Below are 288,358 nucleotides of genomic sequence, written 5' to 3'. Positions count from 1 at the left end.
ACAAAGGACATCGCACACATCTTATGGAAAATATAATGTCACTCAAATTCAATAAAATTTATACGAATAGATGCGTTTTAAATTAACGGTCAAATCTTATCATTGCGCCAACTCTATATTTTCAATAATAAGAGCAGAAATTGATATAAATAAATCTGAAATCAAATGGGTACGTACATAAGTTAGAGAGAGAAAAAATATTTTACAATTCCCCAATTGTCGGTACTCCATAAATCAGCGGATTAGTTTCACTAATCCGCTTAGACCCAACGGGGTTTAAGCTCTTGTGAATAGCACCCAGAGCAATAGTAATTGTAACTGACACTTTTACTGACTCAAAAAATGTGATTTCGATAAACTTTAATTGCAATTTGCGACGTAATTAATCATAATTAAGAGTTGGCGCAATGATAAGATTTGACCGTTCATTTAAAACGAATCTATTCGTATAAATTTTATTGAATTTGAGTGACATTATATTTTCCATAAGATGTGTGCGATGTCCTTTGTTTCGAAAAAAAAAGCGAACAGTTTGTCAGACGCTATAAAATTTTAAATCTCGATTCTGTAGCAGATTTTCGTGAACAGTTTTTGGAAGTTTTTGATTTTATTATCGAAGGCGACGATTTTGAAATTGGCGATACCTCGATCCGTGAAGCAATCGATTTGAGAACTTTATTAAATAATTACTCTTTTAATATTCTTTTAAATATTTTTAAGACAGAGTTTGCCCAAGATATTCATTATTGTTCAAAATCAGTCAACTGACATTATTTATTCAAAAAATAGAATACGAAAGCTGGTGCAAAATCTCAGAGATTTTCGTAATGATAGTAGTTTTCAATATATACGCAGTGACATTTTGGATTCGCTTGATATTTCCGAACCATCCCAAAAAAGACAACAACATGATACATCTCTCGAAAAACGAGTAGGTATATCTTGAAATTTTGGATACCTACTAATATATGCAAATAGATACTCGTTTTTCGAATTTTGAAGATTTGCAAATTTTTTACCTCTTTGACGATTCAAAATTTAAAAGTTATCTTCGCCAAAGAATTTCCAAGATATTTATTATAACAAGTTAGGTACTTAAAAATTATGCCGATCCAAATATTTTCAGAAAGTGGGATACGATACAAAATATGTATGTATAATTCTATGTAGTAATGTACTGCAATTCATTATAACAAACTGTTCATCAATTTTCTTATCACCACTACCACCAATTTCTGCCTCAAATAAACGGGATTTATCTTGTCTCAAAAGAATCAACACGTATTGTCGAAACACCATGAAACAAGAGAGAATGTCAAGTATATCAAATAAAAAACCAAAAAACAACAAAATCTACTATGATGATTTAACCCTTTTAGTTTGATGGTATACCTATATGGGGAGACAAAAGAACCTTGCCGACCCTGTCTCCAAAGCCACGAGCCGCCACTGGTTCAACATCTACTCTGAGGAAATCTTTCAAGAAGCAGTGGATAATGTTGAAGCCGGAATTCGAGTTACCGGAGAATACACGGTAGTATTCGCTGACAGTTCTGAATCCCTCCAGGAATAAAATCGCAGAAGTAAGTCAGAGGTATGGACTTTCACAAAACATTAAGAAAACAAAATTTATGATGATCTCTAAGAAGGAACAGCAATTTGGACGGTCAGTGTGAACGGTCAACAAATAGAAAGGGTAAAAACATACACCTACCTTGGTACGAACGTCAATGAAAATTGGGACCATCCTCTAGAAATCAAATATAGGATAGAGAAAGCAAGATCTGCATTTCAAAAAATGTCTAAGCTATTCAAATGTCATGATTTATCAACCCCCATAAAAATCAGATTACTACAATATTATATATTTCCCATACTGTTGTTCGGAGTTGAGTCGTGGTCTCTCACAGACGCAGACGCCTTCTGCAAGAAAATTGAGGCTTTCGAAATGTGGCTTTATCTTCGAATCCTGAAGATATCTTATACCGATCACCTTACTAACCAGGGTATTCTGTTGATAATATAAAAGAAGAAGAGCTGTCAACCACAATAAAAACAGCGAGAGATATGGACTGCTGCAACTAATCTTACAGGAAAAAGTAGAAGGAAAATAAGGACCAGGAAGGTGAAGGATTTCCTGACTGAAAAATCTACGTACGTGATTCAACACAACAACCACAAATCTTTTCAGAACAGCAGTGTGCAAAGTACAGATTGCCATGATGGTCGCCAACATCCGAAACGGATAGGCACTACAAGAAGAAGAACCTTGTTTGGGCATTGTATAACCTATCTGTGTTATAACAATTTTTAAAAACGAAAAAGACTTATGACTTATATGTTTTGTAGTTTTGTATGTACAAACTTATGACATTGTCATGACAAATGAATGAATGAATGGAAAGAGAAAAGTATTTTTAAATATTTAATTCCTAGCTGAGCGCTTTTTGTTTACAAAGCCTTCTTCAGGGGCGTCATTCGATAGGGTCAGGGGGCATTTGCCCCCCCCCCCCGATCCTGAAAATTACTGAAATTTACAAAAAATATATCAATTTTCATCATTACATCATATTATATAATGTATTGTATACCTATATAATTCTTGGCCCGCACCCCAATCAAAATTTCAAATGACGCCCCTGTCTTCAGAGCTATGGTCAAAATTTATACGTAAGACTACTAAAGAGGGATCTTATTGATGAAAAAATACAAATTTTTCCTCAAAAGTTAAAAAACTTCAAAAGTTGGGAAAAAACATCTAATAGACATAGACAGCATGACTTCACAAAAAACACATCAAAAATTTTGGTTCATGTCATGGACATTCATGGTACGATCAGACAGAATCTGATTCAAAATCTCAACTCAACTGCCGTCTTGGTCTGCGGCCTCAGCTCCATCCAGATGGTTGGAGGCTTGCACCCGTACCATGAACAAAATTTTTTCATGTGCTTTTTTGAAGTCTCTAAGGGGCCGTTCAATTATTACGTAACGTAGGTTGGGGTGGGGGGGGGGAGGGGTCAAAAATCTTCAAAAATTCCGTTACGTAATACTTGAACGCCCCATTACGGTGCGTTACATAGGGGGAGGGGGCAAGTCAAAAATCCTCAAAAATCGCGTTTATGTAATACTTGAACGGCTCCTAATGTAGGCACTGTCTATGATATACTATAGCAGGAGGTCACCAATTATGTTCCCCTAGGGCCCATTTCGAAAACCTATGACACTTCCGGGGTCCGGATTTAGTTCTGACACTTATTTGCGGATTCTTGTTTTTTGAGTTTTTTGGGCAGAAATTGTTTAACAACAAATTCAAAACATCACCATTTTTGCCCATGAAAATATGTTTTTGCATTTTTGCTTTTAGAGCGATTTAAAATCTGAAAAAGGCGAAAATAAGCATTTTCGAAGATTGAAAACTCATGTGTAAATTATTATTTGTGAGGTTATCAAGTGCCTAAATATATTTCTGTGGCTATTTGCCAAAACTTGATATGTCAAATAGAACAAGTTTTCAGTAGAGCGAAATTAAAAATATATAACCCCATGACAATTTGTTTTTATTTTTTACTCGCTCAAATTTTATTAGATTTTTATGAAATTTCGGATATAAATAAACAAAATGCTGCTTAAACTAATAGTATACATTAATTTTGGAAATTCTATTGTGAAAAATGATTTTACTAACATATCATGTTTTGGCAAATATCTTAGATGCCATATATAGACATATCATGTCAAAGTGAAGTATATAAAATACGTGAATATCATAATTACAAAATAAAAACTGAAGAAATTTATACTGAAATTAAAACTTGATATTTGATAAAGATGGTTACTTTTAATCAATTTATAAAATAATGTAAAATTCACCAATTTATTGAATATCTAAATTTAAACTTCAGTATAAATCTCTTTGAAATGAGTAATAACAATTAGCAAAATTATTTTTATTGTTCACTGTTATCAATCTACATAAAAGAGCAATGTTTATCATTTAAAAATAAAACATTAAATTCCATCATTTACATTCTCACTAGTCTTGAGTCCGTGGTAAAATATATGGTACACTGGATCAAGGCATTGCAGCAGGAAAAGCAAGTCTTTCTTTTTTTGATGTTTTATGGGTTTAGGTCCACTATAAACAGGTTCTAATGTAGGATCCATCTGCTGCCCTCTGCGTTTAATATTAAGGGTAGAAACGTCAAGACCTTTATGTGCATATTTAATGTCTATAACACCCAAATCTTTACCAAAACGTAGAACTTTTATATCATGCCATTTCACATTTTCATTATCCACACCTTCATCACGCTTTACATAGATATTCTGGAAAAGTTTTGAATACGCTAGAAAATCTTTCCTCTGCATTTTGATAACCTGGAATTTCTTCTTACCGGGGACAGTTCTAACAAACTTGTACCAGTCATGAGGTATCCTGTGACGATTTTTTGTGACGATTTTTTGGCACGCTCAATTCTTGCATGGTCAGCATCACATTCCATTCTAGTATGACCCACTTCCAGGAACTTGTGTTGTATTTCATTTATGGTTGTTGATCTATAAACAAATAAAGACAGTACTCCTGCAACAATGTTATTTTTGTTTTGTCCGGGACAAGAATCCGAATATAGAGCAACTTTTTCAACTGTATTAACTAAGCTATCAAGGTATTTTAAAAGACAAGAAGCAACTTGATCTGATCCACGGTCTGACAACCCCTCATGCCACATAAAACATGAAGTGGTATTTTCAGTGCAATTTCTGATGGTGAGGTTATATGTCCAGAGCAATCTTTTATAGTAGACTACATTTGTGCTTAAATTAGGTGTTGGTAGGTTCTGTTGTAAGTCAAATACTAAAACAACCATTTTACCACTACTGTTTCTGGAGAACTCTGTATCTGCTTTTTTTTCACCATAGGCAATCTCTGTTAGCTGGAGGTGTTTATTTTTCCCTTCATCCACGGCTGCACGTATTTCTTCACTATTAGAGGATTTTTTCTTGTTTTCTAGATAATCACAAGTCTTACATGTATCGATGCTAAGATTTTTAAATTTATATTCAAGTTCTTTAAAAATCTTAGCATAAAATAAATATGATACAGGCATTGTTCTGTTTGATACATAAAGATCATAAATAAGTTTAATGTTTAGATTGGGAGCTAAATAGAGTCGACTTGTGTGTCTTCGAGAGTAGTGGCTCTCATATTTTGGAAAAGACTCTATATGTTTTATAGCTTCAGCTTTTTCATCTGGTCGAGCGTTATGTGGTTGGCGTTTTCCAGATCCATTAGGTTCTATAAAACCCGTGGGTGATATTTGTTTTTTTTTATCAAAATATCAATTTTTCGTCTTGTGATACCATGTAGATTCTGGAACATGTATTTGCAAACTTTTAACGTTTTGTCGTTATACGTGATATTATAGGATACCACAATTTGTCTGTTTTTATTATTTCCTCGTTCTCCTTTATCTTTTCTTTCTGTCTTCTTTGACTTAATCTTCACTCTTTCAAAAATTACTTGGTCTTTGTCGTGCACTTTTTTAAGAAAATCATAAAAAATTTCTTTTTGTTCATCTATGGAGAGTTTCTCGTGACATTTATTGCGACAGCAGCTAGTAAGCGGTTGAAATACTTTTACAGGTTTTTGTATACCTTTTCTTGTAATATGTTCTTCTCCTAACATCTTCATTTCTTTCATTTCTACTCTGTTATATTTCGGTTTTTTAGGTTGAACATTAGAGTTATTTATTTGGTCTTTGCCATCGTCACTTTTATTTGTAAAAGTTTCATTACTTACTATGTCATCCGTATTATTACTGGAAGTAGCTGTTGTTTCACACTTTTTACATGGCATTGCTTGATATTTACTTGGCCTCTCATTGTCACTTGTGTCAGGTGAAGTGTCCAAAGGAATATAATCTTCATCTACATCTGAATTATTACTATTCAAATATGACACTAATTCTTCAAAATGGCCAGTGGATCCAGAAGTTGAACTTATTTCTTTAATTTCGGCATCAACTAAACACCTTTTCAATCGTCTTATATCACTTCCCACTGATTTTTTAAAGTCCTCACTTTCAGTGTGTAATACTGTTTCTTCGATATTTACTAAAACCGCCGAATCTTCATGTTGGCTAATAACCATATCAACTAACAGCTTTCTATGCGACATACTTTTACTAATAGTTTTCTTAAGACAACCAAAGAACCACCTTAATTTAGTAAAATGCACAACAATAAAATTAGGGTATGTTATCGTCAGCTGGTAACCAAAACTTGATATGTCTATAAAACATCCGTCCACATTTTAAATCTGATGGTGGCAAAACTTGATATGTCGACTTATCAACTTTTGGCAAATATTAAAATGAGGTAATTTAATACATCATGTTTAGTCTTTAACTTATATCTTTAATAATATTGTCCTTAGAAATATCAAGTTTTGGCAAATAAAAATATAACTTTAAACACATATCATGGTTCGCAAAGCTGAAAACCATGATTTTTGACATATCAACTTTTGGCAAATAGCCACAGATTTAAACATTCAAGTTGTTTTTAATTGTGAATTATACGCGTCCACTCGACCCTTAAGCCGCCGCGGCAGCGCGTCACGTTGTATGGTGCGTATTGCACTATATGATTGGCGTATTTAATTAGCACATTGGCAATAATTAATTAAATAAATAAATAAATTATTTTATTTTATTTATACCTATACGTAATAAGTGCGACACAGACACACCATAAAGTGAGACGATTAACATTTAAAAAACAGCGGTCTATATTGAAATAAGCCCCGATTACTTGATCATTAATTGAATGTATAAGCTTCAATTTAGGCATGTGTCAACCTAAAGACTAATATACTTTACTTTTACACATGAGCTTTCAAGCCTCGAAAATCCGTAAGCGTATTTTCGCATTTTTCAGATTGTAAATCGCTTATAACTCGAAAGCTGTCAAGTTTTGAGAAAAATAACAAGAGATATTTTTTGTTTAAAATTACCCCAAAAAACCTAAAAATACATTTTTTGGAACAAAAAGGTAATTTTGAATTTGTTTAAAAAAATTGTTTCCTACCTATGTAAAAAAAATGACAACCTGTCATTTTTTCATGAAGTTTGGAATGAGTTTGGTGCAACTGATTCTCATTAGGAAGTTGAGGTATTCATTTGTTAGCTGAGAACTGTACAGATTTTTAATAAAGTTCATTTTTGAAAAACCGGCTTTGTATCTACACATACGTTGAGCAAAACATAGTACACAATTTCATGAAAAAACATTTTTAAAATTGCAAAACACTTGATTCTCAATTTAATTGCTGTCCGCACAAAACTAGCCTACGGTCCGGATGCGGACCGCGGTCCGCCAATTGGTGACCCCTGTACTCTAGGATGCATAAAATAAAGTCTCGTAATATTCCCCACATTAGGCAGTATATTAATTTGCTCGTTGTTCCATGGAAAACCCACATATGAATATGAAACTATTGGCAGTTACAAATATGTTCCAGCTAGCGATCAATTTTTAAAATGACTATTATTTAACATCTAGGTACTTATAGGCGAGCGGCACACCCCCAATTTGAGGCTTAGAAATCGAAAAAGCGACCATGATAGCTGAATGGCAAATTTTGGTTATTCTTTATGTTTTCGAGGTCGCTGAATCCGAATATGAAATTTATTTTTATCTAGAATTGGTGGAACATGTTCAAAAATCAAATTTTATGCAAAAATGCAAAAAATTAATTTTGAGGATTTTTCATATTTACCTCGATGTACCTTTGGTCGCTGTAAATATTTCCCTTCGAAATTTTTACTGTGTCAATCTGACAATTTCGAGTTTTTCTAATGATAGATTTTTTTCGAACCCCCCTTAACGAACTCCCTTGTAGAGCTAATATATGGTAGGAGTACATTTACAGGGTGCAAGGTTTCTCCCCATGTGATTTTCTGACGCGCTCGAGTAACTGCAAAATCCCCGTTTGGGCTCCCCTACCATTAAGTTAATATTAGGTTAATTTACATTGTATAATAAATTATTTGCCTATATTGTCTTTAGGTTGCCTATATGTTTAGATGTCTGCCGTTTTTAATAAAAATATTTACCTGTATAGGCGCCTTTTTCTTCAATTTTTGTTTCCTATAAATCCGAGCTCAGCCGATCCTTCCTTGGGAACAAAATCTAACTGTTCGTATGGTGATCGACTAATGTCTGAGGATTATAGTCCTACTAGTGGGCAAGAATTAAATCCATTTGATGATAGAAGGTGGAGACAGGTTGTATGTCACTACACCATGTAAAATGACAAATGAGGTGTCAAATGAAAGCTTATAATCCAAGGATGGTACTAAAGGTGAAAAATTTGACCTAGGCTGTCTGTCCGACTGTCCATCCGACCGCGAATATAACTATATCTGGTATAGTGACGGAGAAGTTATATTCGCGGTCGGACGGACAGACGGACAGACGGACAGACAGCCTAGGTCAAATTTCTCACCTTTAGTACTATCCTTGGATTATAAGCTTTCATTTGACACCTCATTTGTCATTCTACCTGGTATAATGACGGAGGAGTTATATTCGCGGTCGGACGGTCAAACGGACAGACGGACCGACAGCCTATGTCAAATTTCTCACCTTTAGTATCATTCTTGGATTATAAGCTTTCATTCGACACCTCATTTATGTCATTCTACCTGGTATAATGACGGAGGAGTTGTGTTTGCGGACAGACAGACAGACGGACGGACGGACGGACAGACGGACGTGGATAATTCAAAATTTTCACATTTTTTCAAAATTGGGTTCAATTTAAACGATCTTATAAAATTATTGTATTATTCTTGTAGGTACATTTAACATTTAACATTGATTGAAATTATGAAAGAAATAAACAAAAAAGTATGGCAATACTGTGACGCACAAACATAAGATTCAGATGTAGACTAGGTAGGGTGCACTAATATACAAGCTGTCCGAAGGTGGTACAGCCTAACAAGCTATCTAAGAGACTCATTAATATTTAGCTCAGCGGTATGCTAGTGTTGGAGATGTGGAATTCCATAAACAAGGGATCTACCTGTTGTATGAAATGATTCCTTGTTTATACAATTTAGTACACCTCGATCAATAGCACCTCGCTCAGCTAGCTGAATATTATTGAGTGTCTTCGATAGCTTGCCAGACTTTAAAATAATAATTGTACCTGTTGCCACAACGCAACGCTAACACACTCCAACAAGGTTTTATCAAATCCTTCCTATGTCTCTGACCGAAAATAGTGTCAATTTTTGACAAGATTGCGGAGATGACAAGTATGAATATGTATAGTGTAACGAGCTATCTAAGTTAGTACCTACCAAATTATGTTAAGTCAACACCACTTAACAAAATTATGTTAAGTCAACACCACTTAACACGTTACGCTAAACTATTTCAAATATTTTAGGTAAACAATGTTAAGTTGTAGTTCATATTTTCATACTTTTCTAATTAATCATTATAAAAAAATATTTGGTTTTCCATATTTTGCCTACGTATTAACAACATATTCAGCTAGTTTTAACATGCTTCATACTCTTATATTTTTCAATAAAAAATATAAGAATATTTTTTTCAAAATTCAATACTTCAAAACTCAAAACTCAAAACTTCTTTACTGCCCCTTACCATTTTTTACTGCCGGACCCCTATTTTAATGAAACACCCTGTATATTGCAAAATTTAAATAAATTATAAATTGCATAATACAACCTTAGAAAGTAATAAGTTCTGCGTATAAAACCCAAATATAGATAATAATAATAAACCTAATAAACTCTAATAAACCAAAGTCGAAAAATATATTTGAATTGTTGAGACTCGTTGTTTTAAAACAGATTCAGTTTTTTCAAGCCAAGGGTAAATGGGCATAGAAAATGAACGTAAACAAAGAAGCTCTAACGGCGAGCGACCGGCAAATACTTCTTAGATACACCTAAATACAATTTATAGATAAAGAACAGATTACATGAAAATATACGCAAACAATACACAATGTTTCAATGTTTCAAATATTCAAAGGTAAAGCGATTACAAATATTGCAATTTGGCATTATACATTATACAATGTGTCACATAAATCAACGGTGAATAGACAATAAAAAGTAGCTTGAAAACAAAAAAGCTCTGTAGTTATAGAAAGGCGAGAGGCAGAAAATAGATAGGTACCTGTACATAAATATAGTTTATATAGATAAAGTATCCATTTCAAACAATATATACTATACACTGTTCAAAGCGTTGTAATAGTGTAATATTGTAGAATATTTTGTTCAATTTTTTGAATGGAATTTTGTTTCGACATGCCGCGCTGGGCCCCTGAATGTCGGGGGCCCCGTATAATTGATACGGCTGATGCGGCGGTAGCTACGCCTCTGCTAAGTATTCAGCTGAGCGGAGTGCTATTGTTCGAGGTGTGAAATTCCAAAAACAAGGGATCTGCCTGTTTTATGAAATGATCCCTTGTTTATATAATTTCACACCTCGAACAATAGCACCCCGATCAGCGGAATATTAATGAGTCTCTTAGATAGTTTGTTGGACTTTACTTACATAAGTATAAAACTGTTTACACTATATCTACGTATTTTACGTATTCTTTAGCCCATCCCATAATTATCTTAGTCATTCGTTGAATACAATGTTTATATCTTATGCAAATTACAAAATGCAGTTCTAATTGGAAAGATAACCACACATGGAAACACTAGTTTCGTTTTTTTCCTGGTCATATATAAACACGCATATTAACTGACTAACCATTCTCCATTTTTGTAAAACAATTATGTATATGAATAGGAACTGCTCTAAAAAGAACTCATTTGCATTAACTTATAGAATTAAGTTTTTGAAATGGCCTATTGAGTAATTTGTTTTTTTAAAGGATCATTGTTGAAAATAATTTCCCAGTTGTTGCAATAGTAGAGTTGGTAGAGATGTTGATATTTCAAGTAATAAAAAGAAAAACAAATCGGTAATATGTATTAGAAAAATCGGTAATAAAAAGGTTGGTAACAATAACAAATCATTAATTTGAGTTTGAAAATAAGTACAATAAACTAAATTCATATCCAAAGGAACATCTTGTTGGTCCAAATTTAGCACCTGCTAATTTTTTAAATGTGTTTAAAACTACTAAAATCATAAAAAAAGTATCGCGCCGCCATAAAGATGTAGATTAAATTATTAACATATTAATAATTTTCTGAGTCCTTTGTCTTTTTAATAAAATACACGTGTCCCAAATTTTTAAAATAGAGATGGGACAATCGGTCCTATTCTGTAACTTTTAATAAATCTAATAGAAATGACCGAATCGAATAGAAAGTCGAATCGTAATTACCCGAAATCGGAAGGTTTGATATCTATCGCGTCATTTTTGTGTTTGGATTTTCATTCTGTAACTCACATCGTAATCAGGGTAAATCGAAATCGGTAACTTCTATTTCACGCGTTCAGGAGGTGTTGGCATCCCCGCATTGACAAACGAAATGAGTGTTCTGTGATCTGTTTGTTACCTACTGGATCTAAAACTTGAAATATGACACCATTGCCATATCCTCAATTTTTTCATACTATCACATTACATAAAGTTACATTTAAAAAAAGTTTTGAAACACCAAAAATGAGAAGTTTTGAAAAGTAAATAATAAAATATTAAAAGGTAAAGTTTTCAATTGCCTTTTCAATTACCTTTCAATTACCAGATGACACTAGTCACCGAATCCAAACACGTCAGTTGCAATGTGGGGATAAACTTTCATGGTTGGTCACGTCGAGTATGGAGCAGCAGGCCTACGCCTCTCCGATGATGACTCCAATAAGAGTCGAAAATTGTATATTCAGAGTGCTGGACTGCGCTCCGTATTCTAAGTGAAAAATAGGATTATTTTGCCTTCGCATTGCAACTGAATAAAAATGGTATACATTTTTATTTTTATTTTATTAAAATATTAGTGTAAATACTGGATACAAAAAGCTCAAAAGAGGATAAATGGTTTTAAATCAAAGTTAATTAAAATTGTTATAAAAAAAAGATAAATTGATATATATGTAATATAAAAAAATAAATGAAGATAAGATGTATAAATGCTTTTAATTCAAAGATAATTTAAATTGATGTTATTAATTATTAATAAATAATTTAAAATCGATATTAGTAATAACATGCAATCTTTAAGATTTGATTGCAGCTGAAATAACTGCTAAACAACTTTTCCCTCCAAAATGGCCTCTTTTCTATTCTATAATTTGTTCAGACTATGAGCGTTGATTGGTAATAATTATACAAGTACACTGGTATAATATATTTATCAATCAATGCATAAGAAGTCTATCGTATGCTATTCTTGCACATTATACCATTGATTGAAATTGTACAAGAAATAAACAAAAAAAGTATGGCAACACTGTGACTGGCAAAACATTCAGATACCAAATAGCAAATAAATTAAGGTTAAGGTTAGGTTCGATGCATAGGTACTCCTACTTACAACATGTCTAAATAGAGCTTTTCATCGATTGTCATTTGTTTCGAGCTTCTGTCATGTGTCACATAATATTAATATATCTACCATACCATATCTACATATATACTACCATATAGTCATCATGCGACCAAGTTAATCTCGAGCTCAATGGTACCTAGATCATAATACATTGGATATTTTAGACATCCATGTTTAAGTTCACATTATTCATCTATGTTCTCATGAAGGACCAATTGTAAAGGGTTTTTACCCACATATTTTTGTATTTTTGTGGTTAGCATGTTAGATTCACGTAAGCACTGATGGTGATCGGTAATCCGATCGAAAACTAGTTCTGTGATGTAGCCCTTTTTAGGGATTTTAACAAATACACCTTTTATAAAGGATTTTATCGTTTTTGTTTTATTTTTCTTTAATAATACATTAACAAATATTTTAAAATCAGTGTCCTTTTAATTAACTTTAATAAAAAGTCATCTCTTTTGGTATACGAACATTTATCCTCCCGTTTATGAATTTCGCACCAAATAACATTCCATATATGTATGTGTTTGGCACCTCGCCGCCTATTGGTTGTAATATCCCCGCATGTCGCAAAGCACCAATAGAAAAGTCGTAGGTGCCAAATACCTATACGGAATGTTTAGAATGCCTCCCGACGCTCCCGATAATGAGCAGCTAGGCCTTCGTATAGTCCTTGTGTTACTAACGACTTATTATCACCTAAAATAATTTTTTGGCCGTTTCCAAATTTTGTTAACCGTCCATCTAAATTTAGGACATTTTTGAGAATTCCAATTCCAACTAAAACATTAAACCGATACGACTACGACATTGAATACATGTTTTGTTCACCTATTTCAGGTGAAATTTTGTTCATGATTATTGGATCAGTTACCAAAAACATCTTCTTCTTCTTCTTCTTCTTCTTCTTCTGGTAGCACTACAACCGGGGTGGGTCTTGGCTGACTGCACAACTCGCTTCCATCTCGAACGGTAGTCCATGATAGTGGGGTCAGTTCATGAAAGTTGTCTCTCAATAGCATTCGTGGGCGCCCTAAGGGCCTTCTTCCTGTGGGGGCTTCCTCCCAGATCAGTTTGGCAAGGCGGTTATTAGGGAGTCTATGGACGTGGCCCATCTTAGGCGCTGAGATTTAATTTCTTGAACTACGTCGCTCGCCCTATACATCTGCTTGACCTCAGCATTTGTTCTCATTCGGTATTGGTTGCTATTAGGGTCGTGATAAGGTCCAAAGATTCTTCTCAGGATGTTTCTCTCAAAACATCTAAGTTTTCTTTCAATTGCTTTGGTCAGAGTCCACGTCTCACACCATACATGAGCACCAGTCTAATCACTGTTTTATATATTCTGATCTTTGATGTTCGTGTCAGTCTCTTAGGTTTAATAGTGTTGTAGAGGCTATACATACATCTGTTTGCTGCCTGAATTCTTCCTTTAATCTCTTCCGTGATATCGTTATCTGCGGTGATTGTTGCTCCGAAGTATTTAAAACTCTCCACTCTTTCTAAAGTTATATGGGTCTAAAGACTAAAGGTCTAAGGGTCTAATGATGCGGCTGTAGTTCCGTGTTGCAACGAAATTGAAAATGGTTATTCATTTTTGATTTATATAGGTCTATCGTAACATTTTGCCCTATTCTATCTCGTCCCTTTTGTCTGTTGATGCACATGTATTTATTTTTCTCTTCATTTACCCTTAAACCAGTTTTCTTTGCCTCTACCTCCAATTTATTGAAAGTTTCCTTCACATTGGTGACTGTGTTTGCCACAATGTCAATGTCAACCGCGTGTGCTAGTAGTAATTTTGGTCCATCTACTCTCAGTAATTCTGTTCTAATTTGTGCTGTTCTTACTACTTTTTCCAGGATTATATTAAAAAGAAGAGATGACAGCGCATCTTCTTGTTTCAGGCCACTGCTTATTTCGAACGATTCTGAGAGTTTGTTACCTATCCGTACTCTGGATCTACAGCCGTTTACGCATATCTTAACAAGCTGAATAAGTGTTTTTGGAACTGAAAGTTCTGCCATTGCATTCCACATCTGATCCCTTTTAATGCTATCGTACGCTTATCGGAAATCTATGAAGAGATTATGGATAGTAGCCTGGGCCGAAAAAACTGTTTTCTAAAATTCAACTTACCGTAGTGCTAAAAATATGTCTTTGGTGCAAAAAAAACATCCTAAAAAAAATTGGGGCCTTACTCCAATATTTAGCCGCGCCCCTGGGCCCCCAAGGGGGTCAACTTTTTTTGTCCTTTTTTTTCACCTCCGTAGTAAAAAAATTGTTGTAAGTAATATTTGTAGTATCATATCAAAAAATAACATTAATATTCGAATATTTAACCGCGCCCCGCGCCCCTTCAAAAGAGTCCTCTTTATGCTGTTAGCGTAACTGCTGACGCACTTTTCAAGTTCAATCATCTATAAATAGCGCAACGCATATCTCGGTATTTTCAGTGTTAGAAGACGCCGCGCCACGCCGGCTTAGACTTGTCAGTCCCTCCTTTCCCTCCTAGTGTCCCTCTTACACAACTTCACATAAATGCACGAGAGCCGATCAGCCGAGTTCCTTATCAGTTTCGAGTTAGTCGTCGTTGTGAGAGCTTTGGTGAAATAAGAATAAAACTATATTTTAAAATGTCTTTTATAAAAAGCCGCGCGAGTGACAGTTGTCCTCTATTCGGATATGTTAAGGATATTTGTGTGGACAGTTCCGTTCAACTTCCGACTTACCAGGACATAATACAGTGTTATGAAAGTGTTCGTCGTGAACTTAAAGGGGAAGGTAGCAAACAACCTTCTGCAAGTGAAATCGCTAATACCGTGGCAAAAAAAGTGAAAGACATATGGATTCGTGCATCACTTCCAGTTCTAGGACATACGCGTATTTGCGAGATGATTGTAGCTTACAATAAAAAATATCGGACTATTCTTAAACCTTTTAAAAGTAGAAAAACAAGAAAAGTTAAACAAGTTTAAATTAGACTCCCTTAAAATTTTTGACATTTGTGCTTGTAAATGTGTGAACTTAAAGAATTGCAAGTGCGATAAATCACGTAAAATACCAGAAGTAGAGTGGGAATTTATTACCGATCAACGAAATGACAGAAGAATGATAATAGGAGGTATTGATAAAGTTAAAACTGCACAACTTAACAAACAAATGTTAAGAAAAGAAAAAGTGGCAAAGAGATACACTAAAAATGAAACTGATTTCTTATTAAGGAATTATAAGGAATCCTTACCTGGTACTAGCGGCACACAAAAGGTAACTGACATTATTACGGATTCTGATTTGAATGAAACTTCTTCAGAATCTTCTCTTGTTGAAGATAGCGAAGAAGAATTTAAATGTCCTTATGTTGATAAACCTAAGAGGCTTAAAATACTAAAAACAAAGCAGCAAATGAGAACGCCATTGCCTTGTACTGCACAAATAGCGGACCTAACTGGTGCATCTAATAGAACTGTAGCTAAAATTGCATCTGCAGTACTAGAAGATATGAAAATAATTGCTCCGGATAAGTTATCTAACGTCATAGATAAAAACAAGGTCCGTAGAGAAATAGAAAAAAATCGAAAAGCTCTTCAGCAGATACCTCTCGCTATCACAGTAAAAGGGTTATACTTTGATGGGCGCAAAGATAAGACACTGCATCAAGTTGACGGAAGACGAACTACGAAACTTGAAGAACATATTTCAATAATACAAGAGCCAGGAAGTATTTACTTTGGACACGTAACTTTACAGACTTCCGGAACTGCAGAACATATTTTTAATGGACTAATTTCATCCTTAGAAAAACAGAACACAGATCTTAATGAAGTAGTAGTAATCGGCTCTGACGGACCCAATGTAAATACAGGATGGAAAAACGGAGTCATTGGCAAAATTGAAAGTCACATTGGCAAACCATTGCAGTGGAGTATTTGTTTGCTACACGCCAATGAGCTCCCTCTAAGACATTTGTTGCAAGAGTTAGATGGCATCACAAAAGGACCTTACACATTTTCAGGTCCGATAGGCGCACTTCTTAAAGAATGTGAAACAAGGTCCGTGGTTAAATTTGAATCAATTTCTTGTGTGCTCCCAGTTGTGATACAACAAGATTTAAGTAATGATCAACAATACCTTTATAACATTTGTCTGGCAATTAACGCGGGATATTGCCAAGAAAGCTTAGCGAATAAAACACCTGGAAAATGAGTCATGCTCGCTGGCTTACAACAGTTAATAGGTTGTTACGGTTATATGTGTCTACAAATGACCCCTCCGAAATTTTAAGAGTGCTTGTAAAGTTCATTATAAAAGTATATGCGCCAATGTGGTTCCAAGTTAAATCTAAACCCTAAACCCGTAGTAGAATACGGTGCAATACATTTATGGAATGCGATTAAAGCATCAAGAGAACTTCCAGGTAATGTGCAAAATATATTTCAGAGGGTAATTTCAACCAACTCATATTTTCTGCACCCTGAAAATTTACTCTTAGCAATGCTTTTTGATTCTCGTGATCATGTTAGAGAACTAGCAATGCGTCGAATTATTAAAGCTAGAAAACAAAAATCAACAGAAGTTGTACGATATTTTAAAATTCCAGACATACAGTTTGACGCTGATGATTATATTTTTTTAATTGATTGGCAAAAGTGTTTTTTATCAGAGCCTCCTTTAACAACGAAGCTTACTGACGATTTCCTTCTTAAGCTAATCAAGGATAAAATGGCACCCGACTTTATTGACAAATTCCCATGTCACACACAAGCCGTAGAACGGTGTGTGAAAATCGTAACAGAGGCTTCGGAAAAAGTATGTGGAGAAACGACAAGAGACGGCTATATTAGGGCGAAACTAAATGCTAGAAAAAAGTTACCAGAATTTGAAAACAAAAATCAGTATTTTAAAACAGAAGATTTAAAATAGAAAAATAAGACAGGTGGGTGGGAGTGAGGAGCTTGAGGTGTAGCTACCTCCACGTGGTAAGCTCTGGGTTGGTTTGATCTATTAAAGTATTTTTTTGCAATGCAAATAAAAATTAATTACAAACAGTACATTTAAATGATCAAATCAAGCGAAATGCTACACAAACTAGTCTCTCTTTGATGTTTTCACTACACTTAAACTGTGCGAGCGCAGTTTAAAATTCAGATATCCATTTTATTTTTTAACAGCTTACTTTTGACAATATTTGAAAGGATTTTTTCACTACGAAAATAATCAGTAAACGAAAAAAAAAAAATTGGGCCCTTGGGGGCCCCAGGGGCGCGGCTAAAAATTCGAATACCGGCCTGAGTTTTTTCTGTCTTATTTTTATTACAAAAGACAAATTTTTTACTATACGGAGTTCCACTTTTACAAAAAAAATTTTTTTTGCCCATTTCGGCCCAGGCTAATGGATAGTTCTATTGAATTCCCATCCTTTTTCAAGCAGCTGTCTTAGAGTAAAAATCTGATCTATGGTCGATCTATTTTTTCAGAAGCCGGGTATTCCCCTATGAAATCTTCTACAAACGGTGTTAGCCTACTTAATAGGATGTTCGATAAGATTTTATACGACGTATTAAGTAAGGAGATGCCTCTATAATTAAAGCACTTGGTTCTGTCTCCTTTTTTATGGATGGGGATTATTACACTTTCGTGCCATTTTGTTGGTATTTTCTCTTCTTTCCATATACGTGTTATTAGTTTGTATATTTGTCTATGTAAAGTTTCTCCTCCGTACTTAAGGAACTCAGACGGTAGGTTGTCGGAGCCTGGAGCTTTTGCGTTCTTTAGTTTGTTAATTGCTTGCAATGTTTCGTCTATGTTTAGGTCTTTTACCGGTAGGTCCACTCCAAGATATGTATATATCTTCTCCATCTACATGTTCTTCCTCTTGATGTATGTTTAGTAAATTGTTGAAATATTCTTGACATGTTTGGAGCAGTTCCTCTTCGTTGATTAGGTATTAATTCATCATTTTTTCTGAGTACAGACACGCATCTAGGTCTGAAGCCTCTTTTTTCGTTGGACACTAATTTGTAAAAACCAAAACCAAAAACATCTAATAATTTGAAAAATTTTGTTTGAATAACATAATGCCATAATTTAAATCAATTTCCTTGTAACAGTTACTCGCTAACAGTATGTCGCCTACCTCTAATAAAAATAGCACAGGTGTCTTGATCTATTCCGCACTGACCCGACTGACCGACGCCTTCTGTGTTGGCAGCCGGCTATCCCCGAACTGCAAATGGCGCAGTTTATAGCAGATGGGACCGTTCCCCATTTTGAAATATATTAATTAGATGCGATACGGCGGAGCTCGTGTATAAAATATCGGTCAAACAGTGATAACTCATCTGCGCGTTTTCAGCGTTGATTAATTGATAAGGGTGATTTCACTTTATAGGGGTTCCGAATCCGGCGAGGTCGGCATGTGTACATACTTATCGATAACTAGGGGATTGGGTCGTTGCGTCTCTTGTGGTAATTAGTAGTTTCAGGTGATGTACAAGTTTAAGAGGGATTTATAATTGACGAGAATTTGTAACTTAGTTATTAATCGTTTGAATAACACATGCAGAGCAATTTAAAGCTAATGAACTGTTTTCAGCGGATATATTTAGATTGGTACGAAGACACCCAATAGTTAAAGCTTTTTTCGGACTGGAAAAATATTATCTATTTATCTCGTATAGAGTCGATTACCGCTGATTTGAATTACGCTTCTTTTTTTTGCAATCAAGGACTTTGCGGACTGAGTTATAATAGAAGAATGCTGTCTTTTTACCGCGAGAGGATCACTTCTGATAGAGTTAGCATGTAAAGAGAGAATTTGGAGGTATTACTTTCAAATAATTTCGAATTTTTAATCTGTTTATTCACCGAGCGAGAGAAACTTCACTTTAGTGACACTTTCAGAAGAATCAACAAAAGGAGCTCAAAATAGCTTCATCTTTTTATCTCTATATTATTTTTGCATAGATAACTACTAGAGCAGACGGAGGAAATAATACAAGAATGATAACATGGGAAACAGTTAAATGAGTGAGTCATTACAGGGACGCTAGAACTGCACTCCATAGAGGGCAAATGGAGTATTATCAAAACAGCAGTACTGACAGCAGCAGCGTCCACGTCCACCTTGGGAAACAAGAAAGAAAAAGGAGAGAAGAGGAGCATGGTTTGATGACGAGTGCAGACAAGCAATAGAGGAAAGAAATGAAGCACACAAAATGTACATAACAAGAAGAACAGGGGGAAAGACGAACATTATTTGAAGTCGCAAGACGGAAAGCAGACAAGATATGTAGAAAGAAAAAGAGAGCCTATGAAAATAGACAAATAGAAAAAATGGAAGAAAATTTCAAAAACAACGAAATTAGAGGGGCATACGAATACCTAAAAAAGACAAGAAGTGGGTATAAACCTCAAATAAGTCTATGTAAAGATGAAAGTGGGCAAATAATCAGTGACTAACAGAAAGTCACAGAAACCTGGAAGAATTATTTTCAGACCCTACTTGGAACACAAGTAGACATGGAAGATGAAATGGGTATGACCTACGTAGAAGGGAATGAAGTAGATGATGGAGTAGAAGCTCCAACTATAGAGGAAGTTCTCGAAGCTATTAAGGCCCAGAAAAACAATAAATCTCCGGGAGTTGACGAAATACCAGCAGAACTGTATAAGGTAGGTGGCGATCACCTAGCAAGTCACATCCACGCGCTCATCAAATACATATGGCAAGAAGAGAAAATACCCAACGACTGGAAAAAAACTATAGTATGCCCGATCTATAAAAAAGGAGACAAACTCCAGTGCAAAAACTACCGTGTAATCTCTATACTATGTACAGCATGTAAAGTCCTCACGTATATTATAAACCAGCGGCTCCAACCACTAGCAGAAAATATTATTGGAGAGTATCAGCCCGCGGCCGGGCTTCCGACGGGGAAGATCGACGCTGGATCAAATATTTACAGTCAAACAGATCTTAAGCAAATCATGGGAACACGATATTGATGTTCACAACGTGTTTGTAGACTTCAAACGGGCATATATTTTATGACTCATAAAATATTCATTTGCAAGATTTTTAACTGTTACCAATGGTAACAGTGGTTATTACATGTACGCTTCGCCAGTGCAGCGATACCTGAAAAAGGAATAACTGAGGAAGAAAAAGGTTTTATGATTGTTATTTGAATCATAGCTGTCTCGCCTTTATATTATGTATATTCCTGTTATAAGAATTATTGCTGTTCTCAACTAACGTTTTAACGTTTTTTCAGTTCCTTATTTTTCCGTTGCTGTTAAACTACTTAAACTAGTATACACCTAAATTTAGCGCGAAACTAGCCTGTTATTCAACGGTTACTAAACTTCCTTTCATCGGATGACATTTGTCTGTACATCGCTTCCTTCCGACTCCCCACACTGAGGGTAGATGCCTCTAAAAAATAAACTTCCCAAAAAGGAAACAATCCAAAAATAACAGACCATATGCCGTTCTTAGCACAGGTGTAGTATTCTTCTTCTTACACCCGTCTTAAATTATGATAGAATAATACTGGCAAGAAACAACTGGTGTACGAAATTTGCAGAAGGCCCTCGATTATTACTTTCTTCCGTTATAGACTAAGAGCAAGAGCCAGGCTACGATTATATTGGGTAGAAGGGTTGGTTGTATTGGGATATTTTATAGTAGGCTTTGGTAATATGTAGTAGTGTTTTTATGAGAACAAAAAAGTAAAGTAAAAATTTTAAAAACTCTAGATTTTAATGTTTTTTTTATGTTGCACATTATAAGTGATATATGTATCATGAATTTGAATTTAAACAGTATACCGGTGCAATAGAACTAAGAGAGTCATTAATATTCAGCTCAGCGGGGTGCTATTCTTCAAGTTGTGAAATTCTATCAACAAGGGATCTACCTGTTTTATGGAATGATCTCTTATTTATTTAAGTACACATTTCCAATAATAGTATTCCGCTGAGTTGAATATTAATGACTCTCTTAGTTTGATTGCAGAACTATACCTCATATAAAAAGTACTGGTGAAAAACAAGGAATGTCACATTTTATACATATTGATAAACACCAATAAAGGTTTAATTCTTATGATACCTAAAAACTACTTAGGAGATTTTTAGCAATTCTTATTCTATAATCTTAATATAATATGAATCTATATTAACTTATTAATTTAAAAATCCGTCAAAAAACATTCCTTATTTTTGTCCAGTGGCGTGGGGACAATCCTGGTCCTTCGCCTGTATACAAATTTTTAGAAAATTTATATAGACTGATCTTTCTGATTATTCTCCTGAATCGATAGCCTAGTCGATAGTACTCAGTTTTTGCTACCACATGGCGAGAAAAACCAAAATTAATGAAAAAGTGGCATTCCTTGTTTTTCCCCTGTACTCTTGATATATTATGACGGATACTTACCATATAGAGGGTGCCCCCCGTTAAGACGAAATGCCCTTACCGCCCGAATTCACATTTTTAAATTTTTTTAAGTTCTATGATGGCTGAAGGTCTATTTGTTTATTTTGTGCCTTTTATCCAAAAATATTTTTAATTTTATGGTGAAAGAAGAGCTGGTTTTTAGGGGATTTTGGAAATTTTCCACATTTTATAGACTTCAAAACAGGTCAAATCAAGATTTTTTATAGATTAGGTACATATAATTTGAAGTAACTGAGTTCTTTAAGTAAACAGCGACGCACAAGTCCTTTTAGGAGTCCGTGTATGGAGAAGATCAGCCACAGACAAGCAAGGGTGGAGGCAAAAAATAAAGGAGGCCAAGGTTCAATTTGGGCTGTAGTGCCGTAGAAGAAGAAGAAGAAGAAGAAGAAGAAGAAGAAGAAGAAGAAGAAGAAGAAGAAAAAGAAAAAGAAGAAGAAGAAGAAGAAGAAGAAGATGAAGAAGAAGAAGAAGAAGAAGAAGAAGAAGAAGAAGAAGAAGAAGAAGATGATGAGTTCTTTAAGACATTCAAAAACTGGGAAAGCCCACCAAAAACCATGTTTTCAATGATTTTAAGGAGTTTTGCGGGATTAATCATATTTTTGAGATCGATACAATCTAAATCAATTTTTTCATTGTATTTATGTGTTTTATGTGATTAAAAAATAAAACAGGGCAATTATATTCCGCCACCCCGACCCTACACAAAAAAGCGTCATTTAAAACGTCAAAAAAACATACGGATAATATGACCGTTATTAATTGTATGTCAAAAAATGCACAATAACTACTTCTTAAAACCCACCAAATATAATTTGCATATCTTAACTGGTTTTAGAGTAATAAATAAATCGTCAGTTTGTAAGAAAAATTTCAACACCCTATATCTCGGAAACGAAGCATTTGCTGACATATGTTTATAGAGAAACTGTCATTATTTTTTCATGCAGAATTACCTCTTAAAGTTTGCCATACTTATTTAAAAACACCCTGTATTGATGGAAAAACAAGGCTAGTTGTTAAAGTACCAAACTTTTTTATTATCCAACATAAGCGAATGAATAAAAAAATAGAATGTTAAGAAAACATGAGGCTATAGTTGGGTATTAATTTACACAGGGTGACGCGAACTTTGAGAAAAAATCACAGTTTGATTGGTCCACCCGGTATACAATGACAATTTACATGCCTAGCAAGAATGTTATTACAGCGATATGGTTAAAGAATAAGGTTAAAAAAAAATCACTTAAATCGGGCAACAGGCTTAGGAAATTCGAGACATTAAAATTGACCAATTTTTAAGGTGGTGCGTTAATTTTTTGGAGAATTGTACTACGCTTTGTTTCTTACACCGATGACATTGTGGGCCAGCTCTTACTCTATCAACTTAATTTCTATAATGAACAGTATCAATAAAAATCACCTGAAAGTTACTTCCTATTTTAAATAGCGCGGTACGTTTTGGTTTAACTTTCCTTTTTTATGACAAGCAGCTGAAATTAATAATTTAATATTTTCATTAAAAATTAAATTTTACTTGTACCTATGTGTTCAAAACAAAAAAACGTAAATATGGCAGAAATGTTGATTATATTAATTTAAAATATTCATCACTTGAAAGTTTGTACAAATAATATTACACATTTTTTTAACACGTAAGCAAAACAATAAGTTTAAATATTGTCCGTATTATTTGTTCTATTTAAATTTTTCATTTTATTATTGAATTAATAGTATATAAACTGGACAATTTATTAACGGTTTATTTCTATAGCTATTATTACCCTAACCTGTCGTAAATATACCTTCATATTAAAAAAAAATATTTTAAAAATGACATGATGTCGTTGTTCCAACGACTTCAAAATGACCATTTTTGCCTGATTAGAACAATCAAGAGGTAGAAGAAAAAGAGTTAGTTAAGTCTTCTTCTTCTTCCTTCTTGTATGTAGTCTTTAAGGTCTGTTTTTTCTTCAATATTAGCCTCCTACATTGTTTAAGTTATCGCACCATCTTTTTCTTGGTCTGCCAATACTTCTTCTATTCGTCCATTTGGTGACTTATCTCGTGCTATTCGTACTATCCTATCCTCTACCAATCTACTAATGTGTTCGTTCCACTCCTGTTTCCGTTTTGTCACCCATCCATTTATGTCTTCTACATTGCATGATCTTCTTATGTTTTCACTTCTCTCCCTATCCAACAGACTTTTCCCTGGTCCCTGATATTCGTCGGAGTATTTTCATCTCTGTTGTTTCTAGTAGTCGTCTCGTTTTAGATGTGTCAGGTCTTGTCTCCGCCGTTTATGTCAATATAGGTCTAATTGCTGCTTAAGGCAAGCCGCACACCAAAGAAACATGAAACGAAAAACATGAAACATGACACGTAAAACATGTTTCATGAAAATAAAACACTGCTAAACAAATCTCAAAGTCCGCCTACCAATGAAACGAGTGTGATTCATGCTCATGACACATTTTTATTTTCGGAGAGTTTCATAAATGGCCGGAATTATATTTGTTTAGCAGTGTTTTATTTCCATGAAACGTAATTTACGTTTCATGTTTCTTTGATGCCTTATAGATTCTTGCTTTTGTGCCTTGTCTTAGGTGTTTGTTCTTCCAGATTGTGTCATTGACTGCGTTCACCAGATGCAAACACGTTCACAAATGTTTGCGCTTTGATTCTAAACTTGTTGACAGCAAGCTGAACGCTTGGTTGTTTAGGTTAAAATTTGACATTTTGCTTGCTTGGTTTGAACGTAACCTAAAATAAATTTTCTCAATAAATACGTTTTTGAATTTTTTTTTTATTAAAGGAAAAAAGAAAATTGATTTAATAGATAATAACGTAGCAGAATGTCTTCAGTAGCCTTTATTTTATATATAAAACTCTTATCAATATATTCTACAATATATACAATTTAAATTCCCGCCATATTTTTTCAATATTCAACACGTTTGCAAAGTTCAACTTAAATATTTTATGTTTGCAAAAATGGCGACCGCTTTCCAAACATGTTTGACGTTAGCAAGTCGTTCAGAAGCATAAGCGCAAACTGATTGCCAACGTTTGCATCTGGTGAACGCGCCCATTAAGAGATTCCGCCGCTTTACTTGCTTTTAAGCTTTGTTGTCGTACTTCCTCATCAACATCTCCGTAATCGGTTATATCTATTCCCAGATATCTAAACCTTGCTTCCTGCTTTATTATTTTCCCATCAACCTCACACAAAGATGTGTGTTAATCTTTGGAGATCGTCTTCTGTCTCGGCGATTAATGCGGCGTCGTCTGCATAAAATAATATTTGGATTTCTTTGTTCCCCATTCTATAACCATGACCTTTACATACTGCTTCTAGCAAGCAAGCAAGCAAGCAATTTGATTCAACCCGACCCGTGAGACTTGTTCACCCCTAAGAAAGTACGTTCGGGTGTAACAATTCATTGGAGCGAGGTGTATTAACCCGAGTCTAAGACAGGAGTCACTCCACCGCGGTCCAATGCTCCAGGCCATCCCTTTCCCCCCTATAGCACGCTGATGCGCGATAGGGGCACAACTATCAGCCAAATGCTTTTCACGTGGGAATCCTGGGTAATAGAATACCAACGTCGTGCCCTAATCGATTTGCAAATCAGGCCAGCGTGGAGCGCTATATGCCTGTTATCTTCTTGTGACTTGTCCGCGGTACTAAAATAACTGCTTCTATTATTTCGTCCATTATTATATTAAAGAGCAGTGGGCTTAACGAGCCACCTTGTCTAACTCCACTTTGTACTGGTATAAACTGTGTTAGTTTTCCATTTATCTTTGCCTGTATTCAATTATGAAAGTAGATGTTTTAGATGGTTTGTATAATATTGATTGGTATGTTTCTTCTATACAGTAAATGTTAGTTAAGTACACTCTATGCACCACGTTAATTATTTGTGTTATGAATTATTAGAGTTATACTCTGATAATTTATTGGAGAGGGTGATTCATTGGTAGGAACTTATTTTAAAACTGTCAACTTTTGGAACATTCCACAATTCCAGCGACGTCGTTATTTTGTTAGAAATTAATCCCATTGTGATGTCTCTGTACGTGCATTTGTCGTTCTGTATATTTCGTAATTACCTACTCAAGTCTTGCTTCACTATTCTCGGAATATCTATCTATCTATCTAATTAGCCTTCTTCGGTCCATCTTTGACATAGGCCTCCCCAATCCTTTTCCATTCTTCTCTGTCTGTCGCTACAGTCATTCACCTAGAGGCCACGTGCTTCTTGATATCATCTGCCCATCTCATTTATTTGGGGCCTTCCTCTGCTTCGTTTATATTCCCACGGTCTCCAATTTATAAGAATTTTATTCCATCGGTCTTCTTTTTGTCTTATACCTATTGTGTCCGGCAAATCTCCATTTCAATTTTGCAACTTCTTGTCTAACATCACTCACTTTTGTTTTCTCTCTTATCCACTCTTTCCTCTTTTTATCCATTAGTCTTATGTGCAACATTTGTCTTTCAGGGAGTACGCATTGATTGTATAATCAGTACGCATTGATTGTATAAAAGGTCTTAAGATGTTGTGGATATCTTTTGTTTTTAAGGATAACCTTAAAAACAAAAGAATTCTCGGAATATAGGTACGTTAATTATTTTTTTAAATCCACACATATCATGGAAAAATGTTTCAACTGTTATCGACAAGGAAATATGTGCTGTGATGACGACATCTATGAAGATCGTATTACCATCGAATTAATACTCGTCATCATATTGTTAATGTCACTACACTTATAGCAGCAAATGAACAAGACATTCTAGATCTCCTGCGAAGTGTTGAGTTGGAAAGAATTTTTGGTCTTAAAATTAATAAAGACAAGCCGAAAATAATGGTGATGGACTGATTCAACACTATTCGGCTAAGTAACCACTTGCAGGAATACCAGATAGTAGACAGCTTCAACTATTTTGGGATCTAGTACATATAACTAATGACGGCCACTGCGTAGAAGAAATTCGGAGACGCAATGGTGTGGGAAAAACTGCGATAACCGCCTAACTAAAGTTTGGAAATAGATATTTATCCCTCAATCTTAAAGAATAAAGATGAGATTGGTGAATGCACTTTTATTCTCAATATTTCTATACGGGGCAGAAACCTGGACTCTTCGCGCACAAGAACGCCAAAAAATGGATGTCTTTGAAATGTGGTGTTGGAAAAGAATTCTGCACATACCTTGGACAGCTCATCGGACAACAGTGTTTCCATTCTTAACCAACTTGACATTCAAAAAGGCTGTCCACAACATGTCTGCAGCAAATTCTACAGTTGTTTGGCCACGTGGCCACGTGCCACGTGGTTCGTAGAGGTGACGATAATTTAGAGAAATTAATTGTTTCTGAAAACTTTCCGGGGAGAAGACCAAGAGGGCGGTCACCAACCAGATGGCACCACTCATTCTGCGAAACCCTTAGAACAGCTGAATCTAGAGACCAATGGAAAAAATCACGATCCTCAGTAATCGAGAAACAACTAGAAAGAGTTCATTATCATTGGTTCTACAACCCATGGTGTGTCTTGGCCTGTTCCAGAATCAGCTTCCATTCCTTCCTATCCTCCGCCTTGTTTTTCCAATTTCGCACTCCCAACACTCGCAAGTCGTCTTCCACCTGGTCCTTAAATCGTGCTCTGGGCCAGCCTCTTCTCCTCACTCCATCCTGTCTCTGGCTATAAACGTGTTTCGACGGCTCCACCTTATTCATTCTCTCTAAGTGGCCTAGCCACCGCAGCCTATCTATTTTGATAGATCTACTAATACTAGGCTCACTATAAAGGTGGTAAAGCTCAAAATTTTAGCGTCTACGCTATAATCCGTTTCCTGCACGGCTTTATGGGGGCGTTCAAGTATTAAGTAACGCAGCTTGGGGGGTAAAAGTTGACGTATCCTAGCGTTTTTATAATTTTCTAAAATAATGACACATGACACAAGCAAATTTATTCAATAAGTGCCTTCTTATATATACAGGGTGTTTCAGAAAAAGGTAACACGATCTCTAGGATAGGTGAAAAATTGAAAAATAATTGGATTTTGCTTACTAAATAATTTTTGTAACGGCATGCGTTTTTACGACACAGGGCGTTGAAGAACAAAAAGTTTTACACATTTTTTCACTATTTTTCCGAAACTACTGGCAACATGGCGCAACATCGTATATTATTCGTTATACAAAAATTTTTACTAAGCAAAATAAAATGTTGAAATAATAAATATTTTATTTTATTTTAAGCTTTTAATAAAGGATGAAGCCAAAAATGTATGTAAGGATGGGGTCGTAGGGAAAATGTAAATGTAAATGTAAAATTAGTAATAAAAGATTATTATTTTAAGTTTTGGACATATTTCATGTCATGGGACATGAAATTACGATTGGTAGGGATAACCAGACATATGAAGTGAATAGAAGAATCGTTCTTGGGTGGGTAGCATTTGGAAAACTGAGAGAAACTTTTAAAAGTGAGTTGCTCACATGCCTAAAGAGAAAGGTATTTGATCAGTGCATCCTCCAATCTTGACGTACGGATCAGAAACACTTACCTTAACTAAAGCCTCTGCTACCAAACTAAGAGTAACGCAGAGAAGAATGGAGCGGTCAGTGTTAGGAATAACTCTGCAAGACAAAATCAAAAACGAAGAAATCAGGAGAAGAACAAAGGTGACTGACGTCATCGAAAGGATAGCCAGGTTGAAGTGGAGATGGGTAGGACACATAGCCAGAATGACAGATGGGCGATGGACAAAAAGGTTATTAGAATGGAGGTCAAGAGAAGACAAGACAAGCGTTGGTCGACCGTCTTCAAGATGGACTGACGACGTAAGAAAGCTAAATAAAAACTGGATGAGAGTGGCGCAGGATAGACGTGGTTGGAAACGAGGGGAGGAGGCCTATGTTCAGCAGTGGACATTTTAGGCTGGATGATGATTGTAAGTTTTTATTATTACCTCAAATGCGATTAAAATAATAACAAAGTTCTTTTACCGAGTTTCCGATACTTTTCGCAACCTAATTTTCCATTTAGGTTCAAACGGCCACTTGGGTGTTACGTAACGTTTAGGTAGGGGGAGGGGGTATAGAAAAACGTTACGGTGCGGTACATGGGGGGAGGGGGGTCAAATACCTTAAATATTGCGTTACGTAATACTTGAACAGTCCTTATAGATATGTCTGAGGATTTTAGGTTAAAAACAACCCAACCGTTCTTCATCACTTTTTGTTATCGTTCACGTTTCTGACGCGTAATAAAGTGAGGACGGGCTTGATTAGAGTTCTGTATAAATATCAATATTTTTGTTCTTTTTGTGACTATGTTTGATGTTAAAAGTTTCTTTAATCCATAGTACGCTCTATTTGCTAAACCTAGGTCTGCTAATTTCTACAGTTACTGTATTACTTTGGTTGATTTGTGAGCCTAGAGATACGAAGTCTCTTACTCCTTCGAAAGTCGAAAGTATATGTTCCAACTGTTAGATCTTCGGGTTCTGCTATTTTATTATTATTTGTTACCTTCATATACTTAGTTTTATTAGAGTTAACCTGTAGCCCCATGCTTTTTGCTGCTGCTTCCAACGCCGTGAACGATTGAACCAGGTCCGCCTTTCTTCTTGCTATGATATCAATGTCATCTGCATACGCTAGTATTTGTCTTCTTCTTTAAGTACCGTGCCCAAATTTTTAGGCATGGGTAGCTTCCATAACAATTTGCCGAATTCGTTCTCGATCTTGTGCGGCATGTAACAATTGATCTGCTGATAAGCCAGTCCATTGACGAAGGTTTCGGAGCCATGAATATTTCTTTCGACCAATTCCTTTTTTTCCGTCAATCCTTACTTTGAGTATTAACTGAAGCATCCTGTATCTGCTACCTCTCAATATATGCCCCAGATATTCAAGTTTTCTCTTTTTTATCATCTTGGTTAAATCACTTTCGCCTTGACCTACTCTGTTTAAGACTTCTCTGTTTGAAATGCGTTGAACCAAAGATATTCTGAGCATTCTACGATACGACCACATCTCAAAGACTTCTAATTTGTTGATCATGTTAACCTTCATGATCCAGGTTTCACATCCATATAGTAATACAGGATACACATAACATTTTAGAAACTTGATTCTTAGTTGTAAGTTCAGCTGAGAGTTGCTCAGAATAGATCTAAGTTTCATAAATGCTCCTCTTGCAATTTCTATACGAGTTTTAATTTATTCATCCGTATTTAGTGTCTCATTTATCCAACATCCTAGGTATTTAAAATGATTAACTTTTGTTATTGGTTCATCACTGACAATTAGTTGCATAGGGCCGACGTCTTGTTTACTAACCACAAGTAAATTTGTCTTTGTTGCATTTATGTTAAGTCCGTTATTGGAGCATTCTTTAGTGACTCGATCTATAAGGAATTGAAGATCTTCGATATTTTCAGCTTTGATCGCGGTGTCGTCTGCATATCTGATGTTGTTAATAGTTTCTCCCCCGATTCGAACTCTACATTGTCCTCCACTCCTAGTATTTGTATACTCCTATTAATAATGGTCCTTCTTGTTGTTCCAGATTCTCTAATATCTTTCTCTACGGCAATGTTGAATAGAAGGCACGATAGGCTATCTCCCTGTCGAAGTCCTGTTTGTCTCTGGAAAGTTGTTGATATTCCATTCTGTACTCTAACCTTACACTCGGCTGTTGAGAGGATTGCTTTCACCAACCTCACTAATTGGGATATTAAATTCTACCATGGCTTTATACAGTGCTAGTCAAAAGTCCGTACCCCCCTCGTATCTTTTGAACGGTTATACCTATAATAGTGAAATTTGGAGGGAGGAAATAAACGGACGTAAGCTTCTTAACTAGTTATGGCAGGTGACGTAATAGTGACAGATGACGTTACAGAGCCACTGTGACCGATAATTTTAAATAGGACCTTATGGCAAGTGATACCTCGTTTGAAAGGTATTTAAAATACCTATTCAGTAATACTAATTTTGTTAGGCTTAGGTTGATTTTGATTTTGGTGAATAAATTAAATAAATATAATATTGTAGTTTCGAATTTAATTAATAAAAATTCAAATGTCCGCCTATGGATTTTTTTGTCAAAAAAGTTGACGTTTTTTAATTCTCTAGTAGTTTTTACGTAACGTCAACCTGTTTGACAAGTAATCATAGGCGGAATTTTGAATTTTTATTAATTAAATGCGAAACTACAATTTTATATTTATTTCATTTATTCATCAAAATTAGCTTAAACTCAAACAAAATTAGTATGACTGAATAGGTATTTTCAATACCTTTCAAACGAGGTATCACTTGACATAAGGTCCCATTTAAAATTTTCTGTCACAGTGGCTCTGTAACGTCATCTGTCACTATTACGTCACCTGTCATGACTAGTTAAGAAGCTTACATCCGTTTATTTCTTCCCTCCAAATTTCACTATTATAGGTATAACCGTTCAAAAGATACGAGGGGGGTACGGACTTTTGACTAGCACTGTATAATGCGTTTCTGTCTACACTGTCATAGGAACATCTAAAATCCACAAACAAATGGTGAGTATCAATTCCATACTCATATGTTTTTTATAAAAAGATACCGAGATACACTAGAGAGAGAGAGAGATATCGAGTATATAAAACGGATCCATTTTTTATCAATACACACTTCCTTTTTGTATGGTGAGATGGCCACTGATATATTTACCCAATTTTATCTTAAAGCGACACTCGGCAAAAACGCTAACTAAAAGCGTTTCATCTACAAAAACTGCATTTTTGTCGCCACGCGGCACGCGACGAAAAGCGCTCGATGAACAACACTAACACTTCAACCAAAGAAAACAACAAAAAAGGATATTTCAGAGCATAGTGATGAATATTACCCTATTAGGCCAGGGTAATAAGACAAAAATATACCCTGTTCGTGACACTCCAGCAGCCAGGGTACTGAAGCGTTTTTTCGACAAGTAATACCTATAGGAACAAATTGTAACTATTTCCTGCGTAGGATCTGGCGGCCATTTTTATTTATAAACAATTAACTGTCAAAAAATGGCATTTTTCCCTTTTTTCAAATCAATTGAGAACAGTGAAACTTATGATTTTTTTAGTACAAATATCTTTGAGATTATGGAAAAAGCTTTAAAATGACATATTACAAAGTTTGATATACTAATTTATTGTTAATATAATTGCGCAAAAATTCGGAATTGCAAAAATAGTATATTGTGCAACAAGTGCAGAAAGGTACTAATTTCTCACGAGTTTGAAAAGTTGCGGTACGAGCGCAAGCGAGTGCCGCAATTCAAACGAGTGAGAAATTACCTTTCTGCACGTGTTTCACACTATACTTTTTCTACAAGCACAGTTTTTCCTAAAAATAAAAATCACAATTTCCAAACGACGATTAATTATAATAGGTACCTATGTGATAAATTTTAAACTGTATTTAATTAATACCTACTAATCAATTTAAATTCCTTATACCTAAATAAATTGCACATAAATCAGTTAAAAAATTAATGTACTGCCTTAATTTGTTTAAATTTAAACAATTATTACACATTATTGACATTATATTTATGCAGTCACGGATTTACACAAAACCTACTTCATTCGACGTCTCTTGCACAGATTGCTAAGTCCTTATTGGTTATTTGATAATTATAAAATGTTTAATAAGAATAAAATTGTAAAATAAAACAGTTGTAACATCCATAATTTAGTTTCTATGCTATAGTTAAATATAATAATTGTCTTATAGGTTATATACATGCCCCGCGCACTCTAATACAAAACATGTAATCGTATTTATTTTCCTTCCATTTTGTCAGAGGCGCTGATGTCTGCATTGTGATTGGTGGAACATGACTTTTGACAAATCCTGCGGTATCTGTGAATCTGTGTTCAGTGTTCGTGTTCGTTCGTTCGTTGTCGTTCAGTTATTTTATATGGTCGGTTGTGTAATGTGTTTGTCACCATAAAAAGCTGATATTCAGTAGTGTTTTTTGATATTTTGTAATCGAGTACCTTTTTAGAGGTAAGTTTTTCTGATTGTAAGGTAGAGATTTTCTGATTGTAGGTACTGTTTATCCAACAGTTTTAAAATACACACTTTATTTCGCGTTTTGTTGTTAGGTCTAATGGTTCCGTTCAGCTGTTGTGTGCAGACGGTGGAAAAGTTCAACAAGTAAACATTTTTTAATCCAAACTAAATACTCATATTTCTATGTAAAATGTCACATTATTTTATAAATAAATAAGTAAGAAACAAAAGTTGTTTGTGTTTTACCTTTATTGTCCACTTGAATAAAATATTAAATATTGGAAGTACCGTATGGAGGCTAAGTACCTAGCGTGGAGGCTAGATTATGGCACATTTCCTATCCAATCAACAACAAGAACGTTTAAAATTTCACACCTATCATGTCGAAGCTACAGACCACTTATGTGGAGGCCAGATTTGTAGTATCCTTCCATTTAACCAGGTGCTGAGATGGCGCTGAAATACGTGACATGTTTTTTAAAGAGTAAGATCGCATTCTACCCAATCACACAACACTTTTTTCTATGGTTATATATTTGTCTAAAGTTTAACCACGGATGTAAACAGAATATAACGTTACTCAGAATGCGGTAGTCCACGGATGTAAACAGAATATAACGTTACTCAGAATGAGGTAGTCAACTGTGCAGAAAAGAACTTTGCGGCACAGAAACGTCACTTTGCGGCACAGAAACGTCACTTTTCTGCACACTAATGTCAAATATCTTATACTGTGAGAAAATATCAAGTTTGCTAACATAAAACCGTGCAGAAAAGTGCACTTTGAATAGTGGTTGTAGAAAAATATTATTTTCGCAATAACTGCTGTAAAAATTAGTGTACAGGTTTGAAATTTTTGAGAAATGAGGGTTCTTTGGTGCTTAATATGTGATAAAAATTTCAAAGCGATTCATTTAATTGTTTAAATTTTATTCGAATTGTTTTTCTCAGTGAGCATTTTTTTTGCACTAACATAAGTCAGAAAAAATGACGTTAGAACCATTCCACAGGTGTCAAATGGAAGAGCATGAACTATATTTTCAACTTGGTTTAAAAAAAGCGAATAAAAAATGCATTTATTAGTAATAAATAATTGTGCAAAAGTATCGTAAATCTTTCCTTATAAACTTTTTGAATAACTTTTTCCAAAAAAATTAACTTTTTTGCCCTGTTTTAAGTGCACAACTACCAAGTAATGTTATTTATATCATAATTGATAAAAAATTGTAATAAATATATATATATATATATAATTTCTTATATAACAAAATAAAAAGTTTATAAGGAAAGATTTACGATACTTTTGCATAATTATTTATTACTAATAAATGCATTTTTTATTCGCTTTTTTTAAACTAAGTTGAAAACAGAGCTCATGCTCTTTCATTTGACACCTGTGGAATGGTTCTAACGTCATTTATTTCTGACTTATGTTATTGTTAAAAAAATGCTCTCTGGGATAAACAATTTGAATAAAATTTAAACAATTGAATTAATCGCTTTGAAATTTTTATCACATATTAAGCACCAAAGAACCCTTAGATGACAAAAATTTCAAAGCTGTATACTAATTTTTACAATAGATATTGCGAAATTAATTTTTTTTACAATTCCGAACTTTTTTCGCAATTATATTAACAATAAATGAGTTTATCAAACTTTGTAATACGTCGTTTTAAAACTTTTTCCATAATCTCGAAGATATTTGTACTAAAAAAACCATAAGTTTCCCTGTTTTCCATTGATTTGAAAAAAAAGTGAAAAATGCCATTTTTTGACACTTAATTGTTTATAAATAAAAATGGCCGCCAGATCCTACGCAGGAAATAGTTACAATTTGCTTTTATAGGTATTATCTGTCGAAAAAACGTTTCAGTACCCTGGCTGCTCGAGTGTCATGAAAAGAACCTTATTACCCTGGACTATATATGGAGTAATGGAGTGGAAGAATGGCCAATGATCAATACGAAATAAAATAACTTGATGAGAAGATGTCTACAAATCACCAGAGAGGATAGAACAAGAACAAGAGGAATCAGTGGCGACGCGTGATTTTTTCTAAAGTGTTACCAAAACCAGATGCAAAAAATCTTATTTAAAAAAAATGAAGATATGGCTAAATGTATATATTATAGCTTCAATAATATCATTTTGTATCACTTGAAATTCTCGAAAAAAACAGTTGATGTTTCTAGATGTTGGCAAAATTTTTGGATCTTTTTTGAAAATTAATGTTAACAATTCCCTGTAATTGTCTCGATTGTCAGAGCCGTCGCCCTCAAAATAACCACGAAACGCTAATTCTTGTTTGGCCAAAAAACATACGGTATCTATCTAGGGAAATATAGAACAGAATGGAAATATGATGCGAAAATTACAAAAAAGTTGGAAAACAGAGACAGAGGTCTGCAGTGGTACGGGTATGTATAAAGAATGCCAGAGCACAGGTGGCCGAAAATAATATTTTACTAGGGCCCGCTGGGAAGAAGTCGGAGAGGAAGACCTGCTACATGATGGATATCGTACATAGGAAATGCTATCATGAGACCTCATAGAACGTGACTGGGATAATGACCTTATAATGGTAAGAAGATGAAAGAAGAATTTTATCACAAGTCCATATTCATTCCAGAATTCTGGAACTCTGTACCATAGAATCACTTGGATTCGATTCCCCCTAACACTTAAAAATGCTAAACATTTTAAATTAGTGGGTATTACTACGAGCCCTAACAACTATATGTTGGAACAAGCAGTTATTTTACAAATAAAATGCCAATTTACCGGAATTCTTTTATTTAATTTTTTTTTAATAATTGTAGATATGCAATTAACAACTTTTTTGTGTGTAGAATAATTTTTACAATTTAATTATATATTTTATGTTGGTTACTATTTAATTAATTGTTAGATAATCAAAAAATGCTGACAACTAAATATTGGAACAAGCGGTTTTTAACAAATTAAAATAAAAATTAATAAGGCGTAACGTCGCCCTTAGCTTGAATAACAGCCTGAACTCTATTAGGCATTGTATCAACTAGGCCTTCACAGAACTCAGGAGTGAAACTATCCCATATTTCTTGCAATTTAGCACGTAGTTGTGGCAAAGTACGCTGATGGTTATTTCTTAGGCGTTGTTTCATTTTGTGCCAAAGTGTCTCTATTGGATTAAGATCCGGGCTACTAGAAGGATGTGACAAAACTTTAATGTCATGTTCTCCCATCCATTTTTTGGTAGATTTAGCCGTATGGCATGAGGCTCCGTCCTGTTGAAAGATAAAATCTCCGGATGGATATAACGTTGCCGCACTTGGTAAAAACGAATGTTCAAGGACATCTTGATTTTTGGCTGCGTTTACTATGCCTTCAATAAAATGTAAAGTTCCCATCCCTTTGGCCGACATACAACTCCACACCATGATACCCTGTGGAAACTTTACAGTCCTTTTGAGACAATCTTTATGGAATGCTTCTGTCTTTTCCCTAATCACACGCTTTCGGAAATCTCCCACACAGACATCAAATTTGGTTTCGTCGCTATACATAACTTTGTCCCAGTCAAGTTTGGTCCACGAAAGTTTAGATTTAGCCCAAATATAACGATTCCTTTTCTGAGCTTCCGTCAACAATGGTTTTTCTTTGGCCTATTCAAATAAATAAAAAAATAGAAAATTTATATCGCAAATAAGAACCTATCAAACATACCTTATAAAAACTAAGACCGCTTTTGTGGATATATTTGCGACAGCATTCTCTAGAAACATTCATCCCAGTTTCTCTATTCCATCTAGCAGTTACTTCTCGTAGTGTGTTTCTTCTTCCCGAATTACATATTCTGATTAAATGTCTGACACTCCTTTGAGAAACAGATTTGGACGGCCTGAGCTTTTGCCGCGAACATCAATACTGACAGTTTCACCATATTTCTTAATGATATTAAACACAGTAGTTGTTGCTACCGTTAATTCACTGGAAATTTCACGCATTGTTTTCCCCTTGTGGTAGATACTGATGAATAATAATTTCTCGCACTTTTGGATCAGTAGGTTTTCCGCGTGCCATTATTGTATTTTACTGATAATAAAACTGACAGTTGTTAATTTATTCAAACTCAAATGACGCGTTATAATTATTGTTGACAACAAACTAGCTACTCGTATGTTTGATTTCAAAGCCTTCTTTCCGTCAAGCTTATAAAACTTCACTCGTTTCTCGCCAGGCACGCTAAAACGCGAGGAAAATTTAAAATGTTTCAATATTTAGTTGTCAGCAGTTTTCGATTATGTATTAAACAATTAATTGAACAGTATTCAACATAAAATATATAATTAAACCGTAGAAATAATTCCATACATCATAAAAAATGTTGTTAATTTCATATTTACATTTTAAAAAAATGTAAATAAAAGAATTTCGGTAAATTGGCATTTTATTCGCCAAATAACTGCTTGTTCCAACATATAGTTGTTAGGGCTCGTATGATATTGTGGTGGTATAATATACACACACCCAAACTTATATGGAATCATCTGATATTTCTTATTATTTTAAGCGAATTTAAAAAAAAACAAACACACGAAGTCAAAAAATATTTATTTTAAAGCAATTTAATAACAAATACATAACAATTAAATAAAACAATAAAGTATTTAACAAACAAATTGAAACCAGTTGTTTTAAAGTCAATAGCATAAAAAATTTCAATGCAAAACCAATAATGTTTAAATTGTTTTTATTTTTTTTTTTGTTTTTTTTTGGTAGTCAGTGTTATTACCTCTAGTCATTACGCAAGCGTCAGTTTGCGTGGACACGCTCCTAATCAAATTATCAACATTTTGTTGTGGTAGGTTGCTCCATCCTTCAAGAGCAGCTTGTACTAGCCGTGCGGTGTTTTATGGATTATCCCGGCAAGCTCTAATTTGTCTTTTAAGCATCTCTCACAAATACTCTATAGGGTTAAGCTCGGGTGAGCAAGCAGGCCACTCCCAACAAGGGATACCTTCTGTTTCAATGATGTCTCTAGTCACTCTAATGGTATGTGGAGGTCCATAGTCCATCATCATGCAAGAAAATTAAATTCTCTCCTGTTGCACCTCTCCAGAGCCTAACTACAGGTTATCAACATACCTGAGAGCAGTTAAAGTTGATTGGTTGAACATTAAAGGAGTTTCTTTGACGAATCACAATTCCTCTCCAGAACATTACACTTGTCACTCTAATGGTATGTGGAGGTCCATAGTCCATCATCATGCAAGAAAATTAAATTCTCTCCTGTTGCACCTCTCCAGAGCCTAACTACAGGTTATAAACATACCTGAGAGCAGTTAAAGTTGATTGGTTGAAAATTAAAGGAGTTTCTTTTACGGATCACAATTCCTCTCCAGAACGTTACACTTCCCGTTGTATATTTGTGAACAGATCTGACAGTTTTCGTTCTTGCTTGTCTTCCTCGACCTCTAAGTACACGATTTCGTGGGTCATCTGATTTTACACAAATCCTGACTTTTTCTGAAAATAGCACATTTTGTCAATTCCCAATGTTCCAGTTTTGGTGGTGAAGACACCAATTTAGGCGATCAATCTTGTGCTGCCTGGATAACTCGGGAACCCATAATTGTCTCCTGCTGTATACTTCTTGGCACAAACTCTTCTTCTTATCGTTTCAACTGAAACAGTTACACCTGTAGCTTCCAAAAGCTGTCTATGAAGCTGTAGGTAAGAAATGGTTGAATGTCTTCCAGCTGATTGGACAATTAAACAATCGTGGCGAGCCGTTATTACTTTTTGGCGACTTTCCCTTGCTTTATTTTTGAGCTTTCCTAGTTCCTATTACCTAGCATTGGTTTTGGACAGAACGCCCTGTGTTACGCCTAGCTCTGCAGCTATATCCCTCTCAGAACATTACTTGCTCCACAAGGCCAATAATCTTTCCTCGTTGTAAGTTCTATAACCCCACATGAGGCATATTTTCGTTTTTGGACACAAAAGTTAGTTTATTTATTTTCGTTCAATTTGCAACTCAAGCAAATAACCTATACCGTACCGAGCTGTACCATCTGATTGTTTTATGTACTTGTTTATTTTCAATAAAAACCTTTATTCTTCGCAACAATAACCATTTTTTTCAAGAATTGAAGAAAAAGATCTTCTGTGTAAACGGTATATTTATTTAAAACCCCAATAAAGGGCTACATTAAAAAAACAGAACGTTTTCGCTCTAAAGAGAGCATCATCAGTGTTCTAAGCCTAAAATAAGTATAACCATAATTAGTGAAGACAAGAGTAAAAAAATTTAAAGGTTGACCAAGATAAAAAATTAGGTTATACTCACAAGCTCTACATGCAAAAATACATGGGTTAAAACCCTTAAAATGCCGACCAAAATTCTTACATTGGCGTGTTATATTATATTAAATCCTGGCGATGGGTTTCACCCAAGTTTTGTTGTGTGTATAATTAAATGTAATAACAAAAAATCATCTGGGCTTCATTATTTTTCATTTCACATTGAAATATGGGAAATTTATTAACAACGTTATTTTATAAGGAAATTCATACTCCACCCTGTATTATGACACACATGGCCAACTGTAAAATATATCGCCGAATCGAGTGATCCTCTTCAAAAGATAATAACATAATAGTATAACGCGATGGGTAAGTAGAAGCAGGTTGTGTTGTGTTTGCATGGCCTTAGCGATAATAGCCCCCGCGCACAGGTGGACGCTTTGATCGCAGGTGCCTTGCATCTGCCCCGCCGCGCCGTGGCCGCACTCGATTCCACGATGCACCATCTGCTATGATATTATTTGGAAAAGAAGACACTGATGCCTCCGCCGTCGCTTTATAATCATCGGAAGGATACCTTGACTTACGTATTTGCATCAGGTGACGACACTTTTTATACCTACTAAAATAAAATATGTTCAGTTTGAAAGAAATTCGACAGGTAGTAGTAGAACTATCTGTCATTGGGAACGTTTCTCGTATTTTTCTGAAGAATGTTACAAAATCATAAAATACAGCAGACAAAATTATCATAACATTTTTACTGCCCAACCTATTAGTTATTAGTCCAATCAACAGCCATTTTCTCGTGGAATTTTGAGAACCAAGGTCGATTTCCTTGAACATTTGGATTTAGGTAGTAATTATAACCTTTGTCAAAATCTACCCTGTGCCGAAGTGCGCTTTTGCCCTGGGGGTGAAAACAACCCCATCTAAGGGATGAAAATTTTTTAATCAAAATGACTATGGAAATCGATAGAGTGACCAATTCTGAGTAAATTTTGTTTTATAAAATTTTTTGCGACATTGACACTTTCCAAGTTATTTGCGATTGAAACTATGCATTTTTCATTGAAGAAACTCACGTTTTATAACCGTTTTTTATGAATAACTTATAACAATTTAATTTTATAGAAAAAACCATTAAAAACAAAATTGTAGCTAATAAAAAAAAAACAAATAGATTCGCGTCTGAAAGACCTATGTAAACCCATCCAGATAGCATGTAAACTTGTGGCAAGTTTGATTCTTCTTTGATTTTAAATTGCTGCGTCAAATATGACGAGGCAAGTTTGTGTCAAGTTTGCTGCAATATTGTTATGACAAAGATGATGATTCATGTTTGTAGCATTTTTGCTGCAAGCTTACAGTTGCAAAGCCACGTCACGCGTGCCATCTATTTGGTTTACTTACACGTTACGGTCGGTTCTGTTCGGATTTGTTCGGTACCCTGACTGATGTCACGCCCACGCTAAAGAAAGTGTTGCCATCTGAAGCAAATTTCTCTTTTTGCGAGAATTTTCAACATAAAAGCGAAAAAGTTAACTTATAAGGAAATTTTTGCTCCAGTCCAAATTGTAAAATATTTAAAAAAATCAAAATATTTGAAAATAATTCAACATATTTTCACAGATTACATATTTTAAATAGGAGCATAGGAGGGAATTTTATCATAAAAGTGGGAATTTTTAAGGTACGTTGAGGGAAAAAGCTTACTCGGCAGATGGCAACACGACGGGAAAGTAACCTGCCAAGTGCCAACCAAAGCGGTGATAATTTGTGGTTATGTCCTATCCTATGTTGTTATACTTTGAGTTTTTAACTTAAATTTACCGTACAATTCTCCGATACTATTACTTTAATTATTATTACTAAGCTGAAGCTTCTTTTTGAAGTTTACTAAGCTTACAGATTGGTACTCTTTTTGCTTTGGTGAAATTAAGGTAAGTTTTTTTATGTTTTTCGTAGCTTCTAGCTGTATTTACATACTATCTAAAATAAATTATATTTATGTATATTATATAATATAAGTTTTAGGTTTTATTGTAAAATTGTTACTTTAACATCTTTTTATCTCTTTTAATAGCAAATATTAATTCTGTTCACACAGCAAGAGTTTATAACAATTTCTTTTATTTGTTTCAGAGCTAATAGACAAAACTGAGTATCGGAACACAATCCCCAGATAGCAATATAAACTTGTTTCAATATAAACTTGCAACAAGTTTGATACATCAAACATGAAAGCTTGCTGCAGGTTTGCCATAGCAACTTTGCAAACTTGCAGCAAGTTTAAATCAAACTTGCTAGTTACAATGTGACAAACTTGCAAGAAGTTTGTTTTTTCAATGTTTAATGTTTAATAGCGGGTTTAATGTAAGTTCCAATAAATAATTTTAGACAATTTTAGTTGAGTGATTAATAAATAGTTTTATAAAATGGTATTTATATTTTTATTTGTACTTTTTATTCACGTTGTTTTATTTAAATTGTGACTAGTCCCTATGTCAAAACAAACCTTAAGCAAGTTTGTATCAAGTTTGAAAAAACAAACTTCATGCAACAAAACAAACCTGCAAGTTTGTTATATCAAGTTTGTATCAAGTTTGAAAAACAAACTTCATGCAAGTTTGTCACACTGTAACTAGCAAGTTTAATTTAAACTTGCTGCAAATTTGCAAAGATGCCATGGCAAACCTGCAGCAAGCTTTCATGTTTGGTGTATCAAACTTTTTACAAGTCTGAAACAAGTTTATATTGTTATCTGGGCAATAACGACTGAGGTATTTCTCTTTTAAGGATGATTATTTTCGAAGAACATCGAAATAGAGAACCTTTAATCTCAAATAACTCGAATTTTGTGCAATTTTTTGGGAAAACTTAACAGACATCTTTTAAAGTTCATTAAAATACCTTTCAAACAAGTTCTGACCTAAAAAAAGTTTTTTGCATAAGAACTGACTGACTTCTAACGAAAATAAAGTCGCTCTCTGCTTCTTTCTTTTCTAAATGTAAAAATTAAACCCTCGTCGTTACAATCCTAATAGAAATGAATAGCTTTCCACTTGAAATTATCTTTATTTAGGTATAATTGATACGATCCATGTGATTTGACCGGTTTGGAATGCTTAGTTTAGAAAAAATAGTTGTTTAAATTGAAAATGACATTTTTAAGATTAAAAAAAGTGCATTTTTCTTAAATAAATCTGAAAGTGTTAATAATATGAAACAATGTTTCAAATATTAATTATAGAATTTCTTTTACTGAAAATTTTAATTTTTTTCTTGTTTTTGTATCATGAATACTTTTAGATTTATTTAAGAAAAATGCACTTTTTTTTAAATTATAATAATTGATGGATTCAACCGTTACTTGATGGAAGTTCATTTTATCTAACAATAAAACACTGAGAACGTTTGTTTTCTATACTTCCACAAAATTTATTCCACGAAACAGCTGTAGTCACATAGTTATAATAAATTTTGGAGAAGTATAGAAAACAAACGTTTTAAGTGTTTTATTGTTAAATTATAATAATGTCATTTTCAATTTAATCAACTATTTTTTCTAAACTAAGCACTCTAAACCGGTAGAGTTACATGGATCGTATCAATTATGTATACCTAAATAAAGTTAATTTCAAGTGGGAAGCTATTTATTTCTATTAGGATTACGACGAGGGTTTAATTTTTACATTTCAAGAAAAAAAAGCAGAGAGCGACTTTATTTTCGTCATAAGTCAGTCAGTTCTTATGCAAAAAACTTTTGTCAGAGCTTATTTGAAAAACTTATTAATGAGCTTTAAAAGAGGTCTCTTAAGTTTTCCCAAAAAATTGCACCACATTCGAGTTATTTGAGATTGAAAGTTCTCCATTTCGAGGTTCTTCGAAAATAACCATCCTTTAAAGAGCAATAACTCAGTCGTCATTAGATTTACCATTACCTAAGTCTTTCTGACGCAAATCTCTTTGTTTTTTATTAACCACAATTTTGTTCTTAATGATTTGTTTCTATAAAATTTAATTTTTGTAAGTTATTCATGAAAAACCGTTATAAAACGTGAGTTTTTTCGATGAAAAATGCATAGTCTCAATCGCAAATAAATTGGGAAAGTCTCAATTTTGCAAAAAATTTTATAGAACAAAATTTCCTCAGAATTGGTCACTCTATTGATTTCCATAGTTATTTTGATTTAAAAAATTTCATCCCCTAGATGGTGTTGTTTTGACCCCCAGAGCAAAAGCGCCCTTCGGCATAGGGTAGATTTTAACAAAGGTTATAATTACTACCTAAATCCAAATTTTCCAGGAAATCGACCTTGGTTCTCAAAAATCCACGGTTTTACAGTTCTTTACCGCTGATGAGTGGTCTATTATTATAGTCTATATCAGCGGTTCTCAATCTTTTTGTGTCATGTACCACCAAATACTTTTTATTATTTTTGGTACCACCTAACTGAAATACACATCTAACTAGGTGATCTAATTAACTATAATAGTGGTGCTGATTTTGACTGTTTTTGCGTTTTGTGTACCACCTCAAAAAATGAAATGTACCACCAGTGGTACATGTACCACAGATTGAGAACCGCTGGTCTATAGGATACAAACAACTCAGCAATATATTTTTTTTGTAAATTTATATTATCCTGGAACGTCTCATTTTGACTTATCAAGACTTACTAATGTCCGTGGGCGTGGGCGAAACTGAGGTCTTTTACTCTATGGTATATCGCATTAATTCCAGCGAATTAAAATAAATTAAGGTATGGTAACCCTGGTCAAAGAATACATATCTCCCATGGGAGATATGTATTCTTTGCCCCGGTAGAAAACTTCAGGTCTCAGGCCGCTCCCGTAAAACTTAATTGTTACGAAAACTTAACAAACGAAACAAGGTTATAGGGCAGTCAATGAGGGTATTTGGCTCCAAATTCCATCCTACTACATCGATTTACTTGATATTTTCACAGTAACTAGGGAATAGCTTAATAAACAAAGTCTACCCTATGTCGATGTGCGCTTTTATCTCGGGGGTGGTTCCCACCCCTTCTCGGGGGTAAAAAATGTTTTGGTTAAAATAGCGACTTAAGAGGCTAGAGAACCTACATAATTCTAAGCAAAAACTGTTCTATAATTATTTTTTGAAAACTCAATACTTTTTGAGTTATTCATGGTTGAAATTTGGCCATTTTCATTGAAAAATGACACCTTTTCGTACGGATTTTTGCGAATACCTTAAAAACTATACATCTAACAAAAAAATTATATAAAATATTTCTGTAGGTTATAAAAAAACAAAGAGATTCGTTCCTTCATAAATCTTCTAGTTAAAATACAAAGAGGGATATGGTAGGTAAGAAGAGTTTGCTTTTTTGCTGCATGCTCAAATCGGTGTATTCAACTTGAAATAACAGAGAAACTGTCGATTTTAGGTGTATAAATAATGATACTAATAACTTTTGTAGTGCTTGAAAAGACCTTTAAAATGAGCAATATTAAATGTCGATTACATTCACACTAAGCGAGATATTCTGCAAAAAAGTTGATGACTAATGTATTTTAAAAAGAAATGAGAAGTATATTTAACCCCTCATCCATCAGAATTTAAATACATCATTTTCCTTCTACAATACTTTTTATTATAGTGTTATTTCTGTGTTGAAAAAGTTGGACTGGATTAAAATGAATGGTTTTTGAAAAAAAATTTGAAATTTTTGAAAAAAAGATCAAATTATAGAGCGCATTTTTAAATTTTCTTAAAAATTTTTCTTTTCCTCCATGTAGCTCGAAAAAGATAAGAGATACGAAAAAAAGATACCACACAAAAATATAGGGCTTTTTCAAATAAAAATTTCCTTTTTATTTTTCATTGCTGTATCTCTTATCATTTAAGTTACATGGAAGAAAAGGAAGATTTTTAAGAAAATTTAAAAATGCTCTCTATAATTTAATCTTTTTTTTTTTCAAAAACCATTCATTTTAAACCCGTCCAACTTTTTGAACATAAAAATAACACTATAATAAAAGGTATTGTGGAAGGAAAACGATGCATTTACATTTTGGTGGATGGGGGTTAAAATTACTTCTCATTTTTTCTTAAAATACATTAATTATCAATTTTGTTTGCAGCATATCTCGCTTAGTTTTAATGTAAAGAACCTTTAATATAGCTCATTTTAAAGGTCTTTTCAGGCACTACAAAAGGTATAAGTAGCATTATACACCTAAAATCGACTGTTTCTCTGTTATTTTAAGTTGAATACACCAATTTGAGAATGTACCAAAAAACAAACTATTTCCACCTACCATATCTCTTTTTGTATTATAACTAGAAGATTTATGAAGGCAAGTGTCTCTATGTTTTTTATAACCTACAAAAATGTTTAATATATTTTTTTTAGTTAGATGCATAGTTTTTAAGGTATTCGCAAAAAACCGTTCGAAAAGGTATTATGCTTCAATGAAAATGGCCAATTTTCAACCACGTATATCTCAAAAAGTACCGAGTTTTCAAAAAAAAAATATAGAACAGTTTTTGCTTAGAATTAGGTTCTATAGCGAATTCCGTGATAATTTTAACCAAAAAATGTTCCACCCCTGAGAAGGGGTGGGAACCACCCCCAAGATAAAAGCACACATCGGCATAGGGTAGACTTTGAATTAGGAGATAAGTAGAGGCTAGGCCCAAAATTTCATTAAAATCCATGCAGTAGGATAGAATTCGGAGGTAATATCCTATTCTTGCTCACGGTTATTAGACTTTATTACGGTTGTCTTGTCCGACGGTGGTGGGGAGACTTATATTTTTGACTTTACGTCACAAGAGTTTAGATTCCCATATTTTTAAATGATTTTCGATCATTGAATGTGTGTTATTGCGTACATGTGTGTATTATTTGTGTTATTATGAAATAATTAGACAAATAGTACACATTTTATCTTATACCAGGTGGTGAATCGTAAAAAGGGCCATAGGAAACTCAATGTAAAATTCTGAATTGTTGAATTCCTGCTTCCCTAATTATTTTACATCAAAAGTCATGAGAGAATACTTGTAGAGAATTAAAATCTGTATTAAAATCAAAAGTTAAAATTGTTCTACGATTTAAATACATTCCAAAATTTTGAAAAATATGATACATTTGCCACAATAGGTATGCGTGTAAAAGTAAGGCCACACGTTACTATTTAACTGACAGTGCTCACACCATTGACTGAATAAAAAAATATTTATTATTAATCCTTTCTCCGCAACTGAAGGTATCTTATCAACTGTATTGTTTTTAAACAATAGATGATAAAATAAAAATATTGACAGTTCAAAAATGTGAACATTATTGCATTGTGTGTGGCCTAAGTTTGGGCTGAAAACTAAAATGTGTTACATTTTTACAAAATTTTGGAATATGTTTAATTACGTAGACCAATTTTAACAGTTATTTCCAATACAGATTTCAATCCTCTACAAATAGTTTATGTACAATAACACTGGTAAACATATGGTTTGTCCCATGTATCAATTCCACCAATTCTTATGTATTTTGATGGGTAGAATTCAAATTTGTAATCAAAAATATTCCATCACGCAAGGTTTTCTTGGAAAATACCCATTTGTCTTTATGATTTTCATGTCTTTTTGAAATTTGATTATATTAGAAATAAACCCCTTCCCAAAAATTTAATTTAAACATTTAATGTTATGGTTTGAGAGTGAGTGGGTGGGGGGTGGTTGGGAGTAATTTCCTGTCTAGGTTGTGTTGAAGGTCACAGACATGTCGCGACATGATTGCACTTGTTGACTTATGCAGCTGTCGAGCTCAGTCTGCCGCTCAGTACTGTTTGGTCCCTTAAACAGTGAATTCTATTTGTGTGACAGTGCTTTCACGTTGTGTAGTGTGCATTTTCAGTTCAGCATGCCTCGCAAATGTTTAAACCATCCGGACACGTTTTGTTATGTATGTGGTGAGTAGACTTTCAAATCACAAAGAAGGAATCTTACTCCTTTAATGAAAAAGTGCTATGAACTTTATTTTGGCTGTAAAGTGGGTGATCAGGACAAAAACTGGGCCCCACACATATGCTGTGTAACATGCGGTAGACTACTAACTGGCTGGGCCAATGGTTCTCGTCACATGCCGTTTGCAGTTCCAATGGTCTGGCGGGAGCCAACGGATCACACTTCCGACTGTTACTTTTGTTTGACAAAGACAGCAGGGATTACAAATAAGTCAAAACATACTTTAAAATATCCGAACTTGCCCTCGGCGATCCGACCTGTACCGCATAGTGAAAAACTTCCCATACCACCTCCTCCAACGTCCATAGAAATTGATGAAGCTACAATACATGAACCAGATGAAGAAGAAAATGATGATTTACAAGATCCTAGTTTTGATGAATCCACTGAGCCTCATTTATTAACTCAAGGAGACCTTAATGATTTGGTTCGTGATTTCAATCTCTCAAAAAACCAATCAGAACTGTTGGGGTCACGCCTTAAGGGTTGGAACTTACTTGGCAAAGGCACTAAAGTATGTTATTTCAGAAATAGGCAACAGGATTTTGAGGGGGATTTTCTCCCAAGAAGGAGATTTAGTATTCTGTAATGATATTTCAGCAGTGATGAACACCTTAGGGCATGAGTATAAACCCGAAGAGTGGCGTTTATTTATAGACTCATCCAAAGTTAGCCTCAAGGCTGTTTTATTGCATAATGGAAACGCATTTCCTTCTGTTCCTTTGGCACATGCGGCAAAAATGAAAGAAACATATGAAAATATGAGACTGATTCTTGAAAAAATTCAATATGACCAATGCAGATGGAACTTATGCGGAGATCTCAGTCATTGCTATGTTACTTGGCTTACAAGCTGGGTATACAAAGTTTTGTTGCTTTCTTTGTGAATGGGACAGCCGAGATCGCATCAGTCATTACAAGAAAAAATCATGGCCGAAGCGGAAGTCCCTCGAGCCTGGTAAGAAAAATGTTGCAAACTTACCCTTGGTTGATCCTAAGAAAGTTTACCTGCCACCACTTCATATCAAGTTAGACTTGATGAAAAACTTTGTCAAAGCTATGGACAAGAACGGACAAGGTTTTTTATACTTGAAAGAAAAGTTTCCTAGACTAAGTGAAGCTAAAACCAAAGAGGGCATCTTCGTAGGTCCACAAATAAGAGATCTGATTAAGGACAACAATTTCGAATGTAAACTCAATGACTTGGAGAAAAGAGCATGGACCTGTTTCAAAAATGTTGTTAAAAATTTCTTGGGAAACTACAAAGCTGACAACTACAAGGATTATGTCAACAGTCTACTGAAAGCCTACTCCCACATAACAATTTCATGTTCTTAGTAGATTCATAGAACATACTTTTCAGAAAAAGTATATACTAAGAATATGCGTAATTACCATTGCGAATGTGCAGAGCACATACTGAGTATATACTACATTACAGTACTTAAACGTTCTATGTATATACTTAGAATGTACTACCGCACTTCTTCTCAGTATATACCAAGAATATACTTTTTAGGATATTCTAAGAAGGTGCTATAAACCTTCTATTTATATACTTAGAATGTACTACCTCACATCTTTTAGTATATAGGAAGAATGTACTTTTTAGTATATGGGAAGAATATTACAAGGAAGTGCTATATTGCTCAGAAGCATGTTTTCAGCATCACCGAATCTCATCCTAGGTTCTACTTTCTACTAAATTTACATATTACATATGAGAATGTAGTTAGTACATTCTACAATATTACTTAAAAAGTAAATATAAAATATTATATAAATTTTAGTTAGTTATATCAATATTATATAGGTAAGTAGGTATATATATTTAGTTATTATGTGCATATAAAAATAAAAATGCTGAATATATAAATTTATATATTCATATTCATATACCTATCGTACCCAAATAAATATTATGTAACATATGTATGTAAATAACTAAAATTTATATGTTGCTTATATGTACCTATATACATACTTACTATTTAAGTAATATTGAAGTACCAAAATGAATTTTTTATTTGTAAGTTGACAGCAAACAAAATAAAACGTTTAATTATGCATGTTCCTATTCCTGGTTGAAATACTTGGTCTTCCTCACAACACAGCATAGACATTGTTAGTGTTAAGTGTAGACACAAATGCCAAATGCCTATTCAGTAACTATTTTCATATTTTGTATTTTTCCTTTGTTCCCAACCCCCTACCCGCTAACCCCTATGCAGGTATGCAGCGGTCGTTTCCGCTTTGTTTGTGCCGGTTGTGGGTTTTGGCTCAGCCACACAGCTTACCTGAATGTCAATTCCATGTAAAAATAAAATTCTTCATAAGAATACTCAATAAACTTAATCAAAATAGTAAATGCATTTCAGTTATGAAAGCGAAACGACAATTTCTCCTTTTTCGTTAATACAATTAATTCTTAAACATTTTTACCATACAATTAAAACAATTTTAAATAATGAATTCGGTAGTTTAATTAATAGTACCTACATACATAAATTTTTAAATTTCATTAATTATTCTTAACGAAGTTGATAATCTATAGGCTAACATTATTCTTCCTATACATACATATATATTATTTTTAAGATATTTTAAAAGTATCTACTTATAAGTATGTGTTAAGTATGTACTTATAAGTATGTGCTAAGAATATTCGGTAAAAGTATATTCTGAGAATAGTATCTACTTATAAGTATGTGTTAAGAATGTACTTATAAGTATGTGCTAAGAATATTCGGTAAAGGTACATTCTAAGAATAAACTTTTACGAATATTCCGAGTTACTACGTACACGAATGTACTCAGTATATTCGGTACGAGAATATACTTTAAAGTATGTGCAAAGAACATGAAATTTAGAATGTTTTTTAAGGTACATGCTATGCTTGTACTACGCATATACTAAAAAGAATATACTCTGACGAATGTTGGTAGTATATGCTTAGAACATGATACGAACATCATTGTTATGTGGGCTGTGATTTGGGATGCAACATGTCTCTTAAAATACATTTCCTTGATTCCCACTTGGACTTTTTTCCACAAAATCTTGGTGATGTTAGTGATGAACATGGAGAACGCTTCCATCAAGATATTTCGAGTATGGAAAACCGATGTCAAGGAAAATGGAGTCCAAGAATGCTGGCTGACTACTGTTGGACACTGAAAAGAGATGTACCAGAAGCGAAATACTCAAGAAAATCGCTTACAACCACATTTTAACGTAAGTACACCCATATCCTTAGAGCTAAGAATAGGTGAATAACGTATTATATGTATTTGAGTTTCACAAGAAAACCTTACGTGATAGAAAAAAACGGGTTTCATTTTTGAATTCAGGATAAAAAGTACTATAAGAATCAGGCAACAGAACTCTTGGGACAAAAACTTTTTATTTTTTTGTTGTCCAGTGTAATTATTAGGGAAGCTGGAATTCAACAGTTTAGAATTTTCCATTGAGTTAATGCAAAATTTTGACGCATGTCAAAATTCTCAATGTGTTTTAATTATATTCATTTTTTTCGAATCCTGAGAAAACTAATAAATATTTTTGAAAAATTTAAACTCAGAATGAAAGACTACATTACTGCCGAGGACTGAAAGTCCCTGAAAACTTCTATAATGTTTATTTTAATAAGTTACAGGGCTGAAAATAAAAGAGAAGTGTGATATTTAATTTCAAATATTTCATTCAAAAGAAACTTTTTATTTATTCTACGGGGCTTTCCGCCCTCGGTAATACTGTAATCTTGCATCCTGCGTTTAAATTTTTCTAAAATACTTGCTTTTCTCAGGATTCGAAAAAAATCATATTACGATTCAAATGACAGTAAACTCTCGTGACGTAATCTCACCCTTAATGTTCATTGGTTAGTCGATTTAGGCAACCGTAGTAATGTCTAAGAACCGTGATTCTTGCCATAGAGTTAAATATTAGCATAGAGAGAGTGTCATTCAGAGCGAAGTGACGACACCATCTTTTTTATTTGGATTAGTGCTGTTTCACTCTTACGCATAGTAAAGCTGCTACAGTTGTCCTCCTCTTCCGTGCCTATATTCACACTGAATGTCATTATAGATTCTCGATACAATGTGTTAGAAGGAGATGCAGCAAACCAGTCCCTGAGATCTTGTCGTCAGGAAGCGCGGAAGGTAGGCTCCCTCTATGTTAATATATACCTCTATGATTCTTGCTCCCATTGACTGGCGTATTAATTAAATTGACTGCGTTCACCAGATGCAAACACGTTCACAAATGTTTGCGCTTTGATTCTAAACTTGTTGACAGCGAGCTGAACGGTTGGTTGTTAGGTTAAAATTTGACATTTTGCTTGCTTGGTTTGAACGTAACCTAAAATAAATTTTCTCGTTTTTGAATTTATTTTTTTTTATTAAAGGAAAAAAGAAAATTTATTTAGTAGATAATAACGTAGCAGAATGTCTTCAGTAGCCTTTATTTTATATATAAAACCCTTATCAATATATTCTACAATATATACAATTTAAATTCCCGCCATATTTTTTCAATATTCAACACGTTTGTAAAGGTCAACTTAAATATTTTATGTTTGCAAAAATGGCGACCGCTTTCCAAACATGTTTGACGTTAGCAAGTCGTTCAGAAGCATAAAGCGGAAACTGATTGCCAACGTTTGCATCTGGTGAACGCGCCCATTGGTTTATTCACATGGAACGTTTGTACGTTCCCCAGAGCAGAAAAACTAAGAAGCTTAAAAAACAATGCATGAATATGAAGCAGACATCATTGCAGTTTAGGAAGTCAGATGGACAATGGACAGGTAGTGGCAGTTTGGAGCCTTCATGATAGTCCCCTGTTTTCTTAGATAGCAAAACAAAGGTACATATGCCATTTTACAGAAAACCAGTAACCTTCAGACATCGTTGGCCTAAGATGGTTAACGTTCTCGTTTAGAGTTTCACCATGTTCCCAGAGGTTATCTATTAACATCGGCGTTTCGCCTTTTAAATTTTACAACATTATAATGTAGATTGAATTATAATTATAACCATTGTTTGGTTCTGGGGTCTGGGACTAGTTAGCAAGTATATATGAATTCACTGATGATGGACTGATAGGTCCGAAAACGTTCTGAATGAACATATTTTATTAAATCCATTGGGATTTTTTAAGATTTTAGTAAATTATACCTATTACATACAAGTGGTTTTACTTCATGTTAGAGTTTATATAAAATTGTATATTTTTATCAACTTTGTTTTTTAATTAATAGTTAACAGCAGGTGTTATTGAGTAGTATAATTTTTCTTTAAAAGGATTTATAAGAATTAAGTAGATTATCTAGTCTGTGTGCAAGCAAGCTTCGTTAAACTTAAACCCAATCGAAAATTGTCCGCTTTCAATACGGTACATACGGATCGAGCATTAAATCCAATTTGAATGACTTCCGCGTTAAGAACAAACCGCTTTTGTATTTATTGCGAACAATATTTGCGCTCTTCGGGTAAAATCCAATTACACCGACCACAAGACTTTACTTTACACATGGTATTTTGTTCCGTCTCATATCTTAAGATCAAAGTAATTTAAAGTAAGTCGGTCCGCTACGCATAGATGCACTTTAAAGCGGCTCTTTGCGAATATAGACTCCGCTTATCACCTGACAGGTAATTGAACAGAAACCAGTAACATCAGTTGAAATAGCTGTTGATTTTATTTTTATTGCCTAATGATGAATTCATTTTCATAACTAGCTATTTACTTGTAACATTAAAAAGATAATGAATTTGACATTATTCACATTTGCAAATAATAATGACACATTTATAAAAAATACACAACATTTTTAAACAAATTATCAAATATCGAATTTAATCCAAATAATATTTTAGTAAGTTTTGACATAAACAGTTTATTTACAAATGTACCATTAGATAAAACTTTAAACATAATTAAAACGAAATTAGAAAATGATAATACATTGACAACTAGGACAAGACTAAATGTATCAGAGTTATTGACATCATGTACCAATAATACCTATTTTCAACTAAATAATGAATTCTATAAACAAAATTTTGGTCTAGCAATGGGCTCTTCTTTATCTCCATTATTGGCTAATATATTTATGGAGAATTTCGAAAATAATATCATTTCTAAACAAAATGTAAAACCCACAGTATGGTGGAGATATGTAGATGATGTGTTTTCAATATGGCCTCATAGATCAGAATTGTTGGATACATTCCTGAATATTATAAACGATCACGAAGAGACAATAAGATTTACAATGGAAAAGGAATGCAATAACACTTTACCTTTCCTCGATGTTTTAGTCTCAAAGAAGGATACTGGATATGAGACTCAAGTGTATAGAAAACCAACACACACCAACAGATATCTCAATTACAAATCAAATCACAACATCAACGTTAAAAAGGGAATCATTAAATCTTTATATGATAGAGCCAAGATTACTTGTTCTAACGAAAATTCATTTTTAGAAGAAAAACAATTGTTAACTTCTGTTTTATTAAAAAATGATTATCCTTTATCGTTTATAAATAAGGAATTGTCAAGATTGGATCGAATGGAACACAACAACTTAGAGCGGGATCCTACAACATTCACAAGAAATAATACGAGGAAAATATCAATACCATATATAAAAGGACTATCCGAAAAACTTAAAACAATTGGAAATAAATTCAACATTTCAACAATGTTCAAAACAACAAACACATTGAGATCTATTTCATCTAAAACTAAACCTAACAATGAACAAGAAAAAACAAAGAATTGCATTTATAAAATATCTTGTGAATGCGAACAATTTTATTTAGGTGAAACATCAAGATCATTAAACGTTAGAATAAGTGAACATCAGTCATATTAAAAATAGAGAATTTGATAGATCTCAAATATGTCAACACGCATGGGATAATGAACATAGAGTTCAGTGGAGAGATTCAAGTATAGTCCTGAAAGAATCAGATAGTAAAAAGAGAAAAATCAAAGAAGCGGCTCTAATTATGCTAAATGAAACCAATTGTGTCGCAAATTCCTCGGTAGAATGCAGTAGGATGTGGTTACCCATACTGAAAGAGGAAGTCAATAGAAAGAAAATACCACAATTAGTAAGTCAATAGCATATCGAGTTAGTACAAATTTTATATTTTAGTATTCCTTATTGTATATCTATGTATTATTAATATTATTTATAATAAACATATTAAAGTCAGAATTTGGTATTAGTTTTTTGAAGGTAAATTAAATGTAAGACTAAATACTTACGATGTCAGGATAGTATCACGAGGTTTTTTTGCTGGTTTTCCCTCGTGATTTACTATGGAATCTCTAACGCGAGAATATTGCCGTCATCGTTGCATTTGGTTGTCTTTTTAAAGACAGATCACATGCTATGATTTTTTTTGTGACGGATATTCTTGAGTTGGGATTGATTTCATGTAATCGAATGAACTATCTTTTAGTAAAGTCGTCCCAGGAACGCAATTCATAAATATTGGCGATATCATTTTAAAGTCTTCTACTTTAAAATGTATAATATACGTCTGAATTGCCAATATAAATGAGTCAGATTAAATAAATTATTAGAAGAATTTTTTTACTTAGTAACAACATTTTTGTTTATTTTGGTAGTATTTTAAAATACGTATATTATATATACATTTTAAAGTAGAAGACTTTAAAATGATGTCGCCAATATTTATGAGTTGCGTTCCTGGGACTACTTTACTAAAAGATAGTTCATTCGATTACATGAAATCAATCCCAACTCAAGAATATCCGTCACAAAAAAATCATAGCATGTGATCTGTCTTTAAAAAGACAACCAAATGCAACGATGACGGCAAAATTCTCGCGTTAGAGATTCTATATAGTAAATCACGAGAGAAAACCAGGAAAAAAACCACGTGATACTATCCTGACATCGTAAGTATTTAGTCTTACATTTAATTTACCTTCAAAAAACTAATACCAAATTCTGACTTTAATATGTTTATTATAAATAATATTAATAATACATAGATATACAACAAGTAATACTAAAATATAAAATTTGTACTAACTCGATATGTTATTGACTTACTAATCGTGGTATTTTCTTTCTATTGACTTCCTCTTTCAGTATGGGTAACCACATTCTACTGCATTCTACCGAGGAATTTGCGACACAATTGGTTTCATTTAGCATAATTAGAGCCGCTTCTTTGACTTTTCTCTTTTTACTATCTGATTCTTTTTTTTTGTATTGTATTTTGACAACGAAACCCGATTTGGGCTTCGAAACGTTAATAAAATCATTTTTTGGTAAAATTGTGGCTTATTCCCATTAAAAATAATTGATTATAAAAATGCCACAAGGAAATAGCTTCAGAACAACATTTTCACACTCTATTTGCTTTTCTTTCTATACGTGCCATTTCCGCGACGAAAATTGGCAATCGTCATTGCTATTCTAACTTTTGACACTACAGCCCGAAAGAGTTCAGTCGAGCTGCATCCAAAATCCAAACCATTCACTATGAGGTTTCTCAGCCAGGCCATTTTTCTTCTACCTATCCTGCGGATTCTTTGAATCATTCCCTGCGTTATTAATTTTAGGAGTTCATATCTGTCACCACGTGTTATATGACCCAAATATTCTAGTTTTCTTATTTTGATAGAATCCAGTATCGCCCTGCTATTCTCCATTCTTCTTAGTACTTTATTTGCATTTTGTTTTAAGTTATTTATGCACCAAGGGTGTTATTAAGATTATTATGTCCGGAGAGCAAGCGCGACATAACCCAGCCAGAGGGCCTCTGGCCCGAGGGATGGATGTTGCTCGATAGGCGTAATCATTCGGTAACACCAGTGGTACATACTTATAAGATTTTATTTTTCACTTCGCATAATATAAAAACTAAAATTGAGACGTTTTTTATTTTACTGCAAATTATATTGGATAGGTATGCATATTTTTATAGTAGTCTATGACACTAGTCACTAAGGGCCGGTTGTTGTTGTTTATTTGGGTTTATATGACTGCGGACACTAAATCCATTCGCCAATTTTACTATTTTATTAGTCATTTTTTCGTATCTTATCCTAAAACTAATACTAAGATTAATCTCTAATAAACAATTCTACTAATAAATAATTATTTTGGTATGTTTTTTTAATAATTTTTTATAATATGTTTTTTTTGTATTTTTTTTTCTAAATGATGTTCTCAGAGTTCCATAGCAAAAACTGCAACATTTTTTTTAGCCCTCTACTTAATTCGAAACTTTTTTACTATGGACTGTCCAAGTTCGCCATTCATTTTTATCTACATATTTTTTTTATTATATTTTTTTACATTTTTTTTGTATATATTTTTTCCTTCTTTTTTTCTTATTTTTTTTTCTTTTAATATATAACAATGTACAAGAAATACTTACTCTATATTTTACAATTACAATTTAAGTTTAATATCTAAAACATGTTTATACAGTCGGTTTACCAACTCATTGTTTTCTAATATTAATAGTTTAAATTAATGGGATGGTGTACATCAGTCAAAGAATACAGTGGCTTTAAAAACATATAGGGCCTTTCATTCACAGCAATTTGTTTCGAGCTTCTGTCATGTGTCACATAATATTAATATACTTCTACGTCATACGTTATTGGTATATACCAATGATACAAACAAGATACAAACCAAAGACATATGACGTAGATATATTAATATTAGGTGACACATGACAAGTTCGAAACAAATGACAATCGATGAAAAGCCCTATAGGGCTTTTACTACTTCTGCTTGTAAAACAATTGGTTCTGCCTCTCGAGTGTTCTGAGGCTGATAGTCCAGGGCGCATCTGTTTTGAGATGGACGTTGAGAGGTGACTCAAATTTTTTTGCAGAAATTGCTTGAAAATAAGTCAAATAATAATATTTGAGTTATCCTCCCTGTCAAAAAGGTCCGGAACATTGTTTAAATAATCAAAATGTCAAAAATTGAAGGAAAAATTCGATTTTTTTCTTCGTTTTTTAATTATAACTTTAAAAGTATTCATTTCCGAAAAAAGTTGTACTGACATAAAAGTTGCGTAATTAAATTTCCTACAATATAGAATTGGTTAAAAATTTAAAAAATAGTGACCCTAGTTGCAAAATAGCAATAATTGCGAAAAAACCATACAAAAACAAGTATTCGCATTTTACGTTTTTCAACCATTTATGCTACACTTAGGACCTTCATATTTCACCCAGAAAAACTTTATGATACAGTAAAATAATACTGTAAATTTCATTAAGATCGGTTTAATAGATTTTGCAAAATAAATTTTGCAATCCAGCTTTCGCAAAAAAATTCATTTTTTCAAAATATTACAAGACTGAAAATAAAGCAAGTTGAATTTTTTTGCTTATAGAAGTATACTGTACCTTTCATTTGCAATTTTCAAAATTAAAATCGATTAATTACCACGGCGTCAGAAAATTTTTGAAATAAACAATAATTTTTGGTGCTACGCGCAGGCAGCGGTGTTCGATTCACACAAGTTGATTTCCACCAAAATTTCTTCCAATCTTTATCTAATATATTATTTTCTTACTCTATATTTTGTTGTATTTTAATATTTTAATTCCACAAAAATCAAACTAATTTTATTATTGTTTGTGAAATATTGTTTAAACAATTGCATATGTGTAAAAATAATAAACTTTTATTATTTAAGTTAAAATATATGAACAAAGAAAGTTTTTGCTAATAAAAGTGTTATTTCAAAGGATAGAGTATGTTTTTATTTTGCAATAAACAAATTTATTTATTTATATCGAAATATAATAAAAATTAATATGTATCAATCATTATAAAAGGTCATTGGAATGCCCAATCAGAGCAAACTATCTGCTGTCCTGCGCGTAGCACCAATAATTAATGTTTATTTAAAAAAATTCCTGACGCCGTGGTGTTAATCAATTTTAATTTTGCAAAATTGCAAATGAAAGATACAGTACACTTTTATAAGCAAAAAAATTTTTAACTTGCTATCTGCTTTATTTTCAATCCTGTAACATTCTGAAAAAATGAATTTTTTTACGAAAGCTGGATTGCAAAATTTATTTTGCAAAATCTATTAAACCGATCTTAATGAAATTTACAGTATTGTTTTACTGTACCATAAAGTTTTTTAGGGTGAAATATGAAGGTCCTAAGTGTAGCATAAATGGTTGAAAAACGTAAAATGCGAATACTTGTTTTTGTATATTTTTTTAACAATTATTGCTATTTTTCAACAAGGGTGACTATTTTTTAAATTTTTAATCAATTCTATATTGTAGGAAATTTAATTACGCAACTTTTATGTCAGTACAACTTTTCTCGGAAATGAATACTTTTAAAGTTATAATCAAAAAACCAAGAAAAAAATCGAATTTTTCCTTAATTTTTTGACATTTTGATTATTTAAACAATGTTCCGGACCTTTTTGAGAGGGAGGATAACTCAAATATTATTATTTGATTTATTTTCAAGCAATTTCTGCAAAAAAAATTGAGTCACCTCTCCACGTCCAAATGTACTAATATTTTTACAGATGCGCGCCCTGGTCTATGATGCATCTTTTGAAGTGTCTTTGTATCATTCTGGGTATAAGTTTTCCAATACAGGTCTCTACAATGCTCTCTATGTCGTTTTTTACTTCTCCATTATAGTCTTAAATGGCTTGAACTTTCGGGCAATATATTTACGTTCAGTTTTTGACATACGTTATTTCTGTTGCTTGGTTCTAAAAGGGCCAATGTCAAATTTTTGATCTTTTGTACAGCTCTCTTTTGAATTTTATATTGACCAAACAAAATGCAAAAAATTGAAATTGGCCATTTTACCACCAAGTCACATAATGTGGCTTAATGGTAAAAGGCCAGAGTCAATTATTTGCATTTTGTTTGGTCAATATTAAATTCAAAAGAAAGCTGTACACAAAACCAAAAATTTGACATTGGCCCTTTTAGAACCAAGCCACAGATTTATATGGTTGTTTTTATCTCTGATGCACATACGTTTTATTTTCCTACATAGTTCCACTATTTGTTGAGTGTTGCTTCCTGTTTTTGTGGTATGTTGTAGCATAACTCTCATGATCTTTAGTTCTGTAAAATTCAAACACTAGGTATATAAAAATCAATATTTTAACAAAAGATTTATTAAGAACACATTGAATGTAAAAATATACGAAAATCTTGTATAAATGGACGGCGTGCATTACAGTAGTCAATTAAGTCTTAGAATCACCTAATAATCTATATCCTAACTTTTATTTTAGTCTCAATTTTTCCTATTCAGACCTTATACAATATCATATACTAAATAATGAAACATTCTCTATTCAATGTTGAAAATAATATTTATATAATTTGACCATAGTACTCTGATCTACAAACATTCTATAACTTTTAAGATTTTAATCGATTTAAACATATAAAATGGAAACTAGGGAAAATAACAGTACAAATCATTACACTAACTACTGAATTTTAAGAGAATAAACCACAATTTTGATTAAAAATACTTTATATTTGATTTCAAACAATACTAGTTTCCTTTATTTTTATGTCTGTGTTACATTTACAATACACAATTTACTCATTTGTAGATATTTTCTAATATAAACCTAGCAATGATACATGTGGGTAAAAAGCACACAAAAAAAGAAATTCTACTACAAATGCAATACACTAAAAGGTGAAAAATCAGTCACTACCTAGTTATAACCAGTGATATGGAAGAGAGGGGATATGATATACAGTAAAGTAGATGGCCTCAGTTCCACTGACAAGAAGCACTTTACAATATGGCGGAACGACTCTTTGTTAGTATATTCTGTTCCATATAAAATATATAATTGTAAAATTATATTATATTATACGAATATATAAATAATTTTAATAATCAATTAATAACAGATATTCCATATATAGCATATAATTGCCCGTTGCCATATTGTCTATGACAAAGTGTCAAATCAAGTGGTCCCATTTAGCAAATACAGAAGCATCGTTTATGCCATATCCTCTCTCTTCCATATCACTGGTTATAACAGATATACCGTTTTTAAACGTACTACCATTGAATAGAAAATATTGTGTTATATATTTTTTCAAAAAAAAAATTAAAAGTATACAATTTTTTAAAAACTATTCGACTGAAAAATACAAATATACGATAAGTATAAAAATGTAGTACAAACAATATCATAATTAAAATGTAATACCTAATATACCTACTGATCTTTAAAAATATAAAAAAATAACAAAAAATATCATAAACTGTATTACAATACGGACAAAATAAGTATGGGAATGTAAGGATACATACTATACATATCAGTGGCTGATCTAGACATTTGCCTTGGGAGGGGAAATTTGCCTTAGGGGGAACTTCCAATGAAACACTAACAAAAAGACATAAAAAAGATAATCCCAAAATACATTAAAACCATAAATAATAACCTTTATCCATTAAGTTCACTTAATTTTATTAACTATCGTGTTTATTGGGTTGAATTTGTCTGTCTGTGCTTTAAGTTTCATGTCAGCTAATATATTTTTATGTTTCAACAATTTTTTTCATTAATTTTGGACCTTGTTAGGGGGAAATTTCCCCATTTTTCCCTCCCCGTAGATCCGCCACTGGTGCATATAACAACTGAATACATCATTTCAAAAAGGGCATACTTTTTTTAAATATCACTTTTTGATGCCATTTTACTTCTTGAAGTAAATGTACATGTTTGTGAAAAGCCAAATTTTCATAGATCCCAAGTCAACATAAAAGGCAAACAAAAATTGAAGTTTATTTGAAAATGCAGGCACAAGTATTGGACTTTCCTACTAATGCCCCTTTCTAATGAAACGAAACAGAAATTCTATTTAATGGACTTGTGTCCTTTTCGAAATAATGGACTTAATTATGTTGACGTATTATCCACTTGGGATTTGTACAAAAATACCTCAATATTTTCTTGTCAAATAGAAAGAATAATTTTCATGATCATTTGTTAAATTGCCTCAACGAGAAAGAAATCAAGAGAGATGCTGCATAACAAATGCTATTAGAGTATATTAAAAGATTTGTGAAACAAAAGTTTAATAAAAATAAATAAAATATTTATGTACTTAATATATATTGTTTATACGTTGTGCTAAGATGGTAATTACTTAGGCAGTTAAGCATAAAGTTAATACCTACCCCATAAAAATGTACAATAAAAACAGCTATGGTCCTTCTCAGAGGCAATTCTCAGTATGTCACAAGTGATCGAAAAAAAGGTAAGTCCGTGATAATACACATTTATAACATTTATTCTAACATGACATTTAAGTTAAATGTGACAGTTGTCAGAATCGTAATCAGTCAAATATGAAAAGGGTATGCAGTATATGCTGTGAGCTCGTATGTAGAGGGGATATTTATAAATTCGCGAGCGCCAGTAGTGGCAAGTCTGTAAACGTTTACCGGAAATTTGACATAAATGTCAAAGTGGTTAATTTAAAATTAAAATTAAAAACATTAATTATAAAAAATATTAGTTGGTCAAAGCTGTAGTATAAATTTTTACCTTGAATATACTTACGTTTTAAATACTGAATTTACGTTTTTTTAATGTTCCGTAATATGTAATTATAAATTAATCTGTTAATCTTAGCGCCATCTACACGATAATTGTGAAAGTATACGAAGTAAGAAATTAATATTTCATCAATAGAACGTCAAAATGATTAGCAAAATCTTAAAAAAATCTGTTACAATTTAATTACTTTTTAGCGTTGTAAATATTAAGCGATAACAATTAAATAATAAATTTAAAAATTACCGGTGAAAGATGAATTAGTAATCCGCCAGGAGCGACACCAGCGAAGCTCAGAGCGTATAACCCTTTTATTTGCAATTTGGTATAAAAACAAATCAATTGTGTTTATTGCATTTATAAAATGGTATTTTCTTTGATTTGTGTAGTCTTATAAATTCTACAGATTATTTATAGTCGTATATATAATTCGTAAATCATTTTTTGTTCGATTATAGCGCCACCTATCAACAACTAGAATAAATGTTATAAATGACCGTGATCACGGATGTACCTTTTTTCTGTCACTTCCAGCTTAATGCTTTAGAAAGAAATCGAAAAATTGTGACGCACTGAAAGATGCCTCTGAGAAAGAGTATACCATATGCATCATTAGTACATTTTTCAACAGTTTAAATGATTCTTTTCCACATAAAAACATCTTAAAACAATATTCTATCAAAATTAAGAGATTCTGCAATTCAACAAAAACAAGATCTATCATTTAAAATATTTACAAGATTGGCGTCAACTATTGTACTAACTTTAACCAAGCAAATGTTGATATTGACATTGTACACAAAAATAATAATGGAGAAAATTTCAAATGAGAGGATGTGTTACACCCGTCTTTTGTGTTACATGTACAATATTCCATGAATATATTGTAAGTACCTGTCCTTAAAAGACAGTATCGTTCGTCTCCTCCTATACCAGGTTCTCCTAGATAAGCACAGCTTCTGATGTATTTCCAAACACCATTAACTAAAAGCATGAGATTAGAAAATTATTGCACAAATAAAGATTTTAGATCAGAAAGTAACTTTAAGAGCGTAGGCACAAAATTTCGTTCCAATGTCCTGGAATTCTAAGGTTTTTATTCAAGTTTCGAATCCTGAGAAAACTAATAAGTATTTTTGAAAAATTGAAACACAGAATGAAAGATTACATCATTACAGAGGACAGAGAGTTCTTGAAAACTTCTTTCATTCTGCATTCAAATTTGTCTGTGGTGATATTTTCCAAATTGAACATTCACTATCTCTGTCATACAATGCACTCAGTCGAACAGAATGTGGTGATAAGACAGTAGCAAATAAGGCTACCAAATATTTGTGGCTAAGCTCTTAACACAGGTATAGAAAAAATAATAAAATTTCTGATGTATATGCAATATAAATTTCAGTGAAAATGGAGCCAGTAGATTTTACCGGGGCCCCACGTCGACCAAAGACATAATGTTTTCCAATTTTTTTTTCTCTCATAAAAATGCTATAAGTTCATTTTTTGCGAAAATTGTTTTTTGGTGTCATCTAGTAGTAGACAGTAAAAGCTACAGCCTTACAATTCCCAAAACCGCCATTATTATTTTATTTCGTGTCAATTTCGCTAAACAAATTTTGCTGAAGTCCAATGTTCTGTTCACATTCATATACGAATATTGCCTATGTCCATTGTTTGATCACGTGTTCACTTGCACATAACAGTGTTTCTGAAGTTGTTTTGATTGACAACGTTAGAAAATGTAAGTAAATAAATATATTTTGGTATTGTTATTAATATGGATATAGTATAATAAGTAAAAAGTTTGTGTAAATATTTTGTATAATTAATTTTGGTCAATTATGTACTGCATGGAGTTAGGCAATTTTCTCTTTTATTACTTTTGTTGTCTTTTGGACATAGGCAAGTTCCACAGTTTTTCGGCACTCCTGTAAAATTTTCGATTTGTGACTTAGGCAATTTGCTTATTAGACCAACGATATGTTAACCTTTGTAAACACAGTAAAGTCAACTTTACTAAGCAACAAGACATTTACTCAAGAAAAGCACTACATATTACTCCCCTGAGTTAGTGATAAGCTATAAGCTGATAGCAACTGGCTGAATGATGAATGTCTATAGCCTATACCATTAAAAAAACACTGTATTGGGTATTACACTAGATTACTAGATGCTGGACCTTGATGGAAAGCCCATGGCAAAAAGAAATGGGAAGAACTTGAAATGTACTGGCTGCTTGGTAGAAAATCCAAGTCGTCGATTATAATAAATTACTTTTCTACAAACAAATTATTAAGCCAGCATGGACCTACGTTATTCAGCTCTAAGATTGTACCAATAAAAGAAACATTAGATATTACTATACAACCATTTCAAAACAAACTGCTAAGGAATATTGTAAAGGCTCAATGCTCCCTAGTCATCAGAAACAGTGATATCTATGCAGATCTAGGGATGGAGACTGTGGACCAAACTATAATCAAATCTACCAAAAGTCACAAGCAGAGACTTCACCAACACATGAACATCGAGGCCATCCTGCTTCCTGGTAATACAAACCATACAAGAAGACTCAAGAGGAGCAGTGCCGGATTTAGGGTACTTGCGGCCCTAGGCCAAATTACCCCGAGCGGCCCCCGATAACTTCACGATTATGTAATTAAAGCACAAAGATTTAATAATAATAGTAATAACTAAAACTTTTATTTTAATTTTACTTTTTAAATTTCGTAATACAAAGTATAACATAAATGAATAGAAATGCCTCTAATGTTCTATTTGAAAACGGACATAAATAGGTTGAAATGTATTCACTAATTAAATAATCTTGGTTTGCAAATTTGGCTAAAACCCCAAAACAGCTCTAACAACAATTTCTATATTTATAGAAATTTCGAAAAAGAAAATTTATAGAAAGAATTCTATATTTATAGAAGCCTTTGAAATGTTGGTTTTTCGAAAGATGCTGCGAATATCTCTTGCTGCGAAATATTGAAAAAAACCGAAAACGAGTTTTATCTAGACATAATTCACAGAGGAGAAAGATACAACTTTTTACGACTCATAATGGAAGGGAAAGTGGAAGGAAGAAGAGGTTTAGGAAGAAGGAAATGCTCCTGGCTGAAGAACGTGAGAGACTGGACAGGTATTGACACACATTCGATACTAAGAACCTGTCAAGATAGAGAGAAATTTGCTGTAGTTATAGCCAACCTTCAGTAATGGAGAAGGCACCTTAAGAAGAAGATAGAAAATATACAGAATGTTAGTAAATAAGTATGAACAATTTTAAGGGCTAATTCTACATGAAAAATTAATACCAGTTTGCTCTATAAACATATGTCCGCAAATGCTTAGTTTCGGAGATACGGGGTGTTGAAATTTTTATTTCAAACTGCAAATTTATTTATTGCTCTAAGACCAGTTGAGCTATGAAAATGAAATTTGGTGAGTTTTAGGAGGTAGCTATTACGAATTTTTTGACATACAATTTAGAATTTTGTATTCATCATTGGCGCGCCTACGGTCAATGGTCTGAATTTTTTTAAAGAAAAAAATAGTACGCCACTGAGATATTTCAAATTAAAAATTATTTTTAAATTCCACGTCTAATTTATGATAAAAAACCTTTCTTGCTCTTTTTTCATATGATGCACCGGTTTTATGCAGAAAAATAAAACATCTTGGCGCGTATTTTTCATTTCTTAATACATCATCAAGAACTATCCAATATAATAATACTAAACTAGAACAATAACAGAAAATATTACTAATAAGATTTCAACTAGGTACAAAGCTGCAAGAAATGTTTAAAATGATCTCTTTTACAGATAACAGAAAAATTTTATATTCATCATTGGCGCGCGTACGGGTAATGGTCTGAATTTTTTGAAGAAAAAAATAGTACGCCACTGAGATATGTCAAACTAAAAATCATTTTTAGATTCCTCGTTCAATTTACGACAAAAAATCTTTGTTTCCTTTTTTCACACGAGGCGCCGCTTTTATACAAAAAAATAAAACATCTTAACGCTTACCAAGTATTTGAGGTAGTTTCCATATGCATAGAAACTTAGTTCAAATACTTTGTAAACGTTAAGATGTTTAATTTTTTTGCATAAAAACGGCGCCGCATATGAAAAAAAAGGCAAGAAAGATTTTTTGTCGTCAATTGAACAAGGAATTCAAAAATGATTTTTAGTTTGACATATCTCAGTGGCGTACTATTTTTTTCTTCAAAAAATTCAGACCATTACCCGTACGCGCGCCAATGATGAATATAAAATTCTTCTGTTACCTGTAAAGGAGATCATTTTAAACATTTCTTGCAGCTTTGCATCTAGTTGAAATGGTATTAGTAATATTTTCTGTTATTGTTCTAGTTTAGTATTATTATATTGGATAGTTCTTGATGATGTATTAAGAAATGAAAAATATGCGCCAAGATTTTTATTTTTCTGCATAAAAACGGTGCATCATATGAAAAAAAGGCAAGAAAGGTTTTTTATCATAAATTAGACTTGGAATTTAAAAATAATTTCTAATTCGAAATATCTCAGTGGCATACTATTTTTTTCTTTAAAATAATTCAGACCATTGCCCGTAGGTGCGCCAATGATGAATACAAAATTCTTAATTGTATGTTATAAAATTTATAATAACTATCTCCTAAAACTCACCAAATTTCATTTTCATAGCTCAACTGGTCTTAGAGCAATAAATAAATTGGCAGTTTGAAATAAAAATTTCAACACCCCGTATCTCCGAAACTAAGCATTTGCGGACATATATTTATAGAGCAAACTGGTATTAATTTTTCATGTAGAATTAGCCCTTAAAATTTTTCATACTTATTTACTAACACCCTGTATAATTCAAAATGTTAGCAAACAGCTGTTATTTGTAAAATTATTAATATTGCTAAAATTATTATATTATTATTTAGTATTGTAGTTAATTGTTAAAATTAAATACCATTTGTTTCATTCCGAGGGAAAAGTACAGATGACAACAAAAGACTAAAAAAGCCGAGTTGAAAAGACATTATAAGTAAAAGAACAAGCAAAATAATATGAACTGTACTAGTAATAGGCTACGGTACTGAAAAATAAAAATATTTACGAATACAACAAATAAATCTCTACATCAGCGTTTCCTAACCGATGGGTCGTGGCCCACTAGTGGGTCGCAGACGGTTTTCAAGTGGGTCGCGGCGTGGCTCTTACAGTAGCTGTGTAGCGTACAGTGACAGTGTTCCTAATTTTTTTCTATCATCATGGGTGAGGGATCGGTAGCGAATATAAAAAAACATCAGAGGGTGGGTCGGCAGACATAAAAGGTTGGGAACCACTGCTCTAGATCGTTCAATTCATTATTCTCTTATACTGAAAAACGTCAATGTCATGTTCTTAAATTCAATTTGTATAAAGTTGGATTAGTGATTAACATTGACACTCACTCCACTCCATACTCATAATAAATATCATATCTAAACTCTAAACACTCATTTTTCTAGCTTTTTTGGCTGCAAAATCTTTAATCAACTTTTTAAAGTCTAAGGCTTGAAAACGCTCAGCATTTGAAACAAAACTAGCCAAACTAGACAATCTAGAATCGTCGTCAGAAGTCGAGTTCCTCAAAATTCTTTTCAACACGCTGACGCTGAATGATCTTTCTCCAGATGCATTAGATGTCATCACACATAGTAGAATGCGCAAAGCTATGTCCATATTAGATAGATAGATAGATATTTATTCATTTAAATAGGTTACCCTAATATACAATAAATGTAGAGAATAGATATTACAAATCATTTACAAAAATCAAATATAACTAAGCAACATCAAATGAAATTAAACAAACTTTAAATAAATTTACAACATATAATACCATACAATACCCACCCATAAAATTAACATAATAAAGTATTACATCACTTGTTTCTAATATACAGCTTAAGTTTGGTTTTAAAAGATTTTAGTGACATTTTATTTTTTAATTCACCTGGTAGAGCGTTAAACTCATTAAAACCCCTGAATACTAATGAATTCATCGTCATTCTATAATTTGTTTTTGCTATGTAAATATTCCCCATATTCCTTGTAGAATAATCATGCACATTTTTATTGTACACTATAAACTGCTTAAAGTAATCTGGAGCTACATTATTAAGTATTTTATAAACCAAAATCATTGTATAATAATACAGTTTCTCTTCAATTGTGAACCAACTTAAAGCCTGTAGCATATATGATACAGGTGTAAGTCGATTTGTTTTCAATATAATTCTCATGCCACGATTTTGTAGTTTTTGTAGTTGATTGAGTTTATTTAAATTAAACATATACAATATAGTTGCGCAGTACTCAAAATGTGGCTGAATAATTGAATTAAAAACTGTAATTTTAGCTTGAGTCGATATATTTTGTGATATTCGGCTAAAAAAATATAGTTTTTTCGTTATTTTACGGACAATATAATCAAAATGATGATCAAAATTCAAACAACTGTCAATTTGAAACCCCAAATATTTAACACATCTTACAATATCAATCTTTTCATTTTTTACTTGTAGCAGAATGTTATCCGTATTTAATTGGCTATATTTGTATTTTGTTGTAAAGATCATTGCTTTAGTTTTGGAAATATTTAATTTTAATTTATTTGATGCCAAGTATTTAGCCATTTTTTCTAATGTATTATTCATTTTTTGAATCGCTACTTCAAGGTTAGTATCACTACAAGCTACAAAAGTATCATCCGCAAAAAGATTAATAAATTCTTTCTACATATAGGTCTATGTCATTTAGATACAATATAAATAAGAGAGGCCCCAATACGCTGCCTTGTGGTACCCCAACATTGATATAATGTTCAGAGGATAATGCCCCATCAAAACGTACTATCTGCTTCCTATCACTAAGATAATCACTTAGCCATTTGTGTACTTTACCTACAAACCCATAATTTTGTAGTTTTGTTAGGAGTATTTGGCGATCAATGGTTTCAAAGGCTCTTTTAAAATCAAGAAAAACACCTACTATGTATCGGTTTTTATCAATATCGTTTTTAAGTTTACAGAGAGTCAATTGTAAAGCTGACTCACATGAATGTTTCTGTCGAAAACCGGACTGATTATTTATTAAAATTGAATTTTTTCCTACGTGTTCTAGTAGTTGGTCATAAACTGCTATCTCTAATATTTTTTCAATTGGGGGTAATGTGTTAATGGGCCTAAATTCACTAGCTTTATTTGTATTCAAAATCTTCTGAATAGGAACAATTGTACTCACTTTCAAAAGTGTAGGAATTCTACCTGTCATTAGAGAAGTGTTTATAAAATTCAGTATAACGTGACCAATCGATTCAAAAATTTCCCTCACCATCCTTGAATTTAATATTTCATGTATGGAGAACTTGTTGTCCATACTATAAACTATTTTACGTAAGTCTAACATTGATAGTGGTTTAAATTCACTCAAATTTAAATATAAATTATTATTGGTATTGGTCCAGAAATTTATTGAATCAATATTTTCGACAATATTTGTTATACTCCTGACAAAATATTTGTTAAAATTTTCTGCAATCTCCAAACGTTCTCTTAATACATTATGCTCCGCATCTATATCAAAACATATACAGCTAGGAATATCAAAGTTTTTAACATTAATTAAATTTTTTAATGTTTTCCACATTTTGTTTGGATCATTTTTAAACCTATCAATTTTCTCCAGATAATACTTATCTTTTTTAGCTTTTAATAAATTAACGACATGGTTTCTATGAGTTTTAAACAATGACCATTTATTTTGTTTCTCATTTTCCCGGCAATTTTTGAACTCCTTATATGTTTTATCACGAATTCTAATTTGATTAAACACCTCATTATCAAACCATGGTATATTTGATTTATATTTACACGATTGAATAGGCGCAGTATTATTAATTTCTTTTTCGCAATTAGTTATAATTTCATGAAAGATAGTGTCAATATTTGTTGTATTTAAGTTCCAATTAACCATCATTAAGTTAGTTTTAATAGTGTTTAAATTGTTTTCATTTATATTTCTATATTTTTTTATGATACTGTCAGTAGCTGTTGTATTAAATAAATTGAGAGAAATAATAGAATGGTCAGTTACTTTTGGACAATCATGCACATTTACTGAAATATTATTTTGGTTTGTTAAAACAAAGTCGACTAATGTTTTACTGGTTTCGGTAATGCGAGTTGGTTTTGTTACAAGCTGATTTAAGCCATATATTGAAACTAGATTTTTAAACTTTATAGTATAAAAACTATCACTAAGAAAATCAAGATTAAAATCACCTACTAATACACACTTATTATTCCTAGACAATACACTATCGCATATTTCTTCAAAATCTTCCAAAAATTTCGCATCTGAACTTGACGGCGAGTGGTAAAGACATCCAACAATCCAAGTGGTAGAAATTAAATTTATCCTTATAAATCTACACCAGTAATTACCATGTAAGACAAATGACTTAACATAAGAAAATTCATAATTATTCTGAATATATAACAATACACCACCAGTGTACCTACTATTTGAATCACATCTAATACATTTATAATTTTCTATCATGATCTCTTTATCATATATATCTTGCGTGGTTCTTGCTTCACTTAACAAAATTAATTTTGGGTTATAGTTTGCAATGCTTGTTCTTATTTGATCAATATTTTTTAAAACGCTTTGTGCATTTAAATATATAATATCGGTATTAAAAAGTAAATTAGGGTCTGCATTTAGTTTTTTTCATCAATTGAAGTTGAATTGCTAACAGTATTTGGTTTATTATTTATAAATTTAGGGACAATGGTAGGCCTATTGTTAATATATTTAATAGTTTTTGTTAAGTCACCTGCTCTAATCAATTCATCAAGTTGATTCTTTACAGTAAAATAATAATCTCTTTGTCTTTTGGTTTGATCAGCAAAAATCTTGATTCCAGGAATGTTTATTGATGCTTTATTTTTTAGGACCTTTAGGGCATCTTCACTTGATTGGAGGATAACTTTGATGGGACGAGTTTTTTTGTTATCAAACTTACCCACCTAAACAATTTTAAATTATTTGAGTCCACTGGGAAATCCTTCAAAATGTTTGTTATTGTTTCACTGTCTTCTTTAGTACGATCTGCTTGAGTCGGTTTATTCGATTCATTTATGTTAAAGACAATAATATTAGATGTCCTATTTTGTCGATCCATCACTTCATAAATAACATCCTCTTCTTTTTCTGGATTTACTAAGTTTGTTTGGATTGATTTAAACGATTGAATTTCCTTTTTTAATTCAACATTTTCCTGTTTTACTAACTCAACTTCAGACGACAAATTTTTCATATCATTAGTAAGCTTTTCAAGATCTTGCTTCAACTTACTCATTTCTATCAAAAGTTTAGGAACCCTTTTAATCGCCTCTCGACACTCCATACAGTAATAGGCCAGGGATCTGTTTTGAATAATGACTGCACGATATTCAGAAGCCGCCAATTTAGTACAGGTTTCTGTAGAATGAACAGATTCAAAACAGCTATCACAGACAACTAATTTTTCCTTTTCGCTGAAAGCAACATCACATGTTGCACATTTTCCTTTGCTTGGCATTTTTGCAACAGCGACCCCCTATTCAAAAACAAAACTGTACACCACTGGATTCTAAGGAACACTTTTAACAACAGCTGATTTAATAACTTCCTTCAACTTTTTTGTATCTGATAGAAAAAAAGTTAATAAAAAGCTGATAAAGCAATTTGAAATATGGGTCCCAGATAAGAATAGCACTGGCTAATGGGATTTTAATGCCTTCAACAAATTAAATTTGCTGTAATTTGATGAAAAACGTATATAATTAGGTTAAATCGTCAATATTTTCACTTTCTTTTATTGGAAAATTGTGTACTACCCTTCAAGAAATAATTTGATACCACTTTCAATTTAGAAAACCCACTATTTCACCACTAATTTGACTTTCTTTCAGGAGCACTTGATGTGTTACTCTCTATAGTTAGTAGTGATTCGGAAGTAATGTTGTTAACTGTTTTTCATGAATGAGTTTCAGATACTCCAAAAGTGTAGGTATTCCTCGGAGGCTTGGTAATCGTGTCATGAGGTTCTCTTTCTTCATCAAATATACCTTCAATAAAGCCTTTGAAGTATACACACTCTTCTCCAAAGTCATCATCTATGTCGATTCGATACTTCTTAGTCAAAATAGAAACTTTTACCCAGATTTCTTCATTGAAAATTGACGATAAGTTGCTTACAAATCCAAATTTTTCATTAAGACTGAAATAAACTTAGGACCTTTCATTCAATTGTGACTAAAGCGTGTCAATTACAACATTTAATGTATTAATCTTTAAGTTTTCTTTGCCATTAAAGTGGGCAGTGGATTCATCTTTTTTGTAATAGATAATAGATATTTATTTATTTATCATAATAGATAATACACAAAACAGAAACATAGCACTCCACACCTGTACAAATTACATAAGAATTGTCAAGGCAAGGAGCGCTGTATAATTATCATAAAGTATTACAAAAATTTTTACAAAAATTAAAAACATGAGACTAAACAAATAAAGAAATAAGCATTGTCAAATTAAATTAATCAGAAACATTCAATATATAAATAAAAAAAGAAAAAATAAAATAAAAATAAAAACACTGGAAGTACAACAAACATTGCCAATTGGTTTCTAGGTCTTAGTTTTAATATAATGGACTAATAATCTCTTAAAGATAGTTGCATTATGGCTATTTTTAATGTGATAAGGTATATTATTGAACTGTACAATTCCTTTATGAAACAAACTTTTCATTGAACTGGACTTGTTGGTTGTTCTAACATAAAAATTTATTGAATTTGCAGCTCTAGTGCTATGCTCATGAACATTTGCTATCGGGACCAACTGACTGTTCAAATACTCAGGCAATAAATGGTTTACCATCTTAAATAAGAATGTCATAGATTGGACATACATAAAATGTTCAACTTTTAACCAATTTAAAGTTTTCAGCATATCTTGAATTCGAGTATATCAATTGCATCTCAATATTACTCGCATAGCCTTATTTTGGAGAATTTGAAGCCTGTCATAATTAGAACATCCTGTATAAATCAATGAACAACAATATAAAAAGTGAGGTAATATTAACGAAGTCTTAGCCAAGGAGAGCTTTTCTTTTCAGGCGTCTTTTTATTTCAAGAATGTAGGGTTCATTTTAGACTTTCCCTCTTTTTTTATAGGAATCAAAGTTGTCTCTCAGACTTAATGCGTACTCCTTTAGAGATTGTGAGATCCTGTAGCAGTTTTTGCAATGCTTTGCTACTCTTATAAAAACATTGTAAAATCTCGTACCACGTGTTTAGTAAAATAGCCATTCTCTTATTTGAAAAATTGCTTACTGATTTCAATTCAATGAGTAAAAATTTTTTTACCAAAAAAGGTTTTTTTACATAACACTGTGGCCCCCTTTCGCTTGTGGCCTAGTCGGCCTAGTGGTAAATCCGGCACTGAAGAGGTGGAAGCCTTTTGATTTGTGACGTGATTAGTTTTAAAAACAGAGCACTGTATGGCTTAGTATATTTATAAGTTCGTTAGTACCTAAGGAACACTACTGAGTGAGCTCTTAATTTTTATACCCCTGTAGTAATGTCAGTTATCTTGACCAAATGTGATCAGATTGTACAGTAGACTCCCTCTATAATGAGAACTGAAATGGCAGACTAATTACCTCGTTATAAGCTGATCTCGTTATATCAGACAATAATATTGTGCATACATATGAATACGTAGTTTTCTAAAACATTAACTTCGTATAGTGAAGCCATAAAATGCTAAATATTGTTTGAACTTTTGAAGCAGACTGGGTGGACAAAAAGTTGAAAGGAGTAGAGTTTATTACATCACTGGCCTCGATAAGCACACAGATTTTAGGCATTTCTGTATACATGCAGCTGGGGTATTTATTTATAGCCATCACTGAGTGAAAAACAGGTGAAGAAACATGTTCTTCGATCTCCTTTTCCCTCGTTATACAGGTGTTATAGTTCAATACGAATTTTATGGTACACCTAATGTACCTTGCTATAAGCGAAACCTCAGATTACCTGTGTTCGTTATAGAGAAAGTATACTGTAGTAATAAGAACAGCTCCCTACGGGTGTGTTAATTTAAATAAAAGAAATTTACCTTTTTGTCTGATTTTTCTGCACATTGTTGGCCTCACACCTTTCAAATAATGCAATTCTTTCAAAGTGGCACAATCAGTAATTGCAAATGTTGTGTTATCGAAAGGATCTGAACATTTGGGATCAGCATCAGATCTACAGTCCCAACATTTTATAGAAAAACCTGCAACATAAAGTGACTAATAATCAGCTAGTATTATTAAATTATAATGGGTGTAACTAACCTTAAAATCAGAACTTATAATAATAATAGGACTAAAATGAGTAACATTATTTCAAAAGGGTTGTAATAAAAGCAATATATAGGTACAATAAAGTAATATAATAATATAGTTGGTCTAATATGATAGACTGATGATACATTATGGGCGAGGTTCCAGAATAATTTAATATTTTAGTTGACTTACCTGATTTTATTAAGACCAATGCTATCACAACTGTTGTTATGAAAATAAACTTTAAATTAAGCTCCATATTAAAAATATTAGGGTATTTTATTTTTGAATATATCTATTACAGGTATTTTTGAACTAATTGGTCAATCTACAAAAAACATAAACAAAAACTTTTAAATTGCATAGAGTGTGAGATGCTGTCATCGTGTCCAATCGTGTCATCTATGGCTGTCAGAGTGTCTGAGTGTCAGAGTGTCAGCTGTCATTTGTAGAGAGTGCAGGCGCAGAGCGCTTTAACTGTAATATAAGTTGCCTACTTTAAAGGATGAGCCAAGTTGATATAAAGTTGTTCCATCGGATCTTTGCATATACATGAAATTTTATTCAGGAATTACTTTTTGTACTAGTATAATAAATAATTACCGGATGTAATTAAATAAGAGAGCAACAGTTAGTCCATCAGTTAGAGTGTTAGAGCAACAGTTAGTCAATTAAATTTACAAAGATTAAAAGTTTAAATATGAATAACCATTTTTAAACACGACAAATTCGCCAATGTCGGTGAAAAATATTATTAGTAAATGATGTATCAAAGACATGCCTTATCTCTTATTCTTGTTTAACTTATTGTGGCTTCTACAGACAAACGGCTTAGTTTTACGACACTGCTTACACAAACTAGTGTAAAATTAAAAAATTAAATTAATAATAAATTAACGCCCGGTCTTTTCACCTCCGAATAAAAGTTATCCGGAGGTTTATTTGACAGATTTACATGTAATCTGCCGGATAAACTTCCTGATAAATATTTATTCGGAGGTGAAAAGACCAGACCTAATTATAATTAAATTGAACTTACAGTAAAACTCATTTGTTTATTTTCGGGGTTATCCAATTTCGAGCCCATATCAAGTACAGTGGTCTAGCTATCTTTGTCGGTCGTACGAGTGTGAGCGTATCTAACAAGAGGTGGGAGTAATAGAACGACACAGACACAGAGGCAGCGGCCGTCATATGCTAGAGAGAGAAAGCTAAGCGCCGGTAGAGAGAGGTAGATAGACCACCGACTCTGCATTACGCTATTTTTCGTACCTTGCCTAATCTATGTATTATTATATCTATGGAAGTAAACTTGCCTGAGGTTGGACCAATTACAAACAAGCTTTACGGCGCGGGAAATTTGAATTACTCCTCTTGGTTTAAAAATAGACTATAGTAATGCAACCCATTCAAGATTAGACTATAGTATCTTTATATTAGTTAGTAATAGTCGGTATGTTCAAGCGTTAAGTTGTTGATGCTTAGTCCATCAATCTCCAGTGAAAAAAGATTGGTAAATATGTACAACAAGGGTAGACCTTAAAAATGCCAATTTTTTAAGGACTTAGCCTAAAAGTAAAAACAAGCTGAAATTTTACTCTTTTCTTTGGGGGAAACTAGTAAAAGTGCCCAAAAATCAGGGAATATTAAAAAAAAAATGTGATATTAACCAAAAAAAATGTAGGCGAAAAGGCTACAAAAGTATTTAATATGTCTAAATAAAAAAAAAAGTAACTGAAACATAATAAATATACCTGATTTTTACAATTAAATTATGAAAAAATAAGTAATATTGGTTAAAATAATCAAATTTTTTAATATTTCAACACAATATGGCGGACAGGTGTCAAGCTTAGAATATAAAATGTGTCAAGAAGTCAAATTTTCCTTACATTCGACAGTGTTGCCAGTTTTAACCTTTAAAAAATCTAAAAATTTAATGAAAATTGCTTATGTTAAACAGGTGGGTGCAATCATTATAATTTTACGATTTTAATCATAAATAACTATAATTAATAAACCTAATCTACCTAGATCTAACCTGACCCTTGTAACAAAGCAGTAATTTTTTGTTAAAAATGGGTAAAGGCTGTATGACACTATGCATTTTCTTGTATCATTTCTAATATCGTTTCTGATATCAGAAGTTGTATACATTTTCTTGTATCGTTTCTTGTACGTACATTTGTGGCCTGTATGACACTATGCAAGTTCTTGTATCGAAAATTGTATGAAATTCGGCACGTGATTGGTCGAAATTTTGTTTGTCACCCTGTGTCACGTTACATTGATATGGTAGTACTGCGTCTACAGCTGATTTTAAGGATTTTATAAACATTTAAAAACATAACATTTTAATGTTAACCAGAATTTTTACGTTAACTGTTGATTATTTGTGTTTTTTATTTTGTTTTGATATTTGTGCTAAAATATTTGCATTAGAATTATCTTCAGTTTGATCCAAATTAGGAACTATGTATTGTATTTTCCTCTATTAAAAAATTATGCAACATGAAACCCAAAATTATAGTTTGAACTTTACTAGGAGCTAAATATATGGTTATTAGTAGAACAGTAGTCCATACCAAACGTTATATTAAGTATCAATAAAAGGTTTATAAATAATACCTACAAGAACACAAATAAATTCATCAAGACATGAATCATATGATCTCATTATGACATGACATTTAGCATTTAGATGTTTTACCAGCAGGTTTTACGTTTTTGCCCTTTGCGCAGACATTGGCGCAGTTCTTGTACAAGAATCTGTGTCTGACACAAATTCTTGTATCGTTTCTGATATCGTTTCTTGTATCTGTGTATGACACTATGCATTTTTTTGACATATCAGAAACGATATCAGAAACGATACAAGAAAATGCATAGTGTCATTTTTAAAAATCGAAAGATTTTAAGTGAAGAAAGCCTAACTAACCTAAAGGCCGCTTTACAGCTTGCAATTCTACCTGCAAGACGCAAGAAAGTTGCCTAAAGGCATGCGCAGTATGTCGTCAGTTGATTATTGCATGCAACTTCTTGCAATTGCGCGATAATCGGTTTGGTGCCATTTTTCTGCAAGTTTTCATGCAAGTCTAGGGGAATTTGATTTTTCCACAATATCAAATGTCATTGACGACACGGATTCACGAATACATGCCGATCAGCTGTTTTCTGTTTGTGAAATATAATATCAACGATGGAAATAAATGAATAATGAAATGGCACTTTCTGAGATTCTATAATTATTGTAAATTGTATATTAAGCTACGGAAGCTCTCTCTTCTCTAGCTAAGTACCTTAGGATAATAATTAATTTGTGTTTCGCAGAAATAGTATTTCGAAATATAGATTTCTTTGTAATTGTTCAATTTTTCCCAAGGGTTTATTAAAATGTACATTCATTCCTAGAAAATTAGAGTCATTTTCATCATCTACTTGGATAAATTCTTCTGTTGGAGATACATTATTACCCCTCTTCTTGTTCAACTAAGATCTTACTCACCATCTCCGATCTCGGCGTTCTAAATTAGTGACTAAAAGGCTGGCTGCAGCGATAATAATACTTAAAGTTGCTGCTACCGCCTTTTTCCTTTTATATTTGGTTATTTCTGATAGTCTTGGCATTTCGAAATTTACCAAGTTAAATAAACAGCAATAAAGTAATTAAAAAAAACAAAAGTTTATAAGTTAGGTTAAGGGTAAAATTTTCAAATTACATGCAAGCCGGGTTGCAAGTTGTAAAAGACCATGTAACAGACTTGCATGAAAGTCTTGCATGCAAGAAATTGCAGCAAGTTTTCTTGCAAGCTGTAAAGCGGTCTTAACACATTGTATCGAAAATCTATGATGACATTCAGTGTGAATATAGGCACGGAAGAGGAGGACAACTGTAGCAGCTTTACTAATGCGTAAAGGCCCCGTCTCACCATCAAATAATTGACAGTTATTTGATCAAACTTAATGGGACTAGTACACGTTGGGCCAATCAGTTGGGCCAAGGAGTTGGGCCAACGTGTACAGGACCACTTGGCATGAGTTTGCGATTGGCGGTCAGCGTTGGTCTACAAACAGAATCTTGTCGGTATTTGGTGCACAAATCAAAGGATTTTTGGGACTTGCGCGATCTGCCAAACAGCTGTTTGGTTATGAACACTGAACACGTTGTTGTCGTTGAGTTTAAAATATTTGTTTTCTTTTCTCACAATACTGATACTGTTTATAAGTATTAATTTTATGGTTGTGTTTTAATATGAATACTTTTTTCGGTGTAAAAGCACCGTCGTTTGCGCCATTGTTTTTTAATCACTCTTGCTTGGTACACTTTTCTATAAGCATTGAACGCATTGTACAAATTAATTGCGGCAGCTACTACAGTCTCCACATCCATATCCATAATCAGAGTTTGTTTTTTGTTTATCCACTAAGAAAGGTTAATGCAGACTGATAACTCCACCAACGTGTAATCACCATGTATTCACTGTTCTTACTTGGCCCAAATTATTGGCCCAACTCATTGGCCAACTAGTTGGCCCAACGTGTACTGGAGCCATACAGTCAAACTTGACTAGTGACACAAACTATACATACTAACTGTCACTTTGTGTCACTAACTGTCAAGTTTGATCAAATAACTGTCAATTATTTGATGGTGAGACGGGGCCTTGAGAGTGAAACAGCACTAATCCAAATAAAAAAGATGGTGTCGTCACTTCGCTCTGAATGACACTCTCTCTATGCTAATATATAACTCTATGTTTCTTGTATCTGTGTATGACACTATGCATTTTTTTGACATATCAGAAACGATACAAGAAAATGCATAGTGTCATACCCTGTCATATACAGCCTTTACGTTTGTGCAAAGATCCGATGGAACGACTGTATGTCATTATAATAATTTGACATGTACAGAATGACAAATGACAAAATGTACACAAATATAGGTTATCTTGTGTTGTAAAACATAAATAAAGGATTTTAAAATCAAAGAATATACATAGTTGCTTAAATTCAGTTTTCAAATATGGCATTAACAAATAATCATCGGTATTTTATGCAATACATGTTAAAAAATGGTGCAACAACGGTAAACAATGCACAAAAATATTGTGACTACATTAGTGAAGGTAAGGTAATAATATTAAACTCTTATCTAAAATGCATTACATACTTATATTGCACAGGACATATTAAAGTCAACGCATTAGTCCGCATTAACATTTTGGTTTTACAATTGGTTGTGTGACTTCTACAATATTTCTCTATTTATTCCTGTTTTTGCTTATGGTTATCCATTCTAACTCCCATCTTCTTAAGGTCCGCAATTATCTGGTTCTTCTATCTTGTTTTCAGTCTTCCTCGTAGTGTACCTGATACTGGTCCCCATTTGGTGATTTTCTAGATTTCTCCGTTCTATATGTCCTATCCATCTGAGTCTCTGTGCCTTGATAAATCTGACATTGTCTTCTCCTTTCAAAAGTTCTTTTTCTTCATAGTTAGTTCATCAGTTTTCTAAATTCATTATTACCAAATTTTAGTGGGAATGCCATTCTCCAAATGATTTTTCTCTCTATGATCCTCAATCTTTCCTTATCTCTCTGCATCAAGCACATTACTTCAGTACCATATTATGTGATTACTGTTATGATTGGTGCTCTGTAAATTTTCAGTTTAGTATTCTGAGTAAGCTTCTTATCTTTGAGGAAGTTATTGTATTTTTATGAGTTTCTGTTTCATGCCTAGATTCTTTCATTGATTACTATGCTTCTATCATTAGTTCTATTTAAAGTGTTCTATCTTTTCAACCTTATATTTGCTAATATTAATTTAACCTTGTCACATTAACTGTATTTTTTCTTGTTTCTTGAGCATATTAGGTATTTTGTTTTATTTTGATTTATTGTCAAATCCCTCTTGGGTGCTTAGACAACTTCGCAAATTCTTCCTTTAAATCTTTGTGGCACAAGATTTTATAGATTTTCTAGACCCTTGTGCAAAGGAAACATTCAATTGCACATGTAAAATGACCTCACTTTTCAAGAAACAACTGATAACCACTTGCGTTTGGCTGATAACTAAACTGAGAATTTTACCAATTAATGATTATACTTAATAGGGACAGAGGGAATAAGTAATGCAAACCTATTGGGTAGGTGTAACTTGATAAAGATTCAAATAAAGTAAGTGGTTAAAATTTCAATCTGCTGTACCGAAAAGAGTTAAACTGTTTTTTAGGTTTCTGCTAATCAATGCTATGTCATTAGGGACGGTTCAAGTATTACGTAACGCAGGTTGGGGGGGTCAAAAATCTTCAAAAATAGTTAAACTCGCATAAGAGTGTGTTACACAGGGGGGGGGGTTAAAAATTCTGTATTGTTCCATTGAGAAGTCTGATATATATATACAGGCTATACACTCCGTGCGGAGTTGGAGCCACTCTTATTGAGCTCATTGACTCATATTGTGGTGAGTCACTCCACATTCTTTCTTCTCTCCAGTTTAGTCTAATCTAGGGTTCCTCTTAGCGTTCTCTGCTATTTTCCTCCATATATCCCGGTCCTGTATTTCCTGTCTCCATCTTGGCACTTTCAATCTTTTTATGTCCTCTAATACCTGGTCTTCCCACCTACTTTTTGGTCTTCCTTTCGCCCTTGTTATATTTGGGTTCCACATTGTAACTTTCCTTACATCTTCTTCTTCAATCATTCTTTTTAAGTGTCCATACCACCGTAGTCGCTGAGTTTTTATAGCTTTCACTATATCCTCGCCTCCCAGTATGTCTCTTATTTCTAAATTCAAGAGCTTTTCATAATCTCCGTGCACAGTTTTCTTTGGTCCATAAATTCTTCTTACCATTGTTCTTTCAAATATTTTTAACATTTCTTCTTCTCTCTTTTGTTAGGCTCATGGTTTCTGCCCCATATATCACCACTGTTCGAATTGCTGTTCTGTATACTCAGGTTTTCGTAACTCTGCTGATTTTTTTGTTTTTTAAAATAATTTTGTATTTATAATATGCTCTATGACCCACTTGTATTCTGTTGGAAATTTCTATATTTCTTTCATTTTTGTTGTTAATTATGACTCCTAGGTATTGAAAATTACTGACTATTTCAAAATTATAATTCCCGATTTTTATATTTCTTTCCTCTGTATCTTTGTTTTTCCTCACTATTTTCATGTATTTAGTTTTCTCTTCATTTATTGTTAAGCCTCTTTTCACTGCTTCCTTTTCAATTTGTATGGTTATATCTTCTAAGGTTATTTTGTCTCTCGCCAGCACCGCTAGGTCATCAGCATATGCTACTATCTGGACTGAATTGTTGGTGATCGTCCCATTGAGTTTGCACGTCTTAATTATGGTGTCTAAAGTTATGTTAAAGAGCGTAGTTGACAGCCCATCTTCTTGTCTTACTTATGCATTGAATTCGAATTCTTCTGTTGTTCCTTCCTGCGTTAATATGGATGCCTTTGATTCTTTCATCATTTCCACGAGTCTTATTATCTTTCCAGGTACTTCTATGTTCCTCATATCGTCTACTACTTCTGGTCTCTTGATACTGTCAAATGCTTGCTTAAAGTCAATAAAAAGGATATGTAGTCATATTCATAGAATTTCTCGACTGTCTGAGTCACTATGTGTAGCATCTACGGTAGATCTTCCTTTCCTAAAACCATTTTGATAATCCCCTATTTTTATATCTGCATGCTCCATCAATCGTTTATTTATCATTGTGGTCAAGATCTTATAAACCACATTTATAAGAGTGCGTTACGTAGGGGGGGGGGTTAAAAATCTTCAAAAATCACGTTACGTAATACTTGAGCTCCCTTAGCTTATATACCACAAGTTGCGAGGTCGATGTTATAACTGTACCTTTTATTTCTATATATTCTAAATATTCTTTTATTCCATACATTATTAGTGATTTTATTTGTCACAGAATTTATGGTTTAGGCATCTGTAGATTTTTTTGTTCTCTTACTTTTCTGTATTGTTCCATTGAGAAGTCTGATAAGTCTTGAAAATTTCCTATATTACACATAATTACAATGATTCTAAAAGAGTTTTTATAATACCTGATCTTAAAGGTTTTTTTTATCGTATGGGCACATTTTATAAGCAATTAAATGAATCTCTCTTGAGATTCACTTGCTGAGTTAAATGCGTAGTGTGTACCATGGTGCAAAATTTTATAATGAAGAGTTTTTGAGTTTGAAGAGCCCTAATAAACTATTATTCATTGTAGGTGAAATTGAGAACCTGGCCCAATTGAAAACTTTAGTAACAGAAATTAATAGAGAAATATCAAAACAATCCTACAAATTAGCATTTAATACTTGCGAAGTTACCAATGAACCTTATTTAATATGGCTTAATACAAAAAATGATGATATAGCAAAATTTCAGATAAGTTATTCTGCTCTGGAGCTTGAATATTTTCATGTGATTCTTCAAGAGATTTTACGTTCAGATGAACATAGGATAACTTTCATTGTATGCTTAAATTTAACTTCTACACTTACAGCATCTTACAGTAGAGAAAATGGGGAACAGGTTTTAAGAAAATGGATTAAAAATGGATATTTTATCAATAAGAATCCTTATGTATATCTTGGGCCCAGACTTATATTAGAATTTACAGCATATTTAAAAACCCACTTGCCCGACTCAATATGTAATTTGTGTTCTGAACTTGTATTCTGGGTAAGTACAAAATTATTACAATATACAGGCCAAGTCAAAATAGTCAAAAATAACACAGCCCAACAAAAAAATTTTTGTCTTGCTGCCGAAAAAAAATCAACTGATTTTAGTTAATTCATCTGTGCTGATTCCAAAAATACAAACCTTTTCTTTGTATCAGCTCTAGTTTTCGAGATATAACATACTTATCAAATACTTAAATATTCTTACATTTCTGTATATTCCACCACTATAATTGCAATATGTTTATAAATAAACTTAACAAATTCTAAGACAATTGGACAAATGAACAAAAGGGCCTATTTTGGTGTTAATTTAGGAGAACAAGATAAATCCTGAGCTCCACATGTAGTGTGCAAAACTTGTATTGAAAACTTGCGACAGTGGACGAAAGGACAACAAAAATGTTTAAATTTGGTTTTCCAATGGTATGGAGGGAACCAAAAAATCATTTTGACGATTGCTGTTTGTGTCTTGTGAATATAAAGGGCATTAATCTAACAATCGACATACGTGAACATATCCTAATAGACAAGACGAAAACGGCGGGTTCGTTGGGAAAAATATTCCCATGAGATTTTTTTGCATAATTACATTCGTGAGACATCCCAGAATAAGGTTCAAGAAGTCGCTCACGTGAAAAGTGGGCCAAATTTTTTTTAATCAAATTTCAAAAATCCATATTTTTGGCCCGGACAATTTTTTTAGGCTTTTTGGACCATTCTGGATAAAAAAGGTATCTAAATTATTCTCTAAATTTTTCTATAAAGTTGATCGTTTTCGAGTTATAAGCAATTTAAAATTGAAAAAACGAAAAATGGCGATTTTCAAGGCTTAATAACTGGGTTAAAAGTTATTATTATGAAAGTCAGAAAGTGATTAAATCAAAGTTTAATGCCCCCACTACAAGATCCCGAAAAAATTTTTGTCATTATTTTATTACTAAGCTGTTATTTTTAAGTAATAATATTGAGCGCCATGCATGTGGTAGGTAGCCGTAAATGTGAGTGCAAGTAAGATGCACAATTGGACTGCCGGAGTGGCATCTCTCTCGCACTCAGCATTTATTGCCGGCTACCACTTGCATGGCGCTCAATATTATTATTTAAAAATAACAGCTTAGTAATAAAATAATGACAAAAATTTCTTCGGGATCTTGTAATGGGGGCATTAAACTTTGATTTAGTCACTTTCTGACTTTCATAATAATAACTTTTAACCGAGTATTAAGCCTTGAAAATCGCTATTTTTCGTTTTTTTCAATTTCAAATTGCTTATAACTCGAAAACGATCAACTTTAGAGAAAAATTATAAGAGACCTTTTTTATCCAGAATGGTCCAAAAAACCTACAAAAAAATTGTCCGGGCCAAAAATATTGATTTTTGAAATTTTATTAAAAAAAATTTGGCCCACTTTTCACGTGGGCGACTTCTTGAACCTTATTCTGGGATGTCTCACGAATGTAATTATGCAAAAAAATCTCATGGGAATATTTTTCCCAACGAACCCGCCGTTTTCGCCTTGTCTATAACCTGGATTCAGCAATAAGACCAATTCCACATCAGCTTGAGCAGATACCCATTCCAATATTTAGCAGTCTACCTGTTACCAGAGGATAATGCCGAAACGTTATTTGACGAACTGCAGACTAATAGATTTGAGGAAGACGACAGTGATTTTGAAGGGGATTCAACACGTCCTGAGCGCTTTACTCAGGAAGAGCTAAGCGATTTTTTCAGAAATTTGAACCTTCCAAAGGATTCTTCCGAGTTGCTTACCTCCAGACTAAAAGAAAAGAATGTTCTTCACCCAGACACCAAAATTACATACTACCGTAATAGAGATAAAAGATCTTTTGCCTTTTTTTCTCAGCAAGATGATATGGTTTTTTATAACAATATTAAAGGACTGTTAGAAAAAATGGGTGTATCGGAGTATACACCAGATCACTGGCGTCTTTTTATCGACAGTTCCAAACGAAGTTTAAAGTGTGTCCTTCTACATAATGGCAACAAATATGGAAGTATACCAATTGGGCATTAGAGTGGAATAAATGCTCAACAATTTTAACAAACACGGTTGTCATATGAGTATTAAAATTCATTACCTCCACAGCCACTTAGACCGTTTCCCAGAAAATCTTCACCAAGATATCAAAACGATGGAAGAGGGGTATCAGGGAGATGGGGCTATCACATGATGGTGGATTACTGCTGGAGTCTTCAAAGGGACCGTCCTTTTAAAGCCTTTGCAAGAAAATCATATAAAAGGAAGTTTTTAGGTGACGCCGAATTGGCCGAATAACACATTTTTGTTGCGACGCTGCCAGTTAGGTTAGATGAAAAGTTAAGTTTTTTTGGCAGATATGTGTGATGATTTTTGTAAGTACATTATTGTACAATAAATATCTTACTTTTTATTTGTACTTGGTTTGTTTCATGGATAGCAGCACTACATATATGTAGGTAGTGCTGCGATAAATTACCCTATATATTAGAAATCTGGTCTGGTGTCGTATTTTCTGAAAACGATCTGATGGAGCAAATCTGGTGGCATTTTTGGATTCAGCAGACCCAAATTACCTAGAAACAGTAAAAAACTTTCCGGCAGCAAACTGTGTGTTTACCAGTGTAATATTTTAGTTAACAATATCAGAACTAAAAGTCCTTATAAGTCCTTTTGTTTGTAAAATAAAAATGTATTTTCTTCTTAAGCTCCCGTGCATCTTCTTGTCAGATGAGATGATGTTAGAAAGGCAGGATTAAATGATTCTATTTTTAGAAGCATTGCGGAGAATCTCTTAACTATGTATCCATGTCCATTGATGAATATTAAGCAGTCATGATTAGTGCAGCTGATATGTGAAACAGTTGTGCTTTTAATGATAGAAGTATATAATTTGGACCACATATACTACACATATAAAGGTTCAAATTTAGATATGAGGTCATCTCAGATTTTGCCTTTTACAAAAATGGCGGGCATTCAAAATGGCGACTACATATATGTGACTAATAGCACGATAACTTTTGAACGAGACGTCAGATTTCAACCAAATTTGGTACATAGGTTCTTTTTTTGATGTATAAGATCGTGGTCTTGAACCGGAAGAATCGGTTTACCAGAAATGGTTTTTTTCCTGTTTTTTATGTAAAAATATGTTGTTTTTTTTTAAATTTTTTTACCCTGTATATGTATTAATTTTTCAAAAAGTTAATACTGCCATTGAAAAGAGCGTAAAAATATTTTTTAGGAAATATTTTGAACTTTTTAGTTATGTTAATTATTACCATTTAATAAATGCATAACGTATCTTCACATGTACTTACTTATGTGCAGCAGATTCGCGCAAATATAAGAATTATTGTGCATTTAACGGTAGAAGCATATAATTTTAACCACATATACTACACATATAAAGGTTCAAATTTAGATATGAGCCCATCTCAGTTTTTGTTCCTTTTACAAAAGTGGCGGGAATTCAAAATGGCCACTATAACTTTTGAACGAGACGTCAGATTTCAACCAAATTTGGTATATAGGTTCTTTTTTTGATGAATAAGTTCGAGGTCTTGAACCGGAAGAATCGGTTTACCAGAAGTAGTGTTTTTACTGTTTTTTTTTTATGTAAAAATACGTTGTTTCTTTTTCAATTCTTTCACTTTGTATATATAAATTTTTCAAAAAGGTAATACCGCCATTGAAATGAGTGTAAACATTTTTTAGGAAATATTTTGAACTTTTTAGTTATGTTAATTGCCATTTAATAAATGCATAACGTATGTTCACATGTACCTATGAGCGGCAGATTCATTTTGAATGCCCGCCATTTTTGTAAAAGACAAAATCTGAGATGGCCTCATATCTAAATTTGAATCTTTGTATGTGTAGTATGTGTGGTCCAAATGATATGCTTTTACCATTAAATGCACAATATTTCTTATATTATTATTTGCCCGAATCTACCGCACATAGGTACCTACATGTGAAGATACGGTATATGCATTTATTAAATGGTAATTAATATAACTAAAGACTTCAAAATATTTCCTAAAAAATATTTTTACGCTCTTTTCAACGCCGGTATTACCTTTTTGGAAAATTAATATATACAGGGTGAAAGAATTGAAAAAATAAATAACATATTTTTACAAAAAAATCAGGAAAAACACAACAACTGCTGGTTAACCGATTCTTCCGGTTTAAGCGCTTGATCTTATACATCAAAAAAAGAACCTATATAGCAAATTTGGTTGAAATCGTACTTTTCATTCAAAAGTTATCGTTTCACTCAAAAGTCACGTATGTATAGTCGCCATTTTGAATGCCCGCCTTTTTTGAAAAGGCAAAATCTGAGATGGCCTCATAGCTAAATTTGAACCTTTGTATGTGAAGTATATGTTGTCCAAATTATATACTTCTACCTTAAATGCACAATAATTCTTATAATATTTGCACGAATCTGCCGCACATAGGTACATGTGAAGATAAGTTATGCATTTATTACATCGTAAATACCATAATTAAAACATTCAAGATACTTCCTAAAAAATATTTTTACGCTCTTTTCAATGCCGGTATTACCTTTTTGAAAAATTAATAGGTTCGTTCCAAGACGACACATTTGTACGATCCCTTGAACCGTCACGAAATCGATTGGACTGTTTTAATACGCAGAGTCGCCCTTGAACGGTTTTCTTTCGATCCGGAACCGATTACCGTAACCCTCTTGGAACGTATTTGTGTACCATTTCAAGTTCGAAATCCTATAGCAACAGAAGCATCCGAGGTATTGCAAAATCATCTGAATAAACTAGAGAGCTGGCTGAAACTGTGGCGAGTACAAGTCAACAGTTTAAAAACCACACAAATAACATTTACTTTAAAAAAAGGTGTCGCGCCTCCGGTTTCTATAAATAACACTCCACTACCAGTCAATATCGCCGTAAAATACCTGGGAATTCATTTAGATAGTAAACTTAATTGGGGCACATACATCTGGAAGAAACGTCTTCAACTCAGCTTAATCTACAGGAAAATGTATTGGTACATGAGTAGAAAATCAAATCTTAGCCTAGAGAACAAACTTATGATTTATAAATGTATTTTAAAACCGGTATGGCTATATGCAGCACAAATATGGAGAACAGAAAGTAATACCAACATTCAAAAACTTCAAAGGTTCCAATCAAAAGTGTTGCGCCAGATCTGCAATGCCCCTTGGTATGTTACGAACCAGAGATTACACCACGACCTACAGCTACCAACTGTTAGCGAAGCAATATCTGCTGTAAATTCTAGATACAAGACCATACTATCCTGTCATCCAAATCCGCTCGCCACGGACCTGCTCAACATTTCTCATGAAAGAAGATTAAAAAGACCTGACCCTTTAGACGTCTAGTACATCTGAACATCAGAGCAACAACAGAGTGCAGTGTTATAGTGCAGTGAAATAATCTTGTTTTAGCTTCAGTGATTTTTTAAACTTCTTTCGTATTTTTTCTTCATGTATCTTAGACTTTTAATAATCATATTTTTTGTCTGAACTGTCCAATATACAAAATTTTATCTATGTATTATGTTCCAAGTACTTGTTATGTCTTATTTTAAAATTATAATCTTATATGTCTTACTGGGTGCTCGCCACTGGGCGGCTTCCATCTATGTTATTTTTCAATAACTATATGTATTGCTTATTGTTTGTAATGAGACAGATTGCAATAACAGATGCAGATGCTGCTTAGATAGGAGAGGAAGATGAAGAAAATAAAATAAGCCACGTTGAAGATAAAGCAGCTTTGCAACTGGCAGCTACCTACATCGAATAGCAAAAAGAAGCAACTGCCATCGATATAATGTTTATATTAAAAAGTGGCGTGACTTTGCACATAAAAAATCATTAAAAAATAAAAAAATAGCAGATTTTTTTTAAGTGTTTACGATGCCAAACCACCAATGTATAGTAGTAATATTTTTTAATTTTATTAAGCCTACTTACAGTTCGGTAACTTTGTCTTGTAGTGTTTTTGTAACCTTCTGTCTTTTCATATTTATGTGTTAAATAATAATATATGTCAGAGTATCCCTCTGTGTTGTATTCTACAGAATGTGCAGAAAGTGTTTTGTGTTTGCTAGATCCGTACAAACAATAAATTGGCACTTTTTAGGTAGGCATCGGTTAGTTCGGTTACTTTTAAGTTCGGCCTAGGGTCCAGGCCCGAGGTGGCCGAACTTACGGGAGTCTACTGTATATCTCTTTGTGTTCCTATATGCATTTTAAATGAGTACATAATGTATACCTATCTTAAAAATTTACATTTTCTTAGAAGAAAAATACAGAACCATAAGTAATTCTCATGTATTTTTAGGGAAAATCATGTGAATCATGCTATAAAACATTCCATATATATTGTTTAAAAAGATATTTAGAAAATCAACATAATTGTCCATGTTGCCTTACTGAATGGATGTCAACAATAGAAGACCACAGCACTGTTGAAGATAATAATGAAATAGAACATGCAGCTAACAATCAAACAGCTGAGTCTGATGTTTCCGATAGCATGGGTATGTAAACATATATAAAATGTTTAATTTTTTGTAATATTGTTGCCAAATTTACTATTTTTGTTACTTTGGTTTTTTTAAATACAACACTCTGTATATTGTATTATTTTATTTAATTAATTAATTTTATTTTAATTAAATTTGATTTATGTATTTTAATTTATTTAATTTTTGTTTATTTTATTTATTTTAATTTAATTTATCTTATTTTAATGTATTTTATATTATTTTAATTTATTTTATTATATTGCGAAACATGCATGTGACCAAATACTATTGACTGTAATACATCCAAGTCCCACAGAAATCTGGAAGCACGTTACCACTAGCGCCACTGTCGGCTTGAGTTGAACTACGTTTTGACAACGTAAAATTTGACGTAAACATTCAAATTTAATTTTATAAATTTTTGAATAACGAGCTAATTTTGCTAAATTAAATTAAAATAAAAATAGTTCAAACACTTATACAAAAACAATAATAAAGCAATTTTATAAATGTAAGGTTAGATTGCTCTGGTTATCTACTCATACCGCTAGATGGCGCTATTTTTTTGCTTCTCCAAAATTAATGGGAAATGTCGAGAGTTGTATGTATTACAGTCAATAGTATTTTTGATGTGACTGCGTTTACTACTCCATGTAATGTGTGATCGCACGATCTGTCGTTTGTATTGTAGTCCTTGGTAGTACTTGTATTTCTTATATGTTCTAATGTATGTATGCAGTACAGAGGAAAACAAATTAAAACGAAACATTATTTTTTGTTTCCTTTATTATCTAATATGTTTTTTAAAACCTTTTTTTAGATACTGATGACATTATTTCATCTACACAAACAAGAAATCGGAATAGAAACGCAAGAAAAAATATTTCAAACATATCTAGTGATGAAGACATTAACGAACCTGGCCCAAGTACTAGAAAGCGACACAGATAAAATACAGTAAAGGAAATACAATAGTTACACATAATTTGTTAAGTTGTTAATTTTTTTTAATCAATAGTTTTACATATACATATTTTGTAATAAATTATAAACTATTTTTGGAATACCTATCACCTTAATGAGATAATAATGTGTGTTTAACAATGAAATATAAGATTTTTGAAGTAAAGTTTTTCTTAATTGAGTTTTAGCCATATCCAAAAATAAATGAAAGGTGTATATAAAAATATTTCTGTTGTATGCTATATATATATATATATATATATATATATATATATATATATATATATATATATATATTTGTACAAATATTTTCGACCGTACTGGGTTATAGTGGTTTGAAGTTTCAGCAATTCGGTCATGTGAAATAAAAGTCTATTTGTTATTTCTCAATATTTCGTCACACTTTTGTGACTTCTTCAGGAGAAAACTGTAAATTTATTAAGATTAGAAATTAACAAAAGCTAAATATTTAATTACTTACGACTCTTCCTTGAGATGATACATATTATCAAAACTCCAGAATCTATTAATTATAAGACTGATACTAACCATTTGAGTAATATCTACTGTAACATTCTAAATAATAAATAACCTTTAAAATATTTTCAAAAAGTGTAAAAATTCAAACAAATTACTCAATTATCCACCTAATAATTAATCCATCTTAATTTTTATTTAATTTCGAAAAATATCAGCCTTATACTAACTCACTATGTACCATCACTTACATTTTATAGATCAATTTAATATACTCTAGTCTCTTTCTAAAATTTTTCTACTATTAATCATACCTTTCCACCTTAAAATTCCGTTAATATTTTCTTTGGTTTACTTTGACCTATTTATTATTAAAAAAAGAATTTTAAATATCAGACAATATTCTATGAATATAAAATTTATTGCAGTTACCATAACTCCGAAATAATAAATGTCAAAATCAAAATTAAGTCAATGTCCCTTACGATATGTTAAAAAAATCTAAATTAATACTCTTATAGTTGTAAGTAATTAAATATTTAGCTTTTGTTAATTTCTAATCTTAATAAATTTACAGTTTTCTCCTGAAGAAGTCACAAAAGTGTGACGAAATATTGAGAAATAACAAATAGACTTTTATTTCACATGACCGAATTGCTGAAACTTCAAACCACTATAACACAGTACGGTCGAAAATATTTGTACAAATAATAAAACGATGGGCTTTTATCAGAATATTCGTAACACCTATGGAATCCACACTGTAAATTTAATGAAGAAATGGGCAACATTAAACCAACAGCTTGCCAAATACACTAACAGAAGAATATTTCTATTACGATGCAGAAAAAAGAACATATCACCTAAACACATCCAAGATAGCAAAAGGAACATTGAAAATCTTCTAACTACTAATACAAACCGATTTCTAAACAACAAAATTGAAAATTTTATGTTAACAACAGATCGTAAAATTTTATCTTTGGAGATTAAGGTAACATGCAATAAAATTTCATCTGTAAATCATAATATAACTAACATAAAAATTGAACTAAAAAATAATATTCCCATTACAATTTTTAGTGAATATTCTAATCGATTAAAATCCAGTTTTGATTATACTTTTAAAAAAATTAAACAAACAAACATTGACAAATTCAATGCTTTAGCTAACAATTTAGAAACAAATGTACTTTTCTTAAACAACTCAAAATGGTTTAAAAACGTTTCGACAGTTGACATACCAAAAGATATCTCAGACTTCTTATCACTTGGACCGAAATTTAGTGTCACATGCAATAATCAGGACATAAATATACATAATTTTCTAGCAGACATAGAGAACATCATCGAAGATATACCCAGCACATCTAAAGATTTACTAAGAGCTAAAGTAACCAATATAACAACAAATTTTATTCAAAATCCCAACACAGTAGAGTTGTCTCATCTTAAAACAACATTTTATAAAACAAAAAAATTTCTTAAAAATCACCCTGATTTATACATTCTACCGGCAGATAAAGGAGGATGTACTGTCGCAATGGACAAATTAGACTATATTCAAAAAACAGATACTCTTCTTCAAGATCATACAACGTACATTCAAATCAACAATGATCCAACCACCTCTATCCAGACTGCACATAATAAATTAATAAAAACTTTAAAAAATCAAAACAAACTTACAGAACAACAAGCCAAAGAACTAACAATTTACAATTCTGATATACCTAAACTGTATGGCCTACCAAAGATACATAAAGCAAATATACCATTACGTCCAATTGTCAGTACTTTAAACTCCACAACTTACAACCTGTCCAAATTCTTGGGAGACATACTTAAACAAACATTTGAACATGAGCCAAGTTTTAATACAAAAGATACATTTTCTTTTGTAAATTCTATAAATGGACTTCAGCTACCAGATAATTATGTTCTGATCTCATTGGATGTAGTGTCATTGTTTACAAACATCCCTGTTAAGTTGATCATTGAAATCGTACAAGAAAAATGGTCTAAAATAGAACAATTTACATCTTTATCCAGAAAAGACTTCCTCTCATTGATAACATTTCTATTTGATAATACATATTTTTGTTTTTATGACAAATTCTATAAACAAATATTTGGAACTCCAATGGGCAGTCCTATAAGCCCAATCCTAGCCACAATTATTCTAGACCATTTAATAGACATTGGAATCTCAAAATTGCCGTTTTCACTACCATTTATTTATAAATTTGTTGATGATATAATATGCAGTGTACCTTTTAACCACATCCAGACAGTACAAGCAATATTTAATTCACTTAATCAAAATATTCAATTCACTGTCGAAAATGAAAATGAAAATAGTATACCTTTTTTAGATACCAAAGTTATAAGAACAAATGATAACAAAATTATATTAGATTGGTATCAAAAAGATACTGCATCAGGCAGATTTATAAATTATTATTCAAATCATCCTAGAAATCAAAAATTTAACACAATTATATCCATGAAAAATCGAGTAACGACAATTTGTGATCGAAGATTCTTAGATGTCAATCTGAATAAACTTTTTGAGATGTTTTTAAACAATGGCTACCCAAAACACATTTTAAAAAAACTCATTTACAACACTAACTCCTGTGATAGAGCGTTGATAAATAATCCTCAACCAGTTATTTACAAAAAAATACCTTACGTAAAAAATTTAACAGACCAAATTGTCCCACTTTTTAAACCATTTCCAAACATCAAATTAGTCAAGTACAATCCACTTCTAAATTCAAAGTTGTTCTCGAAAACTAAAGCTAATACTCCAAAGGGATTAATGAGCAACATAATTTACAAAATAAATTGCATTGAATGTCAAGGTTGTTATATAGGTCAAAGTAAACAGTGGCTTAAGCAACGTGTCCTCAACATAAAAGTGACTGTAATATCAGAAAAAACTGCTGTGCCTTGGTAGAACACCATTTAAAGACGGGACATAAATTTGACTTTAACAATGTAAAAATCTTGGAACAAGTTGACAATTATAAAAAACGACTCTTCCTTGAGATGATACATATTATCAAAACTCCAGAATCTATTAATTATAAGACTGATACTAACCATTTGAGTAATATCTACTGTAACATTCTAAATAATAAATAACCTTTAAAATATTTTCAAAAAGTGTAAAAATTCAAACAAATTACTCAATTATCCACCTAATAATTAATCCATCTTAATTTTTATTTAATTTCGAAAAATATCAGCCTTATACTAACTCACTATGTACCATCACTTACATTTTATAGATCAATTTAATATACTCTAGTCTCTTTCTAAAATTTTTCTACTATTAATCATACCTTTCCACCTTAAAATTCCGTTAATATTTTCTTTGGTTTACTTTGACCTATTTATTATTAAAAAAAGAATTTTAAATATCAGACAATATTCTATGAATATAAAATTTATTGCAGTTACCATAACTCCGAAATAATAAATGTCAAAATCAAAATTAAGTCAATGTCCCTTACGATATGTTAAAAAAATCTAAATTAATACTCTTATAGTTGTAAGTAATTAAATATTTAGCTTTTGTTAATTTCTAATCTTAATAAATTTACAGTTTTCTCCTGAAGAAGTCACAAAAGTGTGACGAAATATTGAGAAATAACAAATAGACTTTTATTTCACATGACCGAATTGCTGAAACTTCAAACCACTATATATATATATATATATATATATATATATATATATATATATATATATATATATATATATATTTAATATTTAATATTTAATATTTAATTTATTTGCTCATAATTGCTGGAATAATTGCCCAGATTTTTTAAATCTTAAAGAACTTAAATCTGTCGGGGGTGATTCCATTTCAAATCACTCAATTTTGGTTCCAAAAACTTTTGGATGTGTCTAAAACTTGGTGTATAGCTTCTGTGAAACGTAAAAATGATCTCGAACTGAAGCATTTAAGCCCGAACAGTCTTCTTCTTTTTTTTCTCTCAAAATATCATTTTTAACGATTTTACAATGATTTGGTATTTATTTAAACAGATTTGTTTATTTTATCATAAAGTATCAGTGAAAAAAACAATGTTTTAATAGAAGAGACTTAAAAATGTCATTATAAGGCATTCTAAAAAGGTATTTTGATTAAAAATAAAGTTTTTGATCCAATTTTAGAGTAGAAAACATTAAAATACCGTTGTTTTTACATATTCCTCAATTCCCAAAATACATCATCTGCGATTTGACTGAAAATTTTCCCACATATAGCCAAAACACAGGACTTTATAATAATAGTCTCCCGTTTTATACCGCTCACGTGGCTTTGGGATTATAGCAGGGTAGTATGCTATATCTAGAGCCTACGGTATACAAGGAAGGTAACAGGGCCAGTGCTACGCTTCAACCGCCTATTATTACCCCTGGTTTTACCCAAGGTACTCATTTTATTCAGGCTGAGTCGATCTGGGGCCTATAAACATTTTAAAAATGTCTAGTTGTTCTTGCCGGCGCGCGGCGGTAGGATTTGAACTCCGGACCACCGGCACGCGAGCCAAGCACACTACCGCTTAGCTACGCCGGCCCACCAACACAGGACTTTAACAGGTTAAAAGGATTTTTATAGTTTTACAATACAAAAAAAGTTATATGCAATAATATCGGAGTCAAACATATGTATTCGCGGTGTGCAAGTACTTGGAGGGGATACGAGAAACGATCGTGCGAGAATAGTGGAGAAATATTGCAACTTTCTTAAATAATTCAAATTGTCAAATTGACCTATATTTCATACCAACTGTCATTGAAGAAGAAAAATTATATATTGCTTCACAATATTGATATGATATGCAATTATTATATAAAGGTAAATTTAATTAATTGTATTTTGCTTGCAGTACTGAATTTTAATAACTAATTTTATTTACTACATACAATTGTTTACGTTTTAATAACATAACCTGAATCTTATTTTTTCTTCTTATTATTTTTTTGGACTATGGCCTTGACAATTATCCAGTAACCAGGAGTAATATAATTAGCCAATATAATTAAAAGTGCGAATAATGTTGCCGAGCGTAGAAACCAGGTGTCGCTTTGCTGAACTTGCACGGTCCCAATAGGCGTCTACAGTAAGTACAGTTGAATCCGCGAATCTTTACCCAGGGCCTATTTTACCACTAGGCCCATGAGGCCCCTGCCTCGGGCCCGCATTTTAATGGGGCCCGAAAAGATCACCAAAAGAATATTTTTATTGAAAAGAACAAATTAAATTTTCAAAATTTTTTAATTTTACGAACAGGAAATGATAAGGTTAGAGTTATATTCATAAACCATTCTTGTCATAAAAGTGCAATAAGAGTAGGTAGATTGTCTTGTCTGCATTTTAAAAATTAGCAAAATTTAAACACCCCTCCGAAGGATTAACAAGAGATACGATTTACCAGAGGTATAGTCACGTATTTGTCATAATATTTATTTAAAATGCACTTTTAAATTTAATATATAGTTTGATGTTTGATGCCGTTTTTTGCAAAGATAAAGTATTGATTATAATTGAAGTATTATTAGTTTTCAGTCCTGTTCTTTTTAAGTTAGCTCAACTAATCTATTCATTAATCAGAATCAGTACCTAGTCGTTTTATTAAATTTCTTTTAACACTTATTTTTCTTAACTAAGTAATCGTTTCGTTATTATCATGAGTTACAAACATTTAAGTGGCAGTGAAAAACGAAAGAAAAACAATAAAAATCAAGAAAACAGGAACGGCTGGCACAAAAAGATGCAATATTATCATATTTTACAACCCACAACAGTGTGCAAAAAGGAAGTTCATCCTTCCATCCTGTTCTTCTTCTTCTACGGCACTACAGCTCAAATTGAGCCTTGGCCTCTTTTATTTTTCGCCTCCAGCCCTGTTTATCTGTCGCTGCTCCCCTCCATATATGGACTCCTAAAAATGCTTGTGTATCGCTGCTTATTGTGTCTTCCCAGCGCTTTCTTTGCTTTCCAACCGGTCTCTTTTCCTGCATCCAAGCGTTCAATGCTCTTTTTGGTAGCCTAACCTCTCCCATTCTTTGTATTCTGATGAAGTTTGACAGGGGTGTTTTCTTATAAAGTTGATAAAGCTGGTTGTTGTATCGAATTCGCTGGTCCTAGTTTTCTCCTTAGTACTTTACCTTCGAATGTGTCGAGTTTGTTTTTGGATGTTTCTTTCAAGACCCATGTTTCACTGTCATAGCACATAGCATGCTATTGGTCGAATTAAGGTTTTATAGATTATTATCCTTATATTTCGGTATACACTTTTAAACCGAAATATATGGGAGAGGGTAAAATAAGCTCTGTTTGCCTGTGTTATTCTCCGTATTTCTCTATCTTATAATCCATCGGCATATATTATTTCTACTCCCAGGTATGTAAACTTTCCAACCGTTTCAATGTCATCTTCAAGTATAATGTTTTGTGGGACTATATTTCTTCTCGCCTGTATCATTATTTTTGTGTTTTTCTGTGTTAATTTCCAAACCTAGCCTTTTCGTTTGCGTTTTTATCTCTGCGTATGTTTCTTATGCTCCTGTTGATGTTCTACTCATAATATTAACATCATCGGCATAAGCGGCCAGTTGAACGGTTCTGTTGGTCAGTAGGGTTCCTCGTCCAGTCTGCATTTGCCTAACCGCATACTTCAGTGCCAGGTTAAACAATGTTGGGGCCAGCCCATCGCCTTGCTTCAATCGCTGGGAGATTTTGAAAAAGTCTGTCAGGTGGTTTTATGCTCATACACATGCCTGAGTTTCATCCATTGTGTCTTTAATGAGCCTAATTAGCTTGTGTGGTATTGCGAATTCAGCCAAAGTAGGTATAGTCTCTTCCTTTCGACTAAGTCGTATGCCTGTTTGAAGTCTACAAACACGTTGTGAATATCAATGTCGTGTTCCCATAATTTGCTAAAGACCTGCTTGACTGTAAATATTTGGTCCATTGTCGATCTTCCCCGTCTGAAACTCTTCAATAATATTTTCTGCTAGTGGATGGAGCCGCTGATTTATAATGTACTTACGTGAAGACTTTATATGATGTACATAGTATAGAGAAACTCCACGGTAAATTTTGCACTTCAAGCAATTTTTAATTATTGAAATATAAATTTTATTTATTGCAATATATATTAAATATTAAGAATGTTATTAATTAAAAATTGCAATTTTAAAAATTAAAATTTTTGGTGCAACGCTATTTCTATTAAATAATTAATACATTTAAAAAAGTTATTATTATTATTATTACTATTTATATAAATTTTTGTTAGGGGCCCGAAAATTAAGTAGTGCCTCGGGCCTGATTTAAAGTAAAATAGGCTCTGTCTTTACCCGTGGGTCATCATTTAAAGCATACGAAATAAGTCGATGATAAGTCGGAAGTTGAAATTTACTAAACGCAACAGCAAGTCGCTTACTGTCACTTGCTGTTGCGTTTAGTAAATTTCAATTTCCGACTTATCATCGACTCATCTCGTATGTTTAAATGATGACGCACGGGTAAAGATTCACGGACTCAACTGTAGGTCGTTAACTCAAAAATTGTTAAAAAGAAATTGTAATAATTGTAAATATGATTTATTTGGAACAATTTCAGTTTCTACCATTTTTGTAGAAAAGGTTGAAAATGGCGGAGATATTGAACAAAAACAACTCCTATAAAACCAATCAGCTGTTACGCTCGCGCCTTTACCGCATACGTACTAGGTACCTTAAATATTGATTTTGTCAAAAAAATGATAGAGATCAAAATTGTATAAAATTTAATTCTTTTCATTTTTGTATAGGTACATTTTTATTGTAAAACTAATTACAAGAATAAAAAACCGCTAAACGCCGTAAAAATAAGTGACGCATACAATATTCCAGCTACAAAAGATCGATATGAATATTACGTGGCGCGAAAATGTATTTTCATTTTGATGCAAAACAAAATTCTAGTTTCATTTTAAAAGATTTTTCCATAATATTTGCTCAATTTGAAGTAAAACGCGCCACAAAAGAGTAACTTTGATACAGTTTGAATTTTTAAACACTTTTGTGGCGCACTTACTTCAAATTTAGCAAATATTATGGAAAAATCTTTTAAAATAAAACTAGAATTTTGTTTTGCATCAAAATAAAAATACATTTTCGCGCCACGTAATATTCGTATCAGATCTTTTGTAGCTGGAATATTGTATGCGCCACTAATTTTTACGGCGTTTAGCGGTTTTTTATTCTTGTATCAGGAGTTTTTCAAAGTTATTTATAAATTAAATGTATGAAGTTGAATGCAATGTTTCTCGATTACACGTTAAGCTTTATAAATGGTCGACTTTGTCGCATTACCTCCCAAATGATCTAGTATCCATCGAATGTACACTAGATTTTTTTTCTGTTCGAAATAGATTGAAAAAAAATATTGGGATGGCCGGTAAATAAACTCTGATTGCCCGTTGCCAGATCAAATTTAGCGTCGTAACCACTACAACTACATAAACCATTCGGGAATAATCGTTAATTGGATTATACTTTTGTAGCTTAATAACTTCTAAACTGCTTAACCGATTTTGATCACTAAACATGAGTTCGAAACGTATTGACAAGTAGTCTCTGATGCATCTAAGGTCAAGTATGATAACTGAAGCTATTACAGGAATTATTGAGCTTGAAAAACCGTTTTTCCCATAGATAATAGATTTGATCATACTTATGAAGCCTATAACTTAAAAATTCGAATTTTCCCGGATATTAGGTATACACCGTTGGATTCGTCTAGAGTCCTTCTACAAACGCTCAGTTATTGGTGCAATTCGTAGATTGAAAGTTTGAGTAATTGTCGAAAAACCAAAATTTTTTTTAGTTTTTCCGCTATACTGAGCTGTGTGTATGTCTGATCTTGACGGCTTACACACCATTTGAAAGCTTAACACTATTGATTTGGTGTATTTGCGGTCACCAGTGGCGGATCCAGGGGGGGGCGATGGGGGCGATCGGCCCCCCCTCTCAACCCAAGTGATTTATTTTTTTTAAATTATAATACAGTAAAACCTGTGTTACCGGCCACCTGCCAAAATCGGCCACCTTTACTAACGGCCAGTTTAAAAAATCCCCAAACCAAGTATAAATAGACTACAAAAACTGGCAATACCGGCCACCTTTCCATATCGGCCAATGGTTCTTTCATTTTTAGTGGCCGTTACTGACAGGTTTTACTGTATAAAGATTACAAAAACATTCATTTATTTTTCAAATGGATAACTATACATGTTTTAAAATTACAATATTATATGAATTACATATAAATATATTTTTTTGAAATGAGTAATTTGTAATTCTTAGGTATACCTACGTTAAGAATTAAAAATGATTACAATAAGCATATTTAAACAAATATGTAATGTACTTATATATACTGTGAACGCATACCTAAGCATGTCCACTCTCGTATAATTATAAAATCGGTTGCAGATAACGGATTCTTCGAAAATCTCTCGAAAATAGCGCGCTCAGCAAAACTATATTAATTTGCCGAAAATATAAACGCTATATATGTTCAAACGCCGATTGCTGACCACGAAAAAAACACCCTTTGCTTATTAATTATTAGTCTATTAGTCATTTTAGTGTATTTTGTGTCTCGAGTCTCGATGCAAGTAAGTAACATCTCTGATGCAAGTAACATACTGATTCGTACAGATCTTAGTTTGTAAATTGTTAGAGTGATTAATATTATTTTGAGTTTATTCTTCTTTTTTATATTAATATAGTTTGTGATTTACGAAGAGTTATAAAATGTCAAATAAACGAAAATAAGCTTCTACCGAGAACTTGAAAAGTAAAAATTCAAATGTCGCAATATAGCTGATTATTTTGTTAAAAATCAACGTAATTTGGGTGATAGTGATAATATTAATAGTAATGAAGATAATAAATATGTACAAGGTATATCTTATCAGATAGATCATACTATGACTGACACCTACTGATCTTGGAGCAAATTTAAGTTCTGAGAGCATTCAAAACAAGTCATGCGATTTTTCAGTGTATCCGATACAAATCAACGATGATGCAGTAAATACCAATTCTACTTTCGAGAGTTTTATGGAAAAAGGTATGTCTTAGGTATATATGCATGAAATGTATGTCTTATATATTATATAAGTTTATTCTATATCACGTTTGACAGACGTGAGTATTTATGCACGAGTACGATAGATAGTCATTTATGTCGCTGGATGCAATCATCCACATATAAAATTATGGTAATGAATTAAATTTTAAACTTCATATGGGAAAGTACATCATGTGACACCTCATTTAAAAGCTTTTGAGATAGTGATTACAAAAATGTATAGGTAATGCTTGTGCAGAATCTCGGTCCAATGCTTTTTAAATGCATTCATTTTTTTATAATCCTGAGAAAACTAATAAGTATTTTTTTAAAATTTAAACACAAAATGCAAGATTACATTATTACCGAGGGACGAAAGTCCCTGAAAACTTCTATAATGTTTATTTTAATAAGTTACAGGGGTGAAAAAGAAGAGAAAATTGAGTATGATTTTTAATTTCAAATACCTATATCATTCACAAGAAACCTTTTGTTTATTCTAATGGACTTTCGGCCCTCGGTAATAGTTTAATAGGTATTTTATTCTGCGTTTAAATTTTTCAAAAATTCTCGTATTAGCTTTCTCAGGATTCGAAGAAAATGAATGTGTTTAAAAAGCATTTGACCAAAATTTTGCGCATGTAGGTATTATACATTTTTGTAATCAGTATTTCAAACGCTTTTAAATGAGGTGTCACATGATGTACTTTCCCATTACGAAATAACATTAAAACTATTTCGACTTGAATTTGTTTGCATTGAAAAAAGAAAAGTAGTTATTTTGATTTTTTGAGAATTACATTCGTTTAATTCATTATTATATTTCCGAAACTACTGTAAGTTGTTAACTTATAAAGTCTCATTTTGTAGGTTTTTTTTTTAATTTTAATGATAATTCACTACATATTATATTTATTTTTCTTTCATCAACTTTATGTATTATGTATATGGTGTCCCAACCCAAAAGTAGCGGAACCGTTGAATATTTCGCGAAATGAACATCGAATCGAAAAAATGAAAAATATGTGTTCAATAATTTTTAAAAATCTATCAAATGATACCCAACACGACCCCCCACTCGACCCCCTGAAAGTGGGATGGGGGTAACTTTAAAATATTAAATGGAGACCCTCAGTTTTAATTGCAGATTTGGATTCCTTACGTAAAAGTAAGCAACTTTTATTCGAGACATTTTTCGAATTCTGGATAGATGGCGCTATAATCGGAAAACCATTAATCGTGATACCATAGGTAATTTATAGAAATGGTTTAATCTCTCTAAAAACACTCTCAAATGAAAAATCAAAATACACAAGTTTAATATTTTTCAAAATCCTATCGAAGTCCACCAAACACGACAGGATGCCATTCGGTAGGTTTTTGAAAAATATTAAACACGTGATGTTTAGTTTTTTATCTGGAAGTGTATTGCTCGAGAAAGACTATTTCTTTATTATTCTATTTCTATATTCTATATATTATAGCGCCATCTATCCAGAATTTGAAGATATGTCACGAATAAAAGTGGCTTACTTTTACGTAAGAAGTTCAAATCTTCAATAAAAACTGGGGTTTTCCATTTACGATTTTAAATTGAGCCTATACCTTACCTCCAGGGGGTGGAGTAGGGGGTCGTATTTGGTGTCATTCGATAGATTTTTAAAAATTACTGAAAAGGTATTTTTCAGTTCTTCGATCCGATGTTCATTTCGCGAAATATTCGACCGTTCCGCTTTTTTTGACACCCTGTATATACATATAGTTTAGCTCTCCAGAGCTCCAGGCCTAGAAGGCCCATGGCTTGGTTTACTATTCTTTTCCATTCTTTCCTCCTTGCTGCTTTATTTTTCCAATTTGTAATTTTAAGTTCTTCTGTCTCTTTATCTCTTTAACACCTATGTCTTTAACACATAAAAAAATATAAAAAAACATTTTTTAAGAAACGGTTTTTTTTAGTTACGAGTTACCAAAATTAAAAGTATTATAAAAAAATCAACTAAAAACCAAAAAATAAAACAAATTGAAAAAATCTAACACATTCGTTAAAGAAAAGCGTGGGGCGAAAACCGTTTATTCGATCAAGACGCACCATGCTTTTCTTTGACGAATGTGTAAGATTTTTTCATTTTTTTTATTATTTTTTGGTTTTTAGTTGATTTTTTTATAATACTTTTAATTTTGGTCAATCGTAACTAAAGAAAAGCGTTTCTTAAAATTTTTTTTTCATATTTTTTGATTCAATTTTTTATTCATTATCAATATGTTATTACATTTTAAGTACTTAGATAAAATGAAATGATTTCATTTTTGTATGAAAAATTAAAAAATTTTAAATATACTTTTGTATTATCTACATTTTTACGCCTATATGATTATTTATATTATAATTATTATTATCCAGATTTAGCCATACTGTTCACACTCCCTCTAAGAGGAAAATTTACTTATCCCAATACCTGCGGTAACAAAAAGATTGAGCTCTGGTGTGACTTTTTCCGTGTTATCGAGACCTAGGTGACGTGGTATGCTGGCTGGAGTATCTCCAACAATTTTCATACACATCTGGCAGTCGAGTCGAGAGTAATATGTACAGCTTTCTGCATGGTCTTATAAAGATATTCATTTAGAGACTCAGCTTTTTTATGTTTTCGAGGAGGTTCTTCGGAATGACTCCAGTAGTAGACATAATAATCGGTATTGTTAGGGTATTTTGCATTCTCCATTGTCTTCGTATTCTTAAAGCCAAATTATTATTATTGTTATTGTTATTACAGTAAAACCTGTCAGTAACGGCCACTAAAATTGAAAGAACCATTGGCCGATATAGAAAGGTGACCGGTATTTCCAGTTTTTGTAGTCTACGTATAATTGGTTTGGGGAATTTTTAAACTGGCCGCTAGTGTAGGTGGCCGATTTTAGCAGGTGGCCGGTAACACAGGTTTTACTGTATATAGAAATTTAGGCAATCGGCCCCCCCTCTTAATGATGCTGGATCCGCCACTGGCGGTCACCTCTTCAAACAGTCCCTGGCCACCTCTTCAAACAGAAAAAAAAAATCAGATCGGTGTAACTTTTCCAGTCACATACATACGTACATACATATCGACAAACATTTTCCCTTTTTTAAATAGAAGTTGAGTCATATTTCTGAGCTCGGTAACTTTTGAATGGTATAACCGATTTTTAAAATTAGACACGCGTTGGAAAGGTAATTATCTGTACTATCAGAAGCCGCAAAGGTCGGACTTAAATTTTCGATGTTTTGGGGACGAGAAATCCACACCCTTGGACCAAAATGAATGGTTGAAATATGAATGGGTGAGTCTTTTCCTGAACTTTAAGATGGGAGTTGGCCCAATTTTCAATTCAGTCAGATTTAGAAAATCGAAAATTTCGTGTATATATAGTGTAGCGTGTAGGGGGGTGTGGGTGTGCGGCACTGGCGAGAACTGCCGTTCTCTGGTAATAAACTAGATAGTTCAATAATGATGTTTTAACTGTCAATATTTTCCCCCTTAACTCGGAAAATATCGACCGCACAAAAAAATTTATAATAAAAGAGATTATAGGAAATCGTATTTTCAACAATTTCAGTCCTTACACTTTTTGTCGAAAAGTTGAAAATGGCGGAAATATTGAGCAAAAACGGTTCTCCTTTAAAATCAAGATGGCGGCTAACGTAACGTCGGAATTCATTGGCGATTTTAAATTTAGATTAATTACTATTGACCCCTCTAAAGATTGGAAAAAATAAAATTTTCGTTAGCTCGGCATGCAAGGTCAAAAATGCTATCCCGATTGGATACTTTTGAGTCTGATATTGCATGTAACTTTTTGTATTGCAAAACTATAAAAATCCTTTTAACCACTCAAGGTCATTTGTTTTGGATATATGTGGGCCAATTTTCAGCCAAATCGAAGATGATGTATTAATGTATTTTGAAAATGGAGGATAATGTAAAAAAACGGTATTTTATGTTTTCTACACTAAAATTTGATCAAAAACTTGTTTTTTAATCAAAATAACTTGTTATAATGCCTTATAATGACATTTTTGAGTCCCTTCTATTAAAAAATGTTTTTTTTTCATTGATACTTTATAGGTCTTAGGCCCACATATAAAATTATTATTTATAACCACACCGTTGAATCTTTTTGTACTTGTTATTTGGGTGGAGTCGGTCAAATTTGGAGCTTAGCGCTAGCGCATTATGGCAGTGGGGCGTTTGTCTGTCAAGCGGTCACGAAGTTGTCAATTTTATGCAAGAAAAAAATTTATAACCACATTGGTCATTTTATTTAAATCAATGGTTTGTATCATATAAACAGCGAAAACAATTTTGTCGGACAATAATATAGGGCATATGACGCGTCGGACACAATAAATATGTCAAATATGAAAATAATAAATTTATTACCACATGGATAATTTTAACGGTATCTACCATAAAACCTTTTTACAATATTGTGGTAACCTTGTCGGACAATTTTCACGGGGCATATGCGCAGTCGGATGCGCCGAAGATGTCAATTTCCTGGAATTTTTTTATTTATTACCACAGATGTTCTTTTTATTTTGTACTGTTTTTTTACATGTGTAATGCATATTGGATCACTTGATTCAAAAATAACCGAGAAAAGCTGTTTTAAATTTTTTTTTGATAATACCTCCTCGTCGATAGCCTAAAAGAATTAAGTTTTCTGTTGGTTTGCCCCAACATTTTTGTCAGACAATTACATTTTTTGTATAAGAATATAATTACTTGTAACTTACTACTTATGTCGGAAAAATGGTTGTAAAGATAAGGGATGCACGAACCCTGCATAGTTTAAAAGTATAGTTTACTATACTTGTACTGTCCATTTGCCCCAATATTTTTGTCGGACACTTAGATTTTTTTATTTAGAATATAATTACTTATAACCTCCTACTTTTGTCGGATGTTTTTTTTAATTCGAGAAAAAAACTACAGAACGATGTTTGTCATTGTTCAAGGAGTATGTACACAAATTATCAGATCACAATTTTTCCAAAATTTTCTCCCTTGTCGGAAAATTTTTTTGGAAAATTTTGGGTACAACTCTACGTCATACCCTTTTAAATGTTGTACTTAGTGTGTGTACCAATTTTCAGCTAAATCGATTCAAAAATAACCGAGAAAAACTGTTTTAAAATTTTTTTTGACAATACCTCCTCTCCTCGTCGATAGCATAAAAGAATCTGTTCGTTTGCTCCAACATTTTTGTCAGACAATTACATTTTTTGTTTAAAAATATAATTACTTGTAACCTACTACTTTTGTCGGAAAAATGGTTGTGAAGATACGGGATGCACGAACCTAGCATAGTTTAAAAGTATAGTTTACTAATAAAAATTAAATTTTTTGTCCGACTGTCGAGTTGCCCCAATATTTTTGTCGGTCACTTATAATTTTTTATTTAGAATATAATTACTTATATTATAACCTCCTACTTTTGTCGGATTTTTTTTAATTCGTAAAAAAAACTACGGAACGATGTTTGTCATTGTTCAAGGAGCATGTACACACATTTTTAGATCACAATTTTTCCAAAATTTTCTCCCTTGTCGGAAATTTTTTTTGGAAAATTTTGGGTACAGCTCTACGTCATGCCCTTTTAAATGTTGTACTTCGTGTGTGTACCAATTTTCAGCTAAATCGATTCAAATATAACCGAGAAAAACTGTATGAAATTTTTTTGACAATACCTCCTAGTTGATAGCCTAAAAGAATTAAGTTTTCTGTTCGTTTGGCCCATTATTTTTGTCAGACAATTACATTTTTTGTTTAAGAATATAATTACTTTTGTCGGAAAAATGGTTGTGAAGATAAGTGATGCACGAACCCAGCATAGTTTAAAAGTATAGTTTACTAATAAAAATTAAATTTTTTGTCCGACTTTCGATTTGTCCCAATATTTTGTCGGACACTTAGATTTTTTGATTTACAAGATACATAACTATCCTCCTACTTGTGTCGAAATTTTTTTTAATTCGAAAAAAAAAACTGCAGAACGATGTTTGTCATTGTTCAAGGAGTATATACACAAATTATTAGATCACAATTTTTCCAAAATTTTTCCTCCTGTCGAAATTTTTTTTTGGAAAATTTTGGGTACAGCTCTACGTCATGCCCTTTTAAATATTGTACTTAGTGTGTATACCAATTTTCAGCTAAATCGATTCAAAAGTAACCGAGAAAAACTGCTTTAAAAATTTTTTTACAATAGCTCCTCGTCGATAGCCTAAAAGAATTAAGTTTTCTGTTGGTTTGCCCCAACATTTTTGTCAGACAATTACATTTTTTTTTTAAATATAATTTCTTGTAACCTACTACTTTTGTCGGAAAAATGATTGTGAAGATAAGGGCGCTGCACGAACAAAGCATAGTTTAAAAGTATAGTTTACTAATAAAAATTAAATTTTTTGTCCGACTGTCGATTTGCCCCAATATTTCTTTATTTCAGTCACCAAGTGTGATTTTCTAAACAGCAGCTGCAGTTCCTGGCTTCTCTTAACTTACCTCCAAACTTCACCAGTAACTGATTCATCCATTTTTCTGAGAATTCTTCTCTTATGCCTTCTTAGCGCATCTTCATTCTTGCTGGCCAAAGTTCATGTCTCCCATCCATACATCACTACGCTTAGATACAAGATCTTTGTATTCCTACTGACAACTCTGGACTTAATGAACTGTAGTTGAGACTGAAATGACTTATCTTAGGCGGCTGTTACCCTCACATCCGTTACATATATTTATTGTTTTGACTGCATCCAGGTATTTAAAACTGGTCACTCTCTTGTAGCTGTGTCCATTTATCTTAACTGCTTGATCCTTTGTTTCTCCTTAGTTCCTTGACATGAGCATGGTGGTTCAGAGCTGTGTAGGATTCTTCCAAGTATAGGATCCTGGGTTACCTGACGTAACCATCTCATGATTCTTTCAAGTTGAATCACACAGCATATAGTATCAATTAGTAGAAACCAATAATTGTTATTTCTAGAGGTGATAATCTTCCCCTCTCCTCCTATCTTAACCTTACTGCTTACTGATTCAAGACATTTTGAACGGTTCTTTGAACCGCATACATAGTCTCCAAGAAGTGCCTCTGATAGTGGTGCTATCTACTTACTAAGTACTTTTGTAATTACTGTATATGATATACTTCTTCTTGACTGGCTTTACAACTCGGGTGAGTTTTCGTCGCATCCACTATAGTCCTCCATCTTCTTCGATTTTGTGCTTCCATTTACCATTATTGTACCCCAATTCTAGATAAATCTGCTTAAACATTATCCTTATCTTTTTCTGGGCGGCCCACTGATCTTCTACCGTCTGGTCTCTAAAAAAAGAATGTATGTGTACTTTGTACGCACGTAAGAAGATATACTTCTATTATTAGTATGATAGAATTGATTCAAAAAATGACATAACCCAGACATCCAAAGTGAAAGTTATCCTCCAACACCAAATTGTTCTATATGGTCCGTATAATGTTCAGAAAAAAGTCACACCATTTTGAGCGTCGGGTTTGGGGGGGAGAGGGGAGAGAAGTCGGTAAATTCGTAGTTTTTACGTTTTTCGTCAATATTTCTAAAACTATGAGGTTTAGCATGAACAACCTTCTATACAAAAATATTCTACATTAAATTTTAAATAAAAAAGGTTCTATACATAATCCTTCTAAAATGAACGGTTCCAAAGTTACGGAGGTAGTATAGTATAATTGGTCCAAAAAAAGGCCTAACCCAGACATCCAAAGTAAAAGTTTTCCTCCAACACCAAATTGTTCTATATCAGCGGTTCTCAACCTTTTTGAGTGATGTACCACCTATAGCTATTTTTATTATTTTTGGTACCACCTATATTTTTAAATTGTATTATCAATACTTACTAAGTACTACTATTTTTCTGTGTTTTGTGTACCACCGCCAATAATGATATGTACCACCAGTGGTAATGTACCACAGATTGAGAACCTCTGTTCTATATGGTCCACATATTGTTCAGTCAAAAGTTACATCATTTTGAGCGTCCGGTTTAAGGGGGGGGGGAGATGTGGGATAATTCGGTAAATTAGTAGTTTCTTTGTTTTTCGTCAATATTTCTAAAACTATGTTTAAGCGTAAACAATGTTCTATACAAAAACGTTCTACATAAAATTCAAAACAAAAATGGTCCTATCCATAATTGTTATAAAATCAACGGTTCCAGAGTTACGGAGGGTGAAATGTGGAGGTTTTCGATACGTCTTTATATTTTTTGGGCAATTGATGATGATTTTGGGTGGTGAGGTTGACGTTTCTTCAAGGGCTTATCACTATAATATACCATTGGACACTGAAATAGCAAATCCTGTTAAAGAAAATTTCTTTCAATTAGTAAAAATATTATAAATTGCCCAAAAAATATAAAAAGTATCGAAAACCTCCACTTTTCATCCTCCGTAACCCTGGAATCGTTGATTTTATAACAATTACGTATAGGACCTTTTGTTTTAAATTTGATGTAGAACATTTTTGTATATAACATTGTTTACGCTAAAGCATATTTTTAGAAATATTGACGAAAAACATAAAAAACTACTAATTTACCGATTTCTTCCCCATCTCCCCCCCCCCCCAAACCGGACGCTCAAAATGGTGTAACTTTTTACTGAACAATATCTGAACCATATAGAACAAAGGCCTTTTTTGGACCAATTATACTATACTACCTCCGTAACTTTGGAACCGTTCATTTTAGAAGGATTATGCATAGGGCTTTTTTTGTTTAAAATTTAATGTAGAACATTTTTGTATAGAAGGTTGTTCATGATAAACCGCATAGTTTTAGAAATATTGACGAAAAACTTAAAAAACCACGAATTTACCGATTTCTCCCCCTCTCCCCCTCAAACCCGACGCTCAAAATGGTGTGACTTTTTTCTGAACATTATGTGGACCATATAGAACAATTTGGTGTAGGAGGATAACTTTCACTTTGGATGTCTGGGTTTGGATCTAGTTATACCATACTATATATGATTTCAACGAAATCAATATACTTTAAACCGTTTATTTATATTTTATTTAAATATTAAACTAATTTTAATTCTTACTACTTTCTAGACATTTTTATTAAAACAATACCAAAAATTAAAAAAATAAATGAATAAAACACACGCAAACACATTAAAAAATGAAACAAAGAAATGATTTCTAAACAATAATTGTTGGCAAAAATTTTAACTAAATACGTATTTTCTGAAAAAAAAAATATAATAAATATACTTGCAATCATAATATAAAATGTATAAAAAAAATAAAAAAATAAAAATTTGCATTGGGGATCGAACCTGCATATATTAGGTTGTTAAATCAACGCACTCAAAATTTCGCCACTGAAACATTATGAAAGATACACCAAGTGAAAGTATTATTTTTTGACAGTTGCTTATTTTTTTAGTTTAATCAAATTAGTTTGATTTTTGTGGAATTAAAATATTAAAATACAATAAAACATAGAGTAAGAAAACAATATAATAGATGAAGATTGGTAGAAATTTTGTTGGTAATCAAATTATGTAAATTAAAGCATTACCTACTAGCTAGGTACCTACATTTTACAAATAGTTAGGTATGTAATTTTTTATTAGAATACTGAAACTTTTACAATTAGGTACGTACCTGTTGCTTTTAAAAACTATTTAAAAAGTCACTACAATTTTAAACTTGCTTTTGTCTTCGTTCTCACAACAATAAAAACTAATATACACAACATTTGTTTACCCATAACCTCCGTATTGAACAATTAGAGGTCATTTTAATACCCAATCAAAGCAAGTTTAACGTTTCAGCTGCGCCCAGGACCAAGACTTTTGATGCATTCGCGCACATATAAATTTACTCCCAACGCGCCTACAGAAGTATAACTTCAAAAAATATTGTCTTTAACACTCTGTCTTCCTCTGATCTTACCAGATGACCTGTCCATCTTAAACGGTTAGGTTTTATATGTCTGACGATGTTTTCAGTATCATATAGTCACCAATTCAGCATTACGGTGCCTTCTCCACTCTCCTGCCAATTCATCTCTTTGAGGACCAACAACATTCGGAGAACCTTCCTTTCAAATACCAGCAGCTTATTTACTTCCCGCTGATATAGAGTTCTACATCAGCGGGAAGCTATGTTTCACATCCGTGTGCAACAACTGCAGTGTCGGATTTACCACTATGCCGCGGCCTAGGGCCGCAAGCAAAAGGGGGCCGCAGCGTTTTGTAAAAAAAACTTTTTTGGTAAAACAATTTTACTAATTGAATTGAAATCAGTAAACAATTTTTTAAATAAGAGAACGGCTATGCTACTAAACACGTGGTACGGTATTTTACAAAGTTTTGACAAGAGTAGCAAAACTTTAACTGCTACAGATTTGAATGTGACTTACAACATACAAATCTCTAAAGTATATGCATTGATTCTGAGAGACAACTTTGATTCCTATGAAAAAACAGGAAAAGAGTTGTCTAAAAATGAAATCTATATTCTTGAAATAAAAAGACGCCCGAAAAGAAAAGCTCTCGCTGGCTAAGACAAAGAAGATAAATCCACTGAACCCCACTTTAATGGCAAAGAAAACTTAAAGATTCAATGTTATAATTGACACGCTTTATTCAGAATTGAATGAAAGGTCCGAAGTTTATTTCAGTCTTAATGAAGAATATGGATTTAAAACAACTTATCATCAATTTCCAATGAAGAAATCGGGGTAAACGTTTCTATTTTGACTAAAAAGTATCGAATCGACATAGATGGAGACTTTGGAGAAGCGTGTGTACGGTTCAAAGGCTTTGTTGAAGGTATAGTTGATGAAGAAAGAGAACCCCATGGCAACAAGATTACCAAGCCTCCGAGAAATACACTTTTGGAGTATCTGAAAATCATTCATGAAAAACAGTTAACAACATTATTTCCGAATATGGACACGGCTTTGCGCATTCTACTATGCATGATGTCATCTAATGCATCTGGAGAAAGATCATTCAGCGTGTTGAAAAGAATCAAAAACTACTAGAGTAACTCGACTTCTGACGAAGATTCTAGATTGTTTAGTTCGGCCAGTTTTGTTTCAAATGCATTAGACTTTAAAAATTTGATTAAAGATTTTGCAGCCACAAAAGCTAGTTTTTAGAGTTTAGATATGATATTTATTATAAGAGAATAATGAATTGAACGATCTAGAAGTTTATTTGTTGTATTCTTATGCCTGGTTGCACCAACAGATCTTAAGCTTGAGGCGTGCATTAACGAAACATATTTGTTGCACCTTTGAGTCTTAGATCAATTTTCAGCTTGCCACAATGGATTGTCATGTGGATTGCATTGATAAGAATTGAAAATTATGGTGCAACGTATGTGACACTTAAATCGGCCCTATCTATAAGCTGAGCTGGGTTAAGCTGGAGCTTAAGATTTGTTGGTGCAACCAGGCATTAATATTTTTATTTTTCAGTACCGTAGCCTATTAACTAGTACAGTTCATATTATTGTGCTTGTTTTTTTACTTATAATGTCTTTTCAACTCGTTTTTTTTTAGTTTTTTGTTTCATCTGTATTTTTCCCTCCTTATGAAACAAATGGTATTTAATTTTAACAATTAACTATAATACTTATTATTTATAATATAATCATTTTAGCAATATTAATAATTTTAAAAATACCTGCTGTTTGCTAACATTTTGAACTAAATATTTTATATCTTCTTAAGGTGCCTTCTCCATTACTGAAGGTTGGCTATAACTACAGCAAAGTGTTCTGTATCTTGAGCGGTTCTTAGTATCGAATGTGTGTCCATGCCTGTCCAGCCTGTCGTTTTTTACAATATTTAGGAATTCTCTCTCAGTCTCCATTCTTCTCAGCACCTCGTTGTTGGTCACGTGATCTGTCCAAGAGATCTTCAGCATCCTTCGAAAAACCAACATCTCAAAGGCTTCTATAGATAGGTATAGAATTATTTCTATAAATTTTCTTTTTCGAAATTTCTATAAATATAGAAATTGTTAGAGCTGTTTTGGGGTTTTAGCCAAATTTTCAAACCAAGATTATTTAATTAAACATTTCAACCTATTTATGTCCGTATTCAAATAGAACATTAGAGGCATTTCTATTCCTTTATGTTATACTTTGTATTACGAATTTTGAAAAGTAAAATTAAAATCAACGTTTTAATTATTATTATTATTATTATTAAGTCTTTATGCTTTAATTACATAAGGTTCGTTCCAAGACGACACATTTGTACGATCCCTTGAACCGTCACGAAATCGATTGGACTGTTTTAATGCGCAGAATCGCCCTTGAACGGTTTTCTTTCGATCGCGAACCGATTACCCGTACGTAACCCTCTTGGAACGTATATTTGTGTACCATTTCAAGTTCGAGTTGCGCCTGAGCCATTTTCAGTAAGAGTACCACTAGTAGTTTGCTAGATGGTTATATGTTCATTAAACATCACTTCAAAATCTTCCTCAGAATCGATATCTGACAAATCGCTCTTTTATGAAAAAAAAAAAAAAATAAATTATCCATATTTTTAAGATTAATTTGAAAAAAAAAGAATTAATAATTATTTAAACGAAAACCAAGATTCACAGGTACTAATAGCGTGGATTGTGGATTATTTTGATTGAATCATCAGCTGATCTCATAGCAGTGACCAGTAAAAATGAAAACGATGCCAGGGAGGTAGTGTCAAATTTGACCGGAGCATTTTAGCATGGCTGGTTTCTTTTTATTTAGGTAGGTGTTCCAAAGCTTATTAACAAATGATGTGTCAGCTGGCGCAAAACCGGGGATTTTAGTCAAGAAAAGGTAAAACATGAAAGTTGATGGACCAACGCTACAGCTTAAATGTCAAATATTTATATACGTTAGTCGGAACATTTAATGGACTTGCTTACTTAGCACCTACCTTTCACTCAGGAGATCGGGGTTCAAATCCTGGCGCGGAAAATTCTTTTTGTTTTTTAAATTGACATTTTATTTTGAAAAATATTTATTTTTATAATACCACGTTTTTATTATTTATACGAGACAATATAAAAAAATCTGTATGTCTTTTATAGAATTATGCATAGAACTTATGAAATAGCATATATACATTTGATCATAAATATTATGATTGACCTTAATAAGCAAAATTGTTGTACATGAACCCCTGAAGCTTCCTGAGTTAGTACGACCAATCTAAGTGAAAGAGGGGGTTGGTCTCCCCACCCCCCTCCCGACATTTTTTTATCTTTTTAGACAAACTGTTTTTTGCATAATTTTATGTGATGTCAAACCAAAAGATACATACAACCCTAATTTTTCACTTTTCTATCACCAACCCCCATTTTTTTAATAGCAATCTAATTATTTCCCTGTTCTCTATAACATATATAAAAATGAATTTTTGTCTGTAGGTATGTCCCTTATAGAATCGTAAACTATGCATTTAATCATATGATGACCTCAAGCAAAGTTTTTGTACTTACATGAACCCAGGAAGGAGTTAATACTTAATAATGTATACTTAATATACTTAATAATTAATAGAGTTAAAAAAGTTAATACTTTTTTATTAATTACTAGCTGACCCGGCAAACTTCGTACCTCCTTAAAACTAAATAATGTTTGAATGTTTAATACCTAAAATTACCAGAAAGCCAAAAAATACTAAAAAATATTGCGTACCTATACTTTTTTCTACCAAATGCATAGTTTGCGATTCTATAAGAGACATAGGTACAGACAAACATTCATTTTTATTTACTATAGAGAATAGGGAAATATTTAGATTGCTATTAAAACATGGGGGTTGGTGATAGAAAAGTGAAAATTTAGGGTTGTATCTTTCGGTTCCACAACATATAAAATTAAGAAAAAACAGTTTGTCCAAAAAATAACAAATAATATCTCCCTTTTCACTTAGATTGTTGGTCTTACCAACTCAGGAACCTTCAGGGGTTCATGTACAACAAATTTGCTTATTAAGATCAATCATCATAATATTATGACCAAAAATGCCTAGTTTGCGATTCTATAAAAGAGATGCAGATTTTTTTATATTGTCTCGTATAAATAATAAAAACGTGGTATTATAAAAATAAATATTTTTCAAAATAAAATGTCAATTTAAAAAACAAAAAGAATTTTCCGCGCCAGGATTTGAACCCCGATCTCCTGAGTGAAACGTAGGAGCCAAGTAAGCAAAACCATTAAATTTTCTGAGTAACGTATATAAATATTTGATATTTAAGCTGTAGCGTTGGTCCATCAACTTTCATGTTTCACCTTTTCTTGACTAAAATCCCCGGTTTTAGGCCAGCTGACACATCATTTGTTAATAAGCTTTGAAACACCTACCTAAATAAAAAGAAACCAGCCATGCTAAAATGCTCCGGTCAAATTTGACACTACCTCCCTGGCGATAACTGCGCAAGTCAGTACAAATAGTTTCTGCTTGAAGGCATGTAGTATCAAAAGGACTGTTCAGTTACCGATTTCGAAACGGTACATGGATCACTTGGAACAACACAGTGTAGGATACAAATCATCGTTCATGTTCGCTTGGAACGCATTTTTTATAATGCGCACGACGAGGGCAGTACGAAGGACGGTTTTCATGTCACTTGGAACGCGCCTATAATCGTGAAGTTATCGGGGACCGCTCGGGGTCATTTGGCCTAGAGCCGCAAATACCCTAAATCCGGCACTGAACAACTGGGCGAATAATTGACATGTACAGTCTTAACTTACATTTTCTTTTTAGCAGCTTAGATCTTAAAACCCTCTGTGGCCGTGGCTTTGTGGCTCCACGGTGGAACCACCTTTAAACAAATGTTTTTACACGCAACAAAGATGTAAAACGATGTATACGTCGTGTATTTCACCTACCACGCGATTACAAAATTCTGGGAGCAGTTATGCACATTATACATCATACATTTTGGCGCTCTCACAAGTGAATGAAAGTAATGTTATTTATTGTTGTAAATAAATAAACATTCTTCTTCTGATAAAAGGTATGCATTACGTTAATTTGTTGATTAATAGATGTATTTATGTATTACCGTATTGGGTCTTTATGAACTTTGCAAACAACTAAGTGAATTTTGATCAGTGGAGGCTCGTGATTTTTACCATAGGGGAGGCTATACCTAACTGTAAAATATCTAGACAAATTTGCACTAGCAAAAAAAATCCGCCAAAAAACTCTAATTTAAGGCCCCATTTTTTTGACCATTTTTTATTTACATTTTATAATATCATAATTTCATAATATCATATCATTTTAAAAATAGTTAGTCAAATTGTAAAAGTGTATTACCAAAGTTTGTGTCGTTTATTTGTTAACAATTCTATCTCTATAAGTAGATATGGATATCAAAATAAATACAGATTTGAACTTTTGCAGTCCATACAGGTTGAAGGTTCACATTTTTTAAGATACTGAACTGAATTTTTTTAATTCTAAAATCAGCCTACTGCAAATCCAAAAACACGGTAAATTACCGATATTTTGCTTTGCATTACAGATATAGGAAAAAGTTATTTGAACAAGTTGTTCCAAATATTATTCTAACCCCACATACCAAATTTCATCACAAAATTCGCACTTTTAGTTTTTTCATTATTTGTAGTCAGGATCCTAAAATTGCAGAAGAGGCTGCTGGCTGATCAGCCGCCCTTGTCCAATCTCCGGGCAGCGTGTGCGTTAAACTAAAGCTCTAAGGAGACCGGGTCTCCGTAAACGCTGCTGGGCTGCGTGGAGCATTAGCAAGTGAGATTTTCCGGCCAGCAGCCTCCGCTCCAGTTTTAGGATCCTGACTACAAATAATGAAAAAACTAAAAGTGCGAATTTTGTAATGAAATTTGTTATGTGTGGTTAGAACATTATTTGGAACAACTTGTTCAGATAACTTTTTCCGATATCTCTAACGCGAAGCAAAATAGCAAAGTAAACAAGACAGTGTCATGTGTAAAAAATTTATGGGGAGGCTAAGCCTCCCTGGCTTCATCTGACCAGTTGCCACTGATTTTGATATTTTGATTGGTGGTTCCAATAGGTGCCACTGCGCCGATCGGTAACTAATAGGTATGTTTTGTTACAGAATTCCAAAATGAAAAGACGCTTTGATTTGAGTAAAATAACAAATAATAACGCTTACGATTTACTGATTTAAGAATGTTTTTTCATTTTGTTGACGTTGACCTAACATTACTAAACTCATTTATAATTTTCAAACACTCAACAACTGGTATTGGTACGTTGTACATACTGCAGTACCAAGGCAAATCCTCATCGTACAAGATGACACTGGCACTGGCATCACACGACATGTGGTAGGTGTATGCCTATCCCTATCTGAAAACAAAAATTGTTTCATTCCATTTTTTTATTTTTTTTTACATTCCATAATTTTTTCTTTGTGGCCTAGTGGTTCCACATGGTACCACCTTTTTTGTCTAAAAATTACAAAAATAAAATATCAAAACCTTTATTAATTTGTGGCTCAGCTAGCATCCAGTTTATCGAACACTGATGATGATTTTTTATAAAAATCGAAAACGTTTTGTTGTGATGAAGCCCTTTTAAGGGATTTTTAATAAAAAAATTTTATACCTTTTACAAAGGATTTCTTTCCAATTTTGTGATTGATGGTATACAGCCAACTACAGGAAAACCTTTTCTTTTCCTTGTGGATTTTATTAATTTTGTCTATTTTTTGTCGTACAATGTCATAAAAACAAATTATTCACCATTTAATATAAACAAAAAAGTCCGTCCGCAAAAGGTTAAAAATGATAATAGGAAGTATAATGCTCTATTCCCCGCAGCTCTCCTTGCCGAGACCTTTTGTTCTGTGTGGTTGTCATCTGTGATTACCGCCCCGATTTTTAAACTCTTTTGCCACTTCGAAGTTGTGGTCATTAATAGTTATGTTCTCCCTAACTCTTGGTGTCGGATTTTTAGTTACGATCATGTATTTCGTCTTCTCTTGATTTATTCGAAGGCCCAGACTACCTGTTTCTTCCTCGAGTTGTGAAAACACCTCTCTCACATCTCTTGTAGAATGAGCGACTGCATCTAGATTATAAGCAAAGGCCAACAATAGTTTTGATCCTCGATTCGCAAATCCCCCTGTCAGCTCAGATGATATTTTACTTATTGCAAATTCTAAGGGATGATATTCTATATGATATACTCAGCAGGGAGTTTCTCCTGTAGTTTGTACATATCAATTTGTTTCTATTTTTATGAATAGGAAGTGATCCCTTCACTCTGATGTAATTTTAGTACCTATCGTCTGTGTTGATGATACCTCTTTTAGCTTATGCATTTTAACAACTAGGTCTTCCCGTCCTTGATTAAGAGCTCGGCTGTTATGTCTCCTACTCCTGAGGCTTTATGGATTTTCAGAGTTTTGTTAGTCTCAGCAATCTATTCGCAGCTGATATTTCTGCTGGTCGCCAGCTGATCGACTCAAAATGAATGCCGAATTTCCAATAATGATAATACTATAGGATGAGTCTGGTGAATTATGGCGAAAGTACGTCCTTCACGCCCCTTTAAATATTATAATATATTTTGGAAGGGGAAGAATAGAATAAAGAATATAATGTTATTTGTTTATCTATATTTCAAAAGCTTCATTCTGATTTTTTGGAAATATTTTCCGAAATAATCTTGTTTCCTTCAACTCAAGAACTTGTGCAACTGAAGAACTGAAGAAAAATTGTGTTAACATTGTTAATAAAATAGAAATATGCATTGATATATTTAAGTTTAAGCAGAATTACATCCATCAGTGTCACAAGGACAGTAATTGGCGTTACAGTTATCACACAGAATTGGTTGTTGACAGTCTGGACCTCTACATTCATACATCGCTAAAGCATTATGTTTTTCCCTATCTTCACAAGTGCTTTCATTGTGCGAGTTCCATTTGCTTTCTTTGCAAGTTCTTAGTATTATCTTTTGACCATTAACTAAAAACAACTAATCTTTATTAATAAGAATTATAATTACAAAAAACAAAAATTACTTTTTTACAATAAACATTGAATATTTTTAACGTTTCGTATAGGGGTTCGCTTATTTGTTTATTTTTTTAACGGGACGAACCCTTTCTCCTTACATAAATTACAATATATACATATCATATAAACATATAAACTGTAATCATACACTATACATTTTTAAAAGTAGTATTAATAACATAAATGTCTCAATTTCTTCAAACTATTCTTGAATGAGGACACAGATAAATTAAACAGTTCAACACTATCTTGCAAATGATTGGCAGTTTTCATAATCCTTGTGATTGTCTCACTTTTACTATAATAGGATAGGTATGTACTTAGTGTGATGAAACTTAGTCTAAACAAGTCAGAAGAGCGTGTTCTTCTAGAATTTATATTAACAACAATTAATTCTAGCTCTAGCAGTTCCGGACAATCAACATAACCATTAAGAATTTTATGCAAAAAACGCAAAATATAGTTATAATGGTTATAATCACAGTTAGTTCTATTAAAACCCATTTTATACCTGCAAATTCTTAGGAATTTATTCTGAACTCGTTCCAACTGATCAATGTACATATTATAATAAGGATACTAAATAATAATATTACAATATTCCAAAATGGACCGAACTAGAGAACAATACAAAATTTTGAAAGTAAATATTGAAAATTCCTTGGAGTTCCTTTGAACAAAGCCGAGCATTCTATTATAAGCCCTCGACGTAATATTCTTAATATGCCTATCAAACATTAGTCTCTGATAAAATGTTATTCCGAGGTCTCTATTTGATTAACTTCTGTAACTGATACGCCCTTAAGTATGTATGTTCTATCTAACTGATGTTTAGTATTTCTGTAAAACATAATTTTATAGCACTTTTTTAGATTCAAATACAAAGCATTGATGTCAGACCAACGAGATAAATTATTTAAGTCAGACAGAAGAGCATCATCATATCAGAGGTATTTTTAATTGCTTTAAGGATTTTTATGTCATCAGCAAACAATAGAAATTCACTATTATTAATTACTGATGATAAATCATTCACAAACAAGGTTAAATAGAAGTGGGCCTAAGTGAGAACCTTGAGGAACACCTGAGGTAACACTAATGGCTTCAGAAACAAAATCACCATATTTCACTATTTGTGAACGATCTGTTAAGTAACTCATGATCCAACCCCAACCCAATAAATCAGCGGTTCTCAACCTTTTTGAGTCGTGTACCACCTACAGTTATTTTATTATTTTTGGTACCAACTATATTTTTAGATTGTATTATCAAGAATTACTATGTACTACTATTTTAATTTTTTTTGTGTTTTGTGTACCATCGCAAATAATTATATGTACCACCAGTGGTACATGTACCACAGATTGTGAACCGCTGCAATAAATCATCTCCAATTCCATATCCACGAAGTATAGCAATTAATATTTCATGATTTACCCTGTCAAATGCTTTGGCAAAATCAGCATATATGGAGTCAACTTGGATTCCCGATTCCATAGAATCAACAATGAAGTTTGAATACAAAATAAGATTTGTACAAGTAGATTTCTTCTGACAGAAACCATGTTGTTGACTGACAATTAAATTTTTACAGTCGTATAGGTTAACACCTGGTTAACAAAAAAAAAAAAAAAATAAAGCAACTTTGGTAGTTCAGGCTGCAAACAAACCGACCTGTAATGTCCAAAATTATTATTATTTTGACCAGATCTAAAATTGACTTCCAATAATGATGACAGTAGAAGGAGTCTGGTGAAGAGAATTATGGCGAAAGTATATCCCTCACGTCACTTTAGATACCATAAATGACGCTATGAGATGCAAAGTGGTCTAACCCACAACCACAATCTTACCATAACACTTTTATTACATTAAAGTTATCCTTTAAGTATTTTCAGATACAAAGTGTCTCATGCAACCAATGCTTGAGCCACTCTTCATCTGAAAATAAGGAATAGCGTTAATGTAATAAGAGCGTTTTGGTAAAATTGTGAGTTAAGCCACTTTGCATCTCATAGCGTCAAATGAGGTGCTTTTTGTAAATATTAAAATATATTTTCGAAGGGGAAGATTAAAATTAAGATGTGTTATTTGTTTATCTATATTTCAAAAGCTTCATTCAGATTTTTTAGAAACATTTGCCGAAATAATCTTGCTTCCTTCAACTGAAGAACTTATTTTATTGTTATTTTTTGAAAAAAATGTGTTAATATTGTTAATAAAGTAGCAATATGCATTGATATGTTTAAATTAGAAGCAGAATTACATCCTTCCTCATTACAAGGACAGTAGTTGGCGTTACAGTTATCACACATTGGTTGTTGACAATCTGGACCTCTACATTCATACATCGCTAAAGCATTATGTTTATCTCTATCTTCACAAGTGCTTTCATTGTGCCAGTTCCATTTGCTTTCTTTGCAAGTTCTTAGTATTATCTTTTGACCATTAACTAAAAACAACTAATCTTTATTAATAAGAATCATAATTACAAAAAACAAAAATTACTTTTTTCAATCATTATAATAATAGTAATTAGAGACAATAAAGGAACAATAATAATTATTATAGGATTCCAAGACGGTATCCTGACTTTTCTAATTTTTAAAGTCTCTCCTCTGAAATAGTCCTACCCGAAAAATGGCCTTCCCACATAACAATTTCATGTTCTTAGTAGATTCATAGAACATACTTTTCAGAAAAAGTATATACTAAGAATATGCGTAATTACCATTGCGAATGTGCATAGCACATACTGAGTATATACTACATTACAGTACTTAAACGTTCTATGTATATACTTAGAATGTACTACCGCACTTCTTTTCAGTATATACTAAGAATATACTTTTTAGAACATTCCAAGGACGTGCTATAAACCTTCTATTTATATACTTAGAACGTAATACCGCACATCTTTTTAGTTTACACTAAGAACGTACTTTTTAGAATATTCCAAGGAAGTACTATAAACCTTCTATTTATATACTTAGAACGTACTACTGCACATCTTTGTATTAGAAGAATATATTTTTAAGGATATTCTAAGAAAGTGCTATTAAGTATTTATATATTATATTAATAATATATATTATATATTATTCTATATTGCTCAGAAGTATGTTTTCAGCATCACCTAATCTCATCTTAGGTTCCACTGGTTCTACCAAATACCTATTATATTTACATATTTTAATGGCAAATGAGAATGTAGTTAGTACCTACATTCTGCAATATTACTTAAAAAGTAAGTACATATTTATAAATTTTAGTTATCTATACATATAAACTATTATATTATAATATTTAGCTAAACTAAACTACATATGTATGAGTAACTAAAATTTATATACTTATATGTACTTACTTATATGTATTTATTAAATAATATTGAGTTACCAAAATAGATTATTACTAGTACTTTATTATCATTCGTCTTCATCCTTAACACTGCCACACTGCATAGATACATATTTTACCGTTGTTTCCTACCCTGATCCATTCAGGTAAGAAATGGTCAGGACAAGACGGGGTGGAAGTGGAATAAAAACATCGATGCACCGGTGAGTGTTGCCAAACGGAGGGAAATTTCACTTTTTGCGGGAATTTTTAACATAAAAGGTAATAAAGGGAAAAGTTAACTCAAAAGGGAATTTTTGTTCCAGTACAAATTATTGAATATTAAAAAAAATCCAAATATTTGAAAATAATTAAACATATCTTCTCAGATTTTGTAAACAGGAGGGAATTTTTTTATAAAAGTGGGAATTTTTAAGGTTGACGGAAAAAGCTTACTCGATGGTTGGCAACACCAAAGTCTTTGGTTGTGGGTTTTGGCATGCTTTGGTTCTGGAATGGCCCGTATCACAGCCTCCCGTATTGAATTGAATGTACCTAAATTGAAATTCAAACGATGTAAAAATACTCGTGATAAACTCGAAATGGTAAAGTTATTTCAATTATGAAAACGAATTTTTAATAATAAACGTTAATACATACATAATGTTCTTGAACTCCTAAGTGGAGCATAGAGCTTCAGTGAAAACGCGCCATCGGGTTCTATTTTGCGCTAGGGCCTTCACCTCATTCCAAGACTTTCCTCGACTTCTTATCTCGTCCATGATGGATCTTCTCCAAGTTTGTGCTGGGCGACCTCTTTTTCTCTTTCCTTGGGGATTCCACTCTAGGGCATTTTTTGCAATACTGGAACTATCTTTTCGGAGTGTGTGACCTATCCACCCCCACTTTCTGTATTTGATTTCATTTTCTACCCTCTTTTGTTGGGTCAGGTGTAGCAGATCTTCGTTTCTGATGGTGTTTGGCCAGAAAATACGAACAATTCTTCGTAGACATTTGTTAACAAAGACCTGCAATTTGTCTGTAAGGTATTTTGTCACTTTCCAGGTTTCACATCCATAGAGTAGAGCAGACATAACATTTGACTGGAATATTCGGATCTTTGTCCTTGTAGTATATTCTCCAGACCTCCAAACAGGGTTAAGAATGCTGAAAGCTTGTTGAGCTTTTCGTATCCTCATACGAATATCGTCTTCTGTACCTCCACTTTCTGTTATGACACTTCCAAGGTACGTGAAGTTCTCCACATTTTCAATCTGCTTGTTGTCGATATTAAATAGCGTGTTGTTCCTTGCATTTATTCTCATCGACTTGGTTTTACCAATATTGATTTTTAAACCTATTTTATTGGCCTCAGTGGATAGTGTTTCCAATTGGTCGGCCGTTAATACAATTAATATTTAAACTTTTTTACCATACAACAATTTTGAAATGAAATTCGTCCAATAGTACCTACATACATAAATTTTATTAATTATTCTAAAATATAACGAAGTTGATAATCTATAAGGCTAATATTATACTTCCTATACATACATATTATTTTTAAGATATTTTAAAAGTATCTACTTATAAGTATGTGATAAGAATATTCGATAAAGTTATATTCTAAGAATAAACTTTTACGAACATTCCGAGTTACTACGTACACGAATGTACTCAGTATATTCGGTACGAGAATATACTTTAAAGTATATGCAAAGAACATGAAATTTAGAATGTTTTTTAAGGTACATGCTATGCTTGTACTAAAAAGAATATACTCCGACGAATGTTGGTAGTATATGCTTAGAACATGATACGAACATCATTGTTATATGGGTTTTGGCTTGGCCAGTGCCATTAACTTAGAAAAAAATACCCGAAAATCCTATTTCTAAAATTATTGAAATATAATTACAATGGACCGTGATAGTTGTGACGTCAAATCAATGTTGGCTACTCTGGAAAGGTTTCCAAACAAAGCAAAAATCTGTCAAAAATTCACACGTGGTGTTTGTTTTCTTTTTTTTTAATTGGAGTATATTGCTTGTAGAATGTTTAATTTTTACAAAATGGTAATGTGTTGGGTACCATAATTAATTGTAATCAATGCTCATAGTATATTTCCCACCATATTTCCAAATAGGACTGGTTAAGAACCCGAAGAAACGCAGTAAGTACTATGAAGTGTGTAAATCCTTGATTTTGTGGAAGGACATTTATAAAATTAAAAGCAATATGATTGATATATGACTAAACTAACAAGGATTGTGTCTTTAGAAAAAATGTGCAGATGATTGTTAAAACAAAATAAGATTAAAAATGATTACACAAATCGTGTGTATAGTCAATTGACAGACGTCAAACTTTTGCTTTGTTTGGAAACCTTTTGGACGCTTTGAAGTCACACTATCACGGTCCATTCCTTGTAGTTTTATTGTTCCTATAAATTCATGGTTTTGTATTATTTGACTTGAATCTCGACACAGAAAATTATAACGAAACGGATTTTATACAGACTGTTTTATTGGGAAACGGAAACACTGAAATGGTGAATAGAGCTCACTGAGGCGGTTCTAGATACATTACATTTATTGCCCACCGATTTTTAAAACCGAGTTACAGGTTGCTTTATCAATTTTGTCCATTTATTTCTGGATCCATAACTTTAGAATCACTTGATATTTGGTATCGAAAATTTTTTTGAGTTCTCATAGTTCTTAAAAATTTCGACATAATTTCAAAATTAATGTCATTAAATTGCTTGCGCAAAAATTGAAGTGAACCATTTAAACTTAGTTTTTTGTGCTCTTTCCAAATGTGTTACGGATTTTGCAAATTTCAATATACAGAGTGTTGTTCTAAGGCCTAATTAAGGTCACAAATACTTTATATTTTTTTGTTAATCCGTACCTGGATTTTTCTTGTGATTGGTATTTAAGTGGGTCGTTCTTTAATTATTTATTATTAAACGTTAGGTAATGCTTTTTAATCTCCGAGTTCTTAAACATTTCAATATACCTATATATAATTTCAAAATGAAAGTCATTAAATTTTCTGTGCAAAAAATTGAAGCGAACCACTAAACTTAGTTTTGTGTACTCTTTTCAAATATGCAAACGGATTTTGAAAATTTTAATATACAGGGTGTTGTTTCAAGGTCACAATAAATTTATATTTTTTGTTAATCCAGACCTGGATTCTTTTGTGATTAGTAGTTTGTGTTCTAAATGAAACATATGTGTACCAAATATCAAAAAAATATACAAGGTGGTTCTAAAGTTATGAATCCAGAAAGAAATGGGCAAAATCGATAAAACACCCTGTAACTCGGTTATATATATAATATGTATAAAGGGCAATAAATGTAGTACAGTAAATAAGTCGGATTAATCGGGACCAAGGCCGATCCGGGTTATCGAAAATCCGGGTTAGCCGGAGAATATGGTAAAAATTAATAAAATACTGTATGCTTACAGATACTTAGCGCCGGACTCCACTTGCGATTTTCTAGTTGCGCGATTATTTTGTCGCGAAGATTGAATACATTGTTTCAAATACAAGTCAATCCACGATTATTTACCTAGTCGCAAATGGATTGACTCGTATTTGAAACAAGGTGTTCAATCTTTGCCACAAAACAATCGCGCGACTACAAATCGCAAGTAGAGTCCGACGCTTAGGTACTCCATACAGCTAGAACTCCATCATCATATTTCCTAATAAGCGCCGGACTCCACTTGCGATTTTGTAGTCGCGCGATTGTTTTGTCGCGAAGATTGAACACATTGTTTCAAATACAAGTCAATTAACGATTATTTAGTCGCAAATGGATTGACTTGTATTTGACACAATGTGTTCAATTTTCGCGACAAAACAATCGCGCGGCTACAAATCGCAAGTGGAGTCCGGCGCTTATAGTTGCAAAAACATAAAATACATAATATGTACAGTACATCTAAATTACGTACAGTTGTATACAGTATTGTTCATTTCTTTTTACAAAACTCAGTCAAACTGAAAAAATGTTTGTTTTGTCTGATGAAAATCGGTCCGGGTTAGCCACTCTTCCGGGATATCGGAGGCCGACTTATCGGGGTTCCACTGTATCTAAAACCGCATCAGTGACCTCTATTCCAGTGGCGGCTCGTGACCTCAGTATGCGGGTAGGCTACACATATACTTCGGGTAGGCGACAAAAAATATCCTACAATTTGTAATACATTTTGAGCCGTCTTGCAATACTAAATGTAATCTATGAGCGCAACAATGTGTAAAAATTGCTTTTGGAGCATCTACTTTAATTTTTGATTGTAATCCGTTTAAAGAGCCAGCCATTACACTTGCACCATCGTAAAATTGAGCAATTAATTTATTTTTGTAATCATATGGCTCAAGCACGTTTGAAATTAAACTATATAGAGCGTCTGCAGATCTATTCTCGCTAACATCAAAAAACCCTAAAAATCTTTCTGTTACCTGACCAACTTTGTTAACAAAACGGATTGTTAAAGTACACTGTGATTTTTCGGTTATATCGGTAGTATCGTCCGCTAGTATAGAATAAAATTGACTTTCATTAATTTCTGTTGAAATTTCATTTTTTACGTAATCGGCAAGGCAATCTATTAAATCATTTTGTATTGTTTTTGACAAACCCGTGAACACCCCTTCTATTTTTTAACACGATCCTGGATTTCCTGATCGCGTTTAACTACTAAATTAAAAATTTCTTTAAAATTACCCATGTTTGAAGAATTATGGCTCTCATCACGACCGCGAAATGCAAGTTCTTGTTTTACTAACAGAATTGTAACATCAATTTCTTCAACTTCTTCAATCTTTATCAACTTCTTCATTATATATCTTATTAGATAGAGAAATTTGTCCAGCTAAAGCACTGTCAATAATTTGTTTATTTTTTTCTAACCGTTTTAAACCTAAGCAATTGTTTAAATGTTCTTTCGAAGATTCATGTTTTTTTACACTAGCTGATAAATTTTTCAAATCTGAATATCCCTGACTCACCCAAACTTTTTGCTTCAAATTTGAGAGCAACAGACAAGGCCAACAGAAAAGTGAATTTTTAAAATAACTTCCGCTTAGCCATTTATGATTTTCATACCATATTGTTTTAAACGATCTCGAAAATGGTCGATTGTCTTTTGTCTTATCTGTGGATAAAATTGTTAAATTTTGTAAAGGCCGGCCTATTGAAATAATTTCTGATCTTTCTTGATTTTGGCGCCTTGAAAAAGGCGTCTCGATCAAACTGCATATTACATCGTTTAAAATATTCATATTCGATGACTAAAGTTTTTCCACCAATAAAACTAACACACCTACGTTTCAACAACGTCAAATATTACTTATTTTATTTATGTATCTAATAATAATTTACTTTTCGAATAAATTGATAAGTTAACAATTAACCTCGCTTTAAATTTTTAATTATCTATATAATCTAATAACACAATTCGTCAGTTTAACTTTAAATTATCCAAATTGTATTGAAACACAATAAAAATATAATGGACGACTGACAAATAACTATTCACAGATTTATTTGTCGTTAGTGAATTATTACTAAATTAATATAAAATTAAAATGCCCTTCAATAGACCGATCTCAAATTTACCTGTTTATTATTCAGTTTTCATAAACAAATTTAAATTGTCCTACCTAGTTTTATTCAATACTTAACCTACTAATAACAGCCAAAATCAAAAAACAATTATTTAAAACAGTTTCACAAGACACAAGAGAAGCAACTGATAAAATTTTGTAGGTCCGGCTATAAGACTCTGTGCCTATCCGCACTTTCAAAATCGTAGAATACGGTCGCTACCAGCAGACCTGCAGCAGGCCTGCTCGCGTAAACAGAGAGAGATCGCACGCCAATTCGGTGTTGGCGTCGTTCTATTTCAGGCTACGTTTTCACCCTCCCCGGGGCTGTATTTCTACCTCGACGACGGTGGGAGGGCCGAGTAACCGGTCGTGGTCCCTAAAACTGTGAGGGGAGCACGACCGATGAAACCAAGAACAGTCCCAGCGTCCAGCGACTGTGCACCGGGTGAGCTCCGGACACCGCCGCTGGACGCTAAAAGGCGTCGCAACTGAGGTGAGCAGTTGCGACGCCTTCGCCTTCAGCTATTGTATTTCACCTTCCAACTTCCCTACGACTACTCTAATCCCTAAAGTTATTCTCGCCCACTCCAGCATTGTTGCCGGAGGTCGAGGGGGAGCCCCACGCACCATGCTGGGGCTCTACGTCGAACTCCGATCACAAATCTTTATTCGAGAACTTTCTCGACATACCCACTGCGAGTAGTCGCCATGTCTTACCCCACCAAAGTACCTTTCCTACCACATATCCATTCCAAATCCCGCGTGACAGGGGAGGCAGCAGTTACGCGGAAATTCCAGGTAGCCTGTGAATACAGACTGCCACTGCGTCCGGAGGCAACCGTGATAAAAAGCCTAGAGGAGTAAACCTCAATAAAATAATCCCCACTATCACGGTGGAAGGCATCGTGCCAAAGATATGAGAGATGCGAGGGTTAGAGCATCGCAAACGATCCCTTCGGGATACCTGGCGACCTCCCGAAGTAATGCAGTCTTAGCGCGGTAAGGGCGCACTGCCGCGCCGGACATGTAACACGTCCCGACTCGTGGGACTTATATGGATACTACAAAAACAAAAAAAAGAAATAGGAAAACAGGAAGATGACTACAGGCAAGTGAAAAAGGACGATGAATTAACCAAGAAACATGAGAATAGGGAAGAACAGCCGCAAGACGGCAGATCAGAAGAAGAGGAACAAAGAAGATTCGAAGAAGAAATGTTGGAGTGGCATAATAGGCAGCCAAAGATGAACAGGTCATGTACCCCAAAACACTCGACACTGGTAGGGGATGATATGGTAAAGGAAATCAACAAAGAAGAAGAGAAAGAAGAAGAAGATAAAGGGGAGAATGATTCTTCAGTGCAAATAGAAGAAGAGGAAGAAACAGAAGCCAAAAGGGAAAAAGAAGAGCAAAGGAATGTACAGTGGCAAGACACAGAAGAGAGCGTCTTGTCGGCTCTTCTGTTCGATGAGGCGGATAAAGAAGAAATAAAACAAAATAAAAAAAGGAAAGGGGATAGCCTCGAAATAAATGAAAAATTCAAGAAAGAGAAGCGAGAAGAAAGCCTAACATATTCCGAGGAAACCGAAAATGAGAGGATCCAAAGAAAGCTAAAGGAGGTACTAGAAATCCTAAATGCTAATGGATCCATAGAAGGAGAAAAAAAGGCGAAAGCGAGAAAGTTAATAGGGGAAATAACAACCATACAAAACAAGACTAGCCAAACCCAAAATCAAACGACACAAAGGGAGGAAGAAGACACGAAATGCGAACAATGTAAAATCAAAATAAAACAGGAAAGACAAAAAAAAGAAACGGAAAAAATATTAAGAGTCCTAAACGAAGGGGGGAACATTAATCATTTTAGTCAAATATACAAAAAGAAATGGGAAGAAAAAGTATACGAAAAAACAAAATGGGAACAGGGGGGCCTACAAGACACGATAGAGAAGAAGGAATGTTTGATAGTAACGAATAACGATATAAAAGAGGGAGGGGTAGAAAGCGCCATACGCACAATCAGGGAAGATGTTTATGAAATTATTGAAGGTTGTAAAGAGGGAAGCATTGAATATATAGAAAATGTGAAAAAAAGTTCCATGGCCACCGGAAAAAGGCTGTGGTACACGTACGTAGCAAAAACTAGGAAGCAAGGTATGTATGAAATGGCCGAGAGGGCCATGAAGAAAATCAAAGAGAGGGAAGAACCGCCGGAAACAATTCGTGTAATCATAAATAATGAAATAAATAAAGAAAACGTGCGGAAAGCCTTAGAATTCGTGGGTCGGGGAGAAAATATAACGTGGGAAATCGTGATTAGAGGGAAAGAAATGGATAAAGGGGCTAGACAAGAACATGAAGAGGCCCTTCTAATCAAAACTGGTGGGAAGAAATATACCGACGTCTTGAAGGAAATGAACCAAAAGATCGATATAGGAAAAATTGGAATTAAAGTAGACAGGATGAAGAAGACAGACGGGGGGGATATCCTCGTAAAATTAAAGGGGAAGGGAGCTGCTGAAAAGCTAAGAAAGGAAATGGATACTAGGATGTCCGGCATGAATATGGCAATTAGGAGAAAGGAGCATAATTTCACGATTACTAAACTGCACCCAGGGGTCACAGAAGAAATTTTGCACGATGCCATTAAGGTCTATACGGGAATACCCAAAGAAGAGGTAAGTATAAAAATGCTAAGAACAAATGGACAAGGGGAGCAGGTTGCCACCATAGCCGTGCGCCCTACAAAAGCGGAGGAGCTACGCAAATATAATGCGATAGTGATAGGCTGGGTGTCATGCCCTATAATGGAAAGATACACCCCCACAAGGTGTTACAAGTGTCTTCACTATGGACACAACACCTACGAATGTAAGGGGGAGAGCAGGGTAGCGTGCTGCTACAACTGCTTTAAAACGGGACATACTGCGGTACAGTGTAGCAGTGCGTCATACTGTCTAACCTGTAAAGAAGAGGGACACAGGATGGACCGTATGCAATGCCCAGCCTATAGGGCGTGGGTGTACGGCAGGGGAAGAAATGGGGAACTCCAGAAGGGTGAGTAATAAAAATAAAAATAGAAAGAACAGTGAAAAGGTGAGAGGTTGCTTTCTGGAGAACGGGAGTGGGCCCCTATACGGTCCACCAGTGAAACAGGAAGCCACCTCTCACAGAGTTTCGCGAAGAATAGACTCTATTGAAAATCAAACACCCCATTATTTTATCTATACAAATTTTGTTTATATATTTCATTTATTTATTTTATTTATTTCATTTTATTTATTCTCTTTACCTATTTATATAATTTATTTATTAAATAATTTTATTTATACAAATTTTAACTATTTTACCAACTTATTTATTTTATTTATATATATTTATTTATTTTTTGTAGTTTGTAGGAATTTTAATTCAGTAGAAAGACGCGAATCCGTTGCAGAAACGACCTCAGGGAACTGAACCAAAGTGGACCTCAAGGATCAACCTGGTATACGGATTTTGCAGGTAAATGTGGGCAGGGCGCGTCGAGCGCACGACCTTGTCCTCGCAAAAGCCTGCAAGCTAGACATAGACCTGCTCATCGTCCCCGAACCAAACATAAAGATTACGTCGGGCGGTGGTTGGGTTCAAGACAATGGAAAGAACGTGGCGGTGTTCATTAGAAATAGGGATGTGGGAGTGCAGAGCATTGTCAGGGGGGGGAATCATATCCTCATCAGGTTGAAGGGTTTCAGCCTCCTGGCATGCTACATATCTCCGAACATCCCTATGATGAGATACGAAGCCATCGTTGATGAAATAATGAGCACCGCCATAAGCGAAAAAGAAATATTGATCGCCGGGGACATTAATGCGAAGTCCAGATTATGGGGTTCCCCCATAAACGACAAAAAGGGGGAACTATGGAATGAATGGATAGCCCAGGCTGGCCTCCAAGTATTAAACAACGACAAACCTACATTCGTAAGGGGGGCCAGCCAATCACATATTGACGTCACGTTCGCAAGCGAAGGGCTATCCAGAAAGGTGCACGGATGGGACGTCCTCGACGATCAATTATTTACCTACCACCGTTACATACAATATGAGATAAAGGTTAAAGGGGGATTAAAACGGACGATAGGTCACACAGAATCATACTTCAATAAAAGCAAGTACCTATCGGAGGTCAGAAAAATAAACGAAGAAGAGATTTCTGACCTTGACCAACTGAGAAGAGCTTTACAAAATGCAGCAAAGTTGGCCACCGTTAAGAAGAAAAATGATAAAAAATCCCCCTACTGGTGGACGGATGAGATAGAAGGTTTACGGGAGAGATGCCTCAGAGCTCGAAGGATTTACACGAGAAGCCAGGGCAACCTCGAGCTCAAAGAAATATATAAAGACTTAAAGAAAACATTAAATAATAAAATAAAACGAGAGAAAAAGGAAAAGTGGCAGACCCTGATAAAAGCACTGGACGAGGATATATGGGGCGACGCATACAGGATTACAATGAAAACCTTGAAGATAATGGCCCCATATAGACTCGACGAAGACCAGCGGATGAAATCAGCTGAGCTCCTCTTCCCCACTAAGGAACCACAGAATTTTATTAAGGTATTTCCTACCATGGTCGAGGAGTTCACGGAAGAGGAAATAAAAACCGCTGGTCAGGAAATGAAGACAGGGAAAGCTCCCGGCCCTGACGGGCTGCCACCAGAGGCAATAAAGATTATAGCAACAGAGAAACCAGGTTTGATCAGAAAAATATGTAATGAGTTACTGCAGAAACAAGAGTTTCCCAGGGACTTAAAGGAAGCGAACTTGGTTCTACTCCTAAAGCCTGGGAAACCCCCTGATTCACCAACTTCTTATCGGCCAATATGCCTCCTGGACTGTCTTGGTAAATTCTATGAGGGACTTGTCAAGAGGAGGCTGGAGGGCATGTTGGAAGATAAGAGAGTTTTATCTAGTCAACAATATGGGTTTAGAAAAGGTAGATCGACAGTCGATGCCGCTACCTGGATAAGGGATGCGGCTAAGACAAGCAAGAAAAGATGGGTGGTCCTTGTTCTGTTGGACATAAAAAACGCTTTTAATTCAGCAAACTGGGGCCTCATAGTGAACCGAATAGGCGAATGTGGTGCTCCGGAATATTTGTCCAACATAATTAAGGACTATCTATCTGAGAGATCCGTATGCATATCGAAGAAGAAAAAGAAACAAATGACCGCGGGAGTACCCCAGGGGTCAGTCCTGGGACCCTTACTTTGGAATATATTATATAACGGGGTACTAGAAATTCACAAGAGAACAGGAGTTAGAGCGATAGCATACGCGGACGATCTAGCCTTACTGGTGGAAGATGATATGAGTCGGGGTATAACGGAAAAAGTAAATAAAGCTATAGAGAAGACCGCGGCGTGGATAGAGAAAAACGATTTAAAGTTAGCAGTAGAAAAGACAGAAATAATAATCTTGAGGGGACCAAGAAAAAGAGATGATACAGTTTTCAGATATCAAGGTTCCGAAATAAGACCCCAACGGACAGTAAGGTATTTAGGCATAACTTTGGATGAGAGATTGACATTTGGACAACATGTGATAGAAGCATGTCGAAAGGCGGAGGAGAGGACCTCAACGCTGAATAAACTAATGCCAAATATAGGGGGGCCCGGATCCCAGAAGAGGCTAATGATGTTACAATCAATATTATCCATAATATTATACGGGGCCCCAGTGTGGCATGAGGTCCTCCGGATGAAAAAGTATAAAGACATGCTTCTGAGGGCTCAAAGGAAACCCCTGATCAGAGTGTGCAGCGCGTACAGGACTGTATCAACCATTGCTTTACAGGTAGTGGCTGGTTCTCTGCCGGTGCACATCCTGGCCAGGGAGAGAGTCCAAATGTACCGAAGGGGCAACGGGGCGATAGGTTCAGGACCACTGGAGAAAGCTAGAAGTTTAGAGACGTGGCAGAGGGAATGGGCAGCCGAAGTCGGAAGGGCCGCCTGGACGAGATCCCTGATCCCGGATGTAGTGAGGTGGTACGGATGTCGGCATCGGCGCGTCAACTACTACTTTACACAGTTTCTGACGGGGCATGGATCGTTTCGACAATATACCCACCGTATTGGGAAAACTAGGGACGATCTATGTCCCGAGTGTGGTGTGGTGGATGACGCGCGGCATGTCGTGTTCGTATGCCCTGCCTATCGCGCGGGGCGTACCGAACTGCAGCTGGGCCTGGGGTCTCCACTAGGCGAGCCTCATGAGCTGATCGATAGAGCTATCGACAGCAAACGAGACTTTGAGCTGATCATTGCCTTCGTCACAAAGACAATAAAGCACAAAGAAGAGAAAGAGAGGCGGCTGCAAGCGGGATGACCGCTTTATATTTATTTTCTTAAAATGTGTTTGTGTTGTGATCGGGCAACCAGCGGGGGGCGGACCCTTTACATCCAAACCACGCTGACTGCCCATTTTTATTTTTATTTTTTTATTTACTTATTTTACTTTTTCATATTTTTAGTTATTTATTTTATCGTATTTTATTTATTTACCTCTTTAATTTTATTTACATAAGTTAATATTTCTTTCCAACAATTTTTATTTTTGGTTTTTCCTGCCTATGTGTTCTATCTTTTCTTTCTTCACTGTCCTTTATTTTTTCTTTCCTTTTTCGTTATGTCTTTTCTCTTTCTTTTCTCTTCTCTCATTTTATCTCTGCTCTTTTCTTCTCTTTTTTCACTCTCGTTTAGTCCTTTGTGTTATGTCTTGTATCGTTTTACCATCGACTGTCCCATTTTAATTTCCGAACTGAATGGGTGGATGAGTAAGCTTACATAGATGAAAGTATGAATGATTGGAGTTGAATGAGAGAAAGTATGAAGGAGCGGACGAGAAAGAGTGCATAGATGAAAGTATGAACGACTGGAGTTGCTCGTAACTGCCAACTGACATCTTCTGGCTGTTTTTATCCGGGATTGGGGGCCTCCTTGTCGCCCTACCTGCGCACGGGTTGCGCCAGACGGTCGCTACGCTGACTGGCCTGGTGCGGGGCGTGGGCGGGGGGTCGACCCGGGGGCCAACTGATTCATGGAATGCACGCTAGGAGTGCCGGAGGGGAGATATGAGTAAGGTCGACGGGTCAGATATGCTCGCTAAGAGCGGTCCCAGACCCGTCGGCTGGAGAAAAGAGGGGGTGGGTTTAGTCGGTAGGCGGCCCGTGATACAGATAGGACGGACCGAATCCGACACACCTGGGACACCTTCCCAGACGGTCTTGAGAAGATTCCCACCTCCCAAAAAAAAAAAAAAAAAAAAAAAAAAGGCTACGTTTTCAAGTGCCTGACCAAGGAAGAATATAGAATCTTATACAGTACTACTGATACTACAAGGAGCGTACAATAATTATAACTACGGAGAAAATTTTTTGGATATTTTTAAAAATAATTTGGATAATTTTTGCTATTTTATTGTAGGTATTGTGTCAAAATTTATAAATTACAATTTTGAAATAAGTAATTTATAATTATATAATTTATATTATTGTACTACATTTGAAGAGGGTAGGCGGCGCCTACCTTGCCTACCCCGCCGGGCCGCCCCTGCTCTATTCACTATTCAAGTATTTCTGTTTCCCAATAAACTGTATAAGAAATTCTATACTTACTTGTTTGAATAATTTTCACACAGGAAGAAATGTCTTGGTGTACAACTTGGCCAATTTCATTATACCGCAAATTACAATTTACAAGTGCAGGAATTTCCTTGTCGAAATCTTCTCCGCAACGTGAGTCGACGTCAGATCGACAGTCATAACATTTTATGGAAGTACCTGTCGAGAATTAAGATTATTAATGCTTTTGAAAAAATATTTAATAGGTACCTTGGTTCTGATCACACTTTTGCTTTGAAATACTGTTACGATTCCTAGCAGCACGTAACCGAAACAGCCAGGGACCGGTTTTGACTCCTTTTTCATCGAGAAAAGACGCGAGGCAGGTTCAGACGTCATCTCGTACTACTTAAAAGTAGTAACTTTTTTGGTATTGTAATATAATTCAAATCCTTCTAACCACTTAAAGTCCTATTTTATGACTATCTGTGGGCAAATTTTCAGCCAAATCGATTATGATGTATTTTGGGAATGGAGGAAAATGTAAAAACGGTATTTTAACGTTTTCTACACTATAAAATTTGACCAAAAACTTGTTTTGAATCAAAATAACTTGTTATAATGCCATATAATGACATTTTTGAGTCCCTTCTATTAAAATATGATGTTTTCCATTGATACTTTACGATAGAAAATGCAAATTTGTTTAAATAAATACCAAATCACTGTAAAACCGCTTAAAATAACATTTTAAGAAAAAAAAAAAAATAAGAAAAAGAAGAAGACAATTCGACCTTAAATATGTTTTATTTCTACATCCCGCAGATGCTATGTAATAATTTTCAGACAAATCGGAGGTCCAAAAGTTTTTTGATCCAAAATTGAGTAATTTGAAATGGAATCACCCTACAAAACATTTGTCGTTTTATGGTTAAATAATTTCAATATTATTAATAATTATTATGGTTACATAATATAGGTAACTTTTATTCAACTGATTTCTAATTTCTTAACGTGTATGAAATAGATATATCAGGGCCGTAACTACGATGTTGGGGCCCCGGGGCAAATGTGATCTGGGGGCCCCCTACCGGGAGGTCCGGGGAATTTACCCCTAGCGCAAGGGGGTCCGGAAAAATGTTTGATATTTAAGCCCTTGAAAGCGCATTTTGCGCCTCCTATGTGAACACCACGCTCTCTTTTTTCTTGTTTTTCAGCATGTCCTGCAATAACTATCAAATTAGCAGCGCTAATGATTACAGCTTCATCTGTATCTGACATTGCGGACGGATTATCAACAAATGCGTTCGTTCGCTACAATGTACTTTATACCGAACGAATAACCAAGCGAACCACTACGAATTCGTTCCTTCGTTCGTGTTCACTTTGATTTAAAAGCACCTTAAGGTGCCTTAAGCTACTGCAGTGTGAGCCAAGCACACTCAGTAAAGCTTTGCAGTATACTGGTGGGACTAATCCTAATGTGCTCATTTTATCTTACGTATACCTTTCTTTTCAATATGTGGTTCCTTATTCACGTACCAAGATGTGGTCTGGGGTAAATTGATTAAGACAAAGTAGCTGGTAGGGGAAGTCGGGGCAAAGTGAACCGTTGGGGCAAAGTGAACTATCTTTTTAAATTTTAAATTATTCGCGCCAGTAATACAGTTTCAAACGTAAATTTAATATATTTAAGTTGGTAACATTGTGCTTACGACGAGAACACGTTTGACGAAAGCTGCTAAGTTGTGGATGAAATTTTTATTTTATCGTGGTAAAATTCTAATCTGGTAAGTGTGTAATCTAATGTATAACTCAACTAGTTATTATTGCATTCAAACGTTGTTAATCTATTATGTTAGGCATCTAATTATAGATATTTTTGCAAGAAAACGAAGATGATATGTAATGACAGTTTCACATTAACATCAAATGTCAAAAAAGTACTAGTGTGGGGTAAAGTGAAGTTTTTCGCAAGGGGCAAAGTGATCCTAGGTTCACTTTGGCCCCACTATTGTTTTGTAGTAGATAGATTTGTAGAATGTGTTTATTGAAGGTTGAAGGTTAGAAACTATATTTACTCGGGATTTGTAAATCTCGGTTGAATAATTATCCGAGATTAATTTACTAATTCTTGTATCGCCTAAAATTAAACCGGATAAAAAAACTACTATAGATATATTATAGGTCTGGATCCCGCGTATGAAAAAAAAGTTGATTAATAGCAAGCTGAAAAAATGTTAATAGCTTAAGATCTAGTCGGATAAACTTTGATATATGGGAACACTGGAACAGGGGCAGTTTTAATTGTGGAACAGGTTAAAAATTTGGAACGGTCACACCACAAAAACGGCACATTTATTTTGTCCGACAGAACAGACTTAAATTCTTCGAACAGAGATTAAACTCTCATGCAAAAATCAGACTGCTATTTATCACCAAATGGGCGTTTTAATGAGTGGAACATGTAGAATGTCAAATGACAGGAATTATGAGAAAAAAGTTGCAGTAAAATGAAAAATTGCTGTTCCAGAATCTTCTGACTCCGAAGACCATGATGTTGATGATGCCCACTTGTGCAAAGATTCCAGTGACACGGAAACCTTCAGTGATGAAGATGTTGAAATTTTGCAAACAAACCAGCTTACTGCAGTTCCAACGAAAAATGTGTTTGCCGAAGATTTTATATTAGTTCAACTTACTAATGATAAAATAAAAAAAAGAATTTGTTGCCCAAGTTAAAGATCCATTAAAAAACGGGTATGAAGTAAAATTTATGAGACAGTACAGAGGAAACTGGAACATCTTCGTCTTTCCAGAGGTAGATGATATCTCGGTAATAACTGCATCTCAAATCATGGGAAAGCTTCGCTCTAAAAGACTCAGATATGGAAAAATCCAGTTTATATAGAATCTTTTATGTTTTAAGTTTGTTTAATTGTATTTCCTAATTAAATATTTAATTGATCTGATATGTTTTACTTTGCCCCAATACCAAAGTTCACTTTGCCCCGCCTGAGGGGCAAACTTTTGCGACTTTTGGAAAATATGTTTACAGCATATTACATAAAACTGTTTTTTAGTTTTTAGGTATTGGATTATGTAGCCAAATGGTTCTGCTATCGTATTAACAAAAAATAGTCGTAATTATTATTTTCGTATAAGTCATATTATTTGACAAATCTTAACTGGTTCACTTTGCCCCGACTTCCCCTACCTGGAATCCCTATTCCGGTTGCATTTTAGTTTTTATTTCGCCAAAATAACTAATTTCCTGTCACAATTTATATCTTTACGAAAGGTCTCGGGGGCCCCAGCTTAGCCCGGGGCCTCCTCTTCCAATGACATTATAGGTTATATTACGTCGAAATAACTAATTTAAGTAATAATTTAAATTTTTATGTTAAGGTCTCGGGGGCCCCAGCTTAGCTCAGGTCTTAGGGGCCCTGTTCTGTTACAATTGCATTTTATTCTAAAAGACTAATTTCCCACTAAAAATTAAAATCCCCTCTATGTTGCGGTCTTTTTAAAATCGTCTCATTTGAAAATATTTCATTGGGATCGGCTTTTAAAATACATATTTTTATTTTCCTTGTTAAAATCTATGCACGGGGCCCCACTTGGTCGGGGGCCCCGGAGCACCGCCCCGGTTGCCCCAATGGTAGTTACGGCCGTGAGATATATAGGTATCAGATCGGAGCCACTATAAAAGAAACTGTTTTTTTACCTGATTTAATCACAGGTTTAATGATTATAATAACACTTACCGTCTTCCACGAAAAACGTAAAAAATAAACCTAAGAATAACACAATTTTGCCCATTTTTATCTTACTGTTTGTGTTTATGCATCAATTAAAACTATTACTTTTGTATAGACAACAGAATTCCATCTCCACCAATCTCGAATAATTGGTATTCCCTAGTAAAAGAAAAAAAAACAGATTCCAAGGTTACCTACTATTTCTCATACTAATGCAGTAATCATAGGCCAGGACATTTAGGAAAAAATAAATCGATTTTTAAATACAGCACCTATCGACTTGCAACTTTTTGCATTGTATTCGGGATGACGTCAGTAAAAATGTCTGCAATAGAAAAATGAGTGGAAATGCATAATTGCATTTACAAGGCGTAAAATGGACCCAAAAGTGCATAAACATGTCAAAATTAGTATATTAAGAGAAGATTTTGTTACTCGGGGCTTTTTGGACTCAGTGAACATGAATACGCCATCAGAACCGACCCCCCGGAGCACCTGGTGCCCAGGGTTACTGATATGGCACGTCATCTGGAGTCTCGAGGGTTTTTGGCACTACATTTGTGTATACAGATTATTCGGGGGTTTTTGGGGTTGCTGAACACGAATATGACATCAGAACCGACCCTCGGAACACCCAGTGCCCAAGGTGACTGACATGCTAGTCATCTGGAATTTTGAGGCTTTCCGACATTAAATTGATGGTAGCAGAGTACTCGGGGATTTTTGGGGTTACTGAACACGAATATGACTGTCTTTGCATCAATTTGTGTCCACAGTCACCGTGGACACTAGGTGCTCCGAGGGTCGGTCCTGATGTCATATTCTTGTTCAGAACCCCCAAAAACCCCCGAGTAATCTGCTTACATCAATTTAGTGGTGAAAACTCCAGAAACTTTAGCAGATGACGTGTCTCAGCAGTGACCCTGGGCACCAGGTGCTCTGGAGGTCGGTTCCGATGGCGTATTCGTGTTCAGCGACTTCTTCGTGACAAAAACCTTTCAAACACCGGAGGCAGTGCCTTAGCTGTGACCCTGGAGATCATGTGCTCCGAGGTCAGTTCTGATGGTGTATTCATGTTCAGCGACCCAAAATACTACCAACAAACAAAATATGGCATTTAATATACTGATTTTGACATGTTTATGCGCTTAACACGAATACATCATCAGAACCGACTCCAGGGACCCTGGTGCCCAGGACGACTGCTATGTACGTCATCTTCTGAAATTTCGAGGCTTTCCGACACCAAATTAATGCAAACGGAGTACTCGGGTGTATATAAAAAAAGAACAAACCCCCAGTAATCTGTTTGCATCAATTTAGTACCCAAAACCCTCGAAACTCCAGAAGATGACGTGCCTTAGCAGTGACCATGAGCACCAGGTGCTCGGGGAGTCCGTTCTGATGATGTATTCATGTTCAGTGACCCCAATAACCCCCGAGTAACAAAATCTTACCCTTAATATACTGATGTTGACATGTTTATGCACTTTTGGGTGCATTTTATGCACTGTAAATGCATTTCCACCCATTTTTCTATTGTGGACCTTTTTCCTGACGTCATCCCAAACACAATGCAAAAAGTTGTAAGTCTCTAGGTGCTGTATTTAAAAATCGATTTATTCCGGTGTGTTTTGTTCGTCTATAATTTCTAAACTCGTATACAATTTGTTTTTAATATTTGTGTTTATGTATATGTATATCCCACTTATCTTGGTGTGGGATAAGTCTGGTGATTCAAACAGCTGTTGAAGTTCCTGGTTTCTTCTTAACCTACCTTTAGACTTCACCATGTCTAACTGGTTCATCCATTTTTCTGAGGATTTCTCTCTCCCGCCTTCTGAGCGCATCTTTATTCTTGTTGGACCAAGTCCATGCCTCTCATCCATACATTATTAGTGGACATATCAGGATTAGGGACACGATCTTCTTTATATTCCTACTGAAAACTCTGGACTTGAATAATTGTGGTAGACTGAAATAGCCCTTAGGCTAAATAGGGCTATTTAATTTGTACATATATTGCACATATTTGAAAATATTTATTTTTTATATGTATCAATAATATTTTTATAATAAATACTTTCGAGATATCCTTATGTGTACGGTCATTGTAATTATTAAACCTGTTTAAACTTATTTTCCCCTGGTTTCTTCTTATAGTTTTTTAATATTATATTGTTCTTGTCTTTTATAAACAAATAACACAAAAAAGTCGTTTAATATTATTTTGCTAATTGAATAATTTCATCACAGAATGCATACAAATCCCATTAACTTTACCAAGAATTCAAATTCAGGTCTCCAATTACGTCATTATGCGCGAAGTCGGATGTATTTGCGCTACGGGAAGACACTATCCCGTTATTTATAGTATCATGCATATGACCATATTATAAGTACTTAGTTCTCCTCCCATTTTCACTCTACTGCTTGCTGATTCAAGATTCATTTTGTCAAATTAGCTCAGTGTGAATATTTGATCAATGGTGGAGCGGTTATTCCGGAAACCGCATTGATACTGTCCAAGTAGTGCCTCTGCCTCTGATAGTGGCGCCATCTGCGTACTGTGTTGTAAGCTCTACTAAACTAAGTATAGTAAGAAATTCTCGTGTAATTTGTACATATCAACTTAACTCCCTTTTTATGGATGGGAGCAATAATCCCTTCTTTTCAATTTCTTGGCATCCTCTGTGTTACCGATACCTATTTAATTCTTCTTCTACGGCACTACAGACCAAATTGAGCTTTAACCTCTTTTATTTTTTGCCTCCACCCTTGTTTGTCTGTGGCTGCTCTTCTCCATACATGGACTCCTAAAAGTGCTTGTGCGTCGCTGCTTACTGTGTCTTCCCAGCGTTTTCTTGGCTTTCCAACCGGTCTCTTTCCCTGCATTCTAGCATTCAGTGCTCTTTTTGGTAGCCTATCCTCTCCCATTCTTATCACATGTCTATGTCTAGCCCATTGCAATCTTTGTATTCCAATGAAGTCTGACAGCGGTGTTTCCTTATAAAGTTGATAAATCTCGTTGTTGTAGGTATCGAATTCTAAAGATTCCGTTTTCTCTCACAGGTCCTAGTATTCTCCTCAGTACTTTCCTTTCGAATGTATCGAGTTTGTTTTTGGATGCTTCTTTCAGGACACAGACTTCACTGCCATAGCATGCTATTGGTCGTATTAACGTTTTATAGATTCTCATCTTTGTATTTCGGTGGACACTTTTAGAGCGAAATATATGGTAGAGGGCAAAATAAGCTCTGCTTTCCTGCGTTATTTCTCTATCTTCTCTATCTTCATATCTTCTGATCTGCTGGCATATATTTCTACTCCCATGTATGTAAACTTTCCAACCGTTTCAATGTCATCTTCATGTATAATGTTTTGTGGGACGGTATTTCTTCTCGTCTGTATCATTTTTTTTGTTAATTTCCAGACCTAGCCTTTTCGTTTGCGTTTTTAACTCTGCGTATGTTTCTTGCGCTCCTGTTGATGTTCTACTCATAATATCATCGGCATAAGTGGCTAGTTGAACCGTTATATTGATCAGAACCTCCTTAATTAGCTTATACAGGTGTCATACCAGCCGAACTCTTAGCGTTTGGCCACACGAGCGATTTTTTACGGCCGCCTTAAGAGCCGTAAAAATCAGCGTGAAAATGGGTCCCACGGTGAGAATAGTAGATGGCCAGACTGTTGCTGCGCGATATTTTACAGCTCAGTCTGCCTATCTACTATTCTCACCGTGGGACCCATTTTCGCGCTGATTTTTACGGCTCTTACGGGGCGGCCGTAAAAAATCGCCCGTGTGGTCAAACGCTTAATCAATAGGGAGAAGTCCTAGTTGTGAAGCGAAAGCGAAAGGCCACACGGGTGATAATTTACGGCGCCGTAAGAGCAGTAAGCGTCGTAAAACTACGCGGCAGTAAGCGCTGTAAAAAGCATGGCCACACGTGGATGTAAATTACGGCGTGTCGCGAGATGAAAATACAGGTTTTTGGTCGTTGTTGTGGCTAGATGAGCTGCTAGAAATTTCGTCCAGTACGCTGCATACTAGGTATCTTGGTGTTTATTTTTTGTTTCGTGCATTTATCCAGGGCCCCCGCTACCATATGTGCAAAGTGTGCAATGCACACGGGAGCCGTCCTTTAGGGGCGCCAAAACCGAGGGTCAAAAAGTGCAAAAATATTTACAAAAAGAAATAAAAAAGCAAAAATTAAATTTAAAATAAAAGTTGAGAAATTAAATAGTTCAGTTTTATTTTGTTTGGATCTTGGATGACATTTTTAGTCTTTATATAAACCAAAAATAAAAAATCCCGCTATAAAAATAACAAACACCCAACTGCAGATAAGAAATACCTAACTATGCGCTGATTTAGTGGAAAAATTCCAAACACATTGGTTGAGCAATAGTGTGTGGGCGGTAATTCTATCTCATCGATAAGCGAACGATTCTGCGGCGCTCAAATGATGAATCGACAATATTTGAAAATCGCACACCTATAAAATAACTAATTAGACCGGACTGTATCGTCGCCCCCTTTGAGAAATTATTCTGATTCGATTTTTTTGCACAAACTAACTCAAAAAGAGGTCCTTATAACAAATCACAGGGTGTCAAGCGGTGCCGTGAACGAAAAATTGGTAAAACATTTTTTTTAAAACAAATTCACAAAATAATTTTTTCATTTCGAACAAATTTTTTTAGTTGGGTCATTCTGGGAGAGAATGATATGGGGAATGAGCTAAGGCTGTGGGAATCATGTTGTAATTATTGGCTTAAATCTTTTGCTCACTCTATTTTGAATAAGTATGTCCAGTACATTGCGTATTCGTGATGATAACTGCTGGTCTTGACAACGATAATCTTGATTGTAATCCAAAAACCTGTCCCTTTTTGTACATTTAGCGTCAAAAATATTTAGTCATCATCATCATCAATGTCGTTATAACTCTTCGAGAGTCTTTGCCGCGTTTATTATTGCTTTCCATGTTTGTCAGTCCTGTGCCACTATTTCCCACGGTCTCACTCCCATTTTCTCCAGATCTTCTCTAACTGCATTTTTCCACCTTTTTCTAGGCCATCCTACAGACCTTCTCCCATCTGGCCTCTCCCCGAGTAGCTATGTCTGGTTTGATTTTTGGATAAATTTTTGGCATGACATATTCTAAGGCCAGATTAAACAACAATGCTGACAACGGATCTCCCTGTCTCAGTCCAGAATTTACGCAGGAACCGTTTGATATTTTTCCCACTATTCTAACTTGTACAAAGGAGTTACTTAGATGCATTTGCGTTATCGCAGTTAGTTTCTTCTGGACGCCCAACTAGGCCATTTTGGTCGAGCTGGGTGTACGTAAAAATTGTATTCCATGTAGTGTTGGACGATTAATGTAAAATTTGAAGATTTCGGCATGGAATTGGAATTCGAAATTTGGTAAAATTTGGGGGAAAACTTTTAGAGAATAATCCGGCAACAAATAATTCGTGGGGATCTTTTGTCAGGGATTTTTTGTGGGGATATTTTGTCCAAAAAAATTGTGGGGAATATTTGTTCGGGATTTTTTGTGGGAATTTTTTGTCCAGGGATTATTTGTCCGGGGATTTTTTGTCCGGGGATTTTTTGTCCAGGGATAATTTGTGGGGATTTTTAGTCCAGGATTATTGGTCCGGGGATTATCTACCCGGACCTCAAAAAAATAAATAAAAAAACATTATCAAAATACCTATGCCTATAAAATGACAAGGGGCGCCAAAATCCTTTTTTGCACACAGGCGCCAGTAGTTCTTACGGGGGCCCTGCATTTATCTTCTTTTAATCATGGACATTATTGATTTAACAATCGTTATATTGGCACTGCGTCGTCGGCGTCGTCGACGGTTACAATGCCGAAGGAAATGGTGGATTCACTCAATAATTAGTGAGAGAAGTAGATGTGGAAAGTTTGCCACATTACATAACAAATTGAGAAATTAGAACAGAACAAGATTACTGTTACTGTTTTGTTAATTTTTTAACGAAAATGTAGCTCGCAGTCAAACACGCTTGTCTGGGAACGCACTACGCGACGGCCAATAAAATGAGTTGGTCCCTTCGTTTGCGACACGACGCCAAATATGGGCTGGTTCGATGTTGCTGCGCGATATTTTACAGCTCGGTCTGGCCATCTACTATTCTCACCGTGGGACCCATTTTCGCGCTTATTTTTACGGCTCTTACGGCGGCAGCGCCGTAAGTTATCGCCCGTGTGGCCTTAGCGTACGGCTCCACGGGCGAGAAATTGACGCTAGCAGTAGCGGGAAAATTACGGCAACAGCACAGCTGTAAAATCTTGGCTCCACGAGAACGACAATTTACAACATGCATAGCGCCGCATCTGGCCGCATCTTGGTTTGTAGTGGTTCCATGCAGGGTCGGCGATAAAGAGCCTGCGATGGATGCACTGCAGGCGGGCGCTCCTATTTGATGGGCTCCAAAATGAGCTTTTTCTGTATACATGTTAAACAAAATATTGTACTAATTAAAAAAACCGAAGGGCGTCTGTGCTAATTTTGCAGGCGGGACCTTATGCCCTGGCGCCGGGACCGGGCAGATTGCAATTGCGCGCAGCGGTCAGGGTTCTCAACAGGGTGTCTAAGCCAATGGTGCAATTGCGCGCACGTCTTTAAAAAGGTATGCTGTGATTGTGCGCCAAGTCGTAAATTATAGTAAACGGAAGTTTTATTTACTTCTTATTCGTTTTGAACGGAAATTTTGCTAATTGTAAAAAATTAAGATAATAACAAGTGAATACTACATTGAAATAGTTGTGATAAAAAAAACTAAATAGTGTTTCTTTTATAATTAATATTTATTGTATTAAATAATGTACATATTGTAGAAATTTAATTTGAACATGCCTTATATAGTTTTAACAAATTCTATTCTGGATATTTCTTTATTTTAAAATGTCTCTATCAAATTTGTTACATATTTTAATGTTCTTTCATAATTAATATTTTTAATTTTTTTTGTAAATGTAAGCTATTTAATTGCACATAATTAATTAAAAAATTAATATATTATATATATTATATATTATACAGTACAATTTTCAAATGAGGAAGACCTAACCCTTCGGTTCAAACCTAACTTTCGGGTATTAGAGCTGCTGATATATACCGCTGCGCGCAATCACAATATACCGTTTTGTTTAGCAACCCTCTTAAAGGTAAATTTCAGTACCCCAGGAGGTATTTGACCGCTGCGCTCAATCACAACCCACCCCCGGGACCGACTCCACGAGCTTCAGTATGACGCGACTACGCTCTACGACAAGGGCGCCCCCAGGGAGGGGCCAGGTGGGGCCATCGCCCCCCCTGAGAATTTGGCGAAAGCGTGTAAAAAATATTTAGCTCTCTCTTACTTTATATTATAAAATAAATTGCATATTAATCATAATCGCTCACGAGATATGCCAGTTTAAATGTATTTTTTCTCAATCCCTTATCCCTTCTGACTGAGACGCATATGTTTGGATGGAACCGCATCGTTTTCGGTGCGCATGCCGCATGCACTGATGATGTCCGGTCTAGGCTTATCCAGTTGAGAAATGAAATAGGTGGGCTGAACGGCCGATCTGATACGTCTAGTAGTACGGTAGTGCTCACAATTTATATACTGTTATTCATAGAACTTATATTAACGTGTTAAAAGTGTTTTTTGTGCAACGTGTAAGTATTATATAATATACTTTATTTCTCACTTGACCTTAAATAAAATAGGCTTATTTTTACGAGGTAGTTATCTATTGTGTGTAAAGGTAAAAAATACTTTTTTATGAATTAAAATAACATCATTTGCGTCTATGAAGTACAATTACAATATTTATTTCAAAAATTGTGCTTGAAGTAATAACATTTTTTATAAGTACCCTTCCTACTTTAAGAAAATAAGTTATTCCTGTATCGCAGTTGAGATATTCAACTGTGCAAGGTAGGTATTTTAATCTACAAATTTTAATTAACTTAGATGAATTTTTTACTTCTCTAAAAGGTTTTAAAAATATTTTTCAATGCAACTAAATTATCCATTTGGTCTTATTCTGTCCATTTATCGGCCTACTCCCCGGTTAAATGCGTTAATTTATTTGACACCTAACACTTAGCTGATTGAATGCATCAATTTAATTAGCCTACTGTATTTGTAGAAAAATGGACATAAGGAAGTTCTTTAACAAGCCAAACAAGCGGCTGAAAATTGATGATGGATCTGACATACCGAACAGTACCGAAAACAGTAGTATAGTATGCAGTCAAAATGATTTAGCTGTAGCAGGGCCATCTAGCTTGGAGTCAGCTGTATCCGCCTCTCAAAGAGAAACTAACGTTGTAACGGCCACCGCATCGGATAATTTTGCGATTGTTGAAGACAGTTTAAATTTGGATGTTGGGAACTACCTTGATACTAATAAAATTTGTAGCTTGAACGATCGCTTGAAATTTACTTTGTTAACAAACCCATGGAAGCCAGATAAATGTTACAATTTCAAGTATGATATTGACGATGGCAAACGACCATTTATCCATGAATGGTTAAATACGTACCCCTGGTTAGCTTATTCAAAAGAAGTTAAAGGTGGGCTATGCAAGTTGTGTGTACTGTTTAGGCCCCGCGTAACCCATGGTAGTTATCAAAGCGGCTTTATAAATCGCCCATTCACCAATTTCAGAAAGTTTCATGAAAATGCGAAATCGCATATGAACTCTGAATGGCACAGACAAGCATCTGAAAACTCAAGTAACTTTATATCTGTCATGAAAAATGAAAAGAAAAATGTTGAATGTCTTGCAAATTATCGTTTGGCCAAGCAAATTGGCAAATTGGTCACAGACCAAATCACTCTACCCAGACTATCAACGAATACTATAGAAAGTCCATTTTCTTGCCTTATTTGGATTCTTTGGTTCAATCGTTGAAAGATAGGTTTTCAGATAGAAACAAACCATCATTTGAAATTTTCAATCTGCACCCTAAAATCATGAAAGATCTTTCTAAGGAAGATTTTGAAAAGTCTATTAACAATATAAACAGCACGTATTGTGAATTGTTAGACAACTTTAAGGAGCAATCAATTCTGTGGTTCGACCTTTGGAAAAACACGGAGATAGATGCCAAAGCCTTGGAAAAACTGAACTTAATAGAGGTTCTTGAGCATGAGCATGCCTGCTTTTTGCGTCAGTAGCAAAAGCCATCCAAATAGCTCTTTGTCTGCCACCAACAACTTGCACCATCGAGCGATCATTCAGGTAACTAACTATAATTTTATTACGTTATATTCTTATCCATGTGTTTCAGTTCTTCTAAAACTTACATTACAATATAACAACCTCGATACTTTTTTACAGCACTCTCAAACGTGTGAAGACCTGGATAAGGAATACGATGTCGAACAATCGTCTAAGTGGGCTATGCCTGTTATCTGTACACAGAAGAAAAATAAAAGAAAATAAAGAAAACTTCATGCAGAAAGTAATTGATTTATTTGCGATGGACACCAGAAGAATTCAATTATTATTTAAGTAACATTTTACTGACACTAACCGTGTTGCGTTTTAAACAGCAAAACAATTTTTCTTGTATTTTTTGTTTCAATACCCTTTGCCCCCCCTGAGGAAATATCCTGTGGGCGCCCTTGATGCATCCTACGAAAAAACTTGTAAGAACGTTTTTTGCTTAGAATTACCCAAGAAATACAACAAAATGTATTATCTTGCGAGAAATCGATGTTATGTAACTCCTCAAGTTCTTTGTTTATAACAATCTTATCGACATCCGGATCAATTGTTACCCCCAAAAAATTCGTGTTCTACGGGTCAAAATACATAGAGTAAACTTGGGTAAGTCCATCTAAATAAAGGAGCCCGTAGCACTTCCTCCTGGACACAGCACTAATTTGTTTATAAGCCAAAAAATTGTTTATAACTTTAAAACATTGCTGAGGCTGCTTAAATAATCCGATTTCAATTCTGTAAAGTGCATTAGATACGTGGAGTGCTTCTTTATATGTAAAAAAATTGACAAATCTTTGTATGTTCTAGTTTTTGTTGTGCAAGATTTTAAAAAATTTTAATTTTTTAAAAAAAGTTTAGATTGCAAAATTATTATGCAAAATCTAGTAAGTCAATTTTAATGAAATTTGGTGGACGGTTTTAGCACATTACAAAAATTTTCTAAGCGAATTAGCAAGGTTCCAAGTGTAACCTAAGTGATGGAAAAATATTGAATAAGGACAGGCTTAAGGGTGTTAAATTAAGACATTTTTAACCAATCGTATCTGATAAAAAATTTAATTATCTTTGTTTTATTCCAAATTTTGAGACGACTTTGTTCCAAAATGAATCGTTTTACAGGTATAAGAAAAGAAAGTAGAAAAAAACGAAATTTTTAAATATTTTATTTTTTTTTATTAATGTTCCGGGCATATTTGAGAAGGAGCATAAGTCAATTATTATTAACGAAGTTATCACCTAACTTTATCCGCAAAAATCCGAATGCCACCTCTCACATCCACCTAAAAACAGATCCTTTCTGGTCTATTAAAAGGACAATCTCGTTTTCGTTTTGATTCAGAGGCGGGCAAGCATGTACACTGATGAAGTTCTAAACAGAAACAGCTGTCTGTAGATTGGGCCTTGGCTCTGAATCGAAATGAAACATAAATTAATTGTCCTTTAATTCACTTCTATCTTTATTCAGATTGTGAGTACTAAGAACCTTTTTTCGTATCTTTTCCTAGACGAATGAAAGCGGAATGTGATTGCATATTGTAGAATCCTCCTCGCTTTCTATATTCGTCGTCTCTATGCCTTGTAAATTATTGTGGAAGGCAGAGATTTAGGATGTTGACAGAAGTAGGTTCTAATAAGGAAAGTTTCAGATTTAAATTTGTGTCTATTATTATATTTAATAATTGATTCTATGTATCTGGGACTTTGCTATTTCCATTTTTTTTTACTTTTAGCGTAGATATTATGAAGTCTTATAATTGATGATACTCATAATAGAGTATCAATGGTTAAACTCAAGGTATTTAAAGGTTTGAAAAAAAAGTAAGATCTGCATTTCAAAAAATGGCTAAGCTATTAAAATATCGTGCTTTATCTATACCCTTAAAAATCAGGTTACTACGTTGTTATATCTTCCCTAGACTGTTGTACGGAGTTGAATCGTGGACTCTCACAGACGCTACCTGCAAGAAAATTGAGGCTTTTGAAATGTGGCTTTATCGTAGAATCCTGAAGATATTTTATACTGATCACGTTGTAACTCCTATTTTATTTATTGTTCCTTTTTTCAGAGGTGTTTCCGCACCATATGTAAGAACCGGTAAAAAACATTGGTCAAAACCTTCCTTTTCAAAAACTGGTATATCAGACTTGAAAATGTTGTTCAACCTACCAAAAGCAGCCCATGTGAGACCTATCCTTCTTTATTTCAGTTTTCTGATTATCTTGGCCTAAGCGAATCTCATGCCCTAGATATTTCGCACCCTCAGTGCAAAACTGTTATAAGTCAAAATTTTTATGAAAATGAAGTAATCATGGCATTCGCTCGTGGACATGCATATCTATCCCGTGTAAAACTTTAGTAACTTTCAAATGCTCAACCGGCCAAATATCACAACTATCACACCGACATTAGCACAGCGATATTAGCACGAAAATAAACAAAATCGTCTTTATCTCGAAACTTACTTATTTTGACTTACAACAGTCTTGCACTTACTTACTTACTTTCCGTGTCCGGAACACCAACAACTTTAAATTCTGTATTTCCAATGGTTGGCCACATAGATGGCCCTGTCATTTGCTATAATTAAGTCTTGTTCTGTGCAGGTCTCTCTCATCTCTGTGCATGATAGTAGATGCCGGCTGGTCTGAACTGCGCCACAGTCGCAGGTATCGTCCTCCTGGTATCCCCATTTTTTCAGGTTACTAGCACAACGTGAAACGCCGGTTCTTAGTCTGTTTAGCGCTTTCCAAGTCGGATACGGTAAATTGTGTCCAGCAGCCATTTCCTCCGAGGGAGGAAAATGTGTCGCGGTAGCTGACGCTTGCCATAGGTGTATTCGGCACGCCTCTGGCGCTTCGGGGATGGATCTTGATGTTTTCAGGAAGCTTTTCCGAGATCTTAGTCTGCTTGGCTGAGTTTGGTGGTCATATAAGGGGTGTCTTCGGTCCGTCTCCTGCTTTTTCCGTTCTACCTCTGACGTGATAGGTGGTGGAGCAATTCCAGCAATGGGGTATACCTCTTCGATACGTGTCGGTTTCAGGCAACCCGATATTATACGGACCGTTTCATTTAGAGCCACGTCGACGTTCTTTGCGTGAGCGGAGTTTGCCCATACTGGTGCTCCAAACTCCGCGGCCGAAAAACATAATGCCAAGGCAGAAGTGCGGAGAGTGTGTGGTTGTGCTCCCCATTTTGTATTAGTTAGCTTGCGGATGATATTATTTCTGGCACTTACTTTCTTCTTGACATCTTGACAGTGGTATCGGTAAGACAGAGTTCTATCCAGACGGACGCCAAGGTATTTTGGCGTCTTGTTGTGTTCCAGCATCTGACCACGCCATTCCACCTCCAGCGACCTTCGGGCATGCTTGTTTCTCAGGTGGAAAGCACATACCTGGGTTTTTGTGGGATTGGGTTTCAGATGGTTTTTATCATAGTATAGAGCTAAGTCTCCCAGGGCATCTGTCAGTTTCACTTCGACTTCATTGAAGGTTCTTCCCTGAGCTGCCACCGCTGTATCATCAGCGTAAATAAATTGCCTTGTTTGTTGGTGTATGGGTTGGTCGTTGGTGTATATGTTGTATAGAATCGGCGCGAGGACACTTCCCTGTGGTAGCCCATTTTTTTGGTCCCTCCACCGACTGTTCTTGTACTGGAGCGTTACGTAGAAGCGTCTATTCTGGAGGAGACATTTCACTAACCTTGTTAGTCGGAAATCCTTTGTAGTTTCGTAGAGTTTTGCGAGTAGCCGTTGATGGTTAACTGTATCATAGGCGGCAGTTAGGTCTATGAACGCTACTCCTGTTATTTCCTTCCGTTCAAAACCATCTTCAATATGTTGGGTGAGATTAAGAATTTGACTGCAGCAGCACTTTCCGGGCCTGAATCCTGCTTGTTCTGGAATAATTTTAGTCTCCACATATTCTGCGATCCGGTTCAGTATCATTCTTTCAAAGGCCTTGAAAAGGTGGCACAAGAGAGATACAGGTCTAAAACTCTTTGTATCCGCCGGATCCTTCCCTGGTTTTAAGAGGGCTACCACTCTAGCTTTTCTCCAGATTTTGGGGATTTGTAATGTACGGATGCAGCAATTCATCATTTTTACGAGCCACTCTACGGTTTTTAGTCCAAAGTTCTTTATTTGCTCTGTTCGTATGTCGTCCAGGCCAGCCGCTTTATTATCTTTCATTTGATGGATCGCGCCTCTCATCTCCTCTAGACAAAAAGAGGTACCTAGAACATATCTTTCTTCGTCGATATTCCGTTGAGCTCTCACCTTGTTCTTTCTTGATGTCGTCTTACCGTTCATTAGAAGATGATGGGCTATCTGATCGGGTGTGACTTCTGTCATGTTGACTGCCGGAGCAGCGGGATCGTTGCCAAGATTCCGAATCAGCTTCCAGGCACGTCTGCTGTTTTGTTTCATGTCCAGACTCGTGACCAGCTTGCACCATCTTTCCGTTCTGTTGGCGGATATCGCATGTAACATTTCCTCCCCAGCCTGTATTGTCGCTTCCGAGAAAGGGTCTTCTTCATATAGCTGTTCGTATCTTTTAAGTAGGGGTTTAGATTCCTCATTGAGCCCCGCTATGTACTCAGTTCGACAACCTCTAGGGATAAATTTCCGTGATACTTGCTTTACGATTTCTACAAATTTATCGTATGAATCAGGGCAAGGTTCTAGCTGGGAAACTTCTTGATCCAATGTTTCAGAGAATTTTTCCCATTTTGCTTTAGTAAAGTTGAACCTTCTCTTGAAAGGAACAATTTCGTATCTGATTGCCGCGTTGGAAAGACAAATTATTGGTCTGTGCTGTGTCTTTGGGAGGGCGCTTCCAACGATTTTTGTCACCTGGTCTCAAATTCTGTCGCTGACAAATATATTGTCTAGGTTGTAACCTCTGCGCCATCTTCCGCTGTTGAACGACGCAGGCTGCTTTGGATCGTGAATAAGTTTTAGGTTCATGCTTTCAGCCCATTTTTCTAGTTCTTCGCCATTGGAATCTGTTTCGTTGTAACCCCACGCGACACTGTGACAGTTGAAGTCACCCAGTACGAATTTGATTTGCTGTGATTGAAAGTTATTCGGTTCCTCAAAAGCAAAGTCAGCGTTTGGTGGTTTGTAGATTGACGTTACTGTACAGGAGTTTATCTCCACTGTGAGGATCTCGATGTCATTTTGATCTGTTAGAGATGTGGATGCTACGTCGATATCTGGTCTGACGAAGACTGCGCTACCCTATTGGTCGTGTGGTCTCTCCAGTATGAGCTTCATACCCCGAATCCTTGGTCTGCGGCTTGCAGTACCTCTATGGGTTTCTTGAACCAGTAGAACATCGACACCATGTTCTCTGCACATATTAGACAATAGGTCTTCTTTATCTGCTGATAGTCCTTCAATATTAATTGAGGTCGTCATCAAAAATGGCCTTGATAAAGACCGTTTTGATTTTGATTGCATCTGTGTTGTTGGTGCACCGGTGTTGAAAGGATTAGCCGACATTACTCGTTTCCAGGGGACGCCCGATTGTATTCACAAGTGATCACAATCTACGTGGAGGCTCCTTTCATGTCCCCCAGTCTTGCACTGAGGGTGCGATTTGTAAGCTATTATTACTTAGTCGATGCTATGGCTTTCAATTTCATCGCGGACTACTTTGAGGTGTTAATTTTAAGTCCAATTGTTTTTGACGCTTTATAGAGTACAGTAATGCTAGAAAGCAGAAATAGAAGAGAGAATAATAAGTATGGTTTTGTCTTGTCCACTTCCTCAAGAGCTAAAAGCTCACGAACATTTTCTTAACACCTCCTTGTAACTTCACTGTTGAACTAGCATAAACAATAAAACTTAAATTCCAATAAATTATATTTATGAAGAATAAATACAGTGGTTACATGACATGTATTAATAGATACACACTCTTAAAGCTAATAGAACAATATGAAAAATACCTTTTTTACAAGTAATCTTTTTTTTTCGAAAATTTAACCAAACCTGTACAAAAACTAATTTATAATATCATAAGTTTTATCACCATTCGGATAATTTAAAATAAAATATAATGCGTTACCTACCTATAGTATGGTATAGTTAGACCCAAACCCAGACATCCAAAGTGAAAGTTATCCTCCAACACAAAATTGTTCTATATGGTCCATATAATGTTTAGAAAAAAGTCACACCATTTTGAGCGTCGGGTTTGGGGGGGAGAGGGGGGAGAAATCTGCAAATTCGTAGTTTTTTACGTTTTTCGTCAATATTTCTAAAACTAAGCGGTTTAGCATGAAAACCCTCTAAACAAAATTGTTTTACATTAAATTTGAAATAAAAAAGGCCCTATGCATAACCCTTTTAAAATGAACGGTTCCAAAGTTACGGAGGTAGTATAGTACAATTGTATAATTGGTCCAAAAAAGGCCTATCCCAGACATCCAAAGTAAAAGTTTTCCTTCAACACCAAATTGTTCTATATGGTCCACATATTGTTCAGTAAAAAGTTACATCATATTGAGCGTCCGGTTTGGGGGGGAGATGGGGGAGAAGTCGGTAAATTAGTAGTTTTTTTACGTTTTTCGTCAATATTTCTAAAACTATGCTTTGGCGTAAGGAATGTTCTATAGAAAAATATTCTACATAAAATTTAAAACAAAAAAGGTTCTATACATAATTGTTATAAAATCAACGGTTCCAGAGTTACGGAGGGTGAAAAGTGGAGGTTTTCGATACTTTTTATATTTACCGATTTCTCCCCCCTCTCCCCCCCCCAAAGCCGACGCTCAAAATGGTGTGACTTTTTTCTGAACATTATGTGGACCATATAGAACAATTTAATGTTGGAGGATAACTTTCACTTTGGAAGTCGGGGTTTTATATCATAAATATTGCCCAAAAAATATAAAAAGTATCGAAAATCTCGACTTTTCACTTTCCGCAACTCTGGAACCGTTGATTTTATAACAATTATGTATAGAACATTTTTGTTTTAAATTTCATGTAGAATATTTTTGTATATAACATTGTTTACGCTAAAGCATAGTTTTAGAAATATTGACGAAAAACGTAAAAAAACTACTAATTTGCCAGCTTCTCTCCCATCTCCCTCCCAAACCGAACGCTCAAAATGGTGTAACTTTTTACTGAACAATATGTGGACCATATAGAACATTTTGGTGTTGGAGGAGAACTTTTACTTTGGATGTTTGGGTTAGGCCTTTTTTCGGACCAGTTATACTATACTACCTCCGTAACTTTGGAACCATGCATTTTAGAAAGATTATGCATCGGGCCTTTTTTATTTCAAATTTAATGTAGAAAAATTTTGTATAGAGGGTTGTTCATGCTAAACCGCATAGTTTTAGAAATATTGACGAAAAGCGTAAAAAACTACGAATTTACCGATTCCTCCCCCCTCTCCCCCCAAACCCGACGCTCAAAATGGTGTGAATTTTTTCTGGACATTGTGTGGACCATATAGAACAATTTGGTGTTGAAGGATAACTTTCACTTTGGATGTCTGGGTTATGCCATCTTTTGGATCAACTATACTATACTACTAATACAGTTATCCATAAGCCGTGTAATCCTTGTCAAAAGCTTTAAATAATTCATGTAACGCCAAAAATTTGATAACACTAATTTTATTTTCTAAAATCGACAAAGTACGTAAGTAGTAAGTTCTAAAAATTATTTGGAATCAAAAGAGAATGTTGCTTTTCGGTTAAAAAACGTATATATCTCCAACATATTCGACCATTTGAAACAACGCAAGGAGTTAGACAAGGAGATAGTGTAAGCCCAATACTTATTATAAATGTAATACAAGAATGTAAGAAAACCATTAAAAATGGGTACTGTATAGGACGGAATAGAATGCAAATGATAAATACAGAGATAATATGCGTATTTGCAGATGACATGGTATTTATTCGCTGAAACAGCAGAAAGCACAATTTAGAAAAATAAAACTCAGAAGCAAAAAAATACAACCTAAATGTAAAAAAAGAGTAGACACAGATAATGAAAGAACAACGAAAACAGACACGGATGAACTAATAGAAGTAGTGGTAGATCAACAAAAAATAAATCAAACAAACATATACAAATACAGTAATAATTAATAACAGACGAAGCATCGAAGACTATCTTAACAACATACTAATGAGTACAGGAAAAGTATTCCAGGCTCTAAATAGAGGATTCCTCAACAACAAAGAAATATCAAGGAAAACGAAGAAAAAGGACAGACAGATCCAAAAATGAAGAAATACGAAACATACTTAAAATTAACTTGTTAATTGACACAATAAAGGAGAAAAAATTGGCATGCGTTCGACCAGATAACACGAATGGACAATAACAGGCAAGTAAAAAGAGTGTGGGAAGCTAAAATAATAGGGGAAAACACAAGAGGCAGACCAATAAGAGAGAGGAATAGCGACAGCAGAGATATTACATAGGGGCAAATCTTCGCAAGAAGGCAACACAAATGGTTTAGAAAAAAAAAATGATGGAAATATTCATCAAAAGGTAGACACACCTCACTCGACACCTAACGGTAGAAATAGAAGAAGAACGATTATGTATGTATGTATGTAAGTACTCATGTCCAGACACAAATTCTTTTTATTTCTTATTCGAATTGTTTTTTAATTTATGTCTTCTTGTTGCAATGTCTATCGGTTGTATGTAGAAGGGAGAGGCCTATATAAGAATAAGAAAATATACGAATGCAGTTCACATTGAATTAGTGTCACAAGGTCAGACAGTTAATCAATATCGCTTACAGGTTTTACGAAGATTCCGAGAAAAAAATCGCAAAATGAGGCCCGAAATGTGGAAAGAGAGGTCATAAGTATGAAACAACTGCTATATTCGCCAGACTTAGCACCTTGCGACTTCTACCTGTTCTCATTTTGCTTGAAAGGAACCCACTCTGAGTCATTGGAGGACGTAAAACAAAAATCGGCGCAGCTAATCAACAGGCTGTCAGAAGATGACCTGCGTCCTGCAGCACTGTTTCGTACAGTGAAAGATTCGTCTTATAGGGATGCGGAAAGAGTATAGGTTTGGATCCCGCGTGCCAAAAAAAGTCGATTAATAGCAAGCTGAAAATTTGTTAATAGCTTAACGGTGTCTAGTTGGACAAAATTTGATGTACGGGAACACTGGAACAGGGGAAGTTTTAATTGTGGAACAGTTTAAAAATTTGGAACGCCAGATTACGAAAACGTCCCATGTATTTTGTCGGACAAAACTTCCAATTGATTTGTTACCGTTTCATTAAACTCTCATGCAAAAATCAGACTGCTATGTATCAACAACATAATTTCTGTCATTTGACATGTTCTTCGTGTTCCACCCATTAAAATGGCCAATTGGTGATAAACACCAGTCCGATTTTTGCATGAGAGTTTAATGAAATGGTAACAAATTAATTGCAAGTTCTGTCCGACAAAATACATGGAACGTTTTCGTAGTCTGACGTTCCAAATTTTTAACCTGTCCCACAATTAAAACTTCCCCTGTTCCAGTGTTCCCTTACATCAAAGTTTGTCCGACTAGACACCGTTAACTATTAACAAATTTTCAGCTTGCTATTAATCAACTTTTTTTGGTACGCGGTATCCAGGTCTAGTATGTTCAAGGGGAAAATTAAAAAATTATGAAAAATTGCTAAATAGAATGTTATACCAACGGAACAACTTAATTCGAGACCTCGTAGATATTAACATAACAAGACAAACAAAACAAATCAGTATTATATCTTTTAACGGATAATATACACTTACATTACGGTTATATATCTAAACAATGAACACATTTGTAGAATCGTGTATTTACCCTTATTAACATTTTTTTGCGTAATAATCAACAGATAAATTAATAAAATATGAATTTCAAACAAGTGTATGTAAATTATAGATAATATTTAAAGTTGCCAAATTATTACGGAAGAACCGTTCCGATATTGTTTTCATGTTTCAACAGGCATTTGAGTAGGTATTAAAAACGGCTCATTGGAACTACTATCATTTTGAGCAGAATTATTAGGGAAGATATACACTTTTATGTTCTGGTTAAAAATAATTGACTGTAATTGTTTTATATTATACTTTCGACAAAACACGTATTTGTAGAGGTGTTATAATTCTCAAAGGGAGCTTCCATTTTGTGTTCGCCATTTAGTGTCAGAGAGAGTAGGCTCAGTGCCTTTAGTCACGCCGTAAAAAGTATTCATGCATGTGTAATCAGATTTCATATAATCTATATAATCGAAATCAATTTCATATAATTTCAAATGGCACATTTTTTAGATCTATACCTTCTTCTTTATCAGCACTTTTCTTTTTAGGGGTCGCTGTTCCTTACTCTTCTTCGCCACTCATTTCTGTCCATCGTGAGCGGCCGTAGCGTAACGGCATAATCGCTGGCCTTATACGCCAGTGCACGTGGGTTCGAGCCCTGCCAAAGACAAACAATTTTTCATTTCTAAAAATAATACGAGCCGTCTCACCGTGCCTCGGAGAGCACGTTAAGCCGTCGGTTTCCCTGGGCTAGTGTACATCGACACTAGTTACTTGAAACAGGGTTAAAGATGTAAATGGCGCCGGAACAATCCGAAAGGATCTCCCCGGCAAAAATGCCATAAGATCAGTGGTGGATTTAGGGGGGGGCTAGAGGTGCTGTAGCACCGGGCCCCCAGGTTGAAGGGGCCCCCAGAAGATCTACACATTTGTCTAAAATTACGTATTTGGCATTCTGACGCGCCGTCGTACTTATTATTTATTGTAAAAATTACTTTGAAATTATTGTTGTATTGACAATTTCATATAATCTTTTTTCTGAGAGAAAAGCAAAGGAACACCCGATAACCACCCTTTTATGACATGACATAAATGGCAACAGATTAGCAGGTATACTTTTACATCTCCTTTTCGGAAATCTTACAATACAATGCTTTTAAATCGCTCTGAAAGTTAAAGGTGTTTGACAAAAATAGATGTCTTTCAATGGGTGCCATAAAGTTAAGAAATGAAATATAAAATACACCTACTTCACCCTTTAAGCTTAACAACAAGTAAAGCTTTTGTTTACAACCAAGTAAAGTACCTGAAGAACGTCAAAGACGACAATTAGTAATTCATACCTACTTAGTGTCATAAAAGCATTTGTTGAAAATAAACAAAGAAAAAAAGCGTTACCATGTCTTAGCCTTGTATATTCTGCATAATTTTAAATGTACTGAAGTTTATATTGTTTTAATTTTTAAAGTGCCTTGTCAAAAAAGAGTTGGGTAGGGCCCTATACAAGAATTAGCACCGGGCTCACTATTGAATAAATCCGCCCCTGCATAAGATATTATTATTATCTGTCCATCGTGTCTCATTCACCTAAACCTTTCTCTCTCAAGTCCCTTGCCACAAGTCCTTCCATCTTCCCCTCGGTTTTCCTCTACTTCTCCTTCCAACAACTTCTAACGGCTCTATCCTTCGTTTCACATAGTATTCATTTCTACGTCTAACTTAACCAAACCATTACAGTCTTTGTTCTTGAATCTTTTTTGAGACTGTAGTCACCCAGGCTCTTTCCATCTTCTTCCCTCCTCTCTTTCCCGGAAGTTCTTTTCCTAAATCTTCTTTATAGGCCACACTTCACCGCCACACAGACCAATGCAGGTCTCACCACACTATTGTATATTCTTGTATATCTTTCCTTTCAGCCTTCTTGTATATCGATCCTTTTATCATAGTGAAATGTTGATATTTTTGTTTTACTGTCAGTTTTATAAAATCTGACACTTTTTTTGAAGTGCTGTCTCTGTTTAGCTATCATCGTCTTAGTAAGCAACCTTGAAAATAGATTCGGTTGTGTGCATACCACTGTCCGGTTTTTAAAGCACTGTCCGGTATTCTTCTTCACAGCAATATATGTTCATTTTCTTTTAACGGGTTTTATGGCTTATTTACCTACAAATTAATTAACACGGTTTCATTATTTACTCTCTATTTATCTAATTAATGAACAATATTCTCATGTAACACCACATTTAGAAATCTTTTCGAGTTTTTAAACACGGTATTTGTTCTGGTTCATACATTTGCTTCTCTTAAAATTCTGATTTACAATGTGCCCACACGGATTTATATTGTAATTAAATAAAAGTCAGAACACAGTAGGTAGTTGTTCTAAGTCTCCGAAATTGAATCCAAAATGTTACTTATTTTGCAGCCAAGATAAGGTATTATATCGTTAATTCTTTTTTGAACGGGCTAGCCGTTAAATTCTATGCCACCAATTGATAATTTGATCTTAAGACATTATGATTTATATCTAGTCTATACTTCGTCGCACACTGTCAATATTTCGTCTCAAAAGTCATTATCGCCATTTTCTATTAATAGGCACACTGGTGACTTTTGTTCCAACTGGAATATCTCGGAGTGTCCATTCAAAGATTTTTCAGATTTTCCTACATAATAAATATCATCATCAATCAGCCCTGATGTGTCCATTGTTGAACATAGGCCTCCTCCATATACACTGAGGTGCAAAAAATCTATCCACTGAAAATTTGGTCATTTTTGATGTCTCGAATTTCCTAAACCTGTTGTCCGATTTAAGTGATTTTTTACCATGTTATACCCATATTCATTGCCAATAGGGCTTTTCATTCACAGTCATTTGTTTCGAGCTTCTGTCATGTGTCACATAATATTAATATATCTACGTCATACGTTATTGATGTAACCAATGATACAAACCTAAGACGTATGACGTAGATATATTAATATTATGTGACACATGACAGAAGCTCGAAACAAATGACAATCGATGAAAAGCCCTATATCGCTGTAATAGTATTGTTGCTGACAGGTAAACTGTCATTGTACCGGTGTACGAATCAAACTGTGTTTTTTTCTCAAAGTTCGCATCACCCTGTGGACTATTCTAGAGTTTATAAAATACTGAAATTAAAAACCAACTATAGCCTCAGGTTTTCTTAACATTCTGTTTTTAGATTCATTCGCTTATGTTAAATAATAAAAAAGTTACTACTTTAACAACTAGCCATGTTCGTCATCAGTACAGGGTGTTTCGAAATAAGTGCGGCAAACTTTAAGGTGTAATTTTACACATGAAAATAATGACCGTTTGTTTTATAGTCATATGTCCGCAAACGCTTAAAAACCAGTTAAAACTGGTTTTAATGCAATAAATAAATCGTCAGTGTGTAAAAAAACATGAACGAAGCGTTTGCGGACATATGATTATAAAGCAAACTGTCATTATTTTCTTATGTAAAATTACCCCTTAAAGTTTGTCGCACTTATTTAGAAACACCCTGTACTGATGACGAACATGGCCAGTTGTTAAAGTACCTAACTTTTTTTTTATCCAACATAAAAGCGAATGAATCTAAAAACAGAATGTTAATAAAACCTGAGGCTATAGGTAGTTTTTAATTTCAGTATTTTATAAATACTAGAATAGTCCACAGGGTGATGCGAACTTTGAGAAAAAAACACAATTTGATTCGTACATCCGGTATACAATGACAGTTTACCTGTCTAGCAACAATATTATTACAGCGATACTGTTAATGAATAAGACGTCAAATAAACGTCAAACTGATAGTTATAAATTTAATCTGCTCTCAAAAAAATTAACTTTTTTAATAATAAAAGTGTGTCAGTATATAAAAAAATTAGTGAATTTGACGAAGAAAATCGTGGCTTTAAACTGATGAACTAACGTGCTAAATATAAACTAATTTAACTATTTTATTTGTGTTTATAAGTGACGAACAAAAAAAAAACAAGAACAACAGTGTTAAGTGCTAAACAACAGGACAGAAAGGGGCTCTTGGCCCACGAAAGAGCCTTCCAGACACCGGATGACGACTAAGCTAAGTACCTTAGATGATTTTATAGACAATAATATTTTTGAAAGCTTGCCTGAATTGACAGATGACGAATTAGCTAATGATTTAGAAAATTCAAAATTAAATAAGACAAATAAAGTAAATTCAAATCATACCAATAAACTAAAAACAAAATTAGGTCCATCAGACAATTTAAAAATAATAAATAATTCACAAACAAATAAAAAGAAAATAGATATTGCAAACATTGAATTCCTAAATAAAGCTAATTCTACATATTCTGTAGGTAGCATAGTAACAGTAGTTACTGATTCCATGTCTAGTAATAGTAATATATCCACATGTATTTCCCATAATAATTCTAGCGAGGGTGAAATAAGTGAAAGGGAAGATGAAATCAGTGAAAATAGTACAAATATAAGCAACGTACAAAAAGAGAAAAGAAAAAGACTCAATTCCTTAGGAAGCGGCTCAGACAAAGGAGAAATTAAACGAGCCAAAGAAATGGACACATACCACAAAGAACTAGTTCGCTCATTGGACACATTAACTGAACAGATGAAAAAAATGGAGGCGGAAAATAAGCGCCTAATGAATCAAATCCATCAAATGCAAGAAGAAAACAAGTTCCAAATGGTCAAACTAGAAGAGAAAATAACCGGCAAAGATCAAGAAATACAGAAACTAACTCAAAAGCTACTTGAGATGATAGACAAACATGCGGAAAAGGAAAAGCTGATTTTAAAATCGAACGAAAAACCAACGCAAGCTGAAAAACAAACGCAGAAGAAAACGACGGTAGAAGAACCAACAAATATGCATGAAAAGGAAAGACGTAGAACTTCTGCTAATAGTCCAAATAAAGAAAACTTAATTGAAATGGAAAACAACAATGCTGAATGGACAACCCAGCAGCACCAGAAGAAAAAACAAAACAAAAAAACCAAAATAACAGAAAAAAACGTCACAGAAGAAGAACCGAAAAATATTAGCGCTGCTGAAAAGCAGACATTAATAATACAAAAGAGAAATGAAGAAGCATGCGTAGCCAGAGGAATGCTAAGAAAGAAATATGAACAAGAGAAAGATCAACACACTGAAATAGAAATGGAGACTGAAAACGAAAATGAAAAAGAAAAATCGAAAAACAGTATTCCCAAATTACCAGCGCAAAAACAAAATACCGCAACAACAACAGAAAAAGAACAGCCAACGAAGGCTGCACCTAGACCACCGGCGATTATCCTCAAATCGATAGGAAAAAGCCAAGAGATATTACAAAAAGCCGCAGAAAGGGGAATCGGATCCGCTAATAAATTCGCTAAATCTGGAAGGTCAATCGTGATCCAGACAAATAATAGAGAAGGGTACCTAGCAATGATCAAGATACTTGAAGAACAAAATACAAAGAACCCTGAAAGCCCTATTGAATACATCGCATATCCAATAGATTCAGAACGCACCACAAGATTAGTAATCAGAGGATTACATGAAACAACAGAAACAAGCAATATACAAAAAGAACTTAACAAAAACGGAATCATGGCCATTAAAGTAACAAATATGATCTCCAAGAAGGAAGACAAGAAAAAATTGCCACTTTTCTTAGTTACAATAAACGAAGAAGATAAAGAAAAAATGAAAAGCTTGACAACTCTCTGTTACATGAAAATATATATCGAAGAAGAAATAAGAAAAAATACAGAAGTTATGCAGTGCTATAACTGCCAAGGATTCTACCATGGATCCAAAGCCTGTCACTGTGGAACTAAATGCGTTAAGTGTGGCGGATCACACATTAGCAGCGAATGCACAAAGGACAGGAACACCGAACCAAAGTGCGCAAACTGTGGCGAAGCCCACACAGCTAATTACAGAGGATGCTCCAAAGCACCAAAAAGAAAAACATACACCGCACAGGCACAAACAAGAAACAGAACAGAAGAACACACACCTACAGACAGAAGTACCAACAAAAGCTACGCACAAATAACAAAGACGACAGATGAATCTAAACAAAACAACGAAACGGCAAATCTCATGGCAATTGTAAATGAACAGATGAAAAACTTCATGTTCATGTTCGAGAGGATGACCAATGTAGTGAGTGCTATGGGCAATATTGGTGTAAACAGAACTAACTAATCAGTTGGGCGATCTGCGTATAGGGTCATGGAATCCAAATGGGCTAAAACAGAAAATTAACACCTTGGACGAGTTTTCCAACAGACTCGAACTAGACATCATAGCCTTACAAGAAACTAAGATAACGGAAAAAACAAAAACAAAATTTCCAGGTTATGATGTCTATAGAAATGACTACACAGCCACATCAGGAGGCACGGCGATCTTGGTGAAAAAAGGAATCAAACACCAAGTAATTCCTACACCAGACGGACTCATCACTATGGAAGCCACCATAGTGAGGATCAAGACAGGAAAAGATATGCTGAAAATTGTTTCAGCATATGTTAGACCAAATGATCCAATCTTCAAGGAAGACTTAAATGTCATATTAGACACAGTAGAGCCCTCTATCATTATAGGAGATCTGAACGCAAGATCTCCGAACTGGTTCGATAGAACCACAAACCGCAACGGGAGAATATTGTGTGGCTATCTCGAAGAACGACCAAACACGATGGTGGCGGGACCCATAGAACCCACATGCTTCCATGGTGGAAACAGACTTCCTACATTCCTAGACATAGCAATTCTACAAAATGTGGGTCAACAATACGAAATATATTCAATGAATGAGGGTGACTCAGATCACAACCCAATTGTACTGACCCTGGGAGCAGTAGAAACAAACAACTTGCAAACCTATAAGAAAAAACGAACAAATTGGCCAAACTACAAAAGAATAGTAAGTGAAACTATTGGTGCAATACCAACAATAAATACAAAAGAAGAACTAGAGGAATGCGTTAAACATCTAGAAAAAACGATACAAAACGCTATCGAGGCCAGCACCACAGAAGAAAAAACTCCAACAACAAAAGGAAGATTCAGGGAAATCAGCAATGAGCTGAAAGAACTGATAAACGAGAAAAACAGGAAAAGAAGAAGAGCCAACAGAACAAGAAACCCAGAGGACAAAAGAATTGCTAATGAACTGAATAGGGAAGTCAAAAAACAATTAGACGATCATCGAAATGAAAACTGGGACAACTATATCCAGCAACTAAACCCAAATAAATCCGCGTTCTGGAAGCTATCTAAAATACTAAGAAAAGATAAAAAACCAATCCCTCCTTTACACGGTGAAAATGGAATTGTGTACACAGAAGAAGACAAAGCGGAAGTAATGAAAAACACTCTAGAAAGAGAATGTAGGGAAAACTATCATCCCGATGAAGATCTAGACTTCACAGAAGAAGTCGAACGAAGATGTAGAATTCTAAAAAGAAGAAAGGGCATTATAGGTATTACACACACCTCCCCTGAAGAGATCAGACAGCTGATCAAGCGTACTAATGCTAAAAAAGCTCCAGGACCGGACAAGATTACAAACAGAGCTCTGAAAAATCTGCCAGGAAAAGCAATAGTGTACATAACAAATTTAATAAACAACACCTTAAGACTAAGACATTTTCCTGACAGATGGAAAGAGGCTCACGTAATCATGATTGAAAAACCAGGAAAAAATGGTACATTTCCACAGAATTATCGACCGATAAGCTTATTATCAGCATTAAGCAAAATCGCAGAGCGGGTCATATTAGTTAGGCTAAAAGAAGAATCTGAAGCAATCGGAACAATACCTGAAGCACAGTTCGGATTCAGATCCGAGCACTCGTGTGAACTTCAAGTGCTGAGGTTAACAGAATATATCACGAAAGGGTTCAACGAAAAGAAATATACAGCGGCCGCCTTTCTAGACGTCAGTAAAGCATTTGACAGGGTATGGCACGACGGCCTGCTGTATAAAATGAACCAATATGGTTATAGTGAGGCGATGACGTGTCTTCTCTCGTCATACCTAGCCAACAGGAGGTTCAGAGTTCGGATAGGGCCAACCCTGTCCGAAGTTGGGACCATGGAGGCTGGTGTGCCACAGGGGGCAGTGTTGTCGCCATATCTATATACCATATATACGGCAGACACCCCAACTGAACCCAGATCGTTGCTAAGTCTATACGCAGATGATACAGCGATAGCTTTTAGCAGTACCCACCCAGATTTTGCAACAAGACATCTACAAAGAGCTCTTGACGAACTACAAGAATGGTGTGTGCAGTGGAAAATAGCTGTCAATCCTGACAAAACACAGGCCGTTATGTACCAAAAAAGAAGAGGCAGACCAAATGAGGTACTATCCCTATTTGATACCCAAATTGAATGGTCAAATCAAGCCAAATACCTAGGCGTAATGTTGGACAAAAGGCTGACCTTTACAGAACACGTAAAACAAACGGTCAACAAAGCTAAAGCCCTTAGGAGTCAACTGTCATCGCTAATAGGTCGAAAGAGTAAACTGAGATTTAAGACAAAGATTAGGATGGCAAATTGTATAATTTTGCCAACTCTAACATACGCCTCAGCCGCATGGGGGCACACGTGTAAAACCAATAAGAAAAAAATACAAACCATCCAAAACCACATGATCAGGGAAGCTCTGAATATACCTACATATATGTCCCATTAAGATATGTATTTGGACATACGCAACAAAAGAAAGTCCTGAGAATGATAGACGAAAGAGCACATGAAATATTTAACAATATCAGACACCATCCTAGCAGATTATTAAGAGAATTGACTAACTACGACGAAAACCAAAGAACGGTACATAGACGGCCTAGACAGCAGTTAGCTGGATATAGAGGAAACCCTTAAGAATGAAAAATTGAGATAACCACAGAATATCGAAACACAAATGTCGCCCTTCAGGCAATAAGTACCCTTCAGGTAGGTCAAATGGACCATAGCCGCGGAATGTGAGCATCAAGGTCACGTACCGACAGACGTGGGCTTGATGGCCACACCTTTCGGGCGCTCAGCCGTCGAGGAGAACAAAATTTATTTTGCCAATTCGCCGGCTGAGTGACCGAGCACACACGGTCTGGACAGCAAGACACCGATTTAGATTGGTGCCTTGATGTCCGGAACACATTTTTTTAGGACTCAAGTCCAAAGTAAAGTAAAAAATTAACTTAGTCATTAATAGGGAGAAAAGCTCTTCTAGCTACCCCTAAAACCAGGTGGCTTAACCACATGAAGTAATACAAAGGGTGTCCCATTACCCAGGGCATCCAAAGTAACATTAAGATCAACGCCTCCCCATTCGGTATGTCCTTCGATGGGGAGGGGTGGAGGTATAGCTTGGGGGTCAGATAGGTACCACTCCATTACGGGGTGTGACCGGTTTGATCTTCGGACATGTGGGTTCCACTTTTCCATTGGAACACACATGTTCCCCGGGGCTGGGGTTGATACGAGCATGTGTGTGTGTGAGGCCTTATGGAAGTCCACAAAGGCAAGGACAAAGTGGCCTATTGTACTCAATCGATTTTTCAATTACCGTCTTAGCACTTTGAAGATGGTCGTTTGTTCCGAATCCACTACGAGAACCGCCCTGTTCTATTGGTTGGTAAAAGTCCAATTTGTTTTCCAGTCTAGTTTTGATAATTATTGTGAAAAGTTTATAGAGATGGCTCAGTAAATTAATTGGTCGGTAGTTTTCCAAATCAGCTGTATCCCCTTTTTTTATGGATTAGTATCACTAAGGTCCGGTCTTTTCACCTCCGAATAAATATTTATCAGGAAGTTTATCCGGCAGATTACATGTAAATCTGTTAAATAAACCTCCGGATAACTTTTATTCGGAGGTGAAAAGACCGGGCGTAAGGTGTTATACCATTTGTCTGGTATAGTGCTGTTAAAAAGACAGAGATTAAACAGATCTCTTATTTTTAAGTAAATAGTTATCACCAATCTTAATTGCATCGGCAACCACACAGTCTTCACCAGGGGACTTATTGTTTTTTGTTTTCTTCAAGGCTAGATTTATTTCATCCAGGGTGATATCCGGTAGTAATTCAGATCCTTGATTTACAATACCCTTTTTACTTTTTAGTATATGTATCTGGTTCAGCATCCGAGTCTAAATTCAATTCTTTTTGGCTTTTATACAGTAGATTGTAGAAGTCTTCAACTACTTTTAGGATATGTTCTCTAATTGTTGTAATAGTTCCCTGTTTGTCGTTAACCCTCGTCATTTCTTTTTTCCGTTTTCGAGTTTTTTACGTAGAACCTTCACACTTTTTTATTTTCTATTGTCTTTTTAATTTGGTTTTGATTGGATGTTCTAATGTCGCGTCTTATAGCCTTTGAGATTTGCTTGTTGATTTCGTTAAGTTCTTCAACTGTGGTAAATTCTTCGCTTCTCATGATTCTTCTTTGTTCCATTTGTCGCATAGTAGCGTCGCTCAATTTTGTTTCTTTTTGAGTTTTTTAGCAATATGTGGTTTGGCTCTCTAACAAGGCCGTAGTGATGGTCTTATTTAAATCATTGATGTTTTCTTGTGGTTTAGCATTATTTAGTTTATCAGTAACGCATTGCTGGAAACCAGTTAAATTCGATGGGCTTGTCAATGATGTATTGCTGGAGGTCTTCTTAATTAGTTTATGCCGTTCTTTGTTGACATTTATCACAACCTTAGCTCGCATACCATTCTATGGTCACTACCGGTAGTCAGCTTGTTCAGCACTGTTACGCCTTTGATTACATATTTTTTGTTAGTGATTATGAAATCTATTTCGTTTTTCGTTCGACCATCTGGACTTCTCCATGTCCATCTTCTATTGAGTTTTTTATGGAAGAAACTGTTCATCTGGTATAAGTTGTTTTGTAGCAGAAAGCTCAGCAGTCATTTCTGCCCTTCGTTCCAAAATTTCCAAGTGCTTCTACGGTAGCGTCCAATTTTATTCCGGTTTTGGCATTGAAATCGCCACACAAGACCGTAAAATGTGTAAGTTGATCGTTAAGTGTAGTACTAATGTCATCATGAGTTGTTGTGGGCGCATACGCTTGGCTTGTATTATCTTTATTTTATATTTCGCATTTAGTTGTAGCACAATACATATTACTCTTGTGGAGGTTTTCTTCGGGGATACAATGCTTTCTTTGTGTCGCTTGTGTATTAGAAAACCGGTTCCTCCCACAGATTTGTCGTCGTCTCGTGCGTAGTAGAAGCTATGTCCAGATTCTAATGTAATAAGCTGCTCACTACGTCTCCTGACTTCACTCAGACCAGACCAACGATAACTCATTTTATGTTGTTCAATTCGTGTTGTAATTCAATTAGTCGTTCTTCTGACATTAATGACAATGTATATTATATGTTGCAATGTACATTGTTTTCGTGTTATTTTTTGTTTTTGTCTTCGCTAGATGGTTGCCCCCCCAGAATCCATGATTGATTCAACATCAGTGCGAGACTCTGAAGTTGGTCTTCTACTCGCCTAGGGTAATTTAATTTGTCCAACTAGCATTTCCGTAAGGGGTATTTAGCCATAAAACACCACGCTGGCTAGGCGTCAGGCACATTACACCCACCTGACCTATACTGTGGCTAGGCGTATTGGTGAGTGGTTGGGGTCATTGGTTTGGACTTAAAGTGAGGTTAGGACAATGGTTTCCCCAGTGATGTGGGAGGGAGGGGATGCGGCATACGGTGAAGTAGATGGGCTCGGTTTCACTCTCAAAAACGCTCCATCCAATATGGCGGAACATCTCTTTTTTCGTATATTCTGCTCTATATAAAATATATAATTATAAAATTATATTATATTATATAAATATATAAATAATTAACAATTTTAATAACTAATTAATAACATATTCCATATATAACGTATAAAAACCTGCCCGTCGCCATATTGGATGTAGCACAATAGTGTCAAATCAAGTGGTCCCATTTAGTAAATAGAAAATCATCCCTTATGTCGTATCCCCTCTCTCCCATATCACTGGGTTTCCCTGTATGGTATTAAGAGATAAACCAAGACTCGCGTAGACAGGGGAGCATCCCTGAAGCAAATCTGTTACCTATCGGGATCATAGGTGAGTATCTACCCGCTACCGGAAGAATAGGAGTAAAGATTTTGAAAATAGTGGCCCTTCTGCTGATTCCTTCAGCAGGGAAAACTTCTTCTCCTTGAGGAAAACATAATAATAGCCTGTTTTCTGCAGCATCAGTAACTACTATTTACAAATATGTTGGATAATCTGTAAAATCGTCATGTGCTTATTTGCCGCATTTGTGCACATTTTGAATAGGTAAATTAAAAAATAAATGTAATGATGTTATTGAAACATTAACTTTAAATGTCAAGAAAATAGTCTTCATCTAAAAAGCTAAGAAGGAAATGATTTTAAAAACTACAAAACATAAAAACTCTCGCTAGATGCACCGATAATTTTAACACCGGTTCGGATCAACCCATAGAACCGGGCACACGGCGACTACAAATAATAGTGCCAGGTATCATATTCGAGCAAGATACTCTCTCGTAGCCCCCCCCCAAAAATAGGGAATTTTTCATAATTTTATTTTATTTAGATATATTTTTAAACCCTAATCAAATTCAAGCACCTCCGACCTTGACTATAATAACTAAAGTTGGATTTATAGTTTGACGTAGCGTAGACGTATACGCAACGTAGACGTAAGAAACGGACTGGAGACGGAAGAAAATATTATGTCAATTTATAGATCGACGTAGCGGAATTTTTGCGCATGAGTAGAAAGAGTAAACAATGACTTAATTCTAATTCAATAACATAGCCTATAAATTATAGGAACAGTAAACAAACTTTGTGTTTATTTATTTATACTTATACTATTATTTATTATAATATTTATCTGTTTTGTGTGTTACATGGATTAGGAAATAAACGAAAGTATGCTCTTTGGTGCCGCATGCCGTAGGATTTCCAACTGTTTTGTTTCATTTCCTGGTCTTTAAATGTTTATTGGATTTACCTATCGTATAATATGTGTGGATAACCACGAATTAGGCTAATAAACAATTCATATTTATCTGAAATATTGAAATGACTCTATGATATATTTTTATTAAATTAATAACTTAACATCCATTGTATTAACAAATAATTAACAAAATTCGAATATGTTGACAATCAACTTTTTACACAACACAAGGGATGAGGGGGTGGGGCGGGTCCACTTTGAGTGACAGAACAAAATTCTGCCTTATGATTGGCCAGACGGAAGAAACGCACTGTAAAAGATGAAAGTTGGTCATCTCTTCCCTTACGTTACGTTTCTCTTACGTTCCGTCAGGCGCTTGCGTTCATTTATAAACACGAGTACACAAAATTCGGTGTTGATCTTTTCCAGTGCGTCTCCGTTGCGTCTACGTCTACGCTACGTCAAACTATAAATCCAACTTAAATGAAAACACGAACGAAGTTAAGTTCACGAATAGGGCTTTTCATCGATTGTCATTTGTTTCGAGCTTCTGTCATTTGTCACATAATATTAATATATCTACGCCATACGTCTTTGGTTTCTATCATTGTTATTACCAATAACGTATGACGTAGATATATTAATATTATGTGACACATGACAGAAGCTCGAAACAAATGACTGTGAATGAAAAGCCATGGACCACGGTTCTAACCGTGGCCATGGACCATGATCAAGGTTCATAGATAGGGGTTAGGTTATCTCATAACTATGTGGGCGGAAGCGAGAGGGAGGGGAATGCCTACGTCACTCGTACGACAAAGTCAAGTTTGACAGTTGTTTGTGGTTATATTTCCGTATATTTTTGTGGAATTTTCTTATAATATCGTTTATTTGTTTAATATTTGTTGAGTTTTTAAGCATATAAGGACAATATTACTATAATTACTTATTTGGGTCCTATACAAAGGCAGTAATGACTTGTGAAGTGTGTTTTCGTAACCGTGTAAAGTTAGTTTAAAAATTATAATATTACACATAATAATATGTAGTTTTGTATGTTATAATAGTAAAACATTTTTTAGATGAGTGGTGCTAACATTTGTAGCATAGCTATATGTAACAGCAACTCCAAAATTCCTGAACCAGATGGAAACAAAATAATGTTTTTGGACATTTCCCAAATACCTTAACATTATCAAACAATAATGGATAATAAAATGTTACATAAGAAAATAGGTAGCAAACATTTCCTCGTGTCTGAATATGTTAATATTATGTTACGTCTTTTTTATATTTTAACCTAATAATAAATTATTTATATTATTCGTTCTTTTGTTGTTGCATACCACCAAAAATGATAAAAGTGCTGCACATTCCACGAAAAACATAATAAGTAAGTACCTACATATTAGTATTTTTGATTTTAAACTTTTTCTTCTATTTTTTTGGATTTTTGTGCTAATTAAATTGTTTTCTCCATTTAAAACACACATAATAAGTGTTAAATGAATTCTAGTTTTTTGTTAGCAGACTATTGATTTTTAAGGGAAAAATTGATATAATTACCAATATAAGAACCACTTAATATACCTATACCCAAGAAAATCTCAAAATATATTGCAAAACCTAAGTTTTTGAACCTTTTATTAGCATTGACTCTTAAGGCTGTATGACACTATGCATTTTCTTGTATCATTTCTAATATCGTTTCTGATATGTCAAAAAAATGTATAGTGTCATACGCAGATACAAGAAACGATATCAGAAACGATACAAGAATTTGTGTCAGGCACAGATTCTTGTACAATAACTGCGCCAATTTCTGCGCAAAGAGCAAAAACGTAAAACCTGCTGGTAAAACTTCTAAATGTCATAATGGCGGCTGAAAATGAGATCATATGATTTATGTCTTGATGAATTTATTTGTGTTTTGTAGGTATTATTTATAAATATTTTATTGATACTTAATATACCGTTTGGTATGGACTACTGTTCTACTAATAACCATATATTTAGAATAACTTTGGGTTTCATATTGCATAATTTTTTAATAGAGGAAAATACAATAGTTCCAATTTGGATCAAACTGAAGATAATTATAAAAGCAGCTTTACATCAAGGCTATGCAAGTCTCGTGCTATGCAAGTCCGTCTTGCATGGCATATCTCTTGCCTGCCCTGACCTTTTTACATCGGAGCTATTTCTGTGCAATTTTAGATACCACTTTCATTGTTGCCAATAGAAGAAATATATCAAAATATTAACTTTAGATATTTCACTTAAAAACTTCAGTCCATAATTAAATATATTCAAATATAAACCACAAATTATTACATCCAATAAATACCATTTAAACTTACACAATAAGGTTAAGTTTTTTTCTAAACTATAAATTTTGTCATATTGGCAGCATGAATTTTGACAGGACTTGCATCAAAATAGCATGAAAAATAGAACATGTTTTAATTTTTCGTCTAGCACAGGAATTGCATGGAAATAGCGCGTGGGCATGCGCAGTAGCGTGATCTGTCTTGCATGGCTCTTGCCTAGCATGAAAATAGCATAATGTAAAACTGTCTTAATGCAAATATTTTAGCACAAATATCAAAACAAAATAAAAAACACAAATAATCAACAGTCAACGTAAAAATTCTAGTTATTATTACATTAAAATATTTGTTTTTAAAAGTTTATAAATTTTATAAAATCAGCTGTAGACGCAGTACTACCATACCAATGTAACGTGACAGGGTGACAAACAAAATTTCGACCAATCACGTGCCGAATTTCATACAGTTTTCGATACAAGAACTTGCATAGTGTCATACAGGGCACAAATGTACGTACAAGAAATGATACAAGAAAATGTATACAAGAAACGATATCAGAAACGATATTAGAAATGATACAAGAAAATGCATAGTGTCATACAGCCTTTATGACAATTTTAAAATTGTCGTACGGATGACGTATTCCCGCCTTTAAAAAGCCAGCCTTTGATTGGTCTACAGTTATGAGACAACCTACGCCCTAATCTATTAACCTTGGACCATGATAGTGTGACGTCAAAACGTCAAAATTTTTCCAAACACGTTGTGTCTAGGGTATACGCCACCGTGTACCGTGACCGTGTACGCAAATAAAAAAGCTAGGTAGAATTAAATGTCATAAGGTTTGTTCCAACATGACCGAGAACCGTCACGAAACGGTAACGCTCCTGCGCAGTAAAGAAAATCCGTTCCAACAAAAATATGATCGTCATCGGATCGTCCTTCCGACTGTTCCAACAAGAATTGTGATCTTTCGGTGATGGTTTCGTGATGATCATTTCAGTAATCGGGCAAATGCATAATGTGCTGGTTGGACTGACTTGACCACTAGGATTTAATTCTTTAAATTTTTTGAGTCTTTGATCGACTAAAAGCACACAAGCTGTCACCAACAAAAATGACAAATACAGTCAAACCCGCTTATTGGAATAGCCTTTGTGCCAAGTAAAAGTATTCCTATAACCGGGATATTCTAATAACCGATCATTGGTTGCTACTATAAATGTTTCGGGACCTCAAATTTCTATTCCTTAAACCGGGATATTCCTTTAAGAGGTATTCTATTAAGCGGGTTCGACTATGATTACCGTCATGGGACGATAACTGGGCGATACAATTACGAACATGCGCACAACAAACGGTACAAGTAGTTTCGTGACGGTTTCTGGGCCGTCCAAAAGTTCATGTTGGAACAAACCTATAACAAATATTTTTCTATCAAACAAACACTAAACATATCAAAATAGCGTGTATCAAAATATACAGTCACTGCCCACGTTAAATAGTCACTAGCTTGATGAAGTTTAACTTTTTTATTTGCGTACATTTTAGCGTGTACCTAGACACAACGTGTTTGGAAAACTTTTTTTGACGTTTTGACGTCACGACTATCACGGTCTATTGCTAAGTTCAGAGTAGTTTGACATTGACAACTGGTTTGACAAGTGGATGAAATAAAATAAAAATATTAATGAATTTAATTTAAAAAAAATTGATAAATTTGTCTTCAGTTTTCAGTTCTGTAAATCTTCAATGTTTCAATAATAGTTTGACCGGTATTGTTGTTAATTAAAATTTTTAATAATAGTTTGTCTTTCAATAGTGTCTATGGCTTTTACAACAATAATAATGTTTTATAATATTGTGAAATATTGAATTACCAAATTTAACAAGTTTTATTAAAAGCTTCAATTTAGTGAAAAAAGGATATGTCAGATTCTAAAAAGGTACGTCTTAACAAATAATCTAATAATTATGAAATTTATATCTGGACTTACAAAGCTATTGCATATAAAAACTTTATAAGAGGTATGGAAACTACATAATTAGAATATACTCAAATCAAATTTATTTGTACTATTCAAGTACCTATGTTCGTTTTAAAAGCAAATAGAGAGAAAATTTATAAAGCTCATAAGGGTAAAGTTCTGGTTGCTCTACTCTAACCAATCTCCTACATCTTACATTGTGTTAACGACTGGATTATCCCTCAAAAGTTCGCAGCCGGTCGAAGTCGTTTATCTAGATTTCTCTAAGGTCTTAACAGTGTTTCCTAAGGGCAGACTTCTACAGGAGCTAGAACATTTCAGTGTCCAGGGTACAGTGGCGTGTGGTGACTTTTTCGGAAGGGGAAGCGATTCAATAAGGATATAAAAATATTTTCTTAAGGGTCGAGGGTCGAGCCACTTCCCACCTGATAACACTCTGATGCGCTATAGGGGCTCTCTATCAGCAAAGTGCTTATGTGAGACGTTCTAGGTACAAGGACTTCACACTAAATCCTACCCCGATCAATGCGTGAGGCACTCTATTCCTGCTATTTCTAGTGACTAGTGACCTATCATTGATCTATATTTCTAGCTCGGGCCTTGAGTCCTCACGCCGGGCTTTGTTTCCTAAAGAAGAGTTCTATTTAAAAAAAATTATATTCTGAGGCATTTTCCACAACACACAACTTTCAACAATATGACACTTATTTATACTTGAGGTCTATTCTCCTATCAACTTCTGATAATTGTTGAATGCAGTCTTTTTCAATGGATAATAGGGCTAAATTTCTCTTGTTGAATTTTATTTATTTATTTATTTATTTATTTATTTACGGTATCCATTTACAAGTTTTATACACAACAAGACTTTTACAAGTTACACCTCAACAATAATAAATTATTAAAATAATAAACACATCAGAATAATACAAACAAACATATTGTAAGAACAATACAGAACTACAACAAACTTATTGTAAGATACCCCTTAGTTGTTTTTTGAACAAACCAATTTTGGAGTCAAAAATATCCATTTGTCTTGGCAGGCTATTAGCACTCCGAACCAATCACGTAAGTAGTCGGTTCATTTATACCAAAATTAGTGTGGTAAAATGGCACTGAAAAGATTTCTGATTGTCTGTTGCTTCTACTAGGAACTTTAAGACTAAAAAGTGATATCAATTGAGGACAATCTATGAAAGCATTAATAACTTTGTGTAGGAAGCATAAATCTAACAATGTCCTCCTTGACTCAAGTGTTGGTAAATTTAGACTATCTCTTACCCACTGATAGTCATATTCCTCTCTCCTGTATCCACTCTTTTAAGCTGCTACCCTCAAAAATTTATTTTGGACTCTTTCAATATGTTCAATGTAACAGTTGTATGATGGGGACCATACAACTGATCCAAACTCTAGAATGGGCCTAACGAGACCACGATTAAAGTTTTCTAAATGTGAACATTTCTTTTAAACTCTTAATTTGAAACTTTTAATGCATTTTAATAATGAAAAACTTCGTTTAACTGATGCAGTTGTGGCTGGGATAGTTAGTACCTACTACTTCACACAACTTGACCACTTCACACAGTGACTTGTTTAAACCAGTAGTTATAAAGAAATACCCAGATTTCTGGGTATTTCTTTATCACTAATGTCAGTTGTTTCATAAACGACACTTAACTGAGAATGCAAAGCTGAGATATCAAAAGATTTTCATTATTTAATCGTAGTGAAATAAATTCCTCTGTGGGAAATTTCGATGAATTATAATTAGAAATATTAAGATTATATATAATTCTACAAATTTTAAATCGTTAAAATTTTGATCGTTAGAATTCATTTGTTATAGAATATTACCAAAAGGTCTCTCTGTTGCCGACATTATCAATCTTCATTATTTTTCTTTCATGTTCAAACCCCATATTTTCAGTTTTATCCCAAATATTTGTAAACTGCTCTCGCTTTTAATTATTGTATTAATAAAGTCATTAATTTGTCTTATACAAAATGCAATGTCATTTGACTTCATCTGTAAAATGTCAAATAAAAGATCAGTAAAAGGAAAAATATCTGCAAAAAATTTAAATCGAAATACATATTCTTTAAGCGAATGTACATGTATGTACCTAACCACTGCTGCAGCAGTAACAGTCGGAAGGCGCTAGGATGCGCTAGGACGATCGCTTCCACAGGGTACCAAAATTCGCGCGACTAGTGGGTTGCGGTCATTGAACCCTGACCAATTTTTAAACCGGACAACTGCATGACTAGCGGCGATTTTGAGATGCGCTTCTGTCAGGAGTGGACCGAATAATATGTAGTTGAATTGTGTGCATATTGATTTCGTTCGTACGCGATTAGTTTTTAATATTTTTCAATGCATATGCCTAGGTAATACTACGTAGATTACTTGGATTAGGGAAAACATTTTGTTATTAAATAGGTATTAATTAATAATAGATATATTTTCTTATATCGAAGTAGGTATAAGGAAGCAGCGCTTCCTCCGCTTCCATGGACCTCACGCCTCTGCCAGGGTACTTTACTTTGTTGGATAATAGAGGATTTCCTGACAGATCGACATTACACAGTTAGAGTTGGCGAATCTTTCTCACAGGACAGGTTAGGGGCAAGTTAACGGGGCTTTTTTCGGATTATACCAGGGATGTTCCTTATTACTTATCATTCTATGCTGATGACACAAAAATATATGCTAATCCAACCATAAACCAGCTAACCCTCCAAATGGACCTGGACTCTATTTTAACTTGGTGTTCTCTGTGGCTACTACCCTTAAAGGCAGAAAAATGTGTAGTACTGCGAATTGGTAAAAATAAACCCACTACTGGTACCATCCAACCATTAGGTTCTGTGTTTTCGTATAACGACCTTGGTGTTATACTAAACAGCAGCCTAATGTGGTCCAATCATATTAATCACTTCTACTTGTAAGGGTGCAAACTCCAGACTAGATCTTATTCTGAGGTGTTTTGAAACACCTGTGTCTGATACAAAACTTTTTTGAAAAACATTCAAAGAAAAGCCACTCGAATTCCTTTGGCACAGAGAAGACTGACTTATGCAAAAAGAGTTATATCTTGTTTTTAAATTAGGAGGAGTAATTCAAATTTACCGCAGTGTAATGCTTGTTTGTAATTGGTCCAACCTCAGGCAAGTTTACTCCACTGTTATGAAATTTTGACACTACAGTAGAACTCCAATTATCTGGATTAATTGGGACCGGACCCGATCCGGATAATCAAAAATCCGGATAATTGGATTTTTCTCGAAAAAGGCCTTTTCCTGAAAAGAAACGTAATTACAGCAAAACACAATGGAGAACATATACGGTATTTTTATAAAAAACAATACAGTATACACAACAATATGTAAATGACAAAGTTTACATTACGTAATATTGACACACAATACTGAATCACAGTAAAATGAATTATTTTTTTACAAACTTGATTTTTTCTTTTTCTCAATATGATCCGGATAATTGGCGATCCGGATAATTGGAGTCCGGATAATTGGAGTTCTACTGTATTGACATTTATGAAATTTTGACACTACTGGCACTTCATAGTAAGTTATATCAGCAATTTTTGTATTTTCTGCGTTATTCCTTGAATTTTTAGATTTTTGGTCTGCTTTTATATAAAAAACAGTTGTTTTTAGAACTCTTTAGTGACTCAAAACCTCTCAACTGAAAATCTATAATTGTACTTTACGGACAAAAAAACCGTTTATAGGAGTAAATTGACGAACAAAATCTATACCTCTTTTGTTTTATTAAGGTCTCAACTTAAATGGAATGTTTCTTCTACTCCCTGAAAAAAGTTGATTTGTGGGTTACAACATTTTACCTTTTATCTGGCAATATAATATTTATGGATTACCCTCGAAGGCCGACATAATCAACCAAAAAAGAAGATGTATTTGGTTATTTTTCTAGTGAAATTATTGAGTGTGGATCTGCGTTTTGTGTTTACTCCTCCTGGTTTAAAAACAGGGTATATTATGGCTAACCTAGTGTTGGAAAATTCTCGAGAATGAAAAGTCAGAGAAGATTCTCAAGAATATTCTCGAGAATATTCTCGATATGGAGAATTTTCTGAGAATGAACCCTATGATGCGCTTAGGGATGTTGTTAAAGATGAAATAGGGCATTAAAAATCATGAAATTATATACAAAATTATGAGATGAAATAACAGTGTTCTTTATATACAAAAAAATACAAAAACAACAGAAGACACAAAATTTATTTGATAAAAAAATTAAATTTTCTTCTTAACAGCAAATCATGGATGTGGTGATCTAATCTGAAAAAGATAAGGCATTAGATTCAGAATCTATTTCTATCACTAGCTCATCCTTGTCATCTACATTCTGCATTTTAATGTACTGATGAGAAGTTGTGGGATTTTGTTTTTCACGAGTCGCCAGCTGTCATACAGAGTTCAGCAGTACCTAAGCCGGTTTCTTTTAGAGGAGTGGATAAAAAAACCATAAGAACTGAAACTTCTTTCAGTCGTTGCAGTGGATGAAGACATGCTTAATATATCAACTGCTGTTTTAGTTAATTTTGTGCCGAAACATGTACCTGTCAACCATATGATTTGGTCAATTTTTCAGAAAGTTGCCAAATTATCTATAAACTCAGTTCCTTCAACTTAAATGAACACCATTCTAAATATTTGCACGTTAATATAGCACCAAAACAATAAATACTCACACTGTAAATACCCTATTAGCTACTGGTTCATGGGATTCTCCAGCACCGGCTACTTCGATTTTGGGGGATTTTATCTAAAGTCGCGTGTACAACGGCCTCCTTAATTCAGATGGACTTACCCAAGTTTGTTTTTATGTATTTTGACCTGTAGAACTCGAATTTTTTGGGTAACAGTTGATCCGGATGACGATAAGATTGTTATATACAAAGAACTTGAGGAATTACATTACAGCGATTTTTCGCAAAACAAAACTTTTTTTGTATTCTTTGGGTGATTCTCAGCAACAAATGGTCTTACAAGTTTTTTCGTAGGATGCATAGTTTTCGAGATTGGTCAATCCAAGCCAAGTGGTCCAAAGGTGGTTTTATTATATTGCAACTCTTTGGGATATATTTCATGCTACGTGACGTCATCCATCAGAGCGTGATGACGTAATCGATGATTTTTTTAATGGGAATAGGGGTCTTGTGGCAACTAAAAATACAATGTACTGCTGTCAGAAAATAGAAAAAATGTTTATTTCACAAATAAAGATTTTTTTTCGCTTAAATTAAATCACAAACAGCCTCCCATTTACCTCTTGACAGTTTGAACATTTAATTTAAGCGAAAAGCAATGTTTATTTGCCAAATAATATTTTTTTTTCTATTTTATGACAGCAATAAAATGTATTTTGAGTTAAATAAATTACATACATTCTACTTTTTGTGTCAATTAATTTAATTCAAAAATGATTATTCGACCACCCTGTATAAATAATTATATTATTGTTTATACTACTAAACAGAGAATTGAACACTCTTTCAAATGAGATAAGATACGACCCCTATTACCATTAAAACAATAATCGATTACGTCATCACGCCCAGGTGGATGACGTCACTGACGATGACACGTCATGGAGACGTATGAAATATATATAAAAAAATTGTAATTTAAAAGTAAAAATCGACCTGTTTCGGCATTCCCTTAAAACTTAATAACTGCCAAATATCAAGGTGAACTCTTTTCTTTGGCCCACCCTGTATAAATTTGTATTCATTGTGAAATCTGGTGAAAATAGATTAATTTTTATTTCATTAGACAGTTTATTTGAATTTTAATTACCCTGCCCGCAAACGCTCAAATTTTGACCATTTTGATTTTTGATCATTTTTTCAGGCCTGTAACTCCTATATGACGTAAGTCTGCAACTCCAAATTTTTTCACCTTATTCTACTTGCTAGGGGCTAACCATAGATTTAAGAAGCCCGAGATGTAACATGAACCTATTTAGCTAGCTGCGCGAATGTTGCCTTGTTTCTAAACAGAATTGCAGGGGTGGGGAGCTTCTACATAAATGAAACAGAGTTGGATTCAGAATAATTAATAATATTTATCGAATTAGTTCCGAATATAACACAAATTAATATACACTTATTTAACTAATTACACTAATCGTATTGACTAATCACAAAAAACAACATAAAGTTTTACAATAAAAATAATCAATGATCAAAAACTAAAAAATATTTTCATTGTCCAGAGAATAATGTCACTTTATTATGAAAAATTCTTTTACTTTTACTAGTATCTATAATTGTTTTATTATAATGATGAATTCGGACGTTAATGTAGGTGAAAATTATTAATTTTAATAAATTGGAATAATGTGACTCTAAAAAGGAATAATGTTTGAAATGGTTGTTTAAGTTCTTAAATAATAATTGTTCTGTTAATTCTTTTAATATTTGGACATTAACAATATTAACATTAATACTTTTATTAATGTTTATGTGGCACTGTAGCACTTTTTCGGCAGTAGAGCAAATAATAACAACATCGTTGGATGGATAAGTTAAATTTAATGTATCTCTTTGGTTGATGAATGATGTCAACAAGTCTGCTCGGTCTCCTATAAATGCGTTTACACAGTCTTCACATTTCAAAATTTTCGATATTTTATAAACGACATATCCTGAAATGTATATAATAACTTCTCTCTTGTAATGTGTAAATGATAAGTTCCTTAATTGAAGTGATATAAAATTCGTATTGGATATGTCATCGTTTTCATCAACACATTCGTCTTCAACAATTCGTTCTCTGCCACAAGACTTATTAATTATTTTTTCAGGAGCCATAACTGTAATCAGTTCTAAAGGAATACAATTTCCTTTAAAACTATCCCTTAGTTCTAAATGTTTTAACATTTTTTTATAAGCTGCCTTAAAACTGTTTAGCAGTTGGATTATTGTTATAACCCCCCATTGATCTAATTAACCCAAAAAAAGTTCTGATCTTGACTTAATTTATAGGTTGGAATATACACTAATAAATTTGTTTCCACTAATTGTTTGTACAAATGTTGAAGACTATTAATACAAAATAGAAATCCCAAAACTCCCATTTTTCTCTTGCTTTCGCAAAGCTTTAACCCCGTTAACTAAAGTTAATGATTTTAAATATTCAGCAGTTTCGGTTAAAAAGTCATTATTTTGATATAATTCTCTGTATTTAAAGGCTTTTTATAATCTTTTTGTGACATATTTCTAGAATTAAAAACATCAAACAAATTATTTAAGATACGAATAAAATTGACCGAAGCAGCAGAGTTACTAAATTGTTGTAACTGTAAAACTTGTGTTGAATATTCCATAGCATGTGCCACAGAGTTACTAAATAATTGTGTTGCCAACCTTACTTTCATTTTTTGTTTTTTATAATTAATATGAGATTTTTTAAGTTTATTTCGTAAATGCACCCACTCTTCCGCTTGGAGTTTATTTAATTCCTTAATATATTTCCACTCTACAGTTTCACCATTATCATCAACTAAAATTAGTTTATCTCCTAGTGTGTTTCTTAATAATTTTATCATATGACACGGGTCGAACAGAACTGCAATTTCTTTATTTGAATTTTGTAAAGTAAATGTAGATTTTAATGAATTTAATTGAAAACTACACCCTAACTCCTTTACCATTGTCACATTATTTTATGCACCATCAAAAGTTACTGATATCAGTGATATCACTTCTACACCAGATTGATTTACCAAATTTAAGCATTGTAATATTAAATTTTGTTTTTGTTTGCCAGTTAATAAATCAATTAAGAAATACCCTACGGGAAGTTTCCAAGAGCTATTAATACATACTAACATAAATACTATTGCTTCCTTGGCAATTGAATGACAATCCGTTTGTAAGTCAACTCCATTATCTACATATCCATAATATCACACACTCTTTATTATACACCATCAAATTAAAGTAATGTATCAAAAGTAACTGTATTAATCAGTAATAATGACTAACTTATGTTTACATGCTTTATTTACTTTATCACCCTGTATAATGATTATGTGAGAAGTTTGATGAAATATGGTGTCTAAATTTTTGTAATATTTTTTTAAGTTATATTACATTGCATTAATATGTATTTAGAATAAACAACTAACAGACTACGACATCTTGAGCATATACATATATAAAAAAATAAACAAAGCAATACAATGCTAAAATAAGTAACTCGGTACTTTTTACAATTACAAACAATCGGGCCTAATACCACCCTGGCCCTGGTGTCGAATGTAAACAAACCGGCGCGGCATTTGAATTTAAATACTGTTCAATACTTACGTAAACAAATGAATACTTCTTTTATCACGTCGGCATACTTTAGATTTGTTTTATACACATTGTTTTACAATACATCGACTCATTTTGACACTAAAATCACAAAAAAAACAGAAACTATTTTGATATTCACAATTTAATTGCTTGCGTTAAACTTCAACGGCAAGAAACAAAATATGAGCTTCGAACATTATCGGCGGTTCTCGGCACGATACGATGCTAATGTCCACTCCAATTGGTGGAATGGCGTAGGTAGGGATAAAGAAGAATTTGGCACGCTGCGCAATGAACCATGTTACATCTCGGTGTTTTCATTAATCTAAGGGGCTAACATTCAGCCAAATTTCAAATTTTTTCATCCGTGACCATCAGAGATATAAGAGGTCAAACTTTGAGATTTTTCAAAAAATTACGTTTTTGAGATTTTTTTTTTGAAAAAATTTACTCAAGTCTCAAAGCTCAAACTTTTTTTATTTAAAGTATGTAGGTATGTCTTTTGCAGAAAAAAATTACAAACCATTATCGGCTTGCCTTATGCTGTTAAAAAAATGCTGAAAATGGAATTTTATCTGTTTACCTCTTCAAACTTTCGAGGTTCATTTAAGGCTTTAAGGGTAGTTTGAAATTAAATAATGCTATAGGCCGTTTTTTTAGAGCATACTTTTCTAAAAAGTTTGGTTCTTGATTTATTGTTCTAGGACAAACCTCAGTGAAAATATTGGCTAAAGAACGAAGCCAAGTTTTCCGTGAAATAGTCAAGCAACCAACTTAATTTATATTGGACCACTTTGCATTGATTGACCCAGATACACGCGGTTGAACTTTTAAAAAATCGAAAAAGTGCAATTTTTGAACCCGAATAACTTTTAATAAAAAATAAAATAGAAATTCTGCTTACTGCATTTGAAAACTCAAGTCAAATTCTATCGGTTTTGATTATTTGCATTGCTAAAAATTAAGTTTTTATTTGTTAAACAAAGCCATAAACATATAGTGTTTCCCGTGCCCAATGCATGCGTTTTAATGTACGTAATCTACGTAGAAATTGTCTGTACGTGCGCCTATTCGTTCGATTTCAAATGAGAAATGCATTGAAAACATCATTCAATCACTATGTGTTTATAGCTTTGTTTAACAATAAAAAAATTAATTTTTAGCAATGAAAGTAATCAAAACCGATATAATTTGACTTGAACTTTCAAATGCGTTAAGCAGAATTGCTATTTTATTTTTCAATCAAAAGTTATTCGGGTTCAAAAATTTCAATTTTTCGACTTTTTGAAAGTTCAACCGCGTTTATGTCGAAAACTATGCATCCTACGAAAAAACTTGTAAAAACATTTTTTGCTTAGAATGACCCAAAAAATACAAAAAAAATGTTTTGTTTTGCGAAAAATCGCTGTTATGTGATTCCTCAAGTTCTTTGTTTATAACAATCTTAGCGACATCCGTATCGACTGTTACCCAAAAAATTCGTGTTCTACGGGTCAAAATACATAAAAAAAACTTATGTAAGTCCATCTGAATTAAGTAGGCCGTTGTACCCCCACTGGCGACAGGACTACCGGCCAGCCAAAGCAAAAAAAGCATTTCCGGAGTGGCAAGTAGGTATTTGGGCTTGAAGAATAATAATGTTTAGGATGAAAAAATATTCTAGGTGAATTGGCAAAAACAATATACATATTTTTTAAAGTATAATAATTTGACCCATATCTAGTTTTAATTTTTTATTTCGGTTTTTATAAATACATATAGAAAATTCTCCCCGAGAATTTTCTGGCCGAGAATATTCTCGTTCTCGAGAATATTCTCTTGAGAATATTCTCTTCTTACATCAGTAGGCTAACCTAACTTCGCTCATAACAAGGAGATCTAATTACCACATTTAAAATATTAAAATTCAATTTTGGAAATCTTGACGAAATGTCTCGACGTTACCAGTTTAAACTTAAAAAAGAGGACTGTTACAAGATCAAGATAGAACTTTCTACCAGATAGAGTTTTTGAGAGCTGGAAATGATAACATTGTCTGCCCCTTCTATCAACACGTTTAAAAACAGACGACTAATCTAAATTAATAATAGGGGGATAATTTTTGAACTATTTTATGATTTGCAAAATATAGTTTTTTATTTAACTAAATTGAATGTTCTAATTTACAGAGAAAAATGGAACTCTCAACTCCAGAGGAAGTTATAACAAAATTCCACAACCTAGATGGCGATTTGATAGGTGAAAGAAAAAAGTGTTTTTTCACCCTTCTCAAAACTGCCTCTCAAAACTTAACACCAACAGAAATAGACTATGTAATAGATAATCTCAATCCTAAATCATACCAACAAAAACTTTTTTATGTATATGCTATCGTCTATTTCAAAAAAACTGAACGGTTAATTCAAGTTCTCAAGGATTGTAATAGAGATCATATAAAAATTGTAATGCAGCAACACTGGTTTATTGAGGAAGCTTTTAAAGACATGGCACCCAATACTTTGGTAAATGAGTTCTTTCCTGAAGTGTCTTACAGTACTCGTCTCAAACTTCTGAATAGAATTACACGTTATTGGAGTGAAGAAAAGAATGATGAATTATTCAGCTGTCTTCAGCAAAGGTAATTATATTATACAATTCTCATCTTGTGTTTTATATCTGCTACAAGTATTTCTAACAGTTAAACTCTAGCTGCATGTGGTTAGTGATAATTTTTAACAGATCTATGTGTAGTTTGAACTATTAGTCCTTGGGCGCACTATTAAAAAAAATGTATTACCTCCCTCATGAGAATTTTTTTATTCAGTTATTCATGTCGAAGTCGAGTCAGACAACTTTTCCATTTCGAAAAATTTTCAGGAAGGGGGCGTTTTGTAAATATACAGGTTTCTAAACTTTATACTCTCACAGCTGATTTTTGCAGGATTGTTTGATAAAAATATTTACAATTAACTGGTAATATTGTCTGTAGTATATTATAAGAGACACAGAGAAAAGAAGAAGAAAAGTCAATTATGTCAATTGTCAATGAATAAGTTTTTAGGGCACGCTGCAATTTCTCAACACGGCTCTACCGATAAGGTAAAGTCTACGAGAAGTTTACGGTAAATTGAAGGTGTAATTACAAAAAAAAAATGTATGTCTTTGTACTCACTTTATAGTGTTCAAAAAATTACGGGATCTGGATTTCATTGCATATTTTTTTTATAATTCTCGTATCAAAGTTACGTGTGAAGTTAGGCGTATTGATGACAGTTGAGAAACTAGGCGACCCAAGTTTTTAAGTTGTAATTTCCTGTTAGATATAAATGTTGTAAATAAAATTGATTTTAATAATTCACATTTTCCCTCACATCGCACTAATTTAGCGACGAGGATGGGATAGATTTAGAATAATAATTTATCATTCCAAGAAATGATCTTAACTCTGTCAAATTCGTTGGTTTTGGCAATTTCACAATTGCTTCTACTTTATTATTATCCGTTTCCAGCCCTCTATTTGAAATTTTATGTCTTAAATAAAAAATGCAATCTTTAGCAAATTCACATTTACTCAAATTTAATCTAAATGCTGCTTTTAAAAGTGTCTTAAACACCTCGGCAAAGTTCTCTAAATGTTCTTTGTTATCTTTCCCTGTAACTACTACATCATCTAAATGATTGGCTGTACCCCTACATCCCTGCAAAACTTTCTCCACTATACACGGAGGGAGTCTTTTAATTCTAAAAATTCCGTAAGGTGTACTCCAAGATATTAAATGTGATGTTTCAGTATCTAATTCTAACTGATTATACGCATTTTTGAAATCTAGTTTAGTAAACTTTTCTCCACGTTTCAGTGCAGCAAATCCTCTATTAAAAGTAGTGACTAATTTGAATCTTTCAAATATTTGTTAATTGTTACTTTATAATTAGCACATACCCTCACGTCCTTATCATTAGGTACTAACGGTGTGCCCCATAAATAATTTTCTACTTTCTCTATTACCCCTTTTTTTCTCTAACTTAAACAACTCTCTCTGCCTTTACTTTATCTCTAAATGCAAAAGGAATTTGATGTGGTTTTTGAAAAATTGTCCTAACATCTTTATTCATCTCTAAATGAATTTGTTCACATATATATATATATATATATATATTTACCCAATTCATCATTAAACATTTTCTCATATTTTTTTAATAAAACATTTGATTGTGATTTAAAGTCAATTTCATTTATACTTATTTCATTAATCTGGGTATAATTACTAAAACTCAATTCATGATTTCCGATATAGACTTTTGTTCCCTTTATGGATAAATTAAAATTTATAAAGATATCTCTGCCTAATAATGCCCTAGTAGCTCCCTCGGCTACTGCCAATGAAAAATTTTCAACTCTTGTATAAATTGTTGATTGAATTGTTGTTAGGTCGCTGGTTTAATTGTGGATATCGTAGTGGTAAATATTAGATCGATAGAGTGGAACAAAAAATTGGTAGACGTTCACACTTGTTTATTGATGAAACACATTTAGTCGAATGGTACATTCTTGGTTTTAAAAAGATCTCAACCCCGATTTGGAGTAAAGCTTACAGCGTTGCCGTATAGGCGAAATAGTATTTAAAGATACGAATTGAAATAATAATATGTAAACATAATTAACACAATAAAAATAGTTTAAGATGAATTATGAGATAATGAACTAAAAATAGGTAAATATGACTTAATTTTAAACAAACTCCCCCGTTGAAGGGTACCTTCAAGATAGAATATACATATAATTAAAGTCTTAAGCATTAACACTATCACTAATGATTGTCTCTTGCTGCATTGGCAACGGACATAAATGGCGAACAGAACGAATAACAGTTTTATTGTTTGTTTTCACCTCAACCACTCGTGAAAGTTTATCTTTACCGGGATGCTATCGGGTAATACGTCCTAGAGGCCATCTACATGGTGGTTGTTGAAAATTGCGGATTAGCACTAAAGTACCAATCTTTAGATCAGACGAAGAGTCTTTCCATTTGTACTGATGCTGCAACTGTGTAACATATTCTTTCACATAACGATTCCAAAAGTGCTGGTACATGTGCCGAATCGTTTTGTAGTTGGAGAGCCTGCCTATTGCAATTTTGCTCAAGTCAGTGTCTGGAAGGGTAGTAATGGGACGGCCAATCAGGAAATGGGAAGGAGTAATTGGAGTTAGATCATTGGGATCATTAGAGTGTGCGAACATAGGTCTGGAATTCAAGACTCCCTCGATCTGAATATGCAAAGAATTGAAATCCTCGTAAATTAGTTTTTTGTCGAGTAACACCCTCTTTAAATGATGTTTCATACTTTTGACTGCCGCCTCCCACAGGCCTCCAAAATTTGGTGCATACGGTGGAATGAAATGCCAATTTATATTATGTTGAATCGCGTAATTGTTAATAGAATTATTATTGTCTAAAAGAAATTGACCAAACTGCTTAAGTTCATTGCGAGCTCCAACGAAAGTGGATCCGTTATCCGAATAAATGTCGTTTGGGATTCCTCGTCGAGCTATGAAACGTTTCAAACAGGATAGAAAACAGTCGGTTGTGAGATTTGATAGGAGCTCAAGATGAATTGCTTTGGTACAAAAGCATACAAAAACGCAAACGTAACCTTTTATTGCTATGGCTCCTCTACCTGGTTTATTATTTAATAAAAATGGTCCTGCAAAATCTATGCCACAATGTTGAAATGGCATTGATGGTGTTGTGCGAGCTTCGGGCAGGCTTGCCATAGGACAACTGGCAAAGTCAGGTTTAAATTTAAAACAAGTAAGACAATTTCTTACAGTTTTTCTTGCAAGGTCTCTCCCCGGAATAGGCCAATAAGATTGTCGAATTGATGAGAGAAGGAGTTGAGGACCTGCATGTAATAGAACTTTATGTTTATGTTCAAAGATCAGTTTAGTAAAGGGATGATTAGATGAAATTAATATGGGGTGCTTAGAGTTAAAGTCTAATGCAGATAGTCTAAGGGCCGGTTTCACCATCGACAAATAGCGGTCTATTCAATGAATAAAGTTATTCGACCAATAAAACTGACATATCTCCGTTTCACCAACGTCAAATAAGACTTATTCTATGAATAAACTCCAAATAAGTTATTAGTCCAATATCGGGAAGATAAATATTTATTCTTAGAATAAGTTGACAGCTAACCTCACTTTAAATATCAATAATAAAGAAAAATCATTAGTTTAATTTGAATTTATCTACAATGTTTTATAACAGGTAAACGTAATTATATCAAATGATTTTGAGTGCTGCTGACAACATGCCTGTCACTTGTATAGGAACTAATAGTGCAAATCCAACTGATCAGAATAACGTTAATTTTAATTTGTTTTTTGTCGTGATTTCGAGCTTAACATAGTATTTAAAGACATTCATAGATTAATTATTTTATAAACTTTACGTTTTTGGTGATTTTGAGTGCTGACACATGCCTGTGACTTGTATAGTAGTGAACTGTGAAAGTCCAACTGATCAGAATAATGTTAATTTTAATTTGTTTTTTGTCGTGATTTTGAGCTTAATATAGTATTTAAAGACATTCATTAGATTAATTATTTTATAAACTTTTCGTTTTTGGTGATTTTAAGTGCTGAAAACATGCCTGTAACTTGTATAGTAGTGAACTGTGGAAGTCGAGCTGATCGGATAATATTAATTTTTTCCGTGTTCCCTCTATAGGGCTTTTCATTCACAGTCATTTGTTTTGAGCTTCTGTCATATGTCGTATAATCCTTGTGTAGTAATATTATACACGGATTATACAACATCTAACAGGAACTCGAAACAAATGACAATCGATGAAAAGCCCTATTAGAAACTCATTTATGTTTCCTCGCCTAAATAAATTATCAAAAAACAGGACGCACTTGTGCTAGGAATTATGATTTTTATTAATATTATTACAATAATTATTTATATGTGACACTAATTTAACTAGTGACATTAATTTTAGGCCAATGTGACAAACTTTATTAATACTAAATTTTAACATGTATCCCCTATTTTGTTAAAATAATATTATTTTGTTTTTCATTCTATTTAAAATAAATGCAGTTTTGACAGGGAATTTGTTTTGTTATTTATTTATTCTATTTATTTATGTCTATATTCCATATAGACCTGGATGCCTCCTACCAAAAAAAAGTTGATTAATAGCAACCTGAAAATTTATTAATAGCTTAACGGTGTCTAGTCCCACAAACTTTGATGCATGGGAACACTGGAAGTTTTAACTGTGGAACAGGTTAAAAATTTGAAAGGTCAAACTACGAAAATGTTTATGTAATTTGTCAGATAAAACTTCCAATTGATTTGCTACCAATTCATTAAATTCTCATGCAAAAACCAGACTGGTGAAAAAATCACCAACTGGGCATTTTAATGAGTAGAACACGAAGACCATGTCAAACTACAGGAATCATGTTGGTGAGTAACAGCAGTCTGATTTTTGCACGAGAATTTAATGACAGGGTAACAGATCAATTGGATGTTCTGTCTGACAAAATATATGGGATGTTTTCGTAATCTGATGTTCCAAATCTGAGTTTCCAAACTGTTTCACAATTAAAACTACCCCTGTTCCAGTGTCACAATACATCAAAGTTTGTCCAACTGGACACCGTTAAGCTATTAACAAACTTTCAGCTTGCTATTAATCATTTTTTTTGGTACACGGGATCCAGACCTAAAGCCGGGCTCAAACGACTCGTGTACTTGGCGAATAATCGTTACTTGCTTTACTTACTATGTCTTTTGGGAGGGTTACTAGAACAATTCTTTGACAATTAATAGTAGTATTAACATTATTATTATTAGTGTTTGACAAATAGTACAATAATTGTACTAGTAACCCACTCACACAGCATTGCCAGTATATGCAAGTGACGATTATTCGCCAAGTACACGAGTCGTTTGAGTCTGGCTTAATAGGTTTGTTCGTAGTATGACACAAACGATTAGCAACTGCTGCCAACCATCAGATGCATGAGAAGTTAACAGTTAGCGTTGTGCAGTTAATAGTTAGCATTCATAGACTATGAATGCACATGTGTCTGATGGTTGGCAAGAGTTGCTAATCGTTCTACGAACAAACCTATCAGTAAGCACAATTTGTGATATCCATGGGTAGTTACTAACAGAAAGAGGCAGGATTCGATTTTTAAAACATTTATTTTATGAGTCTAAACATAGTCATACCTTAAACGATAAATGTATATTATCATTACAAGTTGATACTAATTACAAAAATAAATATACATTTAAAAGACCAATACATAATTACTCATGATGAAGAAGTACATTATAATTTAAAATGAATAACCATTTTCATATCGCTGCAACACAATGCCAAAGGCATCTCATATTTCAGTTCGTTTAGTGAGCGCAACAAGCACTCTGACCGAACAGTTTCAAAACTCATTAGTTTTTCATCAGAGAATGCATATGTTGCTATCTCCAAACCATGTAGCTGTAACATATGTACATGCATTGGGTTCTTGTTCGTCTGTCTTGCCCTGGGCATACTTTACTATTACCATTTATCCATATATTTCTTAATGGTGAATAAATAAAATAAAGGCATACCTTTCCTACAATAATATGGAAATCAGGAAATCATTAACAATTTTTACTCCATTCAAAACAAATCCAGCTGTAAAATATTTATGTGCCTGAAGGCTTTTGTATGCTTTCATCTGCTGCTTAGAGTAGCAACTGTGAGACTCCACCAAATATGTATAAATATCTATAATAGTAACTTGATGGACTGCACTTAACTGTAAAATCCAATTCTGACTGAATTGCGTATGGATCTAAATCCCCAATTATTTTCAGCTTCAATAAATATCTAAAACAATAAAAGAAATAATGTTATTGCTTGAAAAATTCATCATTATTGATAAATAACGGGGCAAAATGAACAGGAAATAAAAATTATTTCGCCTACCTTTCTCGCAACATCTGAAGTTTCCAATAATAATTTCCTTAAATAATCATTTTGCATTGTGGTTAAGTTTATAAAGTTCACAAAAACAGGAAACGAAATCCAAATGAGTCCAAAATAGACAAAATACGATGATTATAAACAATGAAAAATCATTGAAAAATAGATATCTACAAACATAACCTCTTTGTTAGTTTATGTGCCAACCAGAGGTCACGTGGGATTACAGTGGAAAATAATGCAATGTGCTTGGCAAAACACCGAAGAGGTGGAGGCCAACAAACTAATATGAGGAAGAAGAACTGTCATTCGCTTGTGTCAACGAGTACAGTCTGTGGAAAATCATTATACTTTGAACTTATTTGACGAATAACTAACTGTGGATTACAAATAGTTATTGAAACGCAATAAAATTTAATCGACTAATAAATCTTATTCGACGAATAACTATTCACTGATTTATTTTTTGTTGGTGAAACCGACCCTAAGTCGCCTGCCTACTCGTAATATATGGTTTTCATCTAAGAATGGAGTAAGATTTGAAAGTTTATGTTTCGGTGGTAATGGTTTATTGGAATTTAAAATAGATATTTCCTCTGTAAAGGAATCTAATTGAGCAAGTTTAATTAGCCGCAATGATGCTTGCTCTACTTCTGCAAGAGTTAATGGACCTATGGTTCTTTCTGGCCTTTTTTTACAAGCGTTATTACGAAATCGAAGACAATAACTGACGACATGTTTTAAAGTGGAAATATTGGAAAATCGAGAGAACAGAACGAGTGGTTCAGAATGGGTAGCTACTAGCATGGATCTTTCAACCTTTTGTTCAGGAAGGTCGATATCTGGCATGGCAGGAGGTGCGGGTTTGTCTATGGGGCCGAGCAGAAAATGTGGCCCCTTCCACCATATTTCACGGTTGGCTAGATCTTCTGGTAGAACTCCTCTGGAAGCCAGGTCTGAGGGATTTTGTTTGGTATTAACATAATGCCAATCATCCTTGTTGGTTAATTGTTGAATTTTGGCGACGCGATTGGATACGAATTGTTGTAATTGATTAGGATCCTTTTTATCCAACATACTACGATCTGAGAGTCGGACCAATAGTAGATCGGTACTGACGGTGAATGGGCATTGACAACTTGTGCTGTTAATTGTGCTCCCAGTAGGGCAGCACATAACTCTAATCTGGGAATTGTGAGTCGCTTTAATGGTGCAACTTTACTTTTGGAGCAAATTAAATGACTTTGATAATTGCCACTTGCATCTATGCTTCGAAAATATATGCAGCTTGCATAAGCATCTTGTGATGCATCGCAAAAACAATGCATGTCTAATATAGAATGATTGGATCCAATGACATGTCTGGGAATCTCTAATTTATTGAGTTGAGATAATTGATTGTAGAATTGTGTCCATTGAATATAAATGTCCTGTGGAACCTTTTCGTCCCAATTTAATTTGAGGGTCCATAATTTTTGAATTAGGAGTTTAGAAAGTACTATTACTGGAGATAGAAGGCCAAGAGGATCCCAGATTTGTGAAATAATAGATAGTATCTGTCTCTTGGTAATCGAATAATCGATAGGAATTGGAGATATTTTAAAATTTAAAATGTCTTTGCTACTATTAAATTGTACACCCAAGGTTTTACAGCTTTCATGTACACCCAAATTTAATATTTCGTTTGGAATATCGCAACATTGAATTTTTATGAGAACACTTGGATTATTTGTAACCCATTTTCGAAGTATGAATTGTGCCGATTTTAATATATTGGAGACATCTTTACATCGGTCTTGTAATTCGGAAAGATCATTGGAACCTGTTACTAGGTCATCAACATAGAAATCGTTGAGAATTGTTTGGGAAGCTATAGGAAATTTATTGTGATCGATTGCTAACTGATTTATGCATTTTATTGCTAAGTACGGTGAACTAGTACAACCGTATGTCACTGTGTTTAATTGATAAATTGAAAATCTATCTGCTGGGTTGTCTCTCCACAGGATCTGATGAAGGGGCTTGTGTGAGTCGTGGATAAGAATCTGCCTATACATTTTGCTAACATCGGCAGATACAACGTATTTATATAATCGAAACCTGATTAAAATGTCAAAAATGTTATTTTGCACCTTTGGTCCGACATATTGTAACTCATTAAGAGACCATCCAGAGTTGCTTGGACTTGATCCATCGAAGACCACTCTAAGTTGAGTAGTCAGACTGCTAGGCTTGTATACGCCATGGTGGGGAAAGAAATAAATTGGTTCAGTGACCATGTCACCTTCCACTTTGGTCATGTGACCTAAATCGATATATTCGTGGATAAAAGTTTTATATAAATGATAGAATTGAGAATGAATTTTGAATCGTTTTTCTAGGGATGCGAAACGTTTTTCAGCTATTTCTCGCGAATCTCCCAATAAATCAGTAGAATATTTGAGGGGCAACTTCACTATGAACTGACCGTTTTCAGCTCTTCGAGTTTGTTTATTAAATAGTTCCTCACACTGGACGTCATCTTGGGATAATGGTAGAGATTCGTTGATGTCATTGATTTCCCAGAATTTACGTAATTGATTGTCTTCTGGTATAAAACATTGTGAAAAGTTGCATAATGACATTGATGATGCATTTATGAGAGTACCAGAGATTACCCACCCTAGTTTGGTGTTTTGAAGTACTGGCGCATGTTTACCTAATTTAATATTGCCCTCTAATAGCAGTTCCCAGAACAAACTGGCACCTATGATCATGTCCACTTTCTGAGGAGTATTAAAAGTGGGATCAGATAATTCGATATTTTGAGGGATAGAAATTGTGGAGATATCAAATTGTTGTAATGGAATAGTTGAAATGAATGGTGTTACATAACAAGATAATTGAAATTGAAAATTATGTTTGTTGGAAAAAATTGTAATTGATGTTTTCTTTTTTAAATTAGAAACTACTTGGTTAATACCAATAATGGATAATTGAGCATTGGTTAATGGTAACCCTAATCGTTGGGCAAACTCCTCGGTAATCAAATGGGATTGAGCTCCGGAATCAAGCAGAGCTCTACATTGATGGAATTGATTGTTGTGGTCTTTAACCTTGAAAGTTACTGTCGATAGAATTATGTTAGATTGTGTAACTCTCTCGGTGACTGAACATTGTTGATTTGGGACTGAAATAGCTTGAACATTGTGAGAAATTGTTGGTGCATTGTGTGACACCTGGTCACTATTATTTGGATGGTTGTGAGCACCTTGTGAATTGGTTGGATGGGTATTGTTGTATACATTTGATTGTGTGTTTTGATTTGAACGAGAATAATCCTGGTGTAATAACGAATTGTGTTTACGTTTACACTTACGACATGATCCGCTGGTGCACCTTTCCTTGGAGTGACCAAAACGTAAACAATTTGGACAAAGCTTCAGAGATTTAATGTTTTCCCACCTGTCATTAATTGACAATTGTAAAAACTCCTGGCAAGAATAAATTAAATGATCTCTTTTACAGAAATTGCACTGAACTTGGTTTACTGCTAAATGAAATTGTGATCGAGATTGACCTTTAGCGGTCGACATTGAGGAGGAATGAGGCTCTTCTTGTGACTGTAATATATCTTGTCTCTGTTTAAGGAACTCAAGGAATTCGTCCAACTGAGGCAATTCTACTGACGTATAATATTCTTTCCACTTGTGTTGACTAAGTTTGTCTAATTTATTATAAACAACATGAATAATTGTCATTTCCCATAGGGACTCTTTAGTGAGCTTCATTCCTTCTAAGCATGATAGATGCTCTGAGACTTCATCGATCAACCCCCTAAATTGTATGAATGTGCTTTTTTGTATGGGATTTAAATTAAAAATAGATTTTAAGTGGGTGTCTACTAGAAAATTTTTGCGATCGAATTTGTCGCAAAGCATCTTCCATGCAGCATAATAGTCTTGCGAATCAGTAAACCCTTCTATGGTTCGTTTGGCATAACCTTCCAACGCAGCTTTTAAAAAATTAAACTTTTGGCCTGCATTTAATGATGAATTTGAATCAATTGTTTGTAAAAAATTTGTTTTAAACTGGAGCCACTGGGAGTACTCCCCGTTGAAAGTAGCTAGTTTGAGTTTAGGCAAGAGAAAGTTTTGCAAAGGATCGTGATTTGTTACATTTTGAGGTGTACTCGTATTGTTGATTATATGAGGATCCTTGCTCTTGATGTATTCCTCTAAATAGGAAATCGCGGTATAATAGTCATTTTCGAAAGGTTCTCTTTCGCTTACATGACCTTCCAGATCGGCATCTAAGCATTTTTTCTCGATGGTTTGTTGTAACTTCTCAAATTGACTCAATAAATCAAGATTATTATTGTATCTCATATTTATGTCGCATAATGAGGGTGTAATCGATTTATCTATTATCTTATTTACAAAGTTTAATAAACAAGTTAGCCTAGATTTTAACGTGCCCCGACTTCTAATCAATTGTGAAATATCTGAACTCGACATTATTATGAAATAAAGTATAGTAAATATATTTATATGAAATATATAAATGAAATATGTAATGAAATATATATAAATGAAGTGAAATATATAAATTTTATATTATATTATAGATTATGAATATTTATAAAATTAAATGCTCGTAAATTATACCTTAAATTGAAACGAATAAAAAAATATTGCCTAAACAGCTCGAAACAGATCCTGAACTGCCAGAATCTATTTTTAGCACAAAGATTTGGAATGTTAGGGATTAAAATTGGTGAAAATATTATCTATATAATAGGAACTGACTTACAGTTGTTGCTTAGCGTTGCATAGATACCTGCTACAATCGTCCAGATCCTTTGTCAGCGAAACGTCGCGTCTATTGCGGCAATGAACTGCTGGCCGAATGGAGGGTTGCTGGCTGCTCTGCTGTACACTATTTAACACACAACCTTATGGAAACTTTCGTTTTTCTGGGAATTAATTGATTTGAAATTGAATAATTATCGAAATTTACCACCGAATCCGGATTAGAAGGATCAGAAATAGTTGTATAAATTGTTGATTGAATTGTTGTTAGGTCGCTGGTTTAATTGTGGATATCGTAGTGGTAAATATTAGATCGATAGAGTGGAACAAAAAATTGGTAGACGTTCACACTTGTTTATTGATGAAACACATTTAGTCGAATGGTACATTCTTGGTTTTAAAAAGATCTCAACCCCGATTTGGAGTAAAGCTTACAGCGTTGCCGTATAGGCGAAATAGTATTTAAAGATACGAATTGAAATAATAATATGTAAACATAATTAACACAATAAAAATAGTTTAAGATGAATTATGAGATAATGAACTAAAAATAGGTAAATATGACTTAATTTTAAACAACTCTATCACCTATTTTAGTTTGTACCTCAATTTTACCTTTTGGTATTACAACCGGACCATCATAACACTTTAATTTAATCAAACTTGGTTTTAACTCTGTCATCGAAAAACGTTTATTATACATACTATAAGGAATACAAGAAACGCCAGCTCCTGTATCTATTTCCATAACGATAGGTTCCTGATTTATCAAAACGGTTACTGACATTGGTTTAATATAAGCCTCAACACTATTAACATCCACCTGCAGCCACGGGCGCCCATATAAAAATTTTTAAGGGGGGGCAGACGTGAAGATGTTGCACATTACATTTTGTATACTTTGCATAACCATATATAGTTTAAAGCACCCGAAAAGCTAGGGAGGATGGCACACCCACCTCCTGCTCATGGGTATGGGCGCCCATGCCTGCAGCATCTCCACCATACCATCTCCCTCTGAGGTATTGCCCTCAGCATCAATATCATCGGTTTCTACATATTCTACAAAATTATTTCTCCAACTTTACATGCTGCCGCAATATGCCCTTTTTTTACATTTATTGCAAATAAATTTCCTAAACTTACACATTTTAAAATCATGATCTGGCTTATTACAATAAAAACACAAATTATCTCACAAATTCCTGACTTATTTGACTCTTTTAGTACTTACAGTTATACTACCGGCCTTAGATAACTTGATGGTCTTACTGGAATTTTCTTACCACCTTCCCTTTTGGCTTCTGAATAATTTATATCCAAAAGTGCAAAAGATCTCTAAAAGATCTTTTAAACTCTTATGGGGACCTTCTTCACATAAACGGTCTAATATTGGGCCTGGTTTTATTCTAACTATAAATTTTTCTTGTACTCTATACATTAACTTATCACCAAATTCACATTGAGCTGCCAGATTTTTAACTTTAATATACCATTCATTTATACTTCCAATAATAATAATAATAATAATAACGTTTATTTTTCCATGAAAGTACCATGAAGTTTCCATGAAAGTATACAATTAATAATAATACAATACTATACTTACATTATAATACAATAATTTAATTTACTATTACATTTATTTAATTGTTCTGTACTTTGTTCAAGGTAAATAAACAATAGTGTCCATTAAAACAATGAAGTTGAGCATGGGCCAATTTTTTTTATATTGTTAATTTATATTGAGCTTACATTAAATTTTTATTTAAGCGATTAAACAATTTTAAATAATTTAACAATTCTATTAAGTTAAAGAATTTTTATACCTAGAATAGAAATATAAAACCTCCTGTGCATTTAAACTTGTAGTGGGGAGGTATTGTAATATATTATAAGAGACACAGAGAAAAGAAGAAGAAAAGTCAATTATGTCAATTGTCAATGAATAAGATTTTAAGTTGTAATTTCCTGTTAGATAGGTATAAATGTTGTAAATAAAATTGATTTTAATCATTCACATTTTTCCTCGCATCACACTATTGTCCTACAAATTTTTAAGGGTACTCCAGTTGTTGGACGCACCAAAGCTTAGATGTTCACGAAACGCACCCCTCCCGAAAATTTTTCGAAATAGAAAAGTCCGACTCTACATGAATAACTGAATAAAAAAAATCTCGGGGAGGTAACAATTTTTTTTAAACGGTGGAGCCGAGACCTCTTTTTTTGTGTTACGAGCTATTGATATTTGTTTAATTATGCATGTTATACTTATGTGATAATTTTAACACTTACTTTATTTAGTTTCTATTTTAATTTATTTATACTTACTATCTGACAAACGAGTCCTGGCGGCTGACCTTGCCCGAAAATACACAGCGATAAATGCACAATACGACAAGGTCACGCGCCACCTCTCGCTTGTTCGATAGTACTTTAATTTATTTTTACTAAACATTACTTACTTATTCGCTGTGTGCAAGTACTTGGAGGGAATACGAGAAACGATCGTGCGCGAATAGCGAAGAAATCTTGCAACTTTTTAAAATAATTCATATTGTCAAATTGACGTATATTTCATACCTACTGACAATGGTTGCGTTCGGACGACCACAACGGCTGACTGTCAGCAGAAATCGGCTGGGTGGTTGTATCCAGCGCTGATAGGTAAAGCTTAGTAAATCTCTCAGAGGCTGACTTCCAGCGGTGTCGTCTAATCGCTACCGCTTACTCAGCTGTCCAGCCGCTGTGGTCGTCCGAACGCACCCATTGAAGAAGAAAAATTATATGTTGCTCCACAATATTGATATGATATGCAATTATTATACAGGGTGTCCCGAAAAGATTGGTCATAAATTATACCACACATTCTGGGGACAAAAATAGTTCGATTGAACCTAACTTGCCTAAGTACAAATGTGCTCATAAAAAAAGTTACAACCCTTTGAAGTTACAAAATGAAAATCGATTTTTTCCAATATATCGAAAACTAATAGAGATATTTTATTGAAAATGGAGATGTATCATTCTTATGGCAGGAACATCTTAAAACAAAATTATAGTGACATTTGTCCACCCCATAAATATTTTATGGGGGTTTTGTTCCCTTAAACCCCCCCAAACTTTTGTGTACGTTCCAATTAATTCATTGTTGTGGTACCATTAGTTAAACACAACGTTTTTAAAACTTTTTGCATCTTAGCATTTTTTCGATAAGCCAGTTTTATCGAGATGCGCCTTCTTTTTTAATATGCTTACATACAAATTTTATGGGGGTTTTGTTCCTTTAAATCCCCCGAATGTTTTAAAATACAGTGTTTTTAAAACTTTTTTGCCTCTTAGTCTTTTTTTGATGTCACCTTTTATCGAGATGTGGCTTCTTTTTCAAAATATACCTAAAAATATAAATTATAAATAAATTTTCAGATTATAACAGGTTTCTATAATCGTACTTAACCATATACAAATATGTGGTGGATTCGACAAATATTGAAAATATCTCGATAAACACTGGCTTATCGAAAAAGTACTAAGAGGCAAAAAAGTTTTAAAAACATTGTGTTTAACTAATGGTGCCACAATAATAATTTAATTGTAACGTACACAAAAGTTTGGAGGATTAAGGGCCGGTTGTTCGAACGCTAATCAAAAATGATCATTATCAAATATTTAATTACTGTCAAAACTGTCAATGTCAACTTTTATTGGGTTGCTGAAAACATAATTATTGATTACAATTATGAAATTAGTTAATCAATTATGTTAATAATTGTTATGTTAATTGATTAACTAATCTCATAATTATAATCAATTATGTTTTCAGCAACCCAACCAAAGTTGACATTGACAGTTGTGACAGTAATTAAATATTTGATAGTGATCATTGTTGATTAGCGTTCGAACAACCGTCCCTTAAGGGAACAAAATCCCCATACAATTTTTATGGGATGCACAAATTTCACTTTAATTTTTTTTAAGATCTTGCTGCTATAAGAATGCTACATGTCCATTTTCAATAAAAAATTTTTAAGAGTTTTCGATATATGAAAATAAAACGATTTTCATTTTGTAAATTCAAAGGGCTGTAACTTTTTGTTGTGCACTATTATATATAGGTAAGTCAGGTTCAATCAACCTATTTTTGACCCCAGAATCGGTGGTATAATTTATGACCAATCTTTTCGGGGCACCCTGTATAAAAGTAAATTTAATTAATTGTATTTTGCTTGCAGTACTGCATTTTAATAATTAATTTTATTTACTACATACACTTGTTTACCTTTTAATAACATAACCTCAATTTTACTTTTTCTTCTTATAATTTTCTTGGACTAAGGCCTTGACAATTATTCAGCAACCAGGACTAATATAATTGGCCAATATAATTAAAAATTTATATAATACATTTATATTTATATTTCCAAACTTAAAAAGCGTACAATTTTATACCCGTTTATTATTCAGACCGCCTGAACGGTCTAAATTATTTTTTATATTTATAATGTCCCGTAAATCACGTTGTTCTCGAATTTCGGCAAGGACTCTTAGGTGGTCGGTTCTGATGGCGTATCCTTCTGCAACGACCCCTAAAACCCCCCGAGTAACAAAATCTGGCACTTAATACACTTATTTTGACATGTTTATGCGCTTTTGGATGCATTTCATGCACTTTACCATATTACCATGTAACTAGGAATTTCCACCTACATTTCTATTGTAGACTTTTTTCCTGACATCATCCTGAACACAATGCAAAAAGTTGTAACTTTAAGATATGGCAAAAATCCGATTTTTGCCAAAATGAGATTATGTATTTGCTTGATACCTTATTTAGTAACATTTCTTCAAGTTGGTAGTGTTTGGTATGTCTATGATGAAGGTAAAACCCTTAAAAATGAAAAATGATTATAACAATATATGATATGTCCGCTGTGGTACTTATTAGGTAGGGCAGAACTTGATATGTAACGTTTTCTTATGTTGACAAAAATTGATATATCCATTTACTTTTCGTTTTCGGGTTGACAAAACATGATATGTATTCTGTATTTGTGTGTATTCTGAAGAAAATTATAAAAGAAGGTATTTATGAAATAATTATCTAATACCAGTTAATAAATTTCGTTACACCGGTAATGTGGCAAGTTGAAAATCACATTGGCAACTCGCTTTAAAAATTTCAAGAATTTAGATGGCCTTTCAAACTTTCAAAACGCACTACTGAAAAATTACGCTCGCGTACTTGTAAATTGTACACGTCGTGTGAGTGCCCTGCTTACCACTGCAATCGTAAAGCTTATGTACTTGCCAAGTAGGCAAATAATTGTGTATTTGCCAATTTCATGAGTCATTTGAGCCCGCCTTACGGGCATGCACTCCGTTTTAAAAATAAATATTCGTTTTATGTCCCAATACCATTTAATGCGATTGAAACGCGAAATGCTCCGTTTAAAACGGATGCCACATTCTTATAGATAAAATAAAGACCTCTTCAACTTATGCCTTCATCAAAAGTCGATACCTCACAAATGGAAAAACGCTTAACAATACTTTTGCATAAGAATGGAGATAAAACAGACTTAGAACATTACAGACCCATTAGCCTGCTAAACCAATTATACAAACTCTTTACAAAAGTAGTGACATCAAGAGTAGAAAAGAAGCTAGATTTTACCAGCCAAAAGAACAAGCTGGATTTCGTACAAACTTTGGAACAAACGACCATCTGCAGACAGTAAAGTTACTAATTGAAAAGTCAATAGTACATAATAAGCCCCTTGTCCTAGCATTCGCGGATTTTCATAAAGCCTTTGACACGATAGGGCCGGATAGCATTTTAGAAGCTCTAAATGAATGCCGCATTGACTACCGTTATAGTACACTCATCTATAATATTTATAAAGAGGCAACAATGAGTGTTAAGATACATGATAAAACCAAACAAATAAGCATAGAACGCGGCGTAAGACAAGGCGACACACTCTCGCCAAAAATATTCATAACTGTTCTTGAATATGCCTTTAAGATGCTCAACTGGGACAATAAAGGGATCACAATAGATGGAGAAAAGTTAAATCACCTTCGTTTTGCAGATGACATAATTCTTATAACTGCTGAACTTAAATGCTAAATAAGTTAGACGCTATCTGCTGAAAAATAGGCCTGAAAATGAAATTTACTCAAACTAAATTTATGACTAATCAGATTCCTAGCGGACAGCTGATTCTACGTGAACAAGTAGTAGAACTAGTGGAAAAGTACATTTACTTAGGTCATGAAATTATAATTGGCAGAGATAACCAAACTTGAGAAATAAAAAGAAGATTAACTCTTGCTTGGGCAGCCTACGGATCGCTAAGTGACATATTTGGGAGCAGTATACCAATTAGTTTAAAAAGACAAGTGTTTGATCAATGTGTGCTACCGGTAATGACATATGGAGCAGAGACACTTACTCTTACCGAGGCAACAGCGTCGAAAATGAGGGTTGCTCAAAACCGCATGGAATCCATGTTGGGCGTAACCCTACGGGATAAAATAAGAAATGAAGATCTCAGACAAAGAACCGGTATCACGAATGTTACAGAACGTGTCACCAGGCTCAAATGGAACTGAGCAGGACACGTCGCCAGGCTGAAGGATTCAAGATGGACACGAAAGCTAATGGAATGAAGACCAAGAGAAGATAAACACAGTAGAGGAATGCCGCCTACACGATGGACAGATGATATAAGGCGGATTAGTAAAAACTGGCAACAATCAGCAGAAACCGTGAATTGTGTAAACAATTGGGGGAGATCTATGTCCAGCAGTGGACGTAAATTGGTTAGATGATGATGCTGAACCATTTTTATTATTAATTAGTTCTATTATAGCCACTTTACACGATGCAAGTAATAGGGAACTTGCAATAAAATTTTAAATTCGAAAAAAATGTTATAAATCACAACAGAACATAATTTAAAACATGTATCAAAGATAAAAAAGTGTTGTTTGTCTTTCGTTTGGCCCCTAAAGACGATTAAAAATTCAAATTATACCAGCCAGCCCAAAACGCGTCGTGACGTCATCCGGTTATATGTTTACATTTTGCACCAACAAAGTAAACAAAATTGTAAATAATTTTAAATTAGACATTATAGACGTCAGTAGAAAATACAGTTATGTGACGTTACAAGTGTTTGTGATCGTTTGAACTATTCATAGAAATCAAAAATGAATAACCATTTTTAATTTCGTTGCAACACGAAACTACAGCCGCATCATTATTTCAGTTCAATCAGAGAGTGCAGCAAGCACCTCTACCGGTTTCGAAACTTATTAGTCTCTCATTAAGAGGCACATATGCTGCTTTATCATTATTCCAGTTCAATCAGAGTGCAGCAAGCACCTCTACCGGTTTCGAAACTTATTAGTCTCTCATTAAGAGGCACATATGCTGCTCTCTCTGACCCAACTAGGACAAACCCCGGAGTGCAGTCACGGATTGCAACGAACGAAATGGCAGGGATGCCCTAGCGGAAACTGCTATCAAAAAACGAAGTTTTCAATCTAATAGCACATACAACAACATCCAAAAATGTTATTCTACATCCTACCAGACTGAAAACAATGGAAACCTTCTCTGGTAACACCTCCGAGGCTTCTACAATTTGCAGGCCATAACGGATGCTGAGACTAAAGAAGATGAGGGAATTTTACAATTTATAATTCACGTCCCATCTGCTCAGCGCGGTAAAGTTCCAACGAGAATGGTTTCCTTCATACTCTAATGGGAGTAAACATGTAAATCAAAAATGAATAACCATTTTCAATTTCGTTGCAACACGAAACTACAGCCGCATCATTATTCCAGTTCATTCAGAGAGTGCAGCAAGCACATCTACCGGTTTCGAAACTTATTAGTCTCTCATTTTTTTTATTCATAGAAAATTTGTACTTTTACAAAATGGTTTTATTTTCCATAGTAAACCTTCTTTACTTTCCTTCAATAACTATATCAAAGTCCAATATCAACAAACTGGTACATATTATTACAATGACATACGATAAATGTCATTAGAATATAAATATTTTTCCTTTATTCCGCGACGACGAGCTGGCCAAATACCCAAGTAGGTGGAGGCCAATAAACTAAAGAAGAAGAAGAAGAATATACCTAAATATGACCAGTGGCGGCTCGTGAGTTTTACAATAGGGGAGGCTCTAACTATAAAAAATCTAGACAAATTTGCACTAGCAAAAAATGCACCAAAAAAAGTAATTTAAGGCTCCATTTGTTTTTGACCATTTTTATTTACATTTCACCTTACGGGGACCCTCCCTCTTAGGAAGCGTTCAAGTATTACGTAACGCGATTTTTGAAGATTTTTGACCCCCCCCTCCCCCCTACGTAACGCACTCTAATGGGCGTTTAACTATTGCGTAACGCAATTTTTGAAGATTTTTGAACCCCCCCCCCCCCAACTGCGTTACGTAATACTTGAACTGTCCCTTACCGCATGCTTGAATTGATAACTGAGATGTAGAATAGCTTTTGTAACTAATAATAATATTATTGTTACTAAAAGAACTTTATAAAAACAGGATTAAATCTAACATTAACGAAATTTTTCGAATTTTGAGTCATAATTACCCCACAACGATAGAAGTTCCTTGTAATTGCCGCGATTAATGGAATAATCATCACTTTCATCGTGTCTGCGAAAAGCTAATTCTTGCGAAGCCAAATATAGTGTTATATCGATAAGCCTTTTTAAATTCATCCTATTCTCCAAAACCTGATTATTGTAAGTAATTATGGCCTCTTTTTGAGCTGTATCTAAAGCAGTTACTATATTTTGTTTAGCAAAAAGTTTTAATTTGCACAAAATACTTTTTTCCTCTTAATAGACCCGATAAACCAGTCCCATTTATTATACCAGTTAATATTAAATGCACGATTTTGACGATTACCTGAGGATTTAATAATAGTTAAATTTGGCTGTGGTCTTTCTAAGGTTTTAATAATATAAGCTTTATTATAATATACTTAAAGTATTAAAATTATTCATTTATATACATTTTATATAAACAAACAACGATACGTAAATTGTAAAAATAACCTTACCAAGCCAATAACAACACAAATAAAAATATATGAAATACAAAAATTCACCAAACACTAATTAAAAGAAATAAAATGATAAAATCACACCAAGAAATACCCTGACTATTAACTTCTTTATAGAATATAAGTAAAACCACAAGTGAGCCTAATTCTGGTTTTGCCTCCCTTGGCATATATTTCTGGGTAGTTTGACGTGAAGCGATATAATATTACGTTTCTCTATCGAGTATTATTGTACGCATAGGAAACTATATCGCTGGTTTCGAGACGTTTGTCGTAACTTAGAACACAACGGAGTCGAGTCTGGCTTCTACCTCCCTTGGTAGGGATATGAGGAGCTGCTCACAGCATACAGGTGGGCATATTGATGCATTCCAGATGCGTTTAGTTACAAAAGTGTGCAATAATTTACACTTTCTATTAGTACGAGCGCTTGTGGTTTCTCGTGATTCAAAATAAACAAAACAGTGACATTTCATCAATAATTCTAGAAATATTATGTCCCAGATATGACACAAAATGTGTAAAAAAATTATGGGGAGGCTAAGCCTCCGTTGCCTCCTCTGACGAGCCGCCACTGAATATGACCATAAACGGAACCATATAGTTAAACTGTGTGACGTCACGGGTCGTTTGAACTATTTTAAAATACCTACAGAAGACTTTAAATTTGTACTTCTAAGTTATTATGAGTTTTTGAAGCGTGAAATTTTGGAAATCTCATTTTTATACAAAACTGAACATTATTATGTAATAAAAAAAATGTGCAAGTTCCCTATTGCGCAATTAATTGCACAATTTCTTGCGCAAGAACTTGTGCAATAAGTTGCAACTAACTTTCTGCAATAAAGTGATTACACGGTGTAAACATTTGCATAAACTGACATGAAATAGACAGAAACTTTGACACAATAGCATACATTTTAGGTTATGTTGTTTTTATAAATTAAATGTAATTTTTTGAGTAGAGTTATCAGATATTAGACTATTTATGTTAGATTATAATTTGAGAAAATTATAATATTATGTATTATAACAAAATCAATTAATACCTAATGCAAGCATTCCTATACCAAATACATTATTCATTTACAAAAGGAAACAAGTTGTAAGAAATAGAAATAGAAAATAGTTTTTTTAATCCCTATGTTGCATAATTAAAGTTATCCACCAGAATAATGTTATCTGTGAAGCGTGAAATTGGTAAAAAGTTTCTCTAGTTTTGTTAAAAAATTGTTTAGTTTGAAATTTTGGATGACAGAATGTTAATGTAGGTAGTAAAAACAAACAGTGTAGCCTTAAACGTTACTAAAAATATAACCAAATTGCAGAAAAAATTGCATGAAAAATAGGACATGTTCTATTTAGCTGCAACTTCTTGCAGCAAGAAGTTGCAGCTTTTCTGTGCAATTTTCGTATAGTGCTGTCGCCAGGGGGGTACAACGGCCTCCTTAATTCAGATGGACTTACCCAAGTTTTTTTTTATGTATTTTGACCCGTAGAACACGAATTTTTTGGGTAACAGTTGATCCGGATGTCGGACAAAGAACTTGAGGAATTATATAACAGCGATTTTTCGCAAAACAAAACATTTTTTTGTATTTTTGGGTGATTCTCGGCAAAAAATGGTCTTACAAGTTTTTTCGTAGGATGCATAGTTTTCGAGATAAACGCGGTTGAACTTTCAAAAAATCGAAAAACTGCAATTTTTGAACCCCAATAACTTTTGATTAAAAAATAAAATAGCAATTCTGCTTACTGCATTTGAAAGTTCAAGTCAAATTCTATCGGTTTTGATTATTTGCATTGCTAAAAATTATTTTTTTATTGTTAAACAAAGCTATAAAACATTCGTTTTAATGTACGTAATCTACTTAGAAATTGTCTGTATGCGCGCCTACTCGTTCGATTTCAAATGAGAAATGCATTGAAAACATCATTCAAGCACTATGTGTTGATATCTTTGTTTAACAATAAAAAATTAATTTTTAGCAATGAAAATAATCAAAACCGATAGAATTTGACTTGGACTTTCAAGTGCGGTAAGCAGAATTGCTATTTTATTTTTTGATCAAAAGTTATTCGGGTTCAAAAATTGCAATTTTTCGATTTTTTGAAAGTTTAACCGCGTTTATGTCGAAAACTATGCATCCTACGAAAAAACTTGTAAAAACATTTTTTGCTTAGAATGACTTTTGTCCAAAAAAATACAAAAAAATGTTTTGTTTTGCGAAAAATCGCTGTTATGTGATTCCTCTAGTTCTTTGTTTATAACAATCTTATCGACATCCGGATCGACTGTTATCCAAAAAATTCGTGTTCTACGGGTCAAAATACATAAAGAAAACTTGGCTAAGGCCATGTGAATTAAGGAGGCCGTTGTACCCCCACTGGCGACAGGACTAGTATAACACGATGCAATTTCTATTGCTGTAAGAAATTGTGCAATTAATTGTTGCATCGTGGAAAGTGGCTATTAGAGTAAGTAGAGTAGTATGGGGAGTAGTAACTAACTAATCAAAAAGTATTACATTAAACAACATTATTAAAAAAAAACGAAATTGTTAACTATCTGAATTATGTAGATACAGTAAAACTTCCGTTAACCGAAACCTTTTTAACCGAATCATCGTTTAACCGAAACGGCTGGCATTTTCAATGATTTTGTCAATAAAAAGTAAATTTTTATCTCAAAATGGAAACAATTCTATGTTAATTTGTCAACATTGCTTTTATACATTGCAAATACAACTAAAGAAAGGAATTAAATATACCACATTACGAAATCACCTCATAGTATTTTTTAGTGCCAACTTTGACCAAGAATACTATGTAATATGATACAAGCCGAATACAAAAAACAATGTTATTTTTAACCGAAATTCTTGTTATCCGAAACGGCCTCCCCCCCAATTATTTCGGTTAACGGAGGTTTTACTGTATGTATTTTAGTTTGTACCAATATACAGGGTGTTTCTAATTAAGTTTGACAAACTTTAAGCGGTAATTCGACATGAAAAAATAATGACAGTTTGTTTGATAAACGTATGTCCGCAAATGCTTCGTTTCCGAGATAAGGGTTGTTGAAATTTTTCTTACAAACTGACGATTTATTTACTGCTCTAAAACCTGTTGACCATAATGCAAATGAAATTTGGTGGGTTTTAAGACATACTCATTGCGCATGTTTACATACAATTAAGAATTTTATATTCACCATTGGCGCGCATAAGGTGTAGAATTGCCCCTTAAAGTTTGTCACGCTTATTTAGAAACACCCTGTATAGTTATTAGAGCTCGTATTCTTTAAGTTTTTGATTTCTCCAATAATAGTATGTGAAATACAGATACAGATATCCAAAGTGAAAGTTATCCTCCAACACCAAATTATTCTATATGGTCCACATAATGTTCAGAAAAAAGTCACACCATTTTGAGCGTCGGGTATGGGGGGAGAGGGGAGAGAAATCGGCAAATTCGTAGTTTTTTAAGTTTTTCGTCAATATTTCTAAAACTATGCGGTTTAGCATGAACAACCTTGTATACAAAAATGTTCTACATTAAATTTGAAATAAAAAAGGCTCTATGCATAATCCTTCTAAAATGAACGGTTCCAAAGTTACGGAGGTAGTATAGTATAATTGGTCCAAAAAAAGGCCTAACCCAGACATCCAAAGTAAAAGTTTTCCTCCAACACCAAATTGTTCTATATGGTCCATATATTGTTCAGTAAAAAGTTACACCATTTTGAGCGTCCGGTTTGGGGGGGAGATGGGGGAGAAGTCGGTAAATTAGTAGTTTTTTTACGTTTTTCGTCAATATTTCTAAAACTACGCTCTAGCGTAAACAATGTTCTATACAAAAATGTTTTACATAAAATTTAAAACAAAAAGGTACTTTACATAATTGTTATAAAATGAACGGTTCCAGAGTTACGGAGGGTGAAAAGTGGAGGTTTTCGATACTGTTTATATTTTTTGGGCAATTGATGATTTTGGGTGGTGAGGTGAGGTTGACGTTTCTTCAAGGGCTTATCACTAACATACCATCGGCCACTGAAATAGCAAATTTTATTTACAAAACACAATCCTGTTAAAGAAAATTTCTTTCTTCAGTAATAATATTATAAATTGCCCAAAAAATATAAAAAGCATCGAAAACCTCCACTTTTCACCCTCGGTAACTCTGGAACCGTTGATTTTATAACAATTATGTATAGGATCTTTTTTGTTTTTAATTTTATGTAGATTATTTTTGTATAGCACATTGTTTACGCTAAAGCATAGCTTTAGAAATATTGACGAAAAACTTAAAAAACCTACTAATTTACCGACTTATCCCCCCCCCCCCAAACCTCACGCTCAAAATGGTGTAACTTTTTACTGAGCAATATGTGAACCGTATAGAAAAATTTGGTGTTAGAGGAGAACTTTTACTTTGGATGTTTGGGTTAGGCCTTTTTTTGGACCAATTATACTATACTACCTCCGTAACTTTGAAACCGTTCATTTTAGAAAGATTATGCATAGGACATTTTTTATTTCAAATTTAATATAGAACATTTTTGTATGGAAGGTTGTTCATGCTAAACCGCATAGTTTTAGAAATATTGACGAAAAACATAAAAAACTACGAATTTACCGATTTCTCCCCCCCCCCCCAAACCCGACGCTCAAAATGGTGTGACTTTTTTCTGAACATTATGTGGACCATATAGAACAATTTGGTGTTGGAGGATAACTTTCACTTTGGATGTCTGGGTTTGGGTCTAGTTATACCATACTATAAATGTATAAAGCATATTCCTGTAATAGTTTAACGAGTTACATACAGTCTAATTTATCTATATCTAGATCTGTACAGTGCAGTGATAAAACAATATTTTTTGGGGTAAAAAAATTCCATTAATTATGGGCATGATACGAGGAGGGGTCAATAAGTCCGTGACTTTTTTAATGAAAAAAGGTTTTTATATAAAAAGTTATTTTATTTTTCAATATAGTCTCATTTTAGTTATATACACTTAGTCCAACGTTTCTCCAATTTTTTATCACTTCCGAAAAATATGATTTGCCGAGGTCATCAAAATAGGCATTTGTTTGTGAGATGATTTCGTCGTTGGAGTCAAATCTCTTTCCGCCGGGTAATTTTTCAAGTTTGGGAACAAGAAATAGTAACTCGGGGCTAAATCTGGAGAATGGGGCGGATGAGGGAGCAATTCAAAGATTTTTGCCATGGAAACTGAACATATACAGGGTGAGTTTTTAGTGCGGGATCGGTCGATAATTCCATAATGTTATAGAATATCGAAAAAAGTTATTTAGAAAAAATGTAGGCAATGATATTCTCCACGCTTGGAAAATATGTTCATTTCTACAGGGTGATCAATAACAGCGTGGCATATCAAACATATAATTTTTTAAATGGGACACCCTATATATTTTTTCATATTTATATTCCCCTCATAATTCTTGTTCATATAATATAGGGTTTTGCATTACTATACAGAGTATTTAATAAGTTATGACCATTTTTATTTCGAAATCACTATGAGATTAACACCCTGTATATAAAGAAATAATTCATAGACCATAATTTGTTTTATGTAGTAAGATAAACAATATACTGTAGTTTTTAAATTAAGTCCAATTGAAATCATTGACCAATGTTTGTATACAGGGTGAACTACAAAACCCAATTACGATTTTCTCTATTTTTTTAAATAGATCACCCTATATTTTATTTTTCAAAAATATCGTATATATTATACTCTTTCATTTTTATATAGCGTTCCCTATACCTAAACTTATTACTTTCGGAGATATTTTTAGTTTTCTTCAACTTTCGGGAATACATTCAATTTTTCTAGTAGAAATAAGTTGGTATTGAATGATAATTAAACAAAATTATTTTTATTCAATAAATAACTAACACAAAATATAAACCACATCAATATGCAATGAATGTATCAATAAATGTGATATTAAGGAATTATCATATTTCCCTATATACAAGAATCATACAATTCCTACAAAAAAAATATAGGTATCTTGTGTATAATAAAATTACAAGATTATTTTTATTTAATAAACAACTCACACAAAACATAAATCAAAACAATATACAACTAATTTAATAGTTTTTAGATTATTATATCAACAGCATTCTAAGCCAAGAAGTTTTTAGTAACACATTCCTATTGCAGATTGTGACCCGCAGTTATTAATAATATAATTTTCATATTAAATTTCATTAATATGCATAAAGAAATCCCTACTTTGATAACACTCAAACTAGATGATCTATAAATGTTTAAGGTGATATAGTTAGAGATTATGTGATTGGTCCACATTTTTTGACGGTTGAGGTTTTTATACGACGGTGCTCCAGTTCTTCCAAAATTGATTTTTCTCAAGTGGGGCTATATTAAAAACCTTGTATAACAGAAGCATCCAACAACGCTTAATGATATGAAAAATAGAATAAAAGAAGCTTTTAATAATATTGACTTACAAAGAAATGTGGCTCGGTCATTTGAATATCGGTTACAAAATTGCATAGACGTCGAAAGTGGTCATTTTCAACATTTACTTTAGATTTATATCCTTAACATCACATTAATTGATACATTCATTAAATTTTGTTAAGGTTTATTATTTTTTTGTTAGTTATTTATTGAATGAAAATATTTGTTATATTATTACATAATACTTATTTGTTAAGTTATTTATATTTATAAGAATTGAATGTATTCCCGGCAAATGAAGAAAACTAAAAATATCTCAGAAACTAATAAGTTTAGGTATAGGAGATGCTATATAAAAATGAAAGAGTATCATAAATACAATATTTCAAAAAAAAATAAAATCTAGGGTGATCTATTAAAAAAAAATTAAGGAAATCGTAAATTTGTTTTGTAGTTTAAAAGTGCTTATAAAAATGAATGTTCTACTGAAAAATTCTTGGCTTAGAATGCTGTTGATATACCAATCTAAAAACTGTTACATCAGCTGTATATTGCTTTGATTTATGTTTTATGTAAGTTATTTATTGAAAAAAATTATCTTGTTATATTATTATATACAACAAAAATTTTTTTTTAGGAATTTTACGATTCTTGTATATTAGGGATATATGATAATTTCTTAATATCACATTTATTGGTATATTTACTGCATATTGCTATGGTTTATATTTTGTGTTAGTTATTTATCTAATAAAAATAATTTTGTTTAATTATTTACTAGAAAAATTGAATGTATTCCCGAAAGAGCCTAGCCGGGTAAGATGGTGAAAAGTGCCCCCAACCCAATCTAAATTCCATATAGGCCACTTTATAGCACATATAGAGGAATTCACTTTCTGAAATTTTTAGCCCCCTAGGTGGTCACGTGACCCCCCTAGAGCCTAATTAGGCTTTTTATGTTTTTATTTTTTATCTCAGCCGCATTAAGAGCTAGCCAAAAAGTTTATTTAAAAAAGTTATAAGTTTCAAAAAGATCTATATGAAAAAATTTTTTTTATTTTTTTGGCGGGAAATTCGAATTTTTAGAACAATTTTAAACTTTTAAATAAATCTGAAAAAAAAACTAAGACACTCGTTTTTACGAAAATTAGTTATAATGTGTATTTTTACACAATCTTTCACCCTCAATTTTTTCAGATTTTTAAAATTGGTGAAACGTACCTTTAAAAATAAAAAACCGCATTTTTTCGGTTTTTTTTTCGTTTTTTTGATACAATTTTATACATATTTTTCAAAAAATTTAACACCGTCACTAGAATAGGTAAAAAACTGAAAAATAATTAGGATTTGCTTCATAAAAATTTTTTGTAACGCCATCCATTTTCAAGATACAGGGCGTTGAAGAAAACAAAATTTTACATATTTTTTACGATTTTGCCGAAACTACTGGCAACATTGTAATAAAACTTGGCGGGTTTTAAGAGGTAGTTATTGTGCATGTTTTGACATACAACTAAGGATTTAATATTCATCATTGGCGCGCATAGGGGTAATGGTCTGAACTTTTCAAAGAAAAAAGATAGTACGCCACTGACATATTTCAAATTAACAATCATTTTTGAATTCCTCGTTCAATTTGCAATAAAGAATCTATCTTCTCATTTTTTCATACGACGCGCTGTATTGCTGCAAAAAATAAAATATCTTAACGCTTCCAAAGTATTCGAATTAATTTTGATAATGGATGTATGAGTTTATTATGTATGTAGATGTAGAAACTACTAGAAGTTCGAATACTTTGTAAGGGTTAAGATCTTTTATTTTTTGAATAAAAATGGCGCGTCGTATGAAGAAATAAGAAGATACATTTTTTGTCACAAATTGAACGAGAAATTAAAAAACGATTGTTAATTTGAAATATGTCAGTGGCGTACTATCTTTATTCTTTAAAAAGTTCAGACCATTACCCCTATGCGAGCCAATGATGAATATCAAATCATTAATTGTATGTCAAAATATGCACAATAACCAGCTCTTAAATCCCGCCAAGTTTTATTACAATGTTGCCAGTAGTTTCAGCAAAATCGTAAAAAATGTGTAAAATTTTATTTTCTTCAACGCCCTGTATTTTGAAAATGGATGGCTTTACAAAAAATTTTTATTAAGCAAACCCCAATTATTTTTCAGCTTTTTACCTATTCTAGTGATAGTGTTACCTTTTTTGAAAAATATGTATAAAATTGTTTCAAAATACGAAAAAAAAACTGAAAAAATGCGGTTTTTTATTTTTAAAGGTACGTTTCACCAATTTTAAAAATCTGAAAAAATTGAGAGTGAAAGATTGTGCAAAAATACACATTATAATTAATTTTCGTAAAAACGAGTGTCTTAGTTTTATTTTCAGAGTCATTTAAAAGTTTAAAATTGTTCTAAAAATTCGAATTTCCCGCCAAAAAATTAAAAAAAAAAATTTTTCTTATAGATATTTTTGGAACTTACAACTTTTTTTAATAAAGTTTTTGGCTAGCTCTTGATGCGCCTGAGATAAAAAATAAAAACATAAAAAGCCTAATTAGGCTCTAGGGGGGTCACGTGACCACCTAGGGGGCTAAAAATTTCAGAAATTGAGTTCCTCTATATGTGCTAAAAATTGGCCTATATGGAATTTAAATCGAGCTGGGGGCACTTTTCACCATCTTACCCGGCTAGGCCCTTTGAGGAAAACTAAAAATATCTCGGAAAGTAATCAGTTTAGATATAGGGAATGCTATATAAAAATGAAAGAGTATATTAAATACAATAATGTTGAAAAATACAATATAGGGTGATCCATTTAAAAAAATACAGAAAATCGTAATTTGGTTTTGTAGTTCACCCTGTATACAAATATTCGTCAATGATGTGAATTGGGCTTAATTTAAAAACTACAGTATATTGCTTATCTTATTACATAAAAGAAATTATTGTCTACGAATTACTTCTTTATATACAGGGTTAATCTCATAGTGATTTCGAAATAAAAATGGTCATAACTTGTTAAATACTCTGTATAGTAATGCAAAACCCTATATTATATGAACAAGAATTATGAGGGGAATATAAATATGAAAAAATATATAGGGTGTCCCATTTAAAAAATTATATGTTTGATATACCACGCAGTTACTGATCACCCTGTAGAAATGGACATATTTTCCAAGCGTGGAAAATATCATTGTCTACATTTTTTTTAAATAACTTTTCTCGATATTTTATACCATAATGGAGTTATCGACCGATCCCGCACTAAAAACTCACCCTGTATGTGCACCCTTGAATTGTCCTGGTGGAAAAGAACTTTTTTCTTGGAAAAAGGGGTCGTTTTTTTTCAATTCCACATTGAATCGACCCAATAAATTGGTATAATATTCGCCATTGCTTGTTTTCCCCTTTTGAAGGTCGTACACGTGTATTATACCGCGGTTATCCCAAAAAACGGTCCCCATTACTTTATTGGCTGACAAACCCACCTTTGCTTTCTTTGGCGTCGATTGATCCCGAGAATTCCACTGTTTTAACTGCTCTTTGTCCTTCGGTGTGTTGTAGTCGATCCACATTTCGTCCACGTTTGCGAAACGGCGCAAAACTCGTCCATATTGCGTCTGAACAACGCCAAACATGCCTGCGTAATTGTTACACGGTTGTGTTTGTGAGAAAACGCGGCACCCATCTGTCATAAATCTTCCTCATACCCAAGTGATCATTCAAAATTGAAACCACTGGGCCATGTGAGATGCCTATGGCTTCCAAAATTTCGCTCACTTTCAATCTCCGATCGGCTTAAACCATATCGGGATTTTTTTCGGATGTAGAGACCTCAACTGGGCGTCCAGAACGTTCAGCATCTTCCGTGCTTGTACGGTTACATCGAATTTCAGTACCATGGAAATGACCGGTGCAGAGTTTTCATAATATTTATCAAGCCCTTGGTTTGAGTGATGGTTTTTTTCCTCAAACATAAGCACATGAAATTTACTTTTTTCATTTTCTTCTCAAAACGAGCAATGGTCTGTTATCAATGGCTGCCAAATACAAACTAAATGACGCAGCTTCTTCAAATTTAAGCTCGATGCGCATTTGCGTGTTTTCAAGTTGCGTGCACGCTGCGAGCAAGCTTCTTGTTTTCAAGCCAAGTTTCCCGTCAACACACATTTGAGCGGTTTCTCGGGGTCAATTCACGCCAGAAATAAACAGCTCGGTATCTACGTTGAAATCGATCGGGCATTCAATGTCTACTGAATGATTGCCCATCACATACTGCCAAACCGCCTGACTTGTTTTCAAACGGCGCACAGTGGTGAATTTCGCCGAAAACCTGGCCAAAATGTAAAAACTTAAGTTTATAGGTATACCCCGAGAAATTTGATATGAACCTTGCTCTGTAGGTTTTTGAGAATCATAAACGGCCGTTAAGGGTAGAACAATGCAAGCAGATCATGCATGGGCGCCCATATAAAAAATTTTAGGGGAGGGGCCAGACGTGAAGATGTTGCACATTACATTTTGTATACTTTGGATGACAATATATAGTGGTACATGTACCACAGATTGAGAACCCCTGGTTTAAAGCAACAGAAAATCTAGGGGGGCCGTGGCCATGTGTATGGGCGCTTATGAGATCATATATTTATATTAGTGTAAAGTTGTGATTGAACGACAGCGGACCAAATAAAAGTTAAGCGTGTTATACAATAATATTGGGGCATTGTTTGGTTTTCATTTAGAACTATAGACGTGTATTATTTTGTTAGTTTATAGTGGATACTATGTCTGGAGGTAAGTAGAGTATTTTAATATACTTTTTAGACTTTTTTTTTTCGTAAAATATACTTTATTTACAACATATTTGCAAAATATTGGCAAGAATTTTCAATCGTTTTAAGTTTTCCAAATTTTAAAAAGGGAAAGCAAAAAAGTCTACTTTGCTCAGCAAAGATATTTTGCTTAATGAATAGTTCAAAATGTATATAAATAATCCTCAAAAAATCATCTGCAGCCAGGTGCATCCTTAGCGGAATTTTTCATTTAAAAAAAATATAACATGCTGGAGAATTTCTACAATGGAGACTTTGTATGTATGGTCAGTTAATAAAGTAAGAACAAAATATGAAGCATCTGATCCAGTAAATTTAGTTTTTTTACACAAGAGCCGCAGTTTTTTGTTATGTTTTTTCTTTCTCCTATGTTTTTGCTTCCTTATTTTTATATTTTTTAATAATTTAGGTCGTGTTAGCCAAAAATTTTAATTTTTTAAAAATGAAATGCATTAACGAATCTTTGTGTTAAGAAGCCACACATTGGTAGGTAATATTTACACGGATCCATTTACAAAACAATTAAGATGTATTAAGAGTTGACCTACCTATTTTTGGAAAGCATCGTTTATGCATTTTATTTTTAAAAAAGGCAAAATTTTTGGATTCACACGACCAAAATTATTAAATAATATAAAAATAAGAAAGCAAAAAGATAGGCCTATACGCTGTGAGCTCGTACGTAGAGGGGATATTTACAAATTCGCGAACGCCAGTAGTGACAAGTTTGTAAACGTTTACTGGAAATTTGACATAAATGTCAAAGTGATTAATTTAAAATTAAAAATAAAAACATTAATTATAAACAATATTAGTTGGTCAAAGCTGTGGTATATATTTTTGCCTTAAATATACTTACGTTTTAAATACTGAATTTAAGTTTTTTTAATGTTCCGTAATATCTAATTATAAATAATCTATTCTAATCTTAGCGCCATCTACACGATTATTGTCAAAGTATCCGAAGTAAGAAATTGATATTTTATCAATAGAACGTCAAAATGATTAGAAAAATCTTAAAAAAATCGTTTACAATTTAATTACTTTTTTGCGTTGTAAATATTAAGCGATAACAATTAAATAATAAATTTAAAAATTACCGGTAAAAGTTGAATTAGTAACCGCTAGGAGCGACACCAGCGAAGCTCAGAGCGTATAATACATAAAGGTAAAAGGACTTAAAGATAAAAAAGAAGAAGAAAGCAAAAAACAATGACAAAAACCGGCGGTTCTTGTGTAAAAAAACTGTTAATTTATTCATTAAAGTCTCTTAATGTTGAAATTCTCCAGCATGTTACAGTTTTTTAAAATGAAGAATTCCGCTAAGTTTGCAACTTGTTGCAGATGACTTCTTGAGGAATATTTATATACATATTGAATTATTTATTAAGCAAAAAGTCTTTGCTGACCAAAGCTGACTTTTTTACTTTTCCCATTTTAAAACTTGGTAAACAGAAAACGATTGAACATTCTTGCCATCATTTTGTAAATATGTTGTAAATAAAGTTTATGTTAGGAAAAAGAATCTAAAAAGTATATTAAAATACTCCACTTACCTCCAGAAATAGCATCCACTATAAAATAACAAAATAATATACGTCTATAGTTTTAAACGAAAACCTAACAATGCCTCAATTGTATAACACACTTTAATTTTATTCGGTCCGCTTTCGTTCAATCCCAACTTTACACTAATATAAATATGTGATATGTTTGTATTGTTCTACCCTCAACGGCCGTTTATGATCCTCAGAAACCTACAGAGCAAGATTTATATAAAATTTCTCGGAATATATAAACTTACATTTTTGCATTTTGGCCAGGTTTTCGGCAAAATTCACCACTGTTCGGCGTGAACGTAGCGGTTAGGGTGGGCCGAAAAAAACATTTTATTTTATTTTGTGTTGCTATACCGCGGAAAAGTTGCTACTAGGATAGAGTTTTAAATTACAAAAATAATTTTTCAAATTGGTTGATATCTTCTGGTCGCGCATTGGTCGTAAGATTTAAAAAAATTGGTTGTTTTTGAAATTTTTATTGCAATTCAGTTATTTTTTTTTATTTAAGTCTTGTGCCTGGCACATGAAAAGTAGGGCCGTTAAGTTGGTTTTATATTATTAAAAGCGTTGTATTTTCAAAGAAGAAAATAGCGAAAAACGATATTTTTTAATATTTTATGGACGATGCGCGACCGGAATATGTCAATATATATTTTTTTCTTTGCTTTATTTTAATCCTGACCCCTCAAGGAAAAATGTACGCGGTATAGCAAAACGGGATAAAATATTTTTGTGTTTTTTAAAAAATTTCAAAAACAACCAATTTTTCAAACTTTACGACCAATGCGCCACCGGAAGATATCAACCAATTTGAAAAATTATTTTTCTAATTTAAAACTCTATCCTAGTAGCAACTTTTCCGCGGTATAGCAACACGAAATAATAAAAAAGTTTTTTTCGGCCCAGCCTAGTGGCGGTGTAGCAGAAACTGGCGTGCTCTCTGTCCACGCCGCTTGCAAGCAGTTTGTACGCCGCGGTTCAGCTCGAATGTGCAGTGAATAAATTCAACTCATGTACTGCTAAACCGCCAGCGATCGCACGTAGCTTGCCCGCAGCGTGCACGCAGCTTGAAAACACGCAAATGCGCATCGAGCCTTAGATCGGAGTCAAGTCAGCTGTGGGAGCACGCCAAATAGAATTCTATTTTAGTGACGTCACGTTGCCTAGCAACCGTCGATTCTCCCATTTTGAAATTCTGTTTTATGACGTCAGCAAAATATAATTCTATTTGGCGTGATCTGGGCCCAGAGTTGCCTGTTGATAGCAAGCAGTGTTGCCATTTCAATTAAGAGACGGGAAACTCAAAAAGTCACGGACTTATTTACCCACCCCCGTATATACAGGGTGAGTCATGAGGAACTGTACATACTCCTACCTCGTATAGAGGCTCCTATGGGGAATAACAAATGACCATTAAAAAGTGTCTGCTCCCATTGTTTAATAATATACAGGGCGAGTTTCGCATTTTGACAGAAATTTGTATTCGTCATAATTTTTGAACGGTCAGATCGATGTGTCTCTTATTTTGGCCAATCGTTACACTATTACCACCTAATCAACTAATTTATTTAAACTAGAAAAAAATCAGGTCCGGCTTTAAAAAAAATTAGTTCGTTTGGGTCTTAGAAAAAATTTCACCCTGTATACGCTGTTTGAAAACTCTAATATGAATTTTACAAATAAGACAAATAGGCAATTAAAATGACATATTTATTTTTTCCCCACACGATTACTTAATTTTTTTATTAAAAAATCAAATTTGTCAAAATCGGAATTTTCTAAAAATGAAAAAAAAAAAAAATTACTCACGGTTTAACTCGCTACAACTCTGTTCCATTTTAATATTTTTTTTCTGAAATTTTTACAGCACATACCTCTTACCATTATGAAGACTATGAAAATTGTTGTACACTTTCAGTCTTCTTCTTGTAAATGTTGTTCTGAAGTAAAAATTGTTGTAGACTTTCAGTCTTCTTCTTGTAAAAGTTGCAAACTTGTAAATCGCAAAAATTAGGTGGAAAAATTTAAAATTTATCAATTTGATCACGTCTATGTTAAACTATAGAGTCCAAAAGAAGTGTTGTGGGAAGTTTTAGATCTAGACGTGTTATAGAAAAAAAAATGGTAAAACTTTTAATTTAAAAAAAAAGGTTGTTTTTGTAAATTAATTTTTGTAAAAAAAGTTAATTTTTTTAAATCTATGCAAAAACTTTGCCAAACTTTTTATGCATAGTCAAATTTGATTTTTTAATAAAAAAATAAGTAATCGTGTGGGGAAAAAATAAATATGCCATTTTAATTGCCTATTTGTCTTATTTGTAAAATTCATATTGAGTTTTCAAATAACGTATACAAGGTGAAATTTTTTCTAAGACCCAAACAAACTAATTTTTTAAATCCGGGCCTGATTTTTTTCTAGTTTGAATAAATCAGTTGATTGGGTGATAACATAAATTAAATATTTGTTCAAAAAAAATTCATTTTTGTAATAAAAGTTATTTTTTTTTAATCTGTGGTTCACTTTACCAAACTTTTAATTATTCATAGTCAAATTTGATTTTTTTATAAAAAATTAAGTAATCGTGTGGGGAAAAAAATAAATATGCCATTTTAATTGCCTATTTGTCTAATTTGTAAAAATCATATTAGAGTTTTCAAAAAGCGTATACAGAGTGAAATTTTTTTCTAAGACCAAAACGAACTTATTTTTTAAATCCCGGCCTGATTTTTTTCTTGTTTGAATAAATCAGTTGATTGGTGGTAACATAAATTAAATATTTGTTCAAAAAAAAATTCATTTTTGTAAAATAAAGTTATTTTTTTTAAATCTATGGTTCACTTTACCAAACTTTTAATTATTCATAGTCAAATTTGATTTTTTTTTATAAAAAATTAAGTAATCGTGTGGGGAAAAAATAAATATGCCATTTTAATTGCCTATTTGTCTAATTTGTAAAAATCATATTAAAGTTTTCAAAAAGCGTATACAGGGTGAAATTTTTTCTAAGACCAAAACGAATTTATTTTTTAAATCCGGGCCTGATTTTTTTCTTGTTTGAATAAATCAGTTAATTGGTGGTAACATAAATTAAATATTTATTCAAAAAAAAAAATTAATTTTGGTAATAAAAGTTAATTTTTTTAAATCTATGGTTCACTTTACCAAACTTTTAATTCATAATCAAATTTAATTTTTTTATAAAAAATTAAGTAATCGTGTGCGGAAAAAAATAAATATGCCATTTTAATTGCCTATTTGTCTAATTTGTAAAATTCATATTAGAGTTTTCAAAAAGCTTATACAGGGTGAAATTTTTTCTAAGACCCAAACGAACTAATTTTTTTAAAGCCGGACCTGATTTTTTTCTAGTTTGAATAAATCAGTTGATTAGGTGGCAATAGTGTAACGATTGACCAAAATAAGAGACACATCGATCTGACCGTTCAAAAATTATGACGAATACAAATTTCTGTCAAAATGCGAAACTCGCCCTGTATATTATTAAACAATGGGAGCAGACACTTTTTAATGGTCATTTGTTATTCCCCATAGGGGCCTCTATACGAGGTAGGAGTTTGTACAGTTCCTCACGACTCACCCTGTATAATAATCAGTGTAGTACTAAATTAGTAGTCCTTAAATGTTTAAAAATGGTTAATTAGTGTTTTTTTGCCAGGTATGGCTCCTCTGTGGCGCTGCGGACCCTGTCCAAGAGTAGTACAAAGAATTTACTGAAAATACTGAAACAACATGAAATAATATTAAACTCGGATGAAACAATTCGCATTTTGAACGAACCAGAAGATATAGTTCGAACATATTTTAACCACTACTTCTGTGTCCGTAAAAATGCCTATTGTGAGAGTCCAGTTATAAATGTATTGGCTCTTAGACATCTTAAGCTCTTCTTAGAATTAGAAGCGTCTAAAAAAATATGTATAAAGCGTTTATCAAACGCAGCCACAGTCCATATGATTACTTTCTCAAAAGAAGCAATTATAGATTCTCCACGCTATTTGAGATTCTTAAATTTGAGAGCAGTGGTGAAGTGTTTTGGTTCTGATTTTACACCTTTTTATAAAAAAACATTACCGCTACACTTCGAAGAGTTTAATGTAAATTTACATTGCTTTCAAATCCTTAAATATGTTCCTAAAAACATACGTTGGGAACTGTTCACAAATGCGTTTCATACCAATTATCCCAATCGAAGCATTGATGATTTGTTTCTGGCTTTAGATTTTTCTATAAACAAGTTAAATCCAAGTAAAGAAGTTATTTTAAAATGGGCGGAAACTAATTATAAAATAACCGATGATGATAAATACTTGGAATACTATTGTCCTATTGTTTCATTACCTCTTATTAAGGAAAAAATCAATTTTACAGCTAGTCCAGGTAGAAGATTGGCTCTGTTGAAAATTTTGGTTAGTACATGTGCCTACAATAAGGATATGAAGTCACTGGACAAAGTATTGGAATATATTGGTACTAGACACAAAAACGAAAACTCTCTAGCTTACAAGAAGTTGATAGAGTTTATAATTAATAAATTTTCAGAAAACGAACTCAGTAAAAATCATTGGATATTTATAAACCAACAGTTGACGTTAATCAGAACTGTCGATAATGTAATGTTTCACGATACCAGTTATCTCATGGTGAATGTTTTAGATTACTTCTGCAACAATGATAAAGACATGTTCAAGACGATACTTTTTGATTATATGAAAGAAGCGAGCACGTTTAACTGGTGGTTTTTCGAAAACTACTTACTAAATCCTTCTTATCGTGAAATTTTTATTGAGTGTTGTAAAATGTTACCACAACTTGAATTTTCTTCTCAAAAATGTTTCAGAGAGGTCCATAGAAGATTCATCAAAGATTTTGTGACCATATCTGAAAGAAATCCTGAGCAACCTTTAAATATATTTGAGTATCCATGGTTTGTATCTGCCATGGAATATGATTGTAATACAAAAGATCAAACTATAACTGATAACAATCTGATACAGTATGCTATCCGTTATAATATATGTGTTCCTCAACATGGATTGTCTTTCATAAATGACACAAAGCTAACGGAGATTTTAGAAGTGCTGTATAAAGGAAACATGTATAAGTTTTGTAACTTTCTCGAAGATATATCCAGAAAACCGAAACTAACCGATTTAGAAAAGAGAATAGTAGTATATTCGCTTGAAAAGTTTGATCTGAGTGATTGGTACTATGGTCATGTTTTAAGACAGTTAATCGTTTACCATCCACGATTGCTACTGTCAACATTTGACACTATATTTCCAGCATTAGACTATAAGTTTGAAATAAAAGTCGTTAAGCAATATTCGCACATAGAATTAGATAAAAAAATTTGTCAAAATATATTCAAGCTTTTTAATAAGCTGGAGCCTAAGAAGCTACCAAAAGCAATAGATACCTTAATAGATTTGCTTCCAAGCGAAGAATTGGTAGAATTTGTCAACAGTCAGTTAAATGCTAGTAGAAATACATCAACTTTGGATAGTCAACGAAATTCACATCAAATTATAAAATGCATAGCCACAAGTCTAAAAGAAGTTGCTGAATCAAAATCATTATTACCATTTATACTTGAACTCTGTGAAGATTCTTTAACGGAAGAAGTACTACCATCGCTGTATAGTTTGTTTTACAGGTGTCCTGAAAACCTTCTACATGTTTATTACTCCATGCTACTTAAAAAAAGCAATTTCGAACAAAAACATGTTATACATTTAATTGTCCAACTCACCAATCAAAACGTCGTTATAGAATTTTTGAAACAGCAAAAGCCAGATTTAAATGTAGTAGGATCAACTTTAAAATGCTGTTCAATGTATAATTTTGATGTTCTTTTTCCAATTGCTAAACAATTTTTATCAACACTGAAACCCTACGAAAAATCTATATTTTCTACTATATCAGATACTCGTGTTACTATAAACCATCGGGCTGAATATATTGAAGCTTGCTGGAAAATACTTGAGATGGTCGAAGACAATAAAACAAATAAGTACTTTGATCAGTTGTTAAAATCTGTAATGTACGAAGAGGTTGTTAAATCGTTTTCAAAAGAATTTGTTGATAACGTTTTGATCAAATATTTTCCTATTCAGGAGAAGAACCGTCAAAATATCGATAATTTTATAGTACATTGTCTGGCATTCAGAACTCAAGAGAGACACTTACGTTTAGAAACGATATTCAAAGGTATTGGAACAGTACATATGAATATTTTTTCATTTTGCAAAAAGATTGTTGATCTTAACAATGAACTTGCAGTTGATTTACTTCGGGATATTATAGAGTACTGGAAACAAAGTACTTACTTGCTAAAAACATTGGACAGCTATATTCTTTTAAATCTAGTGCTCATCCAACGGGAAACTTCAGAAAAATCCCATGGTTCAAATATTGGAATGTTTTTAGATAAGTTGCTTGTTGAGTATAACTATCCAATTTTGAAAGTGTTCATCAATTTGTTTAAAAAGCAAATACATAATCATACGAAATTAACAAAATTTGAGTTGCTGTATTCAATACTAAAATATAAGGTTTCACCAGAAAATTTAGTTTTAGTACTCCGTTTGATTGATCCGATATCTATTGATGATAGTACTGAACACAGAATAGTTTACAACAATATTATGGATAAGATTAAACTCTCAGAAGCCCCTATTGTTAAATGCTATTACCATATTTATTTAGAAACTTACGGTTTGCATTAAAGGCAACTAATATACAAAATAAATGTAAAATTACAAAATTTTATAAAATTGTATTTGTTATTGTTATTGTTATGTATATCTTTTTCGTGAATCTATGTTAAGCTTTGTCCATAAAATTGTATAATTTTCAGTGACAATAAAGCATATTTCTATTCTATACACTCATACTAGGGCGGTCCGATAGGTACTTAGCTTAAAAAAAAGGAAATTTCGGAAAAGTGTCGATTTATTTCTGAACATAGTCTCCTTTTAGCTCAACCTTCTTTCACCCGTCTGAAAAATACCTTTTCTCGAGGTCTGCAAAGCAGGCTTCCGTGGCGGTGATGAACTCTGGTACATAACATAACATAATCGATGATCCTCTTATACCGTCCGTAAGGTGTCGAGGTATCTTCTTTACTCGTTATTCTCTGCAAACTTACGCCACTTTTTTCGGACCCTAGCTAATTCTTTGGCTTCCTGCCACGATTTTCCTCTATTCTGCAATATTTCCATCACACTGGTATTCCACGTTTTCCTTGGTCGGCCTCTCCTGTTTTCCCTATCGGCCTCGCTTCCCATGTAATTTTAACCTGTCTGCCGTCGTTCATTCTAAATAAGTGCCCAGTCCATTTTAATTTCTTTTCATGAATTTTTTCCTTTAATGATTTTACTTTTAATTCTCTTCTATCTTCGCTACGTCTTTTATCGGTTCTCCTAGCTCCCACGACTTTTCTTAAATACCTCATTTCCGCGGCTTGCGATCTCTTTTCCTGCCTGTCGTTCAATACCCAATCCTCTGCTCCATATGTAGTGATAGGTACGTAAATTGTTTTAAATATTATCATTTTGGTTTTCCTTGTTATTTCTTTTCTATTTAGGAAGTTTTTATACAGCGAGTGATATGTTCTTGTGGCTGCTTTTATCCTATTTCCAATTTCGTCTTCTTGTGTTCCCTTCTTATTTAAAATTATTCCAAGGTATTTAAATGTATCTACCTATTCTATTTTTTGCCTTGGATTTCAATATTTAGGTTGACATCCTTCTTGGATATTGCCATTACTTTTGTTTTTTCCATATTAATTATTAGATTGTAATTTTTTAATTCTGCCTCCCAGATTCTTATGTTCTCCTCCAGAACTCTTTCAGTTCTTGCCACAATAACAATATCATCTGCAAATACACAGGCTTCGATTTTTATTTGTTGTAGGTTTCTGTATCCTATGGTATATTTCTTTGTTTTTGGTCAGCACTTTTTAATTACTTCGTCTATTACACAGATAAACAGTAGGGGGCTCAATACCCGTCCTTGTCTGACTCCGTCGTTATTCGTAAATTTGCTGGAAATAAGATTGCCTGTTCTTACCTGATTTATGGTATTGCAATACAAACTCTGGATTGTGGTTATCAGTTCCATATCCACCTCCTTATTTGTCAAGCTTTGTCATATTCCCTCTCTGCTCACCATGATGAACATCGTTGCCTCGATGAACTCTTAATTCGACCTAAATTTCTGCCCGGCGAATGACTTTTTTAAGTTTGGAAACAAAAAGAAGTACAGGTCCAAATCTGGAGAATACGTTGGATGAAATAGCAGTTTGTAGCCCAATTCAACCAATTTGGTCATGGCGATGGCGGATGTGTGAGCCGGAGCGTTGTCACGGTGGAAGAGTGTTATTTTCTTCCCCAATTGGAGCTGTTTTTTCTGAAATTCGCCGTCGAATCGGGCTAATAATGCGGCATCGTAAAGCCCTGTGAGCGTTTTGCCCTTTTCAGGAAAAGGATATAGATCACATCTTGTGAATCCCAGAAAATGGTGGTCATCGCCTTTCCGGCCGATTGGACAGTCTTGGCCCTCCCTCAAGCACGTTCGCGGGAGGACGTTCACTATATCAACTGTTCCTTGGACTCTATTGTATACCAGTCGACGGTTATGAATCAACGTAGAATAATCCGGTCAACTCAAGACATCAAAATAGTTGGCAAATAACAAAAATTGCCGGAGAGCCAAATTTTGGTGGAGAACTAGAGTTTACCATAACAAATAAAGTTTAAAAAAAAAAAGACTAAGTTTTCACTCTAATGGCATATAGCATATCCCACCAGAATGAAAACAATGGGAACCTTCTCTGGTTACACCTCCGAGGCTTCTACAATTTGCAAGCCATACGGATGCTGAGACTAAGGAAGATGAGGGAATTCTACAATTTACAATTCACGTCCCATCTGCTCAGCGCGGTAAAGTTCCAACGAGACTGGTTCCCTTCATACTCCACACAGAGTAAATGTAAATAAAAAATGAATAACCATTTTCAATTTCGTTGCAAAACGAAAATACAGCCGAACCATATTCCAGTCCAATCAGAGAGTGCTGCAAGCACCTCTACCGGTTTCGAAACTTATTAGTCTCTCATCAGGAGGCACATATGCTGCTCTCCCTGATCCAACCAAAACAAACCCCAGCGTGCAGTCCCGAATTGCAACGAACGAAATGGCATAGATGCCCTAGCGGCAACTGCTAGCAAAAGACTAAGTTTTCACTCTAATGGCATATAGCATATCCCACCAGAATGAAAACAATGGGAACCTTCTCTGGTTACACCTCCGAGGCTTCTACAATTTGCAAGCCATACGGATGCTGAGACTAAGGAAGATGAGGGAATTCTACAATTTACAATTCACGTCCCATCTGCTCAGCGCGGTAAAGTTCCAACGAGACTGGTTCCCTTCATACTCCACACAGAGTAAATGTAAATAAAAAATGAATAACCATTTTCAATTTCGTTGCAAAACGAAAATACAGCCGAACCATATTCCAGTCCAATCAGAGAGTGCTGCAAGCACCTCTACCGGTTTCGAAACTTATTAGTCTCTCATCAGGAGGCACATATGCTGCTCTCCCTGATCCAACCAAAACAAACCCCAGCGTGCAGTCCCGAATTGCAACGAACGAAATGGCATAGATGCCCTAGCGGCAACTGCTAGCAAAAGACTAAGTTTTCACTCTAATGGCATATAGCATATCCCACCAGAATGAAAACAATGGGAACCTTCTCTGGTTACACCTCCGAGGCTTCTACAATTTGCAAGCCATACGGATGCTGAGACTAAGGAAGATGAGGGAATTCTACAATTTACAATTCACGTCCCATCTGCTCAGCGCGGTAAAGTTCCAACGAGACTGGTTCCCTTCATACTCCACACAGAGTAAATGTAAATAAAAAATGAATAACCATTTTCAATTTCGTTGCAAAACGAAAATACAGCCGAACCATATTCCAGTCCAATCAGAGAGTGCTGCAAGCACCTCTACCGGTTTCGAAACTTATTAGTCTCTCATCAGGAGGCACATATGCTGCTCTCCCTGATCCAACCAAAACAAACCCCAGCGTGCAGTCCCGAATTGCAACGAACGAAATGGCATAGATGCCCTAGCGGCAACTGCTAGCAAAAGACTAAGTTTTCACTCTAATGGCATATAGCATATCCCACCAGAATGAAAACAATGGGAACCTTCTCTGGTTACACCTCCGAGGCTTCTACAATTTGCAAGCCATACGGATGCTGAGACTAAGGAAGATGAGGGAATTCTACAATTTACAATTCACGTCCCATCTGCTCAGCGCGGTAAAGTTCCAACGAGACTGGTTCCCTTCATACTCCACACAGAGTAAATGTAAATAAAAAATGAATAACCATTTTCAATTTCGTTGCAAAACGAAAATACAGCCGAACCATATTCCAGTCCAATCAGAGAGTGCTGCAAGCACCTCTACCGGTTTCGAAACTTATTAGTCTCTCATCAGGAGGCACATATGCTGCTCTCCCTGATCCAACCAAAACAAACCCCAGCGTGCAGTCCCGAATTGCAACGAACGAAATGGCATAGATGCCCTAGCGGCAACTGCTAGCAAAAGACTAAGTTTTCACTCTAATGGCATATAGCATATCCCACCAGAATGAAAACAATGGGAACCTTCTCTGGTTACACCTCCGAGGCTTCTACAATTTGCAAGCCATACGGATGCTGAGACTAAGGAAGATGAGGGAATTCTACAATTTACAATTCACGTCCCATCTGCTCAGCGCGGTAAAGTTCCAACGAGACTGGTTCCCTTCATACTCCACACAGAGTAAATGTAAATAAAAAATGAATAACCATTTTCAATTTCGTTGCAAAACGAAAATACAGCCGAACCATATTCCAGTCCAATCAGAGAGTGCTGCAAGCACCTCTACCGGTTTCGAAACTTATTAGTCTCTCATCAGGAGGCACATATGCTGCTCTCCCTGATCCAACCAAAACAAACCCCAGCGTGCAGTCCCGAATTGCAACGAACGAAATGGCATAGATGCCCTAGCGGCAACTGCTAGCAAAAGACTAAGTTTTCACTCTAATGGCATATAGCATATCCCACCAGAATGAAAACAATGGGAACCTTCTCTGGTTACACCTCCGAGGCTTCTACAATTTGCAAGCCATACGGATGCTGAGACTAAGGAAGATGAGGGAATTCTACAATTTACAATTCACGTCCCATCTGCTCAGCGCGGTAAAGTTCCAACGAGACTGGTTCCCTTCATACTCCACACAGAGTAAATGTAAATAAAAAATGAATAACCATTTTCAATTTCGTTGCAAAACGAAAATACAGCCGAACCATATTCCAGTCCAATCAGAGAGTGCTGCAAGCACCTCTACCGGTTTCGAAACTTATTAGTCTCTCATCAGGAGGCACATATGCTGCTCTCCCTGATCCAACCAAAACAAACCCCAGCGTGCAGTCCCGAATTGCAACGAACGAAATGGCATAGATGCCCTAGCGGCAACTGCTAGCAAAAGACTAAGTTTTCACTCTAATGGCATATAGCATATCCCACCAGAATGAAAACAATGGGAACCTTCTCTGGTTACACCTCCGAGGCTTCTACAATTTGCAAGCCATACGGATGCTGAGACTAAGGAAGATGAGGGAATTCTACAATTTACAATTCACGTCCCATCTGCTCAGCGCGGTAAAGTTCCAACGAGACTGGTTCCCTTCATACTCCACACAGAGTAAATGTAAATAAAAAATGAATAACCATTTTCAATTTCGTTGCAAAACGAAAATACAGCCGAACCATATTCCAGTCCAATCAGAGAGTGCTGCAAGCACCTCTACCGGTTTCGAAACTTATTAGTCTCTCATCAGGAGGCACATATTCTGCTCTCCCTGATCCAACCAAAACAAACCCCAGCGTGCAGTCCCGAATTGCAACGAACGAAATGGCATAGATGCCCTAGCGGCAACTGCTAGCAAAAGACTAAGTTTTCACTCTAATGGCATATAGCATATCCCACCAGAATGAAAACAATGGGAACCTTCTCTGGTTACACCTCCGAGGCTTCTACAATTTGCAAGCCATACGGATGCTGAGACTAAGGAAGATGAGGGAATTCTACAATTTACAATTCACGTCCCATCTGCTCAGCGCGGTAAAGTTCCAACGAGACTGGTTCCCTTCATACTCCACACAGAGTAAATGTAAATAAAAAATAAAAAATGAATAACCATTTTCAATTTCGTTGCAAAACGAAAATACAGCCGAACCATATTCCAGTCCAATCAGAGAGTGCTGCAAGCACCTCTACCGGTTTCGAAACTTATTAGTCTCTCATCAGGAGGCACATATGCTGCTCTCCCTGATCCAACCAAAACAAACCCCAGCGTGCAGTCCCGAATTGCAACGAACGAAATGGCATAGATGCCCTAGCGGCAACTGCTAGCAAAAGACTAAGTTTTCACTCTAATGGCATATAGCATATCCCACCAGAATGAAAACAATGGGAACCTTCTCTGGTTACACCTCCGAGGCTTCTACAATTTGCAAGCCATACGGATGCTGAGACTAAGGAAGATGAGGGAATTCTACAATTTACAATTCACGTCCCATCTGCTCAGCGCGGTAAAGTTCCAACGAGACTGGTTCCCTTCATACTCCACACAGAGTAAATGTAAATAAAAAATGAATAACCATTTTCAATTTCGTTGCAAAACGAAAATACAGCCGAACCATATTCCAGTCCAATCAGAGAGTGCTGCAAGCACCTCTACCGGTTTCGAAACTTATTAGTCTCTCATCAGGAGGCACATATGCTGCTTCGGGACTGCACGCTGGGGTTTGTTTTGGTTGGATCAGGGAGAGCAGCATATGTGCCTCCTGATGAGAGACTAATAAGTTTCGAAACCGGTAGAGGTGCTTGCAGCACTCTCTGATTGGACTGGAATATGGTTCGGCTGTATTTTCGTTTTGCAACGAAATTGAAAATGGTTATTCATTTTTTATTTACATTTACTCTGTGTGGAGTATGAAGGGAACCAGTCTCGTTGGAACTTTACCGCGCTGAGCAGATGGGACGTGAATTGTAAATTGTAGAATTCCCTCATCTTCCTTAGTCTCAGCATCCGTATGGCTTGCAAATTGTAGAAGCCTCGGAGGTGTAACCAGAGAAGGTTCCCATTGTTTTCATTCTGGTGGGATATGCTATATGCCATTAGAGTGAAAACTTAGTCTTTTGCTAGCAGTTGCCGCTAGGGCATCTATGCCATTTCGTTCGTTGCAATTCGGGACTGCACGCTGGGGTTTGTTTTGGTTGGATCAGGGAGAGCAGCATATGTGCCTCCTGATGAGAGACTAATAAGTTTCGAAACCGGTAGAGGTGCTTGCAGCACTCTCTGATTGGACTGGAATATGGTTCGGCTGTATTTTCGTTTTGCAACGAAATTGAAAATGGTTATTCATTTTTTATTTACATTTACTCTGTGTGGAGTATGAAGGGAACCAGTCTCGTTGGAACTTTACCGCGCTGAGCAGATGGGACGTGAATTGTAAATTGTAGAATTCCCTCATCTTCCTTAGTCTCAGCATCCGTATGGCTTGCAAATTGTAGAAGCCTCGGAGGTGTAACCAGAGAAGGTTCCCATTGTTTTCATTCTGGTGGGATATGCTATATGCCATTAGAGTGAAAACTTAGTCTTTTGCTAGCAGTTGCCGCTAGGGCATCTATGCCATTTCGTTCGTTGCAATTCGGGACTGCACGCTGGGGTTTGTTTTGGTTGGATCAGGGAGAGCAGCATATGTGCCTCCTGATGAGAGACTAATAAGTTTCGAAACCGGTAGAGGTGCTTGCAGCACTCTCTGATTGGACTGGAATATGGTTCGGCTGTATTTTCGTTTTGCAACGAAATTGAAAATGGTTATTCATTTTTTATTTACATTTACTCTGTGTGGAGTATGAAGGGAACCAGTCTCGTTGGAACTTTACCGCGCTGAGCAGATGGGACGTGAATTGTAAATTGTAGAATTCCCTCATCTTCCTTAGTCTCAGCATCCGTATGGCTTGCAAATTGTAGAAGCCTCGGAGGTGTAACCAGAGAAGGTTCCCATTGTTTTCATTCTGGTGGGATATGCTATATGCCATTAGAGTGAAAACTTAGTCTTTTGCTAGCAGTTGCCGCTAGGGCATCTATGCCATTTCGTTCGTTGCAATTCGGGACTGCACGCTGGGGTTTGTTTTGGTTGGATCAGGGAGAGCAGCATATGTGCCTCCTGATGAGAGACTAATAAGTTTCGAAACCGGTAGAGGTGCTTGCAGCACTCTCTGATTGGACTGGAATATGGTTCGGCTGTATTTTCGTTTTGCAACGAAATTGAAAATGGTTATTCATTTTTTATTTACATTTACTCTGTGTGGAGTATGAAGGGAACCAGTCTCGTTGGAACTTTACCGCGCTGAGCAGATGGGACGTGAATTGTAAATTGTAGAATTCCCTCATCTTCCTTAGTCTCAGCATCCGTATGGCTTGCAAATTGTAGAAGCCTCGGAGGTGTAACCAGAGAAGGTTCCCATTGTTTTCATTCTGGTGGGATATGCTATATGCCATTAGAGTGAAAACTTAGTCTTTTGCTAGCAGTTGCCGCTAGGGCATCTATGCCATTTCGTTCGTTGCAATTCGGGACTGCACGCTGGGGTTTGTTTTGGTTGGATCAGGGAGAGCAGCATATGTGCCTCCTGATGAGAGACTAATAAGTTTCGAAACCGGTAGAGGTGCTTGCAGCACTCTCTGATTGGACTGGAATATGGTTCGGCTGTATTTTCGTTTTGCAACGAAATTGAAAATGGTTATTCATTTTTTATTTACATTTACTCTGTGTGGAGTATGAAGGGAACCAGTCTCGTTGGAACTTTACCGCGCTGAGCAGATGGGACGTGAATTGTAAATTGTAGAATTCCCTCATCTTCCTTAGTCTCAGCATCCGTATGGCTTGCAAATTGTAGAAGCCTCGGAGGTGTAACCAGAGAAGGTTCCCATTGTTTTCATTCTGGTGGGATATGCTATATGCCATTAGAGTGAAAACTTAGTCTTTTGCTAGCAGTTGCCGCTAGGGCATCTATGCCATTTCGTTCGTTGCAATTCGGGACTGCACGCTGGGGTTTGTTTTGGTTGGATCAGGGAGAGCAGCATATGTGCCTCCTGATGAGAGACTAATAAGTTTCGAAACCGGTAGAGGTGCTTGCAGCACTCTCTGATTGGACTGGAATATGGTTCGGCTGTATTTTCGTTTTGCAACGAAATTGAAAATGGTTATTCATTTTTTATTTACATTTACTCTGTGTGGAGTATGAAGGGAACCAGTCTCGTTGTAACTTTACCGCGCTGAGCAGATGGGACGTGAATTGTAAATTGTAGAATTCCCTCATCTTCCTTAGTCTCAGCATCCGTATGGCTTGCAAATTGTAGAAGCCTCGGAGGTGTAACCAGAGAAGGTTCCCATTGTTTTCATTCTGGTGGGATATGCTATATGCCATTAGAGTGAAAACTTAGTCTTTTGCTAGCAGTTGCCGCTAGGGCATCTATGCCATTTCGTTCGTTGCAATTCGGGACTGCACGCTGGGGTTTGTTTTGGTTGGATCAGGGAGAGCAGCATATGTGCCTCCTGATGAGAGACTAATAAGTTTCGAAACCGGTAGAGGTGCTTGCAGCACTCTCTGATTGGACTGGAATATGGTTCGGCTGTATTTTCGTTTTGCAACGAAATTGAAAATGGTTATTCATTTTTTATTTACATTTACTCTGTGTGGAGTATGAAGGGAACCAGTCTCGTTGGAACTTTACCGCGCTGAGCAGATGGGACGTGAATTGTAAATTGTAGAATTCCCTCATCTTCCTTAGTCTCAGCATCCGTATGGCTTGCAAATTGTAGAAGCCTCGGAGGTGTAACCAGAGAAGGTTCCCATTGTTTTCATTCTGGTGGGATATGCTATATGCCATTAGAGTGAAAACTTAGTCTTTTGCTAGCAGTTGCCGCTAGGGCATCTATGCCATTTCGTTCGTTGCAATTCGGGACTGCACGCTGGGGTTTGTTTTGGTTGGATCAGGGAGAGCAGCATATGTGCCTCCTGATGAGAGACTAATAAGTTTCGAAACCGGTAGAGGTGCTTGCAGCACTCTCTGATTGGACTGGAATATGGTTCGGCTGTATTTTCGTTTTGCAACGAAATTGAAAATGGTTATTCATTTTTTAAAGTTTTAAAAGTCCCCATCGATCCCATGTGTGCAACAAAAGTTATTCGGGGTCAAAGGTCAAAATTTGAGATTTTTTGGATTTTTTCGAAAACGGTAAGTTTTATCAAAAAAAAAACATCAAACTAAAGTTGTAGATCGTATTATTCTCAAAAAAATAGTCATTACAATTTTTTTCCTAAATATATATTATACTATTCTGAAAATATTTCTTCAAAAGATAATCAGTCCCAAACTGAATTTCCTCTATCCACGTAGCCTTGAAAAACATTTGGCTATACCATTGTTTAAAAAAGAACAGATTGTCTATTGTAAATAATGGCTACAGTATTGTCCGTAGGTCTTGTTCATATTATCTGTTTCTTTTAGTGCTAAAGGTTCAGTTCAAGTAAATATAAGTGCTTATTACAAGCGTCTACCATTTAGCAGACATTACGGGCTTACAGTGACAGCGGTATTTGACGGCTGCAGTGACTCGACAAAGAATATTAAAGCTGCAGAACAACGTCGTCGAACTACAAAAACATCATCGGGTTCCGAGATTATCTTTGATGAAAATATAACAGTTCAAGCGAATCAACAACAATTTTTCGCTAACATTAATAATAAATCTCGGTTCATTTCCATGTTAACTGACAAATTAACAGCTGCGAATATTGAAGTGAAACAAGCTAAAAATGACGCAGATGTCCTTATAATTGAGACAGCAATTGAAAAATTTAAGGCAACAAACACAACAATTGTAGTTGGTGAAGATGTTGATTTGTTAGTACTGCTTACTACAAGGACTCCAGTAGATAAAGTTATTTATTTTCTGAAACCTGGAAGGGCTCAACAGCGAACAGAGAAAAGTTTATCGTGTTATCCCAAATGCCAAAAGTACATTTTATTTTTACATGCGATAACCGGCTGCAACACTACGTCAGCAATGTACAGAAGGAGCAAAACGTCAGTACTTAAATTATTCAAAAAAAAAAAAGATTTGACTGACTGCTGTAAAGTTTGTACAGAACTTAATTCCACACCGCAAACAATAATTACAGAAGGAATTCGCTTTCTTCTTGCGGTTTATGGAGCTCCAAAAAAATTAGTTGTCTTGATAAATATCGATACTTAACTTTTGTAAAAAATACGCGAAACAAGAAACAAGTACAACTATCATGTCTTCCTCCAACATCAGCATCTGCTTTTCAACATTTGTATCGAGTATATTATCAAGTTCAAACATGGCTAGGCAATGAACTGAATCCAGAAGACTGGGGTTGGAAATTAATAGATAATACTCTGGAACCGATTAAAAAATTACTCCCACCTGCTCCAGAAAAACTCCTTAAGAGGAAACAGTAGCGATCAACAGGTAGGAAAAACGCGTTCCAAGATTGCGGCTGTAATTTTGAATATTTTTTCGAGATATTTGGCACACATATTCGTAATATAATAAAGAATGGCGGTACAGAGCCCAATTTGAAAAATATATTAATATTTGAAAATTACTCTGTAATTAAATACAATATTAAAAAAACGAGCCTGTACCGCCATTAAGAAGAACAAAAAAAATACACTTTCTTCAAATAAACTTTTTTATCCGATGCCTAGATTTTGTGTCATTTTGGAACTACTAAAATTTTTTATTTCATTAGTAGTTCTAAAATGACACAAAATCTAGGCATCGGATAAAAAAGTTTATTTGAAGAAAGTGTATTTTTTTGTTTTTGTTAATGGCGGTACAGGCTCGTTTATTTAATATTGTATTTAATTACAGAGTAATTTCCACATATTAATTTATTTTCAAATTGGGCTCTGTACCGCCATTCTTTATTATAGTACGAATACGTGTGCCAAATATCTTGAAAAAATATTCAAAATTACAGCCGCAATCTTGGAACGCGTTTTCGCTACCTGTTGATCGCTACTGTTTCACCTTAACACTATTTTTTGCAATTAATGTGCCAAATGTGGATGTAAAAAAGTCGGGTTGCTGTGTTCTCTAGCGTGTACCAACTGCCAAGGTCAGTCTTGCTCAAATGTCCAGTTTAGTACAACAGAGGAAGACTCCTGTGATTTTAATACAGAGACCAATGACTCAGTCACATTTGAACAATTTTTGAACATCCAGCAAGAGGAAGAAGATAAAATCGAAGAAGACTTGACTGTTGAAGTAAACTTTCAAGAATATGAATCTAATTAAAATTACTAAAGAAATCAAAACAACAGTTAACCTAATAATCAATAGCAATATCAATAATCAATACCAATAATAAGGTAAAATCTAGAACTTGACCGATATTGTTTCCTTAAATTATCCTAAAATTGTCAAAACAGTTAGTGGAGTAGGCCTACAGGGGAAACCAAGGTAAAAAAAAGCGCCGAGTACGCTATACCTCACAGGTGGTGTGGAAACGTGTGCATATCATGTATAATGTGACTCTGAGGGCCGGTTGTTCGAACGCTAATCAACAATGATCTTTATCAAATATTTAATTACTGTCACAACTGTCAATCTCAACTTTGATTGGGTAACTGAAAACATAATTATTGATTAGAATTATGAAATAAGATAATCAGTTATGTTAATAATTGTTATGTTAATTGATTCACTGCTCTCATAATTATAATCAATTATGTTTTCAGTAAAGTTGACATTGACAGTTGTGACAGTAATTAAATATTTGATAGTGATCATTGTTGATTAGCGTTCGAACAACCGGCCCTTAGAATCGCGATATCTCAAGAATGGCAACTCTTGGAAAAAAATAGTAAGGACTATTTTTGTAGAGAATTTTAAGATCTACAACTTTGGTTTAAGGTTCTTTTTGATAAAACTTACCATTTTCGAAAAAAATCCAAAAAATCTCATATTTTGACCTTTGACCCCGAATAACTTTTGTTGCACACATGGGATCGATGGGGACTTTTAATACTTTATTTGTTATGATATACCCTAGCTCTCCACCAAAATTTGGCTCTCCGGCAATTTTTGTTATTTCAAATGTCTATATAGACCGGGTTAGAAACTCATTTGGATTACGCTTAAACAGCATCGGACAATGCTTTGAAGTGGTCTCATGGTTGCGTTTATTTTCGAAGTTAAAAATGCGGCAGCCGTCGCGCCGACAGCTTTTTTATGAACAAAATTTCATGCAAGATATGGCCCACGAGATCTTTTGAGATGCCTACTGTCTCAGCTATCTCACGCACCTTTAGTCGGCGGTCTACCAATACGAGATCGTGGGTTGCTTTGATGTTATCCTCAGCGGTAGCCGTTTTCGGGGCACCTGGGAGTGACTTATAAAAAATCGACGTGCCACCATGTTGAAACTCGTTTACCATTTTTTGACGGTTTCCATCGAAAGAGAAGTGTCACCGTTTACAGCATTCAAACGCTTTTTGATTTCGCTGCGGGATTTCCCTTCGAAAAACAAGAGTCAGATCACCGACTGATATTGCTCTTTTTTCATTTTTCTAAAATCCCCAAACACGCCCACTTACACACGCGGTCAAAACAAGACTACACGAGTCCGATTTGGCTGATATTTCGACATAGGCCGTCTACAAGAATCTATTATACGATGGTGTACATTTCTCTTGCGACAGTGGCGTCATCGAGCGGAGAGGCTAAGTACTTATCGGACCACCCACGTATACAGTTGAGTCCACGATTCTTTACCCGTGCGTCATCATTTGAAGGGTTAAGGGAAAAAACAAGGAATGTCACGTTATCTTTGTTTTGAGAAAATAGGAAATTTAATGTTTGTGACTACATATCTTTAAACCATAGCACTGAAGAAATAGTATTTATTTTTATTTAGTAAACTTAAAGTACTTTGTATTTAATACACAAACACATTTTAACCAAATTTAAAAAAAAAAACAGATAAAAAAATTAAGAAACTACCTAACTACAAATAAAAACTGAAAAAATCAAGGACTGTCCAAACATCACGTTGTATTTTACATTACATTATTATTTTACGTTACAAACATTTAGTTGCACCAGCTGATAGGAAGGCTGAAAACAAAATTATGGCAATAAAAATTATATCAAAAGGCAATGCAATATTTTTTTGATAGTCTAATGATGCAATGGTCGCCTGATTTTTTTTACTTTTTGCGAGCAGTCTCTTTAAAATTATAGAATGTCTGTGCCTTACGTTTGTGTAACTCATTTTGAATTGTTAATTTACGAATTTCTGCAGCAACCTTGACATAATTTAATGATTTTAATTTCGCCCGGAATTCATCACATGCTGAACATGTGTCTGATCTTGGGTAACCAAAGGATAAATTAAATTACGCTTAACTCTAACTTTATTTGCCGTGTCGTTTCTAACACTTCAAGGTTTTGAGCTATGGTTGTACGGAAGGATCCTGAAGATACCATGCACAGACAAAGTCACCAATGAAGAAGTACTGCGGCTACGGAGGATGAACACAACCGCAGATTTAGTCAACATCGTGAAAGGCGTACTTGGGACTTGAGAAATTAAGGTAGATACGAGCTATTCCAATGCAGTTTACAAGGTAAAATTAAAGGAAAAAGGGCCCCAGAACGAAGAAGAATATCCTGCCTTGCTAATATGAGAGCATGGTTTAGAAATATCTCAACACAACTATTCCGTATAGCAACCAACAAAGTCATCATCGCCAGAATGATTGTCAACGTTTGGAACGGACAGGCACCCTAAGAAGAAGAAGAAGTTTCTAACAAACATAAACAAAGTAAAATAAACGATTAAACTCAAAATAAAAACGTAGTTATTTTTATTTTTGTTCAAGTGGACTATCCTTGTTTTTATCTTTCATGCGTGGACGTTTCCAGTTTTTATCCTTCATAGTACTGTTTTAAATAGATATATTTATCGGACGGTCCACGTTATTATCTACCAGTCTACTGTAAATAGTAAATACATAACATATCTGTTAGATAGTGTCACTATCTCAATTTCTTATAAAGTGTGACATTCCTTGTTTTTTTCCTTCACCCTTCATTTAAAGCATACAAAGTAAGTCGAAAATCTATTCCACGCAACAGTAAGTGACAGAAAGTGACTACTGCTCCGACCACGGATTACATTAAAAAATTTGACGTTATCAAATAAATAAAAAGTAAAATGTTAGTTTTGCATTAAAATTTTGTTTCACAATTACAGCTACATTTGAAGTAGCTTAATAAATTCTTTTAATATCATTAGTGCAATTTAATATTGATTATAATATAAATATTTGAAAAAATATTTTCTGTTTGTTATTGATTTCACTTTTACGGAAACTTAAACAAAATCATTCCTTAACTGTGAATGAGGTTAACTTTGTATGAAATTAATGGAAAAATATAATACACTTACCATAAAATTTCAAACTCCAATATAAAATTAGTTCTGAAAACAACTACTGTTTGTGTAATATAACTTCTAAATGCAAAACAGGACAACAAACAGCAAAAAATCCAACAAACTGACAGTGACAACGAACCATAAACATCACAAAAAGAAATTGTACTTAAAATCTTAAAACGTCCCAAGAGTCTTTTTTGTACCTATCTCTTTTCGGTGTATTGAGTCTAGAGCGTTCATAAAAATAACATGTGTCTTTACTTAATAACAGACAGTAGCTGGTTTGTCTTTAGTTTCATGCGTGGAAGACAATGATGCTAGATAAAAAGTATGCGTTTTATCTCGCCAGGTATTAATGACGCACGGTTAAAGAACCCTGGACCAAACTAGACGTCGAACGAATCGTTTTTATTGTCCTTTTCATGATCATTTTTCAGTGCGTAACAAATGATAGGAAAAAGGGTAAGTCCGTGATAATACACATTTATGACATTTATTCTAACATGACATTTTAGTTAAATCTGACAGTTGTCACATTTTATTTTTAATTTGGAATAAAAACAAATCAAATGCGTTTCTTGCATTTATAAAATGATATTTTCTTTGATTTGTATAGTGTTATAAATTATACAGATTATAATTGTAATATTATTATCTAATTAAAACAAAATTATTTTTTTATTATGGCGCCATCTATCGACAACTAGAATAACTAGAATAAATGTTGTAAAAATGTCACCGACGAAATGTAATCACCGACGTGCCTTTTTTTCTGTCACATACAATTTAATGCGTTAGAAAGAAATCGAAAAACTGTGACGCACTGAAAGATGATCATGAGAAATACTGTACGTTCTAATATCTCGATTTTTTCACACTGTTTTTCTAGAATTCTGTTTTTAGCTTCTCTGGCAGCTTTTTTTATCTCTGTGTAATCGTTAGTAAACGCTGATATGCTTCTTTTCATGCATATTTCAGTGAGTCACAAATGATAGAAAAAAAGGTAAGTCCGTGATAATATACATTTTAGTGACATGACATTTTAGTTAAATCTGACAGTTGTCAAATTTTATTTGCAATTTAGCATAAAAACAAATCAATTGTGTTTATTGCATTTATAAAATGGTATTTTCTTTGATTTGTATAGTCTTTTAAAATGTTCAGATTATATTCGTAGATATATTATACAGGGTGTCCCGAAAAGATTGGTCATAAATTATACCACAGATTCTGGGGTCAAAAATAGGTTGATTGGACCTCACTTACCTATATACAATAGTGCACACAAAAAAGTTACAGCCCTTTGAAGTTACAAAATGAAAATCGATTTTTTTCATATATCGAAAATTCTCAGAGATTTTTTATTGAAATTGGGCATGTGGCATTTCTATGGCAGCAACATCTTAAAAAAAAATTAAAGTGAAATTTGTGCACCCCATAAAGATTGTATGGGGGTTTTGTTCCCTTAAACCCCTACAAACTTTTGTGTAAGTTCCAATTAAATTATTATTGTGACACCATTAGTTAAACACAATGTTTTTAAAACTTTTTTGCCTCTCAGTACTTTTTGGATAAGCCAGTGTTTATCGAGATATTTTGAATATTTGTCGAATCCACTACATATTATTTGTATATGGTTAAGTACGATTATACTCGTAGAGACCTGTTAATAATCTGAAAATTTTTTACAATTTACATTTTTAGGTATATTTTGAAAAAGAAGCTACATCTCGATAAAAGGTGACTTATGAAAAAAAGACTAAAAGGCTAAAGTTTTAAAAACACTGTGTTTAACTAATGGTACCACAAAAATAGTTTAATTAGAACGTACACAAACATTTGGGGGGTTTAAAGGAACTAAACCCCCATAAAATTTTTACGTAAATATATTGAAAAAGAAGCCGCATCTCGATAAAAACTGGCTTATCGAAAAAATACTAAGAGGCAAAAAAGTTTTAAGAACGTTGTGTTTAACTAATAGTACCACAATAATGAATTAATTGGAACGTACACAAAAGTTTAGGGGGGTTTAAAGGAACAAAATCCCCATAAATTTTTTATGGGGTGGACAAATTTCACTATAATTTTGTTTTAAGATGTTCCTGCTATAAGAATGACACATGTCCATTTTCAATAAAAAATCTCTAATACTTTTCGATATATTGAAAAAAGTCGATTTTCATTTTGTAACTTTAAAGGGCTGTAACTTTTTTTCTGAGCACATTTGTACTATGGTAAGTTAAGCCCAATCGAACTATTTTTGACCCCAGAATGTGTGGTATAATTTATGACCATTCTTTTCGGGACACCCTGTATAATTCGCAAAGTATTGTATGTTCGATTACAGCGCCATCTATTGACAGCTAGAATAAATGTTATAAATGTCACCGACGAAATGTAATCACCGACGTGCGTTTTTTTCTGTCACATGCAATTTAATGCGTTAGAAAGAAACCGAAAAACTGTGACGCACTGAAAGATCCTCATGAGAAAAAGCATATGCGGCGTAGTCTTTCCCCTTAGCTTCTCTTATTCCGTCGGTCTTCAAGTAATAATTGTTTTTCACCCGATTGATGTTATACATTAAGCTGGCTACTCACGGTACTGCGGTGTCGTTCGACAAGATTGTCGATGATCTCAATTCTGCAGTACTGCAGCAGACAGGCCAGTCTCTCTGTAGTACTCAGTCAGTCACAATTTTGTTGGATTCACGGTCACACATGAGCAAAATTTTTGCCAGTTAGTCGAATTCGACAAAATTGAACGATGCCGCAGTACCGTGAGTGGCCGGTTTTAGTCTGTGGTTGTGGAAGGCTCCTAATTTTGGTACTTGTATTTTTACGGTATGCGGAAAAATAAACAGTACTGAAATTCATATGCCTCAAATTTGTATGTGTTAAGGCGCATTTAAATCAAAGCGAACACGAACGAACGAACGAATTCGTTCGTTAACTTTATTGTATTTGTACAGCGAATCGAGCACGACCGAACGAATTCGTTCGCATTCGCACATGTTCTAACCGATGTCGGTAAGTTAGCGAATCATCAAAGGATATCGTTGTTCAATGTGGACAGTGGATAGACGGTAGCGAACGAATTCGTTTAGAAGTACTGATTTAATTTATTAACAAACATTAGTTTGAGAGGGTTGTTTATTGTATAGTTGTGAAAACATAATTTTGCAATATGGAATATGCCTATGAAACCCAAAATCGAAGCTATATAATATAATAAAGAGAAAAACTGATGCTTGTTTTAACATTTCTATAGGAATAGGTTGTGATGTCTCTGAACTAAAAAAATGAATTAGCTTCTGGCATCATTTAGACGAGAAAGACAAAAAGACGGTTCGAAGTGGTTTGCTTTTAAAAGCCTAATGTTTTTATTGGATAAATTTCAACCCAGAAACACTAATGAGGTAACCAAATCAAATTAATTGCTAAAATTAATTAAAAGCAAATTTATTTTGATACACCAATTTTACAATTTATTATTTGAACATAATATAGTCATAATATCAAGAGCAAGTAACTTTTTCGAGGAAGAATTTTAAGAAAGCTGGTTCTTTATTACATATTTTATTTTCTAAACTCCCTCAAACAGCGTATAATACCTGCTACCTGCTATTTTTGTAAGCTATTATTGTATTAAAATTTACCCAGCAAGAAACACGAAAATAAACTTAAACACAATGTGTGACTGGCACTGGCCCATCAGCCATCTTAAAAACATCTGCGGGCAATATGCACTCCGGATCATCAACGAATGCGAACTTTCGCTTCAATGTAAATGGCCCTACTTTGTAGCGAACGAATGACCAAGTGAACACCTACGAATTCGTTCCTTCGTTCGTTCGTTCGTGTTCGCTTTGATTTAAATGCGCCTTTAGGCGCCGAAACGTATTGAGTGGTTTCTGAACGTTGTTATAACGTTTGTCAATATCATGTTAATGTTAGATACCTACTTCAGGATGGTTCTCAGTTTTGCAGAAACAATTTTTATAGTGGAGTATTATTTTCGGCCATACGGAAAAGATCACGAAAACGGTCCAAGCTTAAAATAAACAAGGTTTCAGCAGGACCGGATAACCTGTCACACTGCCAGGGAGTTTCTTCGAATACTGTGCGATCATTTTTGGAGCTGCCACTCACCAGAACTAACGCCACCAGATGCGTACATATGGGGAATGCTGAGGGGGTCACCGTCTGTCATTTCGGAATTGAGGACTAGAATTAAAGATTTTTTCGTGCCAGCGGCAGTGGCGGATCTAGAAATTTGCCTTGGGATGGGAAATTTGCCTTAGGGGGACCTTCCAATGAAAATCCAACCAAAAGACATAAAAAAGATAAACTCAGATTACATAAAAGACATAAATAATACCTTATAGGCATTAAGTTCCCCTAATTTTCCTAACTAGCGTGTTTATTGGGTTGAATTTGTCTTTCTGTGGTTTCGGTTTCATGTGAGCTAATATATTTTTATGTTGGAACAATTTTTTTTCTTAAAATTTGGACCTTGTTAGGGTGGAAATTTCCTCATTATCCCGTCCCGTAGATCCGCAACTGGCCAGAGGGCATCTTTAACATCTGTTTTATCGGGAACGTGCGTCGTCGTGAATGCTGTTTGCAAGGCTATATCATGTATTATAGATATAGAAATAATCATAAACATTTCAATTTTCATTTCAGTACTGTTTATTTTGCCGCATACCGTATTTAATTATAGTAAACAGTTCGTGACTTTAAACAATATCAGTATTCACGTACGATGGTTCAAAATCAACTCAGGTTATTTAGGTTTAAGAATAGTTAAGAATTTATATTATTATATTTATATTATAGCTTTCTAGTTAATACTTAAGGGTGAATTATCGCAAAACAAGTCGCTATACTCGTAATTCAGATTGTTCGAGAGTACCTATTTTGTATGCTCCACCTATGATCTGTTACAGTAAATATCAGTATGTTTTAAATAATAAAAAAAAAACATAAAAAATGTTTGTGTCCCAATAATTTTAAGCATGAGTTTATAATTAAGTGGTTATAAGTGATAATATCATTGAAGATGTATTTTTGTATTTAACTAATTTCAAATTTAAATACATATATCTTTATTAATTTTATATTATTATTTTGTAATAAAATATTCAAAACAGAATATTGCGAATTTGTTTTTCCTATAAATTATTTTTTAACAAAATAAAAAAATCTTCTTTATAAGCAATAATTGCGCACAAATCGCAAATATCCATGACAACAAATCATGACTTAGGATTCCAATTTATTGAACAATTCCTTATTCACCCGATATGGTTCCGTCAGATTATCGTGTTTTTCCTAGATTAAAAAAAAATTTAAAACATCGTAAATTTCCTTCCTAAACATAGGTAATGTAAGTTGTAGGCTTCCGTTGTAGAGCAAGATGAACATGTTTTTTTATACTTTAAAAAGAGGGTAAACCCTGTAGTTGGCTGTATACCTTCAATATAACAACGTGGAATGAAGTAAACACTTCTGTTGTATATAGGCATATGAATTTATTAAAAAATCCTTAAAATTTATCCACGAAGGAGTGGAAGTACAAAACGTTTTCGGTCAGACTGACCATCATCAGTGTAAACGTCCAGTGTACAAGTAATTGTAACTAGCCTCTTCAATAGGTATAAAAACCTCTAAAATACATTATTGTTACATTCTATATTAAAAAGTGACTTAATGTCGACCACTTTTTAATATAGAATGTAACAATAATGTATTTTAGAGGTTTTTATACCTATTGAAGTGGCTAGTTACAATTACTTGTACACTGGACGTTTACACTGATGATGGTCAGTCTGACCAAAAACGTTTTGTACTTGCACTCCTTCGTGGATAAATTTTAAGGATTTTTTAATAAATTCATATGCCTACATACAACAGAAGTGTTTACTTCATTCCACGATGTTTTTTTTAGTCTCGAGGCGATTCAAAATTCTTTAATAAATTGATCCAATTAAGAGGAGAGAATGTTAAACAATCAAATATGTACCGGGTGTCCCAATAAGAATGGCTCTCGGCCATATCTCGGAATCGTTTGTAGTACAGCTTTGAGAAAAAAATATTTATAACAAAAGTTGCCTCGGGAAAAGCCTGGAAATTATTTTCATAATTGTAGGTCCACCGCTAGAGGGCGTAATTGAATATCAAAAATTAAAAAATCAAAAATTTACAAAATTTACCTAATGAAAGGACACTGGAAATCCAATCATCGTATTCTTCATAAAATTATGCGCATATTTAATTTCACAAGTTTATGTCAACCTTTGCAAATAAGAGGTGGGGATGAGTGGGAAACTTCTTATGAAAAAATGGCTGTAAGTCCGGTTCTGCTAAATCGAATTTTGCATACTTGATCTTGTTGAAAACATGTCTTTTTCGTCAATGTAAGAGTCTTATTTTCGAAATAGCCTAATAAGTAATATGCCAGCTGATAGACGTTATTTAATTATGTTCGTAAATCTAGTTTTCTTTGGAGAATATTAAATACAAGTATGCATTTTTAATCCTGTATTACAAAATTAGACCAAATTAGCAACATAATACCGAAAACCAAAAGATACTTGTCGATGTCGATACTTTTTTCTATCTCAAGATATCTTAAGAAACGTGTAAATTTTAAACAACTGTTAATGTTACCAGTAAACGAAGTTAAGGAAATGTAGTGTGCTATGGAAAAACCAAAGAAGCATTTTCCAGATGGAAACGTATATAATTAATTAAAACAACAATAAGAGTAGTGATGAGCGAGACTGGTCTTGGTCTTGCGGTCTTGGTCTTGTTCTTGCAGCAAGACCAAGACCAAGACCAAGACCGCCTTTTGGTTGCACGACCAAGACCAAGCTTGCAAGAACAAGACCAAGACCAAGACCGAACCTTGCAAGGCCACGCAAGACCAAGACCAACCTGCAAGACTCTTGCACTTTTTTGAAAAAAATTGGTTTTTATTATTTAACTTTATTTTTTTAGTTCAATAATATATACTGACATTGTAAGAAACCTTAAACAATATCGAATTTTTTAAATACATAATATTTTGGTTATATTTTTAAGTCGTTTTGATTAAGTCAAACGGTTTGCATTTTCTCAACCTTCAAAGTGTCCAGAAGGCAAGTTTTCAAACGGCGATAGTTCAAGGACAATTGAAATTACTTGTAAGGCAAAAAAATGTAATTATAGATAGGGTAATCCATTTAAAAAAAATGCAATTAAAAACGGTTTTTATGTACCAGTAGTTTTCGCTTTTTTGTCTAATAAAAATACTGACACTTATTTCAATTCTTTTCGCATAATCGAGGAAAAATGTAGGTCGTTAAATTTAAAATTAATACAAAAAATATCATAATAGATTTTGAAAAGGGATTCACAATGCTGTGAAAGCATTGTGGCCTGAATAAAAAATAACTGGTTGTCGATTGTAATGTGTCAAGCTTGGTATCGCAAAATCCAAAGCTTAGGTTCAGTTTCTGAATAATGACAAAAATTCCGATACTGGGAAATTTTTAAAATAATTTTTTGGATTAATTTTTTACAATCAACGAAAGTTGGAAGTTGAATTATTTGTGAAAATCCCGGATGACAAACGCGTAAAGAATTTTACTGATTTCATAGTTGAAAACTATTTGGAAGAATCTAGGTTTTCCCCAGAAAGGGCCAGTACTACAAATAGTATGTGCCGCACTTGAAATGCATGCGCATCATTTCAGTGTGTTTTAAATTCTAGTTTTTACTACCCACATCCGAATATTTTCAACTTTTTAAATGTCATAATGGGTATTCAATCCAAAAATATGTGCAAAGAAAAAGTGCGAATAACTCGTGTTACGAGAGCAATGTAGTTTAAATAAAATTAAAGAACTGCAAGATAACAAATTACAGAATTAAGCGTTTATAACTCCCCATTAGGTTTAGTTATTATGTTATAGTATTAGGTCTATAAATAGGTATGGTAAATATGTACGTATTTACTAAAAAGTATGTTTTAGTTAGTTTATAAAAAAGTTAATTATATTAAATAATGATTAAATAGAGTAAAAAATGTTTGATTTTTGTGTTCTCTTAAAAAAATTTAATTTATGTTCTTAAATTTGACCCTCGTAGGATAAATACTACAGTGTTCGAGTGAAAGGAGCAGATCGTTATCTGTTAACAACTATAAACCGTTTATCCCTTTTCGTAAAATCCGTGAATTGAAGGTCCCCGACCATTTGTGGCACCTTTAGAGAAGCTCTTTTTCTTTAACATTTTATTAAAATACAGGGGCAATAAACAATAATCCAAACTCAAGACGTAGTCTGAAGGCAGGCGGCAGGATGCAAAACACAACGCGACACAACCGAAGGCCGGCAATTGCAACAAGGGTTGAAAATGCAGGTTTTTCCTACTGATAAACATTACCATTATAAAAATATACTCTAATCTCTTTATATAGAGAGAAATAATTAGGTCATTAGGTGAACGTATAATGTTAAAATTGGTATCCGTTTGAAACTACATTCTACATTCTGTTAAAATTTTAAAGCAAAAAATATAGTTTCATTCTTCACATCTTTATTTATTTCAATGTACATTTTATTCGAAATTGTTTGGTTCAAATTATTACTACCAAAAAAGCAAGACCAGCAAGACTCTTGCAGCAAGACCAAGAACAAGACCGGCTAGTGCAAGACCAAGACCAAGACTGCCTTTAAGCTGCAAGACCAAGACCAAGCTTGTAAGAACAAGACCAAGACCAAGACTAGCCTGGTCTTGGTCTTGTTCTTGTTTTGCTCATCACTAAATAAGAGAAACAACACGATAAAATATAACAAAGAAATAAAAGCAACTACTTACTTAGTGACGACCTAAATGTTCAAATTGTTGCCCATCATTTTCGATGCAAGCATTTACTCTTTCAAGAGTAGATTGAACAGCAGTCTCAATTTCAGCTTTCGCAATGCTTTGAATGGCGTTTCGTATTCTCTAGATTCTAGATAATGTGTTCTCGCGTAGTGGGCCTAGCGGCAAAAACAAGGTCTTTACTCCGTCCCCATAAATAAAAGTCTAAAACAGTTAAATCTGTTGCTATTAAATCTACTCTTGAAAGAGTAAATGCTTGCATCGAAAATGATGGGCAACAAATTGAACATTTAGGCAGTCACTAAGACTAAGTAAGTAGGTAGTTGCTTGTATTTCTTTGTTATATTTTATAGTATTGTTTGTCGTATTGTTGGTTTAATTAATTATATACGTTTACATCTGGAAAATGTATATTTGTTTTTTCCATAGCACACTACTTTTCCTTAACCTCGTTTACCGGTGACAGTAAGAGTTATGTTTAAAATTTACACATTTCTTAAGATATCTTGAAACATAAAAAAGGTATCGACATGCGGTTTTCGGTATTATGTTGCTAATTTGGTCTAATCTTGTTATACAGGATTAAAAATGCATACTTGTATTTAATATTTTCCAAAGAAAACTAGATTTCTGAAAATAATTAAATAACGCCTCCTAGCTTGCATATTACTTATTAGGCTATTTCGAAAATAAGACTCTTACATTGAAGAAATAGAGCTGTTTTCAACAAGACCAAGTATGCAAAATTCGATTTGGAATCAACGGTATTACAGCCATTTTTTCATAAGAAGGTTCCCACTCACCCCCACGTCTTATTTGCAAAAGTAGACTTAAAGTTGTGAAATCAAATATGCGCAGAATTTTATGAAGAATACGATGATTCAATTTCCACTGCCCTTTAATTAGGTAAATTTTGTAAAGTTTTGATTTTTTAATTTTTGATATTCAATTACGCCCTCTAGCGGTGGACCTACGATTATGAAAATAATTTCCAGGCTTTTCCCGAGGCAACTTTTGTCATAAATATTTTTTTTCAAAGCTGTACTATAAACGATTCCTGAGATATGGCCGAGAGCCATTCTTATTGGGACACCCGGTACATATGTATGTACTTACAAAATAAACTTTCAAATTTAGATTAATTCTATAGTAGGCTAAGCGTTTTTCAATGTATCCTCGTATTATCTCATTTTCAACCACAACGTTTGATCATAAATTAGTTATATTATTGTCTTTTATTACTATATCTTTCTTTAACATATTTTTAGGTATGGTTTCTATGTTGCATTGAATGTACTACAAGCCTGCTCTGCTACTTTACTTGAGGAGATACTCAGCGAACATGAAACTATCTTAACCATAAATCAAGTTCTTTATCTATTGAATAGAAGCGATCGGTTATTCAGCAATTACATGGATCATTGGGAATCTATTTTCAAAAAACCTTATAAAGAAAAAAATGTCATAACTCTGTTAGCTTGTAAATATCCAGAACTTTTTCTAGAGTTGCACCGTAATGAAAAAATTTGTTGTGACAAGTTGACAGCTTCAGCCAGTAACAGTTTACTTCTGGTTCTTAAGGAAGAACTTTATAGCGATTCACACAGATTTGGTAAAATACTGAATACCAGAAAATTAGTTAAGAGTCTCGGGTCGGAATTTCAGATATTTTACAGACATCTGATGCCAAATAAGTTTGAAGATTTAAATGAAAATTCTTTATGTATTCAACTCTTAAAATATGTTCCAAAAAAAACCAGATGGGAATTATTGACCCAATCATTAAACACTGTTTTTCCACAAAATTCCATTAAAAAATTTCTGGAAATTATCGATGAGACTATTTTAAAGTTGAATCCAGGTAAAGATGTAATATACCAATGGGCTAGAATCAAATATGAGAACAGCTCCGATGACAACTTTTTGCAATACTATCCTAGTTCTGAATCCATTCCAGTTATCAAGGAAATGATAAACCTCTGCTCTGATATGCGAAATAGACAATCGTTAATAAAACATTTGATTAGCACGTGTGCTCACAACAACGATTTGTTATGTTTGGATAAGGTTTTGGAATATATAGTTTCCAGACACAAGAATGAAGAGCCTCATGCTTATATGAGACAAATACAGTTTTTACTGACGGCTTTCAAAACGGAAAAATTTACTAAAGAGCACTGGAATTTTATACAGCAACAACTTGTTTTAATGCGTACAAAGGATGTTCTTCATTATTCAGAGTATATTGATATAGAAGTAGCATTTCTAGAATACTCATACAAAAATGATCGTGATGCTTTTAAGTTAGAAGCTACCGAGTTTATGAAACGTGCCTGTGATAACTCGTGGAATTATAAACGGGATTTTGAAAATTCTAAATTGAAATATGAACTATTTCTAGAATTAGTGTCGTTGTTTCTTAAAGAGGTACCATCGACATCTAAGTATTACAAAGATGTCCAAGCTTGTTTAATACCTGAATTAGTTGATTTGTGCAAAAAATATCCCGAAAAATGTATTAATATATCAGACTATCCAGAATTTGTGTCTGCCATTGAAACCATATTGGCAAAAAATAAAGAATTTAGCTACAGCGACTTTCAAGTCATAACATCCATATTAACTTATAACATCGAGTTTCCCCAGTTTGCGTTGACTTGTTTAACAGAAGCCAAGATATTGGAAGTATTAAAAAATATTACCTATTTATACAGTATATGGCCTTTTATAGAGTCTCTTACTTCAAAGAAATGTCTTTCAATATTGGAAACAAACATTCTATATTCCTTGATTGGCCAATTTGATGAGAATGAATGGGAATTGAGGTATATATTTAAATCCTTAATTGTACATCACCCAAAAATTATTTTGAAATATATAAATAAATTTGTATACTCGGTGCAATTTTGCAAGGAAATGAAGCATTATTCTCATCTGAAACTGGATCAAAAGATCTGTGATCATTTTATAAATGATTGGTCAGAAGCAACAGACGAAAGAAAAGAAACAGCATTGAATATTCTTATACAACTATTAGACGAGGACGAATTTACTAAATTTTTTAATGAACACTTGAAAATGACTCTGGCTAAAAATAAAAATGCTGATGATATCGTCTTCAATAAAATTCAGAACCAAATACTACGTTCTTTTAAAGATGTATTGATTCCACAGAATTACATACCTTTATTATTAAATTTATGTGACGGAAATTTACAGGAAGCAGCACTACCTTCTTTTTGCAGTTTATTTGCACGATCTCCCGAAAAAGTTCTTTATTCTTACATTGAAAATATGTTTAAGCAAAACTCACAAATGCAAGAATGTAGTTTAATATTAAGTAACCAGTTTTTGGAGCAAAATTATGTTGTTAAATTACTCAAACTTATAAAACCAAACTCGTATTCTACGCTCAAGTTCATATGTTTGTTTGCTCTAAAAGTGTTTGTTAAAACAGAATCTGAAGATGTATTAACTTTATTTATAAACTTTACGAACATGTTTGAAGAATACGATAGAGGAATATTTTCTTCTTTTGTAAAAACGAAAGTATCCAAGAAATATGCTTTTCGATATATTGAAACTTGCTGGAAAATGATCGAACGTTTCATGTTAGGAAAGAAGAAAAGTTACGACTTTTTGAACAAATTACTTACACGAGCATTAGATGAAGAAATTGTAAAATCTCTTTCGTCAACATTTGTCAAAAATATAATTATAAGCTATTTCGCAGAAGGTGATAAACGTTTGTCTAATATCAACTCCTTCGTCTTGTATTGTTTAGCCTATCGAGAAGAAGACAATGAAATTAATTATAAAATGATATTTCAAATGCTCGCCAAACAGAGCAAAGGAAATATTTGTTTGTTCTGTTACGATTTCGTGGAATTTCAAAATAATATAAACCAACAGTTATTTGTTGATAATTTTATACAACATTGGAAACAGAACTTCGTTGCTAAGGATACAATCAATGAACACATTTTGCTGAATCTGCTGTGCAAAAGTATGAACGAGTCAAAAGAAGATTTTGCAAAAAGTGTTGTAGATTATCTTCTACGATCAATTTCTGATGTAGGCCCTTTTGTTTATGTAGTTTACGCTAGAAACTTGGATCAGTTACTCAGTAAAACCAAACGGTATAATATATATGATTTACTACATTTAATGTTACTATACAAACCATCATCAACAATATATATTTTTGTACTTAATCTTTTAAAGCCTGTGGATGATGAAGAAACTGAAGAGGTGAAAACTACTTACAAAAGTATATTAGGAATATTAAAAGACTCAAAAGAACCTATTGTCAAATGTTCTTATGAACAGTATGTTTATAATAATAATAATGCTTTCTAATAATCTTAATAGCATTCTCAACATACTTACACCATGTGCAAAATTTCATGCTTCATTTAACAATGTTTGCATATTCGTCACTGGCGTTGCTAAACACAAAACTGCACAATGCATTTACTATCCGAAGAAGACCTAATTCTTCTTTTGTTATCGTGAATTACATTATCTACTAATAATGCAGTCACTTACTTTTCGAATAGATGAAAGCTCTACTCGTGTAGCTTACCTTGAGTAAAACTGATCCAATGATTTCAGTCTAATGCTGAGGTCACACTAACGTTAACGTTTAATGTTCATTATCGTATTAATTTAGACAGCAAAAATTATGCGCATTAAAGGGACTGGACACACTTATTTTAGCGCGTTTTAAACCGACAAGTGACGTACTGAAGTCCTTTGATGTGTCGAAGCGACCGCCACTCGAGCTATTGCCTAATGCTTAACGTGATTAATAAAGACAATAACAAATTAGCGCGCTAAGTCGTGGCTACACTTCCCTTTAATGTCAAATAATGCGACAATTAACGGCATTAGACGTTAGTGTGGCCCCAGCGTAACAAGCACACCAAAATATAACAGAATGAATCAAACTTGGTCGTAACATGCAACTAATAAAGCCGCATACACACTTGAGGCATTGGCCTCGAATGAGCGTAATGGTCGACAATTAAAAGAAAATTGAAGACATTTCAATTTTTTGTTTGTTTATTACGGAATAAATTTATTTAGATTGCCCACATATTGTTAACTCGCTTTCCGATTCATTACTAAAAAGAGAGAGTTCAGAGTAAAAACGGGATGGCTGTTTGGTTATTCGGGGCGTCCTAGTTTTTCCTGTGCTCACGGAGCACGAAGCGAATGCGTGCTCACTTTAAAGTACGGACAATTTTCGACTTGTTCTGAGCGGTGCGGATCCATTTGGCTATTGATATGAGTAAAACAGGACAAACGAATGCTTTAGGGCGATTACTCCAGTGTGTACGCGGCTTAACATTTGATTGATACTTACCTTTTTCATCGATTATAATTTTACGAAGTTACTAATATTAATTTAGTGTTATGTTAGATCCAAGGTACTACCCATAGATATATAATACTAGACTAAGCGCTGAAATCTAAAACTATTCCCACTGCGACAGAGAAAAATGTTTGTAAGCAGGGTATGCATCTCTTTCTAATCGATGGGGTTTATCGACCACGTGCCTTTCTCACTGCCGTCGATTAGAAAGAGATGCATTACTCTGTGAATTATTACATGCCGCGCAAGATCGAGAACGATATCGGCAAATTGTCATGGAAGCTACACGCGCTTAAAATTTGGGCACGGTACTTAAAGAACAAGAAGCATTACCCTGCTTACAAACATTTTTCTCTGTCGCACTGGAGGAACAATTTTAGATTTCAGCGCGCAGTGTAGGTATTATATTTAAGTACTACCGTTAACCAAATATCCGTCACATTTACCATTTCTAACTGGAATATGGATAAATATAAATACATAAAATACATAAATATTTTTAACTCTCTCTAACCTATTTCTTTAATTATACATCAGATATAAACAACGTAACTATCAATCTATCTATCTAAAGCCCTTTTTATATCATAAGTCCGGATATAGGCCTCCCCCTCTGACTTCCATTTTCTCTGTCTATTGCGATTTTTATCCATATTCGACCGACATGCCTATTTAAATCATTTGTCCACCTCATCTATGGTCTTTATTTGGATCGTTTTGATTTCCAGGGTCTCCAATGCAGCACCTGTTTATTTCCATCTATGGTGCTTCTGCCTGATATGGCCTGCAGCTTTCCATTTCATCACCATTACCAGATTACTGATATAGAGCGTTTCACGTTAAGAATAGAACCTTGCGGAGATAGCCCCATATATTTCTTATGAACGATAAAAGCGCGCCGATGCCACTCCGTACTGATTAAAATGATTCGTATATCGGCAGTCGAGTAGCCACCCGTGCCCGAGAGGTTTGGCAGCACTGATCTCCATAAGCGTAACGTTCTAATCTTAACGTGAAACAAAGTATAGATGGTTTTGCAGATATTTGTCCTTTCCATGCTATTCGATTTGACGTCTTATCTCCACAGTCTGATTTTCTTTGTTAAATTTTATGATTTGTCCCAACTATACGTAAATTGTAATCATTTTGTGTCATGATTGTTTTGTATTGCTATTGTGATATTCTCGGAGGTATTACTCATTGTTTTTGTGTTTCTCATAGTTTATTCTAAGACCGATTTTTCGTGCTTCTCTATCTAGTTTCAAAAGCACATTACTTAACTCCTCTTTATCACTTTCTATCGGTAAGACATCATCGGCATATCGTACGTGGTTTAGATATTCTCCACTTCTTTTTATTCCCTTCTCTTGTCGATTTAGTTTCTTGAAAACAAGCTCCAAGGCTTATTTAAACAGTTTTGATGACATTGTGTCACCTTACATCATTCCTCTGTTCAGTGCTATTGGGTCCGTGAGTTATTTCGTGTTTTTGCTTTCTGATAGATGTTGTCAATAAGTTTAGTATGTTTGTAATCTACCCTACTGCGCTTAGTGAGTACCTATTTTATTGCACAGTTTTCCACACTGTTGAAAGCTTTTTCAAAGTCTACAAAAGCTGCATACTATCGGGATATACGGGTCAGAAAATGTAATATTTAATATTATGTATTTGCAAATATGTTTATGTAAATTATTGTCGTATGTATTAGATACAAATAATAGTTAAATAACGGTTAAATGTTATACCTTTCTTTGTTATTTGAATTAAAAGTTTATTGTTATTGGGCAGCTAATAAAAGTTTTTATATTTTTAACTGTTTTTTATTAAAAATGTATTGTCATTAGGATAACTTATAATCAAATTGAAATGAATTACAGTAGAACCCCGCAAATCCGAACCCCGCAAATCCGAACTTTCGGCAAATCCGAACCAACGGAAAGTGAAAAAAAATTTTAAAAATTCAAAATAAAAATTTAAAAACATGTTTATTATGTGAGAAAATAATTGCGTAAGATGCTAGCTACAGTATTAAACACTGGAACATTAATGGGTGAATAAAAGCGTCGAGTTAGACTAAACACAATCAATAAAGGAATGTGCATAATATACATTTTCCATGGTATACTATGAACGAAAACATTGAAAAAGATAAGAAACATGAGAAACATAGTGTAATCAATATCCAGATTACAAATTAAATGAATCATTTACATGGCCGAATTTCCATGTCCCCTGACGAAACAAAACTACCGGCGTTAGCGATTTAATATTTCAGTGATCTAAATATTTTTCAGCTTTAGAATATTGGAGGCATAAACGTGCGGATAGGGTTTCGTAAAGGGATCGGCGGCAGTCCAAATCTTTTAAAAATCATCTTCGTTAGCTTCTTAGGCTAACTTTCGGATAATCCGAACTTTTCGGAATCCGAACAGGCTGTCCCCCCAATTAGTTCGGATTTGCGGGGTTCTACTGTACATACTAAATTTATGATAAGCCTAGGTAAAACTTTATTAAGTATTATCAGTTTATTTGTAACAATTCAGCAGTTCGTCAACAACCCTTAAAGACATAGTGAACCGGTATGACACGTTAGTGAAATTTATAGATTTTTAAGTGAAAGGAAACAAGGAAATATTGCTGAGCCAAAAAAACATGAAGGAAAACAATCAATGGATATTGATGACTTACATAAAAACGTTCTTTGAAGAAACATACGATTTGCTCTTTCTTTTAATTTTTAAGATTGCTTATACCAAATACTATTGACTGTAATACATCCAACTCCCACAGAAATCTGGAAGCACGTTGCCACTAGCGCCACTGTCGGCTTAAAGTGAAACTACGTTTTGAAAATGTAAAATTTGACGTAAACATTCAAGTTTAATTTTATAAATTTTTGAATAACGAGCTAATTTTGCTAAATTAAATTAAAATAAAAATAGTTCAAACACTTGTACAAAAACAATAATAAAGCAATTTTATAAATGTAAGGTTATATTGCTCTGGTTATCACCGCACACCACTAGATGGCGCTATATTGTTTGCTTCCTCAAATGTAATGGGAAATGTCAAGAGTTGTATGTATTACAGTCAATAGTATTTGCTTATACTTTCTTATAAGATTTCGTCCTCTTCTTGTTTTTGTGTAGACATGACCCTGTTTGTTTTTCAATGTGTCTCCAGTAAGTTATCTTTCCATGGTTTTTGTGGTCTAGTCAGTCCTTGATGTTCTGCACCTTGCATCTTCGTTCTCTGTAGTTCTACCTCTGTAGCCCATAGTATCTTACTATTGTATTAGTTTCTGGGATTCTTTTGGCTGCTGTGTGTCAGGTCATGTTTCAGCCGCGTATTTCATTATTGGTCTGATGACTGTTTTGTAAAGTGTGCCTTTCATAGCAGAATAATGGTAGCGCAACATTAGTATATTTCTAAAACATCTGTTATGGATTCAGTGAAAAAGACCTTGTAAGATTGGATGGCAGATGAAATGGAGAAAATAAAGGAAAGAAGAAATTTTTAAGAACAAAGGCAAATATCTAAATTTCTTAATGTTGTTCTGAAGCTATTTCCTTGTGGCATTTTTATGATTAATTATTTATATGGGAAATAAGCCACAATTAAAATGAAAAAAATAATTTTATTAACGTTTCGACGCCCAAATCGGGTGACGTTGCATTTGGGATAAACGGCACCAGATTTGGGCGTCGAAACGTTAATAAAATTATTTTTTTCATTTTAATTGTGGCTTATTTCCCATATAAATAATTAATCTAAATTTCTTACGTATTTATTTTGTACAGTAAGGGAAAAAAACCCTTACTGTATAATATAATATGTATATAAAAAATGTATATAATTTAAGTAATTAGGTTGTTACAAAAATGTTGTTTCTACATACGCAAACAAAACGAAGGTTGATTGACTGAGTTTGTTCTGTCGTTCGTGGTTTGCTGACCAAGATTATTATTGTTTGTTTTGCTACATGAACCCAGTCACTCGTAAAAGAGGGTACAAATATTAGCTCTATTTAGCTCTTAACCTAAGAAATATCGTGTTCAAAAATCTACTGGAAAAGTCTTTTCTACAGTTTTTTGGTATTTGGAAAGATTGGTGTTCTGAAAAAGCGTAGCAATAACTGAAAATTATTATTCGATGTTATTGATTACGAGAAAAAATTGTGGAGAGAGGGCACAGAAAGTTTACAAAAGGTATTTTGTTTTTACAGAACAATGACCCTGCACACAAATCGCATATACCTATACATGCCAACAAATCATGAGTTACCTTTCCAATTTATTGAACAATTCCTTATTCACCCGATATGGTTCCGTCCGATTATCGCGTTTTTCCTCGATTGACAAAAAGTTTAAAACGTCATAAATTTTCTTCCAAAAAAGAGGTGATGTAAGTTGTGTATGCCAGGGTTGTAGATCAAGATAAACATTTTTTTAAGTACCTATAGAATAGTTTCAGTATCGTTGAATGGATCGATCCAATTATTAGGAGAGAATGGTGAATAATAAAATATGTACTTACAAAATAAACTTTCAAATTTAGATTGCTTCTATATTAGGCTACGGGTTTTTTTACTATATCCTCGTATCATCTAATTTTCAACTCCAATGCTTGATCATAAAATAATTGTATTGTCTCTTATTACTTTATCTTTCTTTATCATATTTTTTAGGTATGGTTTCTACGTGGCATTGAATGTACTACAAGCCTGTTCCGCTACTAGAGTTGAGGAAATACTCCGCGAACATGAAACTATCTTAACCATAGATCAAGTTCTTTATCTGTTGAATAGAAGCGATCGGTTATTCCGAATATACATGAATCATTGGGAATCTATTATCAAAAAACCTTATAAAGAAAAAAATGTCTTAACTGTATTAGCTTGTAAATATCCCGAACTTTTTCTAGAGTTGTACCGTAATGAAAAAATTTGTTGCGACAAGTTGACAGCTTCAGCCAGTGTCAGTTTACTCGTGGTTCTTAAGGAAGAACTTCATAACGATTCATACAGATTTGGTAAAATACTGAATGCTAGAACATTAGTAAAGAGTATTGGATCAGAATTCCAAATATTTTGCAAACATCTGATGCCAAATAAGTTTGAAGATTTAAATGGAAATTCTTTATGCATTCAACTCTTAAAACATGTTCCGAAAAATACAAGATGGAAATTATTGACCCAATCATTAAATACTGTTTTTCCACAGAATTCCATTAACAATTTTCTGGAAATTATCGACGAGACTATTTTAAAGTTGAATCCGGGTAAAGATGTAATATACCAATGGGCTAGAATCAAATATGAGAACAGCTCTGATGACAACTTTTTGCAATACTATCCTAGTTCTGAATCCATTCCAGTTATCAAGGAACTGATAAACCTGTGCTGTGATATGCGAAATAGACAATCTTTAATAAAACATTTGATTAGCACGTGTGCTCACAACAATGATTTGTTATCTTTGGATAGGGTTTTGGAATATATAGTTTCTAGACATAAAAATGAAGAGCCCCATGCTTATATGCGACAAATACAATTTTTACTTGCGGAATTCAAAACTGAAGAATTTACTAGAGAACACTGGAATTTTATACAGCAACAACTTGTTTTGATGCGTACAAAGGATATTCTTCAGTGTTACGATTATGCTGATATAGAGGTAGCATTTTTGGAATACGCATACAGAAATGATCGTGATGCTTTCAAATTAGAAGCTACCGAGTTTATGAAACGTTCATGTGTTGAGAACTCATGGAATTATGAACGAGATTTTAAAAATTCTAAACTGAAGTATGAACTCTTCTTAGAATTAGTGTCGTTGTTTCTTAAAGAGGTACCATCGACATCTAAGTACTACAAAGATGTTCAAGCTTGTTTAATAGGTGAACTGGTTGATTTGTGCAAAAGATATCCCGAAAATTGTATTAATTTATCAGATTATCCAGAATTTGTGTCTGCCATTGAAACCATATTAGCAAAAAATGAAGAATTTACCAACAGCGACTTTCAAGTCATATCGTCCCTATTAACTTATAATATCGAGTTTCCCCAGTTTGCTTTGACTTGTTCAGAAGCCAAGATATTGGAAGTATTAAAAAATGTTAAAAATGCATATGGTAGATGGCCTTTGATCAAGTCACTTAGTTCAAAGAAATACCTTTCAGTGTTAGAAACAAACATTCTATCTTCCTTGATTAACCAATCTAATGGGATGGAATGGACATTCAGGCAATTATTTAAAACCTTAATTGTACATCACCCAAAACTTCTTTCCAAATATGTAAATAAATTTGTATACTTCATGCAATTTTGCAAGAAAATCAAGCATTATTCTCATTTAGAACTTGGTAAGAAGATCTTTGATTGTCTGATAAATCATTGGTCAGAAGCAACCAATCTAAGAAAGAAATCAACATTGGAGATTCTTGTACAACTATTAGATGAGGAGGAATTTACTAAATTTTGTAATGAACACTTAAAAACATCTCTAACTAATAATGAAGTACTATGTTATTTTAAAGAAGTCATGATTCCACAGAATTACATACCTTTATTATTAAATTTATGTGACGGAAATTTACAGGAAGCCGCACTACCTTCTTTTTGCAGTTTATTTGCAAGATCTCCTGAAAAAGTTCTTTATTCTTACATTGAAAATATGTTTATGCAAAACTCACAAATGCAAGAATGTAGTTTAATACTAAGTAACCAGTTTTTGGAGCAAAATTATGTTGTTAAATTAATCAAACTTATAAAACCAAACTCGTATTCTACGCTCAAGTTCATATGTTTGTTTGCTCTAAAAGTGTTTGTTAAAACAGAATCTGAAGATGTATTAACTTTATTTATAAACTTTACGAACATGTTTGAAGAATGCGATAAAGGAATATTTTCTTCTTTTGTAAAAACGAAAGTATCCAAGAAATATGCTTTTCGATATATTGAAACTTGCTGGAAAATGATCGAACGTTTTATGTTAGGAACGAAGAAAAGTTACGAATTTTTGAACAAATTACTTACACGAACATTAGATGAAGAAGTTATAAAATCTTTGTCATCAACGTTTGTTAAAAATATAATTACAACTTATTTCACAGAAGGTGATAAACATTTGTCTAATATCAACTCCTTTGTCTTGTACTGTTTAGCCTATCGAGAAGAAGACAATGATATTAATTATAAAATGATATTTCAAATGCTCTCCAAACTAAGCAAAGGAAATATTTGTTTATTCTGTTATGATTTCGTGGAATTTCAAAATCATATAAATCAACAGTTATTTGTTGATAATTTTATCCAACATTGGAAACAGAACTTCGTTGCTAAGGATACAATCAATGAACACATTATGCTGGATCTGCTGTGCCAAAGTATGAAGGAGTCAAAAGAAGATTTTGCGAAAACTGTTGTAGATTATCTTCAACGATCAATTTCTGATGTAGGCCTTTTCGCTTATCTAGTTTACGCGAGGAACTTAGACCAGTTACTCAGTAAAACCAAACGGTTTAATATATATGATTTACTACATTTAATGTTGCTATACAAGCCGTCATCAACAATATATATTTTTGTACTTAATCTTTTAAAGCCTGTTAGCGATGAAGAAACTGAAGAAGTGAAAATTACTTATAAAAGTATATTAGGCACATTAAAAGACTCGAAAGAGCCTATTGTCAAATGTTCTTATGAACAGTATGTTTATCAAAATAATAGTGCCTGCTAATAATCTTAATAGCATTCTCAACATACTTATACCTTGTGCAAAATTTCATGATTCACTTAAAAATATTTACATATTCGTCACTGATGTTGCTGAACACAAAACTCCAACAATGCATTGACTATCTAAAGACGACCTAACCCTTATCTTTTGTGATCGCGAATTACATTATCTACTATTAATGAAGTCAGTTTTCGAATCAATGATTGCTCTACTCTTATAGCTTAGATTGAATAAAACTGATCCATGATTTCAGTCTAACACGCACACCAAAATATAACAGAACGGATCAAACTTAGCCGTAACCTGCAACTAGTAAAGACGCATACCTATACACATGAGCATTGGCCTCGAATGAGCTTAGTGGTCGATAAGTAAAAGTAAAAATTATCTTAAAACATTTCCATTTTTTTCTTTATTATATAATTTTATTTAAATTGCACACATATTGTTACTTGCTTTCCGATTCATTACTAAGAAGAAAGAGTTCAGAGTAAAAATGGGATGGCTGTTGGACCATTCCGGGCGTATCTAGTTTTTCTCGTACTCAAGGAGTACGAAACGAATGCGTGCTCATTTTAAAGTACGGACAATACTCTAATCGTGCTGAGCGGTGTGAACCAGTTTCGCCCCGTATTGATCTGAGCAAAACAAGGCGAACAAATGCTCATTCACGACGAATACTCAAGTGTGTATGTACGCGACTTAAAATTTGATTAATACTTATATTATTATCTGTTTCATCGAATATAATTTTATGGAGTTGCTAATATTAATTTAGTATTATGTTATACCTAAAGTATACCAAATAACTATAACGTTTACCATTTCTAATTGGAATATAGGTAACTTTTATTCTGTATAAAATGATGTGTGTTCGTTGGAGAATTAAGTAACGAAACTCTGAAGGAAATACACAAGTTTATTAAGTTGGTAACAGCTTAGAGTACAAAACGGTACTAAATTAATGAATACAAACTATTTCTTAAAATCTTTCATAGTCCTGGAACATATCACTGACACCTCGAAAATATCATCAGCGTGGGTGTTTATTATCTCCGATGTAGTCTAGATTTTGAAATAAAAACACACACAGTGGCGTGCTCGCCATAACAGATATAGTCTGTTCGCTAAACTCGGACACAAATGGCTAGTGATTTTAGTAGGTAATTTTTTTGTTTTTGGCCAATTTTGCCAAAATTTGCAAAATTACTAACTATTTAGTACTTATTAACTATTTAGTAATTTTTTTTGCCAATTTTCCCAAATTGGCAAAATTACTCACTAAAATCACTAGCCAGTTGTGTCTGAGTTTAGCGAACCGACTATAACTGCTTTGCGTCATTTTATTCAATATTGACGCAGTAGCGTTTTTAATGTTGAAGAAAAGTCATTAAGATATTGAGCGAATACTACATAATTACAAACAAAATTTGCAAAACAAAATACATAAATATTTTAAACTCATATCATATTTTATATTTTTATAATTATCCATCACATATAAACAACGTATCTATCTAAATCTAAAACCCTTTTTATATCCATGTCCGAATATAAGCCTCCCCCTATGACATTCATGTTCTCTTTGCCCATTGCGATGTTCATCCATCTTGGACCGACATGTCTCTTTAAGTAATCTGTCCACCTCATCTATGATCTTTCTTAAGCCGTTTTGATTCTCAGGATCTCTAGTGCATCAGCTGTTTGTTCAATCTACCCTTCTACTTGATATTATGGCCTGCAAATTTTCATTTTATGTCTGTTGTTCTCTCGATGACATCTTTCCCCTTCGTAACATTCCATATCCACCTACATTTTCTTTTTTCAAGCCTGTTCCAAACATTCGCCTTTCCATCGCTCTCTGAGTTTTCGCTAATTTATACATTCTCAACCTTGTCATTGTCCATGATTGGCATCTATATGTCATTTGTTCTAAGAAATTTGTTTTGAGGTTTTGCAGATGAAGTCCTGTCCATGCTCATCGGTTCGACTTTTTATCTTCACAGTCTAATTTTCTTTGTTAAATTTTGTGATGATATTCTCTGAGGTATTACTCATTGTTTCTTGCTTTTTTTCCAAAGTTTAATCTAATACCTTTGAAGCGTCTAATGTCTTCTGATTGATGAGTAATGGTCGCTGGGTTTAATTAGTTAGGTAGTAGAGACAATGGACTGTTTAGAATTGTAGAGATAAAATATGTATGTGCGTTCAGTATAGCAAAAATGAATAAATGTGTGTGTTTGTACGCAAATGTGAAAAAGTTGACCTGGCTATATGTTCATAAATTGTATCAATGTTAGAGAAAATATCGCACCTACCTTTAAAATGGGTGTAATTGGCCGGTATCTCCAGGATTGGGCAGCATCTCCATGACGGAACGACCACCCGGGTGGGGAACTAGGCAAATGTGTCACGTTCGACGTAGAATTTCGTACTGACTTTTTGTCGTCTTTTGCGGGGCCGAGGAGGTAACAGCCCTTAGCTTGGGTCATAAATTATTGACGCATGTGGTGCTTTGAAAGGCATTAGTGTCAAAGATGCCTTTGTGTTAAAAGTAAAAGTGCGTTTTCTCTGAATATCTGCTCAAAATATGATACAGCCAGTCATTTTACAGGGCAGTGTTGTAAAATACAAAATATAGGGTGAATATAAAATAAGATTATAGGTTTTAAAAGAAATTAATCGTATTACATAATTAACTAGTCATATGCTTAACTACAAAAAACTAATAAACTAAAATACTAAAATACGTTGCATACTTTCCCAAACATTCTCCCCCTCCAAAAACGAATGTTTTTAAGAACGATTGGAAGTATAAGTATAAATATGAACATGAAGAGATATAATATAACGTAGTAAACAGATAGAATAAAAAAATGGTAAAAGATATAGAATAGTAAAAATAGTAAAAGAGTTAGAATAGTAAAAGTAATAAAATAATAGTAATAAAAGAAAAGTAATGAAAGAGGTAGTATAGTACAGGAATGCACTGAACACGAAATATGACTCCGTAAGCATACCTTGACCACCGAACGTCTGAGGTTGCCATGCATGGATGAACAAGCGCGTCGGACGCCGTTAACCGAAAAAGATATCTGATCCAATCGATTGTCAGGATAATACCGCAAGGACGAAATATTGATTGCCAGATAAGCTGTGGGCGTATTTTGACCACCGAACGTCTGAGGTTGCCATACATGGATGAACAAGCGCGTCGGACGCCGTTAACCGAAAAAGATATCTGATCCAATCGATTGTCAAAATAAGACCATTTTTTCCTATATAAATTTCTATTGATTGACAGATAACCGTGGGATGCGAAAGAAAGAAGAAGAACCGCGTCGAAAGCTCTACGAGGGGTCGTAGGAATTAGAAAGAAAGTGTTCGACGATAGCCGATAAGTAATAATAAAGTGAAATTTCGACGTGGACCACGGTAGAAAACTGCCAATTGTAGGGAAAACCTGTAACAGTTGTGCCGGTGACCAACCACGACTAACACAATCTGCGAGGTTTTGATGAGATGGCATTTAATGCCGAGAAAAACATGAGATCAGTCCTTGTATGTGGCTTATGATTGACAAGAAAATAATTAAGCTAAATAAACAATTGTGAAATTTGACCAAACGTGAAGATTGGACGAAAAACTCGTTGACAAAATGTGACATGGACATTAGGAGTGCCAAGAACTCCAACCCTGCTATTGGTGATCATGTAAAAAAGACTAGAAATTTGGCACATACAAGTACAATCTGACATGTTAATATAAATAATATTGTTGTAGCAGACATTTGGCCAGTAAAAGACACTGAGAAATAAGCCAAGAGGATAAAAAAAAAGAAAAGACGTCAGTCGTACGGCTCCATTCCAGGAAAATACCTTGATAATGGACGAATTCCTCCTTGGCAAACGAAAAGAGAAAAGTGTCAAATTATCTGAACCAAAGTCGCTGAGTACCCCGGGGTAGATTTAGATGGTTGCTTGCTGCGAATCATCGAGCTTTAGAAGCTGAATAAGCTCTAACTGTAGAGAGCGAGTAGATGAAAGAGAATCACTTCCTAGCAAACCGTCATGAATGTAGAAAGTAGCGATAGTGTTAGTGACGCCGTAGGAGAATGTGATCCTGTAGTAAACGAAAACTCTTGGAGTTTTGTAAAGTAAGAAAATATGAAGACGTGACTTGATGCAGACACGTGGAGAATATTCTTGGAGCGGTTTACAAGGAGCCGATCTCCAGAGAACTCTCGAATAGTTCCAAAATTCCTTGTTAACGTTAATTTATCGATACCTTTGATTTATGTTGCAGATGAAGAAGTAATGAAAATATCGAAAATCAAGTAACAGAGGAAATGCCCTTTGAGGACTAGTATAAAAGTGGTATGTAGAGACACGCCTCGAACGTCATATTACGTAGATGAACGTCGAAGCGAGAACGAATTTTGGATGTAAGTAACGAATTTAATAATTTGTTGTATAAAAAGCTGCGCAAGGAGCTGTGTAAATAAGTAATTAAGTAACTAAGTAAGTGGACACCTTAAAATCGTATTCAGGAAACGGTGTCATATGCAGGGAAGAACTAAAATGATTCTTAGACCCGACATGTTTCTCTATGAGATTTCCTGAAACGGTTTCCTAGCATACAAAATGACTATATGCCGGAAAGTAAGTGAGTATGTATCGAAAGAAAATAAAATAAATTATGTTGTCGAAATTATAGAGTACCATAAAACCTTCGTGTTGTCTCTGGTAAAGTAAATAAATAGCTTAGAAAATATCCTCATAAACTTGATTGTGCTGGGACAAAAACTGCAGATTTAGATATGTTTTCGACTTTCTGAAACCTTTGTAGAAGCAAAGTGCAAAAAGCAAGTGTAAATGTGAAGCAAAAAGAAATTGAAAGAGCCATATGGACTCGCTCCTATAGAACATTACCGAAAATCGTTTCTAAGGCCACAAGTTGATTTGGTTCGCAAAGAATTCGATCAGAATGTAACAGAAGAAGAACCAATTCAGCACCTATAAGATTGCCTATAGGACGTGGTTGTATGAAAAAAAAGAAGAGTTTACTAGAAAAGTCTGAGCTAACTGAACTGAGCGGTTTGAGACATATCTAATACAAAGTTGTGGTTCTCACTTGATATAATGTTTGAAGAAGCGGTTAACTAAGAAGCAAAATTCATTTGCAGGTTGGTTAAAACGAAGAGAAGTGTGAGACGATGATTTGCAACCCTTACTGTGAAACGAATGAATGCATGAATGAATGAGTAAGGTGAAATCAAGCAGTCTACATAGAAATTATGTTGTTTAACCAACGCGAAATGATCTTAAGGCCTTTTAGTCAAACAAAAGACGAACCTGTATATAAAATTGTGAAAACCAAAACAAAAGAAACATTATTTAACACCTTGAATAGTAACCCTAGGGTGCTATGTGGCACCAAAGGCTAGAGTTAACGAGATTACGAAGAACGTAGAAAGTAGAAGTAATGAGAAAAAGGATTGAGTACGAATAGAGTGAGTAGAACAAAACTGAACGAATTAAATTGAGATGAAGCGGTGCGATGTGTGAAAATTTCAATAAAAATGGTTTCGAATTTATCTGCCCGTCTACGAATAATTCAAAAATATTGACTTGCTGCTTGAATGTGAGTGTCTGTTTCAATCTAGGGTGTGCTGCTTGGAGCGAAGAATTGGAGGTGTTTATTTTGCTCAACATTGCGAGATAAGAAGTAAGAACGTATGTAAAGCGACAATGCAGTCAAAATTAAACAACGCAAACCAACGAAAAATGAATAAATGCTCTAGAATTGAATAAGACAAATTATACTATTTGGTGTGAGACACAAATAATCGCAAATGAGTAATAATATTATTGCCAATAATACAAGACAGCAGAAATAGCAACAAATAGATAAGTACAGTAAGGATAACGAAACAGGTACAGATAGAATCCAAATAATTTAAGAAGAAGAACGTGTAAGAAAAAGTATGCCTATAATACCAGATTGAATAAAAAATAATCACTTAAAATGATATAGCACAATAAATAATAACCAATGTTGTATTATTAAACAACGAATGATAAATATAATAATAGAAAAATCAAAATGTTTATATAATCAAATAATTATATTATGTAATGTAATCAAATAAAATTGTTGAACAGTATGAACACACTTAATTATGCAAATTAAATAGATGTAATTGAAATATGAATAGATTTTTCGAAGGACCGTTTAATTGATATTAAGATATTAATGAAGTAAAACAAAGGATGAAATAACTATATTAATTAATTAAAAAATGAAAATCCTGGCTCGATAGTAACCAAAATGAAGCGTCTAATGTCTTCTGATTGATGAGTAATGGTCGCTGGGTTTAATTAGTTAGGTAGTAGAGACAATGGACTGTTTAGAATTGTAGAGATAAAATATGTATGTGCGTTCAGTATAGCAAAAATGAATAAATGTGTGTGTTTGTACGCAAATGTGAAAAAGTTGACCTGGCTATATGTTCATAAATTGTATCAATGTTAGAGAAAATATCGCACCTACCTTTAAAATGGGTGTAATTGGCCGGTATCTCCAGGATTGGGCAGCATCTCCATGACGGAACGACCACCCGGGTGGGGAACTAGGCAAATGTGTCACGTTCGACGTAGAATTTTGTACTGACTTTTTGTCGTCTTTTGCGGGGCCGAGGAGGTAACAGCCCTTAGCTTGGGTCATAAATTATTGACGCATGTGGTGCTTTGAAAGGCATTAGTGTCAAAGATGCCTTTGTGTTAAAAGTAAAAGTGCGTTTTCTCTGAATATCTGCTCAAAATATGATACAGCCAGTCATTTTACAGGGCAGTGTTGTAAAATACAAAATATAGGGTGAATATAAAATAAGATTATAGGTTTTAAAAGAAATTAATCGTATTACATAATTAACTAGTCATATGCTTAACTACAAAAAACTAATAAACTAAAATACTAAAATACGTTGCATACTTTCCCAAACAACCTTTCATTCGTGTTTCTCTATCTAGTTCCAGAAGTACATTGCTTTAACTTCTCTTCATCATTTTCTACCGGGAAGACTTCATCGGCATATCATAGGTGGTTAAGATATTCTCCATTTATTCTTCTTCCTTTCTCTTGCCGATTTGGTTTCTTGAACATATCCTCTACTGCTTAGTTAAACAGTTTTGGTGACATTTTGTCACCTTAGCTGATTCCTCTGTTCAGTGCTATTGGGTCCATGAATTCATTCATCTTAATTCGTGTGTTTACCTTCTGGTATATGTTGACAATAAGTTCAGTACAATTAGTCTGCCTACTGCTTTTAGGTGAGTATTTTATAGTGTAGTGTTCCACACTGTTAAAAGCTTTCTCAAAGTATACAAAAGCTGCATATATCAAGATATACGCACGGGTCAGAAAACGTAATATTATTTGCAAATAAATGATAAGAGGATCTGCCAATTTTAATAAATGTTTATGTAAATTATTACAGTATGTATTAGATATAAATGATTAAATTATGTTATATTTCTGTTATTTGAATTAAAAGTGTATTGTTATTGGGCAGCTAATAAAAGTTTTCATATTTTTTAACTGTTTTATATTAAACATGTATTTATTGTCGTTAGGATAACACATATTCAAATTTTATTATCAGTTTATCTGTAACAATTTAGCAGTTGATGTGATAAAATGGCATCAACTTTTCAATCAATTCCAGATAAACTGGACTTGACTCACTTATCCATTAACAACAGTTAAAGATATAGTGATTATGTGCCCCGGTATTGTTAGTGAAAGAACCATTTTCAGGTTTTTAAGTGAAAGAAAACAGAGAAATATTGATCCAAAAAAATATAACGAAAACAATCAATGGCTATTGAAGACTTCCACCAAAAAGTTCTTCAAAGAAAGAAATTATTTTATATTTTTTATTTTTTTAACATTGTAAAGTTTGTTTAGCAGTAAATGGTTGACTTCAATTAGTGCAGTCGTAAATATTATTAAATTTATCTGACTTGGCCCATTGTTAAGACCGGTCCGGAGCGATAAACAATCGAGGTGGACAGAGTTGGTCTTTTGACAATTAACACTGACTAGACGGTACTCCTATAATAAAGCAAAGGATCCACAAAATTTACAATAATTGCGACGACAAAAAAACGGATGTAAAATATATTGCTTTGCCTTATATACCCGAAATGTTTTCAAATGAGTTTTAAAATAAATTAAATCTACTTTAATTGCCAAGATTATAGAAAAACAAACATTCAAACATTGCAATGGATATGTTGATGACATTAATCATTGGTTGTTTGAATGCAAACATAATGATGATGCAGACAAGTATTTGTTGCACAATCTGATCAAAGAACAAATACCTTTCCCACAAAATAATGCTTCTCTTTTATATTTGTCTCGTCGAAATTCTAAGATTAAACAAATCATCTGGGAGTTTTTAAAAAGGACTAAGAGGAAAATTTAACTTGCAATGAACGAGTCCGGTTGAATGTGTTTAGCAATAATTATTGTGTGTTTTATGTTTATACTTTTGTAATATTGTCTCCCTGTGAAATTTTATTAAGTAAATTTTACAGGAAGGTAATAAGAATAAAATTGTATAAAAATTTATATTGAAAAAATTAAAAAATAAATAAAAAAATATGTACCTATGTATACAAAAAATTAAAAAAAACAAGAAAAAAGAAAACAAAAAATATTAAAAAACAAAAAAGAAATAAAAAAAAATAAAAAAGTATAATAAATTATAAAATAAAAAAGAGAAAGAGATTAAAAACACAAAGAAGGTCTAAACCTCCGCGGTGTCGAACCGGGTTGAAGCATTAGCGATGTGTTAAAAAAAACTTATATATTTATTAGTATTAAGTATTAGCATTTAGTTTTTTTTGTCAATTTCATTATTTGTAAATTAATTTAAGTTGGTTAGGGCCATGAATGAAGGGTATACCTGCCGGTCAATTTAATGTTTCCACCCCCCTTTTTGGTTTTTTTGCTTTTTATTATGAAATTATATTGCTATATGAAAGAAAAAAAAAACATTCAAACATATTTAAATTTTACCTGAAACCGGACCTTTTATACTATTGAAGTACCAGTACAAGTATTGACCATTGAAGTCAACCATTTACTGCTAAATAAACTTTAAGTTCTTTAATTATCAAGATTTTTCCCCCTTGTTATTTTTGTGTAGACATGACATGTCTGTTTTTCAATGTGCATCCAGTAAGTTGTTTTCGTGCTCTTTCCACTGATCATCTTCCTATTGGGGGACCGTCTCTCGCCTTTAGTACTCTATTGTCATTCCATCCGGCTTGTGTGATCGTTTCCAGTCTACTCTTCGGTTTTTTACTCAGTCCTTGATTTTCTCTACTTTGCATCTCCGTTGTATATCAGTAGTTCTAGCCCTGTCCCACAGTATCTTACCATCGATTTTTCTAAAGGTTTTCATATGCTGTTTCTAGCATTATTTTGGCCGCTCTGTGTCAGGACGTGTTTCTGCCGCGTATGTCATTATCGGTCTGATAACTGTTTTGTAAATTCTGCCTTTCACAGCAGAAGAATGCTAGCATTAATAGATTTTTAAAACACCAATGAAAAATGGATTCAGTGAAAAAGCGCGTATAAGATTGGATGGCAGATGAAATTTTGGAGAAAATGAAGGAAAGAAAAAATTTTAAGGACAAAGGCAAATATCTAAATTTTTTTACGTATTTATTTTCTATCATTCGTGGTTTGCTGAGCAAGATTTTTCTTGGGCACTTCCATTATCGTTTGTTTCGCTACATGAAACCATTCACTCGTACAGAAAAGAGTAATATAAGTATTACCTCTATTTAGTTCTTAATCTAAGACATTTTGTTTTTAAAAATCTACTGGAAAAGCCTTTTCTGGTACAGTTTTTTGTTGTATTTCCAAAGATTGAAGTTCTGGATAAGCGTAAAAATAACTAAAAATTATTATTCGAGGTTACTGATTACGAGAAAAAAATTGTGGGGGGAGGACGCAGATAGTTTTCGAAAAGTATTTTGTTTTGGCAGGACAATGTCCCTGCACACAAATCGCATATATCCACGCGAACAAATCATAACTATTAGGATTCTAGTTTATTGAATAATTCCTTATTCACCCGACATGGCTCCAACTGATTATCGTCTTTTTCCTCAATTAAAAAGAGTTTAAAACGTCTTAAATTTCCTTAAAAAAAAAGAGGTCCTGTAAGTGATGTAGGCCTAGGTTGTAGAGCAAGATAAACATGTTTTTTTAAGTCTAGAGGAGATTCAGAATGGTTTAATAAATTGATCCAATTAAGTGGAGAAAATGTTGGATAATAAAATATGTACTTACAAAATAAACTTTTCAAATTTAGATTACTTCTATAGTAGGCTAACTAGTCCTGTCGCCAGGGGGGGTACAACGGCCTCGTTAATTCAGATGGACTTACTCAAGTTTTTTTTATGTATTTTGACCCGTAGAACACGAATTTTTTGGGTAACAGTTGATCCGGATGTCGATAAGATTGTTATAGACCAAGAACTTGAGGAATCAAATAACAGCGATTTTTGGCAAAACAAAACAATATTTTGTATTTTTTGGGCCATTTTAAGTAAAAAATATTTCTACAAGTTTTTTCGTAGGATGCACAGTTTTCGAGATAAACGCGGTTGAACTTTAAAAAAATCGAAAAATTGCAATTTTTGAACCCGAATAACTTTTGATTAAAAAATAAAATAGCAAGTCTGCTTACCGCATTTGAAAGTTTAAGTCAAATTATATCGGTTTTGATTATTTGCATTGGTAAAAATTTATTTTTTTATTGTTTAACAAAGCTATAAACACGTAGGGTTTCCCGTGCTTTTACATGCGTTTTAACGCATGTAACGTAGAAATAGTCTTGATTGCACTAGTACCTATTCTACCTACTCGTTCGATTTTAAATGAGAAATCATAGAAACATCACTCACGCACTAGTTGTTTGTAGCTTTGTTTAGCAATAACACAATAAATTTTTAGCAATGCAAATAATCAAAACCGACATAATTTGACTTGAACTTTCAAAGGCGCTAAGCAGAATTGCTATTTTATTTTTTAATCAAAAGTTATTCGGGTTTAAAAATTGCAGTTTTTCGATTTTTTGAAAGTTCAACCGCGTTTATCTCGAAAACTGTGCATCCTACTAAAAAACTTGTAGAAATATTTTTTGCTTAAAATGACCCAAAAAATACAAAATATTGTTTTGTTTTGCCAAAAATCGCTGTTATTTGATTCCTCAAGTTCTTGGTCTATAACAATCTTATCGACATCCGGATCAACTGTTACCCAAAAAATTCGAGTTCTACGGGTCAAAATACATAAAAAAAATTTGGGTAAGTCCATCTGAATTAACGAGGCCGTTGTACCCCCCCTGGCGACAGGACTAAACGGTTTTAATATATCCTCGTATTATCCCATTTTTCAAATAATTTTCTTTTACTACTACTTGATATCTTTGTTTTTCATATTTTTAGGTATGGTTTCTATGTTGCGTTGAATGTACTACAAACCTGCTCTGCTAGAATAATTGAGAATATACTCGGAGAACATGAAACTGTTTTAACCATAAATCAAGTTCTTTATCTGCTGAATAGAAGCGATCGGTTATTCAGCATGTACATGGATCATTGGGAATCTATTTTCAAAAAACCTTATAAAGAAAAAAATATCATAACTTTATTAGCTTGTAAATATCCAGAACTTTTTCTAGAGTTGCACCGTAATGAAAAAATTTGTTGCTACAAGTTGACAGCTTCAGCCAGTGTCGGTTTACTCGTGGTTCTTAAGGAAGAACTTTATAACGATTCATACAGATTTGGCAAAATATTGAATGCTAGAAAATTAGTTAAGAGTCTTGGATCAGAACTACAAATATTTTACAGACATCTGATGCCAAATAAGTTTGAAGATTTAAATGAAAATTCTTTATGTATTCAACTCTTAAAATATGTTCCCAAAAAAACCAGATGGGAATTATTAACCCAATCATTAAATACTGTTTTTCCACAAAATTCCATTAAAAATTTTCTGGAAATTATCGATGAGACTATTTTAAAGTTGAATCCAGGAAAAGATGTAATATACCAATGGGCTAGAATCAAATATGAGAACAGCTCCGATGACAACTTTTTGCAATACTATCCTAGTTCTGAATCCATTCCACTTATCAAGGAAATGATAAACCTCTGCTCTGATATGCGAAATAGACAGTCATTAATAAACCATTTGATTAGTACTTGTGCTCACAACAATGATTTGTGGTCTTTGGATAAAGTTTTGGAATATATAGTTTCTAGACATAAGAATGAAGAGCCCTATGCTTATATGAGACAAATACAATTTTTACTTACGGCGTTCAAAACTGAAGAGTTTAGTAAAGAACACTGGAATTTTATACAGCAACAACTTGTCTTGATGCGTGCAAAGGATATTCATTATACACAGTATATTGATATAGAGGTAGCATTTTTGGAGTACGCATACACAAATGATCGTGATGCGTTCAAATTAGAAGCTACCGAGTTGATGAAACGAGCATGTGATGGCATCCGCTTATGGAATTATAAACGGGATTTTGAAAATTCTAAGTTGAAATATGAACTCTTTCTAGAATTAGTGTCAGTGTTTCTTAAAGAGGTACCATCAAGATCTGACTGTTACAAAGATGTTCAAGCTTGTTTAATAATTGAATTGGTTGATTTGTCCAAAGAATATCCCCAAAAATGTATTAATATATCAGACTATCCAGAATTTATGTCTGTCATTGAAACCATGTTGACAAAAAATAAAAAATTTAGGTACATCGACTTTCAAGTTATAACATCCATAATAACTTATAATATCGAGTTTCCCCAGTTTGCTTTGACTTGTTTAACAGAAGCCAAGGCATTGGAAGTAGTACAAAATATTGCATATATATCTAGTATATGGTTTTTTGTCGAGTCACTTATTTCAAAGAAATACCTTTCAGTATTAGAAACAAACATTCTATCTTCCTCGATTGACAAACTTGATGAGAATGCATGGGAATTAAGGTATATATTCAAACCATTAGTTACACATCACCCAAAAATTATACTGAAATATATAAATAAATTTATATACTCCATGCAATTTTGCAAAGAAATGAGGCATTATTCTCATTTGGAACTTGATCAGAAGATATGTGATTATTTTATAAATGGTTGGCCAGAAGCATCAGATGAAAGAAAAGAAACAGCATTGAAGATTCTTATACAACTATTAGACGAGGACGAATTTATTAAATTTGTTAATGAACATTTAAAAATAACTCTAACTAAAAATGAAAATGCTGATGATGTCATCCTTAATAAAATTCAGATGCAGATACTATGTTCTTTTAAAGAAGTTATGATTTCACAGAAATACATACCTTTATTATTAAATTTATGTGACGGAAATATCCAGGAAGCAGCACCACCTTCTTTTTGCAGTTTGTTTGCAAGATCTCCCGAAAAAGTTCTTTATTCTTTCATTGAAAATATGTTTAAGCAAAACTCACAAATGCAAGAATGTAGTTTAATACTAAGTAGCCAGTTTTTGGAGCAAAATTATGTTATTAAATTAATCAAAATCAAAAAACCAAACTCGTATTCTACGCTTAAGTTCATATGTTTGTTTGCTCTAAAAGTGTTTGTTAAAACAGAATCTGAAGATGTATTAACTTTATTTATAAACTTTACGAACATGTTTGAAGAATACGATAGAGGAATATTTTCTTCTTTTGTAAAAACGAAAGTATCCAAGAAATATGCTTTTCGATATATTGAAACTTGCTGGAAAATGATCGAACAGTTCATGTTAGGAAAGAAGAAAGGTTACGACTTTTTGAACAAATTACTTACACGAGCATTAGATGAAGAAGTTGTAAAATCTCTGTCGTCAACGTTTGTTAAAAATATAATTACAAGCTATTTTACAGAAGGTGATAAACGTTTGTCTAATATCAACTCGTTCGTCTTGTATTGTTTAGCCTATCGAGAGGAAGACAATGAAATTAATTATAAAATGATATTTGAAATGCTCGCCAAACTAAGCAAAGGAAATATTTGTTTATTCTGTTATGATTTCGTGGAATTTCAAAATCATATAAATCAACAGTTATTTGTTGATAATTTTATCCAACATTGGAAACAGAACTTCGTTGCTAAGGATACAATCAATGAACACATTATGCTGGATCTGCTGTGCCAAAGTATGAAGGAGTCAAAAGAAGATTTTGCGAAAACTGTTGTAGATTATCTTCAACGATCAATTTCTGATGTAGGCCCTTTCGCTTATCTAGTTTACGCGAGGAACTTAGACCAGTTACTCAGTAAAACCAAACGGTTTAATATATATGAATTACTACATTTAATGTTGCCATACAAGCCGTCATCCACAATATATATTTTTGTACTTAATATTTTAAAGCCTGTAGATGACGAAGAAACTGAAGAGGTGAAAATTACTTACAAAAGTATATTAGGTATATTAAAAGACTCAAAAGAACCTATCGTGAAGTGTTGTTATGAACAGTATGTGTATCAAAATTATAGTGTCTGTTAATAATCTTAGTATCATTCTCAACATACTTGTGCAAAATTTTATGATTCAAATGTTTGCATATTCGTCACTGACGTTGATGAACACAAATCTTCAACAATGCACTGACTATCTGAAGAAAATCCAATCTTTATATTTTGTGATCACGAATTACATTAAGAATGCAGTCACTTAATTTTCGATGCTTTACACTTAGATTCACTTAGATTTTACTCTCCTTAGAGAGCACACTACAAGTCGCACTGATGAGTCCAAGAAGATGAAATTTGCATAAGCTAATGGTGGTGGTCTTTTTATTAAAACTAAATCTTAAACTGTCTTTCTTTACCTTCGTTTACTCACAAATTGAGTACTAGGAATCAAATTCGTTGGAGTTTTACCTAGATAAATTAACGTTGTTGTGGAGTACAAATTATAGATTCCCCACATCTATTCTTTTATCGTCCGTTTGCTTTGCAAAGTATAGAACGTAAGAAATATTTCATTTAAATCTCCGGCTCTTTGGATTTCGTTTTGTTTGTACACATGTTGTTAACACGAACTACCGAGGAATTACACTATTCAATTCTACATCAAAACTATTGACAAAAATTCTATCTCAAAAAATATACAAGACAGTCGGTGTATCGGAAGAGCAACAGGGTTTCCGCCCAAACAGATCTACAATAGACGCTATTTTCATCATGCAACAATTAGTTGAGAAATCAATAGAATTCGACAAGCCCATGTTCACATGCTTTGTAGATCTGAAACAGGCATTCGACAGAGTCCGATTGAAGGACGTGCTCACTATCCTTGGAAAGAAAAACATAGGTCAGAGGTATAGAAACATAATCAAAGAGCTCAATAGATCCAACAAAACACAAATAAAAATCACACACGGGCTCATGGAAGAAATCAAAATCAATGTCGGCATTAGACAAGGGGACAGCCTCAGTCCATGCCTATTTAATTTAATAATGGATAAAGTTATAGGTAGTGTTAACAAAATGAATCAGGGATACAAAACGGGTAACCGAACCATGAGAATACTTTGCTACGCAGATGATTCAATCTTAATAGCCGAAAACGAAGATGACTTACAACGCCTACTACAAAAATTTAAAACAACCGCCGAAAAGTATAACCTGACACTATCCACAGAGAAAACCCAATCGATGGTTAGATCCAAGAACCCAATTAGATGTAAATTAGTAGTGGACGACCATATAATCGAACAGGTAATGGATTTTAGATACTTGGGTGTGGAAATGTCTAGCGACAGGCATCTGTGACAAGAAATAAAACAGCAGGTAACGAAAGCAGCGAGAATATCTGGTTTCCTGGTGGATATAATCTGGCTGAATAAATATATGAGCACTGAAAGCAAAGTCCGCATTTATAAGACATGTGTTAGACCCGTACTGAGATGAAAACCCTAAGATCCATAAGAGGTATCACACTCAGAGATAGAATACGAAACGAAGACACATTGAGAGAGCTAGGCGTTTAAGACGTAGTGAGATGGACAAGAGCACGACGACGCATGTGGAGAGCCCACGTAGATCGGATGGACCCTGAACGTATGGCGCAATGGGCGAAGACAAAGAAACCCAAAAAACGATGGTACGACAGCTGGAGCTCGGGATCGCAGCAGTGACTGTAACAGAAGAAATAACACATAGTCCTATTACAAGAAGAAGACATATTACCTTACTTTCTAATTCATTACTATAAGGGTAAGAACAGGACAAGTGGGTCGAGGTGGAGGTGTAGGTCGCGGTGGATGCCACTAGTTAGGTCGCGGTCGATGTCGACAGCACATAGCAAGGAGGTCACCTGCGCTGTCAGTCGAGCTAGAACCACTATCAAGTGAAGTAGTTTAATGAAATTTGAAGAGATTCAAAAATAAACTGAACACAAAAAAGGGATTATATAAAAAGTATCAACTCAGATAGCGCAGGTAATGACAACTTGGCTTCGAACGGACCAATTACAGGGAAACATCCTTGTAGGCCGCGCAGTAGACATCCATGTAAAACAAACTCATTTTATTTTCAAAAGCATCGATGTAAACCTCCTGGATGGCATCGCGCTAAACCTCCACCGCGACTTACCTGCTCTGTTCTCTTTCATTCAGTACAATGTGTTTGTTTTACATGGATGTCGACCGCAACCTCCATCTCCACCGCGACCTACTTGTTCTGTTCTTACCCCTAGAGAGCTTTCAGAGTCTCTAGTTTTTTCGTACTCACCGACCACGAAACGAATGCGTACTCACTTTGAAGTACGGACAATTTTCGACTTGGTCTGAACAGTTTGGTTCATCTGAGTACATCTGGTACTCATCTGAGTACGGGGCAACAGGATGCCCTGTTGCCAGGTTGTCCTGATTATTGGCCTTGAATGCTTATTCAAGGCAAATACTCAAGTGAGAAATATAATAGAAACACTTTAAGATCCTTTTTTGTTTACAACGACCGGTTTAAATAAAAAAGAAACTCTTTTTTGTTTGCACCCACCAGTTAGCACAAAGTGAATCGTCTGTGGCATTTAGGTTTTAGTTGGGAAGCAGTTCTTTAGTAGAGTGTAGGTTTTAATTTTAAAAATTTTGAACTGTATACTAACAATAATTTTAGATTTAACTGTTTTTTTAAATTCTTTTAGTATCAATAATTCAACAATAACAAAGAGTACCTAATTACAAAGGCTATTCTACATCAGTTATCAATGCAAGCATGCGGTAAGAGGAAGGGTCTCTATAAAGTTAAATGTTAATAAAAAATTACCAAAATTAATTTTAGCACATACGATATGTTCTGCTTTAACGGTATATTTATACTTAAGTAAAAAATAAATATTTTTAATCACATATTTAATTACCAGAAAAAATCAGCCGCTTAAAGCCGAGCTACCAAAACCTACAAATCTGTCCGTTCGACTACATTTCTTATTTAGGTACATCATAAATCTGTCCGTTCCACTATATTTCTTACTTTTGTACTATTCTCTGCGGTATGCTGTTTCTCATGAGGATCTTTCAGTGCGTCACAGCTTTTCGATTTCTTTCTAACGCATTAAATTGCATGTGACAGAAAAAACGCACGTCGGTGATTACATTTCGTCGGTGACATTTATAACATTTATTCTAGTTGTCAATAGATGGCGCTATAATCGAAAAAAACATTTTTTCCGAATTATATAATTATCTACGAATAATATCTGTACAATTTATAAGACTATACAAATCAAAGAAAATACCATTTATTATAAATGCAATAAACACAATTGATTTGATTTTATGCCAAATTTAACTAAATTTTTTAATTTAACTAAAGATTTAACTAAAATGTCATGTCACTAAAATGTATATTATCACGGACTTACCTTTTTTTTCTATCATTTGTGACGCACTGAAAAATGCTCAGGAAAAGAAGCATATTACTCATTGTTTTTGTTTTCTTATAGTTCATTCTAAAACCGATCATTCGTACTTCTCTGTTGTTTAGTTCCAAAAGCATATTCCTTAACTCCTTCCTCTTCATCACTTCCTACTAAAAGGTTATACTCCTACTTATAGGAAGGATATCATCAGAATATCGTAGGTGGTTAAGATATTCTCCAATTATTCTTATTCCTTTCTCTTGCCGATTTAGTTTCTTGAACACATTATTTAAGACTTAGTTAAACAGTTTTGGTGACATTGTGTCAACTTGCCTTATTGCTTTTTGAATGCTATGCTATTGCAATATTACAACCCATGGGTCCATGAGTTGTTGATATTAATTCGTGTTTTTGCTTTCTGGTAGATGTTGCCAATAAGTTTAATATGTTTGTAATCAACCCTACTGAGTTTAGTGAGTATTTTACTCCGCAGTGTTTGACACTGTCAAAAGCTTTCTCAAAGTCTACAAAAGCTGCGTATATTATTTGCAATCTGCAATGTTAACAAATGTTTATCTAAATTATTGCAGTATGCATAAGAATCTAACTTTAGAATACCTATAAAATTAAATGTTATAGGTACATACTTTTGTTATTTGAATTATAAGTTTATTTTTCATTAACTATGTAGATGGGAAATAAGCCACAATTAAATTGAAAAAAAAATAGTTCAGTAAAGTCGTCCCAGGAACGCAACTCATAAATATTGGCAATACCTATCCTTTTCAAGTCTTCTACTTTAAAATGTATAAATATGTCTGAATTGCCGATGTCAGAAAAAATAAATTATTAGAAGAATTTTTTACTAAGCAACAACATTTTTGTTTAATTTAGTAGTATTTTGTATTTTGACAACGACACCCGCTTTAGGCGTCAAAACGTTAATAAAATTATTTTTTTCAATTTAATTGTTGCTTATTTCCCATCTAAGTAGTTAATAATTATAAAAATGACACAAGGAAATAGCTTCAGAACAAGCATGCATTAAGTTTATTTTTGTTGGGTTGCTAATAAAAGTTTTCATATTTTTTAACTATGTTTTATTAAAAATGTATGTAGTAATTGTGTGTAGTATTTTTTTTTCAAGTTATCTTAATCCAATTATTAAGACACAATAGACAATATCAAAAAATAAGGATGCGAGATCAAACAGAGGGAAAAAGATGGAGTGCAGAGATATATTAGAAAGTGAAAATAAAATAGAAAGTAAATAAAAAGACCAGTTATAACTGGATTGTTCAGCTCTACTGCAGGACTCAAAAAACAATACCATCTGGTGAAATCCTGCTCGTTATAATATACCATATCACTAAATCTGATACTGAAGTGCTTTCAGATGTGGGAACTTATTATGAATTGGCCAGCCAAGTCAATGGCAACAAAAGAAAAATCTCCTTTAGGTCAGTAATGAAACTGCTGCATGTATCAAAGGCTTTGCGCACATAGATATATTAACCATAGACGAGACTAGGTATATGCCGTTAAATGCATCGGGGTGTAACGCCAATATCAAGTATAGTGGTCTAGCTATCTTTGCCTATCGTACGAGTGTGAGCGTATCTACCAAGAGGCGGGAGTAATGGAACGACACTGACACAGAGTTACAGCGACAGCGGCCATCATATTCTAGCCCACATAACAATTTCATGTTCTTAGTAGATTCATAGAACATACTTTTCAGAAAAAGTATATACTAAGAATATGCGTAATTACCATTGCGAATGTGCATAGCACATACTGAGTATATACTACATTACAGTACTTAAACGTTCTATGTATACAGGGTGAGGCAGATAAAGGGCCTATTAGAAATATCTCGAGAACTAAAGCTAACAGAATAATGAAAATTGGTATACAAGGGTTTTGAGGTATAAACTATTTAATGAAAATATTTTGGTTATACCGGAAGTTGATTGTAACTTCGTATTTTTAAATAGGATACCCTATATATTTTTACATTTTCGGATTCTCCTCGATTTCTTCTTTCTTAAAATATAAGTTTTTGTAATATTATACAGGGTAGGTTAAAAGATAATTACGTTTTCTTATTAATTTCGTAGCAACATTCACATCCTGTAGGATTGTAGTAGTTTGACATAATAAACTCTATTAATGTTCAAATGATTTTTAATATAGTCTACTATTGTTAAGAGTTATTAGTATAGTTAAATTTTTCATCCGAAACTCGGAATGAGTATTTTCTGAGTTTTCTTAAATGGAACACCCTGTATTTTAGTATTGTAATGAAATGTTATTTTATGGTACTTTTTAATTTATTAAGCATTCCCTATACCTAACTGCTTTAATTCGTGAGTTATTGGTGATTCAAGTCAAACATTAATTGCAACACAAAATAGGTGACATTGTATTAGGTTGGCCGTGAAAATATTCAATAACAAATAATTTTTTGGAAATAAATACATATTAATCTAGACTTTTACTTAAAATTGTCAATAATGGTTGAACTATCAAAATACCATCGAAGTTAAGATTGTTGGTGCGATTAACAATTAAGCGCAAATTAAAGCAGTTAGGTATAGGGAATGCTTAAGAAGTAAAAAAGTACCATGGAGTATCATTTCATTACAATACTAAAATATAGGGTGTTCCATTTAAGAAAACTCAGAAAATACTCATTCCGAGTTTCGACCCACCCTGTATACTAAAATTAAAAATTTAGCTACACTAATAATTGTTAACAAAAGTAGACTATATTAAAAATCCTTTGAACATAAATAGAGTTTATTATGTCAAACTACTACAATCCTACAGGGTGTTAATATTGCTACGAAATTAATAAGAAAACGTAATTATCTTTTAACCTACCCTGTATAATGTTGTAAAACCTTATATTTTAAGAAAGAAGAAATCGAGGAGAATCCAAAAATGTAAAAATATACAGGGTGTCCCATTTAAAAAAACGAAGTTATAAGCAACTTCCGCTATAACCGGAAGTACCAAATCGATGAAAATATTTTCATTAAATATATCAGGCTTCAAAACCCCCTTATTCCAATTTTCATAATTCAGTTGCCTTTAGTTCTCGAGATATTTCTAATAGGCCCTTTATCTGCCTCACCCTATATACTTAGAATGTACTACCGCACTTCTTTTCAGTATATACTAAGAATATACTTTTTAGAACATTCCAAGGACGTGCTATAAACCTTCTATTTATATACTTAGAACGTACTACCGCACATCTTTTTAGTTTATACTAAGAACGTACTTTTTAGAATATTCCAAGGAAGTGCTATAAACCTTCTATTTATATACTTAGAACGTACTACTACTGCACATCTTTGTATTAGAAGAATATATTTTTAAGGATATTCTAAGAAAGTGCTATATTGCTCAGAAGTATGTTTTCAGCATCACCTAATCTCATCTTACGTTCTACTGGTTCTACCAAATACCTATTATATTTACATATTTTAATGGCAAATGAGAATGTAGTTAGTACCTACATTCTGCAATATTACTTAATATTACTTAAAAAGTAAGTACAGATTTATAAATTTTAGTTATCTATATAAACTATTATATTATAATATTTAGCTAAACTAAACTATGTATGAGTAACTAAAATTTATATACTTATATGTAGGTACTTACTTATATGTATTTATTAAATAATATTGAGTTATCAAAATAGATTATACCTATTTTGAAGCACCGCAAACAAAATAAAGGAGATTATGTATGTTCTTTAGTCCTAGTACTTTATCATTGGTCTTCATCCTTAACACTTCATAGATACAATAAATACTAGTAATGTCTATTTTGGATTTCATATTTTACCGTTGTTCAGGTAAGAAATGGTCAGAATAAGACAAGACGGACGGGGTTAGGGGGATGGGGGATATGTATTGTGGAATAACATAGGTGCACCGGTGGTTATAGTGTTGCCAAACCGAGGGAAATTTCACTTTTTGCGGGAATTTTCAACATAAAAGGTGATAAAGGGAAAAGTTAACTCAAAAGGGAATTTTTGTTCCAGTCCAAATTGTAAAATATTAAAAAAAATCAAAATATTTGAAAATAATTAAACATATCTTCTCAGATTTTGTAAACAGGAGGGATTTTTTTTTATAAAAGTAAGAATTTTTAAGGTTGACGGAAAAATATTACTCGACGGTTGGCAACACCAAAGCTGTGGGTTTTAGCCGTAGATAAGGGGGTGGTTTATTGGCATGCTTTGGTTCTGGAATGGCCCTTATTGAATTGAATGTACCTAAATTCAAATTCCAACGATGTAATGGTAAATGGTAAAGTTATTTCAATTATGAAAACGAATTTTTAATAATAAACGTTAATACAATTAATGTTTAAACTTTTTTACCATACAACAATTTTGAAATGAAATTCGTCCAATACTACCTACATACCTCATAAATTTTATTAATTATTCTAAAATATAACGAAGTTGATAATCTATAAGGCTAATATTATTCATACTTCCTATACATACATATTATTTTTAAGATATTTTAAAAGTATCTACTTATAAGTATGTGTTAAGAATGTACTTATAAGTATGTGCTAAGAATATTCGATAAAGGTATATTCTAAGAATACACTTTTACGAATATTCCGAGTTACTAGGTAAACGAATGTACTCAGTATATTCGGTACGAGAATATACTTTAAAGTATATGCAAAGAACATGAAATTTAGAATGTTTTTTAAGGTACATGCTATGCTTGTACTACGCATATACTAAAAAGAATATACTCCGACGAATGTTGGTAGTATATGCTTAGAACATGATACGAACATCATTGTTATGTGGGAGAAAGAGAAAGGTAAGCGCCAGTAGAGAGAGATAGATAGACCACCGACCCGAAGTGCTCCGTGTTACGCTATTTTTCATACCTTCCTTAATCTATGTATTATTATATCTATGTTTGCGCAGCGAAGAGTACATTCTTCTTCTTGTGTATATGTGTGCGTGAGCCTGCATGTGTGTGTGTGTGTGTGTGTGTGTGTGTGTGTGTGTGTGTGTGTGTGTGTGTGTGTGTGTGTGTGTGTGTGTGTGTGTGTGTGTGTGTGTGTGTGTGTGTGTGTGTGTGTGTGTGTGTGTGTGTGTGTGTGTGTGTGTGTGTGTGTGTGTGTGTGTGTGTGTGTGTGTGTGTGTGTGTGTGTGTGTGTGTGTGTGTGTGTGTGTGTGTGTGTGTGTGTGTGTGTGTGTGTGTGTGTGTGTGTGTGTGTGTGTGTGTGTGTGTGTGTGTGTGTGTGTGTGTGTGTGTGTGTGTGTGTGTGTGTGTGTGTGTGTGTGTGTGTGTGTGTGTGTGTGTGTGTGTGTGTGTGTGTGTGTGTGTGTGTGTGTGTGTGTGTGTGTGTGTGTGTGTGTGTGTGTGTGTGTGTGTGTGTGTGTGTGTGTGTGTGTGTGTGTGTGTGTGTGTGTGTGTGTGTGTGTGTGTGTGTGTGTGTGTGTGTGTGTGTGTGTGTGTGTGTGTGTGTGTGTGTGTGTGTGTGTGTGTGTGTGTGTGTGTGTGTGTGTGTGTGTGTGTGTGTGTGTGTGTGTGTGTGTGTGTGTGTGTGTGTGTGTGTGTGTGTGTGTGTGTGTGTGTGTGTGTGTGTGTGTGTGTGTGTGTGTGTGTGTGTGTGTGTGTGTGTGTGTGTGTGTGTGTGTGTGTGTGTGTGTGTGTGTGTGTGTGTGTGTGTGTGTGTGTGTGTGTGTGTGTTTGTGTGTGTGTGTGTGTGTGTGTGTGTGTGTGAAAAGATGGCTTGGATGCAGGTCCGTTAGCCACATATTTGTATTTTATTTTTACCTTAATTTATTGCTTTGTTTTATTAATACCTATTTCATTTAAACGACTATATTTGTTTCTTTCAAGTAATTTATGAGTAATTTAAATATTTCCATTTCATGACAACTTAGTAGATATTCTATACTAATTGGAAAATACACTGCGTTTGTCGTAAATTGTAATATAATTGGTCTATATATCTCTCGTTAATTTTGTATTCAAAGAAAATATGATTCAAATCTCTAATCGAAACATTATCACAAAAGCAAACTGATGAATTAACTCTATTTCTAATTTGTGCAGATGTGCCTCATATTTTCCGTGTCGAGTTTTTAATCTGACGATAGTAGAAATATCTTGCTTTGACAGGTTATACTTAAATATATATTCAGGTGGCAAAGGAAGTTTATATTCTTCTTCTTCAGCTTATTTATTGCATTCACTCCTGGACAAAGGCCTACCCATTAGTTCTCAATTATTTTCTGTTTTGTGCGATTTGGTGCCAGTTTCTTCCCATTTTTGCTTTGATTTCGTCTAGCCATCAGTTTTGTGGTTTTCCTCTACTACGACTGTGCTCGCGTGATCACCAATGTACAATGTTTTCATCAATCCACATTTTGTTGGTTTGCAGTTCCACGTGACTACATTGCGTAGCTAA

General features: G+C 33.8%; 4 protein-coding genes and 1 long non-coding RNA gene across 9 annotated transcripts; 4 read left to right on the top strand and 1 right to left on the bottom strand.

Annotated features, from left to right (window-relative positions):
• Window positions 1-59,596: 59,596 nt before the first annotated feature.
• On the bottom strand, window positions 59,597-74,899 carry LOC114337283 (uncharacterized). The gene is made up of 3 exons (XM_028287694.2): window positions 74,676-74,899; window positions 74,270-74,431; window positions 59,597-63,020 (listed from the first exon to the last, which is right to left on the bottom strand). Exons 1-3 carry the CDS (start codon window positions 74,740-74,742, stop codon window positions 62,788-62,790), a joined length of 462 nt encoding a protein of 153 aa, XP_028143495.1. The 5' UTR covers window positions 74,743-74,899; the 3' UTR covers window positions 59,597-62,787.
• A 4,484-nt stretch (window positions 74,900-79,383) lies between these two features.
• LOC114337282 (non-structural maintenance of chromosomes element 1 homolog) lies at window positions 79,384-90,881 on the top strand. Its single transcript, XM_028287693.1, has 4 exons — window positions 79,384-79,612; window positions 82,736-83,193; window positions 89,566-89,764; window positions 90,573-90,881. The coding sequence occupies exons 1-4, from the start codon at window positions 79,510-79,512 to the stop codon at window positions 90,701-90,703; spliced, it is 891 nt and encodes a 296-aa protein (XP_028143494.1). The 5' UTR covers window positions 79,384-79,509; the 3' UTR covers window positions 90,704-90,881.
• A 55,865-nt stretch (window positions 90,882-146,746) lies between these two features.
• On the top strand, window positions 146,747-149,379 carry LOC126883050 (uncharacterized). Of its 2 annotated transcripts, none has more exons than XM_050648242.1 (2): window positions 146,747-149,046; window positions 149,146-149,379. In XM_050648242.1, the coding sequence occupies exons 1-2, from the start codon at window positions 148,954-148,956 to the stop codon at window positions 149,248-149,250; spliced, it is 198 nt and encodes a 65-aa protein (XP_050504199.1). In that variant the 5' UTR covers window positions 146,747-148,953; the 3' UTR covers window positions 149,251-149,379. The 2 variants fall into 2 exon arrangements, 1 of the variants encoding a protein (XP_050504199.1); XR_007697474.1 differs by having other exon boundaries at window positions 146,754-149,046.
• A 23,197-nt stretch (window positions 149,380-172,576) lies between these two features.
• LOC126883051 (uncharacterized) lies at window positions 172,577-173,183 on the top strand. Its single transcript, XR_007697475.1, has 2 exons — window positions 172,577-172,868; window positions 172,943-173,183. It is a non-coding gene; the product is annotated as an uncharacterized LOC126883051 (long non-coding RNA).
• A 2,631-nt stretch (window positions 173,184-175,814) lies between these two features.
• LOC114337279 (uncharacterized) lies at window positions 175,815-282,981 on the top strand. 4 transcript variants are annotated; one of them, XM_050648239.1, is made up of 4 exons: window positions 175,819-176,136; window positions 186,704-187,152; window positions 260,851-263,279; window positions 277,905-282,981. In XM_050648239.1, the coding sequence occupies exons 1-4, from the start codon at window positions 176,119-176,121 to the stop codon at window positions 278,525-278,527; spliced, it is 3,519 nt and encodes a 1,172-aa protein (XP_050504196.1). In that variant the 5' UTR covers window positions 175,819-176,118; the 3' UTR covers window positions 278,528-282,981. The 4 variants fall into 4 exon arrangements, with proteins under 4 accessions (XP_028143490.1, XP_050504195.1, XP_050504196.1 ...); XM_028287689.2 differs by lacking the exons at window positions 260,851-263,279; window positions 277,905-282,981 and adding an exon at window positions 223,963-227,189 and having other exon boundaries at window positions 175,815-176,136; XM_050648238.1 differs by lacking the exon at window positions 260,851-263,279 and having other exon boundaries at window positions 175,818-176,136; window positions 275,434-282,981.
• The last annotated feature ends 5,377 nt before the right edge of the window (window positions 282,982-288,358 follow it).

The sequence above is a fragment of the Diabrotica virgifera genome, chromosome 4, assembly GCF_917563875.1.
Source record: "Diabrotica virgifera virgifera chromosome 4, PGI_DIABVI_V3a".
Lineage (NCBI taxonomy): Eukaryota > Metazoa > Arthropoda > Insecta > Coleoptera > Chrysomelidae > Diabrotica > Diabrotica virgifera.
This window is presented reverse-complemented; position numbering and strand designations above follow the sequence as displayed.

Bases quoted from the DNA above. Each gene is read 5' to 3' on its own strand.
- LOC114337283 (XM_028287694.2), bottom strand. From the start codon at position 74,742: ATGGAGCTTAATTTAAAGTTTATTTTCATAACAACAGTTGTGATAGCA. The intron at 74,432-74,675 runs GTAAGTCAACTA...TTTATGTTGCAG, and splicing joins ATTGGTCTTAATAAAATCAG to GTTTTTCTATAAAATGTTGG. The intron at 63,021-74,269 runs GTAAATTTCTTT...TCATGCTTTTAG, and splicing joins CAGAAAAATCAGACAAAAAG to TTAATGGTGTTTGGAAATAC.
- LOC114337282 (XM_028287693.1), top strand. From the start codon at position 79,510: ATGGCATTAACAAATAATCATCGGTATTTTATGCAATACATGTTAAAA. The intron at 83,194-89,565 runs GTAAGTACAAAA...ATGTATTTTTAG, and splicing joins GTTCTGAACTTGTATTCTGG to GGAAAATCATGTGAATCATG. The intron at 89,765-90,572 runs GTATGTAAACAT...ACCTTTTTTTAG, and splicing joins TGATGTTTCCGATAGCATGG to ATACTGATGACATTATTTCA.
- LOC126883050 (XM_050648242.1), top strand. From the start codon at position 148,954: ATGAGCATGCCTGCTTTTTGCGTCAGTAGCAAAAGCCATCCAAATAGC. The intron at 149,047-149,145 runs GTAACTAACTAT...ACTTTTTTACAG, and splicing joins ACCATCGAGCGATCATTCAG to CACTCTCAAACGTGTGAAGA.
- LOC114337279 (XM_050648238.1), top strand. The intron at 187,153-275,433 runs GTAATTATATTA...TCATATTTTTAG, and splicing joins TTCAGCTGTCTTCAGCAAAG to GTATGGTTTCTATGTTGCGT.